Source organism: Lynx canadensis, chromosome X (assembly GCF_007474595.2).
Source record: "Lynx canadensis isolate LIC74 chromosome X, mLynCan4.pri.v2, whole genome shotgun sequence".
Taxonomy (NCBI): domain Eukaryota; kingdom Metazoa; phylum Chordata; class Mammalia; order Carnivora; family Felidae; genus Lynx; species Lynx canadensis.
Window position 1 is genome coordinate 20,077,742 of NC_044321.2, and position 288,358 is coordinate 20,366,099.

Genomic DNA, 288,358 nt, shown 5'->3' on the forward strand with positions numbered 1-288,358 from the left:
CTCAAGTTCCATCCACGTTGGTACAAAAGACCATATTTCGTTCTTTCTCATTGCCACGTAGTATTCCATTGTGTATATAAACCACAACTTCTTTATCCATTCATCAGCTGACAGACATTTAGGCTCTTTCCATCATTTGGCTATTGTTGAGAGTGCTGCTGTAAACATTGGGGTACAAGTGCCCTTATGCATCAGCACTCCTGTATCCCTTGGGTAAATTGCTAGCAGTGCTATTGCTAATGTTGTATTTCTTGATCTGTGTGCTGGTTACCTGAGTACACTCCCTTTGGGAAAATTCATCCAGTTGTGCACTCATTTTTTTTTTTAAGTTTATTTATTTGTTTTGAGAGAGACAGAGAGCTTGTGAATGGGGGAGGCACAGAGAGAGAGGGAGAAGTCAAGCAGACTCTGCACTGACAGTGGGGCTCGAACTCGCGAACTGTGAGATCGTGACCTGACGCTTAACCAACTGAGCCACACCGGCACCCCCAGCTGTGCACTTACTGACTGGACCCACTTCTGTATGCATGTTATACTTCCAAGAAAGACTTTATAAATTAGACGGAGACAAAATTTAAAAATCATTACTACCGCTTCTACTAAGCTATTAGTAACTTGTGTTAATGTTTCCCAGGGATGTTTTGGAAGCACCAGTTAGAGAAGGCAATGCTTAACTCCAAGGGGTATGTGGTGAAGGCAGAACTTCAGAAGAGATGGCTTCACACAGGCCCTATTCAAATCTTCCTTGATGTGTGGCTCTGAGCTCCTTCATACAGAAGGCTGGTACTACCCATCTCAATCCAAAATCACTAAACACTAATCCCCCCCCCACCACCAAACAAGAGCAGAAGGTAAAGAAAAAAACCCACTGTCCTTAAAGAGGTAAATGAGATTGGGAAGAAAGCCCATTGAAGAAAATTTTAGGAGAAAGAACAAAACAGCGTTGGAAGAGGACAATCAGGTAGGGTTGTCACATTTAGAAAAACAAAAAGCCAAAAAGACAAATGATCAATACAGGACACCCATTGAAACTTGAATTTCATATAATCAACAAATAGGTTTTTAAAGTAGAAATATGCTCCAAATAGTGCACGGGACATACTTGTGCTCAAAATATATTTGTTGGTGAGGCACCTGGGTGGCTCAGTCAGTGCAGTGTCTGATACTTGATTTTAGCTCCATTCATGATCTCAAGGGTTTGTGAAATTGAGCCTGGCATTGGGCTCTTCACTGACAGCGTGGAACCTGTTTGAGATTCTCTCTGTCCCTCTCTCTCTGCCCCTCCCCTGCTTGTGTTCTCTCTCTCTTTCTCTCTCTCTCAAAATAAATAAAAAACTTTAATATATATGTAAAAATTTGTTGTTTATCTGAAACTCACCTTCCACTGGGCACCCTGTATGTTTTACCTGGCAACCCTAGATACAAGGGAAGGAAGAGGGAGATAAAATCACAGGGAACATGAAAAATGTCTTTTCAATGCAGGGATCCAGCCCAAAGCCAGATTCTCTTACAACTACCTAGCATTGGATAACATTCCCTGTCCTCAATGAGGGAAAGAACTTTGCACTAGGAATCAGTTTAATTTTGCAATGAAGAAAAAATTGGACTTTTCTTAAATCTCTTGCTAGGGGTCCAGAGTTTAATCCAAATCCTTTCACATTTGCTGTTTTGCCGAGAGCTGAGTGACACAAACTGCCTGGGATAATGGTGTGGGGTTGCAGGCAGGAAGGGCAAAGGACTTCGTCTGAAAGACCTAGTGCCTGGTAGTGACTTGTCAGTTTTCATCTGAAGCGGTTTTTTGATGTGTATAAATAGGGGTTGCCATTAAAAGTACCGCATCATTACTGGTGGGGAAAAACAAATTCCCGAACACTCCGCCCTCTCTATTCATCAAAGCCAAAGTGTCCAAGATTCACTCAAGGTGAATGAGGGCAGTTGTTCTGGAAGAGTTGGCTTTGTCACACAGTTTCTGATTTGCTTTGAAGCCCTGCGGTTAAACCCTTCTAACTCTGAGTCCATAAAGGGATAATAAGGCTTGATCAATGTAAGTTCTCAGGCTCATTGTGTGAAAGAAACAATTTTTAAAATTGCAAGTATATAATGAGGATGAAATAATTGACAAGATGATTCTAAGCTGAAGTTTCGCAAAGCCCATTTTAACGATTTGTTGTAAAATCAGAAGTATAGTTGCGTGTAGTTAAAGGCAAACGTCCTTTAACTAGTTTGTTACTAGACATAGGTAAACTATATGTTCTGTGACCTTTTTAGACCATTAGTTGCTTAGTAAGATTTTCTTTCATAGGTTTGAAGTAAACTTTGGCCTAGCTCGGGTGGAATTATCACCAAACTTTAAAACTGTGAAAGACTGAATTTATTACATGGGAGCTATATCTATGACTGTTATCAACTGGAGAGGTAGAATCTTGGTTGATACTTTTTATGGCTTTATGAAACTGTCGACACCCTGACCTGCGTGTCCTCGCACAGTTTCCTTAGGTGTCTATAACCTCAGCTTCCTCCTCTACAAAAATGAGGGGGTGGACCAGATGACCTCTACCCTCCAAGCTGTAAGACATCATGACTAGATTCCACTAAAGGTGTGTCCATCTCAGGGTTAGGTGACTTAGAACAACTTGCCTAGAACTTTTCTCAGTAGTGATGTTTATTATTTGAATAGATAAAGGTAAGTAGAGCACACAACAAGTGTTACCGATTGCTTCCTGTCCCCTTGGAAATCTTTTGTGGGTGAATAATCAGAACTTGGGGGGAAACCAGAATGCCCATAAAGCAATAATGTCTAGATGGGACCAAGGATTAATGAGCTGAGATGTGGTTACTACAGGGGGAATAGATTCCATGAGAGAGAGAGAGAGAGAGAGAGAGAGAGAGAAACCTGTCTTTACTTCCTCAAAACACCAGATTGTGCCGGTTGGGAACAAGAGATTCACTCTTAGGACACTCTGCTGCCAGAAGCAACATCTTCTGCTTGATTCCCATAACAGTCAAGGAGAGCACGTAAGGGCAGCTGTGACACAAGACGGGACCACGCCTGAGGCTGAGTGTTTCCACTCACCCCAAGTCTGAGGTGAACAGTCTGTAGGTAGCACCTTGGGGATCAGGCCTTCTCACCTCCAGAATCTTCATACCCATTAAGTCAAGTGTTTAAGATGCAAATTATTTGGCTCACGACACCCTTTTTGCTTCCACACTCACTGTCAAGTATTTGTGTACTTTCTGACAGATTATCAACGTGTCTAAAAATGTTCGGCCACAGCTTCTTGCTGCGACTCTTCCACGTGAGACAGCTTGTGACCATCCCCTCAGCCGTTTTCTCAAGGAAGCAACAGCTTGGAAGGGAGACTCGCAGTCGGGAGGGGAGACTCCGGGGTCAAACAAGGCAAGGTCACGTCAGCTGCTTCGCCGGCCTTGTTCCTTCCCCATGCTCTGGCTCTGTCTTCCTCACCAAAGGGACAGAAATCTGGAAGGATGTTCTAAGGATCCCTGAGTACTGTGTATACGCAGGCACTATGGAATGTATGTACATCCTCAAGGACATACTAATCAAAGCTAATTTACAAGGGGATCTAAGAGAAAGAGTTGTAATATGGTCCATATCATGGTGTGTACAGAGTGTGTATGGTAGGTGATAGTTCGTAGCAAAGTTCAGTATTTTTTCCCGAAAACTCGGCAAAGATTTTACCCTCTGAGGCATAGATGCCCGTCTGCTTGTCCCCAGAGCTTGTGAATAGGTTATTTCACGTGGCTAAACGGACTTTGCAGATATGATTAAGCTAAGGGTCTTGGGATGGGGAGATGATTCTGGATTATCTGCATGGGCGCAGTGTCATTACAGAGGTTCTGATAGGAGAGAGGCAGGAGAGACGAGAAGGAGACATGATGAGGGAAGCGGAGGTTGGAGTGATGTGAGGCCATGAGCCAAGGAATGCAGGAAGCCTCTAGAAGGCAGAAAAGGCCCAGCCATAGATTCCTCTTTAGAGCTTCCAGAAAGAACGCAGCCCTGCTAACTCCTTGATTTTAGGGCTTCTGACCTCCAGACGTGTAAGAGAATAAACGTGTGCTGTTTGAAGTCACTCAGTTTGTGGTGATGTGTTACAGCAGCCACAGGAAGCTAATGTAGGAGGATTCAACAGGCTGTTTTCAATTCAGTGAGAGTGCTTTGGTGAAAGCGTTAGGGGTAATGGCAGGCAGGAGGGTTCAGAGTCAGTTACTGTACGGAGTTTATTGGGAGCCCACCATCAGCTAGGAACTGAGACCTCCCTTGTGGACAAAGTGACATGGGCTCTGCCGATACGGAACTTGCAGCCACAGGAGGAAGACCGGCATTAAACCAAAATGGCTATTAATTAACCTCAAGTGTGCGGTGTGCTATGAAGTACTGCATGGTACGATGCAAATGATTAAAAGGAGAGCTCTTTCTTCTGGATGGTCAGGGAAGGTTTTCCTGAGGATGTGATGTTTAAGGCAGACTCTGAGGTGGAAAGAGCCTTTCGGACAATCGGTAGAGCATATGCAAAAGCTGTAGGCAGGCGAAGCATTGTGTTTTAACGAGTTAAGAGAAATCCGGTGCCATTGGAGCCGACAGAATAAGGGCTAGTGATGTACAAGAGGAGATGGAGGGGTGACTAGGGCTAGGCGAGACAGGGCCTTGTAGGCCGCTGAAGGATTGTGGCATGCCCATATTTACAGTTTTATTTTTATTAAAAAGTTTTTTTCTAATGTTTATTTTTGAGACAGGGCGAGACAGAGCATGAGCGGGGGAGGGGCAGAGAGAGAGGGAGACACAGAATCTGAAGCAGGCTCCAGGCTCCGAGCTGTCAGCGGGGCTCGAACCCACAAACGCGGTATCATGACCTGAGCCAAAGTCAGATGCTTAACCGGCCGAGCCACCCAGCTGCCCTGAGGTGTTGAAGGATTCTAAGCAGAGTTTACGAAAATGGGGACATGTTCTGAATTCCAGGTCGTCAGCTGTCAGCACAGAGCCGGATGTGGGGCTCGGACTCATCAAAAGTGACATCGTGACCTGAGTTGAAGTCAGACGCTCGACCAACTGAGCCACCCAGGCGCCAACCCCCCGCCCCTCCGTATTTATACTCTTAAAGATCACGTAGGCTATAGTGGATGAAAGAATGGATTGAGGTGCAACCGAAGATGGCAAGAGACCAGTTATAAGGATACTGCAACAGCCCGGGTGAGAAGTAATGGTAGTCCTGGCTAAGATGGTGGCCATGGGGATGGAGGGAAGCAGAAGGGTTTAAGAGATGGGTATATAGGTCAGAGAATCAGAAGATTTGGCGATTGATGGAGCGTGAGAGGTGACAGAGAGGGAGGTGTTAGGGATGGTGCCTAGGTTCATACTTAAGCAACCCGGTCAGCAGCACTGCCATTTTCTAAGGAAGGGAACCATGCTGGAAGAGAAGAATTTTGGTGGGAAGAACATGAGTATGACTTTGGACATGTATAACCGGAGGGGGTCACTGAGACATTCATGTGGAAATGTCAGGTAGGCATTTGCATACCCTGGGGGCAGGAGATGTAAACTTGGGAGTTAGAATTTCAAGGGTAAGTGACGTTCTGGGGACAGCGGAGATTGCCCAAGAAGGGAGAAGCCGGTAAGAGGAGGGCCTCTGAAAGGGCTCTAAGGAACCTCAAAGGAAGCAGAGGAGCAGAGGTCAGAGAAAGAGACGTGGAAATGACTAGAAAGCAAAGGAAAAAGCAAGGAGGGCGTGGAGCCAATGAACTGAAAGGAAAAGTGAGTTTTTTTCAGAAAGGACGGAGTGACTGTGAGATCATGAAAAATAGGGACTAAAAAGTATCCCCTGGACATGAAGATCGTTGGTCAGTGACCTTAGCATGAATTCGGTGTGGGGGAGGGAAGGGGTCATCTTCTCTAAGTGTTTCTGGCAGACGTTAGTGAGAACAGGGTCTTCAGGAAAAGCTACGTGCTGGTGAGAAGTCGGACAGGAAACTGCCGCCGGGAGTGGCTGAAGGCTGCACGGCCACCACCGCCCACGTGCACCAGTACTTTGCCTTCCCAGAAAGACACGTAGGTGGTAGACAGGACTCCAGACCCGCAGGGCCTTAACCGCATCTCCTTGTACGCTTGTCACCTCTGGCCGGAATCATTCCCTCTTTCTCTTAGCTCTCTGCTCCTTGCTTGCGGCCATCCCTGTCTCCCTTCTTGGTTATTCTGAGACTGGACCTGTGAGCTCACCCTCTCATTCTCTCTTCCTTCCGTTCTAGTGTTGAAGAGATTTTGTGTCTCCAGGGAGTCGGAGTGACTTGATATCTCAGAGCAGTTCTGCAGTGTGTATGCAGTGGTTCTTCATGGAGCGCGGTGAGTCCTATGAGCAGACAGAGAACAAGAGCATATTAGGTAAGTGACTTGACGGAGAAGCTTGAGGGGAGGATACGGCTAAGTCTTCTTCCGTGTGGAAAGCCAGAAAGGCTACTGATAGAGCCAAAGACTTGCTCCAGGTTGGAAGTTCAAATAATCTTGCCATTCAAAGAGAGAATGCTCTCTTCGGCAGCACCTGTACAAATAACTGTGAGAGAAAGCGTTCCTCTGGTTTTTATCGTCTCCTGAAATTCAGCTTACGTATAATTCACATGGAATTCCTTGACCACGACTATGAGGTGTATGTAGGAGTCCAGCCTCCTCCACTTTCGTGCGGCCACAGAGCACAAAAATGGGAACAGGCGTTCCTCAGGTCATACTGCCAGATAAAACTCACTCAAGACCAAAGTGGCTTTGTCGCCGAAACCAGAGCAACAATAGGAATCCTGAGAAGAAACACACACACACACACACACACACACACACACAGAAAGAATGAAGTCATTTGAGGGAAAGGAATAAAAGAAGAAAAGGGTTATACAAGGAGTTATACAAGGGGAGACAGAATACAGCTCTGACTCACACAATAATTAACTCACTCTGAATAATATCAGAGTTCTGAACTTGGTTTTGAACACGAATATAGCTTTTATTTGTACAGTGGGGGTAGTTGTTCCCCCCCCCTTCACTATTTCCTTTACCCTTCAGGTTAATTATTCCCTCAAGGAACACAAAATTATTTTCTCTTGTTTTCTGGGAAAGTGCTTGTGCTCACTCTTCCCTCAGGATCTGTTGAATAAGTTAGTACCCGATGAAAGATAGTAGCAGGTGACTACACGGGCACTGATAAATAATTGAGTATTTTAGTTAGAGCTCTTCTCAGAGACTCATGATCTTCTTTCTAGAGATCAGCTGAAGTGCAGCCCTCTCATTTTACATAGGAGGAATTGGGCATGGAAAGATGAAGCAATTTTCCCAAATCCACAGAGCTACTTCGTGGCAGATCTAGGCCTGCAACTTTGGGGTCAGGTGTCTCCGAGGCTGTGCTGTCTCGTTCGAATGCAGCGAATCAGCCACAGCGCCCATAATTGAGAGCTTCTTCTGGCCGGGAGGGTACCTTCTCCACCTCTCACGACAAATCTTTAAAGGAGGCCTTATCACTCCCATTTCCCAGGTGAGAAAACCAAAGCTCAGAGAGGTTAGCTAATTCGCCTAAGACCACGCTGTCAGTGCTAGTAGAACTGCCTAATCTTGTGGGATGGCCGAGTGGGGATTATCAGCGTCTAGGGCCGATCCGACTCCTCAGGGGGGACAGGTGATGGGATGCCTGCTGTCACAAGGAATGCCCAAAGGTCCACACCACAAAATATTGACCCAACTCCTCGGCTATGGTGCCTAAAGGTTGAACTTGGAGTCATGGCTAGGAAAGAGCAGAGTCTTGAGGGAATGGAATGCTGAAGAGTTGTATTTTCTTGGGAAGGGGAACTGTGTGGAGCAAAGGAGAGCTTTTCAGGCTGAGTAGGATGATACTTCTTAAGTGGAGACAGCGTAAAGGGAAGGGTTCTCTGGAGAAGGAACTGATACTTCCCAATTCTGAATGGTATCTAGAATGAGGCTGGATCTTTGAGCCCCTGATTGGCCTGAGGCGTTTATGGAAATCGATAGCATGCATTTATAGAACCTGATCAGTATGCTGCGACTGTACTATTTTTGAAGGGGGTCCATCATTACATAGAACTGAATTATAATCCTGGGTTCAAGATATCAGGTCCATGCGTAGCTCTCTCTTTAAATAAATACATAGGTAAAATGAACACCCGTGAACCCAACATCCAAACCACAAACTGGAGCAGTCAATGAAGCTGTCTGACGATACCGAGTTTTGAAGAGGAAGATATGGATTAGCCAAACCTCTTATTCATCCCTAGGAATATAAATGACTGTAATCAGTTTCCATTATTTTATAGTGTTAAACATTCTCACGGAATCTATAAACCTGGCCAAAAATAACAGCAGCACTGTTTATTTGTAAATGATAGGGCTAAGTAGCAAGTTTTTCTTCCTGCCGCATCTGAAAGTTTAGACGAATACACGAATCTTCCTTTTTTGAATAGGAAAGCCTAGCTCTTCAAAAGCACCCATTCCGCACCTTTTTCCAAGTTACGGTTAGCTTGAACAGGAAGGCAATACTGTATTGCTTGTCACTAGTCATATGTTTGTCAAATGGGATCTAGGACTAGGAAGGTGTAGTCTTATTTTTTACTGAGGCTTGTCTGTGCAAAGCGATTGCAGTTTTAGAGAACTCATCTGCTTGCATTTGTTTGGCATCGCTCCCTCTGCTTGTATAGGTCTTCAAGTCATGGCAGAGACAAAAGCCTTGGCAACTGGGTAACTCCCTGAACGATAATCCAGTGTTGGATCTCCTGACTCTACCATATATCAGTGGATGGCCACGGGCAAGTTGCTGAACTTCTCTGAGCCTCAGGTTTCTCATCTGTGAGTAGGCAAACTCGTGTGTGCCTTGTGGGGCTGCTATGTCGATTAAAAGAGGGAACTGCCCCTAACCAGCTAGGCCACAAAGAAGCCCAGCAGCAAGTGTTAGTTATGTTTTCTATAGAAACAGGAGTATAAGGGGTACCTGGCAATATATCTCGCACAGCACGTATCTAATAGAAATCTAATGTGATTGGGGCGCCCGGGGGGCTCAGTTGGTTAATTGTCTGACTCTTGATCTTGGCTCAGGTCATGATCTCACAGTTCATGGCCCCCCCTCCTCGGCGGTGGGCTCTGTGCTGAGAGCGCTCAGAACCTGCTTGGGATTCTCTGGCTCCCTCTCTGCCCCTTCCCTACTCATGCAGACGCATGCGTTCTCTCTCTCTCTCTCTCTCAAAATAAATAAACATTAAAAAAATATAATGTGATCCCCAAATGTGAGGCACAGATGTAATTTAACATTTTCTGAAAGCTACACTTAAAAATGAACCAAAAAACCCAAATGAAATTAATTTTAATATTATATATGACTTAATCAATGTAACTGATATATCTAACATGTTATCATTTCAACATGTAATCAATATAGAAAATTCTAAATGAGTTTGTTTTCTTTTTTTCTTTTCTCTCTCTCTCTCTCTCTTTTTTTTTTTTTTTTTTTTTGCATACTGAGTTTCTGAAATCCAGTGTGAATTTGCCATTTACGATACCTCTCAGCTCGGATCAGCACATTTCAAGGGCTCAAGAGCCCCACTTGGCTACTGTTGCTGTTGTATCGGGCAGTGCAGCCTTAGCGCTTCTAATGAGATTGGATCTCTTTAGATTTCAAAATCTGGACTTTCAATTCTATTCTAGTGCACGTTCCAAACGATGGGAGGCGATTGACTGTATTCCTGTTCCTTTAATATCACTAATTTGTAGTTGCCTCATAGATGGGACACGGGTCAGATTATCCTAGAGCTGACGTCCCCAATCTTTTTGTAACAAGTGGCTGTTTTTCTTTTCCTCCAGGCTTTCGGAATAAGTGCAGGGAGAAGAAGGTGAAAAGAGTTGGAACTGACAATAAAACTCCAGCGCCCTGGAGAGGGGGCCTTCCTGGAAGCTACATAAGTCTCCCTGATGGAAGGAAATCTTAGCGACTTTGGAAACGACTCAAGTTTGCTGTCATGTTCACATGTGGTGGTCGTGACGGTCAGGGCCAGGGGGAGGCTGCACCTTAGTGAACAGCTTGGGTGAATGAGGGCTGTACTAAACTCACCGATGTGAGAAATGCCAAGTTTTCCAGATAATAGGTGGCACCTTAGATGTCAGAGTCCACTGCAAATAATAGTTCGTGCTCAGTTAGTTATGGGTACTAAGTAAATATTAATAGAAACTGATAAGATCATGATTTGGAGAAAAACAGAAGAGCAGTAAGTAGATTGTGACAAGTTGCTGTGTAATTACCTTTCATCTTTTGGGGTAAAGGAGAACTGAATAAAGCCACTCATGTTACCTATTCTGGGCTCACATTTTTGGATCACGTTCCCACCCAGAGACTCCAAGGATTCCTAAATGTCAATCCAACCATGGTATCACTCAAAACACTCCTTAGTGGTTATCATATTGTTGGCATTTTTCTGTTTCCTTCCAGACTTTTTCTGTGAAGTTTTGTGATCTTTTCATAGCTGAGCTCAAACTTAGTACTAAACTTTGTATCTTGCTTTTACCCACTTATAATGTTTGCATTTTCTGTGTTCTCATATAGACTTCACACCACAAATTTTTCTTAAGTTTATTCATCTTTGAGAGAGAGAGAGAGAGTGCACATGACACACATGAGCGGGAAAGGGGCAGAAAGAGAGGGAGAGGATCCCAAGCAGGCTCCACGCTGTCAGTGCGGAGCCCAACGTGGGGCTTGAGCCACGAACTGAGAGATCATGACCTGTGCCGCTATCAAGAGTCAGATGCCCAACTGACTGAGCCACCCAGGCACCCCTCACACAACAAATTTTTAATGACAGTGTATCGGTCCATTGAGTGGGTGTGCCATGGTTTATTGAACTATTTTTCCATTATTGTCTTTTCCTTCTGGATATTATAGGATGTAACTTTGTTTCATAAATTGGGCACATGAAACATTACCTTTCTTTATTTTTAAAAAATAAAATTAAATCTGGGTTTGAATTCCCGTGTGCAGGGCTGGCAAGACACCCCGCATAAACCATCAATGGGGAGCTAGTCCCATGTGTATATGTAGGGGTATGTGGAGAATGCCTACTATGACAACTAGGATACTTTTGACTCAACACGACCCAAATTTACTCAACCTGGCTTAAACCGTAAAGGAGAAGTACTGGCCTGTATACCTGACAGTTCATAGGAAGATTCAGGGTTGGTTTGATTTAGTCACCTGATAGCATCATCAAGGACCCTGTTTTGTCTCATTTTTGCTCTGCTTTCTACAAAGTCAGCTTATTCCTGGTCATAAGACGGTTGTCAGCTGATGCTACATGCTCTTTTGCATGTGCTCAGAGGTAAGGAGAAGGTAGAAAGAGAGAAAGATTCTTCCAGAAGCTTCCTCCAAATAGCAAGCAAGTTTCTTTCACAGAAGCCTCCAGGAAATATCTTCTCCTTTCTCATTGGCCTAAATTGGGTCACGTGTCCATTGAACCCTCCTGGCTATGGCCAAGGGTCAGAATCAAGCTCATTAGTTTTTTTTAATTATTTTTTAAGTTAATTTATTTATTTTGAGAGAGAAAGTGTGCACATGTGCAAACGGGGGAGGAGCAGAGAGAGAGGGAGACAGAGAATTCCAAGCAGGCTCTGTGCTGTCAGCAGAGAGCCCAATGCAGGGCTCGAACCCACAAACTGATATCATGACATGAGTCAAGATCAAGAGTTGGATGCTTAACTGACTGAGGACCCCCCCCCCCACCAGGCACCCTGCTCATTAATTGTTAGATTGAACCATATATTTCATTACTGCAACCAGAGAAGGCTATTCCCCCCACCCGCAGCACAAATACACTGCACGGGGCAGTAGACAAAAGTGGGGGGAGTTACCAAGAGAAGAAGGAATGAATTTACAGAGATTATCAAAATGTCTCTTATATCTTCCAACTTCTGTTTTCGGTCCTGCTGTACAAAAACGGCTAACGAACGCCCTCAGACACGGTTGCCCAAAGAAGCCCAGACGTGAAGTCTCCATTTTTTTTTTTTTAGGTCAGAGAAGGTCAGCTACCTCTTTCATTTGCCCCACCAAGAGGTGCAAAAACAAAACACAGACTTAATTTCTCCATAGATTATCCTGCCACACCATTCCTGTGCTTAAAATCTTTTCTGACCTCTTTTTGGAGGAAGAGAAAGACTACTACTAGTAGAATGAAAACCCTCCCTTGTTAGAAATGAAAGGACCAGGATAAATGGACTTGACGGGGACTTGCACCATCCAAAATAGTTTGTCACAAAAATCATGAATCTGAGCACTTGGGAAAATAGAGCTATTGCTTCAAATCACACACATACTTGAGTAAATATAGAAGTTTAGTAAAACTTTATTAAGTAACCCTTACTAATAGTTCACTCATCTTCACACTTCTTTTTCCTTTTTTGAAAAAGTTTATTTATGTTGGGAGAGAGAGAGAGAAAGATTGTGAGCAGGGGAGGGGCAGAGAGAGAGGGAGACAGAGAATCCCAAGCAGGCCCTGTGCTGTCAGTGTGGAGCTGGACGCGGGGTGCAGATCTCACGAATCGTAACCTGAGCTGAGGTCAAGAGTCAGATGCTTCACTGACTGAGCCACCCAGTCGCCCCTCATCTTCACACTCCTGACTTGCCACCCTTCACATCAAAAGGGGGGGGCTGGTGTATGTTGGACACAATCAGAATTTCCTTCAATAGGTGAATGAGCAAATAAACTGTGCTACATCCAAACAATGGAATATTATTCAGACCTAAAAAGAAATGAGCTGTCAAGCCAAAAAAACCATGGTTGAACCTTAAATGTGTATTACTAAGTGAAAGAAGCCAATCTGAAAAAGCTACATACTGTATGATTCCAAATGTATGACGTTCTGGGAAAGGTAAAACTATGGAGACAGTAAAAATTCAATGCTTGGGGCACCTGGATGGCTCAGTCGGTTAGGCATCCACCTTTGGCTCAGGTCATGATCTGGCGGTTCGAGCCCCCATCGGGATCTGTGTTGACAGCTCAGAGCCTGGAGCCTGCTTCGGATTCTCCGTCCCCCTCTCTAGGCCCCTTGCCCATTCACACTCTGTGTCCTTCTCTCTCTCAAAAAGTAAATAAACATTAAAAAAAAAGATCGATGCTTCCCAGGGGTTAGCAGGGAGGGATTTGTAGGCGGAGCACAGAGGATTTTTAGGGCAGTACATCTGTCCAAACCCATAGAATGTACAGCACAGGAGTGAACAGTAAGCTGTGGACTTTGGTTCATAATGACATTTCGATGTAGGTTCACTGATCGTAGCAAATGTGCCAGTATGATGCAGGATGTTGATGGTGGGGGAGGCTGTGTGTGTACGGGAACTCCTTGTAGTTTCCACTCAATTTTGTTGTGAACCTAAAAATGCTTTTAAAAAAATAAAATCTTTTTTAAAAAAATGCAGCCTGGTATTAAGAAAGAACTTGGCATTGAGAGTCAGGAGACCGGGATTCAAATCTGGACTGTCATGTACAAGCTGTGTAATCTTAAATTATTTTAACCTTTCAGTGTCTTAGTTCACTCACCCGTAAAATGAGGATACGATTCCTCCATCAGACTTATTGTGAAGAGACAAACACAGGTCCTTTCATAGAGCACACGGCAGGTGCTTAAACTATATTAGTTGAGAGTAAAGAGAGAAGGAGGAGGAAAACACAGGGAGGCCAGGAGGTCATGGCCAAATCAAGTGCTGGTGGAGGCGTTTTATTAACAAGATCCACCGGATAGCGATTGATGATGAGATAATCAGGGGTTATTTTTTTCCCCTCATCTATTCCACTCCGGCTTTTGGCTTTTGCTTTATCAAATTATGATTTAATAAAATGTCCATTATTGCATGAATTACTCAGAATACTACCCTTGCCTTTGTCCCCCATTGAGAGCTGATGGGAAGGAATGCAATCTGGGGTCATTTTGTTGTTCCTGCTGTTGGTTTTCATTTATTTGAAACGTATTTGTTGTGGACGTAGTGAGTGGTACTGACGCTGGACATGGCAATGAAGCAGCGAATGAGACTTGGGCTCAGCCATCACAGGGCTTGTGTCTAGGCTGGAAGACAGGCACTTAGGAAATTCTAACAGTGTTTTGAGTGTTACAGTGAGAAGCGCAGAGAATCAGGGAACCATATAGCAAGGGGAACAAAGTGCCTACATGGTCAGGGAAGGCCTCCCTGTTTTCTCAGCGATGCTGCTGCTGAGGTGTGAGGCATTAGCCAGAAGGAACACGGAGCTGGGCTAGAGTGCATATGGCGGAACAGTGGTTCTCGCCCTTGAGCATGCATCAGAATCACCTGCGAGGCTTGTCGATGAGTTAACTTTTACTGCCTGACAAACTATCCAAAAACTTACCAGCTGGAAACAACAAACATGTATCACAACAATCTGTGAGAGTTTCGGTGGGCCAGGAGTCCAGGAGCCACTTATCCTAGTGGTTGTGGCTCAGGGCCTCTCAGCGAGGTTAGAGTCAAGGCACCAGGGTGAAGAATCTGCTTTCAAGCTCACTCTCGTGGGCTTCTCCACATGGCTGGCTGTCTCGCATGCCGCATGGCAGGTGGCTTCTGAGAGAGAGACAGACAGGAAGGCAGAGAGAGGAAACCCCAAGAGGGAAGTCACAGCCTTTTTTTTTTTTAATGTTCACTTTATTATTACTTTTGTAATACATGTCCTTTATTTTTTTTTAAACATTTATTTATTTATTTATTTATTTATTTATTTATTTATTTTGAGAGACAGCAAGTGCACGAGCCAGGGGAGGAAAGAGAGAAGAAGAGAGAGAATCCCAAGTAGGCTCTGCACTGTCAGTGAGGAGCCTGATGCGGGGCTTGATCTCACGAACTGTGAGATCATGACATGAGCCAAAATCAAGAGTCAGATGCTTAACCGACTGAGCCACCCAGGCGCCTCTGTAATATATGTCCTTTAAATCTTCAGTAGTTAGTCTATGGTTATAAAATGTTTTTATTACTATATTATATATTTTCTTTGAATATATTTTACATTTTGTAACCAAAAGATACTGCTTGTCACCCATTTTATTGAGATATAATTGACATATAACATTATAAAAGTTTAAGGTGTACAACATCATGATTTGGGATATGTATACATTGCCAAATGATTACCACAATAAATTTAGTTAACACCCATCAACTTACATAGTTACAATGATTTCCCTTTTTAATAGGATCTTTTAAGATGTCTCTTAACAACTTTCAAAAATCCTAGTTTTAAGATAAAATAAGTTCTGTGGATATAATGTATAACACAATGACTGTAGTTAATACTGTATTATATAATTGGCTTTATTTTTTTCTGTTTCAGATTTACAGCAAAATTGAGAAGATAGTACACAAAGTTCCCATATGCTGTATGCTCCATTTCCCTACTATTGATATCTTGCATTATATGGTACATTCATTACAATTCATGAACACACATTGATGTATTATTATTGAACACGTTTGGTCCAAATTTATCCTTTATTCAGGATTCTGTAGTTTTTATTTAATTTCCTTTTATCTGCTCCAGAATCCTGTAGCAGATAGCACATTATATTTAATTGTCACGTCTCCTTAGGCTCCTGTTGATTGTCACAGTTTCTCAGATTTTCCTTGTTTTTAACGACCTTGATAATTTTGAGGAGTATTCGTCAGGTATTTGTAAGAGTGAAGTTGTTTTCGAACCTCATCTTTGAAGTGATATCTTACCACTTCTGGCCATCCTCTGTTTGTTAGAAGTGAATACCAAATCTAGCCCACACTCAAAGGGAGGAGAATTAAACTCTATCTCTCGGGGAAAGGAATATCAAAGAATTTGTGGCCATATCTTTAAAACCCTTGAAGCTTGTTAAATCACAGATTGCTAGGCCCCACCCCCAGAGCTTAACATACAGTAGGTCTGGGGTGGGGTCCAAGAGTTTGTATTTCTTTTTTTTTTTTAATTTTTTTTTTCAACGTTTTTATTTATTTTTGGGACAGAGAGAGACAGAGCATGAACGGGGGAGGGGCAGAGAGAGAGGGAGACACAGAATGGGAAACAGGCTCCAGGCTCCGAGCCATCCGCCCAGAGCCCGACGCGGGGCTCGAACTCCCGGACCGCGAGATCGTGACCTGGCTGAAGTCGGACGCCTAACCGACTGCGCCACCCAGGCGCCCCCAAGAGTTTGTATTTCTAACAAGTTCCCAGGTGATGTTCCTGCTGCTGGTCCACGGATCTTACTTTGACAGCCACTGGGAGCAGGCCTGGGCAAACCTTGGTATGTACAAGGAATTGAAAAAAGTTCACTAAGATCTATTTATTTCTTTCAAGATCCTTTTCTTATTACTATAACCAGCACTGAAATCAACTCACTGGTTTACCTTCTGGATTTTGCCAGTTAACATGAAGCTATTAGCTTGAAAAATGTATTGTTGTATAAAAGCAGGAAAACAGTATCTTATGTTTGTATTAGATATGATTTATTTCATTTGATTGTCACAAATGCCAGGGAGAGAAATCAGGTGTCTCCATCTAGGACAGAGAAAGGCTAAGTGACTTGTCTAATGCCACACAGCCAGTTGATGATAGAGCCAAGCTCAGGACTGGGTCCTTTGAGCCCTGAACCGGCACAATTTATATTACACCAGACTCTTGCATATTGTTCCCAGCTTCTAGGATGTTGTCACCTTTTGGAGAAGCATTAATAAAACTAGTCACATGACAAGTGAAGTAATCAAATCAGCAGAATACATAGATTTTGTTCACTGGGAAAGGAAAGAGTGAAAGAAGTGATTTGCAAGCTCAGAAAGGTCAGCAGCGATCTGCTGCTTAGGCTGGGAAACCCTTCCTGTTTACTGACTACCACTACCATTACCAAGTATACTCTGCCTCTGGGTAGCGCCTGCAAAAGTCCCTGGAAGAATCACAGGCCACGGGCCTTCCTTGTGTCTGCCCACGCACACCGAAAGGATTGCTTAGCTCTGCTGGCAAAGTTCCCAGCTAAAGAGGTTGTTAGTACGTCTCTGTGCGTCTTTGGTTCGAATGGAAAAGACACCGTAGCCTAGATACCATACCACCACCAAGGTGACCAAGATGTATGTGAAAATCTAGAAGTATGGCAAGACCACTGGGTGGCCTTGAGTGCATGTATTACTTTTCCTTAAGTTCAGAAAAAAGATGCAACTAGTTAGCAAAGAATTGGGTGCATAAATAACCAATGAAATCACAAAAGTTAAATAGCTACACACCAATAATTTTATTCTATGAGAAAACCAGTCTAATTAGATTAAAAGAGTGCTTTCCAGGTACATTTTTCCTTTCCTTAGGGCATATTCTACCTTTCCTTTAACTCCACATCGACACGTTTCCAAAAATAAAGCAAGTTTTGGTGAAAATGGTTAAAGTAGGCAGTACTTCATACATCCGCATCAGGAAATAGTGATTTCATATACTGAGCCCCGAGTTCAAGTTGACTGGTATGCAGAGAAAAAATACCCAACACTAGTGTAAGCATAGATTCCTGTCCAACTGTGGTGGTGCTAGTGGTGGTGAAGCATGAGAGAGTCAAGGAGCTGTCCTATGGTGGTGGTGGTAGGCGAGGGGGTGTGAAAGATAATGCCAATGACCTTACATTTGATCCTTTCCAGTGGTAGTGCTGGTGAAGGTATGAAACAGCCAGTGACCTTATAATTAATCCTGCCCATTGGTGTGAGGTGGAGTATTGGGGAGCGGGGAGGCACGAAACCAGGTGTCAGTGATCTTAAAATTGATACTGTCCAACGGTGGTGGTGATGGCATGAAACAGAGTCAGTGACTTAATCTTGTCCAAAGGTGTTGGCCACAGGTGGGAACGTGTGTGTGTTGGCGGGGGGGGGGGGGGGCGGGAATTGGTGGGAACGAGGAGCTGCAGCCCATGAAAGAGAGTCGGTAACCTAACATTCTTGTCCAAAAGTGTTTGAATGAGACCCGGAAGGGTGGGGAGGTGGAGGTGGAGGGGTGCGGTGGGCTACGAAACAGAGCCCGTGACGTTACAATTAAGCCTGTCCAATGATGGGTGGGGGTGGAGGGGGCATGAAACAACCAGTGAGTTTCATCTGCTCAAAGGTGGTGGTGGGGTGGAAAGCATGTAACAGCCAGTATAGTTAAGTGGTAAACAGAACATGAAAATTAAAGTGTCAAGCTGCAACGAGAATTCTGAAGTGCAGTCGCCAGCCCGTCCAGGGAAGGCCCCCCCCCCCCCCCGGAAGAGGTCCCTGCGGTTGAGGCGGGCCTGGAAAGAGGCATAGGATTGGATTCTGGGCGTGGGCTCCAGGCCTCCTCACAGTCCTCTGGCACCTTCGCTACCTTTCGGCAGCGGAGGACTTAGCCGGAGGCGGGGCTCAGCGCCAGGAGCCAGGGTGGGAGGTGCCGGCTTCTGGGAGAACTCAAGCAAAAGAAAGCGAGGGCGGCAGCGGCGAATCAGCGGCCGGCGCGTGCGGCCGCGCGCCCCTCTTGCCCCCCGCGCCCTTCGTGCGCCGCGTACGTGCGGCGGCCGGCTCCGCCCCCGTGGGCGGGCCCTGGAGAAGCCGCGGGCGGCCGGCAGCGGCCCGGGAGCTGCTGCTGCTGCTGCGGCGGCTGCACCCGCGGCGCCGGAGCCGAGGTGGGGGCCGGTGTGAGCGCTCGGCAGACGTGTTCGATCCGCGCGGCTCGGCTGCACTGGCTCCTGCGGCTGCCTAGGCGTCTCGGCTGGTCGGTGCACGGCCTCGGCGAGGATGCGGCTGTTCTGGTGGCTGCTGAAGCAGCCGGTGCCTAAGCAGATCGAGCGCTACTCGCGTTTCTCGCCATCGCCGCTCTCCATCAAGCAGTTCCTGGACTTCGGTGAGTGCGGGGCCGCGGGCCCCCACGGTCGCCACGTTCCCCACAGCCCCCGGGACGCGGGGCCGCTGCCTTCCAGGCCCGCCGCGGGTCTCCCCGGCCTCGGGGCAAAGTCCGTGGGAACCGCGGGCGGGGCTCCGGGATGCCCGGGGTCTCTCCCAGGGACTCGGATTTCAGGGCGCCGAGGGGCAGGGCCTGGCGCTCACACACCGGCCAGGGCTTTACCTGAAAACCCAGAAACCGCGTCCGAGGACCCTTATCGGGCGGGACGCCCCAGACCTGCTTCGGTAGCTTCAAATCTACTTGACACAGACCTCACCGCCCTTAAAACTTAGTAGCGGAATGTGGGTGGCTTTTTAATATTTTTGTTAGATTTGTTAGATCCTTTTTGTTGTTGTTGGGTAAGCGCTGTTTAGAAACATCTTGAGGTCGAATACATTATGCAATGGCATTTTGTTCCTTTTTTGCCCTAAGGTGCTCCTGTGTGCCTGGAGCGGCAGGACTCGAACTGTAGTCTTTTTCGTGTTAGGTTAAAGCAGTTAGAGGCCTGGACTGCGAACGCCTTACATGCTGGGGAGGAGGGGACGCGTGGGCTCCTAGCGTCAGAGCAGGGTCTGATACACCCCGGGTCTCAGTGCCAGCACCTTTCATCGCGCCTCTCCTTTTGTGTCCCACCACCTTGTCCCCCCATCGGGTGGGCTGGTGGGCAGTTCACACGGATGAAGGTGGGAGCGCAGAAGCCCCGGCCCTCACCCTGTCCGAGAGGCCTAGCTGAAATGGGAATAGATGCCACCACCTTATGTTAACCGGCTCGTGTTTCCCCAGAGTGGTGCCTTTTCAGCCACGGAGCGAATACTTGCAATCGCTGGAGGCGAGGGAGCTGGTTGTGAGACACCTGACAGTAAAACAAATGTGCGCACCCGGGTGTCCGAATGGAGGTCAGCATCCTTGGAGGGGAATAAAATGGAGCAGCAAACATGCCCTGCGCTCTCAAGGGAAAATAATGGGGCATCTGTTCATTTAATGAATTTTATGTGAATGTAAAGGGATCGTATCAGGTGGGAATAAAAACTACAAGTGCAGAGGAGGTAGAACATACAGGGAGGATCTGGCAGGCAAAATGCGATGTTGTGTGTATACTTAAAAAGTTGGGGTAGGAAGAGAGGAATAGGTTAAAGTTAGGCCAGATTAAATTTTAAGAACCCACTTTGCCAGAGAATGAGGAGGAAAGTCAAAGTTCAATGAGATGTTGACCATTGCATCTTCAGCTTCCCCCCTAAAAGCTTTTCAGTCGTTCGCTATCTCTGGCCACTTGTGAGAGTTTTAGAGGTTTGAAGCAGCCCCTGACTTCAGGATTTAGAAGGAAGATGCCACCATTGCTATAAATAGCGTGTTTCCCATCCCTACTTTATGGTTTAGAGATGATTCCAAAGATGTCAGCTTCATCGGGGGTGAACCGGGCTAGGTTAATTCACAGTAAAAGGAGCAGAAGGAGTCCAGAAATCCCGAATTTCCTTCTTCCACCCTCAAAGTTAAAATGATAGCTGTTGTGATAGGCTAGCGAAATTTCGGTTGATTTATTCCTATAGCAGCTAGTATCTCCCCGTGTTAAGAGATGTCTTGCAAGAATGTTACTTGAGTAGGAAGACCACAGTGGAGGATAGTGTTAGCGTGGAAAACCCCATGGGACCAGTATCTGGGAATAAATGTTCTAATTTTTTTCTGCCACTATCTCAAGAGGATGGCCTTGTCTAAGTGAGCCTCACTGGGGTCGTTTTCCTCATGAATGAAACGTGTGGATTGTTTCAGGTAATCTGTAAAACACAACTCCCAAAATATGTGATTGTAGTTTCAAAGGAAAAGGGATGAGCCTTTCAAAAGAAAACAACCAAATCTCTTGATAGATATTTCCCATAAAAGGCTTCTGACCTATTTTGGGAGAGGTGGAGGGATACACTAATCTAGGATAATGGAAGAAGCCTAATAATTGAAGTCTTTTCCTTATAAGGAAGCCCACAGAAGAGCTATATATAATTGTAGTGGAATTTGCTAGAAACTACAAGCCTAGTTTGTCATATCCAGAGACAGGTGGCAGGCAGCCTATGTTTAATGACAACAAGCAGAAGAAGAGAGACCGTCTCAACTTCTACCTTTCTTTTAGTTCTTCTAGCTCTTGATAGTTCTATTTTGGCAAATAATGTAGGAGTTTGAGAATTTAGAACAGATGTGGGGATATTTTTAAGGTGAGAAGGAAGAAGAGTAAAAAGGCTGAATGCCTTCCTATGATTGGTGGAAACTGTGGATAAAGGCCACCTCAAATGCTTAAAGGACCAGCTGGGAAGCAGCAAATGACTACATGAAGCCAGCCAGGTGGGGCCTGTGGCAGACTCCCAGGTATGTGCTGGCTCCCAGAGGGGCGGTTGATTGGCACTGATTCAGTATATTTTAAAAGATCTGAGGCTCGGGGTGCCGGGCTGGCTCAGTCTGGGAGTGTGCAACTCTTGATCTTGGGGTCATGACTTGGAGCCATGCTTTAGGTGTAGAGATTACTTAAAAATAAAATCTTTAAAAAAATAGGGGCACCTGGGCGGCTCAGTAGGTTAACCGTCTGACTCTTGATTTTGCTCCAGTCGTTATCTCAAGGTGCATGAGTTCTACCCCCTCGATGGGCTTTCACTGACAGCACCAAGCCTGCTTGGGGTTCTCTCTCCCCCTCATTTCTTCCCCTCCCCCGCATGCGCCTTCTGTCTCAAAATGAAAAGACAAGAACTGAGGCTCAAACAAAGTAGATACGTGGACAGTGTTGACCTCCAGGCCACCACTTGGTGACCTTTACGATTTTTTCCCCTGGCTCCTTTACAAACGGGACATACATTTTTGACTGAGTAATCAGACAGGAACCAAAGAAAGTATATACACATGGTTCTGTGTTACGGTATTTGTGATAATCATGGTAACAACTTGTAGTTTCTATGGCCACTGAAATAGCTTTATTTATTTATTTATTTATTTATTTATTTATTTATTTATTTAAGCACGAGCGGGGGAGAGGGGCAGAGGGAGACAGAATTTTAAGCAGGCTGCATGCTCAGTGTGGAGCCCAACATGGTGCTTGATCCCACGACCCTGGGTCCATGATCTGAGCTGATACCAAGAGTCAGACACTCAACAGACTAAGCCACCCAGGTGCCCCGAAATAGCGTTATTATATTAGTGTATCCACACTAGTAAAATACGGAGATTATCTTCCTTGTTTAAGAGTGAGGATTAAAACCGGTTATTACTTCAGAAGGAGTGATTTTATTTTTATTATAAGTTTTTTAATGTTTGTTTATTTTTGAGGGAGAGAGGGAAGGAGGGAGACACAGAATCCGAAGCAGGCTCCAGGCTCCAAGCTGTCGGCATAGAGTCCTACATGGGGCTCGAACTTTCAAGAGCCATGAGATCATGACATGAACCAAAGTTGGACACCCAGCTTACTGAGCCACCCAGGCACCCCAGTGATTTTATTTTAAAGGAAGGGTTCTCATTCTCGACACCCCTGACATTTGGGACAGGTCATTGTTGGGAGTGTGTCCTGTGGGTTGTTGGAAGTTTACTAAAGCAGTGTCACTGGCCTCTACCCACTAGATGCCATTAGCCACTAGATGTCACCAGTTGTGACAACCGAATGTCTCCAGACAGCGCCATACCCTTGAGGGGAGCAAAATCACCCTTTGTGGAGGACTGCTGCTGGAAAGTACTGGGTTTAATGCCTGGGTCCCATACTTCAAACTTCTCATGTAAATGGCCTGCAGGTGGGGTGCATGGCACTGGTATTTTTTGAAGATTCCCAGGTTGTCCTTAAGCATAACCAGCATTGAGAACCACTAATTAGATGACCTTCCGATCTAGAATACCGTTGCCCTTTCATATGTGTGCCATTTTTTCTATGCCCTTTAAAATAATGAGTTTCTAGGGGCGCCTGGGTGGCTCATTCGGTTAAGCGGCCGACTTCGTCTCAGGTCATGATCTCGCGGTCCGTGGGTTCGAGCCCCGCGTCGGGCTCTGTGCTGACAGCCCAGAGCCTGGAGCCTGTTTCAGATTCTGTGTCTCCCTCTCTCTGACCCTCCCCTGTTCATGCTCTGTCTCTCCCTGTCTCAAAAATAAATAAAACGTTAAAAAATTTTTTTTAACTAAATAAAATGATGAGTTTCTTGAACTCAGTCTTTACCTGAAATATGGCCTTCCGCACAGGGAGCAAGTATAGCAAGCATAGCGTTTTAAATGGATTATGAGTTTATAGTGGCAATAGTGCTTTCTAAAGGGTGGAATTTTTTTTAAAAACGCTATTTTTCTCTTGATCTGAGATTGGAGTTACATGGTTTCAAATTTAAAAAGTGCTCAGGGCGCCTGGGTGGCTCAGTCCGTTAGGTGTCCGACTTCAGCCTAAGTCATGATCTCGCAGGTCCCGAGTTCGGGCTCCATGTCGGACTCTGTGCTGACAGCTCAGAGCCTGGAGCCTGCTTCCGATTCCGTGTTTCCCTCTCTCTGCTCCTCCCCCACTCACGCTCTGTCTCTTTCTCTCAAAAATAAACATTTTTTTCCAAAAAAGCGCAACAGGACGTAGACAGAAATGTCACCTTCCTACTTTTGTCCACTAGCCTTCCCATTTATTGCATAAACGGCAACTCGTTATAGTTCTGTCCGTACCTTGCTTTTTAAACTTTATACCTTAGAGATTTCCAATCTTTATCTACAGTACTTCCTTTTTCTTTTTCAGGGCTTCTGAGAGTTTGTTTATATAAGTGTTCTAGAATTCAGTAGCCAACTCCCTCTTTATGGCTACTAGGTCTTTCCAGTCTTTGCTGTGACAACTAGTGCTGCGGCGAGTTGTGTGGATCATTCTGTGCATGTACGAGGATGTATAGAGGACATACTCCTAAATGTGGGATTACTACGTCAGAGTGTGTGCGCATTTGAAATCTTCACACACATTGCCAAATCGCTTTCCAGAGAGATTGTTTATCCTCTCGCTAGAAGTTTCTGGAAGTACCACCTATTTTCCTCTGCTTTTACCAGATTGTCTTCAAACTTTTGATGAATGAAAAGTGGTATCTAGTGAGAATTTTTTCTCCTCGAGTAAACAATTTTTTATTTTCGTTTTTTCTTATGGAAGGTTTTGAGCATAGACAGAAGTAGCAAGAATTGGCTCTTGAACTCCTGGGTTCATTATATTAGTATCCACGTGCTGTTTGTCTGTAGATCCTGCGTGTACGTGCAGTCTGTTAGATTTTCTTATCGGTGACATGCTTGTTTTAGAAAAAAACCTTTTGCTTCTATATTAAGACCAATTTGTCTCTCGAATGATCTGTCCTTTAAAGATTTGGTAGAACCCCCCTGTGCAACCTTTTAAACCTAGTGTGTTTAGGGACTGTTGCTCTTTCTGTATTTTGTGCTATTGATCTGTATAGATTTTCTTCTAGAGTCCGTTTTATATTTCCTTAGAAAATTGTCCTAGTCATTGAGGTTTTAAGTCCATTTGCATAGCTGAGATAGTAGTCTCTTAGCAGTCTTAATTTTCTCTGTGGCTGTTCCTCTATTTTATATTCCCCCCTCCCCTTTTTGATGAGATTACATGGGAGTTTATGATTGGATTCCTCTATTAGTTTTATGACTTTTGTTTTCTAGTTCATTAATGTCCACTTTGACTTTGTTAATGCCCTCTGAGCTCCTCAATATCCTTGGGTTTATTTTGCTCTTCTTTTTTCTTTTCAAGTTGGACATTTGGTTTCTTTTCTCTTTGGCTGTTTATTTTAGTATTTAAGGCTCCAATTAGTCCTCTGAGCACTGCTTAGCTGCTGACATGTACAGTATTTGATCCTCTCTCCTCCCTGCTCTTCTGCATCTTCAGATTTTTGTTCTTCTGTGAACTAAGAGTTGGTGGACTTTTTAAATTTTCGGTACAGGTGCATCCTGTATTTTCATTTTCTTGATAGTTTTGTTGCATTGTGATCAGCAAACGTTGTCTGAATTATTTCTTTAATTTATTGATGTTTACTTTGTAGCCCGTGTATGATCATTTCCTGTGAATGTTCCTTGGGCAGCAAAAAGATGATGTTCTCTTCTCAGGTTACAGAGTTTGATATTCCGTATCTGCCATATTAGGTTATTTAAATTTCCTATACCTTTACTTTTTATTTTATCTACTTGATCCATCATGACCTGAGAGAAGTTCAATTCTCGTAATAGAATTTTGTTTCTCCCTATCTCTCTTATAGTAGTATTTCCTTTATCTTGTTTGTTGCTTAGACATTCTTAACTGTCATGCCCTCATTGTGAGACGTACCCTTTAGCAATACAGAGTGCTGCCCTTTTACTAGTTTAATGCTTTTAAGTCTGGATTCAACCTTATTTGACATTGAGATCTAGATCCCCATTTTCCTCGTGTTTACATTTTCTGGTAGAGCATTGCTATTTTATTTTGTTTTTTAATTTTTAGTCCTTTATTTTCAGTCTTTCTGAAACGTGGTATAAAGTTAGGTTTTGCTTTGTGAATCAAACTTTTCCTTTTATGTGGTGAAGTTTAACCAATACATATGTTTGTTGATATGAAAGATCCATCATCTGTAATGATAACCATCTGTAATTTTCTGTTGCTTTCTATTTTTAATACCTTAATTTTTCTGCTGTATTATATATCTTTATCTGCTGTTTTATTATAGTTATTTTAACAGTGAGGTTTGAATTTTTGGTTCCTGTGATTATGTTAGGACCTCTTTGTCCAGCAAGGTCACCGCTAGCCACTTGAGCCTAGTTAGCACTTGAAATGTGGCTAGTGTGGCAGAGAAACTGAATTGATTTCAATTTCAATTTAAACTTGATGCTCAATGCAGTTAAATGGAAAACTTTTAGCTCTGTTTAGAACAGTTTGGATATGTGAATCTACCTTAACTATAATGATGAAATCTAATTATAGGTCACTTATTTCTGATAGAAATTTAGGTTTTGAATTGAGTTGTGCTAAAAGTATAAGATACACAGTGGACTTCAAAGACTTACTGTAAAAATTGGCAAAACATCTCAATATATTTTTATATCGATTTCACGTAGACATAATATTTTGGATATGTTCGGATTGTTTGGATAGTTTAAATAAACTATCACAACTTTCACCTGTTTCTTTGTGAGTTAATGCGGCTGGTAGGAAATTTTAAAATACACATGTGGCTCACAGTATGTTTCTATTGGACAGTGAGGCTTCGGATAGGGTATATTAATTCCTTAGTAGGAGTGATAGAAGTATCACATTTTAGTGTTCAGAATGAACACGTATTGATTTTCTTTTGCAATATAACTTTCACAGTTTTTTTCCTTATGAACCTGTTACTCTTGGGATTTGGGGATTAATTTGTCTTTGAAGGGCAGCTCATGCTCATGGTGGTTCTTTGTTATATTTGCAAAGGTTTGAGTTCTTTTTTTTCCGTTAAGAAGTTGTTAGGAATTCAAACTTCTCTTAGTGATCTAAGGAAAGGAGAACTCAGACTAAGACATACATTAAAGACAGAACCTTCTGAATCTTGAATGAGTTCATAGGAAATGATTCACATTTTCATCTGGACCTGCTTTTCATCTTCCTGTCTCACTCTGGCCACTTCTGTTTCCTTCATTCATCACTTTGATCCCCTTCCTGCAGACTTACTTCCCCTTTTGTTTTATTTTCCAGTTCCTTTGCGCTTGTCTTTTGCACAGCTGCACCGGTATTGAAGGTGTTTGCTCCAGCCTCCTCTTATTTTATTTTATTCTATTCACAACCGTCTCTTTCTAGAGGGCGGCGCTCACCTCTTTGGAACTTCTCATGCTTTCTTCAGCTGTCTGCTGTCTGCAGAGTGAGCGCGCTGTCATTGGTGATGACTGGCTCCATAAAAAAGGGTGTGAAACACCCTGTTACTTTAGTCAGTTAGTATATAAGATTAAACTTCCATAGGGGCACCTGGGCGGCTCAGTCGGTTAAGCATCCTGGTCTTGATTTTGGCTCAGGTCATGCCTTACAGTTGGTGAGTTCGAGCCCCGTGTTGGGCTCTGCTGACCGCTTGAAGCCTGCTTGGGATTCTCTCTGCCCCCCACCCCAGCCCTTCCCCCACTCAAAATAAATAAGTAAATATTAAACAAATAAAAACATAAAAACCTTTCATAATGTCCCCACATTTAAATATAGCATCTCCCAAATAAAACCACCAGAAAGCAGGTTGTCTGACAGTCCTGGCTTCTTTTCACAGAAAAGATGTCTGCCACAGTCCTGGTTCTCTGAACCTAGGAGCCTTTAGTTGTTAGAAGGCACCAGCCAATTTCCTTATTTTTTTTGTTCTTGAGGTTTAAGGGCCCAGCCACTTTCTGTTTTCCTTTAGAAAGTATTTTAAGATTCCACTACCTGCTGAAAAGTTGACTTTGGTTTCAAATGACTTGTCTTTGAAAAGTCTTGGTTTTTTTTAAGTCCTTTTGCTCTTTGAAGCCTCATTACCACTGGAGGGAAGAATTACCACTGGTTTTATTTACAGAGGAAATGAAAAGGTTTTTTTTAATTATCATGTTAGGAAAAAGGAAAAACAATTGCATTGTTTCCGAATGTCTTTATTTTGTACCTGTATGTACATGTACGTGATATACCTTTTCTCTAAGCAGGAAGGTTTTTCTGCTGTGAAGAGTTGCCAAGAATTAGACTAACCTGTTTGGAGACAGAAGCCAACTGTTCAGAATTAAAGGGGAAGAGAACGATTTCAGTCAGGGTAAAGATACCTAACTTGGCTTCATGCATCTTGATCAGTATTTAAGTTTAAAGACAGAATTGGCCCTTTGGGTCCTTAGTGATCAGATAGCATTGGATTTCAACATAATCTGGTTTATCAGGCTCTGGGCACTAAAGTTGTGGCTTTGGCTTTGTTGTCTTTGCAGTTTTGTGTGCGACTCTTTGTAGCTTTGAAGGGGCAGCATGGCCACACTTGCTGACCTGTTGGGTGGTTTTCTCCCACTAAGCTTTAGGAAATTCAGGCTATTGGCAAGATTTGAGAAACTTTGGATTTGTTACTGGATGGAATGAGAAAATATTATCGCTTTTCCTTTTTCTTTATATTGTATGGGCGTTACGTTATTTGACTTCGCTGATAAGCTGACGTCAGAGTTGGGCAAATGCTTTTTGTTTTTGGAATGCCATATTTGAAGATATGTCGAACTATATAGCCTGAGGGCCAGTCCCCTGTTTTGTTTTTTAATTAATAGACTTTAGTTTTTTTTTTTTAATTTTTTTTTAACGTTTATTTATTTTTGAGACAGAGAGAGACAGAGCATGAACAGGGGAGGGGCAGAGAGAGAGGGAGACACAGAATCCGAAACAGGCTCCAGGCTCTGAGCTGTCAGCACAGAGCCTGACGCTGGGCTCGAACCCACGGACCGTGAGATCATGACCTGAGCCGAAGTCGGACGCTTAACTGACCAAGCCACCCAGGCGCCCCAATAGACTTTAGTTTTAAGAGTAATTTTAAGACCATGGTGAAAGGGAAGGGGAAAAATAGTTACAAAGAGAGAGGGAGGAAAGCATACAATAAGAGACTCTTAAATACAGAGAACAAACTAAGGGTGGAGGGGGGGTGGGCGAGAGGGGAAAATGGGTGATGGGCATTGAGGAGGGCACTTGTTGGGATGAGCACTGGGTGTTCTATGTAAGCGATGAACTATGGGAATCTACCCCAAAAACCAAGAGCACACTTGACACACTGGATGTTAGCCAATTTGACAATAAATTATATTAAAAAAAATAATTTTAGGCTCACTGCAAAATTGAGCAGAAAGTACAGGGAGCACCCATGCACAGCCCCTCCCCAATTACAGCCCTTCCACCCCACCATCAACATCCTGCACCAGTGTGGGGACATTTGTTACAACTGATGAACCAACATTGGCCCATCACAGTCCATAGTTTATGTTAGGGTTCCGGTCTTTGTCTTGAACGCTCTCTGAGTTTTGACCTCGCCTGTTTTTGTAAATAAAGTTTTATTGGAACATGCCCATGTATTACATATTGTCTGTGATTTCTGTCCCTCCACAAAAGCAAAGTTGGCCATTTGGCCCACAGAGCCACAAATGATTGCTGTGTGGCCCTTTACAGAACGTTTTGTACCTCTCTCTAGTCTAAGCTAATGTCAGCCTGTTAAAGGAGCTTTTGCTGCGATTGCTCTAAAATTTGGATTTAAATGATGAAGATCTGTTTCTCCCAAATGCTAGTGAAAGCAAATACTGTATTGGCTCTCTGAAGCGTAACATGAAGTTAGCTAAGACCTTTCCAGGTAATCCATGATTTACCTATGTGGTATGTGCCCCTGGGGGGAGTGACCATGTGAAAGGGAAAGTTTAAGGGTTCTAGTTTCTCCACAGCCCTGCCACAGTGAGGTGTTATGATTTTAATTGTGTAATAGGTAACATAGAAGCTAAGTGTTTTACTTTTTTTCCCTGTGTGGTTTATTTTCTGCATTTTGTTGTGTGTAAAGTGCCCTTGACCGCTTACTAACTAGAATCTGGAGTTTTAACATTTCCATGAATTCTTGTATCTGTTTGGCATAGTAACCTATTGTACTGTGTAAGTATCATTGCCCACCACGTTCCCTTTTTTGGTAAAGTAATTATCAGAGTATGCAATTAAAGGCATTTGGAAAGAATATCACCTATAATTCTTCCATCCATTTTTTTGTGATAGTCTTCCAGCTTTTGCCCATACGTTTGCATGTATTATGACTGAATGCTAGTTTCCTTTTTGTTTAGTGCACAGTCTGAGTTTTTTTATGCTCAGTCAATTACAGTGCTTTTATCATGGTCAGATTTATCACCTATAGCATTTTGCAAATTGTTACTAAACCCCTCTGGAATTTATTGCCATTTCTGATGGGACTTTTGCAGCTAACTCAGTTTGGCTCTGTTCTGTTTTCTAGTTGCATAGCAACAGTTCTTAAGGCCTGAAATCTTTCGCTGTGTTTCTGTTTTTATCACATGCTAAGTTCACAGAGTGGTTTATATTTGTGGATTCTATTCAGTAGGACAGCTTTTCTGATTTTAACGAAGTAGTATATGTTAACCTTTGCCTCATAATTTGTGTTGAAATTTGGTAAGGACGATTATTTCCATATTTTTTTAGAAATTCTTGCTGTACCTGCCCACTTATTCTTTTTGATAAATTAGTTAACTTACAGGAAAACGTGTTAAGGGGAGTGTGGGTGGCTTACCTGACATTAATTGCAACTGACCTGGCAGCATTCACCTAGCCCATTTCACTTTCATGGTATGTGGGGGGATCAGTTTACCTCCATGCTTCCCCTACGGGCAGAGCCAGGTTTGATTGAGGCCCCTGGTGGTATCTTTCATATCCTTCAAGGAGAACCCTATTCCTGGTCAGTGTCTCGTCTTTTCCCAGATTATACTTTCTGCCATAGTGAATGGCACAAAAATTACAGCAAACTATTACATTTACAGATTTATATTTATATTTATATTGTATATACATATACAGGTCCATATTTATATTGCCTCTGATTGAACAGTTGGGGTTCTAAGTCACTGGTAGATTATTTCCCTAAGCATCACACAGGCAGTCATTATTTTACTTTCATTCTTAGACATGATACGTGATTCCAGTCGGACCATTTGAGTTGTACCAACGTTGCTTGCTTTCTTACTAGGGCATGGGTGTCAGTATATAATAGTTTCACTGTTGGGAATAAATTACTAAATACCTCTAACATTTTCCTGGAGTGGGAAGTTAAATATTTCCCAATGTCTTCTTGGCCAAAAAACAGTAGGGGCCTTTGAGATGTGTAACATACCTTTCTTTCCCCAGCAAATGGTTAGATTTTCACAGCTCAGAGCATATTCTGGGTTTTATCTGAACGTCTCCTGGGACCTGTCCTAGTAGAATATAGTGTTTCCTTAAACTTGGTAGCATGTATTCCTTAGTATCTGATTGCCAGCTTTGTATAAATTTGGTTAATTTCTCTTCCCATTTGTGATATTAAATAGAAAGCAAAAGGGTCATTGCTATATTACTATACCTATCTATACTGGTCATGTAGTGTGGTCGTGACCCCTTTATTTCTAATCAACTCCTAAGCTACTTGCTCGCAGCGAGTCCCCCTTCTCTAGAAACTGCCCTGTGTACAGAGGGAGCCCAATTCTCTGGTTAGCATTCTGTACAGATTCTCTGCCACGCTATCTCCAACCTGCATACTCCTAGTTCTGCTTCTTCGCTTGGTTTTAGAAACTGTTGGAGAAGGAAATTAAAATGGACTCTGTGTAAACTGAAAAAGATCGAGTAGATTCCAGCAGCATTTTCTGAGTACTTACCAACACTTGGCATAAAATACATTATTGTGGAGTTCTGACAACAGTCGTGTCCATGTTACAAATTGGGAAACTGAGGCTCAGGGCTGTTAAGAAAAGTACCCACACATACAGTAGAGCCGGGGACCCATGACCTGCTCGTCGTACCACCCCTCCGTAGCTGAGGAAGTAGGTAAGGATTGTGCGCAGTGTGGAAACAAAACCCTCCAGAGGGGAAGGATCGACGAGAACACCGTCGCCGCTTGGCAGGAGTCACCACGTCCTGAAGTACGGCCATCTCCTTCATGAATGTGTTCAGCAGTTTTTATCTTTCTTGTGTAGGATCATCTAAAGGACAAGGAGAAAGAAGATAGTGGTAACACTGAGAAGTTTCTTAAGACTATGAGAGCATCCTCGGTCAGCTTCCTAAGAGGCTGAAACAAATCTCAAACATGAAAATAGAGACTAAAAATAGACGGGTAAACAGCCACTGTCTGAGCCTGAGGAGTTTTTGATTTGCCTTCCCTGGTTGGATTTTTTGTGATTAATGTTAGTCAGTGGTCTTCAGTCCTGCCGCTCAGGAGAATAATCTGGGCTGCTCCTAAAACTAGTGGCACCTGCCCCTCTTTGAGGCCAGTGAATCAATCCCCAGAGGTTGTGTCTAGGCGCCAGGATCCTGGAGTTACCCACGTGACTGTGATGTGATGAGAACTGTGTTAGATCCAGTAGACTGTTGGCCTAAGCCTAAGAGCCGTGAACCACTTCAGAGGATGGGGTCCGAGATGCTGAAGTTTAGCACTTGAACACCTGGATTTGGAATGAAGTGGAAACAGAAGCTTTGGGAAATTGTCAAGGCATAGTCACTGCCTTTGGGAAACTTCTAGATAAATGTGAGGCAGGGGGAAATACATAAATTTAGATGTGTTAGTCAACGTTTATGAACCCTATGACTTTGTGGCATGCGTTCCTGCTGTCCCTACCTCTCCCTCGAAGGCTTGTTTCATAGAAGTGGTTTCTGGGAATGTGCACCATGTTAACCCTCTTGTCCTTCATCCACAGCATCCTTAGGGGCTTTCTGGGTGGAGAACACAATTAGAAGAACACATATGAAAGGATGTACTCTTTTTCTTGATCTCTGGCTCCTTTCCTTGGTTGCCTCCTCACCGCAGTGCTCTCTCCATACTCGTCTGAGATTTGAGATTACTACGCACGGTTGGTGTACGATAAATAACTGAATAGAGATACGAACCAACATCTAACCCTCTCTGATGCATTCAGTGGGACCTTGAGCTTAGAGATCATCTCTCCAACGTCCCTAATTTTATACATGGCAAAGTACAAGTCCTGAATAAGGAGCGGAGACTTCCCAAATCATCAGGTAGCTGTTGACATGACATCTTGACCAGCTCTTCCAAGGTGAACCAGAAATTATTCTTTCCAGGAGGCAAAGGCAAATCACTTGATCTCGCTACACTTCGGCGTATTAAGCTACGGAATCAAAATGCTAGCATCCGACCACAGGCTCGTCGTACTGGTACGGTTGAGAACATGGAGCGCAAGGTGTGGCACGTGGTAGGTGCCCAGTAGATGGTGACTGCTTTCATTACGGGAAGTTAGTGACACAGCACTTCCTGGATGAAATCAGCTTACTGCTAAGAACAAAAGGTGCATAGGGAGCTCTTAACCTTGGATGTTAATTATTTTAAGGTTTGTTGGCTGAAGGTCCCAGCTCTAAAAACTGACCATTTTCCAAGAAACAGCGCTTTCAGTTTGTTTGTGCTTGGAGCGTGATTGGCTTTGGATCCTCTTCATTCACTGTAGCGGTTAACTTAACATTTTGCCTCAGCCTCGAGGATGAGTGCAGTGTGACCTTGACTTAAATGTTCTTGCTTCCAGGACAACAAGGCGTCACGTAATTTACCAGTCCACCATTAGGACTAGATCTTAAACCCCCTCCCGGAATTAGGTTGATAGGAATCTTTGTGGTTGCCGTGTTACCCACATGCTCTGGCTGGACCAAGCTCTGTTTGTGGGATCGGTTCCTAACACATCCATGCCTTTTCTCTCCGCTCTGTGGCCTGACACACCATGCTGACGGTTACTGCCGCTTTGTTTTCACCTTCCTACCTCCCTTGGGTTCGTCTTCCCCTAACTTAAAAGATCTAATACCTCTGACCAAATATATAGCATGAAGTGATCTGTCTGTAAGAGGAATTGGCCATTACCAGCAAATATTATGTTGCATCCCTGAGTTGTATTTGCTGTAGTAAGTTTATTCTAAAACTTACTAGGTGTTTTTATTTTCAGTTCTAAGCAGGAAATATTTATTAAACACCTACAGTGTGTTGGATTTTGTGCCCGTGGGCTCTTCAGTATTCTGAGGAATTCTGAGGAATCCTGGGACCCACAGGACATAGAACTCATTGAATGGGGGGAATGGCAGAGGGGTTGTCCAGGCAGAGGACACAGTGTGGGCCTATGGTGAAACCCGTTTACAACTTGCTTTGGCCTCACTTGGTGTACAGAAAGGCGGGTTTCTCCCGAGTGTGTTTATGGACACATATCTACCTTCAGACAGTGAACAGGACTCTAAAGAGAGAGGATGAGGGCATTAGTGGATGTTAGTCACTTTCTCTCAGCACAGACCTGGATGCCGTCAGGGAAGGGTCCAGTGACCCTCGCCTACCTTAATGACCCTGTCATAGTCAGCCTGTACCCTCCTTCCCTATAAGAACAACCAAAATCATTACATGAAGGTAACACGAGCTTCGCACGTCCGTTGCATATGGTGGCACGTTCTGTGTGAGATTTTTGTATTCTTTTTAGAAAATAGAATGGCTCTAGTTACATAGGAAGACCTTTCTGTTAGGAGACTGCTTTTAAAAACAATCTTTTGAATGACTCCATATTTCCCGATGTAAATATACAATGTCGTGATTTATTTTACTCTTCCCTTATTGTTGGATGTTTAGGTTGTTCACAGGGTCCCTCCCACACTCTTCATTTGGAAAAATTTCGGACCTTAGGAAAAGTTGTAAGAATACTACAGTTAACATCCATGTCTGGCACCTGGATCCACCAGTTACTTTGCCATATTTGCTTCTTATCTTTCCCCCCTCTGTCTATCCCTCTTCCTGTCTCTTGCCCTGCCCCTCTCTCAACACATGCCTTTTTGGCTGAACCATCTGAGAGCAAGTTGTAGAGAACGTGATTACCCCTAGATACTTAAGTATGTGTATCCGAAGCATAAGAGTATTCTTACCACACTTGGGGAATTCATCATTGATCTCATAAGAAAACTGAATATTCAAATTTCTCCTCATGGCTGGTGGCTCCAGCACTGGACAGCTCAGGTCGAGAACATACTCAGAAGGCACTGTGGCCAAGGAGAGTGCTGAGCTGGACGCAGCAGGGCCCAGGAGGGGGCTTCGGCCTCAGTAGCGTACCACAGATAGAGGACGGGAGTGACAGATAGGGCTGGCTGGCTGAAAACCGGAGGATGAACTGGAAGTCTGCGAACAGTAGGGTCATCCTTTACCCCAACCATCAGAACATTAGTAGGTAGGTAATTGTCTGTAGGGAAAGTAGAGGGTACCAGGGGACTCTTCTCTAATGGCATCGAGTGAACTACTTAAGGAGAATTAGGGATCCTGGTGTGCTGTTAGGACCCCACCCAGAAGCCCCGAACAACCAGATATTTGCGGTCCTCAGTTCGTTGGTCTTTGAAGGCTGCTTCACTCTCAAGCATTACTGAACAAGCACAGGTCACCAGATGTCTGAGGGAAGTCCACAGTGAAAAACAAACTAAACTAAATAAATGGCTGCTCAAAAATGACACCAGAAGAAATAAGTTGAGGCAATCAAAGAGTGCTTTTTTTTTTTTTAAGAGTGCTTTAAAATGTAATTTGAGGGGCGCCTGGGTGGCTCAGTCGGTTGAGCGTCCGACTTCGGCTCAGGTCATGATCCCACGGTCCGTGGGTTCGGGCCCCGCATCGGGCTCTGTGCTGACAGCTCAGGGCCTGGAGCCTGTTTTGGATTCTGTGTCTCCCTCTTTCTCTGACCCTCCCCTGTTCATGCTCTCTCTCTGTCTCAAAAATAAATAAATGTTAAAAAAAAATTTTTTTTTTTAAATTTTTTTTTCAACGTTTATTTATTTTTTTGGGGACAGAGAGAGACAGAGCATGAACGGGGGAGGGGCAGAGAGAGAGGGAGACACAGAATCGGAAACAGGCTCCAGGCTCCGAGCCATCAGCCCAGAGCCTGACGCGGGGCTCGAACTCACGGACCGCGAGATCGTGACCTGGCTGAAGTCGGACGCTTAACCGACTGCACCACCCAGGCGCCCCAAAAAAAAATTTTAATAAAATGTAATTTGAGAAATCATCCTCTGCACCTCCTCATGATCATAGAGCAAATCCTATTTTCTAAAGATGGCCACACTGATGCTTTCCTACCGTGTGCCCTCATCATCCCTCTCTCAAGAGGAGGAAGGATCTGTCCCCTTCTCCTGGGATCTGGACAAGCTTTGTGACTAGCTGTTTTGACTTCCGAGCCTGGATCATAAAAGGCCATGCAGCTTCACCTTGTTCACCGAACCCGTGCAAGAATCCAGCTAACCCAAGGCTGCCATGCTGTGAGCAGGCCGATGGAGAGGCCACCAGATAGTGCTCTGGTAGGCAATCCTAGTTGGCAAGTCATCGGCCCAAGGTTCAGACTTATAAATGAGGAGCCTTCGGAACTTCCAGGTCCCCTGTCTAGTCACTGCCTCCTCAGCCCCAGCCTTTGAGTTTTCCAGCTGAGGTCCCAGACAAGCTATCCCTCCTGCATCCTGTCTGAATTCCTAACCCATGGCATTGGTGAGCATAATGAAATAGACATTGAGCTGAAAGAAGATGTTGTTGGGGCATCGAATTTGCTAGGGAATGTAGTGTGTGTGAAATCCCGTCTTTGGCTCTGATGTTTCTGGCTATTAGTAATAATAACCAAAACACAGTCTGACCTAGAATAGAGGCAGCCTTAATTTTGGTAGACGCCCCAGTCTACATATCTTGATGTCTACACTCAGGAATAAGTTTTCCCAGATAAAGGAAATCTGTGAAACTTCTCAGGCAGTGAAGTACTACTTCTGGACACAGAGTAAATATTTTAAAAGTATAAGTGAAGGACACTTTCTTTTGAAGGCCAATCAATCATTGTTTAGCCCTGGAAAGTCCAAAAATTAATTAATTATGGTTCTAAAATTCAGTGTTTTCAAAAGATTGAAATCTTATAAATGTAACTGGAGAAAAACCGGAGCTGTCCCTAAGATATTATTTTCTCAGTTACATTTTCCCCATTTGAGTATGGTTAATGGTAAAAATACATTGCAGACTCATACATGTAATTGACAGTATTTAGAAAAAAACAGCATAACTAGAATGAGCTGATCAATCTGTTGGTTTTTGATGCCTTGCTATAATTTTCCCTGTTACTGCTCTCCTTTTTCACTCCGTGATTCCATTACTACCTCTCCCAAACCACCCCCCCCCCCGCAAGTGGTAAAGCTGAAATATGTGGACAAAGCCCGCTAGTAATGCAGACAGGGGACTCTCCATTTTGGGGGGCATGTGCTCAACCCTCTGCTTCAATTATAAGAGACATTATCAGGTCACTTTATTAACTGAAGAAATATTTTTTCTGCTTCCTGTAAATTAATCAGGAAGAGGATTAAAGATTTACCAGACAGAGGCCACAATGGAAACCAGGTATAAAGAATAAGTCTGAACTCTTGCTCTCAGAAGGCTAGTCAAACGCTCCTTTCTTATCGGTAACCGTCACCGAGAGGGCTCCCTGCACTTGCTCAAAAGTCATTTGTGTTTCTGTGTCTGTTCATCCTGTGTCTTGGTGAATGGAAAGTTATTTGGAACCTCTTTAGACAAAGCAAATCATATGTAGTAATTGTCTCCAACTTCTCAATGAAAGGGCAAAGTTTGAAAAACTGAGAACAGAAGAGAATTGAAAGGTCATCATATGAGCATGAGAAACTAAAGAAATACGCACGAATGTAGTTAAGCTCAGAATCTTCCCTGCCCTTCACCCACTCCCTCATCATCCTTCCAACAGATCCTAGGAAAAAATTTAATTGGTAAAATTGAATAAGGCGAAGCAGATAGAGAAATATGGAATAAAAATGGAAAATCAAAATTAAGGAATGTAGGGAAGCCAAGTAAGTGGGGAAAAAATGAAGCTGAATAACTGGAAAGAATAACTGGAAAATACTGGATATTCCAGAAGACTTAGAAAACTTGAGGCCTTCCGAGAGGACATTCAATTAAAACCAAAAGGATTTTTTTAGGTTTACTTAAAAAAAAAAAAAGATTGTCAGAACCCTTTGACTTAATTTAAACTGAATATCCAATATTAATACATGGGATAAAATACTTTCAACTTACATGAGGAAAACCACAGAAAGGTTAAAAAAATTGGGCCTTTCATATTTATTTTTAGGTTCACTAATTAACTAAAAAAGGCTTACCCCCCTGTATAATTAAGGTACCTGAGTACAAAGAATTAATCTCTAAAGCTAAAGAAGAATGTAGGAGTCAAAACAGATTTTTCAGGTATTGTTTCTTAAAACTACAAACTTCCGAAAGTATTCTCTGTTCTTCCAGTAAATCATTGAGGAGCTACCGTAGATGAGGTACTCCCATTGGTGCCATGGTTGGGGGGGGTGTCTAGAGACAAAACATGGTTGTTTCTATGGTGGTTGACAACAGGCTGATCATCCAAGATGGCTAGAATAAAGGCTTCCTGGTATTTGGTTATCTTAGACCATTCCTAGTTGTTGAATTTTCTAGTTTGTGCAGAGTTGACCAATGTATGCGTCAAGGCCTTTTATTTCAAAATAAATAAAAGTGGTAGGTAGGGACACAACATACTTTAATCCTTCTTAATCCCTTTTTAATTATGTAGAATCACCAAATGAGCGGAGGCAACCGCACTGAACCAGAATGCAGTCGGGCTCTCGGGGGTTTAGCAAGTATCAGATGATTTGGTCTGGCACCCTGTGGCCTCAGGCTTCTCTGCTTTATCATTGCTGGCATCATTAGTGATGGCTATTTAATGAGCCCCCTCTTCTAAATTTTAAGACGTTGTTAATGTTAATGGTTAAGCACTTTTTAACCCTTAACGCAGTTCTGTGAAACAGGTACTGTTCTTATTTTATAGCTGGCTACACTGAGGCTTAGAATTGTAATGTCACCTTCATAGAGCTCCTGAGCCTCGAGTCAGGATTCAAACCCAAGTCTAAGTCTGGCACATGATCTTGGTGTTATTGTTCTGTGGGTCTACAGCCTTTTTTTTTTTTAAGTTTATTTATTTATTTTCAGAGGGACAGAGAGAGAGAGAAAGTGGGGAAGGGGTAGAGAAAGAGAGGAAGAGAGATAGAGAATCCCAAGCAGGCTCCGTACCACCAGTGCAGAACCTGATGCGGGGCTCGAACTCATGAAACGCGGGATCGTGACCTGAGCTGAAGTTAGAGACTTAACCGACTGAGCCACCCAGGTGCCCCAAGTCTGCAGTTTTTTATCTGAATTTTCAAGTCCAAAAACCTCTAAAACTTGAAGTTGTTTTCTCATGCCTTTGGTGGCAAAACATGACCTGAACTTATTTGAGGCCATGGTCTCTGTCCTGCTCTCTGTAAATGTTTGCAGATTTCACTGCAGCTGTATTATGTCTGTATAATAGACCATGTTGCACAATACGTGTACATACTCCTTTTTACCTTCCTAAAATCTGATAACCTTGAAATTCTGAAACCATCTAGCCCTGTGGGTTTCCAGCACAGACAGGGACCTGACCGCCCCTTGCCACCTGCCAGCCTGCCCCCACTTCTCCTGGTCCTTTCCCTTCCCCTGACCCTAGGCTTCCAATTTGCTGCTACTGACGCGGACATGGCAGTTTAAAAATGGAAACTTTTTGTGTCAAGAAACTCAGGTAGTTTTTTTAAATCCCAAGTTCATACTGCCACTCACCATTCTGATTCAACCCCCGTGGGCTTCTTCCTCTTCTCTCCTGTTCCCTCACTTCCTTCTCCTCCAGGGAGTACTTCATCATTTCTTTTGTGCTTAAAAAAAAAAAAAAAAGGTGTCTTTTCTATTTAACCAGGATGCTAAGTATTTCTCCTGGTGTGTGAAAAGTTAGATGTACTTTTTACCTTAGATAATAACAGGTGCTTCATTTTGTGATGCGATTCACTATGATTTAAAAATCAGCATTTTCAGTGCATTTAAAATGATTCATGTCTAAGAATTATATGAAACATTTTAGGAATGATATATATTACCTGAAGCAAAGCAGCCGGAGTCCTTTTAAATCATCTAAAGCCAAATAAGTGTGCATAGAGGAGGTGATGGAAGGTCGTTGCTGGGATACCACGCCCTTCTTCCTTAGTTGGGGGAAAAGTGGAAGACAGAATCATTGATTAGTTAAAGATCTACCCAGGGTCTTCATTCAGGATATTCACTTAGAATAACCGAAGTAAGGGATGAATTGTTTAAGACTAATCTCTTACTCTAACTTTTTTTAAAATGGAGAATGGGGCTCAGGGGTCAGTCGGAGAAAGAAAGGTTCTGCAGATGACTTTCAAAAGTGGATTCTTTATTTCTAGTCTTATTCAGCAGGAAGAGGAAAGGAATAAACCAGAACTTGGCTGCAAGTGTTAGCAAATCAGATTTACTTCTGGATCTCTGATTTGTGGCCTGTATCATGTTTGGAGGAATGGGAAGAGTTGGAGGAGGGTGGAGGAGAAGGGAAAAGGGGCGATGGGCATTGAGGAGGGCACTTGTTGGAATGAGCACTGGGTGTTGTAAGTGATGAATCACCAGAATCTACCTCCAAAACCAAGAGCACGCTGTGTACACTGTACGTTAGCTAACTTGACAATAAATTATATTAAAAAAAAAAGAATAAAGGAAAGAAAAAAAATAAGATTGTTACTTGAGCCTTGCTTGTTTCTCTCGAGCCTGGTCTCAAGGTTGCCCATCTCTGAACATCCTCCCAGCAGTATGGAGCATCAGGAAGGCCTGTGGAATGTGAAGGAGTTGGGATGGACCCATAAGTATCATGGAGAGTAGAAGAAGGACTAATGTTTATGGCTCACCTGCTCTGTGTCAGGCTCCATACACGTTATCACATTTAGTCTTTACAGAAACTGAATTTTCATCCCCATTTTACAGGTTAAGGCAGCTGAGATTTAGAGTGATTAAGAAGCTTACCCAAGGTTTCCTACCCCCAAAATAGAGGAGTTGGGGCTGAAGCACATTTCTGTCCCCAAAGCTCATGTCCTTTCTATCATGAACCCCATCCCCCAACCATCATCCAGGTTTACAGCAGGACCTGGGGAGTGGGGGGCAAAACCTACGTGGAACCACTCTGGTCACAGAGCAGCTGGGGAAGTGGTTCATGTTTCCTCATTCTGCTGGCTGGGTACCTTTTCTCTCTCTCTGCCCTAGTTACGTAAATTTTATGCACCACCAGCTCAGGGCGACCGACAGAAGACTCTCTGACCTCTGTCTTTGTGGTCGACACCGTGTCGTACCCTCTCGGACTTGCCATAGTAGGTCACTCTGCTTCTGAGTACACCTGTGAGCTGGTTCCTCTGGCACGTCCTGAGCCCTGTGTCCCGATCAGAGTAGGTCTGTGGCCACTTCCCAGAGTGACAAAGCTCTGATTCCTGGAGAAACACGTTTGAAGAAAACCTTAGGAATGAGTCAACATGCAGTAGGTGAATATTTGTGGAATGAGTGGATCTGTTGCATTCTGGAAACCCCTGTAAACAGGAGTGGATTTGCATGTTCTCCTGCTTTTGTACTTGGCAGCTTTCCCACAGTGTTTATTTGAAAACAAGTTCAGATTATATCCCAGGTCACTTTTATATCACTGCTGGTAACCCTAGCAATGTATTTGTGTTAAGGAAAAAAAAAAACTGCTTTCAAGGTTGCCTCTTGGAATAAATGTTCTTTTTCTATTCTAATTAAATTTTCTTCAGCTTGCCATTTCAGAGGATAAACATTTAGCTGGAGACCCTAGGATTGTTTAATTTTCTCTTTCTAAGCAGTAACTGTGCCATCACGAGAGCACTGTTATTGCATCTGTTAGATTATAAAATCATGGAACATTTATTATCTCTTAATAGGGAGAGATAATGCGTGTGAGAAGACTTCATATATGTTTCTACGAAAGGAGCTTCCTGTACGACTGGCTAACACGATGAGAGAAGTTAATCTTCTGCCGGATAACTTGCTTAACCGCCCTTCGGTGGGGTTGGTACAGAGTTGGTGAGTAAATAATGTGGCTTTAGATGGGTCTTTCCATGATGCTCTGGACACTTGGCATTGAGACCATTCTCCCTAAAAGTACACGTATGCCAGTGTGGGAATGAGTCATTTGGAATAGCTGAGTTTTCCAAGCAGTTATACGTGTTTGTTCATTTGTTTTTGTGACAGTTTAAAATTGTCTTAATGAAAATACTTCTCACTTGTACTAACCGCTTTCTTGACTTCTCAAATTTTATTTTTCTGGTTATAAGTGTAATTGCCCATCGGAACAAAAATTGGTACAGAAAAATATACAGGAATAACAATGCTGTGACCTCTGGGCACTGGTCTGCCATCCTTTGGGTAAGGGAATGTTGCCACTTTGATCAAGTCTCAGCCTTGCTCCTTTTGTTTTCCTGTTAAAGGAGTTTCTTGGAGGCAGTATTTCTTTTCGAGAAAATGAAGTTGTTTAAAGGGGAACCTTGGATTGTAAAAATATCAGTACCTAATGTGCTTCCTTTGCCTTGTGAAAAATAGAAAAAATCTGAGCAAAGTGTGACATCAAGTTTGATCGGGTACAGCTCTGACGCTTCAGGCATGGTTACTGAATTGGGACAGTCAAATGTGTCACCAAACCAGTCACTAGGTGAGCAGGGTGAGGTTGGCGAGTGGTAGGGTGTAAGAGCAGGTGGTGTATTTTCAGAAAGGCATCTGCGTATGGTCAAGAAACACTTGCATGTCTCCTGTGTATTATAAAAAGCAAGGTAGAAGTCACCAAAAAAGCTGGAAGAGTTAGCGAGGCCAGATAAAAAAGTGTTCTCAAGCCAGTACAGAGGAAGCGCACAGAGGGTGTTGGGGGTGGGGTGGGGGGGTGAAGAGGCTGCTGTGGCTTTGCACTGCCCCTGGGTAGATGGGTGGAGGGGGCAGGGGCAGGGACAGCATTTTAGGGGAAGGGAATGATGGGGACAGATAGAAGGCGAACGGAGCTGTTAATTAGTTGGCATTTAAAGGGTTAATGGCAGCCAGGCTACTGAAGGAGAATGGACATTCAGCCGTGATTCCTCAGTAATATTAATTATAATCTGTTCTTAGGGCTAAGCTTGAATTGTCTGAGAAGCAGTATATTGGGTGGGCACCAGTCTCCGTTCCAGACAAGCAGCGGCTCCTCGCTGTGGCAGGCTTGGGGGCCCTGGGGTCCGGGGCGGGTCAGAGAGCTGGCCACGGTGACTTGGCTCTCAAAGTAGGTTGCTTTCCACCCCAGATGCGTAGCTCATTTCCGGATCGACGAGTGTTTGTTTGCGTGAGACTTCTTGATTGCTTCGAGACCATCATCAGAAAATTTTCTCCAGAAAATGTGAATTCACTATCAGGGTCATTATCCTGGGGATTGTAGGTTGGCTAGATGACCGTCAAGTCCCCTGGGCCTGGTGGCGGAGGCTGACAGTCAAACCTATTGCTTATGTAAAAGTTACTTCACGGGCTTCAAAGTGATTTGCTGGCAAAGTATAGACTCAGATGACCGGGTCAGCTCTTTTTTTGTCTCATATTTGTCTTCCATAGCCATTCCAAACTTATGCATGTCATTTTTAACTTTTTTTTAAATTCAATTTTGAAATAATTCCCAATGTAACAGAAAGGTTTGCAAGACTAGTAGCAAGAATTCCCATATACCTTCGCCCGGATTCACTAATTGTTAACATTTGGCAGCATGTCTTCTGCTCTTCTCATATTCATTCTCTCTCTATGCACGTCACGTATGTATGTATGTGTGTATGTTTATGGTATATCACACATGTGGTACATATATGATACACATTATTTTTTTCCCTAAACCATTTGGGTTAACGGTAGACATCATGTCCCTCTACCCCTAAATGCTTTAGTATATATCTCTTTCAGAACAACTCTTAGAAATCCATAGTATGGTTATCAAATTTGGGAACTTAACATTGACGCGGTAATATTTTCTTTTTTTTAATGTTTATTTTATTTATTTTTTTTTTTAATTTTTTTTTTTTCAACGTTTATTTATTTTTGGGACAGAGAGAGACAGAGCATGAACGGGGGAGGGGCAGAGAGAGAGGGAGACACAGAATCGGAAGCAGGCTCCAGGCTCTGAGCCATCAGCCCAGAGCCCGACGCGGGGCTCGAACTCACGGACCGCGAGATCGTGACCTGGCTGAAGTCGGATGCTTAACCGACTGCGCCACCCAGGCGCCCCTTAATGTTTATTTTTGAGAGAGAGAGAGAGAGAGAGAGACAGACAGACAGACAGACAGAGGATCTGAAGTGGGCTCTGTGCTGACAGCAGAGAGCCTGAAGCAAGGCTTGGACTCATGAACCGTGAGATCATGACCTGAGCCGAAGTCAGATGCTTAACCGACTGAGCCACCCAGGTGCCCCAGTCCAGTGATATTTTCTAATATGGGACAACTTGTTTCCACTGGCCTAACAGTGCTCTTTTTGTTTTAAGTAAACCCCCCCCCCCAATTTAGAAATCTAGTTTAGGATCACACATTGTGCTTAGCTGTTGTTTCCTTTTCCTCTTAATAGTGACTCTTACTTACAACAGGCTGTGAAGCCCACCTCGCTAGAGCGTGTTCTCCTTGTTCTCTTGACTTGGGGGCTGGGCAGCTCCACGTGATCTTTGGCTCCTCTCTGTTCATGACTTGGCTCTTTAGATGAACTACCCCTTTGGAAAGGATGGGTTACCTCCCTAGAATTCTGCGGGCGTGTTAGATAGAGGGCCTTGCTGCGTATGGCTGACTTTGGCCTTTCCGAGAGGTTTGACCTGAAGATTTCAACAGTACCTAACTCATAGCCTGATGTGCCCAGAGGCTTTTAAAAAATATATCTGGAGATGAGCATACTTTTAGTGTCATGCATTGTTACAAAGTTCAAGTGAGGCTGATTAATAAAATATTATTCCTGTTGATGTATTTGTGTGCTCCACAGTCAGTTTTTGTTGTTGGAGTACCTCATCCTCTCTCCAAAGCTGGTTAGTAGGATTAGTGGTAATTAATTGTTCGAAATAATTATATTCAGGGATAATTCTTTCCGGGCATGTTCAGATCCAAAGCAGAGATGGCGCACGTCTGAGTAATTGGCATCTCTGAATCCCCTCCAGATCCAGCAGGTTCTGTCTGGATACAGCTGCTCCAGTAATGTGCCTCTCTCAATCCCATTTTTCTCTGTTCTCCAGATATTTATTTTGGACACATTATTTCCTGTACTGACCCTGATTGAGATATGTAGCTATTTTTAATCCAGAAGCTGTTTCTGAGGACCAGAGAGGCATTCCTTCTCCTCCAATGCAGTATTGATGAGATTGGTTTAACTCTGAGAAGGAACATTTATTTGTAGTTTCCAAGTTCGTAGCGTGTGCTTTAGTGTCACATAGTGTTTCTTAACAGTAGATATGTACTTTTTGGCTAATCAAACTGTAGATTTGGTGTACCAGTTAGAATATGTTTGTGAATAGCAGAAAACCCAACGAAACAATAAATTGGCTCCTGTAGCCAGAAGGATGAGCTTTTGGTGTTGGTTCAATTCAGAGATTCATGAGGTTATCTAGGCCCTGCTTTCCACGGCATTAGCTTTATTTTCAGGCTGGGTTTCCTCCTGGTGACAGAATAGCTACAACATCTCCAGGCTCCACACCCACATGGCACACTGTACAAAAAGCAGAGCGAGGTAATTTCTTTCCCAAAGTCCTCGACCATGTCTTCTCTTTCACTGGCCTGAATTGGGGCGGTATGACCATTCCTGAGCCAGTCCCTGTGTTCAGGGGAATGCCTATTGGACTAGTTAGTCATTAGTGACGAGAAAAATACCATTACCCAGAGAAAAATCAGGCCACCCAGGAGCTTTGCATGGCATCAGCTTCCCCTGTAGCACCTGGGCTACATGGGGGGGAGGAAGAGATAGGGGAGATACCTGAGTGAAAATTTGGGCTGCTGTTAGGACGTGGGAAAGGAGGAATGGATGGCAATGAACCCAGTAGGCAATTAACACAGTAACTCATCTTTTTTAGGTATATGCAGAGCTTTCTTGAACTCCTAGAATACGAGAATAAGAGCCCTGAGGATCCACAGGTCTTGGATAAGTAAGTATGGTACCAAACTTACCTGAAAGTACAAACTTCTACGTTAAAAAATGTGTTGGTAAATGGAACTCGTGGCATTAAGAACCAAGTAGTTTAATTTGGACAAAAGCCCTAGGTTTGTTAATGGGTAACAACTTGACGTCACATTTTTAAATAATTTGAGTTAAGAATTTAACGTAGCACAAAAGGAATAATGACTTCAACATTGTTTCACGGTCTAGTTCTTACTACTTTTACTCATGGTGAACTGGCGCAGGCCCCTCACTGTAAATATCGCAGTAAATGTTCCACCTAGTGGTGGTTTTAAGAATGCAGTGGCCTCTATATAGACATGAATTTATCTATTCAGTCCTTTACAGATGTTGTTTTTTTTTTTTTTAATTTTCAAGGCGATATAACATTTGAGCTCGGAAAAACTATAATGCTTTTATTTTGGAGCAGCATAAATGAGTGTGCTTTTAATATAATGACCTGAATTCTCTTGTTGCTATTACGCATGAAGACTGCTGAATTCTCAAATTCTCTTGCTGATGGAAAATGTTTCTGTTTTTTCATTTTCATTTAACTGAAAAACACTAACCCCAGCTCTGAGTGTGGTTTTCTTTTTTACCCCCAAGAGAAATTAAGTATCCCCTTCACATCACTTTCCTCCTGTTTCGCGTCCACACGAGCGAATACGCAGGGCAGGCCTGTTGTCCTGAAGAATTTCTACGTAGAAGCCTGGTCCACATAGTTGTGACACCAAACGCCTTATATAGGCGTTCCGGAAAAAGAACCAAGAAACTTTGCGTTATGCAAGCAACGTTAGCTCGAGGCATTGAACCCAGCCCTTTCAATGTACAGCTCAGGGAACTGAAGTCAGAGAAGTGAACTGACTTGCCCCACGTGGTAACATTCGCTAGTAGCAGAACTTGGATCCGTAAGTCATTGTTCCATTTCCTTAGTACATTGTTCTTTACAACGTTCCGTAGTGCCCGAGCCGCCAGTTTGAGCCTTGAGTAGCTAGCTCCAGTTTAGTTGTAAATTAAAATTTAAGGAAGAAGAATCCTGACCTGTTTTATACTTTGCTAGGTGTTTTGTTGATGGATTTGTGACTTGTGGAGGGGAGGCATTGGATTAGAGCTCCAGATGCAGTGTTTTCATTGCTAGAAGCCATTGCTGCCATTTAAGGTATTCAAATTAAATGAATTGCATCTAGGAGCTTCATTTTCTCAGAAGTCATTAGCTAGTAACAGTTTGTCTTGATGCCATTAGGATGACTTCTCTAGCTTCAAATTGTAGGGTATAGATTGGTGGAAGTATATAATATTGCAGCTGTATGTTTCCCGGAATCCTGTCTCAATTTCTGGAACAGGTTATCGGTCAGATGCAACTTACAGACATGAGCCCGCTTTGGAAACTGCCAAGTGCTGGGTCCAGTGTGTGTGAGATCATAATGATAATCAGTCTCCCTTAGTGAGTTTTGATGGCCTGCCCTGGTTCACACAGCTAGTTAAGATAGTTGGGTTTTCAGAAGCCCGCTGCTCCTGGCGAAGGAAGGAAAGGAAGGTGAGCGAGTGGCTTTACTCATGGTGGTAGCCTTTTCCAGTCTGGGAGAGGTTATACAGGAGTCCCGGGCAGGGAGATCATTTAAGTAAAGTGAAAGCGGCTTAGAGCACAAGGTTACTTCCCATGATGATAAAGTTAAGAAGAGCCCAGGAAGACTGGGGAAGCTTCTGAGAATTGAGCCCTTGAGGCAAGTCTCCTTCCTTCCAGTCAGGTGAGGTGTTTCTCTACTATAATGAAATCTTAAGCATTAGTGATATTTAATTTCTAAATAGGTTGGAAAGAACGTTACGTAGAGGACAAACTGTCCGTTTTGAAATGTCTTCTGGATAATTATGACCTTTCAGTTTCATGGTTGATTTATTCATCTTTGATGTCTTTGTATGTATGTATTGGTTACAGAAGTATTTCATCACTGAGAAACATGAGACTATTCAGATAAGTAAAAAGAAAGTCACTCCAAATTTCCATTATCAGGAGACCACCACTGTTAACATTTTCCTTCCATACTTTTTCCCAGGCATCCATATTTTTATATGTGCACAATGTTTTACAAAAATAACTGTGGGCATTATAGATCTCTATACCATTATTAATGGTTTCAAAATGATCCATCTGCAGGTAAGTCATGTGATTTGACCTCCTGTCAATTGAGTTTTAGAATGGTTTGTATTTTTCTTGCTACTCTAAACAGGGCTCTAAAAAATAGCTCTTAAATACAGCTGTTGGCCTTGTCCTGTTACTTTCCTGGGATCAGTTCCTGCGAGTGGAATGACTCTCTTTGGTCTTCTGATATATGCTGTTAAATTGCCCCTAGAAATGCATCAGTTATGCTTCCTTGCTCTAGATGACACTGGTTATTGGGGCGCCCGGGTGGCTCAGTCGGTTGAGCATCCGACTTCGTCTCAGGTCATGATCTCGCGGTCTGTGAGTTTGAGCCCCACGTCGGGCTCTGTGCTGACAGCTCCTAGCCTGGAGCCTGCTTCGGATTCTGTGTGTGTGTCTCTCTCTCTGCCCCTCCCCCGCTTATGCTCTGTCTCTCTCTGTCAAAAATAAACAAACATTAGATGACACTGGTTGTTATTCACCAGTTTGATAAGCGGAGGATAGTATTTATTGTGTTGTTTTGCCTTACTGTTACTGTTTTGAAGGAGAAGTTACTGGCATTTGCATTTTCTCTGTGGTAAATTTCCCATTGACACCAGATCCCTTGCCTCATTTTCTGTTGGGGTGCTCATCTTTTCCTTTATTAAGGATAGCAGTAGCTCTTGTAAATGTAGTTTTCCCTGTTTTTTTTTTTTGTTTGTTTGTTTGTTTGTTTTTTTGTTTTTTTGTTTTTTGGCCTTTGTATTGTGTATCCCTATAGAATTGCTGAAACTCTACATAGTACTATCATTTATTTCTTCATGGTTTCTACCTATGGTGTTCATCTTGGACCAGCCTTCCTTACCCCAAGGTATACTATATACTTATTCACCCGATTTTCTTTTATTTTTTCTGTGGTTTCATTCTTTCACATTTAAATCTTTTAACTAAATTTTTGGCTTAAGGCTTGAAATTGGGATGTGACTTAAATTGTTAGCCAGCTGTCCCAACTAATTTGATTGTTTCCCTATCGACTTGGAACACCACTTTATAAATATGCTAAGTTTTTATGTACACAGACTTACTTGCCTTTGCGCCTTTTTCCAAGCTTTTTATTTGGTTCCATTGACTTGTCTTTCTGTTCTTAGTTACCACTCTTAGTACATATTTTCCCCTCTGTATCTTTATAGTAATATACCATAATACTTGTAGGTTTGTTTTAATTGCCTTTGTTCTATCTATATTTTGTCGCTCTGTTTTACTGCTATGAGAAATTCATTTCAAAATTTTACTCTTAAGAAATTTCGCGTTGTTTATTCATGGAAGCTGTTGCTTTGAGACTTTATAATAAATCCTTGGAGATATGGGGAGACTGTCCTCATGTTGTCAGAAGAAATATTAATATGTTCTGCAATTATTCACCAAAAATTTATAGAACCTGTATTATATGTGATTGCTTTTCCAGAAAGTCACTGGGTTACTAAAAAGATCTTTGAGCATTTTTTTTTAACTAGAACCTCTTACTTTTTATGTCTTTGAAAGAATTTCGATAGAAGGTTTCACACAAAAACTTGGGTAATAGTTTAGTTTCTCATGAATAGTTCCTTGTAGCCTATAATGATTATGTCTCTACTTAAAAAAATATCAGCACATAGAAACTCCAGAGACAGAGCGAGGAAGTTCATGCATCAGACCATGAAATATAAAGACTGACCTCTTTTTGTTTCCCTCCTACACAGCTTTCTGCAAGTTCTGATTAAAGTCAGAAATAGACACAATGATGTGGTTCCTACAATGGCACAAGGAGTGATTGAATACAAGGAGAAATTTGGGTTTGATCCGTTCATTAGCAGTAACATCCAGTATTTTCTGGATCGGTTCTATACCAACCGCATCTCTTTCCGCATGCTTATTAACCAGCACAGTAAGTTGTGGTTTTGGTCCACTTTTGAATGGGTACCCAGAGTGATTTCTCCCCAATGTTTTCCTGTTGCTTGATTTAGAATGTACTGATCTGCATTTTTGTATGTAGAAATTTCATTTCTAGTTTAGTTTCTCCCAAGTAAATCCTGTCTGTTAAAAAGCTATTCTTTAGCATTCTTTGTTAAAAGAGACCCTTGAAATTTGATGCTCATATTAGAGACTGGAACTCTGCTCGCCCTTTAAGCCTCTGCCATTACCTTCCTAGTGAAGGCATCGCACTGCTTGGATGTGTCCCTGGGAGGATGCTCCGAGAGGATGTTTTACTCGGGATGTTACGTGGTCTCCTTGTTGGTTTTAAAAACATTGATCCTGGGAATATTAAATTGGCATTAAGAGAGCCTGAGGCAATTGATCTTTAATTTCACAGTGATCACTGAAATCAGATTAAGTGAATTGTGAAACCATAATCTCTTGCAGAGTTTTAGTCCCCTCACCAGGATGATAAGCAGATAAGAAAAAAAAAACTAATTCTTGCCACAAAAAACTTTTGGGCTCGTTTTCAGCCTTGTTTCTTTGCCTGATTTCATAATTGTTACGAAAAAGCACCTCCATGTCTAGGGTCTAAATCACCCTCTTTGCTGAAGCAGAACATAGGCAGAACATCTTTACTAATTTGTTTGGATAAGTGAATGTTAAATAATTAATACATGTGGGTTGGTCCCAAATGAATATCTTTTAAAAATAGGAATGTATAACAATTTATAGGAAATTTAAATGAAAAAACAACCTAATTACTATTGATTTAAACTACTTACATGATTTGTGACCTACTGTGTCTGTGTACGTGTATATGTACATGTTTTTGGGTCATTGATTAAGCAAGGTTGTGCCCCTCTTTCTTCCACTTGATCAGTTGGAACTATAGGTTTTGGCCTAATGCCCTTATTTGTCATTTTGCATAATTTGAAACCTCCCCTGCTTTATTTAAGCATTCGCTTTTGTGGAATCCAAGTTATCCCCAATTTCTGTCCGATTTGAAAATAACTACACCTATAAACATTTGGATTTAGATGACTTTGTCCTTGAGGGCTCCTTTTGGCTTTTATTCAGGAGTAAAATTTCACAGATGTTGTGTGTTGTGAAACTGTTTGAACGTACTTTTAAAAATGAGCAAAAAAAATACTTGAATGGATACTATTCGTGTAGACTGCTCTGGAGAACAATCTCTGTTACGGAGGCACTTGAGGTGCTCACAGCAAAGATACTTTGCAAGCCTGCACCGACAGGGCAGTCTGCGGTTTCTAAATATGTTGTGAATGTTGGAATCACTGTCTGGAGTGGTATGGAGAAGGTGGATAAACTTGGCTAAGGATGAAAATAACTTTTTCCTCCATGTCACATTGGGTCAGGAAGAAAAGGGTTGGACATCTGGCACATGTCACTGCTTTCGGACCCACTCATAGCACCCGGCGGTCCAGTGGAGCCAATCAGCCACCATTATATGTGTTCTGTCGCTTTAAGTCAGTGCGGATGCTAAAATGATTCTTAAAAACAAGACAATCCTTTTACAGCTTGTAAGCCTACAGTTGCCTGCTTTGCTTTTAATCTCTCCCTTCCCTTTTGTGTTTGTTTAGCTCTTCTGTTTGGTGGTGATACTAATCCGGCTCATCCTAAACACATAGGAAGTATCGATCCCACCTGTAATGTGGCTGACGTAGTGAAAGGTAAGGAGACCACTATCGTGTTAGTGATTGGAGTTCAAATGGGATTGTGGTCTCATTGAGGCAACCCTAGCGTTATGCTGCTAAGTTCTTGGCTCATTCATCGGGCTGGGCCCAAGCCACTTGTGCCAAATATGTGACAGTTCAGGAAAAGATGGATAATTAGCACTGTTCAAAATGGGAGTTTCTACCTCATCGACTGGAGTTTTACGTATAGTTTTATCTTAAACACTGAACTGTTGCGTAGCTTAAGTAGCATTCTAAGTTTGGATTGCTACCAGTACCTGAAACTTCCAGGAAATATAAATCCGTGTTATAAAATTCAGCTGAATTCACAGGTTTGTAACATCTCAACATCCTTTTGATGTGCACCCCAGGTTCAGGCATCTGTGTGGCATGTGAGCTTCATGGGTTCACTGGCCATCCACCCAGACACCCTTCTAGTAGCCTCAGGGTAGAATGGAGCCCTGCAGCCATACGTCCTAGGACCCAGGCACTTGTAATTTGAACAGCAGTTTCCTCGTTGTTCATTTAAAATAAATGTTACCTCCACAAAGCCTTACTTGTTTTAAGTGACCCACCTGCCTGGACCTTTTCAATTTTTTTTCAGTGTTATGGTTACTCTGTGCAGCCTCAGATCCCCAAACTGCTCCTTCCCAAAGATTATATCTCCTACTGTGGCCCTCCTCTTTTTCCCCTAAACACGCACGAGTTTTCATGGCCACAGTCCTCCCCGTTTTTCATCAAGGAGCTTAGTTGCTCTTTTTCTAAACTGTGTAGCTAAGTGGGAGGCAGAAGAAGGCCTTGTCTTCTTGGCCAAGCTCTCAAGCCCACCTCAAGCAGAGTGACCTTTGCTGTTTGAGCTTAGAGGGACGAGGTAGATGGCCTAACAGGTGCAGCCTCCGCAGTGGGGGAGCAGACCAGACCTTTAGCAGCGATAGGTAAGGAAGATCTGTGCCGTTTGCATAGCCTGGGTGTTGCTAAACCCAGGGAGGGGGACCCCGGCATGGTGGCCTTAGCACACCCAAGGATCATTGAGCTGTTCTGGCCTCTGTTTACTTAGGACACATTCATTCAAATGATGTCAGTTATAAGGTGAATATAGGCCCAGCCTCAGCTCCCTAGGAATCCTATAGGTTGCTCGCTCACAAGATAACCCTGTGGTTGATCATGACCTCTGCAGGCCCCAGGGTAGAAGGGGAGCAGGATCGGTCTTGTCCTGGCTTGTGTTCATCAGACCCTAGCCCACTGGCTTTTACGAATCAGAAAGCCTGGTTCAGATAGTTGCCCGCTTGTAGAGAAAAAGGCACAAATCCAGAAAGCACAGGAACTTGATTATGTACTGAATATATGCCTTTTCTTTTGAACTATAAGCATTTGTGTTTTACATTGGTTTTGTGACTCATATTGAATTTAGCGTATGCCCATAAGATGGTCAATAGACATTCCTTGTTTTGACAAATTTTAATCCTTTTGATAATTTACTATTTTAAACCCCACTTTATTGAGATAGAATTCTCATACTGTACAATTGACCTATTTAAAGTATACACACGATTCAGTGGTTTTTAGCACAGGTGCAGAGTTGTGAATTCATCACCACAGGCAGCCTCACATTTTCGTCACGGAAATAAACTCCATGACCATTGGCAATCGTCTCCGTCCACCCAGGCCTAGGCAGCTACGGGTCTACTTTCTCTCTATAGACTTGCTATTCTGGACACTTTCGTAAGTGGCATCACACAACATGCGGCCTTTTGTGTCTGGCTTCTTTCACTGAGCAGAATGTTTTCAAGGCTCGTCCACATCGCATGTGGGTCCGTACTTTATTCCGTCTTACAGCTGAGTAATGGTCCAGTGGATGGATATACTACATTTTGTTTATTCATCAGTTGATGGACATTTGGGTTAGCTGGGCACCCTTGAACGTGTTAGGTAATCTCTTCGGGCCTCAGTTTCTTCATCTGTAAAATGGTGCTGTTGGTAAGTCATCTTTGTCATAGGGTTAAATGAGTTGATCTAGAGAGAGCTCCTAAAGCAGGGCTCTCACCCGGCAGGGACTGTAGGCACGTTTCCCAGGAGTAGTCCTTGGGTCTCGTACAAGTCATTTGGCTTCTCGTTTATACCGTCAATTATATTATAGATTGGCACCTTTTACTTTCCTTTCTGGCATAAGCTGTGAAACATTTATAAAAGTCATTTAGGACATGTATAAGACAATTGGATATTTGACATTGAAGAAATACTGTTGTTTTTACATGTGGTATTATGTTGTGATTATGTTTTTTGAAAGAGTCCTAGCTTCTAGAAAGGTATCTTTGAAATATCGCACGTGATATAAAATGACATGTGAGTTTTGCTTCAGAATTGCAGCAGAAAAGACTGACGTGTGTTGAACACCGCTGAGTGTAGTAATGGGTACGTCAGGGTTCATTATAGTGTGATCTGTACTTTGGCATATGCTGGCCATTATTCACGATCAACTTGTAGAAAACAGACTCATGTTTATCATCTCATTGTTTCTTGGCAGTCTTTCATTAATTTTCAGAGAGATTTAAACCGCGAATCAATACAATTAGATAAGTAACAGACTTCTAGGCAACTGGTAGCGCTTCTCAGAGCAGAGGGAGGAAGCGGCGCTAACGTGAGTCAGTTCGTAAGAGAGGATGAGGACGAGCCCGCTGCCCTTGACTCTTCAGGTGAAAAGAACCTGTGGGTTCGCGGCACCTACTGACTGCGCTGCTCTTACCTGGCCTGTTCCATGCTCCCCGGTCCCGGCCTTCCTCGTACTTCGTTGGTCCCTCTAACTGCGCTGCAAATTTCTCAACGGCTGGAATTGATCGTCTCTGCTTTCGCGTCACTCCTAGGGACAGAAGTTTTGCACTGAAAACTAGCTGAAGAGATGTGCAAAGCGGTTCAGTTGATACTTGAAAGACAGAAAGTAGATGTTTATGCCTCCCGTCTACCTCACGGCTCCACTTCCTTTGTCCTTTGTGGGCACGGTCTGACCGTGGGCCAGATAGGTCCCTTCCCCGCCCCCTCCCGTGCTTACTCACAGCTCCGGCTCCACTCTCTCTCCTGCCCTTCTCCACCCTGTACCCAATGGCACCACTGCTGTACTGTGAATAAAGCTTACTGTGTCCTCATTTAATCATTTCTGCCGCTTGTGGGCATGACTTAGAGCCTGGATTCCTGGCGATGCCAGTGCCTAGGAAAATCATCCCCCGCTACCCTCCATGCCCTTCTGCCACTCCCATTGCCGCTTCCCCCAGCACACGTTCGCTCTCGTGGTCAGGAGGAAGGGCCCGCGTGTTCCCCGCTCCTACTTTATCTTTTAAACCAGATTTTGCATTTTTCGACAGCCTCTTCCCTTAAGGAAGTCAGCAGCGGAGCGTGGTTTCAGATTCTGAAAGTGCAGAAACACATCAAGCTACATTCACACAATCGACTCTTCTGCCACCTTCGTTCCCTTCGCAAATCATGCCTCCTGGTCCCCACGGCACGCTGAGTATGCTCGTGCATACTCTGTAGAATGCTCTTATGCTCCTTCCACCTGGTGAGGTGGATGCTTACTAAGGGCCACTTACTTGTCCTCAAACCATTGGTATAAGTTTTCCACCTGTTGTGACTCCATAATTTATATAAATATTATGTAAACTGAAGAAATACGAGTAGAAAAAAGATTTCTCTCCATTAAAATCAAGTTGAATGCTTCGGAAAGACTTGATAAAGAAGAGTCTCTTAAAAATGTAATGAAGTGACAGGGAACAGATAACTCTTAGGTTACAGGGCAGCACTGAGGAAAAATCGCAGAAGGAACCTGAACTCACATTGCTTCACAGGTATCTTTACCTTTAGTAGACTTTCAAGGAGTAGGAGTTGGAATTCATAGATACATGTGGTGTTACTTACCTGAGAAAGATGACCTAGAGCCCAAAACCGATCCATATGGAACGAAGAGGCTTTGGCCTTCCATGGAAAGGTTGGCGGGGGAGTAATTGTATATTCAAACGTGCAGTCGAACTTAACGTTTATAATAATAGTTCTACTTTAGGGCTTCCCACGTTATCGAGCGTTTTTGTTGGTCATCCAGCTCGTGTTCGCAGTTGGGTCAGTTAAGAGGACTAATGCCATATTCGCAAAATACTAAAAAGTGCTCATTGAAGGAAGTTCAGAAAAGGAGGGCAGGGGTAAAGAGAATAAAAATGACCCATTTTTGTAACTCAGTGAGAACATTGTTTTATACATTTGAGCTCATACCGCATTTACAGATGAGTATGCAGTCACAAATACGGTGAGTGATCCTTGTCTCTACAAGATCCATTGTATTTGTCTGTTTCATCTTGTCCAGCGTGAGTGCCCATCACTCATGACCTTCCTGGATGAACTGAACATCTGACAGCATAGCCTCTTCTCCGTCCTCTGTATCAGTATGGTTGGAGTCCTTCCTATATCTCATCAGCTATACTCATCATCTCTGTATACGAATGGTTTTTCCAGCCCAGTGTGTATGGTCTTTATTCCTCACCGGGGTATTGGCCTTAAATCAGGTACCTTTCCTACTGTGGCGAAATGGACTGGGCAACCTAGAAGGAAACCTGAAGGTCTCTTCTCCCTGTGGACTAAAGCCAATCTTAACAGTCACCTCCCGTTTCATTGCCTCTGGGCCCTCCTCTCAATTCTCTGAGTGTCAGAACACCTGAGCACAGGCTCTTTCTGGCTCAAAATAAGACTGAGAGAGAACGAACAAAGCAGAGAGCACCAGCGGTCAAAAGGCCTAGAAGTTTTTCTGGGTTTTCTAGCAAAAAGGCCCCCGAGTCTCTCTAATGATGAGAAGGTCTCAAAGGGCCCACGTGTCACAGCCAGTCCCAGTATTCCTGGGAACTGTCAGAGAGTGGAAGAAAGTTGTGTCTGTGTCTTTGGACTCTTAGCGAAGTCTTGCTGCTCCCTTCCTCTTTCTCGAGTAGCTGGTATTTTTTTCATTGCCTTTTGGCCTTCTCACATCCTATGAGACTTCTCAGGTTTTTTGGCCTTCTCACATCCTGTCTCAGTCTTGATTATTTTTGTCCTTCTGTTTTGTTTTAGGAAGCTTGATGTAGAGGAAGCAGGGGTTCCGGGTTTTAATGACAGCTCTACTCTTGATTTTCTCAGCTGTGAAGATCCTGCCCGAGTTCAGCACAGTCACATGTGAAGCCCACGTGACCTGGGCGTGCACACACATGCCTCCATATGCGCATGTGTTTCACAGCCTTACACAGCTCTAATGAACTAACAATGATACCATACTTAGGTCTCCTGAGACAGACCACAGGAACTACTTTTATGTAGAAGGGTAGGGACATTTTTATTTTTGACTGGATGGTTGTATAAATGTGTAAACGTGGGGTGCATCTTGCATAACACTGATCGAATGTGCAGAACATTGAAGCATGCCTCCTTGCTGCCTATTTAGCACATTAATATCTACCTTCGCCATCTGTAAATTATAGACTCGTGGTAGCGAATGCTGGAATTAGTGTTGTAAAGCTGTTCCTATTATCCTCTGGGAGGTGCCTTCCATTGTGACCCTTTCCTCTTCTTTCTTTGTTAAGAAACCAGGAAATAAAATGGAAAATCCTATGGTAAGATCCTTTTAAAGGTACAGACTTAAATACTTGGTACAAAAGTCAGCTTTCACAGTGATGTTAGTTTGCCTGTGTTGTTGCTACATGCCATTATTGCTTAGCATAATAGCATACAAGTGGTATCTTGAGAGCATGTCATTATTCTGGTTCAGAGATAATGTCTTACGCTCTCACTTAGGGCTCTCGAGGTTGCAGGTAACAGAGGCCCGCTCATGTTAACACAAGAAACCGATACGTTAAAAGAATCTAGTAGGGGGGACGCCTGGGCGGCTCAATCGGTTAAGCCTCTCACTTTGGCTCAGGTCATGATCTCACAGCTCGTGAGTTTGGGCCCCGTGTCAGGCTCTGCGCTGACAGTGCGGAGCCTGCTTGGGATTCTCTCTCTCTGCCTCTCCCCCACTCATGCTGTCCCTCTCGCCTGCCCGCTCTCTCTCTCTCTCTCTCTCTCAAAATGAATAAACTTAAAAAAAAATCTAGTAGGTCCCATGATAATCCAAGGACAGGAAGCACTTCACAGTTGGAGCTACACTGGACCCGGGAAACAGAAAACAAGGTTGTTTACTGTGTATCTTTGCAACTGAGGCTGCCAAGCCATGGCCCCTCTGCCTTTCTTTTAAATGTTTTTTTTTTCTTTAATTTTTTTTAATGTTTGTTTATTTTTGAGAGAGAGAAAGAGACAGAGTGTGAGCAGGGGAGGGGCAGAGAGGGAGGGAGGCACAGAATCCGAAGCAGGCTCCAGGCTCCGAGCTGTCAGCACAGAGCCCGACGTGGGGCTCAAACCCACGAACTGTGGATCATGACCTGAACCGAAGTCGGACGCTTAACTGACTGAGCCACTCAGGCGCCCCGGCCCCTCTGCCTTTCTCTCTTGTCTGCAGCCTTGACGCTTGTTTAGGGCAGCTCGTCTAAGGCATTGGTGGCCACCCCAGGCCCTCTAGGTCAGTCATGATAACTCTCAGCGTGTCCTTGTGTCTCCTGCCCTGCCTGTCTCCATCCTAATTTCTCAAAAAACGAATTTAGTTGGCCCAGTCCATCTTCTTGCCCACGACCACAGATGTGAGGATTGTGACCAACCTGTAGGTTGGTCGCCCTACGGTAGGTGTTCTGCCCCCCACTTGTCTAGTTGGCTGTGGCTGGGAGAGTGGGAGAAGGTCCAGTGCTTTCAAAAACCCTGGTTCCCACTCGGGATGGGTTTTGGGTAGAAGGATGGTAAACATACCTTACTAGAATCGCTTTATAGCTTACAAGGCTTCCTAAGAGCAGCATTATCTATGACTTTGTAATGCTTTATGGTGCTTTATGTTACTCCTCTGGCAGCGGCTTTTTAATCTTGAGCTTGACAGCTTTTTGTATCCTTTTAGACCCAAGTAAGGGACCGTGACACCTTCAGGCTTGTTTTTTCAGCACTCACTCAAATTTATCCTTGTTCAGCCTCTTGTAAGCAAATGATTATGTGTATTCGCGATAGAGGTTATTATTTGATAGCAGAATTCTGTGGTGAATTTTGAATAGGAAAGTCTTCTAATAAAAAAGTCTCATGAAATAACTTCCATAATCCATTAAATTTTCCTGGATGCTTTTTAAAAAAAACTAATTCCTTGTTACGTTGAATCTGTTCAACTACTTGCTGTGTGAACCTTTTAAAATTTTTTTTTTTTAAATGTTTGTTCTGAGAGAGTGAGAGAGAGCTAGAGAGAGCATGAGTGGGGAAGGGTCAGAGAGAGAGAGAGAGAGAGAGAGACAGAGAGAGACAGAGAGAGACAGAGAGAGGCAGAGAGAGGCAGAGAGAGGCAGAGAGATAGAATCCCAAGCAGGCTCTGCACTGACAGTGGGGCACGACGACCTGGGGCTTGATCCCATGAACCGTGAGATCACGACCTGAGCTGAAATCAGGAGTCGGATGCTTAACTGACTGAGCCACTCAGGTGCCCCTTAACCCTGCCTACCCTTTTAAATAAAATATATTTAGTCTTGTGTGTTTACAGTTTGGGTTGCCTGGGAAAGTATATATGTGTCACACCCACAGTTTTGTTAGTTACTTTACGATCAATACTTTATTTTCCTTGAAAACAGATATTTAAAAAAATTTTTTTTCAACGTTTATTTATTTTTGGGACAGAGAGAGACAGAGCATGAACGGGGGAGGGGCAGAGAGAGAGGGAGACACAGAATCGGAAGCAGGCTCCAGGCTCTGAGCCATCAGCCCAGAGTCTGACGCGGGGCTCAAACTCACGGACCGCGAGATCGTGACCTGGCTGAAGTCGGACGCTTAACCGACTGCGCCACCCAGGCGCCCCTGAAAACAGATATTTTAAAACAATGGATAGCACCTAGGTTCAGTGACAGCAGTAGTGATTTCCTGATACTTCCTTTTAAAGATTGGTGGTAAATACTAGACAAAATATATTGCTGATAAATGTGATTTAGTAAATTATCATACATAAAATTTGGGGTTTCTTTATTTTAGAGCAAGTGCGCAGGTGGGGGAGAGGGGCACAGGGGGAGGAAGGGAGAGAGAGGTGGGGGGGGGATACTCAAGCAGGCTCTACGTCAGCACAGAGCCCGATGTGGGGCTCGATCCCACAACCAAGGGATCATGACCTGAGCTGAAGTTGAGAGTTGGACAGTCAGCCGACTGAGCCACCCCGGAGCCCCTAAAATTTTGGTTTCTAATTAAAAAAAAAAATAGAAGTCTTATTAGGAAGCTTATTGTAAATAGAACTTACATTTTACTCGAGAATAAAGGAAATGGATTAATAAACCAGTAGCTGAATTTTGGTTATGTTGTTTTAAAGCTTTTTCATTTTTACATTGTTTAACTTAAACAGATTTTTTTTGTTTCTCTATGCATGTGATGTCATGCACCCCCGTACCCCATGATCATTCATGTCCTGAGAGGCAGTGACAGAATTAGCATGACCTAGCTTTGGCTTTCCAGCCACATCTAGCTTCTCTTCACAATTACTTGCTAACTTTTTTTTTAAATGTGGGTTCCCAGGGGTGCCTGGGTGGCTTCGTTAGTTAAACGTCCACTTCTTGATTTTGGCTCAGGTCATATCTCATGGTTAGTGAGTTCAAGCCCTGCTTGGGATTCTCTCTCCCCCTCTCCCTCTCCCTCTCCCTCTCCCCCTCCCCCCTCCCCCTCTCCCCCTCTCCCCCTCCCCCTCTGCCCCTCTCCCCCTCTGCCCCTCTCCCCCTCTGCCCCTCTCCCCCTCTCTCTCTCCCTCTTTCCCTCTCTCCCTCCCTCTCCCTCTCCCTCTCCCTCTCCTCCTCTCCCTCCCCCTCTCCCTCCCCCTCTCCCTCCCCCTCTCCCTCTCCCCCTCTCCCTCCCCCTCTCCCTCTCCCCCTCTCCCTCCCCCTCTCCCTCCCTCTCTCCCTCTCTCTCCGTCTCCCCCCCTCTCCCTTCCTCTCTCCCCCCCTCTCTCCCTCCCTCTCTCCCTCCCCCTCTCCCTCCCTCCCTCCCTCCCCCTCCCTCTCTCTCCCTCTTTCCCTCTCTCTCCCTCTCTCTCTCAAAATAAACGTTTAAAAAATAAAAATAAAATATGGATTCCCAGGCCTCAGTATTGACCAACTGTATCATAATCTCCAGGGGTACGTTTATAATGTGTACTTTTTTTTTTTTTTAACTTGGTAATGAATTCTGCATACAGCCAGGTTTGGAAAACACTCTGGACCTTTGGTTCCCAGTCTGACCAAAAAGAACATCTGTCATCAGTGTAATTGACTACACTTTGAGAACTTTCTCATGGGCAGGAAGATTCTTCAACCTAAGGAATGCTTACTAGGCATGTTTGTGTCCATGGTATTATAATGTGTTATGGGAATTTATGAATATGAATATATGATTTTACCATTACTGCCCCACAAATACTTTTGGCTGGCTGGTGTATGTGAATCTTGTTGTAATGTCTTGAGTTTTTCAGGATCATGATGCATTTCTTTTTCCTTCCTTCCTTCCTTCCTTCCTTCCTTCCTTCCTTCCTTCCTTCCTTCCTTCCTTCTTTCTTTTTTTTTTTTTTAAGTAAGCTCTAGTCCCAACATGGGGCTTGAACTCACGGCCCTGAGATCAAGAGTCGCATGCTCTCCCAACTGACCCAGCCAGGTCCCTCCATAATGCAGTTTTTAATTACAGCATCGATACACTGTAATTAGTAGTAGGGTTTAAAAATCCTTATTCACATGTGGTTTTAGGAATCATACTGGGTCTTTGAGTTTCAAGTTGACTGCTTCTTTCTGGGCTCTGTCATCTTGCCCATGTTACATTTACATAATACCTTTTCTGAATAATGCTGTTATAATCTCATGCTCCTGGCCAAGCTAATGCCATGAGGAACTAGCACATTTAGTGGGACTGGGTTCTTTTCTATCTATAGTGGATGGAAGAACGATGTTTAAACATCTTTAAAGGTGTCCTATACTTGAAGGAGTTGTTTTGTGGAGGTGTGTCGGCTCTGTATGTGGTTAACGAAGCTCCATTTTCAGATTTCATTATTCATTGGTTTAAAGAAAGTGGCCTTCGAGGCTCTCGGTCGGCTCTGTGCTCTCGTGTCACTAGGTGGAGATATAGCATTGTTGAGTGGTGTAGCCAAAGCAAAGAGGGAGTGTTGATTTCTTATCTTTTTATGAAACTACTTTACAGATGTTTGATGAGATTTCTTACACTCTAGGAAAAAAACTTGAGTTTAGTATAATTCCAAATTTTCATTTTCTTTTATTAGAGTTTAAATTCAATGCTACTTTAACGTCTGTTTTCACACTGATCAACTCTTCATTTTAAAAATACTTTTCTCCTCTTACTAACATTTCAATTGGCTGTCCCTCATTATTTCATCTTGTCATAGTTATTCCAGTGTCCGTATTTGTGATTCTTTACAGAGGTTTGATTCTAAAAGTTTAGTAATTAGAATTTTTACTCTGAGGTCAAATATTATGTAAAATTTTAATTGGGTAGCAATATGAGGTAAATGAACCAAGCTTTTTGGTCGGAACATACCTGAATCTTTATATTATTTTAGGTTGACAGTGTTAAATTTTAACACACTTAAATTCTGTAGGCGTTATTTCCCCCCTCCCGTTTTCTTCCTTCCTTCCCTCTTTCTCTTACCTCTTGAATCTTAAACAAGTATCCACTCTATGCACAGTATTGATGTGAGGAATATGAAAAAAGCACAAGCCTGTCTCCAAAGAGCTGGTGTCCAGGTGAGAATATTGCAAATGCACCTATGAAGCGTTTTAAAGTAATCTGAGTATCTGATCTTTAGAAATTGTGAAGGTGAACTTTAAAAAAAAATGTCACTTTGGAAAAGATTCTGGCTGTGCCTCAAATGTTTAAACATTGTGATACCTTGTGATCATGCAGCTTTCCTCTCCTGGGTATATACCCAAGGGAAATGAAAACATGTTTACAAAAAACACTTGGACGTGAATGTTCATGGCAGCATTATTCATAATAGCCAAAAAGGGGGAACAATCCAGATGTCCCTCAACAAATGAATGGAGAAACAAAATGTGTTTGTGTACAGTGTAACACTGTTCAGCGATGAGAAAGAATAAAGTACTTCTAGATGCTGCAACATGGGTGACCCCTGAAAACATTCTGCTCCGTGAAAGAAGCTAGGCACCAAAGGCCACGTATTGTGTGATTCCACTTATGTCAAGTGTCCAGAATAGCAAGTCTATAGAGAGAAAGTAGACCCGTGGCTGCCTAGGGCTGGGTGGAGGGAGACGATTGCCCGTGGTCATGGAGTTTATTTCCCTGGTGATGAAAATGTGAAATTGATCGTGGGGACGGATGCATAGCACTGAAAATACACTAAAAACCACGGAATTGTATATATGCTTTAAATGGGTGACTTATGTGGATATGAGAATTGTATCTCAGAAAAGCTGTTTTTTTAATGTTTATTTATTTCTTATTTTGAGAGAGACAGTGCGAGCAGGGAAGGGGCAGAGAGAGGGAGAGAAAGAGAATCCCAAGCAGGCTCCGCACTGTCAGCGCAGAGCCCGACGTGGGGCTCAAACCCACGAAGCATGAGATCATGACCTGAGCTGAACCCAAGACTCGGACACTTAACCATCTGAGCCACCTAGGCACCCCTCAGTAAAGCTGTTTTTAAAATAAATTATCAAAAGGCTTAAAATTTATCAAAGGAAGGAATATGTATTGACCATCTAATAGATATGTACTAAGTTCTGTATGGGTTACAAACCACATGGAAAACACAAACCCTGACCTCAGATTGTTTATAGTTCAAGAGAAAAGGCACCCATGCAGTCTATAATAATGCACTTTTGCTTTCTGAATGTTTTCCATCTTTTGAGATCTAACTGCCTGAATTCTGTTCCAGCTATTTCTTTAATAGCCCAGATCTTCTTACCCTGTGTCTTTTTTTTCCTTTTAGAAGTGAACTCTTGTTCCTCAGACCTTGATAAATATCAGCCCCACTGTGTTACCTTTAAGTAACTTCTGGACGACCTTTTTAAGCTATGGTAGTGTCCCCGATAACTTAGAGTGTGTGGCCCATGGAAATCCCTTCTTCCAGCAAATACTTACTGATAATTCATTACAAATAATTGGCACATCTTAAGACTTTGGGCAGTATTATTTTTTAAAAAGATTATTTTAAAATCCTTTTTATTTCAGTTCATGTACAAACACTGGTATATTATTATTAACTAAAGCCTGTGGATTACATTCAGCCTCACTCTTTGTGTTGTGCTGTTCTGTTGCCTTTAACAAATGCATAATGTCATACGCCCACCATTGCAGTACATACAGAATAGTTTCAGTGCCCTAAACACGCCCCATGCTCTACCTGTTCATCCCTGCCCTTCCTACCTCCCCCTGAACCTCCGAAAACCACCGATCTTTCTGTTGTCTCTATGGTTTTGCCTTTCCTGGAATGTCATTTAGTTTTTATTTTAACTGAAATTTTTTTTCGAAGTATAGCTGACATACAATGTTACATTAGTTTCAGGTGTACAGCATAGTGATTGAACAATTCTATACATACCTCACTGTTCACCACAGTAAGTGTAGTCACCGTGCAAATCATACCCACATAGAGCACCTCACACCAGTCAGAATGGCTAGTGTCAAAACGACAAGAATAACAAGTGCTGGTGAGGATGTGGAGAAAAGGGAACCCTCCTGCACTCTTGGGGGAATGTATTTGGTCCAGGCACTATGGAAAACATTATGGAGGGTCCTCAGAAAACTAAAAATTGAAGTACCGTATGATCCAGTAATTCCACTCGGGGGTTTTTACCCAAGGGAAACAGAAACACTGATTCGAAGATATAGGCACCCCTACGTTTATGGCAGCATTACTTACAGTAGCCAAGATACGGAAGCAACCCAAGTGTCCATCGATAGATAAGTGGTTGAAGAAAAAGTGGTATCTACATACAGTGGAATATTACTCAGCCATAAAAAATGAGATCTTGCCATTTATGGCTATATGGATGGTCCTAGAGGGTATTGTGTTAAGTGAAATAAGTCAGACAGAGAAAGACAAATACCATATGATTTCATTTACCTATGGAATCTAAGCAACAAAACAAACGAACAAACAAACAGACTCACAAATACAGGGAACAAACTGGTGGTTGCCAGAAGGGCGGGTGGGTGGATAGGTGAAATTGGTAGAGAGGTACGATCTTCCAGTTAGAAAATAAGTAAGTCACGGAGATGAAAAGTACAGCCGAGGGAGTATAGTCAATAATAGTGTAACAACAAATCTCTTATGCTGCAATTTAGTCAGGTTGCATGGTGTTCAAAAGTACAGTTGAGGGGCGCCTGGGTGGCGCAGTCGGTTAAGCGTCCGACTTCAGCCAGGCCACGATCTCGCGGTCCGCGAGTTCGAGCCCCACGTCAGGCTCTGGGCTGATGGCTCAGAGCCTGGAACCTGTTTCCGATTCTGTGTCTCCCTCTCTCTCTGCCCCTCCCCCGTTCATGCTCTGTCTTTCTCTGTCCCAAAAATAAATAAACGTTGAAAAAAAAAAATTAAAAAAAAAATACAGTTGAGGGGCGCCTGGTTGGCGCAGTCGGTTGGGCGTCCGACTTCAGCCAGGTCACGATCTCGCGTTCCGTGAGTTCGAGCCCCGTGTCAGGCTCTGGGCTGATGGCTCAGAGCCTGGAGCCTGTTTCTGATTCTGTGTCTCCCTCTCTCTCTGCCCCTCGCCCATTCATGCTCTGTCTCTCTCTGTCCCAAAAATAAATAAACGTTGAAAAAAAAAAGTACAGTTGATAAATTTTCGTGAAAAATACCTTTTAGGAATATTTAAAAGTTAAATAAATGTATGGTTAGTAGACGACTGGCCATATTGTCATTAGTGCAGTATTTTGATACTTTTGTAGTCATTAAAACTTTAAAGGAAGAGAAATTTTGGTTCAGTCATAACAATTCTATTACAGCCAAAAAAGACTATTTTGTAAAAAAAACTATAATTCTAAATCCGTCTGGTTAGAAACTGCCCTGATTTTGTTTATGTATCTGTATGTCTGTCTATCTGCTTGTGTCGAAAGCTAAACTCTTTTTTTTCTTTACAGATGCATATGAAACCGCCAAGATGCTGTGTGAACAGTATTACCTGGTCGCCCCAGAGCTGGAAGTTGAAGAATTTAATGGTAAAAGAAAAATAATTTTAACCTTAAATGCAAGGAAGTTGACTAAAAATCTGATACCTTAGCTACCTTTCAATGAGATCCTAAAAGTATGCTACTTTCTCCTCTTATATCTTTTAAAACTTTTCTATCTCCTAGGTCACCTAGGTATATTGTTGTAAGGAGTTTTTGTACAGGGGTTTGTGATCTGTTAGAACTCAGAGTTCTTGGAACAGAAGTGATCAAGGTAGAAGATGCACAAACCTGTAAATAGGCAATTCTCAAAATAACAAATGCCAAGCAGTCACTAAACATACGGGAACGCGTTTAACTAGACTAATCAAAGAACAACAAACAAAAATAGAGAAATGTTGTCTTTCAAAGTGGCAGTGATTAAAACGTTGTGATGCTTTGAATTGGTGCCCAGAAAACTACTCTGTCACTCTGTCACCAACACTTACACATTTTGGGTAGAAGTTTAAATTGGTACAGCCTTTCTCAGAAAATGCTACTGGTGTCCTTTCTCTTGGCCTAGTAAATTAAATTTAGTAGTGGTCTTATTCTTTGGTCTGGTAAATTAACCATCAGAAAATGTATTCTAAGAAAGTAAGGTGTGCACAGATGTACGTATAAGAATAATGATCACAGTGGTTTTCTTACACAGAAAAGTGAGAAAACAACCCAAGTTTTCCATACAAGAAGATTATTTAAATAAATTGTGGTACACTCATAAGATAGAACACTAAGCAGCCATTCAAAATAATGCTTTGAAAGAATATTGAGGGGCACTTGGGTGACTCATTAAGTTAAGCCTCCGACTTCGGCTCAGGTCATGATCTCACGGTTTTTGACTTCCAGCCTGGCATCGGGCTGTCTGCTGTCAGCGCAGAGCCTGCTTCAGATCCTCTGTCCCCCTCTCCTTCTGCCCCTTCCCCATGCTGCGTGTTCACGTGTGCTCTCTCTCTCTTTCAAAAAAAATTTTTTTAAAAAAAGAATATTGAATGTATGGGAAAAGATGAGCTTTTTAAACACAGCCTATCAAAGTTTGTAGTAGTGCAAGTTCATTGGAGAATATTTTGGAGGATTTATAGCACCAAAATACAGCAGCTTTCTGGATAGTAGGGTCATGACTGATTGTTATCTTCGTCATAGGATTCTATACTTACTTACATGTTACCTTTATTTAATTGTTAGTTACAAAAGAGACATGCTCGTTGGAAAAATACAAACAATACGGAATGTAGAGTAAAAAGTGAGAGTCCTCTACTGTCTCGGGACTGTACAGAGCTTTGGTTTTTTTTTATGTAAATGGAGTTGAAACTATACATGTGCTGTCACTGGTGTTTTTCACTTTCGCCTTGAAGATCTTTGCGTTTATTAATGGCATTTAGAGATTATCCACAGCGTAAACTGCCGTGATTTATTTAATCATCTACCGGTGAGTGAACATTTGGGATTTCTAATTTCCCCATATTCCTTGTAATGAGCGGTGCAGGGTGTGTGTGGGTCTGTATCTGGAGGGTGGGAAAATCTGTGAACACGTGGAAGTCTTTGTGTCAGTTGGGTTCCTAGAAGTGGAATGACTGATTCTTAGGGTGTGGGCACTTAAAATTAAAGATAAACCCAGTTCCCTCTCAAACGTCTACCAAAAATGTATTTTACTTGCAGTGGGGTCAAAATGTGGAAAGACTTGAGGCTGCCGTTTCAGGATATTCGCCCCTCCGTTCTTCCAGAACGTATGCAATCAAAGCTGCTTTCACAGTCTGTTGGGTTCTCCGTATTTGTAGTCAATACACTGCCACAGCAGAAGGGACTTTGCTGGGGTATTCCCGAGTAGAAGCATCTCTGTATTCTCTCTCCTCCTCCTTACAGGCTGGGCAAGGCCTGACCTCACCGTACAGATTTCTGTTTGTCAAACACGGGACTTAAATTCGCAGGTGGTAACCAGCTGCTGTTTTGTGTGAATGGCAGCCTCACTCGCTGTAAAGGCCAGAGCAGCGAGCCTGCTTTTGCTGATCTCGGGAGCCAGCCGTGTCCCCCGTTCCTTCTCAGTGAAGCGGTCACACTGGGCAGCACAGCTCACCAGGAGAGGAGATGAATGACTGTTTTTAGCACTGTCTCATGCATGATTTTTGGAGCCACTCTTCCCATCTTTAAGAGAAATAAATGCTGGTGGTTATAGGCCACCTGTAGTTTCCTGTTGCTTTGGGTAATGTGTTTATGATTGCTCTTTATCATTTCCTGAATGTCAAAGTTCTTTGTGGGCATGGTCAAGGACTTTGCTTTAGCGCTCACAGGTTCTGCGTTAGAGATGCAGGTCAGAGGTCAGTGTTCAACCCCTTAATGGATGTTGTCACTTTATAGAGAGTGGGTGTTTCCCACAGCACGATAGCTGCCTCAGTTTTTCCCGAAGGAAATCTGCCAGATCCAGATTCCCGTGGATTCATTGTTAGAGCCTGCATGAGCTAGCATAGCATCTTCTTTCTCGTTGCTTCCATTACCCACCGGGTGCCCTGAACAGCAGTCGATAACAGCACTGCCCTCTACCCTGCACTTCAGAGCAGGGGACTGCCACCAACCTGAGAGAGCACTGTTGCTACGTGAGAATTTTGCCATTAGTGTGACCTATCATCTTTTTTTTTTTAATCCGAATTTTTGGGTGTTTTTCCTTTCCCAGTGTAGACCGCTGAGAAAGCAGTAAATAGGATGGTGGAGAACATACTTGGTGAACGGCATCAGGATTTACCACTCATCACTAGACTTCTGGGTATTGGGAGCCAGCTGTAATAAACTTTCTTTATTATCCATTTTGTAACTAAACAGGAGTATTAAAAAGAACAGAATTTTATTTATCTTACATCAGGTTTCAGCTTTCCTTTTTTTAAAAACATATTTTAAAGTTTATTTATTTTGAGAGAGAGAGCAAGTGAGAGTGGGGGAGGGGCAAAGAGGGAGAGAGAAAACCCCAAGCAGGCTCCGCACTGTCAGCACAGAGCCCGATGCAGAGCTCGAACTCACGAGCCGCGAGATCATGACCTGAGCCGAAATCAAGAGTCAGACGCTTCACCGACTGAGCCATACGGGCACCCCAGGTTTCGGCTATTTCTGACTTGCCATGAAACCCGTGTAGGTTTCTCCAAAGACAAGTAGCCATTTCATCATACTTGTTCTCATTTTAGCTTTCTGATTCTCCTGAGAAATCGCTTGCCAAAACATGAGGCAAAGAAACCTCTTTTGTTACCTGTTGTGAATCCTTGTGGCGAGGCAGTATGGCTCAGAGGAAGGATGTGAGCTTTGTAGCTAGCCAGGCTGCGGGGACATGGATTCTGACTAGAGGTGGGGACTTCCTCATCTGTGAGATCACCTTGTGTGATGATAAAAGGATGCTGTTTCTGGGGCCTTAAATAAAGCACCAGACCCGGACTGGATATTTTTAAAAGGGTGGCTACTGGAAGTCAGGGTTGACTTGGGAAGGCTAAGACTTACTACTTGCATTTCTTCTCCATTTCTAGACCAGTCTCTCCTGTCACCAGTTTCATTTATAGCTTTGGGTTTGGTGGGCAACCTAAAAAGTTGACGTCATACCACACATGTCTTGTTATAAGAGAGTTTACAGAAAAGGTGTGTGTCCTGGGATCTTTGATTTCTAGTTTCCCCATATTGGATACTTTCGTGTGTAGTTTTGGGCCAGCGGTTCTGTACAGCAATCAAAAAGCCATTGCTGGTGGCCCTGTTAACACTGTAAAGTTAATTATTTAGTAACGATACTAGCCAGCATTTATTGACTACTTAGTTGTGGCAGGCTCTGTGTAAACTAGTTACACAGATATGTACTGTGCCCATTTTACATATGGAATACTGAGGCCCAGCTGGTTTAAATACCTATTAATGTATCTGTTACATGCCAGAATCAGGACTTGATCCCAGTATGACTTTGAACCACACCGTGTACTGTTTTTAATAGGCTTACCCATTGACTTTTGGACTTGATTAATCACCTCTAAGTGCCCAGCTACTTATTTTCTCTTAAATGTATTTCTTTCTGCTTAGCCTCTAGTTTTTCATTGTTATAGGAGAGAGAACAATCTGAAAATAAAATCCTTTGTATCCTGTGTTAAGTTCTGTTGCTACTTATTAAATGTTGTTCCAACACACGGTATTTGGAGCGATGACTCTGCAGAATAGAGACTTGGCTATTTCTTGAGTCTTGAGCATGAAAAACCTGGCCCATTTTTTCCCATTGACTTTTAAAAATGTGCCCTTAAATGGAAAATTCATATTGCATTTTTGTCTTATTTTAGAAAGTTAACAAGCATCTGTTAAAGGTCCACTACATAAAAGCCATTGGACCCAGGGTTAGGTAAGAGTCATGGACAAAAGCATTGGACATGGTCTTATAAGGAAGGAGAGACATCTAACCTGTTAATGTTCCCGAAGAAAATAGAAGTACAAGTAAGGGAGCAAGCCTACAGATGTTGATTCAACTGAAAAGAAAAAAAATATCAAAGAGTAGATTGGGAAAAAGATCTGGAGTGAAAAGATTGAATTCAGAAGGCTCTTTATATAACCGATCCTGCCTTTTGGTACAAGATAGGCTGAGGGTTCAACTTCTTCCTAGGGCTCCATTAAAATGGCAGTAAAGGAATACAAAGCAAAACAGCAAAGAAACCAGGGGGGACCATCAGTGGACCACTTACCTCACCTCCTGCCAGGGAGTAAACAGATGGAAGTATGCTGATTATGGGACAGAACAGGAGAAGCCACAAAGGAGAGGCTACTGCAAAGGTGGAGGGACTCTGGGAGCAGAGCCAGGAGGTGCAAAGGACTGGAAAAGGAAGCTAAAAGCTAGGGTTCGCTTGAAAGTTGGTCTGAGACAGAGCACGGAGGGGCAGTGGGGAGCACTGGACTCGGGCTGTGCTCTGCCTACAGTCAGAAGCGTTTTCCCTGGGGTGCGAAAATTCAAATCAGAGTACTTTCTTCAAAGATAACCTTGGAAAGGGGTGCCTAGGTGGCTCAGTTGGTTAGGCATCCGACTCTTGATGTCGGCTCACAGATCAAGCCCCGAGTCAGCCTCCGTGCTGGCACCGTGGAGCCTGCTTGGAATTCTCTCTCTCCCTTTCTGCCCCTCCCCTGCTTACGCTCTTTCTCTCTCAAAATAAATAAATACACATTAAAAAAAAAAGAAAAACCTTGGGAAAACTGGGGCTATTCATGTACGTGTTGTTAGCCCAAAGTAAAGCCCTCTTCGTTTGAGCATTTGGGGAACCCTCTGGTCAGAAGCAGCTTACTGTGTGCCTATCCTAAAGTCCTTTGAAAAGCCGTGACTAGGTACGCAGGGTGCCACAAGTCAGCCTTCTCATTTAGGTGACAGCCGAAGGGGCACATGGACAGCGGCCACCTCAAATGATTAAGCCAGTTCCTCATTCTTCAACAATATTACAACCAAGGTGTATCAGACCTCAGATGACACCCAGCAGGGTAACAAGAACCTGACTAGCATTAAACTTAGCAGCTGCACTGCCGTGGCCAGAAGACTACCTCCTTTTCTACATTCTGAGAGAAAATTATTTTGAACCCAGAATTTTGTACCTAGCCAAACCTTCAATCAAGTGAGTCAGAGGGTGTAAGGTTTGAGAAATGCATTTCCCAAGCACCCCTTTCTGAGGTAGGCGACTTGACTGACTTGATGGTGTATATAATATGGATATAAAAAATAGTGAAGAACATACTGGAACTTTAATCAAAAACAGTTTGAAGATGATGGCTACGCAGCATGTTTGGAAGACAATTCTAGTTTGAAAAATCATAAAGAATGGAATGGATACCATGTACTAGAACAGTAAGCTGGGAGATCTTACTGATACGGTAAGGAAAGGGAAGCATATGTACCTTGTCCAGTTACCCAAGAGGAAGGGTTGTTAGAAGCACCAGGGAATAGATGAAACTGTGTAAGAAGGACACAGTCCAGATATTCAGTGACCTCAAAAAGGGTAGCATGATTTTGAGCAGTTGGTGGAGGATTAAGAGAATCCATTTCACCTTAGGGCTGAGAACTTTCTCCTTCATGCGACACATGAAACATGTCATTGGAATCACGGGGGAGGAAATGTGGTTCTACACACTGTTGTGGCTGCTCTGCAGTGACCAGTATTTACCTACTTAGGATGCTACCAACACTATCAATTTTCAGCTTTTTAAAAAAGAACCTAGAGACAAAGTACAGAAGAGTTAATTAGGGTTACAGAACAGAGTGGTCATATTATCAACCAAAAGACTAAAGCGGAAACAGTAACAAGTGGCTGCCTCCGGGTGCAGACTGGGGGTTGAGATGGGAAAGGGTAGAAGGACTTCTACTTTTTTTTTTTTTTTTTTTTTTTTTTTTTAAGAAAAATCTTAAATTGGGACGCCCGGGTGGCTCAGTCGGTTAAGCGTCCGACTTCAGCTCAGGTCATGATCTCACGGTCTGTGAGTTCGAGCCCCGCGTCGGGCTCTGTGCTGACGACTCAGAACCTCGACCCTGCTGCGCATTCTCTGTCTCCCTCTCTCTCTGCCCCTCCCCTGCTCGTGCTCTGTCTCTCTCTGTCTCAAAAATAAATAAAAACCTTCAAAAAAATTTTAAATCTTAAATTATGTATTTGACATAGTACTTGCCAAAAAAACTGATCATCAAAGAGTTCAGGATTTAGAGTCAGAAGCTCTTGGTTCAGTTGTCTGATTTCAGGCCTCTTCCGTTTCAGTAGGCAAGTCACGTAGCCTCTGCAAATCCTGTGCCCTCGCCCACAATAATACTACCCCTCTGTGAGCCACATAGTACTGTCAGGAGGGAAAACGCGATTGGCTAATGCAGGCAGAAGCTCTTTGTAAATTGCTAAGAGCCAAACAAATGTTTGCTCTACTTTATATCCCTGTTACTTTATTAGAGGAAGTAGTTAGGTTGAAATTATAACACGGCTGAGTATGTCTGCATTCTCCTTGAGGAAGTTCACGTAGGTTCCGTCTCCTAAGTGATTTCTGGTCACGAGGAGGAGGAAGGACCCCATTTTGCAGCATCTACTCGATAGCCCATACGCTGTTCTTGGTGCCTGACATGGGATTCAGTATTTCTCGTATTTTCCTCCAGAGATCCTTAATGCAAGGAGAAAAGACTGGGGGTCGCTCAGGGAAGGGGTGGGAGTTTATCTGCTAGCTACTAGTAGAAAAGTTATGTGAACCTTAAATGCTACTCCATAATGTGCCTCGTTTGTTGAAACCGAACAGGATTTAACATTGCTGTTTCGTCCAGTTAGCCAAGAAGATGTGCCCCTTTTCTGCTGTGGCTTCACATTCCTCCTGATCACCACTGGGGTCACCAGTGGGGGTGATGTCCCCGAATTTGAAAAAAAACTGAGAAATATTTAGATGACTTCAATAAAACTCAGAATATTATGACATAGGTGATAATATTCCAGTCTTGCTCCAGTTTCAGAGAAATTGAATAATCTGCCCAAGGTCACATAGCTGGTAAGTGAGGGAACAGGATTTCCCCCCAAATTGGTTGGACTTCCAAGCATATGTTTTTGCTCAGCCCTACCTCTGGAGGTGGGAACCTAAGTTAGCCTTTTGTGTAGAGTTCTTTTTTATGTACTTGAAAAATAGAATACCAGCGGCTTTCTTGGCTTTCTTGTAGTTTTGGTCCTTACTCATTGATGGTTTTGTCTCTGTTTTCAGCCAAAGCTCCAGACAAACCTATTCAGGTAGTTTATGTGCCCTCTCATCTGTTTCACATGCTGTTTGAGTTGTTCAAGGTAAGTGGAATTTAAAAACATGGAAAAAAGTCTTCATTTTAAATTACTTTGATTCAAGGCATAATGGATTCGTTAGATTAGCATAAGAAAAGGTTTTGCATAACCATTTTAAAAATTCTATTTCTGATACCCTGTGGGTTTTATAATTTGTACACTGTGAGATGAAAAATTACTGTGTACAGTATAGTTTTCGTGAATATTAGTACATATTGATTTTGAAGCTTAATTGTACCTTAGTGATTTTATGTAAAATCCATCCTGTTTTTTCTTCACTTATGAGATGAGAGATGCATTTTAGTTTCCAAACCTGGTAGAGGCTTTATTGATGGTAGCCAGATCAAAATAAATACGTGTTTTTGCATATCTGTGTTTGTAAACATTAACCATGTTTCTGCATTAGCATTTGTTTTAGTATTGGGTGATACCGTAACCCTTTTACACATTTGAGTCCATTCAGAAGATCTGATGGAAGCAGAGGGGAAATATGGGGGAGGACTGGACCAAAAGAAACACCAAAAAACAAAAGAACAAAACCTCTTTAGACTCTGCAGCTTAAGCTGTTGCTTTTGTCAATCGGTAGCTCATGGCATTTATAAGAGCAGTATTATAGGCACAAGGTGTTTAAGCTAAAATTTCATGTCTTCCAATGTGTAAAACCCTAAATTGAACACCTGAAAAATCAGTTATGCTGATTTGCTTCCCAAAATTATAATGTTACTGATGTAACATTTTAAGGTTGAGATGGGCATTCAATTGTGAACTTTCTCTTCAACAGCTGTGGCTTTTTCAGAATTTCTTTTTAACTGACATTGCCTTTTTTTTCCCTCAGCCAAATGATTAATTTTTGTGGGAAACATGAATACTCTCAGGTTTTCCGCCTTCTGTAGAGGAAAGGTGCTCTGTAAATGCACACTGATAAATAGGATTTAAAGTGCATCAGTGCGCCTCTGTAGCCTCGTTACATGTGATAAAAACATCCCTCTTGGTTAAGAGCTGAATAATTTAAATACCCTAAAGTGAAAGCAAGGAGAAAAAAGGAAGAAAAGAAAAAAAAATATTTAGTGTGATGGATGGGAAGGAAACTAGATGAAAATCAAAATAAAGCATCAGGAAAATTTTCCTTGATCCAAACACACATTTAGCTAAGTTCTTTAGAGGAAAAAAAAAATGGTGTGTAAAACCAACTAATATCTGTCTGCTCCACAAAAGTGGTGTTGTGCAATAAGCAATCCTCTGCTAGTTTCTGTTTTTAAGTCATGGTTCGTGAGTCAGCGGTATGCTTAAAAAAAAAGGTCTTACTATTTCAGAACTCAATGAGGGCGACAGTCGAACTCTATGAAGACAGGAAAGAAGCCTACCCGTCTGTTAAAACCCTTGTTACTCTGGGGAAAGAAGACCTATCCATTAAGGTGACTGCTTTATTTGCACAGATACTTTGTCTAGTTAATTGAATAGTACCTAGACATTGCGGCATCAGAGGGAAGAGAAGAAAACTGACAATGGATGTCATGACAATGTGTGTACCACATTCGATCTTTCGCTTGTTACCTCATTTAAACTTATCAGAACCCCATTTTTCAGGGAGCTGAACAAGACCTCAGCCCCGAGCCTGTCGGGTCCTATTGTGTTTCCCTGCCCTCTTTGTTTTAGGTTTAGATGAGAGAACCATATTTCACCGGGGGTTCAAAGCCCTCGTACAGTTTAGAGTTATCTGGTAGGTACTTTAATGAACTTCTTGCCTTGTACTAAGAATGGATTGATTTGTTCTTAAACATTTTGTACGTTACAGATAAGTGACCTAGGCGGCGGCGTCCCACTTCGAAAAATAGACCGTCTTTTTAACTACATGTATTCAACTGCTCCTAGACCTAGCCTGGAGCCTACAAGAGCTGCCCCTCTGGTAAGCATCTCAAACTGCTGCTTAAGGAAAGGCCATGAACACGAGGAGGGACTCCTAAGGGAATGGGCTAGACTTCTCCCTGGCTGGTTAAATACGCCTCTTTGAATTCGAATGTTTCCCGCGTGATTTGGAGGAGGGGGTGTTTTATCCCGCTACTACTATCTTTGTGAATCCTTTGGACCTAGATTTCTTCTCTAATTGTGTCTTAGCAACTCTCAGAGCTGAGTACCTCACTTCCTGATAGAGGCAAACAGCGTTTCCCTCTGGTTAAGACTGCTGCCAGGCCCCATTTACCACCTGGGGCTACCCTCGGTGAGAGCGGAAGGTTAATAGCAGGCGGGCAAAGTTGCCTTAGAGTGTGTTTGGCTGCCTCGTGCTCCGGACCCCGGGGTGCTGCATATTGTGGAGACCCAGATCGCCCAGGGCTTTGTAGCCTCCCCCACCACATTTGTTTATATAATTAGAATGTTAAATTATGAACACATTATGTTTTTTATATTAAACAACATAAGCAGGAAACATATAGGTGGCGTATGCATTTTCAGAGCCCTTTCTGTCTCAGTCCTACTGAGGCAGTGAGAAAAGCCCCAAGTTACCATGGCAGCATTTAGATCCTGCTCGGGCCACACTTTGTTCCCCTGCTGAGTGTTTCTAATTGACAAACAACAATTGAACCCTTTGTCATTAAACACAGCAACATATCTATCAGTCTGCAAAATGGTTGAGGGCACAAATTAAGTTTCATTTTCAAGTCCGACCTGATAAGCACATAAGATTATATTTTATTTGTATGAATAAAATCCAACACTTTGTATCACTTATTCGAGACAGAGTTTGTTAACTCAGCATGTTGAAAACAGGAAGTCATTTTTATAGGAGTCAAGAAAATTCATGAAAAAAACAATTTTGAAAGGCATTGTCTTCGCCAGCCTCTGGTCCCTACTGAAAGGAATGTCAAAAGAAAAAAAAAAAACACTACAAGCAAATCTGGAGGCTTCCCCAGTTGTTTAAAAGGAATATGGGTCGTCTATATCCTCAAATAGCATCTTGAGGATAGCTGTTCTGTCATAGTTTTTTTTTAAAAATGAAACTGAACAATTGACATAGAACTTCAAATACTGTTGCTCTAACCTCCCCTTTTATTAAAGATGAGAAAATAAGGCTAGTGCCTCGCCCAAGGTGGTTGTGCTCATTACGGCAAGGCTGGCACCGGCCACGTGTGCGTTACCCGCAGGGCACCATGTGACCTCTCCTTTGAAGAAACGCTTCCACTAGCATCTCTCCCAGTCATAAACTGTCTTCAGCTTTAAAGTGGGCACGTGGATATGTACTTCTAGAAAACACTTTACTCGCTGAGCACCTTACCACGTTACAGCTCTGTGCCTTGACACATGCATTTCTTTTGTGGAAAGGTCCTCCTACCCCACTCCTATTGATCCTTTGACACCCTGGGACAACGTTGGTGAACCTCACCAAATCCAAGTTAGACACCCCTCCTCTGCATCCTCAGGGCCTACCTGTCTCCTCACGCTCATGTTCTCGATCGTTCCCTGGGGGACCCGATATCAGCCTCCGGGCCTTGCTGGAAATGTGGGAGGCAGACTTCCTTGGCCTCTTCCTGGAGTATGCTGGTTTCTTTACTGTGGTGACATCAGTCACCCTCTTGTCCTCAGTACCGTTAATATCCTGCCAGTACTAAAGCCCCCACCTTTTTTTTTTAAAACTTTTGTGTGAGAGAGAGTGTGTGTGTGTGTGTGTGTCTGCCCCTCCCCACACGCAGGGGAGGGGCAGAGTCAGGGAAGGGGGAGAGAAAGAATCTTAAGCAGGCTTTACACTCAGCACGAAGCCCAATGTGGAGCTTGATCTCATGACCCTGAGATCATGACCTGAGCCAAAATCAGGAGTCAGATGCTGAAGCGACTGAGCCATCCAGGCGCCCCTGCCAGTACTAAAGCCCTTAAATGACAGTACGCTCTGTAATATGCGCCCCTTTGTGTCGGGCCCTGCCCTGAGGAAGGAATCTAAGAAAGATGTTTAAAAATGGTAGAATTCCACGTTACCTGGTAAAGTTGCTGCTCTGCAGTGTGACAGCAGCTTCACTGTGTGTACTTGGGCTTAGTTTCAGGCACTGTGTCAAGACTTGACACTTACGGTCTAGTCCTCATAGCAGCTCTGAGGCAAGTTTTTTATTACATTTTCAGATGAGAAAACAATCTCAGGTTGAGTAAACTGCTCGGAGTGAATTTCCACTTAGGTCTGTCTGAGCCCAAAGCCAGGGCACGTGCTGCTCTAGGAGCGCATTACCCCACTGCCTCCCCCAGTAGCCATGCCACGGGATTTCATCCGAGGGGCCAAAGCTTGGGGCACTGAATCTGCCCCTCCACTCCACAGTTACTGAAATTAGTCTCCATTGTTCTTAATGTCCTTGCCGGTATCTGAAATTTTTTTTTCCCAACGACCTGTTACATTCAAGGTTCTGTGACGTAAAGATATAGGACAGTACTGGAATTGTTTTCTCGTCTCTAAACACATGTTGATCTGCCGTATATCAAAATACTTTACCATTCACAGAACCTTAGGAAGTAGACTCAGGAAATTTTCGTTTCGGTGTGTTAGCCTGGGTACCGGTCGATATGAACTCCTGTGCCAATTTAATTTTCACTCCAAAGAGCAAGAAATTTTGATAATGAAACTTAAGGGTGATGTGGTTTAGTTTTGTTACCAGTTCAACTCCCATTTGATTTGGGATTTGCTTTAAAAATGCTAACAATTTGGGGCGCCTGGGCGGCTCAGCCAGTTGAGTCACCAACTCTTGATTTCGGCTCGGGTCACGATCCCACGATTGTGGGATCGAGCCCTGTGTCGGGCTCCATGCTGAGTGTAGAGCCTGCTTGAGATTCTCTCTCTCTCTGCCCCTCTTCCCCATCTCTAAAATTTAAAAACATGCTACCAATTTGCTTTAAGACACTAAAAAAAAAGCATTAGTCAAAAATTGAAGTATTTCTAATATTTTCCAAACATAAGAGAAGTGTTTTTGTAGGGTGAAAATAGATTATTTGCCATAAATGAGCATATACATTAAAGGTTGGGTCTGTAATTTATTTGCATTAAAACTGAATTAAGTATTTCTTTTAATCTTCCAAAGAGTCCTCATACCGAATGGGTTCGCATTTGTAGCTGTCTCACTGTATGGATTTTCTTTTCTCCGTAGGCTGGATTTGGTTACGGCTTGCCAATTTCTCGTCTTTACGCCAGATATTTTCAGGGAGATCTGAAACTCTATTCCATGGAAGGGGTCGGTACTGACGCTGTCATTTACCTGAAGGTACTGCGTTTCATTAGTTATATGAAGGCATCTTTACGTTTTAAAGCTTTAAGTTCTTACATCTAATGGAGAACAGCACTACAGCATGTCTTATGTTCAGTTCAGATTTACTTTAGTTTTATGGGAAAACCAAGGTATGTCCTGTCCTTGATTTTCTGCTCAGGTGTAGCAAAATACGAAATACGGACATGTAAACACATAAATACTGATTTTTAAGACTAAGATTCTTAGTTGTGTTTTCTTTTAAAATCGCATAACCATTGAAAAGACTAATGTAAAAGGAGATAGATTTTCCTAAACTGAAGTCTTTGAGTCTCTTGCTTTAAAACTCACTGGCTTTTCCAAAGTTACAAGAATTCAGTAATCATGGTATGGTGATATAAAAGGCTGATCTAATAACAAAGCTTCTGTAACACAGGTGTTCTCATTCATTGGTAGCATCAGACTTTTATTTATTTCTAAACTCGAGAACACTTGAAGTATTTTTTTGAATAGGTAATACAGGCACGTAGTACAGAATTTAGAAGCTACCAAAGGGAAAAGTAAGTCTTTCCCGCCACTGGCTCTGAGCCACCCAGGTCTCTTTCCCAGAGGTAACCATGGTACCAGTTTCTCATGGAGCCTCCTGGAGTTGATTCTGCATTGTTAAACATCTGGGGGGAAATAATTTTTTCCCACACTGATTATTTCCACATTTTGCTCTTTTTTTTTAAGCTTTCCTGTATATCTTGGAGATCTGCTACATCCCTGCGTATAGAGATGGTCATTCTTTTTCACAGCTGCGTATGCGCAGTGTGTTACATGTTATACGTGATGTGTTATATACCGTAACCTAACCAGGGATTTGGAGTGTATATCTTATGTGCCACTGCATCTAAATGATGTGATATTTGGCATCACCTTACGTGCTTATGTGTATAAATTTAGTATGTATGAAACTTCAGTTCTGTGTGGGCCCTCTGGGGAGCAGTCAGCCTGTGAACAACAGCGCTCAGCCTAGAGACCGTATAGTCAAGGCGCCTGAGTATTTCAAAGCAGTATTAACTGAATAAAATACTTTGTGTTCTGGTTACGTGTACTTTGGTACTGGTTTTGAATGAGTGGATGTTTTTATTCCTTTAAAAAAGCTTTAATTTAATCCTGGCCAATCTATGTCCGCTATCGAAATGTAATTTTAATGTAATTCCAAAAGTACGCATCAGGGTTTCTAATGTTGTAAATAGTAAAACTTTAGTATCTCATGTGAGAAAAATGACATGTGGACCTTTGGTGTCTGTTTTTGTCTTTCTGTTAGGCACTTTCAAGTGAATCATTTGAGAGACTTCCAGTTTTTAATAAGTCTGCCTGGCGTCACTACAAGACCACACCGGAAGCTGACGACTGGAGCAATCCCAGCAGAGAACCTCGGGATGCTTCAAAATATAAGGCGAAACAGTAATTTCATACTTTAGTTTCTATTATAAAGTATCTGATTTTTCCCCAGAATGTACCAGCCCGATGATACCTTTAGCCAAATCTTCTCTGTGGTTTTTTCACTGGAAAAGCACAGTCATCTCTAAAGAAAGAAAGGTTGGGGGCACCTGGGTGGCTCAGTCAGTTAAGGGTCCAACTTTGGCTCAGGTCACGATCTCATAGTAGATTCGAGCCCGGTGTCGGGCTCTGTGCTGACAGCTCGGAGCCTGGAGCCTGCTAAGGATTCTGTGTCTCCCTCTCTCTGCCCCTCCCCCACTCATGCTCTGTCTCTGTCTCAAAATAAATAAGCATTAAAATTTTTTTTTTTTAAAGAAAGAAAGGTTGGAGCAGCTTTTTCACACCAGACAGGAAGGACAGCATGAACTGGGTTGCCAGAGTAGCCATTCCGATAGAGGTGTCCATGTTCTAGAAGTTCTTGCGCTGTGGGGGTATTAATAGCAGTGAGCAAGGTTTATCCTGCCATAGATTGGATTTTTAAAAAGTAAATTCTGCAGTTTGTCATCATCTATGAAGACTGACAGGAGAGTGTTTAGAGAAAGTGTGTGGGTGGGTTGAATCTGAAAAAAAATAAAATTATCAGTCAAGATAAACAAAATGTGGTTTATCCATACAACGGAAAAGGACGCATACTGTATTATTCCACTTACACTGAGATACCTAGAAAAGTCAGATTTATAGAGACAGAAGGTAGAATGGCGATTGCCAAGGGCAGGGGGAATGAGGAGTCATTGTTTAATGGCGACAGAGTTTCTGTTGGGAAGATGACAATGTTCTGGAGATGGAGGGTGGTCACAGTTGCACAGAACTCCGAACGTGCTTAATGCCCCTGAACTGTGCTCTTAAAAATAACCATTTCTTACCATCTTACCAGATAGCCAATTTTACGGATCATTTACCACAGTTAAAAAATGAAAAAATTAAAAAGAGGAAAAAAAATCACAGAATAACAGCTTTCACTACTTTATGGTAATAAGGGCAATAATCCAATCTTTGGTTTCCAGTTTTTTTTCTTCTGATTACTGTCAAGCTCCCACTAGGCTAGCAACAGTAAGGGCTCTGTTTATTTAAAATAACCTTTTATTAATAGAATAGAAAGCAGTGTGCGTGCATTATAAAAAAAAAAAACTTAGAAAATGTAAGTAAGCAAAAAAAAAAAAAAAAAAAAGAGAAACCACTGTCTGCTCACAACTCCAAGATAACGTCTCTTACAACTTTGTGTGTCCTTCCAGATACTTTGCTCTTTGTATATACAGGAAAACCTTATCGAGTGAGTTACTTGCTCTGCGAGTGTTCCACAGGACGAGCAAACATTTCTAATATATTTTAACTTGCAATACGAGTAGTACGTGGTGCCTAACGTCACATGATCACAACTGAGCCAATGGTTCTTGAAATTCGCTTTGATATACGAGTGCTTTGCATTATAAGCATGTTTCCCGAAAGGATTATGCTCACAAACCAAGGTGTTACTGTATATGTATTTTCCCCAAATGAGATTTAATTATTTATACTGTTTTATGACCTGCTTTCATTTCATTTAACCATTTCCACCTTTCCACATCAATAGATTTTCATCTTGAAAATTTCCATGAAGTGTCTAAGCCTGGATCAATTCCAGGACTGTGTAACAAATTCAAGCAAATCTCAAGTTGTTTTTAATCTAGGACAGCTTTTTTGTTGTTGCTGCTACTTGTCCTGCAAAAATACCCACCTTCATTTGATTGGTTTCTTCTTTGAAATGTCATTTGGCTTTTTCCCCATTCTCTGTATTTCCTATAAAGTGCAAATTCATCTAAAGATTGACCAGAGCATTAAAAAAATTTTTTTTAATGTTTCGAGAGAGAGTGCAAGTGGGAGAGGGGCAGACGGAGAGGGAGACACAGAATCTGAAGTAGGCTCCAGGCTCCAAGCTGTCAGCACACAGCCCAACATGGGGCTTGAACTCAAAAACCGCAAGATCATGACCTGAGCTGAAGTTGGACGCTTAACCGACTGAGCTGCCCAGGTGGCCCCTCAACAGAGCATTTTTTGCTGGAGTCCCTCATAAGCACTCTTTCAGAATTACATTATGAGGGGATGCCTGGCTGGCTCAGTCAGAAGAGCCTGTGACTCTTGATCTTGGGGTTGTGAGTTCAAGGCCCACATCGAAGTGTAGAGATTACTTAAATAAGTAAGACAGAAAACCCCAGAATTACACTATGATGCCCGTGATCTGTGACCGATCCACCATTAGTGATGTTAACATTGACCATGTTGCAGATGCTGGCTGTCTGGGCCCTCCATGGTAGAGGCGTTTTTACCTTCTCAACTAAAAAGTCCTCTGTGTGGTGTTACTTTGGCCCTGGGCAACCATCACCTAGTGGTTTTTAACACCAGTTGGTAATTTTGGCCTGAATCAGTAACTTCATTAATGTTTATAAGATGATGAGTTATTTTTGATATCATTCCTTTGACAGTTATTAGCGGACATTCTCCTCTAAAGTTCCTCCTTGTCAACGCAGGCCATTCAGGTATCTCTGGAAGTACAGTTCCTCCTGGAAAGGCAGGATAAGAATTTAAATATTTCCCTACCAATTTTCAAGGCTAGAAGTTGAGTTAAAATCCACCTTAAACGGTGACAAATGATTTTCTGGCTTTCTCCTTTTTGAGTATTATTGTGGATAGGATAGACTTTTCTTCTATATGTTTCATTCAGAACTTAACATACATACGCACACATATATAAAGTGCACACATCTTAGGTTTATAGCTTGACACGATTTTACATCGGTATTTCTAGCACCTGAAATGGCCCCTTTCTAATCAGAGTCTTTTCCCTCTACTGTCCCCACCGTGTAACCATTACTCTGACTCTGTCATTTCTTAAACGTAAAACAAAAGGAACATGTAGTGTGTACTCTTTCTGTGTCTGGATTTCTGTGAGGTTCACCCATGTTACTGCACATAGCAGCCATCTTTTTGAAGCTTAAACTGGCACACCTTTGGCCACCGGTAAGATCCTCTGTGTTCCTTGGCTAAAACCCCATGTATCTTTGAAAACTTTTTCTGGCCCAAGATGACATAATGGTGTCATCTTATACCTTCCCTGCCTCCATCCTAGAATCAGCATTTCCCTCAAGGAGCCCTATTTGCTTTTAACGGGTATTAGAGACCCTAATCTGGAAGTTAGGGGTGTATATTATACCTTTTCTAGTTCTCTTTTCTGGACAGAATTATTAAATCATAAGTTCACGTTGATACTTTCAATTCGATTTTAACATTGCAACGTTTCACCCTAATGTATGTTAATTGTGTATATTTCTTCTTAACCCTGAAAACCTTGATTCTTAACACGCACCAGAAAGGTATCTGTATGCAAACACAGTCGATAAAGCTTCGTGGTTTTGTCCAGTTATAGTAGCGTTGGTCTTTTCTGATGAACGATATAAAGGGTATCTTTACTGATTTTTGTCCCGTGGAAGCATTGTGATGGACCTCTGTACAGGATTGATGGACCAGTCATTCATCTCAGAGATGAAATTTAGAGGAGTTTGGTTTGTGCACGTGAGTGCAGGTATACACATGGGTATTCACACATACATACACATACCATCCCTGACCAGGATTCAGCTCATTCAGCTTGTAACAACTGGATCAATTTCCCTTGATTTCATTTTCAGTCTCTATGCAGTCAAGTAACATGATGGGCATCACTGTGACCAATTGATGCAAGCTATTGCTCTGATAGGGGGAGTTATTTGGGTAGTCCAGAAGCAGGTTTTTAAAAAAGTTTATTTATTTTGAGAGAGAGAGTGCAAGCAGGGAGGGGCAGAGAGAGGGAGAGAGGAAGAATCCCAAGCAGAGAAAGAATCTCCGTGCTGGTAGCACGCAGCCCAACGTGGGGCTCAAACCATGAACTATGAGATCATGACCTGAGCTGAAACCAAGAGTCAGACACTTAACTGACTGAGCCACCCAGGCACCCTCCCAAGCAGTCTTTACAAATAATATGGTCCATTTGGAGTGGAAAAAGATGGCTTTAATTGATTATTTTTTAAATGCAGTTTTAAAACTCTATATTCTATCAGGTTGTATAATAATTAAGTATGTCTTAGTTTCTAATACATTATCAGACAAACAAGTTTTAGCAGAAAGCAGTATTTAAAATTGGAAAATGGTTAGCCTGATGATTCAAATTGTTAAATTTTACAAATAGGATGACTGGTGGCGATCTTGGGAAATTATTTAGTATAGGTAGGTAAATTCACTAGGTGAGTGAGAAATTTATCGAAAATTTATTCTGTAATCAGGTTTTTCTTTTTTTGGCTTTTTAAGTTTTTATTTTAATCCCGTCTAGTTAACATGCAGCGTAATATTAGTTTTGGGTGAACAGTACAGTGATTCGGTTCTTCCACACGTCACCCGGTTCATCTGATCTAATCAGATTTTTAAAAAAAGAGTAGAAAGTTTTATTTTTATTTTTATTTTTATTTTTAAAAATTTTTTTTTCAACGTTTTTTATTTATTTTTTTTGGGACAGAGAGAAACAGAGCATGAACGGGGGGGGGGGGCAGAGAGAGAGGGAGACACAGCATCGGAAACAGGCTACAGGCTCCGAGCCATCAGCCCAGAGCCTGACGCGGGGCTCGAACTCACGGACCGCGAGATCGTGACCTGGCTGAAGTCGGACACTTAACCGACTGCGCCACCCAGGCGCCCCCTTATTTTTATTTTTTTAATGTTTATTTATTTATTTTGAGAGGGTGCGTGGGAGCGGGAGAGGGGCAGAGAGAGAAGAGAATCCCAAGCAGGCTGTGCCGTCCATGCAGAGCCCGACACGGGGCTCGATCCCATGAACTGGGGGATCACGACCTGAGCTGAAATCAAGAGTCGGACATTTAACTCACTGAGCATCCCAGCCACCTCTAATCAGATTTTTAATTAGAGCTGTACTCAGATATAATTCACATACACCATAAAATTCACCCTCTTAAAGTGTACAGTTTTCCTGTATTCAAAGTGTGCAACCCTCACTACTAATCTTAGAACATTTCTGCCCTCTCACAAAGAAACCCTATACCCGTTAGCACTCATTCATCATTTCTTTTTTTTAAATTTTTTTTTTTCAACGTTTATTTATTTTTGGGACAGAGAGAGACAGAGCATGAACGGGGGAGGGGCAGAGAGAGAGGGAGACACAGAATCGGAAGCAGGCTCCAGGCTCCGAGCCATCAGCCCAGAGCCTGACGCGGGGCTCGAACTCACGGACCGCGAGATCGTGACCTGGCTGAAGTCGGACGCTTAACCGACTGCGCCACCCAGGCGCCCCTCATTCATCATTTCTAATCAGGTTTTTAACTGAGAGTAAAGAACTGTTTTAAAATATGTATAAGTAATTAAATGGTCATTCTTTTTCTGTACCAACTCTGAGAGTAATTCTGAGATAAGGCAAAGGTTTTTGAATTCCCACCGCCACTAAATGCTCGGAGTCAATCTTCGTTAAATAGAGAACGTTATACTCAAACTGATCGTGGATATTCCTGTTGTTTTCTTTGTAGGGACAAGATCAAGACCAATAGAACTTTGTAGAGAACGGGATGCATCTGTCCTCTCTGTGAAGAAAGATCGTCTTCTGCAAGTCAACCGGAGAGAACTCTTTTCCTCCACCAACTTTGAGCAAAGCACATAGTCACTACAGTGCTTGAATGTCTTATTTTCTCTACATGAGCTGGACCTTTTCCAGAGAAACCTTCTGTAGCTGCTCCATATCTTCACTAAAGTAGCACCTTGAGCAATTTTTCATAGTATGTTGCTGTGATTTGGTTGGCGCCTGTCACGAGAGAGCGCAAAGCCTCGTCAGCGCTCTGGTGTCCTCATACCTCCCTCCTCATTGTCATAGAGTCGAGTGTGTACTTTGTCCCCAGGATTCTAAGCTCCTTCCTCATTCCAGATGCAGCCGGTCTCTACTGTTGCTCTTTGTGACCAAATACCATGTTTTTCCAAACCACCGACTAAGGCCTGGGTAATCTGGAAGTTGGAGACACCAGCAGAGCGTGTCTTGATAATTCGGTCCCAGGGCCCTTCGTCTCGCATTTGCGTCCTTCCTCACTCTGTGATTTTGACTTGGGCCTTCTTCCATCTGATCTGAGTGAGGTGTGGCTCCTTTCACATTAGATCTTACTCTCCGATGCATTGATTTTATTTTAAAATTCATTTGTGTACTTCCCTTCTGTCAATTAAAGCGTTCCAAAAGGTGTCTTGGAATTTTTCACTTAACTGCTTGGTTTCAAAGATCTTAAGTGAAAAACTACCTTCTGGTCCTTGTCAGATTTGTAAAGAGCGGGAAGTGGAGTTTTTATGCTCTGTAAAAATTTTGCCAGTCTCATTATCAGATTCCTTTGTAGTTTTCTAAGGAATTGGAGGTCCCTGTGTGATGCGCTTTACTAGTTATAAAATAGGCTGTCGAAGGCAAAAGTTCTTTCTCATTTATTTTGAAAAATGCCCTAGGTCTTCATAATTTTCATTTTCGTGAATGGTAGCCATTTTTAGAACTGTCGATCTGATTTTCATACTCCTTTCCTTATTGCCGAAAGGTGGACCGGACAGAGGACTCGGGCCGAGGAGAGGGAGGTCGGGTTGTGTGTACCCTCAGCAACGGAAGCCTTCCCACAGCCCACATCAAGGCCTCGCTTCATACGGCTCCGCACGGTGTTTCTCTCCACCGTGATTTCTCCTGTCTTGTGCTTTGGCTTCTGCCTTCTTGTGACGCCCATATCCATGCTCCCATCCAATTTTTAAGCATTGAGTTCACTGATGGAAAAGTTGTAGCTTCTAAAGTACAAGTACAAAGTCCTTTGGTGCCACGGTGGCGTCCGTGCAGGTGCCCTCGCTGTGGCCTCCGTGGGGGGTCGCCCCGGGAGGGGAGGGGAGGGGTCGGGCCCTGAGCAGCTGCACGCGGCAGCCCTTTCTCTTCGCTGCACCGAGCCTGCTTTTCTTACATTTCATTATGTTACCTGAGCTCGTGGTAGTTCCCCTTGGAAAGATCCCTCATCCACCCGTGCAAAGGTCTCATCAGGGAACTGCCGTAATCCACTAGATAAGAAAAAGACAGACGTGCTTCTGAGAGAGGCGGGACAGGATGGTCCGGATGGAGGCCTGCGGGTTTGAGGACCGAGTCCGTGTCTTGGGGCTGGGGCCATTCCGTGTGATCTTTTCCTTGTGTCACAGATGTAAAAATAGGGGCCCTTTCCATTTCAAGTCTCCGACTGTCTTACAAACATTAGGTGGCAGAGCATCATCTTCCCGGGCCTCCATTTCTAACCATGCCCCTTTATACTTTCACATCTGCTGTTCTGCAGGGGGGGCGGAGGCCACGCACCGAGGAGTGGTCCCTCCTGCCTTGTCCTGGCAGCGTTTTGCTGTGTGCTTGTGGACATTGTTCTGCCCTCACCAGCTCCCTGTAAGGGTGCAAGAAGGAGAATAAGGTTTGGAAAAATCCGGTCGCGTTCTCCCCTTTATAGGTCTTTTTCAAAAGTAAAGATCTCTTTTTGTGTTTTAGTGACACGATTGGTAGTCCTTTCTGATGCACTTGCCTATCCAGCTGGCTCCTGTAGTCTTGCCTCTCCTGTCTGCCTTCTGCATTAAGAATTGACCTTTGCTCCAGAGCAGCAGCCATAGGAAGAGTTGCAGGAACACCTTGCATTCTCACGGCTGAGTGGCCCCAGCATTCGTTTGTCCTTCTTGTTGGCCGTACGCGGCTCTCTGAATCTGAACATGGGTGCATGCCTCTGACCGTGTGCTCGGTTTGTCGAAGCAAACGGTCAAATTGCCACGTACAGGTTGTAAAATAAATAGACATAGACCCCTTTTAAGCTGAATTCATCTAGTACTCCCATTCCCTCTGTGTTTCCCTCTCGTGTCCTCAGTTTTTAGTATTTGGGGACTATGTCTGCTATTTGGAATAGTTCCTGGCACATCATAGGTGCTTACTAAATATTAGTTGAATCAGTGAATGAAAACTGACGTTTGCCTTGGGTGGCGGGCAGCATCTTTCTATGTTCTTAAACTATTTTTGTTTCCAGTTAGAAACAATTCAGGTCAGGAGCTGTGGCAGGACTGAATCTCCTTTCTACAGGCCTGAGAACAATGACTTTAAGATGTAGAGAAATGAGAGGTGCCTGGGTGGCTCGGTCGGTTAAGCGACCGAGTTCAGCTCAGGTCGTGATCTCATGGTTCCTCAGTTCAAGCCCCACATCGGGCTCTGTGCAGACACCAGGGTCCCTGCCTGGTAGTCTCTCCCCCCCTCTGTCTCTGTCTCTCTCTCTCTCTCTCTGTGCCCCTCCTCCTGTGCGTGTGCACACTCTCAAAATAAATAAACTTAAAAAAAAATAAAATGGAGAGAAATGAGAGAAGAAGGGATGGCTCCACCGGAGCCGTCTGTTGCTTTTTCTGTCTCTGAGTGTCTGATTTTGGCTCTTTAATATAGTGGATTTTTCCATCCAATCAAGTGAGACAGTGTTACAGCCTTGCTTATCGATTCCAAAGAACCGTCACAGAAAGGCTCCCATTTGACCCTTAGAGTGCCGCGAGGCGGACGGACGCTTCAAGCGTCCCCTCTGTTTTTCATGCGCGTTCCAAAGCAGTTCACGGGTGTTTCCAGGCGAGTGCAAGAACCAAAGTGAGCAGCTCGGTCTCGTTCCCAGTGCTTTCCACAGTGCACCAGGTCACTAGCATGATCTCTTTTGAGGAATTTCTCGGGTATGTTAACACTCAAGGGCAGGACACGAACCAAAATTTTTCTATAGTGCCAGAGAATTCCATTCAAGAGAGGTTTTCTTTTGTGTGTTTTCATTTTGGCATCGTTAGTTAGAGGAGATCGTCGAATGGACTTGGCAGCTTTTACCTCGAAAGACAGGCAACTCAGAGTGTGTAGCTGCAGGTAATTATTAGAGTTATTTAGACTTAATTCCATGTTTCAGTTAACTCAGTGCTCACTGCCAGCCCTCTCATACAAAGACTCCACATCCGGTACTCGATGCTTTTATCTTTTAGTGGACTGGATTACAGCTTTGGTTGGATTTTCTTGCATATTTACCAATATGTTTCTGTTGCCATTCCTTATGAACAGTAATTTGCCTGGCTCTGAGATTCTTGGATCACATCCTTTTTCCCTCAGTTCTTTAGACACGTTGCTTTATTATCTTCTGGTTTCTGGTGGTGCTGAGAGGCCTGAGTCCAGACAGATTTTTTTTTCGCCTTTTGCAGATGGCCTACTTGTTTGTCCCGGGCACTTGTGATTTCTTGTGTGTCCTTGAAATCCATGACTGGATTCGAATCTCAGAATTGACCGTTGTCTGTTGGCTTTTTCTGGTCCGTGATGAGTGTTAGACATTGTCATTGGGCCTGACGACATGTCTTAGCAGTGTATTTGTTCTCTTTAATAATCTGCCCCTCTGTTGGTTCTGTGTTATCTGTCCTTCACATTTATCTTTCCTTTGACCGCTTTCATCCCCTTGTCTTTCTTGATGCTGTGATATTTTTCACCTCGGGTCTGATCCTTCATCTTCTGTGGCATTGACGAGAGGCGTTGCTGCGCGCAACGTGAGTTTCACTTCTGTTAGGCTTGCTTTTTTTTTTTTTTTTTTATCTGTTTCTTAGCTCTGTCAGCTTTTTTCTTTTTTTTTCATTATGTTGTCCTCTATGACTCCTGGTTTCATTTCTTGGAAGGCTGAACTGTGTTGTCTACAATTTTCGTGGTTTCTGAAGTCATTCTGTTTCCAGAGTGTACTTATCTGTTGTGTGGTTCCTTCCTTCCTTTCTTCTGGGTTGTTTGGCTCTTCTATTGTTTCACAAGTATCGTGATGGGTGTCTCTGCTTATTATTTGTCTTGGCATGGGACCAGTTCTGGCTGCCCAAGAAGAGTGTGGAGAAATCCTCCTCGACTCCTCTTTTCTCAAGTGAGACGTGTTTGAATGGTCACCTTCGCACTAGATGTTGATGGGTTGTAATGGTGGAGGCGGTTCGTGTTTTTCAGTCTGCTAGTTGGATATGGGGGAAGAAGGAGTTAAGCAAAGCCTCCTTGGGACATTTTGTCTCCAAGTGCCTTCCGTGGACGCTGCTAATCCCCTGCCCAGCCGGGGGAAAGGAATTCCCTTTGAGCTTCCCTATTTCCACTAGGTGTCGCCCTAGCAGGAGCGTGGTGGGTTCGTACTTCTGCTCTGCCGGACTGTCTGTAGTCAGCATGTGTGTGGTTGGCTCCCGAGTTCTTATTTCTGTCCCCCACCCACAAATGGAGCACCTGCCATCTCCCTCTCCCCTCCCAGGTTTGCTGGTGGAAACGTGCCCGTGCGGTGCGCGCTCAGCTTCCTGACTGCCGCTGTCCCTTGTTTCTCCAAATTAAGAAACGAGCGGTAGAGTCCTTTGGAAACCTCTCCTGAACTGCCCAGCAACTGTGGTCTGCTTGACAAATGCGAGAACCCTCCTTTGATTAGTCTCCAACTTTGTTGTATCTGTCAGATACTCCCCCCTGGAGTCCTTGGTATGGGGTGGTGGCTTTTATTAGTTTCATAATGGCCAGCTTCTTTTTCAGTCTTTGGATGTGTGTGTTGAGGGGCAGGAGCCCTGATATAAACATGTGTTTACTCTGCCATCTTTCCCAGTGGTCCAGGTGCTTAAACATTGACTTTGAAGATAATGTCCTTCATGGTCATAATGTGTATGAAAGTAAACAGAAGGACCCAATATTGCTAGCAGGAAAGGACCATTAATAACTTAATCAATACAGGATTTTTGTTTATTGTTCTATGTGGAAAGATAACTTTTAACTCAGGTTCCTGTTCCATTGATTAGAGATATCAGTACCTTCTGGTTTGAAAATAGGGGACGATGTAATGAACTGAAGAAGTTATCAGCCAATGACAGTTATTAATTGGTTCATTAAATATGGTAGACTAGCACATAATCGGAGTTAGCAAGAGAAGCGGAAGCTGTTTTCAGCTAATAGGTTGCCAGTCCAGCTGTCTTGCTGAGGGTATTAACCCTGGTGAAAGCTCGATCGTGACACGGGTTTTCTGACCTGTCTTTTCATTTCAACGCATTTTAAAATTTGGTTCATGAAGAAACAGGGAGTGAAGTTCTCATCAGGATTATTTTTGTTATTCACGAATATCCCTTGAGTTGGTGTGTAGGTCTGGGGCCTACTACAGAGGCACACGAGTTAATGATTCCGGAGTGCGTTTACAGGTGAACGATGGGGTGGGCGCTCTACTGGGGCTGTTTGTAGGGTCGAAGCTTCCTTGCCTCCGTGGCCAGCATATTCCCCTAGGCAGACTTACCTTTGGATCCCAGGATAATGACCAGGGAGCGTGACCGACAGCCTTGCTCTATGACCAAACTCTACCGTGCAGTGCCTTCCACTAAAGTCAGGGTCTCTGCCCTGTTTCTGTCCTGGTGTGAAAGGGAAAATTGAATATGTGCCTACGCATCAGGGATGAGTGAAAAGAAAGTGGTAGACAGGAGTTGTGTAAAGGGAAGCCGTGTTTATTCTTCCATTTCGGTAATGAGTGTCTGCGGGGTGCTAGAAACTGTGCTAAGTGCCGGGCACGTGGCACGGAGCATAGCAAATGGAAATCCCTCCTCATGGACGCCACGTTCTAGTAGGGGAAACAGACAAGACACAAAACAAGGAATGTTTCTGGTACAATGGAGAGATGAATACAGTGGAGAAAATGAATACAGTGGAGAAAAAGAAAGCCGGGGGGTGGGGGGACGTGGGGCGAGTTAGGGGGCTTCAAGCCCTGTAAACGTTGTTTTGGTCAGGGACAGGCGTGTTCCTTAGATGAGGAAGTGTTCGTGATTCCGGAGTTCTTGTCGCCTTTGCATCCATTCCTCTGCCCTGGAGGGCCGTCTTCTGTGTCTGGCTCTGTGTGGGGCCCTGCAGGGGGCCCTGCCCAGGGCCGGAGCAGCCCTCCAGGTACGCACAGCTCCCGAGCCTGTTGCGTCTCCGTGTGTGGCTGACCCAGGAGAGACCCTGGTCAGGTGGGAAGAGCCAGCTTTCACGATCCGCTTTCATTGAGTGGTGTGGGCTGTTGTTCCCTCATAACACAAATGCGATGACAACAGGTTCCAGATGTCTTCTTAGGACTTTAGAAATCATGATTTAAATACACTTCTAACGTATGGACGACGCCGCTAGAGTTAAAATAGCAGCTCGCCAAGAGGAAAGACAACTGGCTGGCTCAGTTGGTAGAGCATGCGTGCGACTCTTGATCTCGAGGTTGTGAGTTCAAGCCCCACGTTGGGTGTAGAGATGACTTAAAAATAAAATCTCGTAAAAAAAAGGAGAAACCCTCTTTACCATTTCCACACTGGTTTTAGAGGTAGAGGGATTGTCCAAGAAGGCTTCCCTCTCAAGCCCTCAGGTTGGCATTAGCTGTGGTCACCCCTGAAAATGAAAATAAAACGACAGCGGTATCCTAGTCACAGAAGCCTCGAGAAACCTTTGTTTCTGCCTTTCCATCGGTCTCTAAAATAGGGACATGAATTGCCCATGATTCCAGTGACAGGGTCATTGTGGCCCGAACGAGGGCCGCTACTTGTGTTGTGGCACAAGGTGGCTCTCTAAGGGAGGGCCAATTTGTCACCCTTTAAATGGACTCACTTGCATATAAACAAAAGCACCGTAGGGCCTCACTCCTGAAAGCGTCCCAACAAATGTCCCCTACGGTTGTGGGCCCGCAGTAGGAGAGAGCCCGCCCCTCCGTGCCTCGTACGCCCGGGCCGCGGGGTCACTCGCTGGCACTGCACCCTTTCCCTCCAGCACTGTGGTCGGCAGGGCCGCTTCGCCTCCGGCCTGGAGCGACTTCGGCCTCCGATGGCGGCCACGCAGCTCTCGGAAGCGGCAGGGCTCCAGGGCTCCAGTGCCGTGGTCCGGTGGAGACCGTTGGGAATATTTTGTGTGCGGTTTTTGGAAATGTTAGAGAACTGAGGGGTCGATTGGCGGCAATACTGCATCCAGGAAGCTTCCGGCGCAAAGAGTATGAGAACTTAACCTGCAGAATTTTTCTCTGTTCTATAAATCTCTCAGTGACATTTGGATTAATCAAGCATAATTAAATGTAGTTAGATTTTTGTCAGATTGTAGTTCAAAATAATATTCATCTATGGAGAGGGTAATATATTCTGTAGAAATTTTATTAAGCACTTTAGTTAAGCAAACACTGAGGAGAACAAAATCAGCCTCAGGAAGGTTAATTACTAACAAAACAGAAAGTATAGTAGATTATGTAAATCATTTTAATTTTGAATACCATGGTGTGAGCTCTAATTTACATAGAGAGGTATTTTAGATTTGTTTTTCATATTTTCCAAAAGTACAGAGTTGGAATTGCGCTCTTTAAAGGTTCCAGTCGCTGTAGGTTTCCATTCAGTTTGCTGAACTTCTTCGTGTTTTCGTTGCCACAAGTGAGAAACTACAGCCGCGTTCTTTAAAATGCAGCTGATTATCTCTGTATTCCACTAAATTCGTTTCAACCGTAAGAACTGTATTTTCATTTCTGTACCTTTAAAGAGGTCATCTTTTGAAGAGCAGTGTGAGGAGGGAGGTTTGTGAAGGCATCCCGCCGTGCCTGGCCTCTCGCTAAATGAAAAGAGATTTTTTTCAAACAGGTAGATTTAAAGAGTTTAGACTGTGCTGATAAATCTTTTTATTTTAAATAATTTCTTTCAGGGGAGAAGTAAAGAGACCAAATCGATGTTTCATGGTCTATTTTTTTCTACTGCGAGGATGACGGTTTCACTACCCTTGCAGGTCTCAGGGAACAGCCTTTGTTAAGAATCCCCACGGAAATCTCTGAAACTGTATCACGGTGTATTTAGATTTGACAGTTCTTGTCTAAATTTCGGGAACTAGAGTTTCAAAAGTATTGTCATCTCAGGAGCACGAGATTACCCAAGAAACTTGAACCTCACCCTTATCACCACTGAGATTCTATGTATTCTGGGCCTTTGCATAGTAAGTGACACCCAAAGTCCTTTGTTTAGTAGCTATACAAAGGTCTCTCTATCACACTTACTGCGATGTTCGTAGAAAAACCCTGCAGTTTAATTTTGTTGCTGAGTTTGCTTCTTGGCTTTTCCAGTTTTGTACCGGATTCTGTTTTCTATTGGAATTGAATCCTTTGGGGATAATAGCATTTCGTTTAAAAGAACGTTCCATTAAATACCTCCAACTTCTGCCGACCTAAAAGTGGCCTGCTATTTGAACTCACATACCTTTTGCAAATGGGCCAAAATAGCACCAGTGTCCAAGAGCATATATACAGTAAGCGCTGTGTTGCCCTACGGTTAGCAAAGGAAAGAAATGTCCAGCTCTGGCACGTAGGGCTGGTTTCCCAGCAATTCAGTTCATCTTTGCCTTCCAAACTGGTCAAAAATAGCCAGCTAAGAACGGAATGCATATTATTGACACAACTACTTCATGTGTTAAGATCATCTTAACCTTGAGATTCTTTTTGAGAGCAGAGCAAAGGAATCCTGACATTCAACACGAACTCTGTTTTGTCTCTTCCTATGTGTCAGACGTAAAAAGACAGTTCCAAAAGTTAGATCTGATTGGAAGCCAAAGGCATTCGTTCCTCAGCCACGCCACATGTAGCTGACAGGAAGAGTTTGTGAAAACAGGCGGGAGGAGTGTAAAATTTCGTATTGTTGTTTATAACACACCATGGTACCACTTTCTTATAAATTCCATTTTATTTTTGTCCTTCGGTCCGTTATAACCAGGGGAAACGTCAATCAGTATTTTAAAAGGCCCTATATTTACATTAAGAACTGGCTTATGCCTGTATCTGACAAACTGCTGGGGTTGCTCTCCGACGTGTTTAATTAGAACGGATGCTTTAGAATAGCTAGCGCCGCAGCCTGTCACTGTGGGGATCTGAAAACGCGAGAACCCTGCCACTGTAGAGGGAGCAGGCCGCATCGCTGTCGGGAGGCAGAGTTTGCCTGGCTGGCCGCGTGGCCGGCGTCAAACGTGAAACAAGAGGCTGTATGTGCTGGCTGTTCCCCAGCCGCCTATGTGACTCTTCCCCCGGGGAAAGCATCACACAAAGCGCTTTGGTATCTTGCTTTTCACTTTTAAAAGTTCCTGTTAGAGCTGCCATGTGAATGTGCACGAGTCATTGTGCATCTAATTAAAATCATTCCTTAGACCGAACCACACTAAGTGCATCTTGACTCTGAGTAGACAGCCAAGGCAAGGTTGAGCTGGAAACTACAAGGTACTGGGTACTTTAAAACTTCAGGCTGACTTCCTTGGTGCCCCCTCCCCCGTTTCCATCCTCCTCGCCATTACAGCGATTACTCTGTTACGCTGCGCTGCGCCAGGTCCGAATGCTACGCTCTGATAAAAAACCCGGCTCGCTCTTGAGCGCGTCCTGAACAACACGACACGTGCTTTGGCGGAATAGAGCATACCGCTTGAGCATTCTGGCCAACCTGATCTCTGCCGAGTTCCTTGGTGTTGAAGCGATTTGAAGTTGCAATTTGCCGCTTCAGGTTCACGGAGACACCACACACCATCTGTTGCTCCGAGTTCACGTCCTCACAAAAGCACACAAGCGCTTGCAGCTTAAATATTTTCCAGATTTAGGACCCGAGTTGCGAATACTTCAGAAATACTTGAAGAAAATAGGAGAAGTCATTGCGGGGTGAAATATACCATCGTAAACACGGCTAATGCTGCATTTAAATGTAGTTCCTTGCTTGGCCAGTTTGTCATCACGGCTCTTTAACGCACGCAAGCGGTGATTAAACTGGAAACTGTAGCTGATTTGACAAGGGAAGAATATTCACTTACACGAAATAAAAGTTCTTTACGAGTCTTGTACCTCCACGTCCAAATCTGACCTGGTTCCTTTTGCGTATCTGTCGATTCTGTCACGGCGATAGATTTACGCGCGTGTCCAGTGCTCACGAGCTGCCTTGGGACTCATAGAGTGCAGCCCAGCCCCCTCGTGTTCTGTGCTGTTCTGTGGCCTGGCTGGTACACGCTGTCACGAGTGGAGGATGACACTGCCTTGAGGCAGTTCGTCACCTCACGTGCTTTGGAGAAAAGTGTTCTGTTGTTGGGATTGTTGGAAAAACACAGCCAGAGGGGTGTGTGGCTTAGATAACGTTCCCTGTGAGTCGCAGAGCCATCTGCGGTGTGTATCACAGCCAAACTAGTCGCGGAGCACAGGGACAGTTCTGTACCACCGCCATCGAACAATAAAACGGTAGTTGTGATTCACTGCGTGTCAGTGTGGTCTTTTCCTGAGCTCTGGCCTGTGGTCTCATCCCTCCCAACCGTGAGCCTTGCCGTCTCGCTTTCTGCAATTCGATACGTGAGCAGCACCAAGCACCTTCGTAAGTTGCCGGGAGTGGACAAGGACCCTTACCTAAATGCTTATGCTCGATCGGAGGAAAAATAGGTTATTTGGATTCTTGGCAGCGGGGAACATCCTGTTGGCAGAATAAAGGAGCTCCTCACAGTGTATAGTTTTAACGATATTTTTCAAACATGGATCAGGGAAAGGGGACCGTATATTGTCCACACCCGACACTTTTGGCAGCGAAAAGAGCACTATTAATAATTATACGCTAAAGCATGTAAACACGTGCAAACCAGGACTGTGCTGGGCGAATCGGGCCTAACTGGCCATGGACCACCTACACCAGAATCACACAGAGTGCTGGTTAAAATGCAGGTCCCTGGGCTCTCCCTCAGCTCTATTCATTCAGATGCTCGGGGCCGGAGGCCTAGGAATCTGTATTGCAACAAACGCCACAGAGGAATCCTTTAGAAAGTGTAATTTGGGAACCGTTGCCATATGGAATACGCGGAAGAGAAACAACTCGGAATTTGCAATTAAAGGGCCGTTGTTTCCATGGTGTCTTTTGAGGATGTGGCACAGCCCGACACCAGGACCCAGCGCCTCCGAGGTCATTTGGCTGCAGTTACGGGCTTCCTGAATAATGACTAAGCGGTGTGGTCTTCGTGCTATCTACCAATGTGTCGTTCTTCTACTAAACAGTCAATGGTGAATGGCTGTCTTTCTAAGACTTGAGAGTACCTACCTGCTGTCTTGTAGATTTCTCACTAAAAAACAAACCTAGAAAATTTGAGGCAAGAAACTTGGGTGTAAATGATTCTTGGGGTGTTAATATCAGGGAATCCACACATTAGCCTCCATTCTGCTACCAGCGAGTCATTAACTGCATCTTGGTTTCCTTGTCTATAAAATTAGGGCGTTGGACTATATGGTTCCAAGGTCCTTCCCAGGTCTGCTATTTTATGGCACTCTTTAACACCTAAAATAGGAAGCAGGTACCACCAGCTGCTTTCATGCTGTGATACATTTTGCCCAAAGAATACAAAAGCAGTGGCTCTCAGAAGCGATCGTGGTTTTAGTTCACGTATTTAAAGTATCTGTCCGAATTTTACCAAAAGTCAGCCGCTGTGTGAGCCCATCACTCACGACCGGGGGACTAGCATTCTTGTCGCAGTCACTCCTCCCCTGTTTTGAAATCATAAAGTAAGTATGGTTTAGACTCACAAAGAGACCGTCCAACTCAACGTCTGTGGTTCTGTGAAGCTGCTGCAGTGCATTGCTCTTGGATGTACGTTTTGACTTCCTTGTCATTTATTTCAGGGTTTTCCAGTGACTAATGCATGTTTGCAAACGATCATGCGATGTCTTCAGATGTTCCTAGTAACACAAGAATGTACTCCGGAAACACGAGTAAATCATAAGGCGTCGCGTAGGAGGGGTTGCCCCTGGGAAGGGTGCGTGTAGACCACTGCCCGCCAGAGCTCTGTGATGATGGGAATGTTCTCTATCTGTGCTGTCCATTATAGTCACTCCTGGCCACTTGAACACTTAAAATGTGGCTAGTTCAACTGAGGACCGGAACTGTTTATTTAAGTGGGATTTATCAAAATTTAAATAGCTACTTGTGGCTCGAGGCCATCATGTTGGACCTGGCAGCTGTTGAATAGCCATCACATGTTGTTGAATTGTTCTGTTAACACCGAGCACCCGTCTTCACCAGCCACTGGAATGGGTGCTTCACAGTACTTTTGTCATTTCTTAATGTTGGTCTTAAAACGAATCCTTTGCCTACTGCCCACTGATGACACTGTTAGCAACATGATAGTCTCTCTTTGGATAAGAAAATGAGATTTAGACCACATTTCTCCTGTCACAGCGGTATGGCAGATCATTTCTCATCTTTGTTATACGAGCCATTGATCACAACCTCTGAATCCATTACTCTCCGAGGCTCACTTTGTACCCTGAGTTGAGGTATTAAGTATAGCCCAGAGGGTCTCAACCTGGGCTTGTTGGAATCGGAGTCCTGGGCCCCACTTCGGATCCATTCTGTCAGATGGCTTCTGGGACATATTCTTAAGAGTCCCCTAGGAGATGCTAACATGGGACGGACCGGGTTGAAAACCACTGGTAAGTCCAAACCTGCCTAGGAGAATCGTAGGTGGCAAGCAGCGGCCAAGCCCGTCTCCTTGACACAGAGCAGGTCCTAGGGGCCTTGCAGTTGTATTGATGTTCTGTTTAGCAGGTAATTGGAAAATGGAACAGATAAAAAGGCCTTGATTTGAATTCGGGGCAGCTGAGCAGCCTTGCTGTTTCTTACTGTGCAAGAAACTCTAAGGCCAATGGTCTCACCGTTCCCCGGCATCGTCGTCTGAACAGCCCTCTCCAGCCCTCAGACAAAATAAACGCGTTAATGCTTTCAGTAACAGTGACGGGTGCAGAGCTTTCCACGGTTCCTTAGTAACAGCTTAATATAATAGTGTAATTATTTCCAAAGTTAGAGATAATTATTGTCACCTTAGCACAGTAACTGGAACAGAGCTTCCTATACGAAAACTGCTCTTTTCCTAGGACTTCAACTGGCAACAAAATAGCAAGTTTACGGGGGCAGATGCTGCCCCGTGATCCAGGTGAGAAAGGCCCGTCAGTCACACTGCAATCGAATTTAGGGTGAGGCCTCGAATGCCCGTGTCACTCATCAAATAGTTCTGTCCAGATAAGAGAGTTCAAGTCTTCGGGGCGAGGCTCCACACCTGTTGTTAGGGCCTTAAAGGAAAGTGTGTGCTGATGCCTTGGGACTTCGGTAGCTCACCTACAGCTGTACTATTCATGGGCCTAGCGAAGGCAGAGCAATCATGAGCCTCCTCCGGCAGTCCTCAAAGAGTGGTTTCTAATAAACAGAAAGTCTATTTTTTTTAAGTTTATTTGTTTTTGAGAGAGAGAGGCAGAGGATGGGCAGAGAGAGAGGGAGACACGGAGTCCGAAGCCGGCTCCAGGCTCTGAGCTGTCAGCACAGAGCCCGATGCGGGGCTCGAACTCACAAACCGTGAGATCATGACCTGAGCCGAAGCCGGACGCTTAACCAAGTGAGCCACCCAGGTGCCCCGAAAGTCTGCTATTTAAAATCTACTTATTTTCCCCTACTCTGAATAAGGCGTGGCAGTCCTTGCACTTGGAGGAAGAGCACCCCACACCCAAAGAGATTAGTAAAATATTGTGAAATTAGTTGTTCGTAAAAGCACTGTAAAACTCTATTTGGCACAATTAGAAACCTGGACTGTTCAACAAGGGCTCAGGAGAGTCAAAGGTAGGGCCAGTCAGGAGAGGCCATAGTTGAGAGTCAAGCTACTGGGCTTGAGCTGAAATTGGCATGGGGGATGAGACTGTGTCCTCTTGAATCTTTGTGTCCCCAGGACCCAGCAGCTCACTCAAATGTTTATCGAAAGCTCCAGACAGGAGTGCAAATGCTCATGGAAGGCTCCAGTGGGAAAAGAAGTTACTCTAGAAAGGAGTATGGAGTAGTCTGATGCTGGATGGCTGGAAGTGAGTTCTAGCTTATTTTTTTTTTTTTAACGTTTATTTATTTTTGGGACAGAGAGAGACAGAGCATGTACGGGGGAGGGGCAGAGACAGAGGGAGACACAGAATCGGAAACAGGCTCCAGGCTCTGAGCCATCAGCCCAGAGCCTGACGCGGGGCTCGAACTCACGGACCGCGAGATCGTGACCTGGCTGAAGCCGGACGCTTAACCGACTGCGCCACCCAGGCGCCCCATTGTGAGTTCTAGCTTAAAGTGGTCGTGGTCAACTTCCAAGGACCAGAAAAAGAAAAAAACACAAGCCAGGTGGAGAATAGGCAGGAAACCGATTCTGCCCAGCAGTCAGAAGCTGTATTCCTGAGCCTGCTACAGTAGGAACGTATCCATTTGATCAAAGACTTTGGTTAGCTGCCCTTTTACTCCTTGTCTTCTTGAGACTGCCAAGTATGAATTGGAGGATATATACAGAGAACGGGGCGGGGAAACTCTTAAACTTCCTTCTCTATCAGCCATGGCTCCATGTTTGTGAGTCGAGGACCCACCTCCACGTCTCTCCTCATGGACCGATTAGCATGTTCATTTGGGTCAGACATCTCCCATGATACCTATTCTGTGCTTCTCTTGTGGATATCAAGACTTGGGAGAAACCTTTTAAGCAGGTTCATCATGAGTAGATACAGCAATGTTAAAAAGAGGAACATGAATCTGTCTGCATAGGGGTTACTGTTCCTCAGCTCAGGAGCTGGAAAAAGGTTCAAGGGTTTATGACCATTGTCTTTAGTCACCTTGTGGTAGACAGCATAATGGCTCCCCAGAGGTGTCTGCATCGTAATCCTCGGCATTTGGGAATATGTTGTATTACGTGGCAAGAAGGAATTAAAGTTGCTGACGACCTTCAGATAGGGAGATTTTCTTGCATTATTCAGGTGGGCAAATGTAAACACAAGAGCCCTTATAAAGGCAGAAGGCATGTGGGAGTGGTGTTAACATGAGAAAGACGGCACTGGCCTTGGCTGGCTTTGAAGATGGAAGGAGGCCACGAGCCAAGGAATGCAGGAAGCTTTTAGAAGCTGGAAAGTGCAAGAACACATCCTCCCTAGAGCCTCCAGTGCGGCCAACATCTTAATTTTAGTCCAGTAAGACCCGTTTTGGACTTCTGACCTCCAGAGCTGTGTTGTTTTAAGCCGCTGAGTTTGTTCCAGAAGTAGGAAACTAATATATACCTCTTCAGCTTCTTTCAGCTCTTGTTGATCCCTGGGTACCAGGTATGGAAACAAAAAATAGAGTCAGTGACTCTCTTGTGTTCGTGTTGATTTGTGGTCAGACCAGTGAATGGCTTCTTGTCAACATCTATCCGGTGGAATGGGACTACCAGGCAAGAAAGTCCGGTTCTCTCGTCAAGCTGTGTAATCACAGTCATGTCCTGCCACGTGCATGGCAGAAGATGACAGGTTTTCTTTGAACTTGGAAATTTTCAAGTGACAAGTTCATTTGCAAGTGTAATTAGCTGAAAAGGTCCCTGTGGAAAGGGTAAAGTATCCCAACTCTTTCAGGTATAGATTCATTAATTCTTTTAAAATGGAAGGTTACATATCAAATATTTTAGTTATGTCTAATCCCTCCATCAGAACTCCGCTTTTGTGGATACAGTACAGTAACCTGGCATGTCAATTTCCCTCCCTGCCCGCCCCCCCCACCCCCCCCCCCCGCAGGAAAGAGAATGAAGGTAAGGAGAATAAAAATTGCTTGTAGGAGACAAGTCAACCCTGCTCTGAACAGTTCTCCTCAAGCTTCCCATATTTGGTCAGCTATGGCAGAGACTCAGCTAACAAGGTCTTTTTTTTCTTTTTCTAGAATATAAGTTACAGCCGCACAGCAGGGCCTAACAGAGATCGATTAGTGCCTACAGATATTTATGCTTTTTTTTTTTAAATTTTTTTTTTCAACGTTTTTATTTATTTTTGGGACAGACAGAGACAGAGCATGAACGGGGGAGGGGCAGAGAGAGAGGGAGACACAGAATCCGAAACAGGCTCCAGGCTCCGAGCCATCAGCCCAGAGCCCGACGCGGGGCTCGAACTCATGGACCGCGAGATCGTGACCTGGCTGAAATCGGACGCTTAACCGACTGCGCCACCCAGGCGCCCCCAGATATTTATGCTCTTAATGATATTTTTGCATTTTACTGGTTTATTGGTTTTGACTCGATGACTTCTTAAAGAATTTAACCACTGGGTATACTTGGGGGTTTATGAATGGTCATGCTTTGTCTGAATGGCATCTCGGTGGGAGTCTTTTTATCTAATGGCTCCTACTGAAGAAGTTGCTTAAACACACAACTCCAATAACCCGCGAGGCCTCCGGTACAAGAGGACTCTGTGCGTGTGCGTGGTTTGTGTGTCAACATTTCTGATAGTGTACCTTTTTATCCTGGGGTTCTGTTTACAAAGGCTAATTGTCTTTGTAGCAAAAATGAGAGTCCCTCAACATGAATTTTACTGTGCTTTAGAATGGATTGCTTTTCTTTTGGGAACATTTCTGAGGCCTCACGGAGTCAAGAAGAAACCTGTAACTCTTGCTGTAATTACAGCCTGTCAAGAACGTGTCTGATCTGGGCAACAAAGCCAAGTAACACGGTCTATGAATAATAGGTATTCTGTTTTTAAGTGGATTCCCTTGCTGGACGCGGGCCTGGCTGTTGATTCTAGAGTCCGGGCTACTGTTAGAAGTGTCATTTCCGAGCTAAACCTCCCCAGATGGAGTTCATGGAAACTCCCAAATTAAGCTAGCGGAGGGCACGTGCCCGGGTCTCGGCACTGCAGAATCTGCCTCAGCTGGCCTTTGGGCTCCCGATGTAGTGCCTCCACCCCCGTCTCTCTGCCTCCGTCTTATCAGAGGCGCGCTTCCCCAAAGATGTTAAAGTGGTGGAGACGGCCACGCCGCCCCGGTTAGGTACAGGTGAGAAGCCCCCACCAGGTGGCAGGATGGGGAAGGTGGGTGGAGCCCGAGAGCCCGTGGAGGCCAGGGCGTGTAAGCGGCCACCAAAGAAAGCTGTCAGCTGTGCTGGGCCACCCCTCCAGCTCTCTGCTCAGTGAGAGGTAAGCACTTCCTCACGGTCACTTGGTGACAGCATCCTAGCCGGAGCAGCTTAGGGACACCGTGGGCTGTGTCATACATTCAGAGACCTTAACGGGCAAAGACCTCAGAAACCATTTCCGTCAACCCCTTCGTTTTACAAAAGCAGACACCGAGGCCACAGAAGTGAAGCGGTTTGGCCTCGGTCACGGAGCCAGTTAGCACGGGAACCTAGAACTCAAGGTCCCGACCGGGCTCCCTCCGGTGACCTCCCCTCCGGGTAGCCTAACTAGCTCGTCAGTCAGGTGTGGGCCCTTTGCCCCGAGCCGCGCCGCGCAGAGCCCCCGCCCTCTGAAGTCCCCTCTGAAGTCCCGGGGCCGCAGCTGGCCATGGGCGGGACGGCCGCCACACCTGGGTTTTTCCCCTGAGCTGGCACTCGTACACGCGAACGCAGAGGCACACTTTGAAGAAACACGACAAGCCAACGTGCAATTACGTGTCCCTTTATTTATAAACAGGTTGGGAACGCTGTGTTCCACTGGGGAGCGGGGGTGGGTCGGGGAGGGACGAGGGGGTAGGGGTGGAGGGCTGATTCCAGTAGTTCGCGTTATTCAGCACCAGAGCAAATGCTTGGGCGTAAGGTCGTACTTTAACCCAGATGAGTCTCCGTCTTGTATGTACAGCAGAGTCTTAAGAGTGTGTGCTCTTCTTATGGCTTTGTCCCGGTGCACATCGCAGTGACACAAAAAACTCAATTCTAGAGAGAAGTAGAAGTTGCAAATGCCTCGTGAACTTATTCGTTTTTAAAAAGTCTGATGGCCAAGACTGGTGCTGAATGGATGCCTGAGGAACAGGAACATCTCTGCTCCAAACGGGCTCATCTGATTCAGCTGAGTCTGAGCCGCCAACTCGCTCGTCTCCCTGGGGTACACCTGGGTGCTAAAGGAAGTCCTGAAGCTGAAGAGAACACAGGCGCACGCTCGCTCTTCCCGTCCCTCCCTCCAGGGATGGACTCACAGTGACTACAGCCCGAGGCAAAGACCAAGATCCCAAGCCCGCAGAGCAGGTCGGAAGGCAGTCTTAGGTCTCAGGGTCGCTCGCCTTGAGGTTGGTCTCCTTTGCTTTTCTAAGGTCCTGGCACATGGGGGCGGGCTTGCCAGAAGCGGGCCGTTCGGTGTGGCTAAGATATTAGAGCTCTCCTGTGTTTTGAGCTGGTGGAAGGGTGAGTGTTTGATTTCAGGGCCCTGGGGAGAGGGTGTGGCAGCTGACGGAGAAGTGGTGAGCCGGGGGAGCTGGGGAGGGCAGGGAACCCACACCCCGCACGGGTATTCACTAACCTTGGGTGTCTGTGAGAGGAAGCCTTCCTTCTTCACCTGTTAGGGGGTGAGTGACACTCTGAAAGGGAGCAGAAGGTGACTGCTCCCCTCCTCTCCACCCTGCACCCTCGTTTTCGCCCGGCTTTGTAACCTGGCCCCCGTCTGCAACCCTCGCTACAGTTCTCTAGTCCTCAGTCTAAAGCTTCCTCGCTTTCTCTCATTTCTGCTGGCCTCTTCGAGCCTGCACTTAATTTCTACATCTCTCACTCCAGCCCTGACTCACTCTGGGTCATTACTGTTGATTGGTCGGCCCGAACAAAGAGCACCCCCATCTCTTCCTGGGGGGTGGGCTGGAAGACGCTCATGGCCAGAAGCGCCAAAAGTTGGGCTGTTGGGCTGTGGAACCCCGCCCCCCGCATTCCTTCTTCTCAGTAGTCTCATGGCCTTACAACGGTGGGCGGGTGCTGTTGGAGGACAGCAGGGGCTCGGAGGGTGAGCTTTAGAATGGCTTGTGGGCTGTTGTGGCCCATCCCCGAAACATCCCAGACATTGGTCGTTTCCCATTCGTGGCGCCGAGTCTGAGTCACATAGGTGGCATCTGTCAGTACGCGGTAGAAGGCCCGCAGACGCGTAATGAGCCCGATCGATCAGCCCCACATTATTTGCTTCAGAACACAACTCAGCTGAGGGCGGGCCTGCGCCGGGCCGTGCAGTAAGCACATCAGAGGCCCGCCCAAGGTAGCTGCTCCTACACAGAGAGCTCCTGAAGTGGTTTGAGAGCACGGGTTTCCTCTAACGTCCTTTCCGCTCTCGAGGCCCCTCTTCTCCCCTTTTTCCTCCCCCTGTTCTCCCCCACCTTGCCCTGCCCGGCTCTTCTCATCCTTTCACTGCAGCCGCGACGGGGTCTGGGCGCCAGTTTGCTCCAGCTGCATGAAGGAGGGGCGAGCGAGTGGGCACAACGGAAGCACGGGGCCTCACTCCCTCGGCAGGGTGACGCTCTGGGCCTTGACTACAGGCAGGTTCCCTCTAGAGTGCCGCGTCCCCGCCGGCTCTTTGTCCCCCACGACCGCTCAACGTTACTCTGGAGAGAGTGCCAGCAACGAGGGGGTTCCAAGCTAGCTCAGCCTCATGGTCTTGCTTCCCAGTAAACCCCACTTCTCTCCAGGGGGGCAGGGAGGTAGTTCAACCCCGACACCAGGGGGAAAGACGTGCCACCTTCCTTCGTTGGTTGCCCCACTTCTCGCCCAGAAGGCTGGTTCCCGAGGCCTCGGAAGAGGGGTGTTTGTGGCATGAGAGATGCTGAGCTCTTCCCACGAGTTGCTGGTTTGGGCCTCTGCTCGGGCCCCAGCTGTCTCTGGCTTTACTGGGACCGGCGGGCAGTGCCTCCTCTACCTGAGAGTGTGGTTCTACACCCTGACTCTACCTGCTCCTTCCCGACCTGTCATTAGTGGCCAAGAAGTTCACACAACTCCACAGGAGTGCTTAGGGTCCTCGTCCCATTTGGCAAACCTAGGGGCGGGGTAGCGGTCTAACAACCTAGAGCATGTCTATGCTGAGATCAAACTGAGATTCTGACACTGCTCTGGGAAACTCTTCAGAGCCTCCCTCCAGAACTATTACGGGAGGCCATGAGAACAACATGCTCGATTCCTGGTTGGGACAAGACATTTCTACAGGAATCCAGGATGAGTTTTTGACAAAGTGCCCAAGTCACAAGGGAACCAGGTAGTTCATTAGACCGAGGATTTCAGCCAGGGTATTAGGGTGAGAGCAGGGGAGTGTACTGTAAAATGCTACCACCGTATATTCGTATTGCATATGGTCTACACCCTGGAGAGCGTATTTGGAGCATACATAGGACAGATACGTGCAGGTAGCACCCCCTATTGGTATACTATGTGGTTTGGTATATCAAATGGTTACTTGAGGTCTATGAAATTGTTAAGTGGTCAGACATGGGAAAAGCCATTCCACAGTTAGCATCCTTTAAGGAGAAGCTCCAGGAGACCTTGAGCATCTGCTAAACTCGGAGCCAAAGCAGAGCAGCTCCTCTTGACATACGTGCGCACACACACATACACAAAATGTTTTTCTCTGTTGCGTTTCCCACAGAGAAAGGTAATTTCTGGAAGGCCGTGAAGTCGAACCAAAGATGAAAAAATACAACCAGGAACATATTAGGCCTTACGTGGCATTCTCAACAAAACTGTCTTCTGGATAAGAAGTTAAGGTTCGTGCTAGATGACCTTTTACGTATCTGGCCTAAAGCGTGTCTTGATCTGTGCACCACGTTCCCGGAACTGGCAAGGATAGATGTGTTGCAACATCAGGTCTCAGTGGCTCAACTGAGAAGGTTGGAATTTGTCTTCAACTTGGCTATGTCAGAAGCACTTCGCCACCTCTATGGGAAACCATTTTATTCTGGCAGAGCTTGGGTGGGAGGAGGCAACGTGCAGGGCCCTCGTGAGCTGCAAGTAGCGGATTGAGGGAATGGCCGCTTCCACGGGTGGTGAACTTGGTGGGGGCGGGTGGAAGGACCAAAGCAGAAGACACCCCACTGGGTGCAAGTCTCCTGGGGGTGCTCTGCATCTTTCCTTAGCAAGGTTAAAGTAGAGTGATTCTGGATGCTGCTAAGAAGGTTTGTAAAGGTTGTCCGGCTAGAAACCTCCATGCAGAGCCCACATGTTAGGCTGAGTGGAGACTGGGGGAGAGCTGGTCCCCAGGCCTTACCTTAGCTGAGCCGCTGCCCCTGCGACTGTGACCCTTCCAACCCCACCCAGGCAAGCCCGGTGACCCCGCCCCCGCCCCAGCCCGCGCGGGGTGGCTCTCATCTGCCAGCAGCCTTTACTTCTCATCCTCATCCCCCTCACTCATGCTGCTGATGGAGGCTGAGGCTGCTTTGGGTGAGGAGGGGGGTGAGGTTTTGTTTGGGAGCCACGAGAAGGTGGGTGACGGGGAGCGGGACGGGGACCGGCTCCTGGTGGGGCTGCTCACTGGGCTCTGCTTCGGGGACAAGGCCTGCAGCATCCGGCTACTCCTCTCCTGGAACATCTGCTTCTAGAGAGAAAATGGGGAGAAAGGGTCTGTTAAGTTAGTCTTCCGAGCTGGTGGCGAAACAGGGCAGGAAAGAGAGCTGGCACCCCACCAGGTGGGCACCCACGCCCCCGTACCACACTCGATGCCCGACACTACCCGCGGGGAGGAGGGGAGTGAAAGGCAGGGACGGCCAGACGCCGACACACAGGTGGCCACTGTGCTGGCTCCTGGGACGCTCCTCCTCGCCTGCCTTGACTCCAGCTACCAAATGTAACTGGAGGGGCTGCGACCTGCCAGGCACATCGTAATGTCCTAGGCACGGAAGGGTAGGGGGACACAGAAATCCCTGTCCTCATCGATATGAGGAGGACTCCCATAGTAAACGAAGGGAATGAGATACGTGTATGTCAGATGGATGTACGGGGTGTGAGAAAAAACGAGAGGAGAGCAAGATGGGGGTGTGAGGTGGGGAAGCGCTGGGCAGCAAAGGTAATTACAGTGCTCAGCAAAGGCCACAAGGAGAGGCTATTTGAGCAAAGACCTGAAAGAGATGAGGGCCCGGGGCCCATGTGACTGGAAATCGGGGGCAAACACATTCCAGAGGGAGCATGTGGTACATGTCCAGGGAGGAGCGAGGAGGCCATGGCGGCCGGAGTGGAGTCACCCCGGGGAGGAGGGGGTTAAGAGGAAGTCACCAGAGAAGTGACACAAAACTGTGTCCCGTGGGCTCTTGGTGGCTGTGTAAGAACTTTGGCCTTTACTCTGAGAAGAAAAACCTCGGGATAGTTCCTTGACCCCTGGAGTTCTGAGTCCAAGAGTCAGGAACTGTGACTTTGGTTTGAAAAGGACCACCCTGGCCGCACTGCCGGGGCTGGGAGAACGGGGTCGAGCGCACAGTTTTAAGAATCCAAGGTTACATGAGGTGAGAAACGGTTGGAGGCCCGGTAGATTTGTTTTCCCCGGATTTTTAAAAGTATACCTGACTTAAGGTGAAACCCACCCTTCTCAGCCTACGGTTCTGTGAGTTTTGATAAGCACCAGCAGGGTATGTGGCCGCCCGCACAGTCAAGGTCTTAGGAGAGTTCCATTGGCCACCGAGTCCCCACGAGATCCTTTGTCACCCCCTCCCCCAGCCTCCGGCAACAGATCAGTTTTCTGTCCCTACGGTTTTTGCCTTTTCCAGAATGTCCTCTAAATGGAATCATGTAGTATCGTGGTCTGGCTACACTTTTTTTTTTTTTAAATATAATTTATTGTCAAATTGGTTTCCACACAACACCCAGTGCTCATCCCAACAGGTGCCCTCCTCAGTGGCTACACTTTGCAGGTAGAGCCCCCAGGAGGCGCTGACAGGTGGGATGTGCGGTGTGGGAGGAAGACTCATCAAGCGACTCCAGCTTCTGGCGTAAACGACTAGAAAGCCAGCAGTGTCATTTGCTCGGGTGGGGGACTCTGTGGGTAAAGGGGGTCTTGGTGGTAAGACAGCTCCGGCTCGGAACCTCAACTGACCGCTGGCTGGCGCTTTAAGAACTGAGTCCTTCCCTGACACGGTCCGGTCCATCCGTCTGCTTCATGGGGAGCCCGGTCTGGGCTGGCGGCGCCGTGAGCGCTCTGCCCTTCTGCTCTGCGCCTGCAGCTCGGCCCCCCACGTATATGTACGTCCCATCCCCCCCACCTCGGAGCGCCCTGCCCGTGCTGCCTGGGCTCTATGCCTGGTTTGTCACGGAGCCTCCGCCCCCAGCACCTCAGTCGATCTTGGGATCCTAAACTGGCCCCGAGAGCCATTTCTGCAGTTAGCGATTTGAGACCTGGCTTGTCATTCGAGTTACGCATTTTACAAACCACTCCAGAGTCCCCTGGAGACCACGTGCTGTACAAGCCGGGGCTTCAGTGATGTACAGGAACGGGGGGGGGGGGTTTAGGTGGGAAGTGAGCCCATGAAGCTGGGGGAGGGGTGCCTTTCCAAGCAGAGGGCGCTAAGTAGAGAGGCCTAAGTATACTTCCTGGCCGACTCTAACCAGAGTGCCTATGGGGCTGACGGGGCCTTGGGGCTGCAGCACCAGGAACAGCTGGAATTGTTTTTATCCCTAAGATCCCCTGGAAGATTTTAACTAAGGGAGGGGTATCATCAGATGTGTGTTCCAGAAATATCTTTAGGTGGGAGCATAAAAGCAAAGAAAGAAACCATAAAGGAAAAGATCGGTGCTTGGCTTATATAAAAGTGTATAACTTGTGTACCTCAAAAAGAAAAAAAAAAAACACCCAGCATCAGATAAAATAAAAGGCAAGTGAAAACCCAGGGGGAAATTCTTGCAACATTTAACCATAAATAATGGATCTTCGTATATAAACAGAGCTTACAAATCCAAAAGATTAATGCAAAAACCTGGATAGAAAAACAGAGCATATGGCTTGTCAAGGCAATGCACAAGACTTACAAATGACCTATAAAAAATGTTCAGCATCCCTAGTAAACAAATGCAAAATGACTGAAGTGAGATGCCTTTTTTATATATCAGATTGTTAAAATTTTTGTCTTCCCAACATGTAAAAATTTTTTTCCAGTTTTATTGAGATGTAATTGACATACAGCACAGTTGAAGGTATAGGGTGTAATGATTTTACTTACATATATTATGACATTACTACCACAATAAGTTAGTATCTGTCATCTCATACAGATAAAAAAGTTTTTCCTTGTGATGAGAACTCTTGGGATCGACTTTTTAATATATACCGTACGGCAACGTTAACTATAGTCTTCGTGCTGTATGTTACATCCCTAGTACTTACTTATAAGTGGAAGTTTGTACGTCTCGACCACCTGCATCTGCTTTTCCCTCTTTTGCTCCTATCTCTGTTTCTGGTAACCACAAATCTGATTGCTTTTTCCTGAGTTGTTGGCTTGTTTTTCTTACTCTGCTTATGAAATCATGCATTTGTGTTTCTCTAACTTACTTAGCATAATGCCCTCAAGGTCCGTCCATGTTATCACAAATGGCAGGGTTTCCTCCTTCTTTCATGGTTGACTAACATTCCATTGTATACATCTACCATACTTTCTTTATCCATTCATCCACTGATAGATACTTAGGTTGCTTTCATGTCTTGACTATTTTAAATAATACTGCTCTGAACATGGGATGCAGATAGCTCTTTGGCATAGTGGTTTTTTTTTTTTTCCTTTGGATTATATTCCCCAAAATGAAATTGCTGGCTCATATATATGGTGGTTTCGGTTTTACTGTTTTGAGGAACCTCCATTCTATTTTCCACCATGGCTGCACCAATTTACAATCCTGCCAACAGTGCATGCACAAGGGTTCCTTTTAATCCATGTCTCACCAGCACTTGTTATTTCCAGTATTTTTTATGGTAGCCATTCTAAATGGTGGGAGGTAATAAGTCAGTGTAGTACTGATTTACATTTCCCTATTGATTAGTGATGTTGAACATCTCATGTAATTGTTGGTCCTTTGTATTAGCATCCTTGGAAAAATGTCTTTGTGGGTACTTAGCCCATTTTTTAAGTGGATTATTTGGGGGTTTTGCTATTGAGTTGTAGGAGTTCCTTATATATTTTGGATCTTCATTCCTTATCAGACACATGGTTTCCACATATTTTCCCCATTCTGTAGGTTGTCTTTTAATTTTGTTGGTTTATTTTGCTGTGCAAAAGCTTTTTAGTTTGATGTAGTCCCACTGATTTTTGAATTTGTGACCTGTGCTTTAGGTGTCCTATTCAAAAAGTCATTGCCAAGACCCACGTAAAGGAGGTTTCTTCCTGTGTTTCCTTCTACGATTTTTATGGTTCCTGGTCTTATGTTGAAATCCTTAATCCTTTTCAAGTTAATTTTGGTGAGTGGTGTAAGATAGGGGTCTAATTTTATTCTTTTATGTGTGAATATCCAATTTTCCCAGCGCCATTAGTTGAAGAGACAGTCTTTACTCCATTGAGTATTCTTGGCTCCCTTGCATGGGTTTATTTTTTAGTTCTCAGTTCTGTTCCAATGGTCTAGGTGTCTGTTTTTTTTTTCTTTTGCCAGTATCATACTCTTTTGATTACTACATATTTATAGTATAGCTTGAAATCAGAAGGGTGATGCCTCCCACTTTTGTTCTTTTTCAGGATTGCTTTAGGTTTTAGGGGTCTTTTGAGGTTCCAGATAAAAATTAGGATTTTTTTCTCTATTTCTGTGAAAAATTCCATTGGAATCTTGATAGGGATTGCATTTAATCTGTAGATGGCTTTGGGATAGTATGGACATTATTAATTTTCTTCCAGTCTATAAACATTAACATTCTTCTAAAATACCTTTCCATTTATTTGGTTCTTCAAGTTTTTTCATCACTTTCTTACAGTTTTCAGTGTAGAGATTTTTCACCTCCTTGTAAATTTATTCCTAAGTATTTTATTGCTTTGTCTTGTAAATAGGATCGATCAGTTTCTCTTTCATGTAATTCATTATTAGCATTTTGAAAACGCTACTTATTTTTATATGTTAATTTTATATCTTGCAACTTTACTGAATTTGTAGATTAGATCTAACAGTTTTTTGGTGGAGTCTGTCAGATTTTCTACATATAAAATCATGTCATCTCCAAATAGAGACCATCTTACTTCTTCCTGTGCAATTCTGATGGCTTTTATGTTTTCTTCCTTGATTGCTCTGGCTAGATCTTCAGTAATACCTTGAATAGGAGGAGTGAGAATGGGCACCCATGTCTTGTTTCTGACTTGAGAGGAAAGGCTTTCAACCTTTTATCATGGAGTACCATGTTAGCTGTGGGTTTGTTGTCTATAGCTTTCATTATGTTGAGGTACGTTCATTGTATACCTAATTTGTTAAGGGGTTTTCTCATGAATGGATATTGAATTTTGTCCAGTGATTTTTGTGCCCATTGGGATGATGAGATTTTTTTCTTACATTCTATCAATGTGATGTATCATAGTGACAGATTGACACCTGTTTAACCATGCTTGTATCCCAAAAGTAAATACCACTTGTTCATGGTGAAAGATATTTTTACTATGCTGCTGAATTCTGTTTACTAGTATTTCATTGGGAATTTTTGCCTCTATATTCACCAGAGATAGTGGCCTGTAGTTTTCTTTTAGTATTCTTTTCTGGCTTTGGTATCAGGGTAATGTTGGCCTCATAAAATAAGTTTGGGAGTGTTCCGCCTCCAAAACATTGAGGAGTTTGAGAAGGATTTACATTAATTATTCTTTAAATGTTCAGTAAAATTCACCAGTGAAGCCATCTGTTCCTGGGCCTTTCTTCCCTGTGAGGTTTGTTGATCACTAATTAAATCTCCTCACTAGTAACTGGTCTGTCACATTTTCTACTTCATCCTGATTCATTTTTGGTAGGTTGTATGTTTGTAAGAATTTTCCATTTCTTTTAAGTTTTCCAGTTTCTTGGCATATAGTCAATCATAGTAGCATCTTAAGATCCTTTGTGGCCTCGGTTGTAATGTCTACTTTTTAATTTTCATTTGTAATTTTGTTGATTTTGGTCCTATTTTTTTTTTATTGCTTAGTCTAGCTAAAGGTTTGTCAATTTTATCTTTTCAAAAAAAACCATCTCTTGGTTTGGTTAATCTTTTCTATTGTTACCTATTCTGTTTTATTTGTTTCTGCCAGAATTTGTTATTTCCTTCCTTCTGCTAAGTTTGGGTTCACTTTTTTTTTTTTAAGTTCCTTAAGGCATAGCGTTAGGTTGTTTGAGATCTTTCTTGTTTCCTTAGGTAGGCATTTAGTTCTATGAACTTCTCTCTTAGAACTGCTCTCTTTGCAAACCGTAAGTTTTGGTATGTTTTGTTTACATTCTTGTTTGCGTCAAGGCATTTTTATTTCACCTTTAATTTCTTCCTTGACCCATTGGTTGTTCAGAGTATTGTTTAATTTCCATGTATTCATGAATTTTTCAGTTTTCCTCCTGTTAACGATTTCTACTTTGAGGCCATTGTGGTCAGAAAAGGTACTTGGTATGATTTCAGTCCTCTTGAATTTGCTAAGACTTGTTTTGTAACTTAACATATGGTATATCTTAGAAAATGTTCCATGTGTGCTTGATATGAATGGGTATTGTGCTGCTGTTGAATAGAATGTTCTATATATGTCTATTGGATCCATTTGGTCTTTAGTGTTGTTCAAATCTGTTTCTTTATTATCTGTTTGGATAATCTATCCATTTTTGAGAATGTGTCATTAAAGTCCCCAACTATTATTGTATTCCTGTTGTTTTCTCTTTTTAGCTCTACTAGTTTTTGCTGTTTATATTTGGGCACTCTGATGCTGGGTGCATAAATATTTACAATTGTTGTATCTTCTTGATGGATTGACGTCTTTATCACTGTGTAATAATTGTTGTTTTTTTTTTTAATTTTTTTTAACGTTTATTTACTTTTGAGACAGAGAGAGACAGAGCATGAACGGGGGAGGGTCAGAGAGAGGGAGACACAGAATCTGAAGCAGGCTCCAGGCTCTGAGCTGTCAGCACAGAGCCCGACGCGGGGCTCGAACTCGTGAACCACGAGATCATGACCTGAGCCGAAGTCGGACACTTAACCGACTGAGCCACCCAGGCGCCCCCACTGTGTAATAATTGTAAAAGACCTTCTTGGTTTTGTTTCGCCATTTTTGGATGTAAATTTAGTGTGATATAAGTATAGTTACCCCCTGCTTTTTTAGTACACAATTTGCTTACAAAATCTTTTTCCATCCCTTCACTCTCAGTCTATTTGTGTCTTTAAGACTAAAGTGAGTTTCTTGTAGGCACATCATTAGATGTTTTTCAAATTAATCCATTCAGCCATTCTATGTGTTTTGATTGGAAAATTTAATCCAATTAAATATAATTTAAAGTAATCACAGGTAAGGACTTTTGCCATTTTGTTAATTGTTTCATGGCTGTTTTTGTAGAACTATAATTCCTTGTTCTGTATCCTGCTTTCTTTTTTTGTGTTTCCATGTCTTCTGGTATCTGTATGCTTTGACTTCCTTATCATGTACTTTTGTGTAATTACTCCAGGTTTTACCCTTGTGATTACCACAAGGCTTACATAAAACGTTTTCAAATTATAACACTCTATTTTAAACTGACAACAGCTTAACTTCAATAGAGTTTCTAAAGTTCACACCTGTATCTCCACCCTCCCTCACATTTAGGTTATTGATGTTACACATAACGTATTTTTTATATTGTGTAACCAGTAACAGATTATTGTGGTTGTGGTTATTTTTACAATGTTTCCTAACTTTTGTTTATTTTAAAATATTTTTTATTTTAGAGAGAGAGCACGACTGGGAGAGAGGGGGAGAGAGAGAGAGCCTCAAACAGGTTCCATGCCTAGTGTTGAGTCTGACATGGCTCGATCCCACAACCCTGGGATCATGACCTGAGGTAAAATCCAGAGTCAGACGCTCAACACACTGAGCTACCCAGGTGCCCCTGTTTTTTAACTTTTAAAATAGAGTTGGAAGTACATTAAGCACCACCATTACCACATTATAGATTCTAACTTTGTCTATATATTTACCATTACCAGTAAGTTTTACCTTCTTCAGTTTTCATGATGTTCATTAGTGTCCTTTTACTCCTAAAACTCCCTTCAGCATTTCTTGTAAGGCAGGTCTAATGGTGATGAACTCACTCAGCTTTATTTTGGGGGGGGGGAATTCTTTATCTCTTCATCTCTGAAAGACAGCTTTGCCAGATACAGAATTCTTGGCTGACATTTTCTTTCCTTTCAGTATTTTAGACATATCATCCTATTCTCCCCTGGCCTGAACCAATTTTGTTGAGAAGTCCACTGATAATCTCCTGATGGTTCCCTTATATGTAATCTGCCTCTTTTCTCTTGCTGTTTTCCAGATTTTTTTTCTTTGTCTTTGACTTGTCATAAAATTTAATTACAATGTCTATCAGTGTTGCCCTATTGGGGTTCATATTATTTGGGATCCTTTGTACCTCATGGATTGGGATGTCCAAGTCTCTCACCCGGTTTGGGAAGTTTTAAACCATTACTGCTTTAAATTTAATTTCTGTACCCATTCCCTTCTCATTCTTTTCCTTCTGGAATTCCCTTAATACAAATATTGCTTGTCTTGATTGTATCTTTTTTTGTTGACAGAGAGAAAAAGAGTGTGGGGGGGGGGAATTTTAAGTAGGCTCCAGCCCAGCACAGAGCCCAACACAAGGCTCAGTCTCAAGACTGTGAAATCATGACCTGAGCTGAAATCAAGAATCAGACGCTTGACAGACTGAGCCACCCACATGCCCCTTGATTGTGTCTTTTAAGTCTTGTAGGCTTTGTTCACTCCTTTTCATTTTTCTTCTTGCTCCTCTAACTGGATTATTTAAAATGTCCTGTCTTCTAGATGACTGACTGTTTTTCTGCATAGTTGACTCTCCTTTTGAAGCTCTCTGTTGAATTCTTTCATTCAGTCATTGTATTGTTTCAGCTCTACAATTTTTTTGATGGTTTCTACTTGTTGAGCTTCTAGTTCATATATCATTTTCCTAATTTTTAGCTTTCTATGTATTACTAGTTGGCTAAACTTTAAATGGATTATTCTGAAATCTTTGACAGTCCATAGACACCATTTCTTTAAGGTCATTTATTAGAGCTTTAGCGGTTTGCTTTGGTGGTGTCACGTTTACCGGATTTTTCATGATCCTTGATTCCTTACATTGGTATCTGCACTTTTGAGCAAGCGGTCTCCTCTTCCAGACTTTGCAGGTTTGCTTTGGCAGAGATAGCTCTTTGCCAGTCACCTCAGTTTGGGTTTCTGGACATGTCAGCTGGTAGTGTCCTTAGGCAGGTAGAGTTTTGCTACCAGGGTCGATTTCTGGGTGAGGCCCCTGGCCTGAGCTCTGAGGTCAGGGGTAGGGGTGCCACTGGTATGACTAGCTGGTAAGATCGCTGGTTTGGTTCTCTGGTCTGGCTTACTAGACTGGCAGGAGTCCATACTGTACTTAGCAGTAAGTGGGGCTATGAATTGGCTTCTCTGCCCTCATTGGGCAAGAGAATGGGGCCTATGTGGCTGGTAGTTCGAGTACCTAAATCAGGCAAGGCTGTGGACTGAACCCCCTGGCTACAATGGGTCCACCTATTTTGCTCAGCAGATGAGGAGCATCATGGGCTGGGGTCTCTGTTCAAGGGCTGTTGTAAGGAGGCCTGCTGTCTGGGATCCACAGTTTTCTGTGTGTTCCAGTCAGGTTCCCTGGTCAGGCAGTCTGGAAACGGTATTCAGTGGGCAGGGCTATGAATCAATTTATGTGCCCAGGCACAGTAAGAGAAGTATCTCCAAGGCCACAAAGGTTTTTGGTTTATGGTCTTGACTCAAGCCAACCTGTGCCACACATTCCCTGCCTGAACAGGGCCCGGCTCTGCTCTGTGGACTGTCATCTCTGCCTGTTGGACTCTGCTTAAATGTTGATGGGCTATGCAGCTTTCCGGGTGTTACAGCCAAGCTTTCTGCTTGGATGGTGCTGAGAACTTTACTCAGCAGTGGATGGGGCTATGACTTCACTCCCTTGCCTGGGGGGACCGTAGGCCCAGTTCCAAATAGGCTCCCACTTTTTCCACATCAGGCCTTCTGGCAAGGAGGGGTCAGGAGCTACACTCAGTAGTGGGTAGGCTATGAATTAGTCCCAATGTCTGGATAGAGCCAGTGAATCTTCCACATGTAGCACTGACTTCATAGGCAATCGCCTCTGCCTGCCATACTCTTGGCTCGAGTGTGGCTGGACCGCGTAGCTCTCCCAGGTGTTCTTGCCAGCCTTTCTGGGTGGGCATGGTTGGGAGTGTTACTCAGCAGTGGGGTGGGGGGTGGGGCGGACGGCTGTACCTCAGCTTCTCTGCCTGCACAGAGGCAGACCAGCCTACAGGGCCAGCAAAATCTCTTTGTTTGAGGACCAGAGTCGGGCAGAATGGGGCCCCACTGAGTTCCCCGAACTCATTTGTGCCACCGTCTTGGATCTGCAGATCAGCAAAACCACTAGCTGTGACGACTACTCGGGCGCTGCAGGTAGGAACTCAGTACGCCAGTATGGGCACGGGTTGTTGGAAGCCCCTCCCCGTCAGATTCACACTGGTCCATCCCCGCAGATTGCCTTGTGATTCCTGTAGGGTAAAACCAGAGTGAGGGCTCCCAAGAAGTGACCTACAATGCTGGGGGAGTTGGATGTCTGCCCTGGACTCCATTTTTCCACTATAAAAACTGGAGGCTCAGCGGAGACCTCTCTGTGTGATGGGCTGGACTGGGCTGGCCTGGGTTCAGGGCAACAAGGTCAGCATATAGCTTCACCCCCATGTGCTAGGATCCTCTCAGTGGTGTCTTGTCTATGAAGAGTTGTTAATTCTTCTTGTGAGGGGGAGCGAAGTCAGGAATGACCCCTGTCACCATCTTGGTGATGTTACTCTCCCCAATTTTTTTTTTAACGTAATGGCCAGTACCGGTTAGGGCTCGGGAAAAAGACCACACACCTATTACTGCTGATGGGAGGGTAAAATAGCCGTGCCTCTTTAAGGAGTAATTTGGCAATAGGTGTAAAAACTTTTTTTCCTGAAGAGAGAATCAGAGATATAAATAAATACTTATTGGATACACGGGTATTCGTTGCAGTGTCATAACAGACAAAACCCCAAAACCCTAAAAAAGGTTAGAGAAATCGTGCACAACTCTGAGATGATACACTAGGCAGCTGATGAAAAGACCTTCAAGAATATTTAGTAACGTGAGGATGTTGGTGAGCTATTGCAATGTAAAAATGATGTGAGAACAGTATGTTCTGCATGATCCCATTTTGTAAAAGGAAATCTATACGTGCAGATGGAGAAGAGATTGAGGCAACATCCCAGTGACTAATGTGGGCAGTTGGACTGCAGGTGATTTTTAGTCTCTTCCCCTTTTTTTCTTTACTTTCTAAAGTTCTGTAATGAATAGGCATTACTTTGATCGCCATAAGGGAGAAAAATGAGGGAAGGAGAAGAGGCCAAAGGGCACTGCAGTAATGACATAGGTGAGGGAATTTTAGAGCCTCGGGGTACATCATCAATTACCCCGCCCCCTTTTACAAGCTCTAGCCCATTTCATCTTAGGATCTCACGTTTTCTCTACAAATAGAGATGATTTGCTGATCATAAAGAACCTCTTCAGATTTAAAATTCACAGTTCTAAGAAACTACCAATTATTCGCCTTACATTAAAGGCATTGATAATTCTGCCAAAAGACTTCCAACCCCCGCAAAATCAAATAGAAAAAAAATGCTGTAGTACAACAGCATTACCTTATAGGAAGCCCATTTATGAGATAAAATCAAATGCCAAAACGATAGGGTGGCCTATTATTAACAGCAACTTTAAAAGAATCCTTGAATTTCTAGCAGTCAAGTGAAAATATGTATTTTTATTACTGTAATCTTGAAGTATATTTATAGTGGCAGCCATTAGCTCTCCCACTGTTAATGGATGTCAGCATTTCCATTAGAAGCTCATTTTCTAAGGAATCTAGGGCTTGTCTAGTGTAGTTTGACTCAAGCTCATAACTGAGAATATTATGCCTACACTAATGAAATAATTTGAATCTTTAAAGATAAACAGTGATGTCACACTTCATATAATGCGGTACCTATGCAAAACAACTCTGGGTCTCAGTTTGTGAGCTCTGTGGTCTGTTTCTGGTGCATTATGAAGCATGATTCTTCTGCAAAGGAGTGAAATTGAATCAGGCTGGCAGACAGATTTGTAATGAGCTTCCTGGGAAGAAAAGCACTTTAGAAATATAAAAATAATGAAGACCATGGCAAGGCATTTTCATAAAGAAAAGGTATTTAAGTCTTTAACTGTATTGAGAGATTTCCATTTATAAAATTTTCTCCCAAGAACATAACCCTATCTAGTCCTGTCCCAGTAAAACTAATTTTCTATTTCTCTTCCTACAAACTTTTCAAGAAGTTTTTCACATCTAGTGAGGCGTTTAATGTCCTGACAAATGCCTTCAAAGTTTTCAGCATCTCAGAGAGATTCCAGTTTAACTGCCAAAAACAAAACCAAACAAACAAACAAAAAACAGAAAAGAAAAACATCCTAGTTACATCTGGTTTGGACTTCTGGTAAGCATCGTGGAACTCAAGGAAAGAGTTTGTTTTGGCCAAATCAATAAACAACAAAAACTAACCCTTATAAACAATACCTGACATGTGCCTTGGTGCTGTTAAAGGGCTTTAAAGAATGACACGGTTCAATCCACCCAACAACCCTAGAGGTAATGGATACAAAGGAACTTGACCAAGGCACCCCATTAGGAGGTGAGCCCCTGTCCTGACCAACTCTCTGTAATTAGCCACTTGCATAGTAAGAAGTTTTTCTGTGGACTCCTGTTACTTGTGCATTTTTTAAACCATCAAAAAAATTCAAGCAGGAAATTAATTCAGATCCACAAACTGAATTATATGTTTTGTAAAATCAAAAGTCTTAAACAACAGCAGTACTATTAGGATGATTACTTTATAATATATCTGTATTCTCTCTCTCTACATGCGCACGCACATGCACACACACACACACAGAGTAAGCACTAGAGAGAATGTGGAAAAATTAGAACCATTTTGCATTGCAATGGAATATAAAATGGTGTAGTCACAGTGGAAAACAGTATCAGAGTTACCATAACATTTAGAAATTCCACTTCTGGGTGTATAACCAAAAGAACTAAAAGCAAGAAATTAAACAGATATTTGTATAGCAATGTTCATAGCAGCATTATTCAAAATAGCCAAAGGATAGAAACAATCCAAATGTCCATTAATGGATGAATCAATAAACAAAATGTGGTATATATAAATAACATATATGTATGTATATGTATAGACACAATCTGGTGTATATATGTATGTAAGTATACACACACACACACACACACACATATATTCATTCTCCAACTTGAACACAGTTGAGTATTTTCAAGATGGATATTGAAAAGAAACATTTTGTGTATCATATTATGGAGGGTTTTCTTGGCATGGAGAATCTGAAAGTTGACCACTCATTCCTTCAATAAACATTTACTTATAGCATACTATTTATGCTTTAGGCATAAATCTAAGCCCTGAGGATACAGCAGTAAATAAGGGGGGAGGGAGAATGTCTATGTTCATGTTTATTTTTTATTGAGGTATAACAGATATATAACATTAGTTTCAGGGGTATAATATGACTCACTATTTGTACATAGAGCGAAATGATCACCACGATTAGTTTAGTTAGCATCCATCACTATATATAGTTACAACATTTTTTTTCTTGTGATGAGAACTTTTAACATCTACTCCCTTGGCAATTTTCAAATACTCAATACAGGATTATTAACCATAATCGCCATGCTGTACATTATATCCCCATGATGGATTTTATAACTAAGTTTGTACCTTTTGACCCCCTTTACCCATTTTGCCCACACCCACCCCCTGCCTCTGACAACCATCAATCTTTTCTCTGTATTGATGAGTGCGGGGTTTTTTGCATGTTTGTTTTAGATTCCACAAATAAGTGAGACAGCACAATATTGGTCTTTCTCTAACATATTAGGGTAATGCCCTCATAGCCCAACAATTTGTGGCAAATAGCAAGATTTCCTTCTTTTTCGTGCCTGAATAATATTCCATGGTATGTATGTATGTATATATATATATGTATATATATGTATATATATATATATACACATTTTCTTTAACCATTTATACATTGATGCATACTTAAGTTGCTTCCATGTTTTAGATGTTGTAAATAATGCTGCAGTGAATATGGTGGTACATATATCTTTTCAAATTAGTGTTATCATATCCTTCAGATAAATATCCAGAAATGGGATTGATGGATCATATGGTAGTTGTATTTTTAACTTTTTGAGCAACCTCCATAGTGGCTGTACCAATTTACATTCCCACCAACAATGGTGGTGAAAAGGGGTCCCTTTTCTCCAAGTCCTGATCAACACTTGTTAATTTCTTGTTTTGATAACAGCCATTCTAACAGGTGTGAGATGATAGCTCATTGTGGTTTTTGATTTGCATTTCCCTAGTAATTAGTGACGTTGAACATATTTTCAGGTGCCTCTTGGCCACCTGTATGTCTTCGGTGGAAATAAGTCTATTCAGATCCTGTGTCCATTTTTAAATCAGATTGGTACTTTTTTGTACTATAGAGTTGCATGACATCTTTATATTTTGACATGTTTACTCTTATCACATATGACTTGCAAATATTTGTTCCAATTCAGTAGCGTACCTTTTCATTTGTTCATGGTTTCCTAAGTGCAGAAACTTTTTTTATATTAATATTTTATTTACATCCAAGTTAGCATATAGTGCAACAATGATTTCAGGAGTAGATTCCTTAATGCCCCCTACCCATTTAGCCCATTCCGCCTCCCACAACCCCTTCGGCAACCCTCTGTTTGTTCTCTGTATTTAAGAGTCTCTTATGTTTTGTCCCCCTCCCTGTTTTTATATTATTTTTGCTTCTCTTCCCTTTTGTTCATCTGTTTTGTATCTTAAAGTCTTCATATGAGTGAAGTCATACGATATTTGTCTTCCTCTGGTGTGCAGAAACTTTTCATGTTGATGGAGTCCCACTTATTTTTGCATTCGATGCCTTTGCTTTAGATATCAAATTAAAAAACAAAATTGGCAAGACAGTGGTCAAGGAGCTTATAGCTTATGTCTTCTAGGAGTTTTATGGTTTCAAGTCTTTAATACATTTTGAGTTAGTTTTTGTGTATAAGATAGTGGGCCAGTTTCACTCTTTTTGCATGTGGCTACCCAGTTTCCCCAGCATTGTTTATTAAAGACTGTCCTTTCCCCAATGTATATTCTTGGCTCCTTTGTAGTAATTTCATTAGCCATGTATGTGTGGCTTTACTTCTGGACTCTACTCTGTTCCAGTGATCTATGTTTATATTAATGCCAATGCTTTACTATTTTGGTTACTACAGCTTTGTAATATAGTTGAAATCACGGAGTGTGGTGCCTTCAGCCTTGTTCTTCTTTCTCAAGATTGCTTTGGCCATTTGGGGTCTTTTGTGGTTCCATACAAGTTTTAGGATTGTTGGTTCTCCTTCTGTAAAAAAAAATTGCCACTGAATTTTGATAAGGATTGCATTGAATCTATAGATTACTTTGGGAAGTATGGACATTTTAGCAGTATTCTTCTAATCCATGAGCAACAGGTATCTTTCCATTTGTTTGTTTTCAGTTTCTTTCAGTATGGTTGACATACAATATTTTATTACTTTAAGGTGTACAATACAGTGATTCACCAATTATATGCATTATGAAATGCTCACCATGATCAGTATAGTCACCACCTGTCACTACACAGTTATTAAAATATTATTGACTATATTCCCTATGCTGTACTTTTTATCCCTGTGATTGAATTTATAATTGGAAATTTGTACCTCTTTATCCCCTTCACATAATTCATTCACCCACCCCCTGCCCCGGGGCAACCCCTAGTTTCTTTATTCATGAGTTTCTGGGGGTTTTTTTCATTTTGATTTTTAGATTCCACATAAAAGTGAAATCATGTGGCATTTGTCTTTTTTTGTCTGATTTATTTCACTTAGCATAATACCCTGTAGGTCCATCCATGTTGGTACAAAGGGCAATATTTCATTCTTGTTTATGGCTAAGTAATAGTCCATCGTGTGTGTATACACGTGTGTGTGTGTGTGTGTATGTATATATATCTTTACACATCACATATTCACTTGCCTATCAGTGGACACTTACGTTGGATCCCTATCTTGACTATTAAAAATAATGCTGCAACAAAGATAGGGGTGCATATCTTTTCAAATTAGTGTTTTTGTTTTCTTTGGGTAAATACTCCAAAGAGTAATTTTGGGGCTGTATAGTGATACTGCTGTGTTTAAATTTTTGAGGAACCCCCATGCTGTTTTCCATAGTGGTTGTACAAATTTACATTCCCACCAACAATGTACAAGGGTTCCCTTTTCTCCACATCCTAGCCAATGGTTGTTATTTCTTGTGTTTTTGATAATAGCCATTTTGAATAGTGTGAACTGATGATCTCTCATTGTGGCTCTGATTTGCAGTTTCTTGATGATGAGTGATGTTGAGCATCTTTTCATATCTGTTGGCCATCTGCATTTTTCTTTGGAAAAATCTCTATTCAGGTCCTCAGCTCATTTTTTAAATTGGTTTTGGTTTTGTGGTGTTGTGTAAGTTTTTTACATATCCTTACCAGATACCTGTTTTAATTCAGTAGGTTGTCTTTTTGTTTTGTTGATTGTCTCCTTTTCCATGCAAAAGTTTTTCATTCTGAAGTAGTCCCAATAATTTATTTTTGGTTTTGTTTGCCTTGCCTGAGGAGATATATCTAGAAAAGCAGTGCTATAGCTGATGCCAAAGAAATGACTGCTTATGTTCTCTTCAAGGATTTTTCTGATTTCAAGTGTCACATTGAGGTCTTTAATCCATTTTGAGTTTATTTTTATGTATGGTATTAGAAGGTGATCCAGTTTCATTCTTTTGCATTCTTTTGTGTTTGCCCAGAACATTTGGTACCTAATTATACTTGGTTTCTCTCTGTTGAAGTTCTCACTGTGTTCATCCATTCTTTTCTCAAGTTCAGTGAGCATCTTTTTTCAAGTAATGTCCACACCCAACGTGGAGCTCAGACTCGCAACCCCAAGATCAAGAGTCGCATGTTCCACCAACTGAGTCAGCCAGGCATCCTCGATGAGCATCTTCATGGCCATACTTGGAACTCTTTATCAGGTAAATCTGTTATCTGCACTTCCTTAAGGACTTTCTCTGAGGTTTTCTCTTGTTTTTTTTTTTTTTTTTTCATCTTGAACATATTCCTTTGTCTGCTTCCCTGGACATTCTGTGTTGTTTACTGTGCATTAGATAAAACAGCCACCTTTGCCATTGTAGAAGGAGTAACCGCACATCAGAGATGAAACTTTACCATTCAACCCTGCCATAGCTCTTGGTTGTGATTGTCCAAGCAGTTTATTTTATTTTTAGTGGATCCCAGTGGTGGAGGGTATACCAAGGCCTGTCAGTGTTCCAAAAGGGAGGATCTCACTGAGCACCTAGATTCAGGCTGATTGGAAGCCAGACCTTCAGGCAACAGCTTTTAAAGTATGCAAATAGTGGCAGAGTTCAGAGATACTGTGGGTTCTGTTCCTGATCACCACAATCAAGTAGAGTGAATATATTTCACAATAAAGTGAGTCAAAAGAATTTTTTGGTTTCGTAGTGCATACAAAAGTTACGTTTACACTATAGCATATTAAGTGTGTAATAGCGTTATGTCTAAGAAATGCTATAAAAGTTTAATTTAAAAATACTTTATTGCTAAAATACGTTATCCATTTTCTGAACTTTCAGTGAGTCATACTCTTTTCGGTGGCAGGTCTTGCCTCAGTGTTGAGGGCTGCTGACTGGTCAGGGTGTTGGAAGAAGGCTGGGGTGGCTACAGCAGTTTCTTAAAACAAGACCACAATGAAGTCTGCCACATCTATTGATGCTCCTTTCGGGAACCGTTTCTATAGCTTGCGATGCTGTGTGACATCATTTCATTGACAGAACTTCTTTCACGAGTGGAGTCCGTCCTCTCAAACCCTGCTACTGTTTTACCAACTAAGTTTATGTAAGAGTCTAACTCCTTCGTTATCATGTCAACCACCTTCACAGCATCTTCACCAGGAGTAGATTTCATCTCAAGAAACTGCTTTCTTTGCTCATCCAGAAGAAATAAGTCCTCATCCCATTCAAGTTTCATCATGAGACGACAGCAATTCAGTCACGTCTTCAGGCTCCCTTTCTCATTCTCCTGCTATTTCCACCACATCGGTAGTTTCTTCCTCCACTGACATCTTAAACCCCTCAAGATCATCTATGGTTAGAATCTGCTTTTTCCAAACTCCTGTGAAGGTTGGTGTTTTGACTTCTTACATTGAATCACAGATATCCTTAATGGCATCCAGAATGGTAAATCCTTTCCAGAAGGTTTTCAACCAACTATGCCCAGCTCCATCAAGGGAGCCACTAGCTGTGGTAGCTACAGCATTACAAAATATGTTTCTTAAATCATAAGGCTTGGAAGTCAAAATGACTCTTTGATCCACGGGCTGAAGAATAATGTTGTTTTCATGCCGGCTAACACAACATCCAGTCTCATTATATATCTCCACCAGAGCCCTTGGGTGACCAGGTACATTGTCAATGTGCAGTAGTATTTTAAAAGCAATCTTTTGTGTGGGGGGGCTTAAAATATTCAGGTAAACGTGTAGTAAACAGATGTGCTCTCATCCATATTTTGTTGCCTTTACAGATCACAAGCAGAGTAGATTTCACATAATTCTTAAGGGCTCTAGGATTTTTGGAATGGGAAATAAACAGTGTCTTTAACTTGAGGTCACCAGCTATGTTAGGCCCTAACAAGAAACTCAGCCTCTGTTTTAAAGCTTTGAAGCCAGAATTTGAACTCACCTCTCTTGCTATCAAAGTCCTAGGGAGCATCTTCCAGTAGAAGGCTGTTTTTGTGTACGTTGACTGTCTATTTAGTGTAGACACCTTCGTGCATTATCTGAGCCAGATCTTCAGAACAACTTGCTGCAGCTTCTACATCAGCACTTGCTGCTTCAACTTACACTTTTATGCTAGTTTCTTTCCTTAAACCTCATGAACCAACCTGTGATAGCTTCAAGTACTTTCTTGTACCTCCTCACTTCTGTCAGCCTTGACAGAACTGGAGACAGCCTTGCTCTGGTTTAGGCTTTGTTTTAAGGGAATGTTATGGCTTCTTTTACCTTCTATCCAGACCAGTAAAACTTTCTCCATATCAACAATGAGGCTTTTTTGCTTCCTTATCGTTTCTGTGTTCATTTGAGTAGCACTTTAAATTTCCTTCAAGAACTTTCTGTTTGTATTCACAACTTGGCTAACTGGTTTGTGAGGCCTAGCTTGCAACACACCTTCCTCACCAAGTTTAATCATTTCTAGCTTTTGAATGAAAGTGAGAGACCTGTGACTTATCCTTTCCCTTGAGCACTTAGAGGCCATTGTAAGGTTATCAACTGGCCTCATTTCAGTGTTTTTGTGTCTCAGAGAATAAGTGGCCAAGTAGGGAGAGAGAGATGAGGAAACAGCAGGTCAGTGGAGCAGTCAGAACAAAGACCTTTACCAATTAAATTCACCATCTTACATGGGCACGATTCATGGTGTCCCAACACAAATATAATAGTAACATCAAAGGCCACTAGTCACTGCAAGTTTGAAATATTGCACAAATTACCAACACGTGACACAGACACAAACTAAGCAAATGCTTTTGGAAAAACGGTGCCAATTAGACTTCCTTAGTGCATGGTGGCCACAAACCTTCCACTTGTAGAAAATACAGTATCAGCAAATAATACAAAGTGCAATCAGATGAAGCATGCCCATAGATACAGTCCTGCAGGACTACAAGCCAAGTCCTGCTGACCACCAGAGTCAGGTCATCTAGAGGTGCTCGTCTGTGGCACTTGTTAAAAAATCGGGACACCTGAGCAGTGTACAACTTCCTTTCTAGTAGATACTGGTGACCTGGAGCAAGACAGAGGGTGAACACGAACATAAGGTCCTCTGGCCCCTGTCCTTAGAGTGCACCTCATTAGGTCCGTAGATCTGTGCCAAACCAAAAGCCCTCCCTCCGGCCCCAGCTCCTAGACAAATGAATACGCCTCTTTCATAGAACGACTGGGGGTGTATTTCAGCCTACTGTCTCTGCAGTGCCCTGGGAATGGTGGCTAACCATCAGAGGTAGAAGGTCAAGGAGTGTCCCCTGGTGGCAGCCCCGAAGACCAGGACACCAGACACAGGTACGGTCTCCTCTCTAGGAGCCACTGGTGCTCTGGTGGGTGGTGGAAGGAACATAAAATTAGCACCTGCCCTCCAAGGAGGTCTCTGGCCTGTAGAGGTAGGTTTCATTGGAAGCCTGCCCCTCCAGCCACAGCTATGAAGATAAGCTGAAAGGCTTATTTCTCCAAAAGATGATTGCCTGGGTCTCTAACCTCTTCCTGGGCCCTGGGGGGGTTGGTAGATGGTCGGGAACTCTTGTCAGTTGGTTACAGTCTTATGGGACCCTGGAGGGTAAGTTGCACTGGCTATCAGAGCCAGGAGATCTAGAGGTGTCCCCTGGATGGCTACAAGATTGAGGTACCAAAGGAAGGTACAAGCTCCATTCTGGGAGATGGCAGGAAGCTGGAGTGACATAAAGGGGTAGTGAAAGATGGCATGCCCCAGCCTCTGTCCCTAGAGACGAACCCAGTAGGCCCCTCGGTGTGTGTTATAGATGCCTGCCTAGGCCAATGATTTAAGGTAAGCAAATAAAATTCTTTCACAAAGGGATATTATTCAGCTTTAAAAAGGAATGACATTCTGACACGTGCTACAACACTGGTTAAATCTTGAAGACATTATGTTAAGTGGAATTATCCAGACAAAAGGATAAACGCTGTGTGATTCCACCATGAGGTACCTAGAATAGTCAAACTCATAGAGACAAAGTTAGAAGGGGGATTCCTAGGGACTGGTGATGGGGTATTTAATAAGTACAGAGTTGCAATATTGGATGATGCAAAAGTTCCGGAAGTGGATAGTGCTGATGGTTGCACAACTATGAATATATTAAACGCCACTGAACTATATATTAAAAATGGCTAAAATGCTATGTTAGGTACATTTTATCACAGTTTGAAAAACTTACTAATGGATCTCACATTATGTAGATCTGTTCTTTGTAAAAAAAAAAAACATATCATCAAGGTTTTTAAAAAATGTATCTCCTATATTAGATGCAAATACCTATTTGGTTTGCATAGGGAATCCACCAGACTGATTGGATTAGGGCCAAGAGTGTTTGTGGTGCAGGATAAACTGAAAACTTGCACCTGACCTAAGGTTATTCTCTCCTAGTGCGCCGGGAAAAGGTCTGTGTTCACACTGTAAAACAGAAGAGATGCATTTTCATTTCAAACAGGAAATGAGTCTCTGTTTTCAATGTCAGTTAAGGACTATAGTGGCATATCATTCAAATTGATACATAATGTTTTTAAAATATAGCCTCTGTGCCTAGGGTACAATGTTTAAATGGAACGTGTCTGACCCTTTGAACAAAAATAGCCAAGTTTCACTAGGAAGGCCCTACCCCAAAAGCAAACCCTGAAAGCTGATTCTGCCTCCCCTGATTCTGGCTGCTTGACCCTGAACACCTTGGAAATGAACAGCATTGCCACCAACATGACAACAATGCTTCAGAATTCAGCTCCTTTAATGCCCCTTCCTTGAGGATAGTCTGTCTTTCAGGGACATGCCCTCCCAAGAGGGGGAATACCAAGTTTCTGTTGGGAAGGCTTCCCTTTGCAGCTATGGTTGGGTTATAGGCTGTCTTCTAAATGTGAATCAGGACTAGTTATAAGAATCTAGAAAAAAAAAAAAAAAGCAAGTAGTTAAATAAGTAGAATTGTAGGTGGTAAGATTGAAAAGTAACCTTTTGAGCTCTGGTAATTCTTCCCTCAGACTGAATAAATGGGAATACATCCTCTATTACAGCAATTATGGCCCCCCAAAACCCCACCTTCTGGATTTATTCACATCCTTGTGTGGTATCTTCCCCAAAATATGCCCCGATTGTGTGACCAATAGAATATGGCAGAGCAATCCCTATCAAAATAACACTAGCATTCTTCACAGAGCAAGAACAAACAATCCTAAAATTTGTATGGAACTAGAAAAGACCCTGAATAGCCAAAGCAATGTTGAAAAGAAAACCAGAGCTGAAGGCATCTCAATCCTGGACTTCAAGCTGTATTACAAAGCTGTAATCATCAAGACAGTATGGTACTGGCACAAGAACAGACACTCAGATCAATGGAACAGAATGAACAACCCAGAAATGGACCCAGAACATGTGGCCAACTAATCTTTGACAAACCAGGAAAGAATATCCAGTGGAATAAAGACAGTCCCTTCAGAAAATGGTGCTGGGAAAACTGGACAGCGACATGCAGAAGAATGAACCTGGACCACGTTCTTAACACCATACACAAAAATAAACTCAAAATGGATGAAAGACCTCAATGTAAGACAGGAAGCCGTCAAAATCCTAGAGGAGAAAGCAGGCAAAAACCTCTTTGACCTCAGCTGGAGCAACTTTTTAACGTGTCTCTGGAGGCAAGGGAAACAAAAGCAAACATGAACTCTTGGGACCTCATCAAGATAAAAATCTTCTGCACAGCAAAGGAAACAATCAGCAAAACTAAAAGACAACCAACAGAATGGGAGAAGATATTTGCAAACAACTTATCAGATAAAGGGTTAGTATCCAAAATCTATAAAGAACTTATCAGACTCAACATGCAAAAAACAAATAATCCAGTGAAGAAATGGGCAAAAGACATGAATAGACACTTCTCCAAAGAAGACATCCAGATGGCCAACTGACACATGAAAAAAATGCTCAACATCACTCATCATCAGGAAAATACAAATGAAAACCATAACAAGATACGACCTCACACCTGTCAGAATGGTTAAGATGAACAACTCAGGCAACAACAGATGTTGGCAAGGATGCAGATAAAGAGGATCTCTTTTGCGCTGCTGGTGGGAATGCAAACTGGTGCAGCCACTCTGGAAAACAATATGGAGGTTCCTCAAGAAATTAAAAATAAAACTACCCTACAACCCAGCAATGGCACTACTAGGTATTTATCCAAGGGCTACAGGTGTGCTGTTTCGAAGGGGCACATGCACCTTAATGTTTATAGCAGAACTATCCACAATAGCCAAAGTATGGAAAGAGCCCAAATGTCCATCGATAGGTGAATGGATAAAGATGTGGTATATATATACAATGGAGTATAAGTCGGCAAAAAAAAAAAAAAAAGAATGAAATCTTGCCATTTGCAACTACGTGGATGGAACTGGACAGTATTATGCGAAGCAAAATTAGAGAAAGACAAGTATCCTATGACTTTACTCATATGAAGACTTTAAGATACAAAACAGATGAACCGAAGGGAAGGGAAGCAAAAATAATATAAAAACAGTGAGGGGGACAAAACAGAAGAGACTCTTAAATACAGAGAACAAACAGGGTTGCTGGAGGGATTGTGGGAGGGGGGATGGGCTAAAAGGGTAAGGAGCATTAAGGAAAACACTTGTTGGGCTCAGCACTGGGTTTTATACATAGGGGATCAATCACTGGAATCTGCTGCTGAAATCATTGTTGCACTATATGCTAATTAACTTACATGTAAATTAAAACATAAATTATAAAATGGAAGGCTGAAAAAAAATAAATTTCCAATAGTAATTACCACCAAAATTTCGAAGTAATGATGTATATAAAGGATACTTTGACATCTCTTCAATTCCCAAAATTTGATATTAAAATATCTGTTATTTCTACTGGTTGGTTACAAAGCCACAAGTATTGCTGGGAGTATTGTCATTTGTTACCAACATTTATAATTGGAGGGAAAGCTGTATTGTAGGTGGAGGTTAGTAATTATAAAGATACTATTTTTTTTTCATTCAAGTTCACTGACCCTCTGAATTCTATCTACAGCTCTCTCGGGTTAAGATCTACAGATTTATTTTATTGAAAATAAACTATGCAAGAGGAAAAAAGAATATGGCATAAATGGATTGTCACTTCAGCTATAACATCTTAAAAGCCTAGCTTTTCTCCTGACTGCAACTTCATGACAGACCCTAAATGATAACCACGCAGCTAAGCTACTTCCTGACTTTCAGAAACTATGTGAAATAATATGTGTTCTTTTTAAGTCGCTAATTTTGGGGGTAATTTGTTACTCACCAATAGATAACATCACCACGGGCACCATGATTTCTGCTTACTTAAGAAGGCAGCCGCCACCACCTCTCCTGAATCTAGATGACCTGGCCTAAAGTGCCATTTTGGCAACGGGCTTGGTCACAAAGCCTTAATGTGGTTTCGGTACATCTGTTTCTCCGCAGTGCCATAGACTGACCAAAGGAGGGTGAAGGACGAAAGTGACTGCTTCCCGTGGACATTCCTATGGTGGACGATACAGTGCCGGCCAGGAAAAAAAGGCTGGGGCCCAGCCTCCAGCCCGGTACCTCCAAATGTCTGGGAAACCATAGGAAAGTTTCACAGTTTTCCTAGACCTTTGTAATTTATCTAGAACGCAGCTATGATACTCCCTTACTGTGTAGTCAAAATGCATAGAGTAGATAGAAAAAGGCTTTGGAAAAGGGGTAACCTGCTATACGACTTCTAGACTGTAACAACGTGGTCCTCACCACGACTTCTCACTCTGATGTGGAAGGATTTGGATTTTCTATGACCACTCTTAATAGAAAGCATGAGGTCACCTGGAGGAAAATCAAAGACTCTATACTACAAGGAACAAGCACAAATATTGCCTGGGTACAGGTGGGCAGCAAAAATGTACGAGTCAGGTTAGAGGAGGCAGCAGGGAATAACGGTGGGCAATGGCGAGCTCATGCCCTCCCTGAAAGAAACTTGAGAACGTTTTTGAAGGCCAAGCAAACCAATTCTGCCTCCTGAATTTGAGCCAAACACCAAGCTGTACCAAGTCCTGTATTGAGCACCATAAGCAATAAAAGGCTAAGGGTATATATCTGTATCAATCTATATATATGATATTGATATCAATATAGATAGGAATATGGAGAATTATACCTCACCATCTCCTTTGCAGATGCTAGGAGGTTCTGTGTATAGGTCCATGCATCCATTAAATCCACACACATTTATGGAATACCCACTATAAAAAGCTACATGTTATACCTCACACCAATTCTGTTGTGCCGAATTTTGTACTTTAAATCCTTCTATTTCGTGCTTTTCTAAGTTTGGGTTATTTGTAACAGTACCATATTTGCAGGTAATACACATCCTCTATTTTAAGAAATGAGTTCCAGTCCCAAACCCACAAATAAAGAATTATTATAATAATAGCATATTCATGAAAAGCAAATTACTTATCTTGGCGTTTAACATCCTTGTAACTATTCCTGTACTTTTAATGTCAACAGAAAAAAAGCAATGTCTAAGTCTGGCTGATAAGGTAAATTAATGTTAATAACAGTTTTGACACTAATAGCAAGTTTTAAAAAGAAAAACCTCTAGACTCAAAGCTGGATTTCATTTCTTAAAAATCACCGTGGCGTGCTGTCACCAGACTCCTCTAGGACAATTCCCGTTATGATTTCACCTTCACTGAGAGCCCGAAACGACTAAGATCTACCAAGTTGCTATGAAATTATATTCCTTCCTTGCCGAGGCTCACTCCAGGTGGAGAAAATAGCCACCCCCTTGAGTTAGGACACCAGGGCTCCTCCACAGTGACACATTTCTGAATCTCTGTAAGCAAATGAATACCCACCTGGTTTCATTCAAAACAAAACACCACCAGCGGCGTGTCCACCCCTGGAAATGAGTTGTGGATAGTGAACTATTAGGGTACACACTAAACTCATGGAACTTTTAGACCGGATGTTAGAGATCCCATGGAATCCCAGAGAACAGGTTCTGCACTTTGTTTTCATGTTCTTCCCTAGCACTGTGCGTACACAAAGACGTGGATACGTGGCCCGTAAATTAAACTGATTTGAGCTGAAAACTTGAACAGGCCCAGGGGAAGTGAAAAGGAACCCAGCACTGGGCTCCTCCACTGTTACTAGCTCTTTCTAGAAGTCCTCGAAATCTCAAGCAGCCCCTTGCAAACCCTCTGCCCCTCTCAGACTCTGCCACTGGGACCCGATTGGCGCACAACACCCACGTCTATAATCATGTAGAGGCCACTAGTCTTTAAGCAAAGCATCTCTTCCACCTTCTCAAACGTTCTTCTTTTTCTATTACTAATTGAGTGTTTTACGTTTAGATAATCCTATAATGAACCAGCGCAAATGAGCACAGAGGCAGCAGTGACAACCCATCAATAAAATAATTAAGCCGAAGTGGATTTTGTTAGAGACTTCTCATGTCATAATAGGAAATCTAGGCTACTTAAAATCAAGGAAATCAAATGGAATCACTTCTCTTTGTTTTAAAAACGAAGGTTGGCTTTGAAAGATCTCTTTCATGGAACCCCCATTAACGCTGCTGACAATACTGGTTCTTCACCTCTAAGTACATGCACAAGAGAAATACCAGTGGAATACAAGGTAGTTTCCAGAATTTTCTTTTCCCTTTTCATAGTGTTCCCTCAGAATTGTGTGTAGAATTTCGACAAGACTCTCTGCACTTTCTCTGTTTTAAGATTGAGATCATGGTCTCAGTCCCCTAAAACTTTCTCCTGACACATACATGCCATGAAACGACGGGAAAATCAGGGCATGACAGTGCAGACGCAGAGCAAAATCCTACCTCTTCTCTTATGGCCGATGGAAGAGCAGGGTTCCTGACCAAAAAAGGTGACGGATGCTGCTAGGTTTCTTTTGACCTTCCTCCCCAGGGTGATCCAAGAGCCCATTAGCTTTGTCTCACAACACAAATTCCATGCCACCACTGACCCACTTGACTCTGACCCCTAAGCTTTGCCTCATTTCCAACTGAGAGACCACGATGAGCTAGAGAACCAACCTCTGCAGCAACAGACGTGAAACAATTACCAAATGGCTTCAAGGTCTGAACAAGAAATAGAAACAGAGACCAGAACTGGCTTCGGGTGCTATGGGGTGCCAAATTGAGGGATAAAGCAGAACCTAAATAAAGAAATGATGTAGACCTGAAGCCACTTGGGCTGATGCCCAAATTGGACTGAGATAAGGGACACCCTTGAGTGGTTCCATGAAAGTGAAGAGAAATAATTACATACCCATGCACCGTCAGGCCCAAACAGCTCCAGGAAGTTGCCAATGAATTCCCTTGACTTCTCTTCCCACTTTTGAATTAGATCATGACTTTTTTCTTCTACTCTGTTGACAAATTCTTTTGATCTTTCCTCCACGTTCTTGACCTTTTCCTTCATCTTGTCTACCTGGTTTTGGAAGCGGTACTTCTTCTCCTGGTCAAAAATTAAAGGAGAAAGAGTGATTTAGCCAAAAGGGCATGAGAGAGACCAGTCATTCACATTAATAGTCTTTTTATTTCAACTCATGTTTGTTCTTAACCTAAAGAGTCAGGATGTTGCTATTTCCAAGGGCTAGATTGATGGGAAGGCACATCTCTTGTAAGAAAAGTCATTTGTCATTAGTCTACTTGGCTATGTGAAATGAAATACAAGTGATTTTAATATTCCCGGTCTTGTAAACATCAGAGTTGAAGTCGCTTATGTAAGAACCAAAAATACGTATTTGTTGCTTACTACAGGTAGATATTGGGCAAACACCCCCCAAATTTTCCTGGGATTTAGACGAAAGCACGAATTGTACATGGAATGGTCACTCGCAGGCTGCCTGAATTCTGTTTTACTGGGACACTATTAAAACTAGTACTGTTTGGAATAAATAGGCAACTGACTGGGACTTAAAACCCATGTGTTGCACTAAAATGTTCATTGTAATGACATTTTTCATGAAGCTAATTGAACTGCATCCATTTCCTTGGTGACGAAGAAGGCTTTTGTTCTGATAGTTTCTCTGGATTGAGACTTTGTTCTTCTCATAGCCTTAATGCAACAATGCTGTACCTATGTGCCTGAAAGGCCCTATATGTTGGGCAGGTCAGAGGTCACCTCTAAACCTCGGTTGCCTCATCTGTTAAGTGGGGGTAATTTTCATCTCTATCCCCATCGAGTTGCTGTAACAATTAGATAAGATTATGCACATAAAGTGTTTGGCACAAAGCCTGGTATTTAGTAAAAATTTAGTATGTGTGGGCTGTTGGATTACAATTAAGCAGCATAAGCATTTAATCGTGTTACCCAACGAGAGTATCAAAACCATGAAAATAACATGCGATGAAGGGTCTTCCCCTCCATGAAGTCATGACATATTTTCTCCTCGAGGGGCAATCAAGTTTTTTCTTCACTACATGGGACTAACGTTCCTATCTCAGAATTCTTGGGGACACTTGGAATATTGCACAACTAGGTCAGGATTCCCGGACTAAAGCTTACTGTAGCCTTGGGGTAGGATGTGAGCTAGGTATGTGCTGTCACGTGGCTACACATACTACAGGAGCGTTACATACAGCTCTCAGGCGGCACGGGACGGAAGGAATGGGTGCCGCGAAGCGGGAGGCTGCCGCTGCCTCCACCTCTACTCTGCTTGAGGGACCTTGGCCAGGTCCCCTCTGATCTCAGCTTTACTCCAGTCTCAATGCAGAAACTCGAACTGGGTGACCGGCCCCTCTCAGCTTCCTGCCACCTCTGAGGTTCTCTGACTCATCTACATGGCCATCGAGCACATTTGATTTTCCCTCTGAGCTGCAGCCAGGCTTGCTGTCACAGCAAGGCCATGAGCGCATCCACAGTGACTACACGGTTCCTTGAGCTAAGTGGCTTATCTAAAGGCTGTTGGAAGAGAACGAGCAATAACTTTTGGAAACGGTTTGGCATGCTTGGATGGCTGACTGGATTCAATTTAAAAGAACAGGCAGTTTAATTTATTGAAATAACCAGGGCTTTATCCTCTAAAAGATACCAAATGATCACTTCGACAGAATTCTTTTCAGCCACTTGCTCTGGTACCACTAGAACCCAACATTTTCTATTTTGTTGCCCGACTCGTGTGAAGCCACAGTCTAGACTCCCAACGCCCCCTGCTTCATGAGCACAAATAATAAGCACGGATCAACAATTATCAAACCCCTCCTCATCTGGAAGGTCCCAAGGATCGACTTGTGTAAGCTGCCGGACACATATGGCTGCACATCACTGTAAGCCTCTACTTTTGTAGAAAAATCACTCTTGAAAATACAACGCCTCTGCGGGGGGCGGGGGGTGTTAAAATTCAGTATGGAGGAAGACTTCTTGTTTCAATCAACGTCGTCACCTCCTCAGAGTCTGGGCAAAGAGAGTTGTCCAGATGCACTCACATCACCTTTAGCAACTGGACCGGCCCTCTTTGCTTTTTAACAGCCTGTTTTAGTTGTTTTCAAGTTGTTTTAACAGTTGCTCTGTTATTAAACTAACAGCAGCTCTGTGGGAACAATAAGGCACAAATACAAAAGGAAGCCAAAGACATTAGGCTTTATTTAACCAGCTGTAATTTCTCTGGACAGTGATGATGATGATGATGATGGCTGTTAAGGTTTCTAATGAGCATCTGTAAGGCCTTAATAAAATGAAAATTTTAAATTCATTGCCTCTGGTTTCGCTTTTCATTGCCTTTGCCTTCCTTCCTTCCCTTTGAGGGGAAGACAACACTTGCCTTTCCCGAGGGCCCATCTCCCAGAAACCCTTCCCGCAAGTCTGAGAACAGTAGAAGAGGCAGCTTGGAGCAAGGGGGAGGGAGGTAACTCCTTTATAAAATGAGGAGCTCGCTACCGCGTGCTTTGGCTGACTTAGGTTAGCCCTTTGGACAGTGGTTTCTCCATCTGTAAAACGGGGATAATGCATCATTGGGTCGTTGTGCAGACTGAACCGAGACAATGAATATAAAACATCAGGAAGACAGTGGCACTGGAATTTAAATAAAAACTTTTTAGAAAAGAACACTGTATGGCATATAGTAGACATCCAACAAATGGTGGCAGTGCTTGTGTGACATGACGGTTGTCACAGGATACCGGGCGGCACACTTACATTTATAAAGCTGACATTTAGTTCCTTGGCTGTGTACCCTCTCTGGAGGTTGCGTCGGGCATAAACATCATAGTCGCGGACAATTCTGGTGATAATGTCTGATGTTGAGATGCCTTCCGTTCTCTGTGTTGGAACAAACATTCCTGTTCAAATAGTAAAGAGGAGATAAAAAGAAAAAAGTAAGACCTGTTTTCTTTACTTGCTCTCTTTTCCGGGACAGAGTTGCAGCTCCTGGGTGTGTGAGGGAGGCTTTCACACGTGGCCCCAGGTGGCTGTTCCACACCCGGTTCCGTACACTTCCTCCCGCCACAACACTGCATGCTCGGCCCCCCGGACCTGCTCCCTGGAGGCAGCGGGCACGCACCTGGCATTGACTCATACCAAGCCTTGGATCCCCTTCCCCGCTCGCACCAGCCACGGTGCTTCTCCTTAGTCTGTGGGGTCCAGCTTCAAGGTTGTGCCCCTGGGAAGCCTTTCCTGCCATCACTGAGTAGAATCCACAACCTCTAGGATACAGATGTGGCTTCCATCAACACAACTATTTTAAATACCTGCCTCCTTGTCAAAAGGGGAACATTCTGAAAGTAGAGATTATGCCTTGACTACCTCTGCATTATCAGCCCCCAGCTCAGTGCCCATTCCTGGCACATGGAAGGTGCTGGATAAATGCAAATGAAACGAGTAAGTGAATAGAGCCTAACAATTGAGCCAATGAATTAGATCGTGGCCCAACTTCCTTTCTTCCCTAAGGAAGTCTGCATCTCATCAGACTGAGGAAAAGATGAAAAAGTGTACTATTTTGTTGTCTCTGATTTGAAGACATGCCCTTGGGATGCTAGATGACTTTATCTCCCTAAGAACAGTCTACTCTGGGGGTGCCTGGGTGGCTCAGTCGGTTGAGCATCCGACTTTGGCTCAGTTCATGATCTCACGGTTCATGAGTTCGAGCCCCTCGTCAGGTTGTGTACAGACAGCTCAGAGCCTGGATCCAGCTTCAGATTCTGTGTCTCCCTCTCTCTCTGTCCCTCCCCCACTTGTTCTCTCTCTCTCTCTCTCTCTCTCTCTCTCTCTCTCTCTCTCTCTCAAAAATAAACAAACATTAAAAAAATTTAAAAAAACAAGAAGAGTCTACTCTGCTTGGTGGTTTCACCACTCAACACTCTTTCATTTAGAACACATGGGACTGAGTAAAAATAAGCACAGAGAATGCCAAGTTCTAGGAGACTTTCTTCAATGTCCTCAGAGATCTATTTGGGTGAACAAATACAGGGCTATCAAGAGGTCACAAATGTTATCGAGACAAGAATGTGGTTTATATTCACACTTGTGTTGTCAAGTGAAACATGTTGGCAATTAAGATATTTCTCCCCAGTGTGATTAGGGCCACTCAGAGATCTCAGGGGTGGGACAGCATGATGGACAGGGCCTGGGGACAAGGGTACTGGGTTCTCAGTTTGGAGACTTGGGCCAGACTCACACCTCAGAAGGCAAGTTACGTAACCTCAGTGTCCAAAACTGAGAAGTGAGGCAGCCGGACAAGATGGCCTTGGGATCATCCGCACCACCTCCCTCTCCCTCACTCAACTCCATCCAATCCGTCTCCTTCCAGGCACCAACCTACCTCCTAAAAAGCTCTCTGACTCACCCACTTTTCTTCACCATTATCTAAACCAATCTAACACCATCTAGTTCAAAGATTACAGCAAGAGCCTCAAAACCAGTCTCCAGCGATGTCATTTTTGGTGCCCTCAATCCACTTGTCATGTGGCAAGAGCCACAGAGCAGCCTTCCAAAACACATACCAGGCGGCAGCCCAACAGCCTTCGGTGGCTTTCTAGAGTCCCGAGTAATCACGTCTAAACCCTTACCCTGGCTCTGTGCCAGCTTCCTTTATCTCTGCTCCCCACCATGCTCTCCAGTCCCATCTCAGACCCTCTCCCCCACTTCATTGTCTGAGCCAAGGCCCCTGGACTACACTGCCAATAGGGGGCACCATTCTCACTGGATTCTGTAGAGCTGTGTGACTAAGTGGGCCCGCCTGAGCCCCCCGACACCGGGCTTCGGTGTCCTGAGAGGGCTGGCCCCATCCCCTCACTCTGCCACACACGTGCTCTCTACTCAGCTGACCCCCTGTCATCCCCTGGGTTTCACCGTTAGCGTCACTTCCTCGAAGCAATCTCTTAGCCCCCAGACTGGCTCTTCAGGCTTTCTTTCTCTCCCTTCACATATTCCAAAGTCTGTAGAAAACAGCGTATTCAATAACTGCCTTCCCTACTTGACAACAAGCTACATGAGGGAAAGAACTCCTGTCTTAATCTCCTCTATATTCTCTCAGCACTGAGCGACAAGCAGGCACTGTAAGAATATTTGCTGAAGAGCTGACTAGATGAACATTGATCTCTGAGTGCCTTTCCAAATCCAGTTCTCTTTGATTCTCTTGACACTGATGAACTTTTCAGTCTTCTGGCCCCTCCTAAGGTGTCCCTTTGAGCTCTCTTTTGATATCATGTGTACATTCACAGTATCAGCAGCAGGCTGGCACTGCTGACGTTTGAGACAAAGCACCGGGCTTCTAATATTCTGTGGCTCAAAGACAGAGCTGGGGTTTACTACTACGCCCAAAACATCTTGTATCACTTTCTGAGAATAAGGACTCCAACGCAGAAAACCAAATGGAAGGCAGAGGACACAAACATCCAAACACATGAATATAAATAGCACCCAAGTGACCAGCTGCGCAGGGGGCTCTGGTGGGTGGGGAGCACTGAGTGGTCCCAAGCTGGGGGGCCTAGACAACATCCCCACCTTGGTGGGCGGAGCAGGGAGCTTTCTGGGGAGGGCTATGTCCCATCTGTCAGCAGGCAGACGCTTTTCCCACACCCCTGCTGCCTGGTGACATGTTAAGAAGATTTCTAGTTACTAGTAGATTTTAGCAAGTCAATGAGACACTGGTGACATGAGCTCACCCTTTCTGTGAAGCCACAGAGCGAGGTCTCTGTGGCTGAGTTACCGAAGGTTTAGGGCGGGGACAGACTTGCTTTGGCTGGTGGGGAGGTACGTCTCTGAAAGAAGCCAAGCCCTCTGCTGACATAATGAGGCACCCGGCTTCCTCCAAATCCTAATTAGTGCTCTGCTAAAAATATTCAGTAATGAGCATGATCAGAGAACCTTTTTTATCGTGCTTTCCCGAATTGCAGTGTTTGGTTATGGAGCTATTTTAAGAAGCAGCCAAGCACATGTTCATGAAGGAAACTTTCGACAGTAGTAGGCAATATTAGCAGGATGATGAGGACCGTGGACCTGACAGCCTACTTCACTTAAGCTCCATCCTTTCTTCCAGCTTTGCTGGAGGGTTTTGACATGTAGTTCCGACAAGCAAAGCAGAGTGCTGTAAAGTTTAATTCATGCCCTCGATATCTCTGGCTTCATTTAAAGTGACTTTTGCCTTTCAAAATAGACCTCAATTAGAACGCAAACGCCACACGTGGATGCCTGGGCCATTTCTGAGCATCTTTCCCTCACCGTGAATACTCGGGCCTTCTCTCCTACGGCTCTCCCTTGGTGAGGAATCGGCAGAACAGATCAATGGCCCTGTGCGTACGTAAAGTCACGCAGAGTCTTATGCCCGTGCTCCCAGGCCAAGTAGAATACCACCTGACTACTCAATGCGAAGATGGGAATTAGGGTAGATTAGATATGGGCACAGTCCCCTTCCCCTGGAATCTGAGCTGGCCTGAGTGACTTGCTTGTAACCAAGAGAATGTGGTAGAAGTGACGCTGGCTGACCTCCAAGACTAGGGCCAAAGAAGCCTTGAGGCTTCTGTCGAGATCGCTAACTCTCCAAATGCTTCCTCTTAGGACGCACATTCTTGGAACCCAGCCACCATGCTTTTTAGAAGCCCATGCAACACAGAGAGGCCACAGGTAGGCGCTACAGTGTCAACCCCAGCTGAGCTCCTTGCTGACAAACGACCACCCACTGCCAGCCATACAAGAGCACCACCTGGGACCTCCAGCCCAAGTGGGCCTTCAGATGGCTACAGCCCCAGCCCACAGCGGAGTACAACCAGTGGAGAGACCCCAAGCAAGAACCACCCAGCCAAGCCCTGGCTGAAATTCTGCCCTACGAAATCACGAGCAAAATAAAGTGGCTCCTAATTTGTTATGCAACAATAGGGTGCTCCATTGCTTTGAGTCAGGAAATTATTGGGCCTGTTCCTATACCCTAAAATCAGGAATGCAACTTTTTCTTAGCTCACTAGAGGCTACTCACCAAGAAATGAAACCATGACCAAATGCATGTTTTCACTCTCCAAGGTAGGTGAGAAGCTTTCACCCCAGGAAATGTTGATTCAATTCACCCTGGAAGTTACCCTGGGTGAACCAGATACCTGGTCTAGATTCTTGCTACTCTGAGTGAGGTCTATGGACTTACTGTATCTACCAACCTGGGAGCTCGTTAGAAATGGGGATCTTAGGGCACCTGGGTGGCTCAGTAGGTTAAGCGTCCGACTTCAGCTCAGGTCATGATCTCATGGTTCGTGAGTTGGAGACCTGCACTGATAGCTGATAGCTCAGATCCTGGAGCCTGCTTTGGATTCTGTGTCTCCCTTTCTCTGCCCCTCCCCCGCTCACATTCTCTCTCAAAAGTAAACATTAAAAAAGTTTTTTTAATAAATAAAAAAGAAATGGGGATCTTAGCGGCACCTGGGTGGCTCAGTCAACTGGGTGTCTGGCTTCAGCTCACGTCATGATCTCACGTTGTGTAGGTTTAAGTCCTGTGTCGGGCTCTGTGCTGACAGCTCAGAGCCTGGCGCCTGCTTCTGATTCTGTCTCTCTCTCTCTCTCTCTCTCTCTCTGCCCCTCCTCCGCTCACACTCGGTCTCTCTCTCTCTCTCTCTCTCTCAAAAATAAACATTAAAAAAAAAAGAAATGGGGATCTTAGGTCCTACTAGACCTACCGAATCCAAATCTGCATTTAAAAAGATCTGTCAGAATGTCTCCTAAGGCAAGGAAAACAAAAGCAAAAGAAAACTATTGGGTGTATTACAAAGGTTCTGCACAGCAAAGGAAACAAACCAACAAAACAAAAAGGACAACCTACTGATTGGGAGCAGATATTTGTAAATGACCTATCCCATTAGGGGTTAGTATCCAAAACATATAAAGAACTTATACAACTCAACACCAAAAAATAAATAATCAAATTAAAAATGGGCAGAAGACATGAAGGCATGTGAAAAGATGTTCAGCATCACTCATCACCAGGGAAATGCATATCAAAACCACAATAAGACACCACCTCACATCTGTCAGAATGGCTAAAATCAAATACACACGAAACAACAAATGTTGGTAAGGATGTGGAGGAAAAGGAACCCTCATGCACTGTTGGTAGGAATGCAAACTGGGGCAGCCACTGTGAAAAAGGCTATGGAGGTTCCTCAAAAAATTAAAAACACAATTACCCTAGGATCCAGTAATTGCACTACGAGGTATTTACCCAAAAAATACGAAAACTCTCATTCAAAAAGATATACGCACCCCTATGTTTACTGCAGCATTATGTACAATAGCCAAGATGTAGAGCAACCTAAGTGTCCACTGATAGATGAATAGATAAAGATGTGGTATATGTGTACAATGGGATACTACTTAGCTATAAAAAAAATGAAATCTTGCCATTTGCAATGACATGGATGGATCTAGAGGGTATAATGCCAAGTGAAATTAGTCAAAGAAAGACAAATACCATATGATTTCACTCATATGTGGAATTTAAGAAACGGACAAATGAGCCAAGGGGGGAAAAAGAGAGACAGACAAACCAAGAAATAGACTCTTAACTATAGAAAACTGATAGTTACCAGAGGGGAGGTGGGTGAGGGGATAGGTGAAACAGGTGATGGGGATAAAGAGTACACTTATGATGATGAGCACTGAGTCATGTACAGAATTATTGAATCGCTATATTGTACACCTGAAACTAACACTCTATTTTTTTAATTTTGATTTTAGTTAACATACAGTGCAGTATTGGTTTCAGGAGAATTTGTGATTCATCACTTACAACACCCAGCGCTCATCACAAGTGCCCTCCTTACTACCCATCACCCATCTAGCTCATCTCCCACCCACCTCCCTCCATCACCCACAGTTTGTTCTCTATCATTAAGAGTCTCTTGTGGTTTGTTTCCCTCTCTTCTCTTCACCCACCTTCCCATATGTCTCTCTATTTTGTTTCTTAAATTCCACCTATGAGTGAAATCATACGGTATTGGTCTTTCTGATTGTATATAACGTTGTATGTTAACTGTACAGGAAGAGATGGAGGGAGGGAGGGAGAGAAAAGAAAAGAAAAGAAAAGAAAAGAAAAGAAAGGAAGAAAATAAGAAAGGAAAGGAAGGAGGAAAGAAGAGAGGAGGAGGGAGAGAGAGAGAGAGAGAAGAAAGAGAAAAGAGAAAAAAGAAGAAAAAAGAGAGACAGAGAGAGATCTTGTGGGGATCTGTAGTCACATTTACATTTGACAAGCTCTGGTCTATACCAGGTCCTTCATGGCGATTGTAGGGAAGGAGTAGCTGGCTCATAGCTCAGATCTTCCAAAGACTTAAAAAGGTAATAACCTCCCTATGCCATAACCCACCTCCTCACAACTGATTCATCAGCCAGTTTCTCCGCACCTTCTCCCCTCCTACCCCTGCCATGTTCCTCAGCAGCCTTCCAAGTCTGAAGCATATGGGGTTTCCTTCTTGGAACTTCTTATAAACAAGACAAGACTGGCATGTGAGAGAGTCAGGCCTCTTGTTCTTACCCAATGCTCCTGACCACCGCCAGGGGGAGGCCTTTCTGAGAACACAGCACAGACCTGACTACCAGCCCTGGTGCGGGGTGCATGGAGCTTCCCCAGCTGGCCCCAAAAGGGTTTGAACCAACGAAAACACCATCAGGAAGACTAAGTATATTATAGGTAACAGAATAGTTTTCTGAAATATTATCCAATGTCGTGTTCATTTCTGGGGATGATGTCTGTTCTGAGGTCCTGTTGGCACTGATGGGGAGACCTCCATTATCTCAGGGGAAAGAAGCTGCAGCTGAGAATACAGGAGAAGGCGTTCAGCTTCTGACTTCTGAAACGGGCTCTTTTGAAGGCTCGTTTCAAAAAGAACTGTTTTGAAAGGTAAGGCTTTCACTTGAAAGAGCCATGCTTTGAGGACTACAAAAAAAAAGGTTTTCTAAATCCCAGAAAGTGCCCCTTTCATTATTAAGAAGCAGAGGCTGAGTGGACTCAGAGTGAGGAGTGTTTTCCTGTAAGCCTTGGAGTGGGGAAAACATGCAATTCACCACGTGGCAGCGTCTTACCCTCCAGGCAGAGGAAAAGCCCCTCCTGAGATCGAGGGGAAAGAACCCGGAGAGGGATAAGGAGGGGAAGGATGGAAGTGAGAAAATGTGAGTGGGGCCTGTCCCTTGCCCCCACTCAGAGTCAAACCCCAGGGTCAGGGACAGGCAAGTGAACCCATTAGACAGCCCAGACCAGAGGGGCTGGTACCCCATTCACCTTCAGGAACTTTGGGAGAAAATGGTCTCCCAGAGACCCCATGCCAACATGGGGAGGCCTCAGTAGAGCATTCCTTACAGTGGGCGCGTCAGGCGGGACTGACATGGCCCCTCCCACAGCTGTCCAGTAGATTAGGGAAGACATTTGTAAAGTTCCCAGGGGCCCTCTGGAGAAACACTGAAGGTAGCGGAGATTTAAAATCTGCATGACCGCTGGGCGGCACACCCAGAGCATAGGGATGGGATCCTGTAGCAAAGGCTGTGGCAAGGACAGGCCAAATGGAGAGGTGGCTGGATGTCAGAAGGCTATGATGGGGGGCTTCGTCGCCACAGATGATGGCTGAGCAGGTCCGATACCATACAATGAAAGATAAGCAAGAACCAGTTCCCCACCCCATGCCAGGCCAACACATAGGGCCCAGGAACAGAGATCACCCCAGGAGAAAAAGGCCAAAAGCTGACTCTACACAGTCCCAGTGCAGACCTAGCACAGTGTCGAGTACTGTAAATGTCCAGGGTGTTATTCCCTGTCATCTGGGGAAATGGGAGCTCCTGAGTAGGTTCAGCTGCAGAAATGACTCCTGTCCTCCTACCTGGTTGATCCTTCCCCCACAAGAGACCCCCACAAGAGTGTTCATGGCACTTCCCTGACTCGGAATGGCACCTGGCTCCATGTGACATATAGAATTAAATCTACACTACCCCATCCTGCCAATCGCCATCTCTGCTCTCACCTCTACACACCCTATACTGCATGAACATTTGATTTTCTCCAAATGCGCTATGCTTCATAAGCTCCCACCTTCGGACATGCATCCCCGGCCTACAGCACACACCCCTCCACAGGCTTCTAATATTTTGAGGTAATTATTTTGTCTCTGCCATCTCCCACGGGTGAGAACTAGGTCTTATTCGTATTTGCATACCATTTCCCCTCCAACAATTCCTGGCTTGTGGACGCACTCAGGGAATTCATGGTTTCACCAATGAGAGTCCAAATGATCCAAAGATGGAGTGGGCTGCCTTGGGAGGTAGGAGCTCCCCCATCACGGGAGATGGAGAAGTCCCAGTTCTATCAGGAAGTGGCAGTGACGCCAAGGAGGGGCTAGGAGACTGGGTTTGTAACCCTCAGGAGCCCATCCTACCTCAAGAGTCCGAAGGTCCATATGTACCAGGAAAAGGCTTTAGTGGCGGTGGGCTGAAAGTAAGGGACGGTGGGGCCAACGTGGGTGGAGTGCCAGTGGTTCCCAGGAAGAGGGGAAGACGGCTGTGATGGGGACAGCTCAAGTATAATGGGTATATCACACTTCTTGAAATCTCCCAGTAAAGCAAATGCTAACTCACAAGAGCAGGGGGCCGGACGTGCCAGATAATGGTTTCACGTATGTAGGAAGGTATGCTTGGACACACTTACAGTGCCCAGAGAGGAGAGGTATGATAGAAAGCCAAACAGCAGACAACAAACCAAGCCATTAATAATCTACTTCCACACCTAACTCTAGTTAAAATACCAATTCCAACCCATCCTTTCCTCAAACTCTTCCTTGCTCCAAGTTTCTCAGGCAGCGGTAGCCTTATGGGAGATTAATGGAAGGCAGTCAGGTGAAGGAAGGTGGACAGAGAACTTACGTAATTCAGGCCACTATCCTGCCTCCTTCCACCGGGGACATCTCCATTTTTAAGGTCAGAAAAACCATGTGACCCTATAAGAGGGTACAAGTAATTACCTTTGCCCCGTCTGTCTTTTAAAATAATCCAAATGGATAGACTCTGGGGAGACTGGGTATTTAAAAAGTCCTAGCAATGACTATTTTAATTCTTAGGTGATTACCGGAAACCCTGTGACACCGACTGAAAACGTCAGCTCAGAAAAACACTAAGTGTTGGGTGGTGAGTGCATAGCAGAGACTATTTTTCCATTACACATCTGCCCCCAAAAGCACCTATTATTTGTGATTTATATTCCCTTGCCTTTTATAAGACAGAGCAAGAAAAATGCAAATCCACAGATATAATTTTAAAGGTATTTCATTCAGATCATAGTCATTTTTGCAACAAGTCACATGGCAAACCCTTCCATCTTTCTCTGAGATTTTGTTGGGCTGTGAGCCTTTGGTGGTTCAGAGTAATTTAGTGCATATAGTCGGCATCTCCCTTCAATAAAGGGGTGAGGGACTCAGTGGCCATGATACCAATGGAAAGCAAACAAATTAGATGCAAAGGCTGATAAAATTCAGCCCCAAGTCACCCCTTAATCTAAGTAATTTGAAAAACTCCACAAGATAGAGTACGTGCGCAAATTATCTAGGTAAATGGCCCTACGCCCTGTGTAGTGCGAAGAGCTCTTGCCAACGGAAGACGTCCATCTTAGCTAACTCGCCATCATACTCCATTAAAAACACCCTCTTGCTGGAGTGCCTGGCTGGCTCAGTCAGAGGAGCGTGCGACTCCTGATCTTGGGGTCGTGGGTTCAAGCCCCATGCCGGGTGTAGAGATTACTTAAATAAATAAAACTTTTTTGAGAAAGCACCCTGTTGCTTAGCCAGTATTGAACGAGCACTACAAATGTACCAGGGACTATGGGGGGATGTGAAGATGGATGAGACACAGCACAGACTATGGCACCTCATTCTAGGCAGGGATCCCCACACGCACCTGGAGGGAGGGAGGGAGGGAGGGACGGAGGCAGAGAGGGGGAGAGAGGAAGAGTGGGAGGGAGAGAGGGAGGTAAGGGGAGAGACAGAGAGAGGGAGGGGGGAGGAGGAGGGGGGACAGAGAGAGAGACAGAGAGAGAGAGAGAAACTATCAGGATGCCACCAGAAAGGAGCTGAAAAGAAGGTCCATTTGCCAAGAGTGTCCAAGGAAGGTAGCGGGAGGGTACTGCTGCTGAATCATGCCCCAGGGAGACAGGGCATGTCAAGCGCTAGGTCCTCAATGGGGCACAGAGTAGGCATAGGCGCTCAGAGCAAGGGCACGCCAAGGCCAGAGAAGAGCTGGAGCCAAGGCACTAAGTAGGGGTGTGTCTGGGCACAAGGATGGGCTCCGTGTGCCTGGAGTTTAGGGTCTGAGCAAGGCGGTGCAGAGCCCAGGCTGGCAAGATGCAGAGGCTGGGCAGGGCCAACAGACCGAAACCCAGTAACCAAACCCAGGAGCAGTCAGAGAGACTGAAGGAAATTAGAAGGTCCCACAAGTATCCCAGAAGAAGAGGACAAGAGCACCCACGCAAGGAGAGGAGTCAGCAGGGTTGTTATGTCCAGAGGACAGAGTCGAGGCCACTGGATTTGGTGGTCCAAAGGTCATGACCAAAGTGAGGAAGGATGGAACGTCAGTGAGAGCGCAGGCATCTGGGAATGACCAGGAGAGCACCTGCAGGTTGCCAGGAAGGGACTACTGACCCAGGATGTGACTGGAGATGGAGGGAGAGGGAGGGCAGAAGAAGGATTTGATTTGTTTTATTTGTTCTTGTTTGATTTGTTTATTTGTTTGAAGTTCTTACAGACTTTCAAAGATTGTAAGCTGAGACGAAACTACTAGAGAGTGAAAACCCTGCATGGCAAAGAGAGGAAGAATGAATGAAACAGGCTCCACGGAAGGGAGAAGCTTGGTGCAGATAAAGACGTCAGCCTGGGACACAAAACATACCCCTTTTCCTCAGGATGCAGGACAGGAGGTGAAGAGGAGAGGAGTTGCAGGTCAATCAGGGCAGGAAGCGGGTAAATGTTATCAAGGAACATCGACAATCCCGCTGAGGCTAGAAACCACAGACCTGTTACGATGCCCCAACAGTGATTTCCCTCAAGTCCTTAGCACCAAAGGAAAAGGAACAGAGAAGGTGACGAAGGAATGAACCCCAGGGAATCTGCAACGGACGGAAACCGGCCTCTCTCCAGCCCCCTAATAACTCCCTGGGGCAGACTAGAGTCTCTGAGTTTAAAAGAAATGCTTAGTGACAACTGGGACAACTTCCAAAGTGCAGGCACTGTGTCTGCCCTCCATGACACTGCTTAACAGTTTGGGGAAGGAAATACTCTACCTGATTTCTCAAATATTTACGCATTCTTTTTTTCCCCTCTGCCTGTGGTACCTGAGGATATTACTGTGACGTGATAGGATGACATAAGGCAGGACTGACTTTGGAGACAAGGAGTCCAAATTGTTAATTACCCAGTTATCTGTCTTCTTCTGGAAGGAACGCTCTTGTAAGTATAAAATCATTTCATTGTGGAGACTTAAATGTGAATGAGGAAAATGCCCTCTAAACAATAGGGTCCTATGGTTTCAGTCTGACGAACCCTAAAACTGAGCCTCAAACTAGAAGATGAGTACTTCGGTGCTCAAGTTAATTCTTGTATAAATACCTAAATGGTGTTTGTCCTCCAACTGAGCCTTAGCACATGTCAGCAGAAGCTTGTAGAGGCTACTTGGCAGACATCTGAAATTCCGGTGCCTCCCATGTATGTGCTGCAAGCCCAGGGCAGATGTCTCTGTTTAAACCTCAAGGTCATAATGCAGTGGACAGGTGTGCATAGGGGAACTCACCGGCTTCTTTGATATGCTTGTAAACATCGTCAGAGCCGGCAGAAGAGTAGGGAATGTCATCATGGGCCACAAAGTCAATCTGTTGGAGACAGAGAAGAGTGATGTCACCACTAGGATGGATGTGCATGTCTGTGATTTGCACATGCCTTTTTTTTTTAACTTTTATTTATTTTTGAGAGACAGAGCACGAGCGGAGGAAGGGCAGAGAGAGAGGGAGAGACAGAATCCAAAGCAGGCTGCAGGCTCCAGGCTCCGAGCTGTCAGCCCAGAGCCCGACGCGGGGCTCGAACTCACAGACTGCGAGATCATGACCTGAGCCGAAGTCGGACGCTTAACTGACTGAGCCACCCAGGTGCCTCTGCACATGTCTTTTTGAGATCAAGCATTCGTAATAAAGCAGTTGAAATAAGCAGTTTATAATGGGGATTTGAATCCTCGACTGAAAGGTCCTGACTGCCAAATGTCTCCTTTTCCAGGAAATAAAGCGAACGAGGTCGGTTTGTCTCCTCTACTGGTCCCTCTTTCTCTCTCCTCTGACAGGAGGTTTTGTTGCCCTTCTGTCCATCTGCCTTTCAGCTTTCTCCTTAGAGAATCCATTCGTTGTTCAGATTTTCCTCACCCCTGCTATGATGAGGGACCCAAAAAACCTCCATTTCCTGTCTCATCCATAGGAATAGGCCTTCACGCTTGAGTCGTGTTTTATGTGGGGAAAATGAATTCACACCTCTTTTCTTATTTGATCTTCCTGACCACCTTGTTAGGCAGGTGGGGCACGTGCTACTATTTCCGTTGGGACAGAAGGCTGCTGCTGGTAGAAGACTTGTCAGATCTGCCTGAAGTCACCCTTTTCTATTTCACTGCCCTCTGCTGTCACTTTAAAATCAAGCGATTTGAAATTTCATTCCGCCTAAAAGCTAGTGTCCCCTTGCAGTGGCACCTCCATTTTCCCAGTTTACCTAGGCCCCAAACACCTCAGAGTCGGCCTTCTTCCCCTACATCCTTCAGTCTCCGTGACACATGGGTCGCAAGATCCACGGGGGTGCGTGCGCGTCTGTGCGCACATGCGAACGTACATGCACGCGTGTGCACCCATCACGTCCTCCCCGCAGCTACTACACCCAATCCGGGGCCCCGTCACCTGGGTTACTGATACCAACCTACACCTGACCTTCCTCACCGCAGGCTCTCTCCCTTCCAAGCCATCCCTCCGTGACACGCTGGGGGTGGGGCACTTCCTTGGGAAACAGTTTTCTTTGTGTCATTCGTTTTCCTGCTCATCTTCACTGGCTCCCTGTTTCCTGCTCCACCCGGTGAAAACCTGCTGCCTGGCTGTCCAAGCCCTTTGCAACCAGGCTTCACTCCACCTCGAGGCGCAGTTTAGAACAGCAGTGTGATCTGCCTGTGCCGCCGCTTCCTAGCTAGGTAACTCTTAGGTTGGCTGTAAGGATGAAACCACGATTTCCCACCCTTGGTATCTGCAACGTTTTGAGGTGGACGGTTTTTTGAGGGGCGTCCCGTAGGAAGCTTAGTAGCACCCGTGGCCTTTACCTGCTGGAGGCCGGTACCCGCCCCCCAGCGGTGACGGCCAAAAACGTCTCCAGACACCGCCAGACGTCCCTTGAGGGCAAACTTAAGTCCATTTGAGAATCACTGGATTAAATGAAGTAATTACGTGCAAGGGCTAAAAATCACCTGGGACACTCATACTTAGTTCCTCTTCCTCTCCAACGACAACAAAGTCTCAGGGTAGCCATGAGACTGAATGCGACTCACGTGGGAGCAAAGCCCTCAGCACGGTGCCTGGCACATGCTAAGTAAGAAGTGGCAGCCCTCGCGCCCATCACTGGTACCCCCGGCACGCCTGGCACAAGTGGAATGTACAATAGATGCTTCATAAAAACGCGTTAGTGATTGCTGGAAGTAAATCATATTGTAGTTTCTCCTTTTTCTTTTTATTCTTGCTGAGAAATTGTCTCCTCTGCCATTATCCATGCACATTTATCAGTGTTCTCTCTTCTCTTCTCCATCGTGAATTTAAAAATAGAAAAGAAAACTCTTAGAACAGCTTAATCTTGTTTTTTTTGTGTGCTGCTTATAAAAGGGAAGAATAGGGCCTAATGTGGAGCTGGTGGGGAGATTCAAAGCACATAATTTGATGCAGATCAAAAGAATTTCTCATGTTTTCAACTAATAAAAATCTTGTAGCAGTAGGAGTCTCAGGGTCACAAAATCACACATATAAAGTTCCTTCCTTAAAGGCTGACCCCTGCTCTTCTGGATACAGGGCGTGTTCATTTGTTCCATGAAAAATGATGCCTGCGAATCTATAAGCATCAGTAGCGATGATGGTGGTGATAACGACAGTAACATTTTTGGAGCTCGCGCTAGGGGCCAGCCAGCGTTCAAAGGGTTTTACTTAGATGATCTCATTAGATTCTCAAAAGAGTCCCATGAGAGAAGTACGAATACTGCCCCCAGTTTACAATTTAGGTAAGTTAGTTCAGTATCTTGCTCAAGGTCCCGCAGTTTGGAAGGGATAGAGGTCACACTTGAACATGGTGGTCTAGCTCTAGCACCCACACTGAGGATGGAAGAGGATATCAGTCCCCAGGCTTGGGCAGAAGACAGGTGCTATGTCAAGTGACACCACATGATAGTTCCTGAAGCTACCTCTTCTAGCAAGTGGAAGCTTCTGGGCTTTCTGCATGTAAGGTGCAGAGCCAGATTCCAATTCTGCTACTTAGAGAACATGGAAGAGGAAGCACCTTGTGTTTTTCCAGAAACTCTGGAGTGAGGGTCCATGGAGCATCTCTAATGACTTCGTCCACATAGCGACAGTGTCTGAGGGCTTCATATCTCTCTGCTTCGTTCATCACAGTGAAACCTTTGAATTTGTGGGTGAGGTCATCACTGCAAACTGAAACAGACAAATGTGTTAAAGGCTGCCACCTGGCCCAGGCCCTGCTGACAGCCATCTCGGTACACACAGGGCTTATTCAGCAAAACAAAAGGATCTCAGCCTTACTTGGTACATGACATAATCAAACTCAGTTTGTTGTTGTTGTTGTTGTTGTTGTTGTTTTTACAGGAACAAAGCATCAGGAAAGCGAAGCAAGCTGAAATCTACCAGCAACTGAGCTTTCCATTTGAGAGCTGATTTTGACTGCATTCTCTGCTGCAACTTTTATTAAAATCATTCTCCACGCTACCTAATGTGATTCTTGTATCTTTTATTTCCTTATCCCACAGCGAAAATTACTATTCGGGGAAAAAAAATGACCAAATGAACTGACAGAGAGCAACCAAGAGGCCTGAATTCCAGAAGGTTTGAACAATCATTTCCAATTCTTTTACTAGATCATTGTACTTAATAACCCAAGTGCGATTCCTTACCATGCACTTGTGCCCGTACGTTCGCGTGTGCGCGCGCGCGTACACACACACACACACACACACACACACATACACACTTCTGTTCTCTGGACTGAGGTCCAGTCACTACACATCAGGCCACATACTCAAGAACAGGAAGTCATAAAACAGAAGATCTGACCTAGAGGAATTCATCCTTCTAACATTTCTTATCTTCCCTAGATCTCTGGTTCCTGAATCTCCACATGGGGGTTAATATCATCCACTGTCAGCCTTAGAAAGGATTTTTTGAGGATTTACATAAAAGTACGTTGAAATAAACTGAACAAGAAATATTACTCATGATCTTATCCATAATTTTGGGGGGGGGGCGTTGGTGAGGAAAGGCAACTTTCCTGAGTTTTCCTCCATGTCAGGAAGAAATGTCACTGTGGGTACAGTCCCTGTTCACCAATATCCCAGTGAAAGTCCTACAGCCATTCTATCCTGACTGCTCAAGAGGTTTTCTGTACACACAAAAAATTTTATAAGATTTAAGTATGCAATACCTGTTTTAAAAACAAAAATACAATTATTTCCTGGGAATCAAAGAACGACCTACATCCCAAACCCAATCTAGCCACAGAGTAAAGGCAGCCGTTGGCCACAGCCAGCATCCTGGGAAGACTTCTTATTGTAGCCCTCATGTGCTCGACCTCCAAATCATCCTCAAACCTGCTGCATCTGCATCCCGAGTGTGCCCAGAAGCCACATTCGTCTTACCACCTCCAGCACATTCACCTCCCCTCCTCTGGACTACTGCAGTGGCCTCCTGGCCAGGCTCTGGTTCCAGCCTTGCCCACCCCCAGCAGCTGTCCTCATCCACCAGAATGACCTTGAAACCTGCCCGACGGTCATTCTTGGGCTCAGAACCCTTCTCATCTCCCTCACAGTGAAAGGGAAAGTCTTCCAGGGGCCCACAGGCCACCACGAGTTCCACACCTCAGCCCATTCCTTGCCTCCGTGCTGTTCCTGAAGCCACCAAGAATGCTCCTGCTCAGGTCAGGACCTTGCACTTTGTATCCAATCTCAAACAGTAGTGCTCCAAATACCCACAGAGCTCGCTCCCTCCCTGGCCTCAAGGCTTCCCAGCCATCCAACAGAAATTGCCGTTTGGCAGTCGCCATCTTTTTCCCGCTTCACTTCTTGCCGTGGCACTCCTCATCATGGAACTCTCTTATTTTATTGTTGATGTTCTTCTACTAATATATATGCTCCCCGAAGAAAGGGACTTTTCTTTGTTTCATTTTCTGATGGCCCATAGTGGGCTTTTAACAAGTATTTATTGAATGAATTAATAGTGCCTGAAATATACAGATGCTCAATTAATGTTTATTATAATTTAAAATAACAGATATTTATCTGTAGGCACATTTCAACAACATTTATATATATATAATATATATATTTATATATATTTATATAAATATATATATTATATATATATATAATTAAGAGACTGGTGTATCTCTAGATACACATGTATACCTATACATCCTTCCTGAGATGTACAGACATATATAGAATACAATATGGAAAACATTGTAGTGGTTTATGTGACCCAAACACCATCAACCATGTGGTGGGCTCAAAAACTTTGATGAACATCAGAGTTGCCTAAGGAACGTGCTAAATATAAAGATGCTTGGGTCCCACTCGCCGAGATTTTGATTCAGTGGGTGCTATGGTCTGAATGTCTCCCCACAAATTCATTTGTTAAAATCTTAACTTCCAAAGGTCATATTTAGGAGGTAGGCCTTTGGTGCTTAACTCTTGAAGTTGGAACCCGCACGAATGGGATTAGTGCCCTTATAAAGGAGACTCCAGAGTGCTCCCTTAGAATGTTCGACCATGTGAGAGAACAGCAAGAAGGCAAGACCTATGAATCAGGAAGAGGGCCCTCACTAGAGGGACACCATGTTAGCACCTTGATCTTGGAGTTCCCAGCTTCCAGAACTGTGAGAAGTAAACTTGTGTTGTTTTTAAGCTAGCCAGTCTGGGGTGTCTTGTTTAGGAGACCAAATGAACTAAGATACTGAGTCTAGAGTAGGGCCTAGGCAGCTCTATTTTTGACAAGCTTCAGGGATAATTCTGATGTATGCAACATTCAAAAGCCCCTGAAGCATGTAATGAACATCTTGAGTAAAGAACCCAGCCTGTTTTTGAATCACTCATCACTCCAGTTTGGGGGGGTGGGTGGTGGGTGGCAGATAGTAGGGCCATAATGACTATGTTATACTGATTCATTGAATGCACTGATTTATGACTATAAATAGCAATTATTTATGGGCCAAGATACCCAATTTAAATATTGATCTAAGACTTCTTAAATATTCAGTTAGGACTTTATTAAAACACTACCTCAACAATCATACTGAGCAGAAATGGATTTCAGATCCATCAATTTTCTATTTTAAACAACACCAAACTAGGCTGGGTCATATCCTCCCTGCGTTTTGAACCTGCACCTGAGCAATATGGTATAACTTCTAGATGACCGAAATAACGGCCTCCTGACAGAACACGAAGAAAACAAACAGGATGTTTATGTCAGTCCGGGGTCCTATTTTCATATCCCAGGAGTGACCTCAAGAAGCAGCTGAACATGCTGACCAGTTATTGTCTAAACATTAATTACGCCCAAAGCAGCACTGTTGTTCCTGAATCTTGGCAAATGCACACTGACAACCAGATGGAGACCTCTGAGCAGTGATGCTCCATGGATGAATTCACTGAGTTACGTGGGAGCTCGTACTGTAGCTAACCTATACTGGCAGCTCACTATGTTCAAAATGAAATATTACCCGTACTCTGTAGGAGAGAAAATTTAACATAAGGAATCAATCAACTTTGGAACCAAACAGACTTGGGTTCTAATCCCAGCTCTGCTCCTTGCTACAAGGAAAATTACTCAGTCTCTTAAGATTCCATCAACTGTCTTTAAAACATGGCAAAGTTTTGAAAATTGAATATGATGATGTGAGGAGTAATGCTCAAAAACATTTGCCATTTTTTTAAGAGTAGTATGAAACCATTACTGTGGATATTCATTTGTGTTTGGGGCTATCTTCCTGTTCCCACTCCAAGCAGGTGTCCAGCCTCTTGGAAGAAACTCTCCCATGGAAGCTGTGAAGTTAAAGTTGCTGGTACACACGCCTGCCTTCCTGGCTGCTGTTTTCTCCAAGCCAGAACTCCTTAGAGGAATTCTGTAAGGAAAGAGACAAAGAGAGAGAAGATTCCTCCAAATGAGGAAGAGGCCAAAAGTCTGAGGATCCCACGAGCAGCAGGGGCTGGTGGCAGAGCCTCACGAGGGATGACGACATGGAGCCCCAGGCACTGGGATTCCACACACTGCAGGCTCAACAGTGCTGGGCTCGAGACTGGAAAGCCCTCTCTTGTTTCTGTAAACATTTTAACATCTCGTTGGACTCCGCAGAGGTGAAGAGGGCCCAACAAGGACTGAGAGACTATTTCCCACCAGTCAGGCAAAGCGGAGTCTTAGCAGAATATTTCATTTCAATTAAAGTACAAGACAGCATAAACCCAAGTCCGTGGAGTTTTTATGTCTACTATAGTAGGAATAGTGTCACCATTATTATTTTTTTATTCCCCTCCAATGAGGTAGAAGTAGGCATTGGGTGACTCATATCCTTAAAAACTGTTTTAGGGAAAAAATTCTAATATAAATTTTAATTTCTTGACTTATTTTTAAATGACACTAACTTTTTATTATTTAAGTGTTTATTCAAATTCTAGTTCACACTATAATATTAGTTTCAGGTGTACGTTATAGTGATTCAACAGTTCCATACAACACCCAGTGCTCATCAAGACAAGTGCCCTCCTTAATCCTCATCACCTATTTCACGTATCCCCCCCCCACCTCCCCTTTGGTAACCATCAGTTTGTTCTCTATAGTTAAGAATCTGTTTCTTGGTTCTCTCTCCCTCCCCTGACCCCCATGTTCATCTGTTTTGTTTCTCAAATTCCACATATGAGTGAAACCATATGGTATTTCTCTTCTCTGACTTATTTCACTTAGCGTAATACTGTCTAGCTCGATCCATGTTGTTGCAAACGGTAAGATTTCATTCTTTTTTATGGCTGAGTAATATTCCATTGTCTGTATATACCACGTCTTTATCCATTCATCAGTTGATGGACACTTGGGCCCTTTCCTTAATTTGGCTATTGTAGATAATGCTGCTATAAACATCAGGGTGCATGTATCTCTGTGAATTAGGATTTTTGTAATCTTTGAGAACAAAACTAGTAGTGTGATTGTTGGAGCATAGGATAGTTCTATTTTTACTTTCTGGGGAAACTTCATACTGTTTTCCAGAGTGGCTGCACCAACTTGCATTCCTACCAACAGTAGGAGAGGGTTCCCCTTTCTCTACCTCCCTGCCAACATCTGTTGTTTATTGTTAAATGATGTTACTTTCTTTTCATGCTTATTTTTGAGAGACAGAGAGAATGTACGAGCAGGGGAGTGGTGGGGACAGAGGATCTGAAGCAGGCTCTGCACTGACAGCAGAGAATCCAACGCAGGGCTCGAACTCATGAACCATGAGATCATGACCTGAGCCAAACCCAAGAGTTGGGCGTTTAACTGACTGAGCCACCCAGGCACCCCATGTTAGCAGTTAAATTAAAAAGAAAAAAGGGCTTTACAATTGGTAGTTTCAATTCGCTAAAATAATGTCAACAAGGTAAGCTTACATAAATGAATTTTCAAAGTATTACTGGTCATAATGCTTACAAAATTAGAAATCCAAGTATTATAATCATTGTACAAAACCATGGCATTTTGTGTCTGTTATTGCCTAAGGTTGAGAAATAGATTGTAGTACTACCACTTATCACAGTTTCTGGTCTTTGAATCAATTATTTCTACCAAATACCAAGTATTATGCCGCCTTTCTGTGCACTCACCCTGACCAGAGTGGTTTCATGAGCAAAGCCCATGCTCCACCCAGGGGAACCCCTACAACAAACCTACCCATAGATGTCAGGGGCCCCACAATTAATATAGCAGGTTCTTTCAATTCACCCTAAGCATTTTATTTGCTGACTACACACATCACTGCAAGGGCCAGTCTTTCAACCAACAACAAAAAACACCTATTTGTAAAAGACTCCCTAACTTTCCTCAGTACAGAATTGTCTGCCATTAAGGTGGTTTGTGACACTCAAGATAGTCTAAAAGTAATGGTCTTCAAACTAGGACACACATACCCCTGGGGATACACAAAGACTTTTCAAATGATATCCAAACACAAGAGGCTTTAAAGGACTCAATTTTCAGATCCTCAGCTTCCAAGGGTATATTTTCTTAAAATTAATGGTCCCAGAGAAAGCCTCTGTGTCCAAAACCACCCTTACTCCACTATGCAAAAGGAAGACACCATCCGAATCTTACTCTGTTGCTTGGCAAGGGGCAGGGGGTTAAGGCTTCAGGCCAAACCGAAGGGAAAGCTTGCTTAATGACTACTGCAAACACCATGAACCTCTAAAAGCTTCCTGTCCTAAAACATTTCTGTTACAGGTAAAGCCCGGTGTTACAAACTCATTATGGGAGAGTAAGGAATAATGCCAACTGTTGCCTAACAACTTTGCGTTTTCATTCCCCTAACTATTGTCAAAGGACATAAGGATCTTGAGCGATAAGACCCAGGAATTCAAAGCAAAAGGAGCAATGGAAAGAAATATTGAATGCTAAAATGGCTTTTTCATATGGTGAAGGGTAAGCATTTCCCCAGCTATTCTCAGCACTCACGGTGAGTCCCGGAAACGCCTTCTCTCTTTTAGTTCAGAGTAAGCATTTTTGCCAGCTATTCACTTCAAAATCAACTGCACAAGGCAAAGCTGCACAGGCTGATACTGCTGCATTTTAGAAATGTAGCTGGAATATTTTCTAGAATTATCATTTTTTTCAAAATACATTGGAATAAACATGTAGATAAAACATTTACATGCTTTTTTTCATATTTCATATGCATGCATTTTAAAAGGAAGTTAAAATCTATTTTATCAGATCACATTATAAAATATTTATTCCATTTACAGATAATGCTTATCCTATTTCTTCTTCTAAAAGGTGTATTATTTTATACCTTCTCCTACACAAAATATCTACTGCCAATTTATTTTTTTAGTAGTATATTCCCTTTCCTATTCTTAAATACACAGGAGAAGTATGTATACCCATGGTGTCTAATAAAGATAGATTATTTCTGATTTTTACATTTGATTTTATTTAATTTTTCCCAAAAGTCAAACACCAGAGTTTAAGTACACACACACACACACACACACACACACACACACACACATCGGTATTTAGAGAAGGAATAACAGGTCTTTTTACCATACGTCTCTCCTTATGAATATGGTATTATTTTACTTATAAATTACACTGCATCACTATAAATTAAGCATAGTGATTTGTTGTCTTGTTTGTAACTTATTATATTAGAGCTATATATCATTTTAATCTTGACTGATTCTATTTTATACAACGCATTTTATAATGTATTTCTCAGTGTTTTTTATAAGACTTCCTGAAATACATTAACATATTTGAATTGAAAAGAATTTTTCTTAGTTTCTAGGTTTTTGGCAGGTTTGACAGTGGGGACTAGCTTGGTTACTTAGGTTAGATGGTGTTTTCTGCAGATTTAGTAAACAAAAACCACAGCCCCAAGGTTTTTTGGGTTTTTTCTAAGTTTTAAGAAAATGATAAAACCATTTTATCAAAGATTAGTGGATTGACAACAGTGTAATGAAATTACCAATATTTCCATTTCCCCACCCCTTTCTCAATGTATCTGGTTAAATAAGTTGCTTTCAAGTAAAAGAGTAAAGGTTAGAATTAAGAACCATTTGGTAAGTCTTGGTAAAGCCTTTTTGTTATACTTCCCAGAAAAAAAGAAAGCCAATGATTCTAATAGCTTGGAACACATCTTCCTGTGGGTCGGGTCATTTCTAATCCATTGCTTGCCTCAAATTCCGAAGAGAACCTTAATAAATTGTCACTTGATAGACCATTACAATTATTTTGTTGACAACAATAAATTCTTTTTGTGATACACAGCAAATAATTCAGGAGTTCAAAGACTGAGTGGCATCACTCTAACAAATTTCTTCCATTCCTGTCTAGATATTTGTGTAAACAAAATACTTCAGCACTGATATCTATAATAAGGAAAAATAGGAATAAACTCAGTGTTAAACCCTGTCTCATTCTAGCAGTGATATATTCATCCACAAATCACAAAATCCCAATCATTTCATTTAAATGTTAGAGAACAGTGAACAGGAAAAATTCCAAAGAAAAACAATCTCAGGGCAAGCTAGAGGGAAAAAGCACCTTAGCTATAGACGAACAAGGATAAAAATTACAATAATGTCTCCACAGAAACAATGCAAGCAAGAGGAGAATGGAGTGAAATATTCAGTGTTGAGAGAAAAACTCCAACCAACCTAGAATTCTGCACCCTGTAAAATTATCCTTCAAAAGAGAAGAAATAAAGACCTCCTCAGACAAACAAAAATTGAGGGAATTTGTTGCGAGTAGACCTGCCTTGCAAGCAATGTTTTAAAAATTTCTTCTTTAAAATAAAAGTTATTTAGGGATAAAGAAAATGATGTAGGTCAGCAATTCAAATCTACATAAAGAAAGGAGAAGCATTCAAGAACCAATAAGGTAAGAGCAAACATTTCATTTCTCTTATTCTTAATTCATCTGGTAACAGTTTGTTCAAAATAATAACCACAACAATATATTCAGTTACGAATGAATGACTGTAATGACACAAGGAATGAGAGGGAGGGGTAAGAAATATTTTGTTTTTATAAGGTACTTGCACTACTAGTAAAATGTTGTTTGAAAGTGGACGTGGGTTAGTTTAGACTATAAATTACAAACTCTAGGGCAACCACTAAAAAAGTGAAAAAAGAAGTGTAATTGATATGCTAAGAAAGGAGAGAAAATGGAATCATATCAAATGCTCAATTAAAACCACAAAAGGCAGGGGCACCTGGGTGGCTCAGTTGGTTGGGCTTCCGACTTCAGGTCAGGTCATGATCAGGTCAGTGGGTTCAAGCCCCGCGTCAGGTTCTGTGCTGACAGCACAGAGCCTGGAGCCTGCATCAGATTCTGTGTCTCCCTCTCTCTCTCTCTGCCCCTCCCCCACTCATGCTCTGTCTCTCTCTGACTCTCAAAAATGAATAAATGTTAAAAATAAATTTTAAACCAGGCAGAGGCTACTGGGTGACTCAGTCAGTTAAGTGTCCGACTTCGGCTCAGGTCATGATCTTGCAGTTCATGAGTTTGGGCCCCGCATCAGGCTCTGTGCTGCCTGCTTCGGATTCTGTGTCTCCCTCTCTCTCTGCCCCTCCCCCACTCAGGTCTCTGTCTCTGTCTCTCTCTCTCAAAAATAAATAACATTAAAAAAACACAAAAGGCAGAACAAGTGTCAAAGACGGAAGCAGAAACAAAACACAAAGGCAACAAGTAGAAAACAAAAAATATTGTATATATTAAAGCAACTATTTAAATAATCACTTGGAACATGTACAGTCTACATTTATCAATTATAAGACAGAGATTGTAGATCAAAAAATAAGACCCAACTGTATGTTGTCTGTAAGAAACCCACTTTAAATATGAAAACATATATACATTAAAGGTAAAGGAATCAAGAAAGATAACAGCATGCTAACGCTAATCAAAAAAAGTGGAAACAGGGGCGCCTAAGTGGCTCAGTCGGTTAAGCGTTGGACTCTTGACTTGGGCTCAGGTCATGATTGCACAGTTCATGAGTTCAAGCCCTGCATTGGCTCAGCACTGTCAGCACAGCTCTCTCTCGCTTGCTCTCTCTCTCTCTCTCTAACCCTCCGCCACTTGCACTTTCTCTCTCCCTCTCAAAATGAATACATAAACTTAAAAAAAATGGAAATACTGTTTGAGTATGTCCTTTTAAAAAAAGGTGAAAATAGCTACATCCATTTCAGACAGAGTAGACTCTAGAGCAAGGAAAGTTATCAAGAAGAAAGGAGCATTATATAATGATAAAAGTGTCAATAATCCACGAAGACATAGAAACCTTTAATGTGTACGTGCCTAGCAACCGAGAGTCAAAATATATGAGGCAAAAACTGAGAGAAATGCAAGGAAACACAGATGAATCCACTATAAGAGTTGGAAATTTTAATACCCTCTATGAGAAATGGACAGACCTAGCAGGCAGAAAATGAACAAGGACATAGTTTAAGTCAACAGCACCGTCAATCAGCTGAATAAAATTAATACTACAGACTACTTCATCCAACCACAGCAGAATACACATCGTTCTCAAGCTCACATGGAGCATTCACCAAAACAGACAACATTATGGGCCATAAAACATACCATAACACATTTATAAGAATAGAAATCAGGGGCACCTGGGTGGCTCAGTTGGGTGAGCATCTGACTTTGGCTCAGGTCATGATCTCATGGTTCGTGGCTTTGAGTCCCCCATTGGGCTCACTGCTGTCAGCACAGAGCCCACTTCAGATCCCCTGTCTCCTTCTCTCTCTGCCCCTCCCCCCTCTCAAAAATAAGTAAACATTAAAAAAAAGAATAGAAGGCATACAATGTCTGCTCTCAGACCACAATGGAATTAAGTTAGATATCAATAATGAAAACATAGGTGGAAAATCCCAAAATACTTGGAGATTAAATAGAACACTTTTTTTTGATGTTTATTTTTATTTTTGAGAGATAGAGACAGAGCATGAGTGGGGGAGGGGCAGAGAGAGAGGAAGACACAGACCCCAAAAGCAGGCTCCAGGCTCTGAGCTGTCAGCGCAGAGCCCTACGTGGGGCTCAAACTCACGGAGATCACGTGAGATCATGACCTGAGCCGAAGTTGGACGCTTAACCGACTGAGCCACCCAGGCGCCTCTAAATAACACACTTCTAAATAACACATGGGTAAAAAAATAAATCTCAACAGAAGTATTTAAATATTTTGAAGTAAATGAAAATGAAAACACAGCTTATCAAAATGTGTGGAATTCAGGGGGAAAAGCTTAGAGGGAGATTTATAGCATTAAGTGCATATATTAGAAAAAAATAAAGCGTAAAAAGCCTAGATATCTAAAGTCAATAATCTAAGATTCCACCTTAGGAAACTAGAAAAAGAAGAGCAACTTAAATCCAGAGTGAGCATAAGAAATAATAAAAATCAGAACAGAAACTAATGAAATAGACAACAGGAATCAATAGAGAAAATCAATGAACCCAAAAGCTGGTTCTTCCGAAATATGAATAAAATTTATAAACCTCTGGTTAAGCTAAGAAAAAAAGAGAAAACACACAAATTATTAATATAGGATATTAAAGAGGGGACATTTTTGCAAATCTTGGGGCCAGTGAAAGGATAATAAAGGACTATTATGAGCAACTCTGTGCCCACGAATTTGGTAACCTACACGAAATGGACCAATTCCTTGAAAGACACAAGCTGTCAAAATTCATACTAGAAGAAATACACAATCTGAATAGGCCTATATCTATTAAAAAATTGCATCAATATCTAATAACCTTCCAAAAGAGAAAACACCAGGCCCAGATGGGTTCACTGGTGAATTCTACCAGACACTTAAGGAATAAACTATAGCAATTCTCTACAATCTCTTCCAGAAGACAGAAGCAGAGGGAATACCTCCTAACTCATTCAATGAGGCCAGTACTAACCTAATACCAAAATCAAACAAAGACATTGCAAGAAAAGAAAACTCAGACCAAGTTCTCTCATGAACATAGATGCACAACTCTTCAACAAAAAACATCAAATCCAACAATGTGTCAAAAGAATTATATACCATGACCATGAAAAGACCATCTCTTTTCAACAAATGGTGATAAAAAAAACCTGGACACCACAGGCAAAACAAAATTACTCTAGACACAAATCTTATACTCTTCACAAAAATTAACTCAAAATGGTTCATAGATTTAAATGTAAAATGCAGAAGTATAAAACTCCTAACAGAAAAGCTAGACGACTTCGGGTATGGCAGTAATTTTTTAGATACAACATCAGAGACATAATTGGTAAACTGGACTTAGTTAAAATTAAAAACTGTGGCTCTGTGAAAGACAATGTCAAGGAAATGAGAAGATAGAACACAAACTGAGAGAAAATATTTGGAAAAGATAAAGGACTGCCGTCCAAACTATACAAGGAGGACTTAAAACCCAACAAAAAGAAAATGAACAACCAGATTAAAAAATGACAGAAGATCTGAACACACACCTCACTAAAGAAGATACACAGATGGCAAGTAAGCATATAAAAAGATGTTCAACATACGTCACCAAGGATTGCCAAATAAGACAACAATGAGATACCACTACATACCTATTAAAGTGGCCAAAATGCAAAACATCAACACCATCAAATGCTGGTGAAGATATGGAGAAATGGCAATTATCATGCACCTGCTTCAGGAAATGCAACATGGTACAGCCACTTTGGAACAGTTTGGCACTTTCCTACAAAACTTAACACACTCTTAACATACAATCCAGCAATAATGCTCTTGGGCAAAGAAGTTGAAAACCTATGTCAACGTAAAAATTTGCACATGGGTGTTTATGGCAGCTTTATTCATAATTGCCAAAACTTGGGAGCAATTAAGGTGACCTTCAGTAAGTAAATGGATCAACTGTGGTACATCCAGACACTGAAGTATTATTCAGCAGTACAAAGAAGTGAACTAACAAGCCATGAAATACATGGAGGAACTTTAAATGCATATTACTATGGGCAGTGAGGAGGGCACTTGTTGGGATGAGCAGGGGGTACTGTACGGAAACCAATTTGTCAATAAATTATATTAAAACTAACTAATTAAATAAATGCATATTACTAAGTGAGAAAAAAGCCAAGCTGACAAAGGTACATAATGTATACTTCCAATTACATGGCGTTCTGGAAAAAAACAAACTATACAGATGGTAAGAAGTGGTTGCCATGGGCCGGGAGGAGAGAAGGATGAATAGGCAGAGCACAGGGAATTTTTAGGGCAGTAAAACTAATTTCGTACAGTATTACAATGGTGGATACACGTCATTATACATTTGCCAAAACCCACAGAGTGTACAATACCCAGAGTGAAGTCTAATGTAAACTATGGACTTTGCTTGATAATGGCGTGTCAACGTGGGTTCTGTGGACTGTCACAAATGTTTCACTCTGGTGGGGGATGTTGACAGTGGTGGAGGCTATGCATGTTGGGCTATGTGGGAATTCCCTGTACTTGCTGCTCAATTTTGCTGTGAACGTGAAACTTCCCTTAAAAAAAGTTTATTGATTTTTGAAAATGTCAATATTGATAATATTATAGAAATTACATCTTTCACAAGTATTTAAACTTAGGACAGAAAATTTTAGATGTCAACTTACAAATTTGCAAGAAAAGGGGCGCCTGAGTGGCTCAGTCGGTTGGGTGTCCGACTCCGGCTCAGGTCATGCTCTCACAGTCCCTGAGTTCAAGCCCCGCATAGGGCTCTGTGCTGACAGCTCAGAGCCTGGAGCCTGCTTCAGATTCTGTGTCTCCCTCTCTCTCTTCCCCTCCCCTGCTTGCACTCTGTCTCTCTCTCTCTCTCTCTCTCTCTCTCTCTCTCTGTCTCTCTCTCTCTCTCAAAAATCAATACAACATTTAAAAAAATTTTTTTTTAATTTGCGAGAAGGTATATAGTTTTTCAAAATTCTTTTAGGGTTTGTGGGGAACAAAGTTTGAAGACTCCTAGTCTAAGACAATGGTTTTCAACAAGGGCCTCATCATCCCCTATGAAGCCATTTCTGGAAATTTATGGGGCATCTTTCGTTGTCACAGTGGCTGAAGACAGCTACTGGCATTTAGTGGCAAGAGCGCCAATGAAGCTAAACATCTTGCAAGGGGTGGAGCAGCTCCAGAGGAGATTTTTACCACAACACGCAGGATTTGCGAGTGCCCCTGCATAATTATTTTAAGCCATTTGAGTCTAGAACTTTGTTTTACATATAATCGCACAGTATTTCTGGAATAGCTGTGATAGAGGCTGAATTTTGGAGGAAGACAACTACCACACACAAAGGGAGACCATACTTTCTCTCATCCACACTTTTACCAAAATGTGTTTGCCATGGCAATGCCACTCATGGTGACCGAGCTCCGATACCACACACCCCTCTATCACCTTTAACATGATCACCTAGAGCCATGGCTAGCGTTCCCACATGTGACCCACATCTAACCACCTCCAAACTTGGGTCACCAAAACACTGCAGAGGTCTCCCAGGGGCCTCAGCAGCATCGGACCACACTCCGGATGGTAGCGTTCTTTCCAGAAATGGCTTTCCACTCAAGATAAAAAGAAATGAAGAAGAGATGGGTTCTCTGCCTGCCTTGGGTTTCCTCTGCATGTCCAGTAATCGTTGCCTTTTATCATCTCTTCCTTCTGGAAAGAACTCCGTTCAATAACCACGTGCTCACCATCCTCAGTAAAATGTGCAGAAAGGTGCCTCTCAAATATCCAAAAGGTAGTCTTAAACTCAGAGAAGGTAACAAAATATTTTTTAAAAAGAGAGGCACAGTCTCTTACCAGCACCTTTTCCTTCACTGTACAGGCGTGAGGGTTGATGGTGCCTGATTCATGTAATGGCATAAAATCTGATCACAATGAAAGGATATGGTGCTTCCAGAAGCTACAAGGTGAGATACAGGTCTCCCTAGTCAGCCACTATTCCTTTTACCCAAACTGAAATCAGTAGGCATTCTGGAGGGGGGAAATTTCAATCCACATCTAACCACCCTTCTTCCAGAAGCTTATGAACTAACTCATTTCCTTCATTGTGAACTAGGATCACCCAGGCATATCAATCTCCATTTCTTTAACACACTGTATATAAATGCCATTAATTGGGGTTGTTGTAAGCAACAACCATTAGCTCAACATCATCCCAAAACCTGTGGGCCATACAAAGGAAACAGACAATGACTTTGTTTACCCTCAATCATTCTTAAGCCCCAGCTCTCTATGCTTTGAAATCAGAATAATATTGCTTTTCTCCTAGCCCTCTAGAAAATTTTAGAAACAGAAATTGGTTCATGCGTCAATCACAAGAAGAAAGGCATTAGTGGAAAACATGAAGCCGTTGCACATGGTGGTGTTATTAGTCTGTCCCTCTCTGGGAATCAGTGGTGTATAATCCCATGAAGTAATTTCCCCTATGGCTTTTTAAACATCCGTTTAAATTTCAGGCAGCAAACAAGTGAGCCAGTATTGGCTGAATTGGGAGTAATAACAATGTGAGATTTTAATAATGGAACTCTGAAAGGGGTCCTTTTCAGGGAGCACATTATAAAGGAATTTTCTAGACAAAGAGAAAAAGCAAATCTTACCTCCAACCAACAAGTAGCTGTTGGGAAACAGTGTTTTTGCTTGCATAAGTGCCCTTGCATGACCTGAGTGGAAGAGGTCAAATATTCCATCGGCATAAACTCTGACAGGCCTGTCAACTGTGGGAGAAAGAAAGTATCATCAACAGAACTTCAGAGTAAGGAAGCCCAGTTACCTGATTCTTCCAACATCAGTTGAGCACTTTAAGAAAGTTTACGTGGATAAAACACAAGGTCTGTGTACCATCAGTCTCTTATTGGTGCATGCAATTACTTCATTCTTGAGTCTGGCAGCGCTGAGTGAGGGCTCCCAAGACCTGTGCCCAAAGGCAGTGCTGTGCAGGGGTCTGCTCATTCTGCTTAGAGAGACGTGTGCATCTGTCCTCCCAACTCCAAGTCATTTTGGCAGCCTGAAATCAGCTGGGGTAGTATTTACACCACAGAAATTGGCAAACGCTACAAATCTGGGCGTATTTCTCTCCGGAGGGCCAACCGTTCAACATTTACCAGCATACCCTGCACAAAGGTCACTACCTAACCTCTCTGGCATCATAAGGGATGGGGGCAGGGCATGTGCCCCAAAGACAGAAGAATCAGGGTGCAAAAGTTACATGTGGGGGTGGTCCCCAGGGTTGCCGGCCAGCGACCAACACTACAGTTCCTCTGAGGGAGAAAGGTCAAGAGTGAAGTGGCCTCAAGAGATATTCTCACTGTGGCATATGGTATTCTGGGAGGAGCCATTCCATGATGAAGAGGGACACAGTTTATCACAGCTCCTGGGAGCCAGGAGACTGTACCAGAAACTACAGGATGACACTTGGCTGAGAAAGCCCAAAGACCCACCCCCTCAAGTAAGATGGAGACACAGTGGGGAGAGGGGTTGAGTGACAACTTTTACCCATTCTGGACTCTCAACAAAGGAACTACAAAGTGAAAATATGGCAAACTACAAGCTAAATATGGCAAACTGAACATATACACATTTATCTCTACTTCTTCCCAAATACAAGAATTACAGAGAAAGACTTAAAAAGGTACAATCCCCCCCAAAAAAATTGTAAAAAATTAAAAGGTTTAATTCCCCAAGGGCAGAGGAAACAACAAAGGCAATGACAGTAGATGAGAGAAGTCCACAACATTTTGGCAAGTTGATTGTCAAACGCTTAGTGTCTAAAGGAAATAAGAATCAGGGTTAGGGCAGGTAGGGAAAGGGACTGTTGAGTTGTTAGGCTTATAAAAAAAACCTAGGAGTCCTACTGATTTTTAAAACTACCTACATGTATTCTAATGATGTTGTAAAAATAAATTAAAAAAAAAAAGAAATCAATGCAAGCTTCTGTTGAATGATCTGTAAGACAGATTTAAAATTGTGATGATTTCTTGATGTAGTATAACTTCATTAATTTGGAATATAAATTAAAAGGAATGTTCCATTAATAGATTCAGATGGTACAATGTTTCTAATAAATTAAATTTCTCTAATAAAAAAAACTCAAGAGACTTTATGTCAGATAGGGAATTGCAATTATTCCCAATTATACACCATCTTGAACAAACAGAATTGCCTTCACAGGATTATACCGGATTCTAAATAAGCCATGGTAAATAGAAAACGCTTTGAAATAACAAACTGTCTAATGAGGGATCCTTGGTTTCAATGCTCTTATTCAATTTGAATTCAATTGAGGAAAATTTGTTTTAAGATATAAATCCCAGGGGAAAGCAGATGGCAGTTTTGCAAAACTTTTTGTTATTGATTCAGAGGTGATCAAGATAAATGAATTCAGGAAGCAGGGAGGAAAGAAAAGTAAAGAAAGATGACATAATTACCAAGAGAAAGACCATTTAGTAAATCTTTGAAGAGTATTTGTGGGGTTGATTTTGCAATACGCTCACTTTTTAAAATCGTAGTGTGTCAGCAATTTCCAGACTGGGAAACCATGTGGGCCCAAAAGAAAAAAAAAACAAAAAACACCCCCCCCCCCAAAACCAATCTCTTCAACAAAGGAGCACTTCAAGAAAAAAAAAAAAAGACAAAGATGGAAGTGGGTGTGCAGATTAGAGATTTAAAACACTTTCCAACATACCGAACGTATAGATATTATTTGGATTTGGGTTCAAAACAACTATAAATAAACGATGACATAAGGTAACTGGAAATTGGAACACTGCTTATTTGGTGATATTAAAGAATTACTGTTATTTTTTAGGTGCGATAATGGTATAGGGGTCATGCTTTGAAAAACTGGGTTTTTAAGACATGTATACAGAAATACTTATGGATGTAATGATAGAAAGCTTAGGACGTTGTTTCAAATAATTCAAGAGGGGGCAGAGGATGCGGGCATGCGGGGGCAAGACCAGCATTGGTGGGTGGGCGTTAGGTATAGATAACAGACACATGAAGGTTCATTATATTGTTCTACTTTTGTGTATGTTTGAAATGCTCTATAATAACTTTTTTAATACAGTGTGGCTTTTTTTAGTTTGTATGCTTATTTGTTTTGATCTTTTGTTTCAGGTTTTTCTGGACATCCTTTTAGGCACTTGGGAATTCTCCAGGGCATTTATGTTGGGAACCACTGGCCTGTGAAGCTGGGGGTTTTGTGATGATCACAAGTGAGAACACAACTATTCCACGGCCATGGTGGAGAGACCTTAGGGTGGGTCCCAGGGATCCCTGCCTCCTGGTGTTCATGCCTTTGTGTGATTTCCTCCCTTTGAAATGTGACCGGGACCTGGAAGTTTTCTAACCAGTTGAATATGGCAAACACGATGGATGGCACTCCTATAATTATGTTATCGTAGAGAAGGTTCCATACTGCTAGCGGACTCACTCTCTCTTGGTGGCTTTGAAGATGCCAGCTATCATGTTGTGAGAGGGTCACATGGTAAGGAACTGCAGGTGACCTCTAGGAGCTGAAGGTGGCCTCCGGCTTACAACCAGCAAAAAGCTAGATCTTTAGTTTTACCATTGCAGGCAAACAACCCGTGTGAGCTCAGAAGCAGATCTATCACCATCAAGCCTCCAGATGAGAAATGGGCCCTGGGTAACACCTTGAATACAACCTTGTAAGACCCTGAGCGGAAGACTCAGCTAAGCCAGGCTCCCAGCCCACAGAAATTATGACATAATCAATCTGCATTGTTTTAAGCCACTAATTCTGTGGCAATATGTTATGCAGCGTAGAAAATAAATACAATGGCATCATAAATTTTCTTCCCACAGACTATTATAAATTTTTATAAGTATTCCAAATAAATTCCTATTAATCCTGAACTGACAGAGTAAAGTCAATCAGATAAATGTGATGTTCTGATAAAATGCCTATCTGTACGCCACAGGCTGATGGCCAAGTTTCAAATAATTTCAATATAATAAACTACACCCAACACCAAAAGGATGCTGAATATGTGCTTGAGAATCAGGGATGCAAATGATGACCACAGTATAGCACTGTGGGAAAATCTCATCATTTTAACTGCTTGGATCTTATAATCCAAATTTTCTAACTTATTCAGCACTTATACACAAATGAAATGGTTAAGGGGGCTATGCCTGCCTCACATCTCACACCATATATGAAAATTAACTCCAAATGGATCATAGACCTAAATGTATGAGCTAAAGCTGTGAGGCTTCTAGAAGAAAACAGGAGAGAATCTTAGTGAGTATGGGTTTGGCAAAAATTTCTTGAATAGGGCCCTAAAGGACACACCATAAAGCTAAATAAATAAATAAATAAATAAATAAATAAATAAATAAAATTGGGCCTTACTTCAAAACTCACATCTTTACATTTTTACAAAAATTCATACACTGGAAGAAAATATTTGCAAAATGTCTATCTAAGACTTGTGTCTAGAATACAAAAGAACTGCCAAAACTCAATAATGAGACAAATACCTCATTTTAAAAAGGGCAAGAATATTGAACAGACACTTCACACACATACACACACACACACACACACACACACACATATATATATATATATATATGGCAAATAAGCTCATGAAAAGATCTTCAATATCACTGGTTATCGGGGAAATGTAAATTAAAGCGGGAGTGATATACTACTTCATGTCCCTAGAATGGGAAAGAATTTAAAAACATATCAACCATACCGGGGCGCCTGGGTGGCTCAGTTGGTTAAGCATCTGACTTCGGCTCAGGCCACGATCTGGTGGTTTGTGGGTCCAAGCCCCATGTTGGGCTGTGTGCTAACAGCTTGGAGCCTAGAGCCTACTTCAGATTCTGTGTCTCCCTCTCTGTCTGCCCCTCCCCTGCTCACTCTCTGTCTCTCTCTCCAAAATAAATAAACATTAAACGATTTTTTAAATAAACACTTAAAAAATCAAACAAAACTTCATTGCCCTTTCTTCGAACTCATGGTGCCTTCTAGAAAACTACATTCCAATATAAATTTTTTAAAAAGAGAGATTGGTACTAAACATCTACTAATTATGGTAACTAGTATTGTTTTTGTGTACAACTGACGTGTAAGAAGGGTGGCAGAAAAATTAATCTTTAAAGATCTAATAGTTACATATTTTCTCAAGTTTATGATAGCTTTATGTAAACTTTCTAATTTCCTTCTACTTATAGCCCAGCATTTACTGACAGTGATTGATGTTTACTTTCTCAATACATTAAATTTAAATTTTTTAAAAAGTATATTTAAAGAAAAATTAAGTAAATTATAGTACAGGTGCACACAAATAAGGCAAAATTCATTAAGGTAGTTCTTGAAAAATTAATTTGGCAAACTACACACCGTGGAAATGGAACAATACAAATCCCCCTTCGAGAGGGAAAATAGGCAATTAGAACTAAATGTCCTTTGAAGAAAAAAGGCAGCTCTACTGAAAAGGGACCTATGAAATAATCACTTGGACTTTGTGTGAAGACAGAGGAGAGATTCGCGGTCTCCGGATACGTACGAAACCCTGTAGGTTGACAGTTATACAAACGCACTAGCTGAGCTAAGATCAAAGGAGCCAATTCCCGTTGCTCTAGCGTGTTCCTCCTCTTGTGGCTTCATCACCCTTGTGGCCTGACAGACGTCCTCCAGGAGCAAAGGGTGATGAGCAGAGTTTGTCATTGCGACTTTTAGAACGTATACGCCAACCCCTGTTTGGGTACACCTAAGGTCGTGAACCATATTGTAGGCAATTGTATTAAGTCATCAAATAGGGCTAGTGAAGGAGATAAAGACTTCAACTAGAGCTATAATCGTGAAGTACATTATAAACCCCAAATGTGGGTCTGCTTTGTCTTTTTGATGGAACGCTCAAGACAGCACCACAAAAAGGTAATTGCTTACTAGTCTTGAAAATTACCAAACACTCCAAAAAAGCAGGGATGTTCTTCTTATTTTCTTAAAAAGTAGTCAAACAGCAGATTTTTAAAAATTCTCTGAGCTTTTCTACTAACAGTATAATGCTCTCACAATTATATGTGGATAATCTCCCTGTCATTCTCTCCAACCATTACCAACGGGTACCCTTGATCAATGGTTCTTGCAGTGAGGTCCCAGAACAGACAGCATTAGCAACAGCAGGGAACTTGTTAGAGATGCCAATTCTCGAGTCCCGCCCCAGACCGACTGAATCAGAAACCTTGCAGGTGAAGTCTGCTTTAACAATGCAGGGGATTCTAAGCAGATAGGAGGACCACCACTCTAATAAAATAGTGGTTATTAGAGTGTGATCTAAGACTAATATGTGCCTTGTGGGTAATCAAAGAGCTAACGTCTCACTGCATTTTAATATGGATGTGAGACGTTCTAAATAAAGGAATTTCTAACAGAATTGTGTCCCCAGGTGCCCATCAACATCACCGATCCTCTCGGATAACCTCCCAGGGTCATCACCTGAGATAACGGAGAATTTCTCTTCTAAGACTAAGAGTTCACCTTTGCTCCATCTCACGCCTCCTGTGGTGACCCATGTTCCACAGAGCCTGGGACAGAGCCATTTCAAAATACACCACCGTCTTATCCTAGCTTGGTTCTCCAGGTTTAAACTGCTTGGCAGTTAGACAATGTACAGATGCCCAGTCTCACCCCATCAGCTTGAGGCTGGTTCAGAGCATCACACCCAACTCTCTGATTTTATATCCAGAGGGCAAGTTCCTTCTCCTGTCCCAAACTCCCATCCCTTCACTCAGTCACTCACAAAATATTTACTGAGCACACAGTATTTGACAAGAATGTCTCTAGGTGCTGGAGAAACAGCAGTGAGCAAGGCAGACAGTCCTGCCACTACAGAAGCTCACAGACTGTTTGACACACCTTCCACCCTCCGATGCAAAGCCTGTGTTTTCACTGAGCTCCCCCGTCTGCTGTGGCCCGTGCCCCACCGGGCTGCCCGTTATGGTAAACATAGCACAGATTTAAGGTAAAAGAGACTTGGGGGTGAATCCGAGCTCCACCCAGTCAGCTGGGACACTTGACAAGTTACTTTTCCATTCTCCAAGTTCTCAAGAAAGGACACGGTACTACCCACCTGCCAGTTTGTGCCAAGACCCAATGAGATCGAGTATAGTGCACAGCACCTACCAGATATAAAGCAAGTTCTACTTCCCTTTCCTAGAGAAGTACATCCTCTTCTTCTGTGGCCTGAAGCTCAGCCTTTAACTTAACCTTTCATAACCACCTGGACTTCCATGGCAGCTTTTGGATTTATTGCTTGGATCAGCATTTCTCAGTGTATGGTCTGTAGACCACCAAGTTCACCACCACCCGGCTATTAGTTAAAAAATGCAGGCGTCTGGGCCCCAGCCCAGATTCAGGGGTAAGGGAGAGTGAGCAGGAAATCTGCCTCTTGAACAAACTTACCAGGTGGCTGTTTGCACGCGTAAGTCCGGGAACCCCTGGTTTAGCTGCTCTGAGCTACCTCCCCAAGCCTCTTCTTGCCTTTCTCAAAGCTTACTAACTTTGCCTGTCCTCCTCCTCACCTCACTGTCTTGAAGCTATTCTTCGAAGGAAGCAGGGTGTCACGACCGAGATCAAGCTCGAACACCCACGGTTTGAGGTCAAATCCCAGCTTAACTACCCACCCGTGGTTCTCAAGTGGGTCCCCCTGCAGCAGCAGCACCTGGGAACTTGTTTAGAGAGGCAAATGTTTAAGCCCCGCCCCATTGGGACTCAATCAGAAACTCTGGGGGCGAGGCCCAGCCATCTGGTTTAGTAAGCCCTCCAGGTGATTCCCAGGCACGTCCAGTGGAGGACCACTGCCGCTTGTTGGCCGTGCGAGATTCATGGCTTGTCTATAGCCTTCATTTCCTCAACTGGGAAATTCTGTAAGTACTAACCCCATAGAGGAGTGAGGGTCAAATGACAATGATGTATCTAAAGAACTTGGTAAGAGTAAGCACTTAATAACTACCCATTCTTATTACTATTGTTAAGCAAGCTGTCCTTTGTCCCATGGATTCTACTGTTTGGTTTGATGTTTGCTTTTTGCCATGGTGAGTGGAAACCATCGAGTTATGCCATCTTCAGTGTCCCCAGGCTGACCTGCTCAGCTAGTCTTATTTTTCACTCCATCCCCATCAGCTGTAACGCCACTCATTTATTCCCACACAGCGCTCTACCTCTGTGCCTTCACTACTCCTGTTCCACTTGCCTGGAGTACCCTTCCATTTGCTGCCCACCTTGTCCCAATCTTCTCCCACAACAATCAGCTCAGGTCAGCTACAAGGTCTTGCCTGACTGCTCCAGGCCAAATCAATCTGTCCTTCCTAAAACTTTCAGTAATCTGTGTGGCAAGGTTGAGCCCCTGAGCACATGCACGCATGTTATTTGGGGGTTTTATCTCATACCAAGTTGTCTCTTTAAGTATGGGTGTACTTCGGGGATATTGCAGGGTCAGTCCCGGACCGCTGCAATAGAGCCAGTATCACAATAAAGCTAGTCAAGTGCATTTTTTGGTTTCCCACTGCATATAAAAGTTATGTTTAGGGGCACCTGGCTGGCTCAGATGGGAGAGCACGCGACTCTTGGTCTCAGGGTTGTAAGTTCAAGCTGCACGTTGGGTGTAGAGAAACAACACTTCATTACTAAAAATGCTAACCATCATCTGAGCCTTCAGTGAGTCACAGTCACTGATCACAGATCACCAGAACAAACAAAATAACGAAGAAGTTTGAAATGTTACAAGAATTACCAAAATGTGGCAAAGATACAAAGTGAGCAAATACTGTTGGAAAAATGGCACCCGTCGACTTGTTCGACACCGGGTTACCACAAATCTTCCATTTGTAAAGATCACAGTATCCGCAAAGCACACTCCAGTAACGTGCATGGAGATGAGGCATGCCTGAGCTCTCGGGAAACAGAGATGGTACTTGATAGTTCTTTTTCGATCTCTTCCCTCGCCATCTCTGGTATAAAGGAGTGAACGAATGGACAAACTTCTAGCACAGAGCCCCGGCTCTTTAATTTAGGGCACACCTGGAGAAACTTTTGACAACACAGACTTGTGAACACGGTGATAATTATAATAGCTTAGGTTTGTAGAAGGCCTCACGGTTTAAAAACTGCTCTGGTGTTTTTCACCAAATCTTGTCATCCTTAAAACCTTATGAAGCAGGCAGGTATCACTGACCCTGTTTGCACCTGAAGACACAGGTGCAAGACCGTTCTGATGACTTGCACAAGGCGGTCGAACTGGTAAATGGCAAAGCTGGCGCTCCACCCGTGCTGTATCTCTGGTTGGTCTAGTTTATCAGTGTAGATGCTCCTCTTTCTGCACTGTGCTATAAGTCTCTGAATTCAACTCTCCGATCAAAAGCGAGTGCTACTCAAATAACGATGGGCCTCTCTGCTACTTTAAATGTCAGGACAGGGCCCACTCGGAGAACAAGAAGTCCAGCCTCACCTGGTGTTCCTAAGCGGGCCTGAGCAATGGTCAGTTTTTCATGGGGTGCTTGGCATTGGCAGCTGGTTTCATCTGCAAATGGGGCAGGTGCAGTCAGGGTCTAGAAGGGAAAAAGAGAAAGGGAATATAGTCTGACAAACTTTCCTTTGGCACTAACTTCCCCTAAAGTCTTATTTCTGTTGGCTACACAAGTACAGTTAAGAAGAACATACCTACTGAGTCTTTCAGAGAAATACTTTGCTGTGAGAAATAAAAACAGGGACATTGTCACTGGAACCTTTTTTTTTTTTTTTTGACCGATGGTCCGAAATAATGAGAGTGCCTCACGTCTACTACGTGCCAGGTACCAGGGGAGATACTCTCGACAGGTTCTCTCTTCTGGGCCCCACAAGAGCCTGTGATGGCTAGATTCTTCTTTCCTTCTATAATATAGGATAATAGCATCTCTAGTTCACAGAAAAGGCAACTGAGGCCCAGCAGGATTACAAAATCTGCTAAGTCACGCCCTTGGAGAGTCATGCTGGGCTGTGAACATTTCACACCCCCGCAGGGCAGACTGTACGGGTTTCGACTTACCCACACCCTGGGGCACCCGGCTGGAAGAAATGCCATACTCAGAAGTGTGGCAGACATCGCCTGTATTTCACACACACCGGCCTGGCCAATCACAAACTCTGACGTCACTTCAGTGCAAAGGCCAGAGCCGTTATCCGTGCCCCGGGAGGGCCTAAAGGCACAGCCTTTCTGGCGAGCTGCAGAGAAGTGCCCGGGTAGCTCCAATAGCCACCCACGGCTGGAGGCCCCGCCCCAGGCAGCTTGGGCTGGGGCTCTGGGAAGCTGGGGAGCGCTGAGAGAGAGACGTAGTCACTTGGAAGCCTGCCCAGGAAGTGGCTCTGCATCTTTTAGTCAGCCTCTTAAAATGAAAACCTCACTCTCTCCAGAGGAAGACAAAGGGAGTGGTATTTTTGTAAACAGGGCAAATGCAATCGAGAGTTGTCCATAGCCTCTGAGCTATGTCATCATCATGGTCATCGCTGTATCATCTTTGGTATTTTTAAAGCTGAAGGTGACTAGTCACTGTACACATTACTCACATTGTCGCATGAATTAATTGCTTAGGTATACACAGGTGTTCCCTAACTTGGGGAGACCATATGATCCATGTTTATTTTTTTTAAATTTTTTTAATGTTTTTATTTATTTTTGAGAGAGAGACAGAGCGCAAGCAGGGGAGGGGCAGAGACAGATGGAGACACAGAATCCGAAGCAGGCTCCAGGCTCTGAGCTGTCAGCACAGAGCCCGACGTGGGGCTCGAACTCACAGACTGCCAGATCATGACCTGAGCCGAAGTCGGTCGCTTAACCGACTGAGCCACCCAGGTGCCCCTGATCCATGTGTTTACAGAGGGGCCATGACCCATTTCTGCCATTCATTTATTCATTCACTCATTCATCAGTCATTCATTCACTCATTCAAATATAAGTCAGGTACGATCTTAGAACTGGAGATACAAGTAGGGGGAAGACCGGTTCCTGTCCTGGAAGAGCCTAGTCCTCCTCTGCACTGCCAAGAAGCAATCCTTGTCCCACACGCCTCCCTCTCCCCATTGTAGCACCTTCCGCCCTGGAAGCTGGAGTTCTGCCCCAGACTTGTTTGGATACCTTCCAGTTGTCTGAGACTTTCTTAACCCCCACCTCCCCGCACACAGCTCTGAAAGCAAACCAAGACTAGTGACATGTCTTCAGGAACCCTGGGTCCATTGTTCGTTCTTTTTCAGATACGGTAAGGTCCACGGTGGGCCAGAGCAGCGTTTGTAATGTAGCAAGTGGTGCAGTGATTGGAGCAGAGGCCACAAACAGAGCAGAGGCCACAGAATCCCCACGCCAGCACTCGCGGGCTATGTATTCTAATTTGGCTCTTCTGGTTGAAAGGAACAGACACTCGTTCAAACCAGTTCAAGAGATGAAGGAATGGGGCACCTGGGTGGCTGAGTCGGTTAAGCGTCCAACTTCGGCTCAAGTCACGATCTCGAGGTCTGTGAGTTCGAGCCCCGCGTCGGGCTCTGTGCCGGCAGCTCGGAGCCTGGCGCCTGCTTCGGATTCTGTGTCTCCCTCTCTCTCTGCCCCTCCCCTGCTCATACTCTGTCTCTCTCTCAAAAATAAATAAACGTTAAAAAACTTTAAAGAGGTGAAGGACTACTTTAAGGCTATCCCGGCACAGGAAGTACTGGGAAAAAGGTAGGCAAGGTGCAGTGTCTGGCCCCACAGTGCTCTGCACCCACCTGGCTGGCTCTCTGCACGTGACTCTTTCTCTCCCACTCCCATTTACTCTGTATCCTTCCACTACGGTCAAGTCTCTGCTCACCTGTACTCCCCCGTAACTGGTAGCTCACGTGTGACATTGGCTTCCCTTCCCAATACCCCTTCATTAACTTCTTATGGAGTCTTTCAGCCTCAGTTCCAAACCACCTGCTGCTTCTTTCCATGTTTCCCCATTCAAATTCCTTTTTTTTAATGTTTATTTTTGAGAGAGAGAGAGAGAGAGAGAGTGTGCGTGCGTGCGCAAGCAGGAGAGGGGCAGAGAGAGAGGGAGACAGAGAATCCAGAGCAGGCTCCATGGTCAGTGCAAAGCCTGACGTGGGACTGGAACCTACGAATCATGAGATCATGACCTGAGCCAAAGTCGGACGCTCAACCGACTCAGCCATCCAGACACCCCTTCCCATTCAAATTCCTAAAGGAGAATCAGAGTGGCCTAGCTCATCTTTGCAGAGCAGGCCACAACCAGGATAGGCTGGCATTGAATCAGACACCCACCTGGGGCCCACAGGCTGCGGCTGGTCAAGGGACTAGGAACGGAGAGGGAGGTGATGGGGTGGCCTGTCATGCCCCTTTAGCAGGCGCTGTCTTTAGGACAAGAAATGCATTGGACTTTGTGTACTTTTAAAAAGACATTCCTTAACTTGTTGAAGCTCAGTTTTATCTGTAAAATGGGTAACTATCTCTCAGGGTTGTTATGCGCCATAGAAATAATGTATATAAAGTATCTGGTACCCAATAAACTGTGGCAATTATTATTACTATTAGTGTTCATTATTACATATCATAATATATAATACTACATATTATAAAGATAATGGACTTCCCCCTAGAAACAAAGCAAACTGACCCATGAATGAACTTTTAGGATACAACCTAAATAGCTAAGTGGATTAGCTTTTATTAATGAGTCATTAACCTTTAATTGATGTGGGCAGTGAATCTTCTTCACATGATCTGAAATAAATTACTATTTGGAGATCCTTCATGTGCCAGTCGCAAAGCTTATTAAAAAGATAAGGTGTTCCTCCTCGCGCCAGTGAGAGTGGCTAAAATGAACAAATCAGGAGACTATAGATGCTGGTGAGGATGTGGAGAAACGGGGACCCTCTTGCACTGTTGGTGGGAATGCAAACTGGTGCAGCCGCTCTGGAAAACAGTGTGGAGGTTCCTCAAAAAATTAAAAATAGACCTGCCCTATGACCCAGCAATAGCACTGCTAGCAATTTACCCAAGGGATACAGGAGTACTGATGCATAGGGGCACCTGTACCCCAATGTTTATAGCAGCACTTTCAACAATAGCCAAATTATGGAAAGAGCCTAAATGCCCATCAACTGACGAACGGATAAAGACATTGTGGTTTATATACACAATGGAATACTACGTGGCAATGAGAAAGAATGAAATCCGGCCATTTGTAGCAACATGGATGGAACTGGAGAGTGTGATGCTAAGTGAAGTAAGTCACACAGGGAAAGACAGATACCATGTTTTCACTCTTATATGGATCCTGAGAAACTTAACAGAAGACCATGGGGTAGGGGAAGGAAAAAAAAAAGAGGTTAGAGAGGGAGGGAGGCAAACCATAAGAGACTCTTAAAAACTGAGAATAAACTGAGGGTTGATGGGGGTAGGAGGGAGGGGAGGGTGGGTGATGGCTATTGAGGAGGGCACCTGTTGGGATGAGCCCTGGGTGTTGTATGGAAACCAATTTGACAATAAATTTCATATTTAAAAAAAAAAGATAAGGTGTTCCCATTTTCCAAGAAAGGTGTGTTCTAGAAGGTGTGAAATCTGGTAATTAAAGCAGAGACAGAGAAAGCTGTAAAGCAAGGATAGTTACTCAAAGTTGGAGAAACAGGTTTCAAGGCACCCTGTATTGTCTTCTTAATTGAGTGCATACACAGAGCCATGTAATCATGCACACACTAAGAATTGTGGCCTAGAAGTAGGAAAAAGAGAGAAGCAAAGAGATGGAAGGCAGACGGAGTTCCTCAGTGAGCTTGGGTGTGCCTGTGTGCACATGTGTACATGTGTGTGCATCAGTTGACATGGAGAAGGGGTATTTCTTGGTATGTGCAAGGCACCGTGCTGGAAACAGGGAGAATGCAAAAATTATTGAGCCACAGCCTTGTTGTGAACACTGCCAGAACACTGCCTTCCAAAGTGAGGTAGATTACCCCCTAGGTTTAGAGTCAAGCTCTACATTCAGGAAGATGTTGATTAAGGCCCAGCAGCCCTGTGACTTCAGCCAATATTGTTTCAGTCCAAACACCCCAGGATTCCTTCTTCTCTGAGCCAGAATAAATCATTTGATTTCTAAGGAATTTTAAACTACATGGGTTCTGTCTCCTCCACCTACAAGGGACAGACCAACCACAGGAAAATGGGACTAAGTTAACAAGAGGCTCCCAAGAGAGGCAGGGACTGGTCCAACCTGGACTCCAAGCTATACATATACTTACAGGCTGCAGAGGACCCAGGCCCCCAACTATTCCTTACCATTTGGCAGACCTAGAGTGTTTCTAGGGATCCTCTGGTTTAGGTCCTAAGAAAGTCCTAAAACTGAGGCTCAATAATGTAACATAATAGTTCAATCTTTGAGTGCCTACAGAGTGCCATGTAACCATCTACACACTAAGCACTTTAAACGTATCAGCTCATTTAATTTTACAAGTCTGAGATAGATGCTGTCTCCACTCAAATAAACAGAACCTGTCTTCAACAGTGACACCAAATAGCAGCAGGAAGCAGCAGTGTTATGTCCCTTAGACTCCGTTACCTTTCTGGCTCCCTTTGAACTGAGGAAACTCTCTGGATTCTTAGGCCATTCGGATAGAGGGGCCTCAAAAAGGACACAATGGACTGCCTGGTAATTAAAGAAGAGGGGGAAAATGATTAATTGAAAAATAAAAGGACATGACCCTATTTTTCACCCAGACTTGGTGTGGTAGGTCACATGACTGACAGAGAATTGGTTACTGGCAAGCTGCGGCTTAGACCCCACATCAGCCAGATCACATCGTTGAATGTTTTCTAACACTTGCTATGTATTTCATATGATGCTAGACGTTTGGAAAGTGCGTAAATAGGAGAGAAATAAGGAAGGACGGACCAGAATTGGCTCTGGGGCAGCAATCCTCAAAGGTGAAGCATGGCGCTTTTAGAATGGGAGGAGGTTTTAGTCTGATAAGGCATATTCAGTTTTCACTAATTTAATATGTGGGGGGAAAACCCTGCCCTTTTCAACATACAAATTTTAGAAATTAAGCCTCTGAACTGGTAGAGATCATCAGAGGATAGACTGTGCCCCCTAGGTAGCCACATTCCAAATTCAGGGCTGGAAGTCACATGAAATTTTTATGTTTAGCAGGAAAGATGGAGGGTATTAAAGGGTTAAAGAGGGCTGGCCCCAAACCCCGGACCTCCTATGTGCAAGGACCTTGCCAGACCACAGACTTGGAGCAAGACTGCAATTAAACTTCTTTCTACCTAATTTAGGATTTCAGAACACCGAGTCATTGCATGTGAATACGTTGCCTATTTGTCATATAGGTTCTGGTTATATAAACTGTACTGTATCATACCAAAGCCATATTCCCATAATGCTTTTTCTACATTTTTTTTAACGTTTACTTATTTATTCTGAGAGGGAGAGAGAGTGCGGGAGGGACAGAGAGAGAGGGATAGAATCCCAAGCAGGTTCCGCACTGTCAGTGCAGAGCCTGATGTGGGGCTCAAACTCAAGAACCGTGAGATCATGACCCTAGCCAAAACCAAGAGTTGGCCCTTAACCAACTGAGCCACCCAAGAGCCCCTCCTGTCATGCTTTTTAAAGGGAAAGACTTTAGATGTTGGACATTTCATTTGCAAAATGCATTCAATTAGTCATTGTCAAATATTTACTTAAAAGCTATCAGACGTTACATGGGGCACCTGGCTGGCTCAGTCAGAAAAGAATGCAACTCCTGATCTCAGAGTCATGAGTTCAAACCCCACGTTAGATGTCGAGATCGCTTAAAATAAATAACTTTTTTTTTTAATTGGACGTTACATAAAGTATACAATGCAAATGTCAGTTGAATGTAAACAAAGGGCAGGGGATAGAACCGGTACTCCCGCATCAATGACTGACAACTGGATCAATCAGACAGCAAGCTGACACCCATTTTATTTTTTAAACATGGTTTTTAAAAACATTGCTGGTCCTTAAACTAACCTTCAGTATCTTCACCTATTTGATTATCCAATAAAATAATCCACCTCATGAAGCGACTGTAAGGAGTAAATGAAGTGATGTATGTCTAAGTGATATCTTCCTTCTATTTCTCCAGAATCCACTCTCTCCTGCTCTTCTCTACTCCTCTCTGGATGGCTTCCGGTATGGAGTGCACCAATAGGCTACGTTGCCTTTCTGCTTCAAGTTGAGCTGGATCCATGACAAGTAAGCAAAACCCCAGAGGGCAGGGCAAGAGTGACCTCAGGGTATCTTTCCACCTGGCCTCCTCACTGCTAGGAAGCATGTGTTGTTTCTGTCCTTTTACCGATATGCACAGCTTGTGGTGAGAGGCCCCTCTTCACACACTGCCCTGCCAAGTTCTGGCGACCACACTCTCCCCTTCCTTCATGCCTAGGAGTGACAACCCCTAACATTTCCAGGCCTAGGGTGCATACTATCCCTTGAGGTTTCCTGAAACGCCCGCACCCTGGTAAATAGTCCCTTTTATTAACCTCTTTTCATATTTCCCGTTTAGAATGAGCCATCTGTGTCTCGACAGGGCCTTGGCTGATACAGTATATATAAGAGTACGGCTGCCAGGCTCAATAAATGTTCACTAGCAAATGTTGATGAGGCATGTTAGAAGCACAGAGATCAATTGAAAAGTGAATTACTCATAGTTAATAAAGTCATAACCATCCCAAGAATGTCCTCCAGTAGGAAAGAATTTTATAGCAACGTTACAACTTGTTCACCAGGATACGCGAAAGAGATAAGAACAGGACCTCAGAAACAAATCGACTTTTCCCAGGCAGCCCTTTTGACTCAGGACTCCCCAGCTTTCGAACTGCAAATTCAGAATTAGAAAAACACATCACAAAATCTCAGTCCTCAGTCTCATTCTGTTAGGTTTGTGTTTGCCAGTTGAACATAGTTTTTAAGGCATGATTTTATTTGGGATCAAATTATGTTAGTCTTTTGAAGACAGGGAAGAAACGGTAGATTTTACACTTGACTGTAGGCCCAACATATGTAAATCCCTGGATTCTTGGACTCTGTCTGTGATTATGCAGAGGCTCAGCCCAGGCAGCTGCTGCAGAGGCTTGACAGATGCCAATGGAGTGGAGACAAAGGAGGCCTAGCACATTGCTCGGCACCAAGAAAGATCTATTTTTCATTTAGCTAAGTATGGCATGCACATATTATGAAGGAATAGGCAACATTAAAAACAGTGACACAGATATGTATGTACAGACCAGGAACAATTTTTAGGACATTTTGCTAAATGCAAAAAGCAAGTGACAGAGAAAGAAGTATAATATGTACACATGTTGTATAGTATGATATCGTATGCTTAAAGAGAGAGAGAGAGAAAAATAGCTAATTGTAGAAAGAGTTTACAACTGTGCTGTCCGATGTGGTAGTCATTAGCCACATGTGCCTACTTAAATTCAAACTACATTTCGTGAAATTAATGAGATAAAATTAAAAACTCATTTTGTCGGTCACGTTAGCCACATGTTAAGTGCTTGATAACCAAATGTGGCTAGTGGCTGCTACAGTATTAGCATAGATATAGAACATTCCTATTATCACAGAAAGTTCTCTTGGACAGCACTGGCCAAGAGGATGGATATACAACAAACTATTAACTGGGGGAAGAAGACCACATGGGCAGAAGAGATGAAAGGATGTTTTTACTGTTCACTCCATTTGTGTCTGTTACTTTATTTTTACACTTATACAATTCATCTTATTTTATTTATTTTGATTTTTTATAACATTTATTTATTTTTGAGAGTGAGAGAGACAGAGCGTGAGTGGGGAAGGGGCAGAGAGAGAGGGAGACACGGAATCCGAAGCAGGCTGCAGGCTCTGAGCTGTCAGCACAGACCCCCAATGCAGGGCTCGAACTCATGGACCACGAGATCATGACCTGAGCCGAAGTAGGATGCTCAACCGACTGAGCCACCCAGGGCCCCCTATCTTATTTTATTCTTAAAGTTTGTTTATTTATTTTGAGGGAGAGAGGGAGAAAGAGAATCCCAAGCAGGCTCCGCACCGTCAGTGCGGAGCCCTATGCAGGGCTTGAACTCAAGAACCGTAAGATCATGACCTGAGCCAAAACCCAGAGTCGGACACTTAACCGACTGAGCCCCTCAGGCACCCCACAATTTATCTAATTTTAAAATAAATTTATTAGGGGCGCCTGGGTGGCGCAGTCGGTTAAGCGTCCGACTTCAGCCAGGTCACGATCTCGCGGTCCGGGAGTTCGAGCCCCGCGTCGGGCTCTGGGCTGATGGCTCAGAGCCTGGAGCCTGTTTCCCATTCTGTGTCTCCCTCTCTCTCTGCCCCTCCCCCATTCATGCTCTGTTTCTCTCTGTCCTAAAAATAAATAAACGTTGAAAAAAAAAATTTAAAATAAATTTAAAGAAATATCTCCTATCTTGGGAATTCAGAGATGCAGGAAATCTAATCCAGGATCAGGTGTTCCAAATGTCGAGGGGAAAAGGAGTCTAACAGGAAAAGAGGAGTACTTTTAAAAATAACAACTATTAGGGGCGCCTGGGTGGCTCAGTCGGTTAAACATCCGACTTCGGCTCAGGTCGTGATCTCACAGTTTGTGAGTTCAAGCCCCATGTCAGGCTCTGTGCTGACAGCTCAGAGCCTGGAGCCTGCTTCAGATTCTGTATCTGCCTCTCTCTCTGCCCCTCCCCCACTCGCACGCTGTCCCTCTCTCTCTCTCTCTCAAAAAAAAAAATAAACATTAAAAAAATAATAACTATTATTTATAAACTGCTAAATGATATTATTCTCAGGTATATGGAACATTTAAAATTTATTTGAGCTTTTAAAAACAATTTAAGTTATCTTCATACTATCTACTCTCTATTCACTTTTCCAACATCCAGCAAATACTACTTGAGGGCTTGCTGTGTGCCAGGCACTGGTTTTAGGTTCTTAGGATATATCAGGAAAAAAACAAAAACAAAACCAAAAAGATCCTGTCTTTGTGATCCTTAAAGATAATAAACAACAACAACAACAAAAAAGAATGTGAAATGCGTAGTATGTTAAAAGGTGATAGTGCTTAGAAAAAAATAAAGGCAAGGAAGGGGGATAAAGAATGCACAGGGTTTACCTGTAAATAGGATAGCCAAGGGAGCTGATATATGTATCAATATATAAAGGATCGATTGAGCCATGTGGAGAAAGAACTCTCCAGGTAGAGGAAACATCAAGTGCAAAGACCCTGAGGCAGTAGCATGCCCAGCTTCTTCCAGGAATAACAAGAAGGCCAGTATGCCTGGAGAAGGTGAACAAAAAAAGAAAAGTAGTAGGAGATACAGCCAGAGAGGTGAGGTACAAGGCAGGAGATGGGAGGAACCCAATGGTATGGGGTTTTTAGGATGCTCTAAAGACTGGCTTTCCACTGGGAAGATGGGAGCCATGAGAGAGTTTTGCACAGGGAGTAAGATGACCTGACTTAGTCCTAATGGGACCACCTGGCTGCTACATTGAGGTTAAACTCTCAAAGGTCAAAGGCAGGAGCAAGAAAACCACTAAGGGAACTGGTGTACTCATTGGGCAAGAGTAGGTAGCTGGAGGCTGGGACCAGGGTGAGAGCAGGGGAGGTAGTGACAAGTAGTCAGATTTTGGACAGATTTTGAATAAACAAAATTTGAAATTTACTGAATGTAGAGTGTAAAAAAAACTGACAGAAGTCAAGGTAACTCCAAAGTCACTGGCCTGAAGACGTGGAAAGATGGCATCACCACTCCCTAACATGGGGAGACGCTGGAAGAGTAGGTGTGAGAGTGGGACAGACAGGATGGAGAAGTCAAGAATTCTGCTCTCACACATTTGGTGTGACATACCTGTTAGATCTCCCAGTGGAGACATCAGGTAGGCAGTTGGATTTACAAGTCTAAAGCTGGGAACAGAGAACTAAGCTAGCGATACAGGTTAAGAAACCATACAGTATAAATGCTATTTAAAGCCACTAGACTCAATTCATTCATTCAGCTAAGGGCATGAGTTCAGGCTGAGGCAAGGTCCTGGTTGTTTAATAAGGAGCCACTATATATTTATGGCCAATCTCCCCTGAATACTGGAAGCTCTAAGAAGACAGGGACTTGGGGGGCATCTGGGTAGCTCAGTTGGTTAAGAGTCCAACTTCGACTCAGGTCATGATCTCGCAGTTTGTGAGTTCGAGCCCCACATAGGGCTCTGGGCTGACAGCTCAGAGCCTGGAGCCTGCTTTGGATTCTTTGTGTCCCTCCCTCTCTGCCCCTCCCCTGCTTTTGGTCTCTCTCTCTCTCTCTCTCTCTCTCTCTCTCTCTCTCTCTGTCCAATCTCTCTTTCAAAAATAAATAAACATTAAAAAAATTTTTTTAAAGAAAAGAAAACAGGGACTTGGTCTGTTGTATCCTCCTCACTGCTATATCCCTAATTCCTAGGGCAGTATCTGGCAGACAGGAGGTTCTCAAAAGACATTTGTTGAATGGAGGAATTTAAAGTCCTTAGAGAGAAAATAATTATTGATAAGAAACTGGAGAGAGAATTATTGATAATGATTTTATTCATAAAGACTAAACTGAATAAGAAATATTATGCATAACTTTTTCTTATCATGATATATCCTACAGAAAACTTGGGGAAATAAAGAAAGGAAAGCAAAATTCACCAATAATTCTACTTTCCAAATATAACCACTGTTAACACTCTCTATATTTCTCTTAGGGCTTTCTGATATGCATACATATTAACAACTTTGGAATCCTATCTACATGAACGGTTTTTTCCACTCAGTATGTCATGATTACTTTATTATGTCATTTAGACTTCAACCTCACTATTTTAAGGGTATTATCTGGTGGTTCTATCTCCCATTCTCCCTAGCCCTGAGCCTAAAATTCCCAAGCATTACTCTTTTAGGCAAGACAATGAAAAGTAGGGGCATCGTATCTCAGAGAGAGAATGTTAAATTAAAAAGATAGGAGGGAAGCAGGAGCACCTAATTTATCTGTTCATGTTTCTATTTTGAAGGTGCAAGTGGCACCGGGAAATACAATACAGGCCAATCAAGTTTAGCTGTGAAAGGAGCTGCCCTGGTTGGCCTGGAGGCCAATGCTGGTTGGTGCAGGGCCCGAGAGGAGAGATTAGCAGGTATCCCAAAATGAGAACGACTAGGCAATGGGCAAGCTAAGCAGTAAGATACATTTGAAGAATGGCCCCTTCAATAAAGTCATTTCCTTTTCCAAGGATTCTGGGTAACTGGTCATCGGCTACGCTGAACAGCTTCCCCGAGGCCTGGCCTACCCAACGCCAATGACAGCAGTCCGAGCAGGATGTATAATGAGACCCCAGCTGCTCTAACTGCACCAGCCATGGCCACTTTGTGACAGCCCCCCACCCTCTCAAGAGTCCATACTCCTGCAAAACACCCTCCCATTGTTTTTAACAGACTTTATTTTTTAGAGAAGTTTTAGGTACACGGCCACATGAGCAGGAGGCACACATTTTATTTCCCATTTAACTCTCGCTAATTTTGATAGCTATACAGCATGCCCCTGAACAGAAAAACCGTAATGTATTTAGGTATCTCTCTGTTGTTGAATATGAAGTTGTTTATGTTTTAGTAATATAAGTAACATTCTAAACATAGCTCTGAGCCTCTGATTATTTCCTTAGGATAGATGCCTAGAAGCTGAATTACTTAGACCAGGGGTATGAACATTTTCGAGATAAATATTTGCAGAACATTTTAACACGTGTTGGTGAATTAGCCTCTACAAAAGCTGTGTCATTTATAGTCACAGTACAATGTATGTCATTTATAGTCACATTTTTTAAACCAACGTGTGAACACCTGCACCTAGGTCAGGCTAGCAATTTCTGCCCTTCCAGCGACCCAAGATCAGAAATGTTATTATGCTCTAGGGATCCAGGCTTCCCTAAAACACTGACCATCCACAAGCCCTAACCCCCCACACCACCCATGTGTCACTTTCTGAAATGTACTCTAAATAATACATTCATTTATCCTAAAATGTATGTTTTCCCCCACATGTTAACATCTCTGAGATGAGGAGAGGGGTCTTATGAGAAATGTCTTAAAACCAGTATCGGCAATTTTCTGACATTGTAGCATCTCTGCAATGGGACTGTATCTCATAATCAAGGGCATCTTAGATTCACGAAATGCATAGAGGATGCTGACAAGAGAAAAGAATCATTTTTACCTCAAGATTTAAAAAGTCCATACCCTAAGTCCATTTTTCTTAAGCAACTGAGCTTAAGGAGTTTATAATGAACATCAATAACAATCGTATATCTTATTCATATCCCATCTTCTTCCTCAAAGGACTTGAGGTGACTTAAAAAAAAAAAAGATTTGAAAGTTGAATAGTTGCAAGATCTGGGTTGAGGGAGGAAATACGGTTTCAACAAAGGTCAGAAGGGAAACGAGCATACAGGAATCCCTATCCCACTTCTCCACATTTCAGGCCGATCACAAAAATGACTTTAAGCCCTAAGCAGTCAGAGCAAAGAGAGAGACAAAGTTACTATCGTCCGTAAGCAAAAAACCAAAATAGATCCTGAGGAGGAGCACGGCGTTTCCTGAGGCCGAATTTTATAGCCTTTGCTCCAGTGGTGCTGCCGGAAGGGGCATGCTGGGTGATGCTCGGTAGTGGGACCAGCGTACTCAACAACAACGCCCTAATAAAGAAAACCCTGTTTTTTTCTTTGCTCAAAGTACCGTTATGAGGCAAGGCACAGCCTCAGAACCAAAAAGCGGTTCAAGAGAGCATTTCTATAAGAGGCCAAACACGGAGTCTGAAAATGCGGTCCTCCCCCTCACTGCTGGATCCAAGGGCAAGATGTAGAATCTGGAGACCAGGGATTTCTAATGTGGGACAGGCGAGACAATCCATTAGAGAACAACACTTGGGCTTAGATTTATTTTTCATGTTAAAAAACAAGACGCGTTACTGACATCTAATTCTAACATGCAGGTTGATACGGTGCCCTATCTCTGTCAACATCACGTCCGTGAAGTGTCCTCAAGGAAAAATGCAAAGTGTACAGCTGAGAAGGGGGGTCTGGATCCCCTGACATTTTCATTTGCTTTTAGCTTGTTGTAATTTAATGCAGTTTGCGTGGGCCTGGTAAAGGGCATTTATAGATTATGTTACCTAGTTTTAACTAAACCAATGCTCACAGGATCACCAATTGGCTTAAAACACTTTCCATAATGAAATAGGAAAGCGAAAATAATACAAGCACAAGCGAACAAGAGCCCTTTGTAGGTGTCTTGCATCAGCCACGTTATCAGGTATGAACAACGAAGACCTAATCAGATCAACAGGAAGACAGCTGAATGGACAATTATCACAAAGAGGACTATTTGAAATATCTGCTGCCATTAGCATTAAACTTCACCTGGAGCGTATATTGTACCTTGAGTTATTAGGTTACGATCGTACGAAGCTACTGTAATTACCATGATACTTAAAAGCAAAGCATCCAGAACATGAAGAAAAATCTCTAGGATTTTTTCAGTGACGTTTCAAGACGTGATACTCAATCCAGGCCTTCACAAAATACTGTTGCATGTAATGATAAATGGCAGAAGCCTTTTTCAAATTTCCGTAATTCAATAAAGAAAAACCAAAAGTCTCATACCATTGCAGAAGCACCTGCTCTTCATGCCACAGTACAGCTGGCTGCTCTAGTACATGGGGAAAAAATTGATGTCAAACTAAAACGCATTCCTTTGTCAGCAAATATATTTAGAAGACATATAGAAAACATTGCTGAAGACTGGAAGAAACAAGCATTAGAACAAATTATGCAGTGTGGGAGGTTTGCTGTAAAGTTGGACGGAAGTACAGATATTTCTAAAATGTTGCAGCCTGAGGTATTTGCTAGATTCCATTTCAATAATAATCCCCCTCCCTTTTTTTGTGAGCCACTGAAGGGAAGATCTTCCAAAGAAGATTTTCCAAAGAAAGATGTTCCAAAGAAGATTGATTGTGCAGACTGGATGACTTCTTTAATAAAAACAGTATTTTATGGAAACAAACAAAAAAAAAACCCACATCTAACTATCAATGAACCAACCACATTGCTCTTAGAACCAAACTCCCACCTATTTGAGAAATGCCTGTCTTCCTTTCAATACCTTTCCTCTCTTGGACCTTTAAAAACTGTTTCTCAGGATTCTATCCTGGAAGACTGTGGGATATGTAGATTAATTTAATCAGATCTCATATAGAGATAGGCAGATACAGGGAGGATTTCTTTAGCTTAGTTACAGCTCTTCTATTTTTCTTCCCTTAAAAAACATGATACGATGGTTTGGGGTCAGTCGTTTCCTAGAATTTGCCCTATAAAAGGATTATCCAGAGTCCCTCTTGCTACCTAACCAATCCCGTCCACCTCCTTCTGAGTCTAGAAACGGACTGTGTGGCCAGGCCATTGTTATAAAACACACATAGATTGGGCACCATGGCTTTTAATTCACAGATAACCTAAGGCTAGACAAGGTACTAGAAGCAAGGCGAGTTTGGTTCAGCAGCTTACCTATGCTCTCTTCGAGGCTGGGTGCTGACCCAGGAGCACAGCAAAGCTCTGTTAGTGGCCCAGAGCTGTAACTGCAGGTAGGATTGGATACCATTGCTTAGAACGGGATCTGTGAGATCACCAGAGTTATGTGAAATGCTCAATCTGTTGCTGAGTGTCCCCTCTCTCCATTACTGTGGTCACAGCACCTTTCAACTTTGTATTAAAGAACAATACATGTACGGCAATGTGCAGAGATCCTAAGTGTGGAACTCTGGACGTGCACAGAATGAACATACGCAGCAGCACCCAGATCAAGTAAACTACCACTGCCAGCATCCGTCCTGTGCTCCTTCTGCTATCCTGACTTCTAACCTTACAGATTGGCTTGCCTATTTTTAAAATATTTAATAGAAATGGAATCCTGTAATGCATATTCTTTTGTTACTGGCTTCTTTTCATTCGATATTATGCTTGTGAGATTTATCCATATTTTTGCAGGTAGTTGTAGACTCTTCATGCTCCATTGCCAGGTAGCATTTCATTGTGTGAAAATACAACAATTTATTTATCCATTCTCCTTCTGCCGGGGATCTGGGTAGTTTCCAGTTGGAGTTATTACGAATAATGCTGCTAAGAACATCCTATTACTCATCTTTTGTGGCCATATGTACAAGTTTCCTAGGAGTAGGTACGCCGGGTCAAAAATCTTTACTTTGAGTTTCTAAATTTACTACCAAGAGCCTAGACATCGAAATTGTTTCCATTCCTGGTCCCAAAGGCGGACAATGTGACACGGGAGAGCTAAATACAGCATTTTTCAAAGTGCATGCACAAACACCTTGCTTCCAACTCCCCTGGAAGCCTGAGCAGGTGATTCTCTGCTCACTGATGCTGGGGGACTGTGTGTAGTGGCAACATGGGGCTTTACAAGTCAGACAAACCTAACTTTAAATCCCAGCTTTATCAGTGTGCTTGATCTTTGGGGAATTACTTAACTCTTGGTCTCCTTATTTCTAACACAGGGAATAGCGATCCTTATCTTACAGGCCTGCAGCCTGGTTAAACGAGGTCACACACATAGGGCACCAGCAACAGTGCCCAACACAGGGTGCACCAGTCCCCCATTTGCCCACAGAGGGCAATGAATGAGACCACTAGTCTTAAGCCCAGTATAGAACAATTCCCGCGTAACTGAACAATTTGGAGGTACAACAGGATTTCGTGTCATGTGACTGTGCCTACCGTCAAAATCAGGCACTAGACATGAAGCCCAGAAGCCGGCAGGTACCAGGAATAGGCTTCCAGCATCATTTGGTTGGCAACAGGCTGTACACATCATTCACGGGGCTTCTATTAACCTATTATTATTGTTGCTATTCTTCTTAAATGCCAGCTTAAATCGCCGTCAGCTCCCTGTTACACTTATGTCAGGTTCAACGTGCGTGAATTACGAAGTGGAAAACAAAAACATCAAGTCACACGCTTTGGTGGAAGTGAGGAGATTATATGAAAATGAATCCAGCTCCGTGGGTTGGCCTCGTGTGGCCCTGCCCATTATTACACAGGTGCACACTAACAGGGCTTGCTGCTTTACTTTCTAATCACTGTGTTTCAAGTGTGCCTTCAAGACTGTTGAGTGTTAAACTGTCTCTTTATCCCCAAGCAAGGTCAGCTTCCCCAGCCTCCCATACAACCTGTCTCCTGCTGGGATAAAGAGGAAGGTAGGAATGTTAAAACAATAATGCTATGGTCTGAGGCCAGCAACGGGTAATCAGATCCTAGCAAGGTAGAGGCTGTTACCTGGGAGATTATTGGAAGAAAATAGGCCTAGCTTGCAACGACTTGGGTCTGTTCCTACCTTCCTTGTTTTCTCCTTTTCATCCCACCCCCAGTTTTCAGACGGAATAAACCTTTTTCTACATTTTTTTCCCATCAAGAGGCACCAAGAAGCTTTCTTTGTGTGGGTATGAGCAAAAGAGTCCAGAGCTCCAAGACTATGGCCTGACACACTGTTGGACTTTAACCTGAAGCAGTGAGCTGATGTGGCTGGCTTCAGCTAGACAAGGCCCCTACAGCTCAATGCCATACTGCCTTGCCTCAAAGAAAACCCAGTATTGCGAACTTTAGTGTTAGGAGATAGCTCAATTAGGGGGTCATCATTCACATTAAGAAGAGATTCAAGCTAGGTTTCTTTGGACAATGACTAGAATGTTCAACATATGATTTAGAATACACTCAACCTTTCTGAAGAAGCATCTGAGGAATAAAGTTGGAAGACAACAGGTTTGTTTCTTTTACTAATGTAAAGTTCCAGAGTCTTTTGCCAGCGTTTGTTATTCGTATTTAGCCAATGTGTCCTGCCATAAGATCATTCAACCTGTTTTTACCCCAAATGGATAAAACCAAAAGGAGGGGAGGAGTGGGGTAGCCCTGCTTTTCGAGAGAAGCAAGAGATCAAACAGAACACACTGGGGTGGAGCATGCTCCGTGGTGAGGGAAGCCGGAATCACAATCTTGGGGCTGGCAAAGATCATCTATCCAATCCGTCATGAGTGACAGAACTGGGGTCCAGAGACGAGAAGTGATTTGCTTAAGCCCACAGAGTAGTTCACTGGTAAAACTGACGTTGGAAGCAAACTGTGGGCTCCAATGAGCAGAGACTAGGCTGTGGCATTCTTGTCTTGCCAGGCCCCGCCCTTCTGCGGTGGGCCAGCCCACTTCCCCTGGAAGCTCCAAATCTACACTTTTCTGGATCCTGGGGGTTGGTGTGGAGCCCCAGAGGCCATAATGGGACAGATCCATTTTCTCTCCTTGGAACCCTGTCTCATCAGGAACCGCTCAGCCTTTCCACCCTTCCCTATTCCCACCCTAGCCTGGAGGCCTCTGGAGAGGAATACTCTGGGGTTGGACCCAACTTCTCAGGCTATCCCATATTTACACTTCTGCACCTGCTAGAACCAAGCCACTAACTTCACCTCCACCTTAGAGAGAAATCCGAGCCCATCAGATAGAGAGGCTTTCAACATTCAATGCCCTCCCCCTTTAAAACTTCTTACCCAAAACATCCTTGCCAGCTTGCCAGTGAAAGAAATGTCTCTTCTAGTTGAAACCAATTCTTCCACTTGTTCACTAGAGCCCAGTGTCTCCACATGGGTCTCCACATGAGTCCCAAGACTCATTCCCCCCTCAATTTTCCCCTATCGCTTTCACCTTCTCTCACTGGCTCTTTGCCATTTGCATGTAAGTGTGAGTTACTACCAGCTTCAAAGAATGAGCCAACCAAAAGCCTTGGCACACTGGACAGATGTTGGGAAGAATGAGATGAAAAAGGAAGAAGAGAAAAAAGCTGGCCTCTCTCAACCCTAAATCCTGATTCATCCACCTTTGGATCCTACACATTCTATCTGCTTATCTTCTCAGGCAACCTTCTACTTCCCCACCTTCTAAAAGCTCCTCAACTCACTGCCATCTGGCCTCTGCTCCCATGACATCACTGAAACATCACCAGTGACCTTTTCTTTCTAAATCCAAAGGAGCCTTTGCTTCATTATCCCGTTTGATCTGTCTGCTGCATTTGGTTCTACTGGACATTCCCACCACAGAACGTACCCTGCCATTGGCCCCCTGATCTCCCAGATATTTGAGAAGTACCTCTCTGTCTTCTTTTCATGATCCACCTCTACTGGCTCTTTGAATGGTGTCTCTCAGGGGGTGCCTGGCTGGCTCAGTTGGTTAAGGGTCTGACTCGCTTTCAGCTCAGGTCGTGATCTCAAGGTTCATGGGTTCGAGCCCCGCATTGGGGTCCAAGCTGAAAATGCAGGGCCTGTTTGGGATTCTCTCTCTCTCCTTTCTCTGGCCTCCCTCTCAAAATAAATAAATAAGCTTAAAAAAATAATACATGGTGTCCCTCAGGGCTCGATTCTGGAAAGATTCTGGGATAGAGTAGGTTAATTTAACCAGATTTCACATAGATATAGGCAGCTATAAGGAGCCTTCTAATAGCTTTAATTACAGCTCTTCTATTTCTCCCCTTCTAAGAACCTGATAGTATGGCCCAGGGTCAGTTATCTTCTCGAATTACTTGTAGTAGGATTATCCTGAGGCGCTCTTGCTAGCTAACCATTTCCATTTCAATTACCATGTTCTTGGTCCAGAAACTGTCTGACTCCATTTCATTCCGATCAATTTCACTTCCATCTCTTCCACACTGACCTCTCCCACATCTACATCTCCAGCTCAGAACTCTCTCCCGAGTTCCAAAACCAAACATTAAGTAGACACCTCCAAATGGAAGTCTGCATGCTATCCCCAATGCAACTCTCACAACCTACTGTCCCCTAATACTCTCACGTCAGTGATGGTACACACTCGAGGAAGCCAGAAAACTGAATCTTCCTTGATACTGGCCAACCCTCAGACTCAGTTATCAAATCCTGGGATGCTTACCTCCTTAATGTCTCCCATATTCATGCAGTTCTCTCCTTCTCCACTGCCCCATCCGTAACTTCAAACTTAATAATTCTCATCTACATCACTACAATGGTCTCCAAACCAAAAGAGGATAGGGTAGCAAAGAAAATATTACAAGTGCAAAGTATGAAATAGTTTCTTAGCTTTGAGTAAATATACGTGTGTGTGTGTGTGTGTGTGTGTGTGCGTGCTATGCAACATGACATGTATTTATCATTGCGGCTTTGCAGAGCTCTCTCTCTCTCTCTCTACAGGCCTGTGCAGGTGTCTAAGCTCCCTCTACAGCCACATATGGCTACCGAGCACTTGAAAGTGGCTAGTCTGAATTTTGATGTGTTCCAATATAATATACACACTGGATCTCAGACTTACTATCAAGAAAAGAATATAAAATACCCCACTCATTATTTTGATATTGATTAATGTTGAAATGATCATATTTTGGATATATCAGGCTAAACAGAACATAGTAAGATTAACTTCACCTTTTTCAACTTTTTAAACCCTGGCTACTAGAACATTTTAAATTGTATTTCTACCGGACAGCACTGGTCTAGAGGCTGGAGTCTGCCGCTTACACTGGGGACTTAAGATCCCCTCAAAAGTAGACTGGTCCTCTCCGTGTCCGAAAATGTTTTGGGATCATCAAGTTGCATGTTTTCCTCAGAGGCAGGGACCTGTCTTAACTTGGAGATCTTGTCAATGGAGTCTCCCTTGTTGGGAAGCACTTCTGCTCAGTGGATAAAAGGCAGCTTATAAGGTACGTAAAGTCCAATATATTAATGTCAAATGTACCAAAAAGAAAAAAAAAAACTCTCTCACAAGGAATTTCAGCATCCTGGCATGCTTCCACATCCCAAACTACGGTCTCCTGTTAAGTGGACATGATATTCAAGGGTAGGGGCTGTGAATTACTTCTCTTACTCCTCCCCACAGCACCTGGTGCATTACTGCACAGAGAACTTGCTCTCGGGCTGGCTAACTGGAACCGGCTGACAGGGGACTGAGTTTTCTCTGTTACCTTCTAAAGCCCTGCATCACTGAATCAGCTTTAAATCCTCCTCACTGCCTGGGTGAAGACACACACAGCCTTCTCATTTCTACACGCTCAAACACCAAAATGAAACAAAGAACCTACCCATCTTCTTACCAACTGAGATTTATTTCTTCCATAAGGACTTCAGCATTAGGCAAATGGGGGGCTGGCACAAGAACCAACTTAAGAGAATGGAGGAAACTGATTCACTGGTTCCATGTTCAACAATACACCTGGCTAGTATCGATCTGCAAGAAATGGAAGCTGCATTCGGACTGAAACCAACAGGAAAATGTCTGATAATAACCTTGGGCATGATTCCAGCTGACCACAGTAAATGCCCAAGGAAACTCATATTTACTTTCACCAACACAGAACATTAAGTATCTCCCTTTTAAAATATATGCTGCTCTGAGGGGTTAAATAGATGGTGATACTACTAAAGGAAGCCACCAATGTCTCTGGAAGTCCAGTCATCTTTTTGATCATTAGCGGGTGAGCATCCTACCTCCCAATTGACATAATGCACCTTCTTCAAGACAGCAGTCTCTTGGCACTGCTCCGCTTTGAAGTCAAGCCCGAAATGAACTCCTGCTAATGTGGCGTATCGAACGAGCCCCCTTTTTTTTTTATTTCCAAGACCTTTTCAGTTGGTTCGTGGTACACCCATCTTCATGGAAGTGACTATTGCAGGCTAGAATTACAACTTCCTTCTGACAGTACAAGGCACTCCTAGAAGAACTTGACCAAGGTCGTCAACCAAATCCTTAAGCAGACAGCTTTGGGCGGGGGGGGGGGGGGGGGGGGGGGAGGGCTGGGCCTTATTCGAAAGGGTTCATGGGGTACTTGCTGGACCTGGAGGATTTGTCTAGGCACAGTCTGAGAGCTGGGGAGATATGAAGGCACTGTCCTTGCCCACAAGGGGTACTCACCCCTCAGGAATTGGGTCTTGGAGGAGGGCTAGTACATCCACACCACCCCTGACCACTCAGTTTCTCTCCTTGACAGCCAAGCTTATGAGTCACCTTGCATCATGTTGAAGCAAGAAAATAGCAAAGAAGGGACAACAAGTGAAGGATCAAGAATAAACGCTGTAACTGGGGCGCCTGGGTGGCGCAGTCGGTTGAGCGTCCGACTTCAGCCAGGACACGATCTCGCGGTCCGTGAGTTCGAGCCCCGCGTCGGGCTCTGAGCTGATGGCTCAGAGCCTAGAGCCTGTTTCCGATTCTGTGTCTCCCTCTCTCTCTGCCCCTCGCCCGTTCATGCTCTGTCTCTCTCTGTCCCAAAAATAAATAAACGTTGAAAAAAAAATTTAAAATAAAAAAAAGAATAAACGTTGTAACGATGGAAAGAAGAGTTGTCAGACACACCCCAAACCTGAGCACCATGGTAAAGTAGTAGGGGTAATACGATTACATCCCAAGATAGAAGCTTGATCAGAAAACCTAGGTAATTTTGTCATTTCTTTTCTAATTTAATCAGCGTTACTTAATTCTATTTACTCCTCTCCTTTCTTATATATTTTTTCAACGAAAAAGAAGGCAGGTGGAAAAACTATAAATATTCCTTTCAGAAAAATTTCCCCTTGAACATGACCGCACTGCACCCTCAATATCCTTATCAATTTGCTAGTTACAAGGATATAAAATAAAGATTGTTTTAAGGCCCGTTTATTTATGTGCGCCAGCTTCACGCCTCATTTCCTTAAAGGGCTATGCCAGGCTCTGTATTAGAGGCCAGAGTTACAGCGATGACAAGACTGGCTTCTACTCCACGTTCCCCAGGAAACTGACTCGTGGAGAGGTCACCACACTCCTTTCTGCCCCCAATGCACCTGATAACACACCTCTTAGCACACAGTGCCCTTATCATCCTGTAGGTAAACTATCTGTTTATGTGCCAGTCTCTTCTAGAATCCCCAGATCACAAACTGCTTGAGGGCTCAGAGCTCAACATGTAGTAGGTACTCAATCAACGCGGGCTGAGTTCAGCAGGATCACAAGAGAAGCTTCGCGGAAAATATATAGGCAAACGCACATAGACACAGGAATACTGCGCACAGCTTTCCAAGTGCCACACTAAAAAGAGAGCACAGTTCATTACAAAAGGGCATTTGACACAACTGCTGAGATTTAAATAAAATTTTTACTTACAGACAATGGCATTCAGCAACCTAAGTGCACACTCCAGGTCTTGCAGTAAAGCTTTATGGCCCTTTATTTACCCAGAAATTTCCTTTTCCATATCCCTAGGTAAAGTCAGAGTGAGTTTGGGGAGCCAATGTGTGCCTCAGCTAATAAAAAGAGAACTACTTTGCTAATTGCTACTTTAAAAATTTTTTGTTGTTGTTTTAGAGAGAGAGAGAGAGAGACAGAATGTGTGATCAGGCGAGAGAGACAGAGGGAGAGGGAGGGAGGAGGAGGGAGAGGGAGAAAGGGAGAGAATCCCAAGCAGGCTCCTCGCTCAGCGCTGAGCACGTCGGGGCTCAATCTCACGATCACCACGAGATCATGACCTGAGCTGAAATCAAGATTCGGGCACTCAATTGACTGAGACACCCCGGCGCCCGCTACTTTAAGATGATGTTTTGTTACTGAGTCCTGTTTCCTCTAAACTGTATGAATTCACGTTTGAAAATAAGTGGGAGAAGGATCCTGTCCTCTGGAGGGGAATCTCTTAAGTTTTTCATGAACTTTAAGTAACTTTGGAACTCAGCAGTCATACCTTGCTGACGGTTGTGGCGCCAGTGACCCATGTGCGATTTTGATCATTATGCGTGGGTGCTGGGCATAACAAAGAATTTATGCAATTTGAAATGTGAGGATATTAGCAAAGCTAAGGATCAACAGAAACTACTAAAAACCATAAAAAGAAATGCTATTTGACATTTTTCCTCGCCACTCTCTCTTCAACAATCTTTGTTATTAAGTGGTTAACATGAGCCTAGCTATTCAAGTAAAATCACTAGCAAGGGAAAGTCCGGCCCTCAAGTGTAAATCCAAACTTAGAATATACCCCTACAGTGATCAAAGTTTGCTGAGAAAAGGGATTTCTAAAACCTGAGTAGTGGATTATAAATTGGCTGCAGCCCTGATTTAAACCGACCAAATTTTCAGTAGCCCATGACAATGGTAGACAACTTGGAAAGCTTTTTTAATTCTTTTTAAGGTCATTCACTTATTTTGAGAGATACAGAGACAGCACAAGTGGGGGAGGGACAGAGAGAGAAGGAGAGAGAGACCCAAGCAGGCTCTGCACTGTCAGCCTAGAGCCCAACGTGGGGCCGGAACCCACGACAAGTGAGATCATGATCTGAGCTGAACCCGAGAGTCAGACGCTCAACCGACTGAGCCACCCAGGCGCCCCCTGTAAAGTTTTGTGTGTGTGTGTGTTTTAATCAGAGGTAGACCGAAGCCATTACTTTACCAGTTCAGCTTCTGTATACACACCCGCACTTACTTTAGGCTAGAACTGGCAAAAAGATGGGAAGGGAATGTATCTCACTCCAGGGTGTGTTGTACAGGAAAGATCTTCCACTTGGGATCTTCAAATCCCAGTTCAACTCCTTCGAAGCAGTCTGACTCTGGGAAAGTCACTCACCCTCTCTGAGCATCCATTTCCTTATTTCTAAAACAGCACAGAGGTGCAGGTGTAACCTTGCCGGCTTTGCAGGACTCTTTAGAGCCACCTCCGGGATGAGACGTCACAAGTGACAGTGCAAAGTACTTCAACTTTCTTCCTTCCCTTGACTTCCTCTGCCCACCCTCTCAGAATCAACGAAGGGGCAGAAGAGTTCAAAGGCAAAAAGGGAAGGAAAAGAAGTGAGCAGGAGAGTCAAATGATACAAACTGGAATTTGATGCTGCCTCTCTCTCCCCTGCACCATCTTCGCACCATCTTTGTTACAGGCTTTAAGTGGTCATTTGTGTTGTTTTTTCATCGCTCAATCAGGAGTTCTTTAGTGGTTCAGAGGAATCCTGCGGTAAGAAACTTATTGGAATGGTTTATATCCCACGAGAACATAGGCCCTACGTCACGTATGCCACTCAGAAAGTGGCTCAAATGCGGGACACATTAATATTAAACTGCCCTAAGAAAAATATATTTTATAAAACAGAAACACAGTGAACGAAAGCCCACAGCACTCTAATATAATTTCTTGTGTTTTCATGTTTTTGGGAGTTGTTCTAAGCCTGCCTTTGAACCCTTGTAACCCTTATGAAGAAAAAGCAGTTCCATGATGGGCTTGGAATCTGTGAGCCTTCATTTACAGAGTTCACAGAAAATGCTACATCACAAAATACTTTCTTAAAAACCTCTTCCCAGGGTCAAACTCCTGGGCCAATCAAAATATTGCACCTTTTAACTCGGGGGAAACGACTACAAAAAGGATTGTTCTAACTAGTCTGTCACTTGAACTTGAGAGTTGGAAGAGAGGTCTTTCCAACTTTCACAGGACGTCAGGACACTGAAAACCCACCACCCATTTGGTGTTTTTGATTCCTTGAGGATATACTAAGCTCAGGTGGTTGACAACCATCTTCCACACCTGCTAAAATAATCATGCACAAGGGCAGAAACAACTCATGAAATTTGGGATACCAGTCACTGAGATGGAAGGAAGCTCCGAGCGCCCCCGTCTCCACACTTTCATTATTAAAGGCATGCAACCCGTTTCTAAGTAGTAAATGCAGCTTCCCCAGGTTTCTACTATCTGAAGACAAACCCTCCCAGCACACTCTGGAAATGCTTAGGATTCATTTAAAATGCACCTTGCTTCTAAATGCATCACGGAGGGACCCTTTTACTTATTTATTTTGAAACGTTCAAACGAATGGGGAAGTTTTGCTTCCATATCGTTTTCATTTTTCCAAAATTGGCATTAGGCACCAAAATGAGTTGGGGACCGAATCGTTCCTCAGCTAGAATTTATAACTTAACAACGGACTCGTCCCAAGCTCTGCGAAGCGAATACCATTTTAAAACGCACTGTGGGATTTTTATCTTCGGACGAGAAGACACCTCAAAGGAAAAAGGCCATCCCCTCCTCCCAAGGCAGAAAAACAGCATAGCCCAAACAGCCCGTTTCCTACCCAGCCAATACAATAATGCTTTGTAAGCTGAGAGCAGCGCCCGGTATAGAAGCTAAGTATAAACAGCTGAGAAGGATTAGGCGGTAGCTCCATTCTCATTTACATGAAAATCCTCCAAGCATCGTTTTCCTCGCTGGCTGCAGGCGCAGAAGGAACTCTTTTGTGCCATAGCCAAGCATAACATTTGCATCCTTTGTCTTTACTTACCAGTCGAGGCTGTGGGCATGTGTGCTCTATTTCCTCCATGGTTTCTGAGGGAGGCTCATTGGAAAGGGATTTTGGGATACCTGTTTCTGACTCAGCATCAGTGGTAAGTACTGGCATGGCCAGTGAATGCTCCCTCCAGCTCTACACCCTCTGTGAGTCTCCTCCCAGGCAGAGAATGTTTTCTTTGTCACGTATTTTTCTCTTCTTCACCCATCCCCCTTCTTCGCCCCTTCTTTCTGTCTTCCCTGGGGGAAGTGAAGAGGTTACCCCCCCACACACCCCCTCCCGTTTCCTTCCCCAAGAAGCCAAAAGGCAAGGCCTCAGTTTATCACTATAACAACCAGACGGCACTGGTGCGGCGGGTGCGGGATACAGTACCTCATTTGCATGGAGCGCGCTGGTTGGCTACTGTCATCATAGTACCACTCCGCCGGGGAGCGGCGGGGCCCCATTGGCTGGCCGGCCGTGCCCACGGGGCCCGAACTTGCTGCTTTTGTTTCTTCCGCTTGATTCAGTTGCAAAGGTCTCTGTCCGTGCGGGGCGAGGGACCCGCGCCGCACTAGCCAGATAGGATAAAACCGCTTCCTGAGGGGTCCGGGACTCCTCGAGGAAGGACGTAGCAGACCTCCATTAAAAAAAGGACCGTGTCCCTGGCATGAGTGTTTGATGTGCTATAGTCAGAATTTTGCTAAATAGCAGTCACCCTGAAGACAAAGCAACATTTGGGCCCAAACTCCCTGTGCCCACGATTGCCAGCTGGTCTCAGAGAGCCCCTCAGGACACTTACTGTGGGCACCTGAGTGTTCATCCCCTTGACGGCGACAAGAGCACTGGCAGCACCCCCCACCCCCACCCCCAGGCCTGGTGTAGCTCCAGATCCTGCCCCTGGGGCTGCCCTGAGAGGAATTTTGAAGGAGGTAGATTGTCTGACAACCCGCCTCCCAGTTGCTTCCTCCGTCAACCACTTCTCCCCTCTCCCCGGCTATTCTGAGTTTCCTCAATGAAGTCTTGTTCCATACACTGGTCTCTTATTCCTCTGTTCCTATTTTACCAGTCCTGGGTCCCATTTCCTAAGCACCCTGCTCTCAGCCAAATGCTCATGCCAGTCACACAAACATTCCAGTTGGGGTGTTAGTGATGATGTGCCTTAATGTCTAAATCATCCATGAATATCCCCCATTGTAAGAGGGGCGTTCGAAAGACACACACTCAAAGAACTTACAAAGGTATTCGTTCTGGTGAAATATCACACTTATAGTAACATTAATAAAAATCATGGCAGTTGCTACCATTTCTAAAGCACAGGCACAGTGCTTTACCCAGATTTTGTTTAATCTTCGTTAGAACCCAAAGTCGATCCTATTATTAGTCCCATTTAAATTGCAATTGAGAGTAATTGCCGAGGGCCTCAAACTCATAAGCAGAGTTGCAAGGATTGGAAAGATTTGCGGGGGATGGGGGTGGGAGCTGGGATGTAGCAGGTGTAGTAGTAGAAAAAGCACCTAGGTAGGAGTCCTCATAAGACAAGTCCCTGGGCTTCTAGATCTTTCATCTTAATCTATAGCAGTGTTTTTCGTCCGAGTGTGGTCCAGCACCAGCAGTACCAACATCAGCATCATCTGGGAACTCTTAAAAATGCAAATTATTGGCCCCTCAAGACCTGATTCCGTACGTCTGGTGTCAGGCCAGCAATTGCATTTCTAACAAGTTCCCAGGTGATATTAATGCTGCAGGTCCAAGGACCATACTTCGAGAACCAATAGTCCAAAGGATGGGAGAAAGGGGAACCCTCTTGCACTGTTGATGGGAATGCAAACTGGTACAGTCACTCTGGAGAAGAGTGTGGAGCTTCCTCAAAAAACTAAAAATAGAACTACCCTATGATCCAGCAATGGCACTACTAGGTATTTATCCAAAAGATACAAAAATACAGGTTCGAAGGGGTACATGCACCCCGATGTGCATGGCAGCATTATCAACAATAGCCAAACTATGGAAAGAGCCCAAATGTCCATCGACTGATGAATGGATAAAGAAGTGTATACACACACACACATACAAACACAAAATGGAATATTATTCACCCATTAAAAAGAATGAAATCTTGTCATTTGCAATGACATAGATGGAGCTAGAATGTATTATGTTAAGCGAAATAAGTCAGAGAAAGACAAATACCATATGACTTAACTCGTATGTGGAATTTAAGAAACAAAACAGATGAACATATGGGAGTTGGGGGGGAGAGAAGAGAGGGAAACAAATCATAAGAGACTCAACGACAGAGAAAAAACTGGGTTGACAGAGGGAGGGAGGTGGGGGATGGGCTAGATGGGTGATGGGCATTCAGGCGGGCACTTGTGATGAGCACTGAGTGTTGTATGTAAGTGATGAATCACTGAATTCTACTCCTGAAACCAATATTGCACTGCATGTTAACTAAAATTTAAATTTAAAAAAGGGTGGGATAAAAACACTGTCCTGCTTCCCTCACAGAATTTGGGAGACCAAATAAATATTATGTGAAAGCACTTTGTAAATTAGAATGTGGCATATTCATATAGGGGCATTATTTTCATTGCCCCTCAAATCAAGAGAGCTAGCCTTAAAAAAAAGAAAATGGATTCTGCAGCATAGATTTTCAGTTACACATCCTGGCGCTTTAAATGAGAATGGCATCATCTGACATCCCCATTATTACCTATGCTTAAGAGAGCTCCAGTAATGCAGGAATTCCAGTGACACTGGGTCATCTGAAAAGGGGTCCTCCCACCCACTTCCTAGCCTTTCCTTCCTGCCCTGTCTGCCCTCCTGGAAACACAAAACACCTCAAGCTGCAAGTTTATCTCTAACAAGCCTGGAAGAGCCAAACCCTACAATACACTTAAGAGGTCCTTTCCCCCTGTGCTGGGTGATATGGGAGTGATATTGTTCATCTCCTCTCAATATTTTCTTTACCTTACAGTGGCAGTTCCCAAATGTGGTCCCCAAAGGAGCCACAACAGCAGCACTGGGAACTTGTCAGAAATTCTTCCTTCCCCGCCACAGATTACTGAATCAGACGGTGGCGGTGGCGACGAGGAATCTGTGTTTTCGGTGAAATCTGCAGGTTCTGCCACTTGGTAAAGTTTGAGAACCACTGTCTAGAGCCACACGGTCCCATTGGAAAGCACTTAACCCCCCCTTAACCCCCACTAGGTTCTGGGCCACTTGCCAGCTTGGTTCCTAATTGGTCCTCGAATTCCCTTTCTAGAAGGGAATTCTAGATGGAAGGCTCATCTGCTCACCTGCCTATTTAGCAGAGTCCTGGTGTCCAGCAGGGTCCTTGTGGGAGTAATTTTAACGTGGGGGCTTCCACATGCTGTTAAGGTGATTAGCTGAGAATGACCAGTTAATTCCACAGTATGGAATTAAATGTTCCGTAACCCTCTAGGGGTTAGCAGAGGGGAAGGGGATGACTGTAAAGGGATAGCAGAAGGTAAGTTATGGGGTTGATAGAATTGTTCCCTATCCTGATATGGTAATGGTTACACAAGTCTATACCTGTGTTAACATTGTTAAAAACTCCATGGAGGACATTTGTCAGTACATGCTAACAGCCTTTAGAACATGCATGCCCTTTGACCTAGGAATTCCTCCTGGGAACCTATCGCCAAAGAAATAATCAGAGAAGCACACAAATAATTATGTACAAAGACTCTTAATGCAGAATTACTTATAACAGGCAAAAAAAAAATAGAAGTTACAGCAATAGGAGTAATGGTTAAAACAAAATACATTCATATAGTGTTATACATGCGTTAGCGGTCATGTTTTTGAAGCCATTCTAATGCTACGGCGACATGTTAACATTACATCACCAAAAAAAGCAGACCACAAAATAAGATACCAAAAGATATGTACATGCCTAGAGAAAAGTCCCACAGGGAAGTAACCAAGATGTGAAAAGTGACATCTTTAAGCTGTGGGATCAGGGGCGATATTTGCTTTCTTTTTTGTATCTTTGTATCTATAACAAGTATGTAAAAGATGAACATCTATTACCCTTTTAGTCAGGAAAAGAATGAACATCACCCCTCCTCCCCAACGGTATGAAGGGCTGGGTACGGGGTCAGGGTGAGGCAGACAGACGTTGGCACATGAACATACACAAAGAGGCAGGGACTCAGTGAAAGGAAACAAGAAAGCTAAAAGCGAGGGACAAGCTGGGAGAGTCCTCTCTCCAGTTAGGATAAGTAGAGCCATCGTGTTGGAGGCAGGCTGTCCAGAAAATCTCCAGGGAGCATTTGGGGCCAGGGGTCCTGAGTCCTGTACCCTGCGCGAGCAGGGCACGGCTTCGGTGAGAGCTCGGCACATCGGCGCTGCCGCTCACATGCACAGCCGTCGTTATCTCTCCCATTTATTGAGTACCTCTTACATTCCTAGCACTGTGCTGGGTACTTATCCTGGGCTACTTGTAAGTCCCACAACAGCTGAGCAGATAGCAACAGGGCCCCCCCCCCCTCGGCAGACGAGGAGACCAACCTGTACAGACTTCAGCTTAGAAGAGACCTACAAAATGACATTATTCTTCCTACAAGCGGTATGCCCTTGAACAACATCATATTGTTGAAAGTCCATTCCCAAAGATCTGCAGGGAAGAACTAAAATTATCTCTTTAGAGCAGGAGCCCGTGTGAGCCCGATCCCCCCAGGCCTCACTGTGGTGGACAACGGCCGGCCCGCTGCCACCTGCTCTCAACTGCATCTCTGTGTGAGGGCTTGCTCTGGCCATGGGAGACCCCCCAACAGCAGCCCCGGGGAGGCAGAGCTGAGGGGCTGGGAAATTAACAGCCCAAATCCCTAAGAGCTCTCAAGCAGTGACTGACAGGAGCGAAAGTCTAAACACCCCCGTGGGCTCGGCCCTCAAGTGGGATGACTCCAAATCGCATGCTCCCCATGGACAGAGGTCCCCAGTGGGATTCAGTTCCACTTGCCATGGTGTGGCTGGCTTGACAGTGCTCCCGCCATCGCCCGGCTTTATTCCCTCGTCTTGCTTGCCCACACTGCTGCCGCTGTTTCCTGGGCTCACTTCCCAAACAAACTGCTGGAACTTGAATCTTTGTCTCAGGACCTGCTCCCGGGACATCTCCAACTAAGACTCTTTCAGCGCCCCATCGTAAAGTTAATATCTGTTTCTTATGGCAAAATGTCTTTTATATACTCATATGGATAAAAATGAGCCATAACACCATATGGAAATGTCTGTTCGCCTGTGTTTTTGAAGTAGGCCTTACACTTAAGAGTCTTCTTCTTTCAAAACGCCTTTTCTTTACCTTTTTTATTTTCCAATCTTTAGTCCTCCTTTTAGAAAATTTTATGTCCATTGTATAAAAATGTTAGCTCAACCGTAGTGGTAATTTTAAATTATTTAGCTACAGTCTGTATGTCCCTCCATATATTATACTGCTCTTACTATTTATGAAGAATGCCGTATGTAAAACCCCCTTCCAGGGGCGCCTGGGTGGCTCAGTCAAACATCCGACTTCGGCCCAGGTCGTGATCTCACGGTTTGTGGGTTCAAGCCCCGCATCAGGCTCTGTGCTGATGGCTCAGAGCCTGGAGCCTGCTTCGGATTTTGTGTCTCCCTCTCTCTCTGCCCCTCCCCTACTCACACTCTGTGTCTCTCTCTCCTTAAAAAATAAACATTAACAAAAAAATTAAAAAAAAAAAGAATCCTCCTTCCTCTGAAATCCCTCCTCCTTACCATCAGTCGTGACTTCACTGTTTCTTCCACCTTCCCTTTTTCTTTCTCATTCATTTTTTCTCATTGCCTCAGATCTACCAAGCAAGGAGCTTATTAAAGAAAGGAGATTGAAAGAGCAACATAAAGTGGACAGAATTTAGTGTTTCCCGGAAACCATTATGACCTTCTATGGAATTTTGTTACATTCATGGCTCTATTTGGAGCCCCTTACTCAGTTTTCCACATGTGGCTTATGGTTTGGGCCTGAAACCTGACCTAGTCGAGCAAAAAATTCAACCATACTAAGTAATGAAACCCACATATAAATCCTTTTCACCTACTTCGGGAAAATTGTGGTAATAAAAATGTTTTCCATTGTAAAGCATTTCACCCCTCACTTGGTGCTTTTCCACATTAAATTATATCATAATAGCACTCTGAGATAGACAAGTTTTCATACTGAAAATTTTCAAATGAGCAAACAGAATCAGAGAGGTTAAGTGACTTGAGTAGGGTCACACAGTAAGGGGGACAAACTATCACCTGAATCCAGGTCTCTTGAATCAAAGTTCAACTCTGTTTTCCACTACACTACACTATCTCCCTTTTTGATGTAGTTATATTTGCTTAGTTAACAATGCTGCTGAGCTGACTCATGCATATTTCATCATCCAAAATAGCCCCTTCACCGCTTTCCTATTGAATTCATGTAACATGAAGCACTCTTCACTTATATTCATTCACTTCATTTCCTATCTCTAAAACCATGGATCTGGACTCATTGTAGGTGCTTGCATTTAATTATGACAGAAAAATAAACACAGAGGCATTGCCAGATTCACCAGTGGTCAAGAGCCAGGCCGATAAAGGCCATTAGGGGGGAAAAAATAATGGTCAGACATAAAAAGTAGTCAGAGCTTCAAAACTTACTTTTTGAAAAACAAAATCAAGAAGATAGAATGAAGGTGCTTTATTTTATCCTTAACAGGGACTTTCTTCCTTTTGGGGCTTCTGTCATAATCAGAAAAGAATTAACTTTCACTCATTCGTTTGACCAAAATTTATTGAGTCTAAGCACTGTTTTTTTTTTTATTTTAAATTTTTAAATTTTTCATTTTAGAGAGAGAGTCTGTGAGTGGGGGAGAGGGGCAGATGGGGAGAGAGAATCCTGTTTTAAAATTTTATAATGTTTATTTATTTATTTTTTTTTGAGAGAGAGAGAGAGAGCGCGCGTGTGTGTGAGTGGAGGAGGGGCAGAGAGAGAGGGAGACACAGAATCAAGGCAGGTTCAAAGTTCCGAGATGTCAGTATAGAGCCAGATGTGGGCTCAAACCCACGAAACGTGAGATCATGACCTGAGCCAAAGTCAGACACTTAACCAACTGAGCCACCCAGCAGCTGATGGGGAGAGAGAATCCTAAGCAGGTTCCACACTAACCCCAACGCTGGGCTCAATCCCATGACCCTGGGATCATGACCTGAGTGGAAATCAAGAGTCGGACACTCAACCGAGACACCCAGGCACCCCAAGTTTAAGCACTGCTTTAAGGTGCTGGGGAACAATTGCACAGACCCAACATGACTAACCTCCTGCATGAATGAAGATGCCACCAATGAGATGTCATCTTACATCTTACATTTAAAAGAAATAAACATGAGACATAAGTCAGAAATGACCAGTCAGGAGCTCCATTTCTTAGCATTCAAAGACGCCATGCCATAGTGGCTGTGGCTGTGTTTGAGAAGGTCCTAAAAGAGGTAATTTGTTTTTATCTATATGAGATGTGTTTATCTAAATGCTGGTGATCAAATCAGTTATAAATAAAGTACATTTTGTTTTGCTATAGCAAAACAGATAGGATAGCAGGGCTTTTTTTAATAAATTAAAGTTGCCCTAGCTGGAATAAATCATTCTTATTGACATTAGCAGCTGTGTAGTCAGTAAAGAATTATTGTTGCTATTACTTGGTGGTATTTATAAACACTTTTACTTTCTAAGTGCTTTACAATCACTTATTGTCTAATTAATATCTAATCATCTGTTTACAAGTAATAATCACACATGTAGTGCAGTTTAATCAAAACTCCAAATGCAGCCGCCATCATACTCAAGAATATTGTGTAAATTTTGGTCTCTCCGTGATGGGGTTTGGGTCCAGACATATGGCTGAAACAGACACAACAGGAAAAAAAATGAATAAAGACTCCTCCCTTGGATCTGAGCACAATTTGGATTCACAACTTTTGCATGTCAAATATATTATCTGAATGTCAGTGGATAAGTAAAAGTACAGGTAATTTTCACCACTTAATGGCTCAATTACACATAGAAAAGTTTTAATTTGAGCCACAAAATTGGATGATAGTTTATGATAAATGTTCAAGGGTAGGCACTGACTTCGCATTGGAAGTGTTAGTCACAATCACCATTTTGGTGAGTATCATGAAAAAGATCAAATGTAGAAAAGGTGGCTCAAGGACCACCAAGGTTAATCTAACACACGGTCAAGTCTAGACCAAGCTGTGGTCAGTACAAACACCTGCCAGTCTTAATTACCTACTGAGCGTAAGTGGACTTACTACCATACGCCCGTCAGTCTCCCCAAGTGTTATTCTAGAAGTAATTATGGCAACCATGGAAGGATTTTTTTTTTTTTTGTATGCAGGTGAAGGACGTGCATACTAATGCAGTTTTTCCATAAATTTTCCGACAAGTAGAATTGCTGAGTCAGGCTACTTGCATTGTCAAGGCTTTTTGTGTATGTTTTTCAATACTATTATCAAATTGTCTTGACCAAATTTATGCTTCCTCTGATACTCCTAAAGGGTTGTCTTTCTTGGCTCTTGATATGCTGAAACCAGTTTGCTTCCTTCTTTCATTGCCACCAGACGCGGTTTCCCAGTACAGCAGCAAATACTGCTGTGTCCTGAGGATTGTGCCTGGGGCCTTGTGAACGTGATCCAAACGTGCCTGACTGGCAAGTGAGTGATCAAGGCCACCTGGTGCCACGATCATGGGCACTCCATTCACAGGTAGACCGTTATTACAATCCTTGCACTTTATACTGATTTTGAATGGCACGGACCCAAGAGTGAACTCTTCATCTTGCAAAATCTGCACCCAGCATCTTTGAATGCTCAAAGAGAGATTTGGTTTGGGGGCACCTGCCTGGCTCAGTCGGTGGAGCGTAGGACTCGATCTTGGAGTTGTGAGTTAGAGCCCTACGTTGGATGGAGAGATTACTTAAAAATAAGGTCTTAAAAAAAAGAGAGATTTGGTTTTATCTTCTGTAGTAGTTTCCTGTTGCTGTTTGTAACAATGTACTACAAACGTCGTAGCTTGAAACAACACAAATGTCTTATCTTAGTTCTGGAGGTCAGAAGTCTTGACGGAACTCAGCAGGCTAAAATCCATGTATCAGCAAGACTGCATTTCTTCTGGAGGCTCTAGGGGAAAAATCTGTTTCCTTGCCTCTTCCATCTTCTGGAGCTGCCCGCATTCCTTGGCTCACAGCCCTGTGCCTTCCATCTCCCAAGCCAGCACTGCATCAGTCCAGCCTCTGCGTCAATAGCCAACCTTCTCTAACTCTCTTGCCTGCCCCTTTGACTTGAAAATACCGTTGCGATTCCATTAGGCATTCGGGTAATCCAGGATAATCTCTGCCATCTCAAGATCTTTAACTTAATCACATCTGCGAAATCCCTTTTGCCATGTCGAGTGACATAGTTACAGGTTCCCAGGTTCCGGGAAATAGAATGTAGACATCTTTGGGGGGCTATTATTCTGCCTACCACACATTCCTGAGCATGAATCAGACGGGCTATTTCACATGCAGATATTTGAACAATACATTGCCTATAATTTTAAAACATGGTAATTTGTAAACCCCTGCTCCGTGTCAGGCACAGGCACTGTGCCAGGTTTGCAGGTAAGAGTCAGTGCATAGAGAGGTTAAGTAATTTTCCCAAGGTCACAGAGCTGGTCAGTGGCCGAGCTGAGTTTCAAACTCAGGTCTGTCGGACTTCAAAGCCTGTGTTCATCGTGGGCCGTGGCTGTAGCTCAACATTTCCCGCGCTCTGCTCAATTTGCTCTCCTTGGCTAGCCTTCATGTTGAAAGCTTTTCACTTAGTTTGACATTGAACGATACAACCTAACCAGGCAAAACCTTTTAAGCCCCTATGAATCTCATATTTGACTCATTCAGCAGGTGCCAGTGGAGGATGCCATCAGGAAACACTCATTCACGATGATGTCTCCACATGCTCTAATAAATCTTCCCCAAAGTAGCATCCGGCGGGTTCTTCCTCCATAATACAAACAGAAGTGCGCCCGCCAGGTTATCTTCTCCGTGGGTGAAATGTAAATGTCTGAATAGCATCAGGTGGTGGCAGTGAGAAATAATCTTTCCAACAGCCTACAAGTATACCCACTATCTTATTCTTTTTTTTAAGATTTATTTTGGAGAGAGAGAGAGAGAGAGACAGAGGATCCAAAGTGGGCTCTGCACCAATGGCAGAGAGCCCTATGCGGGACTCGAACTCAAAAATCCATGAGATCATGACCCGAGGCAAAGTCGAATGCTTAATCGACTGAGCCACCCAGGCGCGCCCTGTCTCCGCTGTCTTACTCTTGAAAAAAGAGAGCCTGACACTTTAGGAGCCTCATTTCGTGTGTTAATCAAGTTTCTCATCCTCTCTGATTTACTTCGCAAAGTTCTCAGCCTCAGTTGCACATGACAATCAGCTGGGGAGCTTTCAAAACTACAGAAACCTGGTCCCCACACCCGGGAGATTCTGGCCTCACAGGGGTGGGTTGCAGCATCAGGACTTTTAAAAATACAGAATGGGGGTGCCTGGGTGGCTCTGTCGGTTAAGTGTCCGACTTGGGCCTCAGGTCATGATCTTGTGGTTTGCGGGTTCGAGCCCCACATCGGGCTCTGTGCTGACAGCTCACAGCTCAGACGGAGCCTGAAGCCTGCCTCAGATTCTGTGTCTCCCTCTCTTTCTCTCTCTCCCCATCCCCTGCTTGTGCTCTCTCTGTCTCTCTCAAAAATAAATGAACATTAAAAAAACAGACTTTAAAAACGCAGAACAACAACAAAAAAGGTTTAGAGCCACAGAGATGAAGTGAAGCAGAGATGATGAGAGACTTTATTAAGATATAGGTTTTGATGCTCAACTATTGGACTCACTTTTTGCCAAGAATGTCTGCTTTGTTTGCATCGAAAACAATAAACCCTATTAATGTATGTATCCCAAGAAGGCGGCCACGTAAAAACCTTCGCTGTGTCCAAAAGCGATCGTTTGAAACACCTACTCTACTTCAGTGCCAGGGGAGGGGCTCTGTGGAATGACTCCCTAATGGCGCTTGACAGTAAGTGTAGACAGTCAATGTGCTTCCACTGAAGCCCACTCTGGCTACCAGAAGAAATACTCTTCGGTAAGTAAGTAAGCAAGCATGAGATAAGCACACTTTGAAAGAAAGATAGTCCTTTATTTCCTCAAAGTAGCCTGGAGAACCTCACCACACCATTCAAGTGTAGGAATTCAAAAGAAACAAAACCATCAGCATTAAACCATGGCAGGCCCTAGCATGTAAAATACTACCCTTGCTCAGAACGTTTTTGGAATAAATCTTCCGGAATTTGCATCACGGAAATTTTATAACGCCACTTCTGAAAATCAGTTTTGGGGGCTGTAGAGCATGCAACTCTTGATCTCAGGGTTGTGAGTTCGAGCCCCGTGTTGGGTACAGAGATTATTTAAAATCTTAAAAAGACAAAGAGTTTTTATATAACCAGATCAGTATTTTTTTTTTTTATCCAAAGTGGTATTAACCAGATTTCCAGAATTACCATTCACCTATCAAACTATCAATTGGCTTTAGGTTATTTCAAAAATGTAGGAAATAACCCTCAAGGATGATTGATTGTGCCCTCTGTTGACATCCAAGAAATTCCTGAAGGGCGAGAGATCTTAAGTGACAAAGGTGACCCCAAGGCTCTAAGGTCAGTTCTCTAGAGCAGAGGTTCTCATACTTTAATGTGCATAAGAATCACCCAGAGAGTTTGTTAAACTGCTTTCCCAGGCCGCACTCCCAGAGATTCTAATCAGTAGGCCCAGAGATTCCCTCAACTTGACTTTACTTTGAGCAACACTGTTGTAGAGCAAAACTGAAGATAAAAATACAGATGTGAATGTATGCGTTTTACTATCCCGTTTTCAAAAACGACAGAACTTGTCCAAAGGACTCAGGAGTCAACTTGGAAACACTCTTGTCTGCCTAAGATGAAAAGTTGAAGCATCGTTAAGGATGAGAACTGCAATGTATCGAAATCCATCAACTGTGTTTAAATCCACCAGTTCATAATACTATAGAACAGAGTCCCGAACAAACCAAAGACGTCAGTTGTCTGCATCGGCAGCTGCAAGGGGTCACAGGCATTATTTTGAAAACTGGAAGCCAGAGGGAAAGAATCAGGCATTTATCTTACCTTTTCTATACAAACATACTTCTGAGTGACCAAGTAGTAAGGAGAAGCAGATCGTCTTAGAATGAGTAATGAAAGTATGGAGGTAATGAAGAAGGTAATGCATTAGACTCTCCCCGTTTTCAAACCCCTCGTGAATGAGTGGATCTAGGCATGGGGCATCAACAACTGCCAGCATGACAAAAAGACAGACAACCGCCAATGTCATACACTCCAGAGAGAGACACACGCACCACCTATCAAGTAGTTTCCCAAGTAAATAGAACCTGGTTTTGATCACACCTCTTGGTCCAAGACCAATTTATGGGAAATAAAGAAGGGATAAAGGAGTACATTAACACCACAGGGATGCAATCAGCAAAATCCAGATTGTAGGAAGCTCTATAGGACAAACTTAGTTGCTGCAACCAAAAAATTGCAAGAAACCTAAGGATTAAACAAGATCTAAAAGACACAGCCATCAATTGCAATGTAAACCCCGTATTACTAGGATCGCAATTCAAAACACTGTAAAAAAAATTACAACATGCATGAGACAATGAGAAATTTGGACAGTTTCTGGATGCTGTAGTAGGATTAATAGTAAATGTTTCAGGTATGATACTGATATCATGTTTATGGGTTTTTAATTTTTTTTTAATGTTTATTTACTTTTTTGAGACAGAGAGACAGAGTCTGAGTGGAGAGAGGGGACAGAGAGAAGGAGACACAGAATCCGAAGCAGGGTCCAGTCTCTGAGCCATCAGCACAGAGCCCGATGCGGGGCTCAAACCCACAGACCATGGGATCATGACCTGAGCCAAAGCTGGATGCCCAACCGACTGAGCCACACAGGTGCCCCATGTTTATGTTTTTTTTAAACTTTATTTTAGAAATATGCACTGAAGTATTTGCAGATGAATTATATTGTGTGGGTGTGGGGAGTGGATAGGGCTGTAGACGACAGCTTCTCAACTGGCTGCAACTTTGTCCCCCCAGTGTACATTTAGTGATGTCTGGAGATGTTTTTCTTGACCACGTGTGTGTGTGTGTGTGTGTGTGTGTGTGTGTGTGTGTTGGGGGGGGGGGGGGGGATGCTCCAGGCATTTAGTGCTAAACATCCTACAATGCACAGAAACAGCCCTCCAACGTGGGGGAATGGGTCTGCGCTGACACCCTGCCTGACAACATTGAATGTGTCCACATGGCTAACGCTGGCAAAGACTTGAACTGCGGCTCATCTGAGTGTCCGTCAGTCGGCAGAGGCAGACCGTGAGGGGTGGGAGGCCTGTTAGGAGCTGCTAGGAGGCCACCTCCTACTTGTCCCTATCTCCCGCTGAGAGACCCCCAGGAAGCAGTTCCTAACTGCCTCTTGAGTTCTGCTGAGATATGGGGCTTCTGGCCCTGTCCCCCTCCGCATCAGCCCTGCGGAGTAGAAAACCGGTTAGTTGCCATCTACAATGGGCTCCTCAGCAGCAGGAGTCTAGAGGTCATCTGGCCTCTTTTGTTGCCCTGCTGTCCTTGGCGTAGGGGACAAGGACCACGGGAAGCTGGCACCGATGGTACATCTCTTTCACTAAGTAAGTAATAAACTTTCTGAATCCCAAAGCGACTCAATGTACTTTTACCAGTCAAGTCAGTCAGAACTCAGCTTTAGTTTCGCCTTGTCTGGTGTGTGTACAACGACCTGCCCAAAATGTCAATGCCAAGGTTGAGAAGCTCTGCATGAAACAATATTAGTACTGGGCTGATTGTTATTGAAGCTGCACGACAAGTACATGAACAGCACAAATGGGGAGATACTGTTTTGTCTAATTCTGCATATGTTAAAAACTATTCATAATAAAAGCTGTATTTACAATTTTTTTTACTTTTTTTAAAGTAGACTTCATGCCCAGTGTGGGGTTGGAACTCACAGCCCTGAGATCTAGAGTCACATGCTCTACTGACTGAGGCAGCCAGGCACCCCAAAAGCTGTATTTCTTTTTAAAAAGATAAAAATTGGTCACCTTGCTTTATGAGATGTCTAACACTTTAAGTGCACGTACTGAGGCAATCTGCAGATGGGAACAAATTTGCCATCAGGCTTGTAGTTCCACTACCAAATTACAAACTGTGTTCTTGAGCAAATTATGTAATTTCTCTAAACCTCAGTTTCCTCACCAATAAAATAAGACTAATTATGCCCCTGAGGGTTTCATAGGGATTAAATATAAGTGTTTAGCTGAGTGTTTTACATATATACCTTTCTTAGACCTCCTTCCTTTGTTCTTTTTGTTTGCTACTCTTCAATTCAGAAATGGAAAGAGCTCTTCTTGTCACTTTGACGAGTAATTTTGATCCAGCCAATTTCTTTTCAAACCATTCCCTGGAAAAGCGTAGATGGCGCTGGTATAAAACGTTTGGTTCTAAGGGTTTAAAACAACCAACTCGGAGGCTGAGTCGCTCACTTGGTTGTGCATCTGACTTTTGATTTCCGTTCAGGTCGTGATCTTGGGGTTGTGAGATTGACCCCTGAGTCGGGCTCTGCGCTGAGTGTGCAGCCTGCTTGGGATCCTCTCTCTTCCTCTGCCCTTCTCCTCCACCCCCTCTCTCTCTCTTTCTGTAAAGTTAAAAATTAAAAAAAAAAAACAAACCAACAACAACAAACCCTAGAGGGACCCCAGAGGAATGGGGAGTAAGAAGAACGTATATGATTAATTCATTAGTTCTCAATCCAGGATGATTTTGCCCCACAGAGGACATGTCACCATGCCTGGAAACATTTTTGGTTGTCAAGACTTGGGTGGGGCGGTGCTACTAGGCTATACTGTAGAGACCAGGGATACTGGCTGGAGACCAGCGATGCTGCTGAACAACCCACTATATGCACAGGATTGCTCCCCACAACGAGGAATTGTCTGGCCCCCAATATCATCAATACCAAGGTTGAGAAACCCTGGGCTAACGTGACCAAAACTCCTTGATGAAGCTTTTCCTAGATAATTAACTTTACCTTTCTTTGTTCTTCTTATCCACACATACAGGTTATTAAAGACATGCTCAGGAGAAATCATTCAAAATGTGATTACTCTAGCTCTGTGGCCCTAATTTGTTATTCATTTCTTGAAGAGAAAAAAATCTGAGTAGTGTTCTGATTTTATTGCCTTTGAGTTTCAAATAGCAAACTTGAAGCATGCACTGATTACCTTCTTAATTAATAGGCTGTGAAGGCAGGGCATCACTTTATTAACCAGTGGGAAGGAGGTACGGTCTCTCAACAGCTTGGTAGTCTTTATTCCCAACTGTGACGCCAAAGGGGGAGGATTGGGATGAAGGGGATGCAGACAGCGCTCCCGAACAGATATATTTTTCGTGTTAAAATAGTTCACCTTAGTTTCAATGACACCCGCCTACAATGTCGTTATTGAATAGAAAACATTATGGATAATTTGCCCCCCATCCCACATCCACCTTTTAAAGTCAAGATGCCTGGGGTGCCTGGCTGGCTCAGGTGGTAGAGCGCGTGACCCTTGATCTCAGGGTTGTGAGTTCAAGCCCCATACTGGGTACAGCGATGACTTTAAAAAAAGTAAAGAGGGGCGCCTGGGTGGCTCAGTCGATTAAGTGGCCGACTTCGGCTCAGGTCATGATCTCGCGGTCCATGAGTTCGAGCCCCGCATCAGGCTCTGTGCTGATAGCTCAGAGCCTGGAGCCTGCTTCTGTTTCTGTGTCTCCCTCTCTCTCTGCCCCTCCCCCATTTGTGCTCTGTCTCTCTGCCTTTCAAAAATGAATAAATGTTAAAAAAAATTTTTTTTAAATAAAAAAAATAAAGATACTTGACCTCAGGACCACAGGGCCATAGGTAAATGGTGGTAACCGTATTCTACTGGCAAACAATAGCAAGGCCATTCCTACGAGACGTGTCGTGTGCGTCACGCGGCAATGGGGCAAACACGTTTGAGAAGATAAACAGTGGGGTGGGGAATCTGTACAGGTGGTAGAAATGCTTAAGCATCTATGAGGTAGTTCCTTTTACTCTATCTGGCCCTCAACTCACTCCACCCCTTCTATGAATACAGCCCCCAGCCCCCAGCCCAGGGAATTGGGTTGGGACACCTGATGAAGAAACCAAGCCTTGGGCTGTTCAGTGGTTCCTCAGATCTTCAGATTCCCTCTTTCAGAAATTAGAACTAAGAGACGCCAACTGAGTAGATCAGGGGATTAGAGTAAATATGTCTGCAAATGAGCCTTTCCGAGGCTTTGTCAAGCTGCTCCTGTTCCTTTCCTTGCTTTTCAGCTTTCTGTGGGTTCTATTAGATAGACTTTTGCATTTGCCCTACTGAAAAAGCTAGCTCAGCGGCTACTGTTCCTTGAAACCCAGCACTGGGTCTGAGACAGATGTGCACACATCTCCCCGCCCCCGCCCCAGACGAGACTAACAGGAGAAATGAAGCCAAGGGCTAACAGGGAAAGGCCACTTAACAGGTATTTATGCTTCACGCCTAGGAGCATCAGGGGATGACACTCTTTCCAGAGACCAGCTCAGAGTAAATTCACCTCATAAACCCCATAATCTAGATGTACCACACTTTTGATACTTTTGTATGCAAACTTACGACTCCTTTGGTGTGATTATATTGAATCATTATTTATCTCATGATGTTACCTAATTCTCACTTGTAACCTTGACATCTGTCTCTCCTCTTGTTAATTAACCCATCAACCAGGCTTGGGAAGATCAGTTCGTACCTCCAGGATCCATCCACTTTCTTACATCATCCTCAACCCTCCCACGGGCTTCTGCCTCCAGCACTCCCCTAAAGCTCAGTTACGTTTCTACGTGAGTGTTTCTTAGCTGCACAGGAGGACCTTTCAGAGCAGCGGTCCTTTACTTAGGGATAATTTGTATCCCGCTCCCCAAGGGTGATTTTGTAGTGTCTGGACACAGTTGTTGTTTTTAAGATTTTATTTATTTATTTGTTGGGGGGGGGGTGCAGAGGAAAAGGGAGAGAATCCTAAGCAGGCTCCATGTCCAGAGCCAACGCGGGGCTCCATCGCACGACTGTGAGATCACGACCTGAGCCGAAAGTGAGAGTCAGATGCTTAAATGACTGAACCATCCAGGTGCCACTAAGATTTTATTCTTAAGTAATCTCTACACCCAACGTGGGGCTCGAAATTACAGCCCTGAGATCAAGAGTTGCATGCTCCGCCGAGTGAGCCAGCCAGGTGCCCCTGGACAAAGTTTTGATTGTTACAACTCGGGGGGTGCTACTGACATCTGGTGGGTAAAGACTAAGGACGCTGTAAACATGCTACAACGCACAAGAAAACCCCCCATAATGAAGAATTAACCAACCCAAATTGTCAATAATGCCAAAGCTGAGAAACTTTGCTTTAAGGCAAAGATGGATCTTTGCAAGAAATAACACAATTCAAAATGGGCAAAGGATTTGAAAAGACGTCTCTCCAAAGAAGATACACAAATGGCCAATAGATATGTGAACAATGCACAACCTCTTTAGCCATTAGGGACATGCAAACCAAAACCACAATGAGACACCACCTCACACCCACTAGGATGGCTAAAATTTTGAAAATGGAAAATAACAAGAGTTGGTGAGGATGTGGAGAAATCGGAACCCTCATACACTGCTGGTGGAATGTAATTGGCAGTTCCTCAAAAAGTTAAAAATAGAGTTACCATTTGACCTACCAATTCCACGCCTAGGTATTTACCCGAGAGTATTGAAAACATGTGTTCACAAAAATCTTGTACACAAATGTCATAGCATTATTCACAATAACCAAGAAGTGCAAGCAACCCAAATGTCCACTGCCTGGTGAATGGAGAAACAAATAGTGGTTTATCCATACAATGGAATATTATTTGGCCATAAAAAAGGATGAAGTACAGATCCATGCTACAACATGAATGGACCTTGAAAAGATAAACTCACTGAAAGAAGCCAGACACAAAAGACGACATGTTGTATGATTCCACCTCTGTGAAATGTCCAGAAAAGGCAAATCCACGTAAGAGAAATCGATGAGTGGTTTTCTAGTACTGGGGCTATTGGGGGGACTGGGGAGGGACTGACTGCTACTGAGTGCCGTTTTTGGAGGTGGTGATGAAAGTCCTCTAAAAGTAAAATGTGTTGCAGGTTGCATAACCCTGTGAATATACTAAAAAACAATGAATTGGTTTTTAGTGAGTTTTTTTTAACAATTTAATGGCTTATATCTTGAAAAGAACGTCTCTTTGAATCTCCTGAGTGCCAGTCACAAAGGAGGTGCTCATTAAATAATGCAGTACACCTGAAGCATGGAAGACAAACACAAGATTTCCTTCCTGCTGTGATTACTATTGTTTTTAACATTTTATGGCCAGAGAGGAACAGTAGTGATTCCCTTAAATCAACTTCCAGGTTAACCAACCTGCAGAATTAACCAGTGCCCTCCATTTTCCCTACGGACCCTAAGAGTACTCTGAATGCTTCTGTCTGGTAGTAAGCTACTCTTGAGAATGCCTGGGTAGATTAGCTCTGAAAAGTTGAGTTTTACATTTTACAAGAGTTAACTGAACTTTCCCCCATCCTGTTTATGGCCACTGTGACGGAAATGATGCAATTTAATTAAATGTTATGGAAACTGATAAAAATGTGCAAAAAGAGTATTTTTAAGACTAAATTGTTTTCAAAAGACAAGAAGCAGTCATGTGGCTTTTAAAAACTGTTGAATTAGGTGAGGGCAAGACAACTGTAAAGATAGGGAACAAGATCCCCCCAAACATAGCATTTTATACTCCATTTTTTAAAAATATCTTAAGTTTTCTCTTCATTTAGAATAAACCCAAAATGGAAATCATAGATATTGCCTATGTGATGCTCAATAAAGAAAAGATGACACAGAGTTCTAATCGGTGGTCCAATTAAAGGATTGGCAAAGTAATAATATATTATTTTAAATTAAAAAATATTTAATGCATATATTTATCATTTTTTTAAACAAGTCTTTATCAGAGACATTTTATTTTTCAATTAACCAACCTATCGGTCCCCATTGTATATGGTAAGAAGACTTCTACTGTGCTACTCTCCTACCTTGTAGAATGGAGAAAACCCTACAAAACTCTTTTATTAATTCTCCACTTGTGTGCTGAATTCCTTGTGTGATACTTACAAGCTTCCTTCAATTGCCCTCTTCAGGGAAGGTGTAGTAGCCACATGGCAAGGAATTTATGGGACAGATTTGTGTACAAGCCTGACCCATGTCTCCTGGAGGCTGAGCCTGCTGTGCACATCGCAGCGGAAGCCAAGGAAAAACTGTAGAGAGGGAGTCAGCCACCTCTGGTGTCTCTGAGCAGATCCCACCTTGCCTTGAGATATCACACACCTCCAGCAAACCTAGGAGTCTGGCAGGGTTTGGGGTGGAAAGTCCTGTAAATAGTGATTACTCCATCTTTGTGGCTGGTGTTAATGATCAAGTCATTCAATTTAGACACTGGAGTCAAGTTGAAGTGGGTCTACCCAACAATGATGTATGCCTTATAGACTGGGTTGAAATTCATTCATTCTCAGGGACAACCTAGAGTTGACCTTAGATGAACAAACACAGGATTCTCCCTGGGCAAGGAGGATAGAGAATAAACAGGGATTTAAATTCCTTTCACTCATTCAACAAACACTTACTGAGCATCTACAGTACATCAGGAGCCATGCATCCAAGATGTGATAGTCTACACTCTCAAAGAATGTATAGAGCAGGAATATATAGGTAGGGCAAACTCTGAAAGATTTTTTGTCTGTTTTTTAGTAAATATGATGGTACTGTTAAAAATCTAATCTTACCATCTTCGCTTTTAAAAGAATTATCATTTAAATTCCTCTTACTTGGGGCGCCTGGGTGGCGCAGTCGGTTAAGCGTCCGACTTCAGCCAGGTCACGATCTCGCGGTCCGTGAGTTCGAGCCCCGCGTCGGGCTCTGGGCTGATGGCTCAGAGCCTGGAGCCTGTTTCCGATTCTGTGTCTCCCTCTCTCTCTGCCCCTCCCCCGTTCATGCTCTGTCTCTCTCTGTCCCAAAAATAAATAAACGTTGAAAAAAAAATTAAAAAAAAAATAAATTCCTCTTACTTTTTTCTATGACTTAATGGAACTGAAGAAGACACATTTGAAACAGATATTATTTTTCTTTTTGTCCTGGGCCACACTTTCCATTTTTTTCCTTTCTTTTTTCTTTCCATGTGTGTAACTGTGTGTGCACCTGTGTGTGCACGTGTGCGTGCGTGTGTGTGTGTATATGTGAGATAGAGGGAGAGAAAGAAAAAATTTCTAGTTCATGAAAAGCCCAAGAGAACTTTATAATGCTCTAATAGGGGCACCTGGCTGGCTCAGTCAGTAGAACATGTGACTCTTGATCTCAGGGTTACGAGTTCAGGCCCCATGTTGGGCACAGCGATTACTTCAAAAAATAAAAATACTAAAATAAAAAAATAAAATGCTCTAATGCCTGGGGCAAGATTGAAATAAAGAGTATGTTTTTCACATTATAAGTCCTCACTGCAAGAATGGGGCAAGATTCATTTAAAAAAATTTTTTTTAACATTTATTTTTTTTTGAGACAGAGAGAGACAGAGCATGGATGGGGGAGGGTCAGAAAGAGAGGGAGACACAGAATCTGAAACAGGCTCCATGCTCTGAGCTGTCAGCACAGAGCCTGATGTGGGACTCGAACACATGGACTGCAAGATCATGACCTGAGCAGAAACCGGATGCTTAACCGATTGAGCCACCCAGGCTCCCCAAGGGCAAGATTAATTTTATGCCAGTTCTTTTTTTTTTTTTTAATAATTTTTTTTTCAACGTTTATTTATTTTTTGGGGGACAGAGAGTATGCCAGTTCTTGTATATCCTTTGCTCCATGGTATTTGAGAGCTGGTCCCAACTCCCTGAGAATAAAGGACAAAAATAAGAGAAACCAGTAAGATTCCTTTTCTTCCCATAGTTTCCAGTACTGGGAAGACCAGAAGAACCCCAGGTTTCAACAGACACAGGTTTCACCTCTCACTCCACATCTTTTCGTGTGCTAATTGAGCCATTTAGGTGAGCTGGTAAGATTTCCAAAATGCATACTAGTCAAGGCTTGCCTTAGTGGACCACGGTGGATGGGGAGCCATAGTTTAGCAAGAGAGATTAGTGTCTTCTAGAAACCCAGATTCAATTGCAACAGACATACAGCGTGTGCACTACCTGTCAATTTTCAGAGTGAGAGCTATCAGCAGAGCAGCCGATGGCAGTGATTATACATCTGTTAACTGGGTCAGCATGGCGTGTGACCCTTGGATAGGTCTACCATATAGTCTCCAAAGGAGACAAAGACTGCAGTGAGTTAGCTGCAGGTTGTACAAATACATGCCGTTCCTGTAATACTAGGATTCAGGCGAAGGAATTGCAGATGGATGAGAGGAAAAAAGCCCTAATTGTGTTACGGAACAAAAAGTAAAAATGTAATATCTATTTGCCCTAAGTGGCTTTAGGGGCACCTGGGTGGCTCAGTTGGTTGAGCGTCCGACTTCGGCTCAGGTCACGATCTCGCGGTCCATGAGTTCGAGCCCCACGTCGGGCTCTGGGCTGGTGGCTCGGAGCCTGGAGCCTGCTTCCGATTCTGTGTCTCCCTCTCTCTCTGCCCCTCCCCCGTTCATGCTCTGTCTCTCTCTGTCCCAAAAATAAATAAACGTTAAAAAAAAATAAAAAAAAAAAGATGCTCAGATATCTAAACTTCATGAATTTGGACTGTTCCAAATTGTTTAATTCCCTCCAAATAAAGACTAACTATTCCAAATGCATTTATATTGTTTCAATGATTTTCTCTTTCTTTGCTTATGGCTTACACTAGAAATTTTTCGTACAGAAGACAAGGAAGTGACAAATCATATTCTTTGAAGCTAACTGCTAAACTGAGGAATTGAGTTTTTTCCATGTTTGGAATGACCACTTCAAGCAAGCTTGCAAGAAACCACTAAAGATTTAGAAATTCAAGGGTCATTCTTCTCTAAATAACTCAAAATTCTCTTCTTCTATCCTGTTACCTAGAGCCAGCACAGTACCTGGCAAACGTGTTCAACATACTGGTCTTGTTTAATCTTTATTTATTTATTTTTGAGAGAGAGATAGCACAAGCAGGGGAAGGACAGAGGGAGAGAGGGAGACACAGACTCTGAAGCAGGCTCAAGCTTTCAGCTCACAGCCCGACACAAGGCTTGAACCCACGAACCGTGAGATCATGACCTGAGCTGAAGTTGAACACTTAACCAACTGGGCCATCCAGGCACCCCTCAACATACTGCTTAAGAACTGATGGTGCCTGGGGTGCCTGGGTGATTTAGGCGGTTGAGTGTCTGACTCTTGGTTTTGGCTTAGGTCATGATCTCATAGGTTTGTGAGTTCAAGCCCCAAGTCAGGGCTCTGCCTTATCAGCATGGAGCCTGCTTGGGATTCTCTCTCTCCCTCTCTCTCTACCCTTCCCCCACTCTGCGGGCTCACTCGCATCCACTCTCTCTCTCAAAAAGTAAATAAATAAACATTAAAAAAAAAAAAGAACTGATGGGCCCAAATGATGGCTGGTGCCTTGGGAAGGCAGCTCTCTTTTCTGAAGAAGCTCACAGATTTGGTTCCGAATTTTCACATAGGATCACACTGCTCACTCCCACCCTCCGACCTGAATGTCTGCAAGGCATCTTTTTCTCAGAAATAGGAACCCCTTATCTCACAATGAAGACTTTGCAGCAAAGATTGGTAAAGGGAAAAGAAGAAATGGAAGACAGTTTTCATTTTGATCCATGAATTCTATGGATCAAGTGGCATCTTGAAAGAACTGTCTCTGTCAATCAACAGATATTTATCAAACCCCTCCTATGTTCCAGGGTCTATGAGGGGCCCCCAGGGACACTCCTTCCGGGGTATCCTGGGATAGAGTAGAAGAAGGGAGGGTTTTAGAATTAGATCTTGAGCTAATAAAAATTTCACTGTGATAGTATTTTATGCTACCAATTTACTTAATGACCCAAAGGAAGAGAGGAAGGTAAATCAGTAGTATAAAATGATTTTCCATAGAATTTAGAAATAGCAGAAGATTTGCTATAAAGCACTAGGTTAACCATATTATTTCCTACCAGGGCACCTTAGGGGATCCTGTTTTAATGAATAAATAAAAATGATGTGTAATTATCATATCAATTGCTTGCATCTAAGTGAGTGCTTCTGGAGTTATTTGATGGTGCTTAAAAATCTTTGGCCTCTGAAGTGTGTTTAACGTCTCCTTGACTCTTATCTATATTATTAATTTGCAGATCAAAGTTAACTTGGTGCTATGCAAATGAGGAGACTTCCAATGAATGAAATTTTACTGTAAAATATTAAATCCATATTACTTATAACAGTACTGCAATATATTTTGAGGACATGTGTCAACATATCGAAAAGAGATACTACAACTTAAAGCAGTATTATCCAATAGAACTTTCTGCAGTGATGTAATATTCTATATCTGTGCTGTCTAGCCATCCACATGAGGTAGTCACTAGCCACACGTGGCTACTGAGCACTTGAAATGTGGCTAGTGCCACTGAGGAACTAAATTTTAAATTTTATTTAATTTAAACTAAAATTTAAATTAAAAAATGTTTTTTTTTTTTCAACGTTTATTTATTTTTGGGACAGAGAGAGACAGAGCATGAACGGGGAAGGGGCAGAGAGAGAGGGAGACACAGAATCTGAAACAGGCTCCAGGCTCTGAGCCGTCAGCCCAGAGCCTGACGCGGGGCTCGAACTCCCAGACCGCGAGATCGTGACCTGGCTGAAGTCGGACGCTTAACCGACTGCGCCACCCAGGCGCCCCTAAAAAATGTTTTAATGTTTATTTATTTTTGAGAGGGAGAGAAAGAGAGAGAGAGAGAGAGAGAGAGAGAGAGAGAGAGAGGGAGGGAGAGGGAGAGAGAGGCAGACACAGACTCCAAAGCAGGATCCAGGCTCTGAGTCGTCAGCACAGAGCCCGACGGGGGGGCTTGAACTCACAGACCACAAGATCATATCCTGAGCCAAAGCTGGATGCTTAACCGATTGAGCCACACAGGTGCCCCTAAACTACAATTTAAATTTAAACAGCCATATGTGGTTCGTGGCTATCTTAAATGACAGTGCAGGCTTAAAGAAAAAGTGAAAATGGGGGCACCTGAGTGAGTCTCGATTTCAACTCTGGTCATAATCTCATGGTTTGTGAGTTCGAGCTCCAAGTCGGGCTCCACGCTGATAGTGTGGTGCCTGCTTGAGATTCTCTCTCTCCCTCTCTCTCTGCCCCTCCCCAGCTCACGAGCTCTCTCTCTCTCTCTCTCTCTTTCAAAAATAAACATTTAGAAAAAGTGAAAATGTATTCCAAGATCCTGAATCTTAGCTGTACACTTACTACCTTTGGCAATTTACTTAACTTCTGTGAGCTCGAAGTTTCTCACTTGAAAACGAGAATGTAAATAACGTCTACCTGACGGGATTTGGAATAAGAGGAATTGAGATGTATCCAGGCATTCTCCTATTTCCAAATAAGTGCCGATCAAGTACCAAAGTTAAATATGTGCAAAATGAATAACCGGCTCTCTCATTTAAAGGGTGTTCGCGTTCCTAGAGAACTCATAAATATTATTAAATTCAGAATTATCCTCATTGTTCCGATAAAATATTTAATGACAATGTTTACAATTGCAGTACTATTAGCTTGGGGGTATCAGTGTATGGTGAGCAAGAGAGGTGGGAGTCAGGAAGTTAAATTTATAGAAGTTGAGGTCAGCTTTTGTATGAAAAGTACACCGAGAACCCAAAAGGCTGATTAAAATGTCAACACAATCACTTCTTCGTCATTGTTATAATTAATAGTGTAATTCATGCTTGCCCGAGGAGGCTAGATAAACCCAGCCCACGTAAGTGAAGAAAGTAAAGCACAGATTAGCAGAATAGGGAAGCAGTCAGGAGCTCAGGCACTTTTGCTGGACGTAATCACATGAAATAAGACACCCAACGTACTTACCACAGGGCGTGCCACCTACTAAGGACCAAAAATTGCAGCTGCTCTTTTTTTAAGATTTTATTTTTTTAAGTTCATTTATTTATCGGGCAGGGAGGCGCCAAGAGTGAAGGAGAGAGAGAATCTTAAGCAGGCTCCATGCTCAGCGCAGAACCCAATATAGAGCTTGATGTCATGACTGTGAGATCATGACCAGAGCTGATATCAAGAGTCAGACCCTTAATTGACTGAGCCACGCAGGTGCCCCTAAAGATTTTATTTTTAGGTAATCTCTACACCCAATTTGGGGCTTGAACTCACACCCCTGAAACCAAGAGTTGCAGGCTCCACCAACTGAGCCAGCCAGGCGCTCCAAAACTGCAGCCGTTAGTATATTAAGTGATGCTATTGGGAGACCCATGAGATTAGAAGACCTTGGTTATTTTTCAATTCACAAAAGGTATGGGAATACGGAGTGATTATTTGCACAGATTTAATTCTCCATGACTGGACAGAGAAAGATCATCTCAACTTTCCATATCTGTACCAGTCAAGAACTGAATCTCTTTAGTTGTTTTAATACCATGTCAAATCTATTTTTGGAATAAGATGTGGAAGAATGAATAAATGAAGGCCTGAAATGCATCCTTATCCCCCCATTTACACAATAAAATGAGCTGGTAAAACTCATGAATCCCCAACATGTACACTTTTTCCAAATCTGAGACAATACTGGGGCCAATGGGGAAGGGATCGCATAGAGGAATTGCTCTCCTAGCCGTGTTGCCCAGGTGCCCAGTGGCTGTGGGCCTAGACTACTTTCTGAGGCATGGGGTGCTTGAACCAGCCAGCCATGCTCGCTCTGAGGGGGATGGGGAGCTTTCGAAGGGGTGCCGATACAAGCAAGAGCAGAGCTGGTGTCTTGAGACCCAAGAAACTGCTGTCAGGGTGTGGCGTGAAACCACCTTTACTGTAAAGCAGGAACATTATGTCATTGCCAGGAAGCTTCCCCTGGTCCTAACCTCTCCTTCACATCACCTGAAAGCTTTCTTACTATTTCGTCTGACCACCTAAGCTTTTTCCATCTAGAATTCATTTGATTTAATAGGACTCCACTAAAATGCACATTCCCTTAGGCACTCAATGCCCCACAAGGCAAGACCATACGAGGTGGTCTCACTTCTGTGATAATTGCACAACGAGAAATTCAGAAACGGATGTCAGGATGTTGTGACTTTTCTAAGAGGAAACTTTCTCATTCTATAGGGTAATGAGCACTTTGTTACCACGGTTCTCCAACGCCCTCAGGCTCACACAGCGTCATTCTTTGCCTCGAACCACCTACATTTCCTCATCCTGATTTGACTGCTTTTCAGAAAGAGAAGCTGTTCCTGTCATCTAACTCTATCCAGGGATCCTGCATAGTCAGTAAGGGGATAAACAAACAGGAGCCCCAACTTTTCTTTTTTATCACCTTAAGATGGAAAGGATAAGATTTCCATGTTGAGAGGGACTATATTAATTAGCGCAGGTCCGTTACACTCACAGATACATAGGGCTTTACTTTGGGGACCTACTTCGATATTCAAACAGGCGAAGATCACTAAGAAAGCATGTCTGTTACCTTGCGCCAGGATCTGGAAGTGCCATGGTCCCTGGTATCCTGTTCCAAGGTGCATTGCTGGTGGCCCACCATTTCTGCTCCTGGTCTGCTTTCCCCGTCTCCTAGAGTCCTCTCTTCTCTTTGGAGTTCTTTTGAGTCCCAGGATGAAATCTTCCTTCTCTGGATTTACTGGAGCACTTGACCAACGGTGAACCTGAACCACAAGCTCCGAGGAACTAGTCGTGTCCCAGTGATCGAATGAGCAGAGATCCAAGGTGCTGGGTGTTCCTGCTTTGTTTGCCACCGGTCTCCTCTTGTCCCCTCTGGGCCGCTGTTCATCGACAAGTGCTGTGCTCTGGACTGGCGCTATCATGGCCTGCCGTGCGGGGACAGGCAGGTTGTGGTGAAAGCTGCACTGGTGAAAAAGGCCATTGTTTTATCTCCCCTATCCCTCACTGGAGCTATGGCAACAAATTCTGTTGGTGAATTAACTATGTCATTGTGTGCCGGCTGAACTGATTATGCTCCCGGAATGACAAACATTTTGTCTCTTTTTTTCAAGATAAAAAGTAGCCGAGACCTTGAACTGTTAATACACACTTCAACACTTTCTTTCAATGGGAGAATAAAGATAGAGAAAGGAAATCTCTCCTACATACTTTGATTCTAATAAACATTTTCTCTGCTAAGGAGCCATTCTAATCACCACCGATAAGTGAACTTGTGCATTTTAATAATGTAGAATCTTCACAAGTTGTGTTAAGGTAATTCCCCCTCAAATACCATTGTGTGTTAAAAGAACTCTTTAAATATGCATGTACTGGGGCATTTTGGACAAGATTCTTTTTAAGTGCTGCTGTTAACACGAGTATCATACCTCGGCTCAGAATGAAGATGGCTGTCCATCTAAATTCGCCTTAGCCACATAAAGATTTTCCAAGCTCCACGCTAGCGGGAAAACTCTTGGTCACTCGCTCACCTATTACACTCTCCAGGATGAGACAACGCGCTCTGATCGGTCAAAGGAGCCTTTCAACCTTTGCACCCATCCATCCATCCCAGCCTTTCTGTGTCCGGGTGCTGGGCTGGTTGCTGGAGAAGCTCCATCAGTGAATCGCTGCTACATTGCCTAGCAGGGTGGGGTGTAGTGTGCGGACTTAGCCAGCTGGAATCCCATTCCCGGGGATCCCCTTCCCTTCCGGCTCCGGGTTCGAGTTGACCAAAAGAGGATTTTATACAAGATGTGGAAGGTGAGGGTGAGGTGGTCATTATTTCCAAAGGTTGTCATGGTTGGGAGTGGTGACAGAAGGTCCCAGATTACCCTCACTCCCCTTTGCTCTGTGTCTCGATCCATCATCTTACTAACCGCTGACCCCGTTAAGCAACAGCAGCTCAGAGTCCGCCCTCAGACGTTTCTCCAGCCCAACGGAGGTCGGAGCGGCTTCCCAGAGCTTCCTGGGGGCGGGGGGATCCTCCTGCACTTTGGCAGCCGTATATGCTGGGCTTGTAACTGTAGATGGGTTAACTTGTCCCATCATCCAATTGCCCCACCGACCTCCATTCCCCCCACCCCTCCCACAGTGGGCCAGGTCTATTTCCTATGTTAAATCCCTTCCTCCACATCTCATAGTGGCTGTGCTTACTAAACTAGGGCTGATATACTTATTTTGTAAACAATGTGAGGACTGTAGGAGAGAATCTCCAGCATGAGGGGAGTTGAGAGGGCAACAGGGAGAAAATCCCGTGGAACTTGACCTAGAAGTGACTGAGGAACTGAGTCACTGAGGAAGTGAGGAAGGAAAGAGATATTATATTTGTGTCAGACCTCTCCCCCAGGTCCCTAGAGCCCCCAATTTGCAATGATTCTATTCAGACCCAAGCATTTTCTCAGATACCTTATCCTTCTTCATTCCCGTGTCTTTCCCTCATCCCTGTTCTTATCCCCATGGCTCATCCCCCCAAAGAGGCTAAGATTGGCCATCAGAGGTAAGCCACACTCCAGCGGTGGGTTCCAGGTAGTCAGCTAAAAGAGAAAAAGAAAAGCCCAAGTCCTGGGCACATTATTTCTCCCAGAGTGATTCACTGGACCCACTGAAATGTGGCCGGACCAACACAGCATGTACAGATGGACTCTAACAGAAGATTTCTCTGAAAGTGAAGTAAAACCTGGCTCAGCTGTCAGAAAAACATCATCTACCTGTATTTGCACTGGTTTACTCTTCTCAGTAATGGAAAAATCACTCTTGTGTCATCAAGGCCCAACGGTTCACAAGAGAGGCTTGTTTTGAAATTGCCTCTTGTTGTCATCTCTTAGAATAACAGTGCATTTGATTATATTTCCAAGCTTCTTGTCACACATCCAAAAGAAGACGGGCTGCCAATCTATTCCCTCAGTTAATTCCTGCTTAGAGTAGGCGATTATTGGCCCTGAGCATTAGAACGTTGACAGGACAGGTTTTGATTAATTCTTACTCTAAAGCAAATGGAACGGAGACAGGGCCACCAATACAACAACGTACTGTATTCTTAACATAGAGCTAGCCCAGGTGATTGAATTAAGCCACTTACCCTTGGATTATGAAGATGTCTATCATCTGAACACTTATTGGTAGCTTTCTGGGGTCTTCTCTGCTTTTGAGAGTCTCATAAACTAAAATGGTCTCAGATGATCCCTATGAACAATCCCCTGTGGTCTATTCAAGGGGTGCCCCAGAGCCCTGATAGTTGTGTCAGTGGGTAGAACCTAGTTGCCCGGGCCCACAGAGGTGGAAATGGGTGGGCAGCAGATCTCAGTTCCTGTATAAGGCACTATGTGTGAATTAACTTGGGGCACCTGTGTGGCTCAGTCAGTTAAGCTTCCAACTCTTGATTTTGGCTCAGGTCATGATCTCATGGTTCATGACTTTGAGCCCTGCATCAGGCTCTGTGCTGTCACCCGGAGTCTGCTTGGGATTCTCTCTCTCCCTCTCTCTCTCTTTGCTCCTCCCCACCGTTCTCTCAAAATAAATAAATAAATTTCAAAAAGGTGCTCCTCTGGGCCAAGCAGTCCCACTTGGTGAACAGAGTGAGGGCTGGATTTAGCCCCTAAGTCTCCCAGTCTGCAGCACTGATACTTTCTCTCTCTCTGCAGCCCCTGACCCTCGGAGAATTGGGCGTTGTGGGGGAAGCAAACTGTTAGTCCTATTATAAGAGAAACGCTCTTGAATTTGGGGAATGAGTATCCTCGTGGTTCAGGAGATGAGGTGTTCTATGCCAGGTGGTGTGGCTGGTCAACCAAGGCCTCAGGTCCAGAGCTGATGCAATACTCTTCTTTCCATGAATTAATTCCCCAGCAGCATTCTCTTTGCCTTCCTGGTACCTCACCGGTGGGCAGGGTGAGCCCAGGAACATGGCTTTACGTGCTTCGTTTGAGAGGGCCCTGTTTTAGCTCTCTTCTGAGGAGTCCGTGTGGCCATGGGACAGGGTACATGCCTGGAGACCCTTACCGCCCCCCTCTAGAATACTCTAGAGGTCTCTGTCCAGATGTCCCCCCCTGCTTCCAGGACTTTCATGGCTTCTCCCTCAGGGCCATCTTCCTGGGGGGTAACCTCCCCACAGAACTGCATGTCCCTGGGGATAAGAGGTGGTAGAGCTTTTAGCAGGAAAATGTGAACAGAAACCGGATATCTGGGCTGGCCCCACCCAGTGCTGTAGCACAGAGGAGGGCCTTTGGCTCCGCCCACCCCCCCCCCCCCACCATATACACAGGTACAAACAGTCTGCTAGCATGATTTCAAACTTTTAAATATTTAGACATATGATACACGGGCCTCCATTTAGTTTCCTGCCCTGACCCCACAAATGTTAGCAGCAGGCCCAGCTAGAGGTATTTTAAATCACTGTAGAAATTAATGGATTAATTAGCATTTTCTGGTTATTTTAATTATAGTTAATTACAGGTAGTTTGTCATCAAAAGTCTAATCATCTCTGAACGTCTGAACAATATGATTTTCTGAATCTAAGTGGCTGAAGGCTAGATTCTGGACTGAGATGGAATGATTTGCTCCAACTCTAGCACAGTCCTTGGTATATAGTAGTTGCTTTGAAAATGATTTAATGAATTAATGAATCCCTGAAGTGTTTTGTAACTGCCTCTTATCTTTTGCCCTGCGTATGCCTGATAACCGGCTTAGAAACTCTGCCTGCTGTGTTCACCCAAGGCTGTTTGGGGGATTTTAGTCAACGGGGCTTGGAAAATCTTTGACGAATTCACCCAAGGCTGTTTTGGGGGTCTTAGTTCTGAGATGAAGCCAGGGAACAGATGAGAGGATAGCGTCGTCATTCCTGGAGGAGAGTGACTGCCTGTGACTCCCTGTCTTTCTGCTTTTCCTGATCCCTTGGAATGAGCTGGCAACAGTTCTGAAGAAGGAATACAAGTATAGACTTTGCATTTCCAAATGATGGACTAAAAACATACTCCACCCACATGATGTCAAGATGTATCCAAGTTCAAGGGTAAAATTTACATATTTTGCGTATTACTGTTTCCATTGGATTTACTGAACATCTACTTTGTATCAAGCCCTCACCCAGGAGAAAAAATGAAGGCAATTATAGCAGTACCAGCCCTCATGGAATTACAAATCAGTACAAGAGGTGCTGTTAAACTGAATATTTCCCTGACTGACATAATCTATCTTACCACCTCAACTCCTCACTCTCTCTTCCCCCTTCCCCTGCTTTGTTTCACTTCATAAGGGACATATTCCATTACAAGTTTACTGTCTATCTCTCCCAGGTGAGTGAGAGGGCGGGGCTTTGCTTCACTGCCGATATCCCCAGTGACGAGAAGAGTGTCCGGCACATATTAAGTGTTCGGGAAACATTTTGTTGATGGCCAAATTCATTTGGCATCAAAATTGCACTATTTTTTTCTTGTTCAATTTGGCTTTGAGTGGGTAGGAGAATAGTACAAAGAAAAGCAATCTGGTTTGACAGTGGGAGGTACTCCTGGAAGGACTGGGGACAAATAATGCGAAGGACGGAGTCCCGATCTGGAGAACAGCTGGTGTTGAAGAAAAGTAAAGGCACTGAGAAGCTGCAGGGAGTAAGGACCTTGAGAATTTATTAGCTTTCTTTTGAGGCACAGGGTGGTTTCAGTTTGCAGTAACTTGCTGAAACAATGAAGGCCCAGGCAAAGAAGCGTGTTTATTGATCCACTGGGCCATCAACAAAACTTCTCGAAGGTGTTAGAGTGATGAGCCAAGTGACTCAGAGATTGTTTTCTTTCCCTCACCTCATAACAACCAGTTCACGGATTGCTGGGGATTTGCTGACATGTTTCTCTCCTGCAGAAAAACTGACTTTCTGCCTGGTGTGAGACTGACTTGAAGAAAAACGGAACATGACATATTTTGTAATTGCTTCTACATCTTTCCCATGGCTTTTTGCTATTCGCCTTCAGCCCTTTCATGATGCAAAACTTCTGTGCTTGACCAGGGAATCCGATTCATTGTATTTTTTCCTTTCCTTTTCCCTCCTCCGCTCTCTCACCTACCAAGGCAAAAGAGACTCTTCTTCACTTTTAACTGTGAATCTCAAAGAGGCTCTTTTGTGGGAGGAGCCACAGGTTAAAGGATCGCTTAGAACTTTTGCACCTCAAAATGCTCCTGACTGGGGTGCCTGGGTGGCTCAGTCGGTTGAGCGTCCAACTTCGGCTCAGGTCATGATCTCACAGTCCGTGAGTTCAAGCCCCACGTCGGGCTCTGGGCTGACAGCTCGGAGCCTGGAGCCTGCTTCAGATTCTGTGTCTCCCTCTGTCTCGTCCCCCACCCCCACCCCACCCATGCTCTGTCTCTCTCTGTCTCCCCCAAACAAATAAATGTTGGAAAAAAAATTTAAAAACTGTTCCTGACCAGACAGTGCAACTGCATCAATTGATGATTATAAGACAATACACTTAGAGGTCCTGGGGAAAATCTACAGAGAAAGAGAATAATATACGGCATTTCCAAACTTTCGTTTCGTTTTAACATTTCCAGAAACTTTTGATTCAAGAAAATGGATTCAAATATCTTGAAATAAATCCACGTAGTTAGGAAGCTTTGGGCCAGAGTCTTGGAATCAAAATCAAGATGCCAATTTAGAGATGGCTTTGCTTCTCTCCACACTAGCTCCAAAGGAAAAGATGCTGGGTCCCTGAGTAGCAGTGTGCTAAACTCTTCTCTGCAGAAAAGACAATTCAGTAGAATTGCCAAAGTAGGGAAATTCTGTTTCCACAGTCATATCACCTACCCTAGTTGAGGGAAGGGAAAGACAGTCGTCTGTTTCGGGTTGGCATTAAAAGTTTACGTGACAGCAAACAATTAAAAATTGAAATTGAGAAAACAATACCAACTTAACACAGCATCAAAAAACATGGAATACTTCAAGACAAATATAACAAAACATGTGGAAGTTATGCGCACTGAAAACTATAAAAGACTGCCGAGAAAAATTAAAGAAAACCTACAAAAAGGGAGAAATGTGCCGTGTTCATGGATTGGAAGACTCAAAGCTGTTAAAATATCTGTTTTCTCAAAATTAATCTACATATTCAGCACAATTCCAGTCAAACTCCCAGCAAGTTTTCCGGTAGAAATTGACTCCCTGATTCTAAACATTATATGGAAATTCAGAAAGACTTAAAGTAGCCAAAATAATTTGGAAAAAGAAGAATAGTGTTGGAGAACTCAGACTCCCTGAGCCGACTGGCTGGCATGGCTAGTAGAGCATGTGGCTCTTGATCTCGGGGTCATGAGTTCGAGCCCCACATTGGGTGCAGAGATTGCTGTAAAAAATCACCTTAGAGAATATGCCATTCATAACAGCATTCTTCACGATAGCCAAAAGCTGGAAGCAATCCAAATGTCCACCACTAGATGAATGGATAGACAAAATGTGGTCTACATATAAAAGAATACTATTCAGCATTGAAAAGGAAGGAAATTTTGACACGTGCCATAACACAGATGAACCTTAAGGACATTATGCTAACTGAAATAAGGCGGCCATGCACAAAAGATTACTGTATGATTCTGATTATACGACATACCTAGAGCAGTCAAATTCATAGAGACAGAAAGTAGAATGGTGGCTGTCAGGGGCTGGGGGCAGGGAGGAATAAGGAACTATTGTTTAATTGGGTACAGAGTTTCAGTTTGTGCTGTTGAAAAATTCCGGAGATTGGTTGCACAACAACGTGAATGTACTTTGCACTTAAAAATGGCCGAGATGAGGGATGCCTGGGTGGCTCAGTTGGTTGTTAGGCATCTGACTCTGGATTTCGGCTCAGGTCATGATCTTGCAGTTGGTGAGATTTAGCCCCGCGTCAGGCTCTGTGCTGACAGCCTGGAGCCTCTCTGGAATTCTCTCTCTGCCTCTCTCTTTGCTGTACCCCTGCTCGTGTGCATGTGTACGTGCTCTCTCTCTCTCTCTCTCTGTCTCTCAAAATAAATAAGCAAAAAAATGAACCTCTCGATCCTTATCTCACACTGTATGTAAAAGCTAACATGAAAGGGATCATAGACCTGAAGGTAAAAGCCATAAGATTTCTAGACTGAAACAGGAGAAAAATCTTTATGACCTCAGGTTAGGCAAAGATTTCTTAGGACACAAAAAGCATGAACCATAAAGGAAAAAAGTGAATACAATGGATTGCATCAAAAATTAAAAGTTTGGTTTTCAAAAGACACAGTTAAGAAAATAAAAAGGTAAACCACAGATTGGGAGAACATATTTGCAAAACATATTCTATAAAGGACTTTTATTTAGGACATATAAAAATTCTTATAATTTAATGATTGGACAAATAACTCAATTTTTACAAAATGGGCAAACAACTAGAAGGAATCTTTCATCAGAAAATATACAGAAAAGATGGGCAAGAGACTTCGGGCTTTAGCTCCTATATGTAGAGTGCTTGAAAGTTGTAGCTACCGTCCTTACATCAAGAAAAATATGGATAAACTGAAAATCAATGACTTTCCTTAGACCCATCAGGGAACTGAGATAACAGGGGGAATTCTCACCCCCAAACCTGGAGAGATAGACGCAGAGAGAGAATCCTAGCTGAGATCTGCTCACCTGGGAGAGAAGCTGCTGGAGCCATGGTCTGGGGGGAATACTTAAATGGTAATTTTAATAAATTGCTGGAGGCTCAATATGGACTAACATGAAATTAAGAAATTCCTGGGGCTGCAATCACAGAAGGGACCCCACACTTTTGTGGGCTTTTTCTGCAGGAACCCCACCAGATTCTCACGTTGAGGATCTGAGAAATAGCCCCTGGAGACCCAGGCTGATGATGGAGTGCCTCCCAGAACCCTCTCTATCACAAAGGCCGACTCTCCAGGGGTCAAGACTTTGTCAGAGGGCAATACTGCAACATTATTCCAGGTTAGGGAAGGGAATTTCAGCCTTCTCTAGCCTTCCTGTCCCACCTAAGGAGAAATAAAAACAACCATATTCAACATGGGACAAGACTTTGAGGAAATAGATTGGAACTGCTGTAGTGAGGAAAAGGAGCAAGGGAACAATATGAAAATACCAGTAGGAGGAGAAAGAGAAAATAGAGCAGGAGAAATATTTGAATAATGGGCAAAAACTTTCCAAAGAACTTGTCATTAAAATGACAGACGCAAAACTACAGACCCAGTAAGCTCAGAGACACCAAGCAAGATAAATACCCAAACAAGCAATGACAAAAAAACAAACCTGGGAATATCATGTTCAAACTAGAGATAAAAAGCAACAACAAAGGACAAGGTGAAAAACTTGAAGGAAGCCAGAGGTGGGGGGAAGGCAGCGGTGGGAAACTTTACTTATTAAAGAGTAAGGATAAGAATTACAGTGGGGGTACCTGGGCAGCTCAGTCGGTTGAGTGTCTGACTTCAGCTCGGGTCATGATCTCATGGTTTGTGGGTTTGAGCCCCGCATCGGGCTCACTGTTGTCAGCGCAGAGCCTGCTTCAGATCTTCTGTCCCCATCTCTCTGCCCCTCCCCCACTTTCACTCAACCCCAAATAAATAAATATTTAAGAAAAGAATTACAGTGGGCTTCTCACCAGAAACCATGTTATAAGTGTTCTGAGACTCAATTTCCAATGTGTGGGTGGGTGCATTTCCCCACACCAAAAAGCAATTCTCAGACACCACCAGGGTGTCCAAGAATTCCACTCCATTCTGACACTATCTACCCTGAATTAGAACCAGATTCCACAGGTTAAGGGCTCAGTCCTATAAGATTGTCACCCTCCTACATGCTCACTTTAGATGCCAAATGCAAGTCCAGGTTATCACCTGGGCTTCTACCTGACCTGCTAGAGATTAGAGAGTGCCACAAAAGCTACTTCTTAGTTGCTATTAATTTCCTAGAGTGGCTCATAGAACCCAAAGAAACTTCCTAGGTTACCAGTTGAATGTGAAAGGATATAACTCAGGAATAGCCAGACGAAAGAGATGTATATATAGGGCAAGGACGGTATGTGGGGGAGGGCATGGAAGCCCTGCTTGGAGCCACACTCCATGCCCTCTCCAGGTGCACCACTCTCCCCAAATCCCCATGAGATCACCAGTGAACCCCACCCTTTTGGGGGTTTTATAGAGGCTTCGTTAGCTAAGCATGATTAATTAAGTCATTGGACATTGGCGATTGAATTTAATCTCTAGCCCCTCTTCCCTCCCCTGGGGTCGGAGTAGAGCTGGAATTTTCTACTCTGTAATCACATTGTTGGCTCTGCTGGCAAGTAGCACCCATCCTTAGGTGCTGGTTCAAAAGTCACCTCATTAATATAACAAAAGACACCTTTGCAGTTTTCACCACTTAGGACATTCCAAAGATTTTAGGAGCTCTGTGCCAGAGAGGATGAAGACCAAATGCATATTACTTACTATGTAAGCAAGTCAAGAGTAGAGCGAAATCACTAAAGTGTTGGTAGAAAAAAAAAAAAAACAAAACATCTGCCAACTTAGAATTCTATATCCAGTGAAATTACCCTTCAAAAGTGAAGGAAGAAGATGGGGGTGAGAATAACTTGCAGAATTTAAGAAACAGAACAAATTCTTTGTACTTGCTTAACATAATAGCAACATGATATTTGGAAATCCTTAAACAATTTTTAGCAATGATCAGAAATGTTCTTGACTTCATTTATTCTGATTTTGATGTTGTATACAGCCCAGAGAACAAAGCATGTTGCATGAAAAATATAGATTGACCATCATGTGAATTCTCATTATTGTGGATATGTAATAATTCTGTTTATGTTTTTTCAAGCTTAGTTGTTCAAAATTTGTTTTTATTCATTTATATTTTTTGAGAGAGACAGAGAAAGTGCAAGTGAGTGGGGAAGTACAAGCAAGTGGGAGGAGGGAAGAGGGGGACGGGGTTGGGGGAGAATCATAAGCAGACTCCACACCCAGTGTAGAGCTTGATGCAGGACTCAGTCTCACAGCCCTGAGATCATGACCTGAGCCAAGATCAAGAGTTGGACACTTAACTGACTGAGCCAACCAGGTGCCCCCATAATTTGTTTTTTTTTTTAATTTGTGTCATTTTTGTGGAATTTTGAAATACTGTTATAACAAAAATATTATGCCAACTTTGAAACTTTTTCATTTATTTCTAATGCTATTTAGGTCTTGTCTATTTATTTATTTATTTATCTCATATTTTTTATTTAATTTTATTTATTAAAAAAATTTTTTTAATGTTTCTTTATTTTGGGGAGAGAGAGAGACAGAGACAGAGCACAAGCAGGGAAGGAGCAGAGAGTGAGGGAGACACAGAATCCGAAGCAGGCTCCAGGCTGCAAGCTGTCAGCACAAAGCCCTACGCGGGACTTGAACCCACGAACCATGAGATTATGACCTGAGCCAAAGTTGGACGCCTAACCCACTGAGCCACCCAGGCACCCCTCAAATTTTTTATTTTATTTTAGAGAGAGCACACGAGTGAGCACATGAGCAGGCCAGAGGGAGAGAAAGAGAGAGAATCCCAAGCAGGCTCTGTGCTCAACATGGAGCCTGATGTGGGGCTTGATCCCATGACCCTGGAATCATGACCTGGGCTGAAATCAAGAGTGAGACGCTCAACCGACTGAGTCACCCAGATGCCCCTTGTCCGTATATTTAATATGAAAATATTGACATCTGCTTCACGAGTGGTAATTTTTTCAGCACTTTAATAATTAGCATTTTTGAGAGATTATTCTCCTATAGGAAATTAAATGTTTACTATGCATTCACATTTTTTTAAAGTAAGCTCAACATCCAATATGGGGCATGCTGTAATGACTGAGCCAACCAGGCACCCCCAGTCTTTTATTTTAAAATGCAGCTTTGAAATAACTTCTCATTATATGAATGGTCTTAAAAAAATAAAGCTGCTGAAGCACACACACACACACACACACACAGTGAAGGAGAAATAAAGAGTTTCTCTGACAAACAGACTGAGAGAATTGACTGCCAGCAGACCTTCCCTGCGAGAAATGTTGAAAGAAGTTCTTTAGGCAGTAGGAAAATGATACAGGTCAGAAACCGGGATCTACATAAAGTAAAGGAGAGCATCAGAGAAAGAATAAATGAAGGTAAAATAAACTTTTTAATTTTTCTTTTTCTTAATTAATTTAAAAGATAACTAAAGCAAAGCAGTGGCAAGGTTTTGGGTGACTAAAGTGTATGGATAAGTGAAATGAATGACAGCAACGTCACAAGGGACAGGAGGGAGGAATTGAGCATGATCAGTTACAAGGTATGTGCGCTACATCTGAAGCAGTACAATGTTATTTGGAGGTGGACTCAGAGTATTTTTAAATGTATATCGTAAACCCTAGGGCAGCCACTAAAAACGTTTAAAAGCAAAAAGAGGTATAAATATTATGCAAAGGGAGGAGATAAAATGGAATCATAAAAAAATGCTCCTTTAAAACCAGAGACATGGAGAAAGAAACGAAGGACAAAGAGAAACAAAGAACAAACACACTGTTGAGAAAACAGTTACAAATGGCCAATGCGCACATAAAAAGATACTCGACATCATTAGTCATCAGGGAAGTACAAGTTCAAACTCATAATGAGGTACTAATATATAACCACTAGAATGAAAATGAAACTGAAAATGAAAATGAAAACTGATAGTACTGCTGAATCTCTTCTACACGGCTAGTCGGAATGGAAAATAGCACAGCCACTTTGGACAATGGTTTGGCAGTTTATTTTAAAGTTAAACATATACTCACCATATGACTCAGCAATCCCACTCCTAAGTATTTACCCAAGAGAAATGAAACATGTCCATATAAAGACCTGCACACATAATTAAAGAAATGGACAACGGACTAGTGTTTGCCAGTTGTTAAGGATGGGGTGGAGGTGGGGGCATGAGCAGGAAGTGAGCAGGTGTGGCTATATAAGGGCAACATTAGTGATCTTCAAGATGGAGAAGTCTTGTGTCTTGACTATATCAATGTCAATATCCTGGTTGTGAAATGGTACTCTAGTTTTGCAAAATGTTACCATTGGGAGACAGTGGGTAAAGGATACATGGGCTTTTTCTGTATTGTTTTTCATAACTGCATGTGAATTTATAACTATCTCAAAATTTAAAATTTAGTTTAAAAAACATAAGGCAGGGGGCACCTGGATGGCTCAGGCGGTAGGGCATGGGACTCTTGATCTCATGGTTGTGGGCTCAAGCCCCAGGCTGGGTGTAAAGCTTACTTAAAAAAAAAAAAAACAAACCATAAACATAAAAAAATTAAAACAACAAACATGTAAGGCAGGAATTTTTAGAAACATACCCACTGTATTAAAGAGATATAGATATAATGTAGTAAGTCATCAAGTGTAGCTAACCATTAAGTATTTACGCCAATGGAGGCAAATGAAAGATCAGTCTAGACATAATCTCTGTTTTTGATCCAAGGATAACATATGCAGCTCTAGAAAGCATCAGACTTATACACACACACATAATTGCTAATAACATCTGATCTAGGGGACATGCCCCTCTCCCACTTTCTAAAAGTATTTATTTATTTTGAGAGAGAGAGCACACACGTGCATGTATGTGAGCAGGGGAGGGGCAGAAGAGAGAGAAAAAGAGAGGGAATCTCAAGTAGACTCTGCACTATCAGCCCAGAGCCCAACACAGGGCTTGATCCCACAAACCATGAAACCATGGCCTGAGCTGAAATCAAGAGTCACATGCTTAACTGACTGAGCCACCCAGGTGCCTCCCCTCCCCCACTTTTGAGCACTTTGCATGTCCAGGATGATCTTTTAAAGCAGATGATTACAAAGCAAACTCTTGACTGTGTCTGAACTGTCAATGACCATTTGGACAAGTCTGTGTCACTGGAAGAAATTATTAATTAGGTAGTTAAGGACAAAGGGAAATGAAACGGAAGTTGTCATTACTGTGGAAGGAACACAAAGGGTAATATGATGAAGCAACAAGTGACGACTACTTCAACCAAAATGGTTCACCATCAGGGCACCTGGATGGCTCAGGTGGCTAAGCGTGGGGCTCTTGATTTCAGCCTAGGTCATGATCCCAGGGTGGTGGGATTGACCCCCCATGTTGGGATCTGCGCTGAGCGTGGAGCCAGCCTGAGATTCTCTCTCTGAATCTCCCTCTGCCCCTCTCCCCCGCTTGTGTGCACATGCTCGCTCTCTCTAAAATAAAAAATAAAATAAAATAAAATAAAATAAAATAAAATAAAATAAAATAAAATAAAAAAAAAGGTTCTCCATCCCCTAGGCCCATACCTTGGAGATGCCGTCAAACTGTAGTTTCTACCCACACAGAAGCTTAACAAGATGGGTGATTTCACATTATTTCTAATAAAGCTGGTGTTGGGTTCGCATGAGTCTTTTACGTAACCCAGACATCATTCCATTCAAAGGAAGCCACCATACTAAATGCTATAAAATACCAAAGAGTAAAAAGTCTTCAGGGCAGGTGGGAAATGAGGCCTACTTCCTCATGGAAACAGGTGTGCCCAACTGAATATTTATATCCACGTTAACCATTTTTCTAATGATTAAAAGGTTTAGCAATGCCTTCTTAGACCACTTGTTCTCAACTTTGGCTGGACACTGGAATCCCATCTTTAGAAATTCTGATTTAATAGGCCTGAGACGCTATTGGGCATAGAACCTCTGAGAAACTGCTCACATGATTCTAATTACCAGCCAAGTTGAGAACCAGGCTCTAAACATTAAAGAACACTGTCCATATGTAAGCTACGAAGCCCTCATGCTGTCATCCTTTCCTAAAACTCACTATGGACTGACCATATGATCACTGTCCTAACTCTCAATTCTTTCTTAACTTTGCCCCAAGACCTTTAATAATTCCCAGATGAATTCTGGTTTTCTGCTGCCAAATGTTAGTTCATACCGCCGGATTAGAAGGTTCTGAAGCATTAGTACAGTTATTTGTCTTTGGGGACAGGTTTTATTCACAGTGACACTGCATATTTATGCTGTGAGCCAAGCCTCAATGAACACAGAAGATCTGCCCGTTGGTCAATAATTCATGTGGACTCATTTGAGGACACTGCTCTCTAGGGAGGCGGGAAGAAGAGAACTGTGCAGTAGTGGGTTTGCTGAAAGTGTTCAGATGCAGTGACGTGGATGGCTAAAATTAATTCTTCATAAAACGTTACTTGAACGTGGTTAATTCTCATTCCAAGTTTTCGGTTTAATTAGTGCTGTCTAGTTAACATATTCATGCAAATGTCTCTGTTATGATTGTTTGCTGATTAATTATTTTTCATGGCCATCTTAAGAAAATAGATTTTTTCTGTCTGGAAGTCACCAGAGTGGCAGGGATTAGAAATTAAGTCATTCAAGGACAAAGTCTCCAGACTCAGTGTTTCACACTCTATTCCCCAGGATTAAATCTTACAGGGTATATGGGTGGGGTGCATATCTACATGGATGGTGCACATTTAAATTGCTGTTGGTTTTTCTGGAATCTCACAGTATTTATTCGTTAAAAAGCAAAGGAGAAAAGAATTGAAGATTTTTGTTAATTAATTCCTCTCAGGATTATGTCCCTCCCTAATTTAATTGATTAGAAAACCACCTTACATTATAATTGTTTCGCCTGAAAGGATTTTTTCCTTCGTGTTGTGAGTACTGACTCCATTTCCTTAGAACACTCAGAGATGGTTTTCTTAGGAAACCAGACCTACTTTACTTAAACTCACAGGAGACACATTCTAACTAAAATAAACACCTCGTAACTGATAGTGGGGATCATCATTTTCCAAATGCTGGAATGCTGTCCTCTTCTGTTTAGCATTCTTCTGTCCCAATACTTAAGTATGTTAAATACCAGCTAAGATATTGCTTGGTGAGTTTGGAATGAGAATAAAGCAAAGAAACAGAATGCTGTGTCAGCCAGGGATATTAGTTACAAGCAGCAGAAAGAGACTTTGGCTGATTTGAGAGAAAAGGAGGCAGAGAAGAAAGAGGAGGGGAGATGGGGGAGAAGGAAGAGAAGGGGGTTGTGAGAGGGTATTAGAGACTCACAGAATCTCCAGGAAGCCAGAGGAGGCAAGCCGAAGGGGGTAGGCACAAAGGGACACTCTGAAGCTGAAATCACCGGTAAAAATCACACCTCTGAGCAATTTGGTGGAAGGCACCCAGGTCATTTCAGCCATTGCAGGTGGCCTGGACACTGGCCTTCGCAGCAGTTCTGAAGCCATTGCTGCCCAGCAGGAAGTGGGAAGCTGTGGCCAGTGACACGGAGAATGTCCCTGTTTTTTGTGACACTAGTTCCAAATTCAAAGTCCCTTGTGGAGGTGGCCAAGCGTAAGACCGTTAGTGTGGTAGCTGGCAGAGTTGCCGGGACCAAAGCATTTTCAGCTTCTAAAGTGATAGGTGGGCTACTACAAAGCTGTAATCATCAAGACAGCATGGTATTGGCACAAAAACAGACACACAGACCAATGGAATAGAATAGAAACCCCAGAACTAGACCCACAAACATATGGCCAACTCATCTTTGACAAAGCAGGAAAGAACATCCAATGGAAAAAAGACAGCCTCTTTAACAAATGGTGCTGGGAGAACTGGACAGCAACATGCAGAAGGTTGAAACTAGACCACTTTCTCACACCATTTACAAAAATAAACTCAAAATGGATAAAGGACCTAAATGTGAGACAGGAAACCATCAGAACCTTAGAGGAGAAAGCAGGAAAAGACCTCTCTGACCTCAGCCGTAGCAATCTCTTACTCGACACATCCCCAAAGGCAAGGGAATTAAAAGCAAAAGTGAATTACTGGGACCTTATGAAGATAAAAAGCTTCTGCACAGCAAAGGAAACAACCAACAAAACGAAAAGGCAACCAACGGAATGGGAAAAGATATTTGCAAATGACATATTGGACAAAGGGCTAGTATCTAAAATCTATAAAGAGCTCACCAAACTCCACACCCGAAAAACAAATAACCCAGTGAAGAAATGGGCAGAAAACATGAATAGACACTTCTCTAAAGAAGACATCCAGATGGCCAACAGGCACATGAAAAGATGTTCAGCGTCGCTCCTTATCAGGGAAATACAAATCAAAACCACACTCAGGTATCACCTCACGCCAGTCAGAGTGGCCAAAATGAACCAATCAGGAGACTATAGATGCTGGAGAGGATGTGGAGAAACGGGAACCCTCTTGCACTGTTGGTGGGAATGCAAATTGGTGCAGCCGCTCTGGAAAGCAGTGTGGAGGTTCCTCAGAAAATTAAAAATAGACCTACCCTATGACCCAGCAATAGCACTGCTAGGAATTTATCCAAGGGATACAGGAGTACTGATGCATAGGGGCACTTGTACCCCAATGTTCATAGCAGCACTCTCAACAATAGCCAAATTATGGAAAGAGCCTAAATGTCCATCAACTGATGAATGGATAAAGAAATTGTGGTATATATACACAATGGAATACTATGTGGCAATGAGAAAAAATGAAATATGGCCTTTTGTAGCAACGTGGATGGAACTGGAGAGTGTAATGCTAAGTGAAATAAGCCATACAGAGAAAGACAGATACCATATGGTTTCACTCTTATGTGGATCCTGAGAAACTTAACAGAAACCCATGGGGGAGGGGAAGGAAAAAAAAAAAGAGGTTAGAGTGGGAGAGAGCCAAAGCATAAGAGACTGTTAAAAACTGAGAACAAACTGAGGGTTGATGGGGGGTGGGAGGGAGGGGAGGGTGGGTGATGGGTATTGAGGAGGGCACCTTTTGGGATGAGCACTGGGTGTTGTATGGAAACCAATTTGTCAATAAATTTCATATATATAAATAAATAAATAAATAAATAAATAAATAAAAAATAAAAATCATAAAGTGATAGGTGGGGGTCGTCTGGGTGGCTCGGTTGGTTAGGCGTCTGACTTGGGCTCAGGTCATGATCTCGTGGCTCCTGAGTTCGAGCCCTGCATTGGGCTCTCTGCTGTCAGCACGGAGCCTGCTTCGGACCCCCTGTACCCCTCTGTCTCTGCCCCTCCCCCCCCCCAATAAACATTAAAATTTTTTTTTTAAATAAAGTGGTAGTTGGTCTGCCTCCTCACAAAGTCAGAATGTGAGATGCTCCAGGGGCGCTTGGGTGGCTTGGTCAGTTAAGCATCTGGCTCTTGGTTTTGACTCAGGTCATGATCTCATGTTTGTGAGTTTGAGCCCCGTGTCAGCACAGAGCCTGCTTAGGATTCCGTCTCCCTCTCTCTCTGCCCTTCCCCTTTTCGCACATGCACTGTATCTCAAAATAAATAAATACACATTAAAAAGAAAAGAATGTGAGAAATCCCCCAACATGTCAGATACCAGGCAGCCGAAATAATGTCAAGTGTCGTCATGAATTATTTAAGTAGTCATTTCTCCCCAACAACAGGAAAACCTAATGCCTGTATGTATTTGTCTGTATCTATTTAGGGACCATATCTCAGTAGTGAGTAGTTCTCCCCTGTCTCTCCCTTGGGCAATGTTAGATCCATTTCATTTTCTCTCTCTGCCTCCTGATTTTCTGGGTGTCATTCATTCTTGCTTTAGAAGTGATGTGAGTTTATAATTAAGTCAAAATATTTCTCCCACTGTGTGTTGATTCAATTAGTTCCAGCCCCAGAATCATTGCCTTTAAGCAAAGGTCTCAACAAACACCATGTGGTTCCCACAGCACAGGTACACCTCACTGGCACAGGGTCAGCAGATGCCATCCCAGAGAGGTGTGCTTTGTCCAGGAGCAGCGGTACATATAATGGGCTGTGCTCTAGGAGAGGGGCCTGCCCCACTGCCCCTATACCTTTTAATAAGCAAGTAAGTCAAGAGAGGGGCTTTGCAGCTCACCTGCCTGGGAAAATGATTTGAGCTTGGGCACCATGAGCTACCTGACCAGAGGGGTCGTATATCTACTCATATCACCTGGAATCCTTGTGGGACGTCAAGGGCACATGCAGCACACCTCATTTCCTTGCCTATTTTCAGCTGGCAGACAATCCTCCCTCCACAGCTGCACATAAACAACATGACTTAGGCTCAGAAACTCCACACGGCCATAAAGCTGGTTTTGTTAATAAACCCAAAGATAACCGGGTTTATGCTAACAAATTCACACTGCCATTGGAATCAGAGTCCTAATTTATTGAGTGCAATGAGAAATATATCTGGCAGGCATGCCAGAGTAGAATCTGGTTGGCTGGTCGTTTTCCTCTCCAGAAAAAAAAAGTCTATAAAAGAAAGGTTTCTTGGAGAGTAGACAAATAGCTTGGGCTGGTACAGTAGCTTCATAGATGTTAGGGACCAAGGCTCTTACCATTCTCTTCCACCATCTCCTTGCATGGCTTTCTTCTTCACAGTTATCTTATAATCCAAGATGGTTGTTGGAGCCTTGGTCACCACATCTGTGTTGCAGGAAGAAAGAGAGAAAAGACAAAAAGGAAACAACAACAACAACAACAACAACAAACCAGTCCCCTTCCATATGTATCTGATTTCATTAAGCAGCTTTCCTGTAAGTCTCCTCCAATACTACTGCTTGCATTTTGTGTGTCAGAAATGAGTCGTTTGGCTAAACCTTGGTGCAAAGGAGGCTGGGAAATATAGTCTTTTCCTCTGTCTGTCAATGTGGCCAGCTAAAAATTCACATTCCGTTACAAGAAGAAGGGGGAGAATTAATGTAGCAGTAGGCAACTAGCAATTTCTTAACATACTCTACCTTGTATAGTTATTAGGAAGATGAGTGTAATGGTTAAGACTATTGTATAAATACAGTAAGCATAATAGCTATTTGTTAAATGCCTTTTAGGTGTTGGCATCTTAATGGCACTGTACATGTGTTATTTCAGTTAAATTGCACAATTGTTCCTTAGGTAAGTATAAGCATTTAACATTTTTTTAATGTTTATTTATTTTTGAGAGAGAGCGAGACAGCGAGAGAGAGGGAGAGAGAAAGAGAGAGAGAGAGAGAGAGAGAGAGAAAGAGAGAGAGAATGAGCGGGGGAGGGGCAGAGAGAGAGGGAGACACAGAAACAGGCTCCAGGCTCTGAGCTGTCAGCACAGAGTCTGACGTGGGGCTCGAACTCGGGAATGGTGAGATCCTGACCTGAGCCGAAGTCGAATGCTTAACTGATTGAGCCACCCAGGCGCCCCAGCATTTTTGTTTTATAGAGGAAAAAATTAAGGTTGCAGTAACCAGAGGATGGTCACATAAAATTAGTAGTGTAAGAATCAGATCCTAAATCTGACTCTACCTGATGTTGTAATGTCTCCCGATACAGTGTTAAAGAGAATGAATTGTAAGCAAAAAGAATCTATAATGCTATCATCTGGAGAAAATATACTCCATTTTACATAGCATTGCTATTTGATATACAGTTGCAATTAAGTGTGCCTCTCAGTTTTCCTTCTGCCATTTTAACTTTATAAAATATCCCAAGTTCCATGTCCTGAGTTTTCCCAATTAATTTATCTTTTGTAAAAAAATGCTTATTTATTTATTTTTGAGAGGGAGAGAGCATGGGCAGGTACAAGTGGGGGAGGGGCAAAGAGAGAGTGAGCTAGAGAATCCCAAGCAGGCTCCATGCTGTCAGCATAGAGCCCCATGTGGGGCTCAAGCTCACAAATGGTGAGATCATGATCTGAGCTGAAATCCAGAGTCAGATGCCTAACCAACTGAGCCACCCAGGTATCCCTATTTTATCTTTTTGATATCACATCATTAAACCTCTTCTCTGATGTGGACATTAAGGTCCCAACTTTTTGCTAATGGAAAATGGCAGCCATTAACATTTTTGCATTTATTCTGTTTCTTTTGAGTTATTTCCTATTAACTTTTACCTGTGGAAATCATGGTTTGAACGACAAAAGCATGCTTATGGTACTTGCCATTTATTGCAATATCATTTTCTAAAAGGTTGTCCCTATTTACACCACCACTGGCAAAAAATCAGTAGTTCCTCAACAGCAGTTTACCAGCAATGGATAGAGCTTCTATAGAGAGGGAGAGGGATGAAAAGAGAAATGGTGGGAAATGGTATCTCAAGTTAGTCTCAATTTGTTTTTCTTTGCTTATAGTAATAGTGATACATTAAAAAAAAAACTTTTCAATTTGCAAAACCAGTGCAAAACTGGGCCTGCGTTGTACAGGATAGAGTAAGTCTAAGACAAATTGTGATTATTTTTTTGCATGATTAGATAACAGAGGTACATTTACAATGAAGTAGATGAAACAAGTTTCAAGACCTCTTGTTTGCTTATGCGCCACTTCTGAGGCCCTGGAAGATGCTCTAGCAATGGTCTTGGGTTTTTGTGAAAAGTTGCAGAAGTAAGATATTTTCACTACAATCTGTTATGGCTACTTGGTGGTTTGCTGGTAAACTGTCTCTCTCTCTCTCTCTCTCAAAGGAAAAAAAAAAAAACAAAAAACAGGCCTGATTTCTGATTTGTAGCATTTGCCCATTTCCATGGTGTAAATACCATGGCTGCTTTCAAGCTACTAATAGTTTAACAAGCAGATCATAAAATTCCTGAATATGCAACAATCAGCTTTTGAGAATCACCACCTGTCCCTTTGATACACATCCCTTACTGCCTCGTGGTGGCGGTAGAGTGGGCACAGTCATTGTGGGATTCTACTATGGGAAAGTTGATTTGGTATTGCACTGCATTTAGAGTTAGCGGCATCTATTTATGTTGGATGAAAGCACTCTCATTATACTTAAGTTATTGATAGACTTCTGGTTATAGGAATAGCTTCCAGGAATATTCCTACCCCACGGTGCTGACTTGGAATTTTGACCTGAATGTGCAGGGCCAGAAGTGACATAATAGTATGAAAGTGTCCTATGTGTCCTGGCTCCTGGAAATTTGAAGGTCATGAAAGAGAAACAAGATTTGAAATGCTTAGAGTTCTAACACGGCATGTGGAAAATGATCAGACATGTGAAGTAGTAAAGGAAAGATTTGGTTCTTATTGATGCCTAGCCAAAATAGTTCCCTTCTGTTAGGAATAAACCTGATAATATCAAAAGTTCAACAACTTCTTTATTTTTTTATTTTATTTTTTATTTTTTTTCAACGTTTATTTATTTTTGGGACAGAGAGAGACAGAGCATGAACGGGGGAGGGGCAGAGAGAGAGGGAGACACAGAATCAGAAACAGGCTCCAGGCTCTGAGCCATCAGCCCAGAGCCCGACGCGGGGCTCGAACTCACGGACCGCGAGATCGTGACCTGGCTGAAGTCAGACGCTTAACCGACTGCACCACCCAGGCGCCCCTCAACAACTTCTTTAAAGGGAAAGTGGAGGCACACATGTACTAGTGCTTTAAACAGTGAGTGGAACTAAGTGTGTGAATTATTATGTGTTATGTATCACAACATATAGAGCATATCTTAACATGATATTAAATGATATTATAAAGCTGAAAGAAAAATTTCTAAACAATCAGAAATTAAGAAACAAACATTGATCAACCATGCTGGAGGACAGACTGAATGATCTTTATATCCTCTTCAGAAAAAATGATATTATAAAATTGTCACATGAGGAAGAGATCAACAAGTATGTGGGCAAAAATGTAGGAAAAAACATTACAAATGTGTGGGAGGCATTATTTAATAAAAATGTTGTATCTACTTGGAAAAAGACAGAATGAGATAAATACATTACATATGTTGTACCATACCCAAGGATCTAATGCCATTTTGTCTTTCATAGCATTGATATTTTGTAAGAGTCTGGGCCAGATGTTTTATAGACTGTCCTACACTTTGAATACATCTGATCGTCTCTTCGTGATTAGATTCAGGTTAAACATCTTTTGCCAGAAGATTATATAGGTGATGTCCCCTTTTCCAAGGGCATCACATCAAGAGGCATATGATTGCCCCTTATTGACAATGCTTCTTTTGGTCATTTGGGTAAGAGAGTGCTTTGTATATATATATATATATACATATATATATATACATATACATATACATATATACGCACATATATATGTATATATATGTATATATATGTATGCATGTATATACGTATCTATAAATCACACAGCGACTTATTCTCACGCTAAGAAGGCAAGTTATCAGGCAAGACTTCTAGTGCGCAGCAGGAGGCAGTCGTTTTCTCAAGGCTCTGCGGAACCGGTCCAACCACGCCCATCCCACTGCCCTCCCGCGTCTTTTTTCCCCGGAAAATCAATTCTCAGAACCAGAAAGCTCCTACTGCATCGCGCCCAAATCTTTTCCCATCAGCACGGGTGCGCCTGCGCAGCGCGTCTCCAGGCGGCTCCTTTCCAGCGCCCGGCCGCCTCTTTTTCCTGTTCCCCTCGGCCTCCCCTTCACTCGCGCTTTTCCCGGAGGGGTCATAACAGGGCGCCAAATTCGCGTCCGCGGGAAGGCCGGGGGCGGGGCGCGGCGCGGCGCGGCACGTCAGTGGCCTTCCGGGCGGAAGTCCGCAGCCTCCGGAGCCTCTGATTGGCTTTCAGCCTGGCGCCTGTCTCGGCCCCCGCGCCAGTTTCGGGCTGGTTGGCGCGGAATCGGGAGACTTCGGAACCATGGCGCTCGTGCACGGTGAAGACTGCGAGCTGGGGTCAAGCGGTGAGGCATGACCCCGCGCGCGGGGTCCTGAGTTGGGAGTGTAGGGACCGTGGCATGACTGTAGGTGGTGGGGATTCTGGAGTGGTCTCTTATTTTGTCTTAGGCGCGCATCCGGGTCGCCGTACTGGTCTTTTAGGGCGCGGACCTCGGCCATCCCGGGTAGGACCCCTTTGGTTGGTATCGGGTGGTGCTTCCTTTTAGGACCGTTTGCACCTGGCAAACCAGAGCACACCCCCTGCAGGGCCTGTGTCACTCCTGGTGTCCACACTAGTCTGCATTTTCTTTTTATTTCTTTTGGTGAGCGCGTTCCACGTGCTGGGCACACCTTCATCCAGACTGGCCCCGGTGGGGCACGGGTTTGCTTCAAAGTATCTCCGGACTCTGGCCCCCCCCCAAGTATCTGCTTGAGGGCTGGGGCAGAACGGATGTGGGCCCTTTCTATAGAAGCTCCCAGGAAAATTGCTTATATCTTGTAACTCAGCAGGAGAGAAAGGTCTAAGGGCTGTCACCGCAAGATACAAATGGGTTTTGTCTTTTTAGGTAATGGATTTCTACTTTGTGCGTTAACAATTTTTTCTTTAAATTCTGTCGAAAGTTCTTCAAGTGCTGCATAGAAATAATATTCACAATCTAGTCGTCTCTGGTGAAGTTCCCCCCCCTCCAAAAGCATCAGCTCAGCAGCATTTGGGATGTCATATATATGACTCCGTTTTCAGTAGTAATCTTTTACTTCCAAAAATAGAATACAAAAATGTAAATTGGCTTTGTCTGATTTCTGATTTTTGAACTGTGTTCATCTAGTGTGACTTAACTTCAGTGAACTTCTAACTTAAAATCAGATGCTTCACTTTCTTAGCTCAAGCTCCATCACCTGTCACTCAAATACATCACCATTAATGAGAACTTGCTTTCTAATCAGCTTCCTTTGCATTCACCTAGTTGTGAATCACAGATTTCAATTTCTTCTAGCCTTTCGTTTTTAAGACAATTTATTTTGGAGAGTCGTCTAGCCTGGATTACAAATGGGGTGTGGGATGTGAGTATGCGAACAGTCTTTGCAGCCGTCCATCAGTGATTTGCCACTAGGGTGTCTTTCTTCACCCTAAAAACTACGTCATCTACGAACATCAAGAAATCACTCTTCGGAGGATACTGTGTAATCTTGAGACTCTCTTAAGTCATGGTGTTGATTAAGTAGTTGCTGGAGCTTGTGACTAGAATTTTTTCCTTAGAGCAGAAAGATTGTTACCTGAAAGACTGTTGCAGGCTAGTGTCTGTCTGCTTTTGGGGAGAACGGGGGTACTTCAGATGGTAATCTTGAAGCAAATATTTAAACTTTTGTAATGGGTTATTTTCATGCTTTTTGGGGTTAACTTACCTACATGAAGCATTGGACACATTCCAAGAAGAAAATTCTAGGCCTTTTTTCCCTTAGGTATTAGAAGGTGGGGCACCTTGACAATGGCAGTGAAAAGTTGAAAGGTCTGTAACTAGCTGTTATTATATATGAAAAGGGATCAGGGAGAGTTTAATGATTTAAAAAAGCAGGTACGGTGGTTTATTCATTTGTTCATTCAGCAAATATTTATAATGTACCTACGAGGTATAGGCAGTCTGCCAGACTCTGGTGCAACAGTATTACAGTGGTAGGTAAGCTGGACATGTATTTTATCTTCCTGGAGTTGAGATGGTAAAGATCTAATTATGTGTGGTGCTATATTGAGGCTTCTCTGAGCAAACTGCTTTGCTTTATTTTTGCTTTCTAGAAGCTAGAACATGGTGCTGCTAGGTGTGGTGTGTGTGGGCGGTGTGTGTTTGTATGTGTGTGTCTACCCTGTATCTGTACACACATAACACAAACATTAAATGAGATTCTGTACTGCTGAGTACAAAGTAAGCCGGGGATCTTCATTTAATGCTTAACAACCTTATGGAGCAGAGATGATTATCCCCATTTCCCAGATGAGAACTCTGAGGCTCTGCATTAGTCAGAGTCCTTAGGTGTAAGCTGCAGGAGCCAACTCTAGCTGATGTAAATAGAAAAAAGGAATTTATTGGAAGGATTTTAGGGATTAGAAGGATATGTTGTTCACAAAAACTCCAGGAGGATTGGAGAGTCAGTCAAGGGGCTGCTTAGCCAGGAATGTGATTAAAGTCATGTCCCAAAACTGGTCTACTGAGGAGGTCATTGCCAGCCATGGCCAAGTACTTGATGTTATAATTTGTACCTTGGGACATTGCTGGCTCCGTGAGCCCAGGTAATCCTCTTGCAGCTGATACTACTTCTAGAATCTTCCTTTAGCCCACCCCCCCCTTTCCTTCTGTCACAAGCGTCTGATTGAAAGTCTGAACTGGTGTTCTTAATTGATAGAGCCTCTTTTATATGTTCATGCTCTAGTTGCAAGGGTGTCTGGGAAAGAGCATCTGGTTTTGCAACTTATGCAGTGACATTTGGGCTCTGTGTGTCCGAGCAAGATTTATAAGCGGGGAGTTTCACAAATAGGTTCAGGTGCTGGGCAGCTTAAAAACCAACAAGACATCTGATCACTGCAGCTCAGAGACACTAACTGGTGGTCTCATGTCACCCAGTAAGTGGTGGAGTTGGATTGTACTGCTTTTCCCTAATCTGTTCTCCCACTCTACACTTTGATGTCAGATTTATCTTCCATACTGACTTTCTCACGGTTTCTGAATGCACTTGGCAGTTTCATCCCTTTGTAATTTGGCTCATGCTTTTTTTCAGTGCTTCTGCCCCTTTTCCCCCTATACAATGAATGGTGAAATTCTATTTCTCTTCCTGGGTCAGTGTTGGCAACCTCCCCTGTGAAGGCTTCCCTGATTCCTCAGGCAAAATTAACAGTGCTCATTTCTGTGTTTCCTGAGTACTTTGTTCTTCCTTCTTATTGGGCACCGTGTCTGTATGATCGTGGGAACCTCAGGTCCTTTTGCTTTATTTGACTGTGAGCCCCCTTGACAACAGGCAGCTGTCTCTTGCTTGTAATTGTATCCCAAATCCTTTAGAGTGGCACAGTATTGCCTGTGAAGTAAGTTCATTTGAAGAACTGTAGATTTCGTCAGGATAGTCTACTAAAGGGGTCCACGGAGTCTTTAAAAATATACTGAGACCAACTTTTCACTCTCACTGGTCATGCCCAATAATCTCTGAAACGTTTTCACGTAGGCCTGCTCATGATTTTTTGAAATCATTTGAGTGACACCCAAGATTTGTGGCTGTCATCATCAACTACCTGCTTTCCTTAATTTTTACTTAACGCTTTTTTGAAAATGGACTTAAAAGATGCAAAAGTCAAACAATAGACTGAGATGGTAGAAAGAGATTCCATTTCCAGAAAGCTAGAAAAAATAAGATCTCTAATTATGCTTCACCTTTAAGATCTAGTTTTCAACAGTTTATTGTCAGCATTTAAATTTAACTTTAAATTGCATCTTCTATTTCAGTCAAACACTTTGTCAGTCAGTTTAATGTTGTTATGAATGTTCCAGAGGGATTGGAGCTTTTAGGATTCATCTCATCAATACTTCTTTTCTGTGCCTACTCCTTTTTATAAAATAATTAGCATCAAATACAATAAAATACTCAATTTCACAGACCTAGATGGCAATCGTGCTAAGCTGAAACGCACGGCTGGCAGGCAGCACTGCCTCGCTTGCCTTGGTTATTCTTCAGCTGGTAAATGAAAGTCTTAATTTTGTGGATGAACTCTTTTCAGTGTATGTGTGTGGTGGTCAGTTGATAATGACCAAAAACATGAATAATTCAAAAGTTGAATGAACGAACACTGAGGCCTTCTGATATTCCAGTAATTTTTGACAAAATACATTTTAATCTTTGTAATTTTGCACTATCATACCATGTTGTAACCGACTGAGTGAGGCCTGGAAGTTAGTGAAGGATTCAATCTCTTCAGAGCCCTACTTGTTAAATTCTCCCAACCACCCACTTGATCCCTGCTTTGAAATTCCAAGTACTTTATCTGCCCCTCTGTTAGGGCAGGTATCCTAAAGACTGGTTTTGAACTAGTTGTTAACTTATCTCCCATTTTAGATTATGAATTCTGTGAGTACACAAACCATGTCTTTCTGATCTTTGTGTCTTTCAGAGCGCCTAGTACAATGCAAAAAGCAGATGCTCCTTCAAAGCCTTTCAAGTGTTAATAGAATACAAAATGACTTGTCCTTCTCCTATAACTCTGCTTATGGGCTGTCATTTTTAATGGAAAGGTTATGGACTAATGGCTGATCTCCATTCTGCAGTGTCCCCATAAGATATCAGTTGAATTTGGAATTTTCCTCTTTGGGGAGAAAAAAATAACAGTTGCTTCAGTTATTTTCACTGGGTCTTAGAGAAAATTTCTGGAGTCACAGGAGCTGCATGAATATGACCTTTGAACTTACTGTCTACAATATGAAAAGTATGTGTGTATAATATTAAAATTGTTACTATTGGCTAGAAACATCCCTGTTACTGAGGAAAGATGGCTGGCAATTTTCTAACATTTCCTATAAATTTGGCTTTTTTTCAGCTCTGTCAGATTCAGGGAGTTTTGTAGCTTCTCGATCCAGGCGAGAAAAGAAATCAAAGAGAGGGCGCCAGGAAGCTCTAGAAAGACTGAAAAGGGCTAAAGCTGGTGAGAAGTATAAATATGAAGTAAGTAACCATTTTTCTTTTTTTTTTCCCCCTCCTGTGCTTTATCTGATTCATAGCCTGTCGGTATTTTATGTCCCCTTTGTCATTGATGAGAAATAAGCATATAATTCGCTCTTGTTGTGATAGTCATTTCTTACTATTAAACAAGCATGGGCATGAAGTAGATTTGCACATTGTGTACACTGCTTGACCCTTTGAGTTCCTGTAAGGCACTTTACGCATGCTATTCAAATTCTGATGAAAGCAGATCTACATTTTTGTCCTTATTAAGCACACTGTAGCTTTGGTAAGTCCCATAGCTTTGTTGAGGGAAACTTAGAAATGCTTTTACCTTGCTCTTAAGGTATTGAGCAGTCTAGCTAAGCACTACTTCGTGGAGAGAATTTTTCTAATTTCATCTGCAAGGGGTGAATCTGCAAGGACTTGGGCCTTACTCCTGTTGTGTCCTATGTGTAAGATTGAATGTGATGCCCTTTTGGCCTGCAGGTAAAAAAGGAAAAAAAAGGAGCGGCTGCCATCTAGACAGCATTGTCTGGGTTCCCTTTCAGTGTGCTTCCTATATCTTAGAGTATCTTAGCTGCCTTAGGGCTAGAAAGTGATTAATTAATACTGGAAAATAATGATAACTCCAACTGCTCATATACTTTTTTAGCAAACACTGTTTTAAGTTCTTTTACTAATAGGTTCATTTATTTAATCTTTCCAATAATCATGAAAAAGTTAGATACTATGATTAACAGCATTTCACAGGTGAGAATCCTGAGGTCACAGTGGCGGATCCTGGAGCCTGGATTTGAGCACAGGCAGTCTGGCTTCAGAATCTGCATATTTAACCATGGTATATACTGTGCTATGCAATTAAGAAAGTAGAAGAGTGTTTTTTTTTTTTCACTTGCCATCATTCAGTCAAGTTAAGTGAGTCAACCAGATCACAAAGGGTTGCTAAAAGGATTACAGTAAAGCAGGAGTAAAGCATTTTTAATGTAGGAACTTCTGTAAAGGAGTTCTGTGGGGGCATTTCAGATGTTGACACGATGTGACTGATTTTTCTTTAATCACTCATGTTAATTGCATGGCTCTAAGGGTTCATGGCAAGCAGTAGCTCTGTTTTGTGACATAGAGTCAAAATGACATTTTACTCAAAATAATTTGTTAAAATAGTTTTCTGGTATCTTTTTGCTAGTATATTAAAGTGAGTTACTTAAATAAGAGACAAAGTATGCCTGATAGACTTCAACCAACAAAAATCACCCTGCCAGTTCCCTTCCCCTGCCAAAAGAAACTTGGTCAGTATAGTAATATTGTTGGATGGGTTTGTGTTTGGGTTGTCAAAAACTGAATTCGGTAGGGCAGGTAGTTTCTGTTATCAAATGGTGAAAGGCCAAATCAACATTTTCCAGTGATCCCTATGGAGCAGATTAAATAGCTGGTGAAAACCAAGCCTGGTCCTGTCATTGTTAGTCTCATTGCTATGGCGGGAGTCTAGTCAGCTCTGCACATCGGGCTCTCAAAGCTCCACGTCCAAGCGATTTTTCCTGGAGTCTTAGCTTTTCAGCTGGAGTTAGTCATTTCTTCTAGCCCCTTTCCCACTTGAACTCTGGAGAGAAGGGGGGGATTTTTAATGAGGTGTCTTTGAATTCTTCTAAGCAGACCACCAAATTTGCACCTGGGATGCCGATGGCCTGTTACTGTAGCCGCTGAGGTGGCTGCCTCTGTTCTGCTTGTTGCTTACGTTGTGAAATGCTCTGCTCTGTTCATGTCAATAAATCCTGGTGTTCTGGCCCTCCTGCAGTTGGGCAGCTCATGTTGCTGGAGGACTTGCCCTTCACCTAGCTCGGCATTCCAGTCTCTGCAGTCTCAGGGCCTGAGAACGGTAGGGCATCAGTGGTAATGCCGACAGGGATCACTGAAACATTGTTTCTAGTGTGTCTGTAGAATACCGAGCGAGTATGCTTGTTGTGCTGAGTGGGAGAGGGAGATAGATGGGGGAGGGTTTCCTTTTGAACTATATTTGGTTGGTTGAATAGTTCATAAAATTGTCAGTTTGCAGGACATCATCAGCTAGTGTAGAGGGGGTTAGCATGCCTTATGGGTTTGCTAAGTACAGGAGAAACCAGTCTAGAAGTTACAAGTGAATAATCCCCAAAGCAGCTACCAAAGAATTGGCTATAATTCAGTTTGTTTTTTATGAAGCCGATGAGTAATTGATGGTGTGACAAGTGTATTATGCTAATGGAATCATTTAATATCTTGTGTTAACACCCACGTAAAAGGAATACTAAGTTAATTGATGTCTATTTAAGGAAAACCTGGTAGTGGTGTTGAATGTCAGAACTCATGATTTGGTTGCAGCTACTCCTTCAGGCTGCCATTCCAGTTTCAATTGGACGATTTTCCATCAGAAATGTTTAACGCTTTCACTCCGTTTGAAGCTTTCTCAAACTTGTATGATGGCAGGTTGAGGACTTCACAAGTGTTTATGAAGAAGTTGATGAAGAACAGTATTCGAAGCTGGTTCAGGCCCGTCAAGATGATGACTGGATCGTGGATGATGGTATGTGGGAGGAAATGGCCTCCTAGACGCCGTACTAGTTGTGTTGTGTAGAGTCTTGTGCAGTGGAGTTGCTGCTTTGCACGAGCAGACGTAAGACACTGTGAAGATCATACCATTGGTTCAGATTTTTCTCAAGTACAATATTTGAGAGTGCAGAGGCAGTACAATATGAAGTTTGTTTTGGGATATTTGGAGAGTCCGGCCACATATCTCAGGAGCTAGTATAAAACCTCCAAGAAGGGGCTAGGAATTGGGAGGAACCATGTACCTGTGGGGTATCCTCGGGTGATGTGGGGATAAGAAAACTACCTGTTGCACAGAATGTCTATGAGGATTACACAAAGCTCTTTGCGTGAACAGTAACCTGGACAGTGGAAAGCTCTGGGCAGAGGCTGGTCCCGATGTTCTTACAACCCATGTGGAAAGCCCACTGGTTACTGCTTGTCGGGTGTGACTTCTTGGCCATGTGATTGCTGACCACTGGTGGGGGGGGGGGTGTGTGTAGACTGCACCTGTGACCATATTTATGTTTCTTTTTCTGTAGTTGGACTCAGCTATATTGCCACTTTTCCCTGGAGACTGAGGTGCTTTTTCTGGGCCTCTGTGATCTCGATTCTTGTACTTTTTATTCTTTTGGTAGAGCAAAACTACTGCTAAACATCCTGTTGTGGCAGACTTTGATCCTGAGGGCCAAATTGTTTCCCTAGCTCACCTGGATGGGCATAGCATATTTCCTTTTGTTTTGACTCAGCAAACCTGCTGTGTATGTAAATGTTGTGTCTCATCTGGCACTCATCTGAACCAGGTTTCTGCTACACTTAAAGATGGCACAGGCCGGGAGAACATCTGAGTGGGTATAAAAGGTGTTTTGTTGTGGTGGTGGTGGCTAAAATACTACTAGCCACTTTTAGAAACTTGATTCCAATTTAAAATTTTGTCCTATAGATGGTATTGGCTATGTGGAGGATGGCCGAGAGATTTTTGATGATGACCTTGAAGACGATGCCCTTGATTCTTATGAGAAAGGTAACTATTTTGTTTCTAAGAGAGTGCCATTTTGAGATATAAAGCATTAACATTTGAGACGACTTGGTATTTTGACACGGGTTCCTTTAAGGGTAAAGGACCTACCACAACTGTTTTTAGGTGTGATATATGTTCTCATATTGAGAGAAGCGTAGTTCTGTAGAAAATTAAATGTAAAAAGAAAAACAATACCATGAAAGGAAGTTTCGTGTCTCTGTGATCCAAAGAGTTTGGTCTTTTACTTATTTTGGAATTTCATTTCTGTGGTCATTTTAGACTTGGTGATTTTGAGAGCTGCAGCAATAAATGATGTCTTTTAATTTCTACTGAATTGATGTGCTTACAATTTTAGCTCTTTGATAGTAGCATAGTACAATAATTAGATTTAGTAATCAACTTGCTTTGTCTAATCAAAATTTAAAATGATACAAATGAATGTGTCAGATTTTCTTAGCTACATAATCTTTGACAAAATGTTTTTTCTTAAGTAAACAAGCCTGATTTAGTTTCTGTAAAATGTGAAGGGGAAATTGTCTTTAGTGTTTGTTTTTTTGATTTGCTTCATTATTACCACCAAGTGTAGATCATGGGTCAGCAAATTATGGCCCACTCACAGCCAGTTTATTTTAAACCGCTTTATTGCACTGTAATTTACGTACCATACAATTCACCTATTTAAAGTGTACATTTCAGTGGTGTTTACTATAGTCACAGAGTTGCGCAGCTATCACCGTAGTTGGTCTCACTTTTTTTTTTTTTTTTTTTTTTTACCTCAGAAGGAAATCATGCCTGTTACTATGTAGGGCCCCAGCTCAGAATGTTTTTTTCTTTTCTTTTTTTTTTTTTAAATTTTAGGGAGGGAGAGTGCAAGCAGGGGACAGAGGGAGGGGGGAGAGAGAGAGAGAATCTTAAGCAGGTTCCACACTCAACACGGACCCTGATAGGGGGCTCAATCCCACGACCTGGGGATCATGACCTGAGCTGAAATCAGAAGTTGGATACTCAACTGACTGAGCTGCCCAGATGCCCTGCTTTTTTCATTTTTAAAAGGTGTTTTTAAAAAAGAAAAATGCAAGGAAGAATATGCAGCAGTGTGAGAGATGTGTGCAGCCACAAAGCCTAAAATCTGTTCTATCTTGTCCTTTTTTAGAAATACTGGGCCCTGATTTGTGGATTTTTAACATTTACTTTCTTCCTCTTCCCCCTTCTCAACCACATATACACAGACTTAAGTTTTCGTTAACTTGTTGAAAGTAAGTTTTAAAGCCATGATGCTTCACTTCTACAGGTTTCAATAGTGACCTCCTAAGAACAAGAACACTTGTGTACTTAGCCACAGTACTATTCTCATAATATTATCTAATGTATTGTTCATATTAAGATTTCCTCAGCCCAAAATGATACCTGTTTTTTCAAGTGCAGAGTCCATTTCAGTTTTTATGTCTCTTGAGTGTTATTTAGTATAGAACAGCACCATCCATCCTCTCCTCCCTCTCTGGCTTTTTTTTTGGGGGGGGGGTCTTTCATGACCTTGACATCTTTAAAGGGACCAGGCTGGTTTTGTTCACTGTTCCACAATCAGGGATTTGCCTGGTTGCTTCTTGGTGTATAGAGGTTAAATATTTAAAATTTTTTTAATGTTTTTCATTTTTGAGAGAGAGAGAGAAAGCACGAACAGGGGAGGGGCAGAGAAAGAGGGAGACACAGAATCCAAGCAGGCTCCAGGCTCCGAGCTGTCCGCACAGAGCCTGACGCGGAGCTCAAACCCACAAACTGTGAGATCATGACCTGAGCCGAAGTCGGACGCTCAACCGACTGAGCCACCCAAGTGCCCCTAGAGATTAAATATTTTGTCAAAAATGCAATATAGAAGAAATTGTGTCCTTTCCACTGATTATATCAGAGGCACATAATGTCATTTTGTCCTATTCTTGGTGATACTGAGTTTGCTCTCTTGGCCAAAGTGATGTTCATCAGATCTCTTCCTTATAAAGCTACTTTTCCACCTTTGTATTAATGTACATAAGGGATGATATGTGAGATCATGTGTATATCTTTCACTCACCAACTATCACCCAATGCTTTCAACATCTATTGATGACTTTCCTTTTTTTTCCTCTTTCCTTTTTAAAATGATCACTTTAAACTCAAAGATTGAAATAAAATTACTGTTTTAGTTCAGTATCCATTATCATTATTTTTCTTTTTGATGTTCAAATTATCCTAAATTTGGCAGCTCAAAGGAGCTGCCTCCTATGTCTTTTTGACATGACCACTTCGGTCTTTGAGCATTTCCTTGCTTCCTGGGCTAGGAAGATGTTCCAGGTTCTCATTGTATTATTCCTGTCGCTGATCTGGAATCAACCGTTCCCCCCCCCAAGAATCATGGCTCCTTGAGTGGAGAGTGGTATTCAGATCAGGAGGATGGATGGTACTCTTTGCTACTGGGTGTAATGGTTTTTAGGCCCTTTTAGTGACTAGAACTAAGAGATTCTATATGTGTGTCTGTCATGATTTTATAGTGATACATTCATTTCAAATATAGTACCACAGGGTTCTTACTTTGTCTTCTCCAATTCTGTATTTGTATCTGCCTTCAACGTCGTGAAAACCCTTGTCCTTTATTTTTCTTATTTATTTATTTAAAAATTTTTTAACGTTTATTTGTTTTTGAGACAGAAAGAGACAGAGCACGAGTTGGGGAATGGCAGAGAGAGAGGGAGACAGAATCTGAAGCAGGCTTCAGGTCTGAGCTGTCAGCACAGACCCAACGTGGGGCTCAAACTCACATACCGTGAGATCATGACCTGAGCCGAAGTCAGACGCTTAACCGACTGAGCCATCCAAGCAGCCCGAAAACCCTTGTCCTTTAAAATACACGCAAAATAATTTTAGAAGTTTTAGAGCTACTAAACCAGTATGTCTACTGACAGCCTTTCTAAGTGAAGTTTATTATTTCTTTGCAGTTTGGGGTGCCCAGGTGGCTCAGTTGGTTAACTGTCCAACTTCGGTTCAGGTCATGATCTTGCATCTCATGGGTTCGAGCCCCGTGTTGGGCTTTGCACTATCAGTATGGAGTCTTCCTTGGATTGTCTCTCTGCCCTCCCCCATTCACGTGTTCTCTCTCAAAATAAATAAATAAATAAATAAATAAATAAATAAATCATTTTATAAACAATTGAAAAAGTTCTGGAGATCAGTTGAACAATGCTGTGAATATATGTAACTTTACTGAATTGTACATAAAAATGGCTAAATAATTTCTTTGCAGTTTTATTTGTTCTCACTAAGGGTGTATAGTTAGAGGATTGTGTTTGGAAGGTGCGTGAAGTATTTTTTTCTTTGTGCTATTTTATCAGTTTACTACCAAGGTTCATTTGTGTTTGTATTCAAATTAGGATTTAAAAAAATCCTTTGTTTTAATTTCAATTTTTGAATATTGTGAAAGATTTTCATGATTTCAAAATCAAAACGATACTGAGATCAAGACTCAGATAAATCTTATCCTCATCACTGTGCTCTCTACTTGGTTTTTACCCAGTTTCCCTAGGTAATCATTTTTAATAGTTTCTGATTATCCTTCCTGTTTTCCTTCCACAAAAGAAATAAGGATAAATGTAATTTTTTAATGTTGGATGTTACTTAGTCATTCATTAGTTATGGTAAATATGTGGACTGTCTTTCTGGTTTCTGCCAACCTGTGTAATGTAGGGACTCTACACGGTGGTACCATTTGGTAGCAATGTGGCTAATTGTGTATTTGTAGTTTTTGTGTGTCCATGAAGAAGAGAATGAAAGGAACCTGTGTGCTTTTTATCTCCCTGAACGGAGGAAGACTTTGTTTGAGTTATGGCTTTGTTGTGAATTGTCTTTATCATCTTTAATGACTCCCATCAGTTACCTGGACCTGAGTTTTGTTATCTGTAAGTTAGGTTGCACTGGACCCAGAGGTTTTTGATGAAAGGACCCATGTCCTGGTCATCTCAGTGCCAGTCACAGTAGCACGTGCAGAGAAAGTATGCAGTATTTGTTGAATACACGAGTCATCTTTTTGTTTCCATTGTCATCTTGTTATCTCTTCCTAGTAATACATCAGTGAAGAGAATGACTTGGCATTCTCAGTTTTATACGTCTTTATTCCATGCTTTGCCACCATTCATCCATGAGTCCCCACTGCCTCAGTGCCCCTCAGGAGAGCCCAATAAGGTCCCTAAGATCTTAGGAAGGGAAAGAGAATTCTGTAGTCCCCTTGGAAGACTTAGAAGAAATTGGGGAGTTTTGCATAGATGTAAAAGGACAACTCTCTGGTGTGGATCCAGTCCCTGACATGTTTTCAAATAGAAGCAGAAAATATTAACTAAGTCCTAATGAAAAAACAAGTAGGAAAATGAATAAAACAAATAAAACAGAAGTACTAACACGGTGAAAGATTCTACATCAGATGTTGACTCCTATTCTTTATGTTTCTTTTTGTCCTTTTCTAGATACTACTAACCTACAATGGGGAGATTAAAGCCTACTTAAGAAACCTTCCATGCTATTCAAACCTCTGTTGACCTTCTCTTTTGATACCCTGTATTAGGACCTGTATTTTGTGTTGTAAACATTTTGGCCATTAATTTTATTCTGGTTTCAAACTGCCAAATGACTTCAATAAAAAATTATTTCTCATATGTTTTTTCACAAATGTTCTACAGTTTTTTCATTTTTAGGTACACGAAAAAAATGCCCTTTTTGCAGTTAAATACACATACGTTTTATTATAATTGATGTTTAATAAGTTAACAATGTTTGTAGCCATGACCATTATCTAGTTCCAGAACATTTTTTTTTTTTTTTTTCAACGTTTATTTATTTTTGGGACAGAGAGAGACAGAGCGTGAACGGGGGAGGGGCAGAGAGAGAGGGAGACACAGAATCGGAAACAGGCTCCAGGCTCTGAGCCATCAGCCCAGAGCCCGACGCGGGGCTCGAACTCACGGACCGCGAGATCGTGACCTGGCTGAAGTCGGACGCTTAACCGACTGCGCCACCCAGGCGCCCCAAGTTCCAGAACATTTTTAGCACCCCAGGTGGAAACCCATACCCATTAAGCAGTCGCTCCTCAGTCTTCCTTCTCCTATCACCTGGCAGCCACTAGTCTTTGTCTCTGTGGATTTGCCTATTTTGAAAATATGTGGCCATTTGTGTCTGGCTCCTTTCATTTAGCATAATGATTTAAGGTTCCCTTATGTTGTAGCATGTATTAGCACTTCCATCCTTTTTGTGGCTGAATAATAATCCATTGCAAGGCTATACCACATACTGTTTATCCATTTATTAGCTGATGGAATTTGGGATGTTTGTACCTTCTGGTTATTGTGAATTGTCCTGCTACAAACATTCATGTGTAAGTTTTTGTTTGAACACCTGTTTTCAGTTCTTTTGGGTATATACCCAGGAATGGAATTAAGTGTGTATATTTTTATTTTTTCCTCACACAAAAGAGATTTTTCTGTGGATGCTTTTATACTCTGTTTTTTCACTTAACAGGGTGACCTGAAAATCATTCCATATTAGCACATGGAGATACTTCTTTCTTACTTACTTATTTCTACATACTTGCATAGTATTTAACTGTATAAACATGTGATGATGGTGTATTCAAATGGTTTCCGTGAGTTGTCAATTAGATTTTCAACAATTTGCTTTCACAAAAAAATCTGCATTGAGTAACTTGGTGTGTGTGGTGCTTTTCTCAGAGAAAACTCCTAGAAGGAGGATTGCTGGCTCAGAGAGTAAATGCACATGGAGTTTTAGGAGATACTGCTCCAGTACTTGTCCCATTTTGCACTCCCATGAACAGTATGAGTGTCCATTTAGACCCTATGGCCTTGCCAACAGAGTGCATTGTCAGGCCTTTGGATTTTTGGCATTCTGATACGTGAGAAGTGACATCTGAATGTGGTTTTCATTTGCGTTTCTTCTACAGATGAAGTTGAGCATCTTTTCATGAAACTTAGAGCTGTTTATACATTTTTAATTTTTAAGTTTTTTTAATGTTTGCTTATTTTTGAAGGAGAGACAGAGTGAGCGGGGGAGGAACGGAGAGAGGGAGACACAGAATCCAAAGCAGGCTCCAGTTTCTGAGCTGTCAGCCCAGAGCCTGATGCGGGACTCGCACTCACAAACTGTGAGATCATGACACGAGCTGAAGTCAAATGCTCAACCCACTGAGCCCTGACTGTTTATATATTTTTTAATGTGAACTGTATGTTTGTGTTTATTGTGCACATTGTTTTTGGGCCTTGGGGCTTTTTTAATATCAGGGAATTTCTTAAAGTTCATTTATTTATTTTGATAGAGTGCTTGGGCATGAGCAGAGAAGGGGCAGAGAGAGGGAGAGAGAATCCCAAGCAGGCTCCACACTGTCAGCACGGAGCCTGATGTGGGGTTCAAACTCCTGAACTGTGAGGTCATGACCTGAGCTGAAATCAAGAGTCAGATGCCTAACCAACTGAACCACCCAGGCACCCCAGGAGTTTTTTTTAATCAGAAAAATTGGTTCTTTATCTGCAAAGCACTGCAAAAGTTTTCTTGTGTTTTGTCTTTAAACCTGTTTCTGGTATAATTGAATCTGTCAATTTTTTTCTTGCAGATGGATTTTGAATCTGTTAGAAATACTTTTCTTATACCCAGCTTACAAAGGAACTTGAAAGTATTTGTCTATTTTCATTAAAAATTTTTTGATCTGTGATTTTTTTTGTGTTGGTACTGTTTTCTTTACAATTGGAGAGCCAACACTACTTGTTAAAAAGTCCATTTTCTCCCCAGTGATATAAGATGCCACCTTTATTATATGCTAGGTTACACAAGTAATTCAGTCTTTTCTGGATTCAATTTTCTATTTCATCTGGTGGATATCTTCTTTTAAAAATTTATTTTAATATTTATTTATTTTTGAAAGAGTGAGACAGAGCATGACTAGGGGAGTTGCAGATAGAGAGGGAGACGCAGAACCTGAAGCAGGCTCCAGGCTCTGAGCTGTCAGCACAGAGCCCGACATGTGGGGCTCAGACTTACAAACCCTGAGATCATGACCTTAGCCGAAGTTGGATGCTAAACTGAGTCATCCAGGCACCCCTGGTGTGTGTATTCTTACGCCACACTGTATTAACTATTCATTCTAGGTCTTTTTGAGGTAGAGAGTTCTGGAATGAATCAGAAAGAGGGAGTAAAACTGGCAGTATTAGAAGAGTTTGTAGGTGATTAACACATTGCCATAAGAGAAAACATGGAAAAGATGTTTCCGTGCCGTTTAGTGTTGTTACAACATATTGTGTGTGTGTGTGTGTGTGTGTGTGTGTGTGTGTGTGTGGTTGCTCTTCCTCAGAAGATGGAAATTAGGATGCTACACTACCATGATTGGTAATCCTATTTCTTCATAGTTCAGTTTTCCTGCCATCAGGATAGCACTAAAAAAGATGATCTGATGAAGGCTGCTAGGCTAATCCTCTGGTTCCAGATGAGCTTGGTTGTTTCATTTCTCTTGGAGAAAAAACAAAAAAAAAATCCTACCTTTTAAAAAGATTTCTGGGGGCGCCTGGGTGGCTCGGTTGGTTAAGCATCCGACTTCGGCTCAGGTCATGATCTCACGGTCCGTGGGTTCGAGCCCCGCGTCGGGCTCTGTGCTGACAGCTCAGAGCCTGGAGCCTGTTTCAGATTCTGTGTCTTTCTCTCTCTGTGACCCTCCCCCGTTCATGCTCTGTCTCTCTCTGTCTCAAAAATAAATAAACGTTAAAAAAAAAAATTAAAAAAAAATAAAATAAAAAGATTTCTGTTCACACTAACAATAGCCATTAAACAGTCCTGCTTAGTAACTTATCCTGATATTTAGTGTTTCATCGGTTTTTTTTTAAGATTTTATTTTTAAGTAATCTCTGTATCCAACATGCAGCTCAAACTCACAACCCTGAGATCAAGAGTCACATGCTCCACCAGTTGGGCCAGCCATGTCCCCCATCATCAGTTTTTATAATAACATTTAGCCAAAGTTTTCCTGAATTAAGCCACTTTTAAAGATTCTTCCCTGTGTACCACGTATAAAGTCTCATATTTTTGTATTTTATTATTTCTTTTTTAGTAGGCTTCACGCCCAACATGGGACTTGAACTCATGACCCCAAGGTCAAGAGTCACATGCTTTACCAACTGAGCCAGCTAGGCACCTGTGTTTTTGTATTTTGAATTCTTTATGTTTTTCTTTTCATTCTCCTATGCAGAGGGCAGGTGACTAGGCTTTTAGTTGTACATGTTTATGACTAAGTTGTATTCCAACAGGCAAAGATGAAAAAGCACGTACTAAAGACAGGAGGAATGTAAAGAAGACTGTGGTGACAAAACCAAACAATATCAAGTCACTGTTCATTGCTAGTGCTGGGAAGAAGACTGCAGATGTGAGTTTCATGGTTTCCTTGTATTTTGTCTTTTTCTTTGAGAAGTAAATTTAGTATTTGATTGTATGGACAATAGGTGCTCAGTGTTCTTGAGCTCAGATATTTCCATTGTATTTTCCCGCTTTCACGAAGTTGGATGTGTATTTCTAGATGAATTTAGGCACCTCATTGTTTGGAACTTGGAGATAGAAAAGTGAACGGACAGGGTGTTTATTTTATTGATTAGCCGGTGGCTCCTGGAATGAGGGTGAAAACAGGATGGGGGCTCTAGGTTTAGGAGTTGCATGTACACAGGTGGTGGTTAAGATCTGAACGGTAGGTGAGTCCTCAGGGTGGGGACTGAAGAGGGAAGGACTGACTGGTTGGGTTCTTCCTTTCACAGACACATGGTGTGGGTGAGAACGTGAAGTGCAGGGCTTTCTCATTCTGTCTCCAATTATACTTTTCAGAAAGCTGTCGACTTGTCTAAGGATGATCTGCTAGGTGACATTCTCCAAGATCTGAACACTGAGGTAAGTCATTCTCGGGGAGTTGTCAAATATGCGGGGGACATAGGCTGAAGAAACAATTCAGTAATTTTACAAAACAGACTGCTGCTAGAATTTAAAACAAAAAATTCAACGACAACACAACCCCCCCAAAACACACACATGTGCGCACGCGCGCACACACACACACACACACACACACACACACACAAACAACTCTCCAAATTGGTTTCTTACCACTTTAGGTGAGTAGTTTCCAGCTGTTACAAGCTATGCAGTTATGTCGATGGGGCTGCGTGGGGATGTGTTTGAGGTAGTAAGAACATACACGAGTCAGTTCTGGGAATGCACGCTGCTTGTGTTTAGTTGTTGCAGTGTATGTTCCCGAAATAGATTGAAACCTGTCAGTCTGCACAGTCAGGCATGAGATCCTCATCTTGAATTCAGAGAGGGAGTGAAGGAAGAGGCAGTGAGCTGTTCCTGAGACAACTCAGACAGGCTCGGCTGCTCTGGGAGTTTACACTGGGGCTGTTACACGTGGAGACTAAATTCATTTAGAGGTGTGTTTCTTTCTAAGTAACGCTTCGTTAAAACAACACCAACATGTGTAGTTCTAGCTTGACAGTTTTTACATGCAATATCCTGGAGGGGTAGGGGAAAAGTATGTTAAGTTGTAAAAAGAAAAAATTGGGTGAGAGGTGGATTTAATATCTGTTCTGGTTTTCTAGTGAGTCTGGTATTGTTGCTATAGTAACTGTAGTACATGAACATAGATCTGCTGGGGGAGCAGGGAAGGAAGAATGCTTTGCTTATTAGGCTTCATTGGGGGGAAGAAATGTACTTTTTCTGTCTTCTGGTAAGCCAAGCATGGCAGTGAATGTCTGTCTTACTCCTCCTTTTAAAGACACCTCAAATAACTCTACCACCTGTAATGATACCAAAGAAGAAAAGATCCATTGGAGATTCACTGAATCCTTTCTCTGTGCACACCCCCAAGGTAAAGTGAGTGGAAAAACCTTCAATCTTGATTTGTATTATTGCTTAAAACTTACTTTGTTGCTTTTCTATGTGAGGGAAATGCTTTTGAATTTCTTCTTGATTTTTGTTTTAAATTAGGACTCCCTTTTGATTGTATAGTTTCATGTATTTCAAAAATAGCATGTGCCTGCTTCTTTCATAGTAAATTTTTAGTAACTAGTATGTGTTTATTATAGGTATTACAGCTGTGCTAAATGCAATAATTTTCTTCCTGGAAACAAGTATTTTTTTGGTAAACCTAGGTAACAGTAAAATAATGGAAGCTGTTACATTAATGATACATAAAATTGTCGTATAAATGGGAACTGTCGTTTTCTCCGGTCAGGGTAGGACAGTATAAAATACTATACTGAGGTTATACTCAGGTTTAACTGACCGAACATGTAAAAATATTTACAGGCAGTTCCTTCAAGAAAAACTGCTTCCCCTGTCTCAAGGAAGGAGCCTCCATTAACTTCTGTTCCCCTTAAACGTGCTGAATTTGCTGGTAAGTCTAATGTCAGAGCTGCAAGGCTGTTGAGCAGTTGCAAAATGCTGTCGGGAATGGAGGTCCCCTGAAGGAGGAAGTGGAGGCAATTTTGAAGGTATTGTGATAGCAGGTTTAAGGGTGAAAGATTTGAATCCATAGCAGCAAAAGTTAGAAAACATCCAATTTGGAGATTGAACAGGAATGCAGGCACGGTGTGGGAGGAAGGGTAGGCTGCTGTTGCCGTGTGGGGGAGGCCTTTGTGTTACATGGCAGCTCTACATGATGGGAATGTGTGATGACGCCTACAGGAGAGTCCGTGCCAGCTTTGTGTATAGACGACAAGAAGGACTCTGGGACAATGAATTTTGAAGACGGTGACTTTGATGAACCTATGGAAGCTGAGGAAGTAGATGTGGAGACCATGGCTGTCAAGACTTGGGACCAAGAGAGTGAGCCAGCAGAGGGGGTGAAACATGAGGCAGATCCTGGGAAAGGCCCCTTGTCCTACTTGTAAGAGCATTTTATGACTTTTTTGGCAGGTAGCACTACAAATGACTCAGTTGGATTTTGAAAGTTTTTGATATGTGATTTCTGCAGAGGAAGTTTCCTCCCAGATGTTTCTTGTTGGGACATTGATCAGGAAGATGATAGCAGTTTCTCAGCCCAGGAAGTCCAAGTGGATTCTGGTCACCTCCCGCTGGTAAAAGGGGCAGATGAGGAACAAGTGTTTCAGTTTTATTGGCTGGATGCTTATGAAGATCAGTACACCCAACCAGGTAATCATACGTATGGTAACCGCCTTTAGTACAGAATGGTGCCTTTCCCTTAAGTGCTTTAGTTACTATAATTGGCAAAGGCTCTGCCCTCACATCCATGTGTAGTAAAAGAGCACCATTCATTCATTGTGAAGTGTGTGAGCCACCCCGGTGGAGATCAGCTGTGGTATGAATAATCCTTAAAAATGTGTTTTCCGAAAACCAGTTATATGTGATTTTGGAATCTGTGCTTGTTGTTCACCTTCGATGTATCTGAAGTTGTAGTTATGCGCTTTCTTTTAAATGGAATCAGGCATTAATTTGTTTATTTAGCAAATTGAATACCTGCTGTATGCCAGGCAGTGAGATGCCGTGAATTAGCCGGACAAATTCCCAATCCCAGTGGAGCTTACATTCAACTGTGGTGGGAGTGGGTGGGGAAAAATGGGTGGTAAATAAGGTAAGTTGGTAAATGGTGTGAAGGCAGTTAGTTGGGGGATGGCCAGGGAAGGCCTGTTTGCGGAGACCACCATTGGGTGAGATCTGAGGCACGTGCTGAGCTGAGGAAAGAGCATTTCATTGTGATGAACTGGTGAGCACAGAGGCCTGGAGAGAGAAAGGAGACCGGTCTGATTGTAGCACAGCAATCCAGTGACAAGATTGGTAGAAAATGAAGTTGGAGGCAAAGGCAAAGGCCAGGTGATGAAGGACCATGAAAGCCACACTGAGGAATTTAGATCTCGCTCTAAGAATGGAGAGGGCTGCAGTGGAGGATCTTAAGTGCTGGTGGCGTGGCGGTGGTAGTCATATAGTTGGGTTTACTGTTTAACAGGAGCCTTCCGGTTTGTGTGGAGAATAAATAGGTCTGTGCGGAGAATAGTGTGTGTGTGGGGAGGGGAAGACTGGAGCCTGGAGATCATTCAGTACAGGGCAGGCATGCTGGTTACTTGGCCTAGTGATGGCTGTGGAGGAGGAGAGGAATGAATGTATTTCACATGTATTTTGACATGAATTTGTCACTGGATTGACATGGGGACTGACAGGAGGAATCGAGGATGGTTCCCAGGTCCTCCTCCGAATGAACTGAGAATGTGAATTCTGTCTCAGACAAAGCCAGGAGGCTCTCTAGTGTTTTTTTGTCCTCCTTGAGCCCTTCTTCACCCCAGGGTTGGGCATGCCAAGGTAGGTCAGATTAATATAAAATACCACATATATCCTTAAGCAGAGTTGCCTTCACTCGGATCCATTTCTGGGTGTGAGGGTAGATGCAACTGTGTATTTTTCAAAGTGGTTTCCCGGAGGCTGCATCCAGTGAAAATAGAGTATCCATGAAGCAAGTGAACGAGTAAGAGGAGTAAGCATTAACCATCAGTCTTGTAGGCCAGATTTATCTTAAAGATAACGAGGCATTGACATCCACTGGAAGGTTGTTAACAGTCTCTCCGAAGGGAGCGGAAGCATTAATAGGCCTCAGCATAGCAAATGCATAGGGACAGGTGCAGAGCCATTTGAGTAGTGAACTGCAGTGTGTTAGTTTTGTAGGTAAAGAATAAGCCCTGTTAAAAAATCTCAACCATCTTAGAAATGTTATCTACTTCAGCTGTGACAAGACAGTTCGGTTAGACCCTTGCACCTGTTTGGCTACTACCTTTGCTGCTCACCAGTGGAGGGTAGACTGGCAGGTGGGGTTGCATGCGGCTGAGCAGGTATTTCCCATCCAGTGCCGAAACCCAGGCCTGCCCTATCATACGGCTTCAGGGGACACCATTTTCACATGTGCTTCACGTGTCTCCCGCTCCCTGGAGTTCAACACTGGGGGGCTTGCTGGAGTTGCGCGATGTGGTGGGCCTGCCCTTCCCAGTGCTAGTCTCTCTGCTGGGTCCGCTCGGTGCTGGATTTGATACCCTGTCTTGGTTAATGGTCCCATCAAAACCAGAGACTCGGGAGCAAGCCTTGACTGCCCCTTTTCCTCACTTTCCTCACCATATCTTGTTAGTTTTCTCCTTCTCAAGGTGACAAGCTGTCTTCTCTTTCTCCTTGCGTCTTCCACCTCTGATCCCCGCTTGCCCCCTGAAACCATTGTGATAGCTTCCTGAGGGATCCCTCAGCTGTCATCCCCACATTGCTGCCAGAGCGATTGCTCAGCAGGGGAGCTCTCACCACGTCATTCCGTTGTTAAAAAAAAAAAAAACCAACAACAAACCCAAAACACACCTCAGTGGCTACTGTCTGCGACATAAAGTCCAAGTTCCTCAGGAAGGCTTCTGACACCTGCCGTGTATGACTTCTGTGTTCTAGAGATAGTTCCCTGTATACACCTGCTCCTGTTGATACCATGTGCCTTTACTCATGGTGTTTGACTGGAATGCCCTCACTGTCTCAGCCCAGGTGTGTCATCTCCTGGAAGTTTTCCTAATCCTCTAGACCAGCCTCATTTTCCCTGGGACCCCATCATACCCTTTCCTGGTGCACTGTTTGTCATACTACTTTGTAAAGATCTGATTCTGTGTTTTTCTTGCTCCAAAGTATTTTATTTAACTCCTGGATGGACGGGACCTTTTATTTCCAGCTTCCAGCCTAATGCCAAGCATGTAGTAGGTATTGAATAAATGTCCATTGAAATACACTGCATGGCTGTGGACAGGCCTGTAGATGCACATGGAAGGTTTCAGGGAGCCAGAGATGCATTCACTGCTGTTGTTGAGATTGCCTCTTGTAGCCTGCTAGCAGCGTGGGGGAAGAACGGGTAATGCAGAGAGACACGGTGCCGGCCAAGGTTAATCCACGTATAAACCAGCAGATTGCCCACTGGCAACTGCCAAGGATTAGAACCCGAAGCAACAACAGTCTTGTTTTCTGTGTGAAAATGAGTTTATTATTTCCACCTTTTGTTTACTTGTTGATACTCTGAGAAACCGACAGCATCGTTTCGCAAGACAAGGCTTAGAGCTGCACCATCCACTATGGTAGCCGCTGTCCACATGTAGCTCTTTAAATTTAGATTTAAAGTAATTAGAATGAAATAAAAAAATTCAGCTTCTCAGCCAGTAGCCACGTTTCAAATGCTTTAATAGCCACCTGTGGCTAGTAGCTACCAGATCCATGGATGGCATAGATAGAACAGTTCTGTCATCACAGAAATTTCTATTGGCTAGTGCTTGTCTATAGTCATAGTTGTTGGAGGTTAAGATCGAGGCATTGAAGCGTGGCTTTATTAGGAAAGCCACGAATTTATGATACGTATCGTTACTGAATCTCTGCTGCTAACCATAGTCAAAGATAGGCCTTTTCAACCACTATTGGGAAATATTCTGCATTTGAAACAGATACTAGTCTCTTATTGGCTTATCTCCCAAATGCTATGGTAAAAGGAAATTTCAAGTGCTGGAGAAGGCCTCAGGCAGTCTGGTCTAGTTATAGAGAAGGAAGTTAAGGCTTCAAAAAATAAAGTGGCCAGAGCTCTGGGCTTCTCACCCACAGTCCACTCTGCTGTTCTGTGGCACTTCTTAAGCTGCGTTCTCTGTGATTGATGCCAACGGGTTAAAAAGGACGACTTAAAAAAAAAAAAAGACGTCCTTTAATCTCAGGGGGTTGAACAGTTTCATCATGATAGCAGGTAATGATCACTGAGCCTTGGTGAAATCAATGCTGCTAATAAAAACGAAGTACTCCCAAAGACCCTGTTATTGTGTCTCACGTTTTTACAGATTCTAAGTAAGTCAGTTATTGCTGAATGCTCCATAATTATGAAAAGAGTCTTACTCTTTGCATATGGGAAGATATCCTGTCTTCATTATGACTTTTTCAAGGTTGAATAATCCTGACTGCACCTGGTTTCAGCTAGTAACTTTGGGGGGAATGTAATCTTTGTTTACCATGATCTTTTTGTGGCAAATGAGGCATAAACAGTGTCAAATGTGTTGCATGAAGTGTGATATTAGTTTGACTGTAAAATGAGCTATTTGAATCTGTGAATCCAATATTAGGGTCTTTATTTTTCTTTGCATGGAATTTTGTTTCTTCGTCTCTCACTGTTGTGAGGATGACTTTTAATTTTCTGAGCTCTTGTGATTTTTTTCTTTTTTAATCATTCCCCACAGTCCTCCCTTCCCTCTCCCCTTCTCCCCCCCACCCCAGCTGAAAATCACACAACTCTTTTAAGAATTTTAATCATGTGCAGAAATGAAATTTTTTAGATGGTCTTATTTCCACTAGAATGAGTGACAAAAGGAAGCACTGATGAGCTATCTTGTGAAACTGGAGTAATTGGCCTTGTGAACAGTAGCCTTTGCATGTGCCAGAATTTTCTTAGTGCTCAGACAAGTGGCTGTGTTGAGTGGCTATGCTGATAACTGCTGTCTAATTATGCACAGAGCTCGGGATTTTGCACAGTGGCCATCTTTTAGGTTGACAAACCTCTGGAGTCCTTTCTTGATATCCAGTTTTCATGAACAGTGACTTGATGTCTATGTAGAAAGGCTTGTTTTTACTTTGTGGTATACATTACATGGGAATCTCAAAAGGAGCATGTCTGCTGATTTGTTTGCTAGATCATTTTTTAAATAGGAATAGAAGAAAAACGAACATGATAAGCACCACCTATCCAGATATTTAAGTAGTGAGTGAGGTAGAAAGGGTAAAATAGGAGATAGTAGTTGAACTCTCTTATGACATCCTTATCATTATATAGAATATGATATATGAGATCTATTATGTTTTTCCCCAAATGCAATTTTACATATAGAAAAATAGTGATGCGCCATACATAGCTACTCTTATACATGAATGTTAATTTTTATTCCTAAGTACAAGTGCTAAAAAAGCAAGTTAGTATTCTCACACTTCACAAGAAGTTTCTTTTTATTTTTTAATTTTTTAAATGTTTATTTATTTTTGAGAGAGAGAGGGAGAGCACACATGCGCACAAGTGGGGGAGGAGGGGCAGAGACAGAGGGGGCAGAGGATCCCCAAGTGGGCTCTGCATTGACAGCAGTGAGCCTGATGTGGGGCTTGAACTCACGAACCACAAGATCATGGCCTGAGCCAAGGTCGGATGCTCAGCCGACTCAGCCACCCAGGTGCCCCCCCACAGGAGGTTTCAATAGAAGATTTGTTGGAGAATAGTTTGATTTTTTTTTTTTTTTTTGTTTCTCTGAATCTGGGTAGTCCCAGTTCTAGGGAAGTTTGTTTTTTCCTTACACTGACCTAGGGTATCTCTTTAATTTCTGAGGTTATGTATACATTGACCTGGGATGTCTCCCCACTTCCCCAGAGGTTTCTGCACTAACCTGGAGTGTCTCAGTAGTTCCCCAAGTGTGGATACTCAGACTTGGGATGTCTCCCCAGTAACTGAAGTTTATCTCTCTTTACCTGGGATATCCCGAATTCTGGGGAAAACGTTTACATCAGGTTGGAGAATCATTCTGCCCCCTGACATCTCAGCGGTCACGTTTTACTAGTGTGATGTTGTGTGGCATAAGTACTGAGTAAAGGAATTGGGCTTGGGGGGTGGGCAGCTGTTGCAAATTTACTATAAAAAATGGTGTGTCATGAAGGCATGAATGTGTGGACACGTTCAGTGAGCCTTCACGCTGCGCCTTTAATGTGAGTAATTGAAACACTTCTTTTCTCATGGTTTTCTCCTATTCTCTTAGGTGTGGTATTTCTGTTTGGCAAAGTTTGGATTGAATCTGCCAAAACCCACGTGAGCTGTTGTGTCATGGTGAAAAACATCGAGCGAACACTCTACTTCCTTCCCCGCGAAACGGTAATTGCTAGTGGTTAGCCTCTAATTCCAAGTACGTTGTATGTTCTGCCACCAGCCATATTCTTCAACATTTTCTTGAATTTGAATAGAAAGATAACACATAGCAAAGTAATTGTTTCCAATACTTGGAGCATGTTTTGTGTTCTTTTCCTGAAATGGAAAGAAACTGTTCTGATCTTGTTTTTATTAGTTACTGGCAAGTCCTTATCCACAGCCTTGATGCTTCCTTTTTGCTGACTGCCTGATGACCACTGATTGTCAGCAGCTCCATTAGAGGTTGGGAGAAATAGAGAAATGTAGTAAAACTGTTTTCGTTAAGAGTGTTAAAGTCTGCATTTTAGTATATAATGCTTTCTTCTCTCTGACCCCTCATTTCCATACTAATCAGGGTTGGGAGTGTATGGCTCTGAAATGTCCTAGGGCATTTGGCCCAGTTTTCATGCTTTTGCTATGCACGTAGCAGTACCGTGCCCACTAGCCATTCAGCCAGGTCAGCTCCATATGCTCCTCCTTTTGAAATTGGGACTTAATACCCACACTCCCCTCCCAACCCCAGCCTGTCCCCTGAGATCTCAGCTGAACTGTGAAGCTTCTTGGTCAGGATTTACAACACTATTCTTCCATTTTGTAGAATCAGTCATTTTTATCTGATGTGCTTTTATGATGCCACTGGGAGGAATCGGGCATTGGGTTTCGTACCTTTTTGGGGTCTCTTTGTATCTTTGAATTCATCTCTCTGTAAGAGTGTTCTTTTAAATGTTTAAATGGCTGAAGATGAGAATTGAATGAGACTTGGGTTTCTGGTTGTTGAAAAGATCTCATATACAGATACTTTTTTTCCTTTCCCTTCTCTCCCCATGGGAGAGCAGAAAATTGATCTGAATACAGGAAAAGAAACAGAAACTCTAGTTACAATGAAGGATGTTTATGATGAATTCGATGAGAAAATAGCAGCAAAATATAAAATTATGAAGTTCAAGTCCAAGGTTTGTATTTGGTGATAATTTTTTCCAGCTCTGTTTATTAGTTGTTTGTTCATTTCCTGACTTAACAGAATAGTTACTGTATGTCTTCTTTGTACAAAATGTGTTTTTTGTGACTGCAATTCATTGAATGGAAATTTCATAGATACCAATGTAAAGCTAGTATGTTAAGATTTGTAAAAGTAATTCTCTTTACTTAGAAAATAATTTTCTTGAATTTGAATAGAAAGATAACACATAGCAAAGTAATTGTTTCCAGTACTTGCAGCATGTTTTGTGTTCTTTTCCTGAAATGGAAAGAACCTGTTCCGATCTTGTTTTTATTAGTTACTGGCAAGTCGTTTTGGTCAGAAGGTTAAGGTGTTATAGTCAAACAGTGGGGACTATAGTGCTATTTCTGATAGGATAAAAATCTTTTATTTGTGTGTTACATATTGATTGGCCTTGATTTTAGTGATATCTCTGACACCTTTAGTCATCATCGTAGGGGACTGTAACCCAGCATACTTTTAACAGTGGTTTCAGCAAAGGGAGGATTGAGTTGCTGACGCTAAGGTTAATGGTCTTAACTATTTGAGCTTTGAATTACGGCTGGTGGATCATTCCTCTAAAATTCTAAAAACAGTGTGGTATAATGGTGAAGAGCATAGGTGCTGGGACCAGACTGCTTGTGCTTTAAGTCCTAGCCCTACCACTTTGTTGTGTGTGTCCTTGGACAAAAGCTGAGTGATTTCTCTGGGCCTGTTTGTTCACCTGAGAAATGGGGCCCTATTTCAAGAGTTGTGGCAAGAGTTAAGTCACTTAATTCGTGTTAGGTGATTAGAACAGTCAGTCCTTGGTGCTTGATAAGCACTCAGTAAATAGGAGCTATAATTTTAATGCTAATTAGTAATTTTTCTAGCAAGATGGAATTGGTTAATATCAAAGAGTAGCAAATGATTTAATACATTAACATTATAAAAATTTTAAATCTTTTATTGCCCTTCTTGAATGCAAATATTTCTAAGTTCTCTAGTGTCTAAGAGATAACTTTTTAGCATTTTGTCACTGGGTGTTTTAGTCCTAGTTGAAAGGGGGAAAGGGTGCCCTTTTGGCTTCACTTACCTTTGTGTTCCATAATGATACTAGGTTCCTCACTGTTGAATACAGGGGCACGTGTTGTACATGGAATGCTTGTCATTTTCATTTGTGAAGTTTTTGTGTTAATGATTTTTTATTTTTATTATTTTTATATGTTTTTTGCATATCTCTTCCCCCGCCCGTCTCCAGCAAGTGGAAAAGAACTATGCTTTTGAGATACCTGATGTTCCAGAAAAATCCGAGTACTTGGAAGTTAGATACGCGGTAAGTCAAAATTACTGGGTTTTGCTTGGGAATGACATTTCTCTATTTTTGAGACTTCAGCTGGCTTTCAATTAGGAGTATTCCCAGGGCTCCTCAAGTCCATAGTTCAGTGAGGTGGACTTACAGTCATGAATAATGAAAATGGTTCAAATTAATTTGAGTACATAGAACACTGGTTATGCTGCCTGTCTCAGGCTTTCAAGTATGCATCTTTAAATAAATAAGTTGAGATTGCACAACTGCTTGTCAAGTGGAGTGAAGGCCACATGATGGAGTTGCACATCATTAGTCTGTTGGAGTGTCCCTTCTGAGCCGCGGAAAGGTGAGAGAGGATCGTCCGTAGCGTCACTGTAGTGCTGCTCTTGCTCCCGTGATAGGCAAGGTCATTGCTCTGGGATGTTAATTAACTGGGCCTTAACCTCTTTTTACCTTTGTTCTAGAGTTTTGATCTCACAATGTCGGAAAAGGGAAACTTTTAAGAAATGTTTCTGACAGTGGTGATGAAAAGTTCCCTAGGAGCATTTTGAATGAGTTCCACTCTCTTGCTTTCATTCTTCTAATGGAGTGGTACTTACTCAGCTGTTCTTTATCAGTAAGGCATGTACGGCTCTGGACAGAAATCCTCTTTTCCGGGAGTTTCTTGGCCTATTTTTCTTCTAATGGGTGCCATCAAGATGCATTATTTTGTCATTGTGAATTGTTTTTCTGTCCTACTGTGAATTGTTTGGGATTTCATTTGTTGCAAATTACATTTCATATATATCAAAGGGATTTCTTCTGGTGGTTCGTAGAGAGGCTTTTGTTTATTTCAAATACAGACTTCGGAAAATGTGAAGTAATGGTTTTAAACAAAAAAGGGTTGTTGTTTTTTTTCTTCTTTGCCTTTTTCAGGCTGAAATGCCACAGCTTCCTCAGGATTTGAAAGGAGAAACTTTTTCTCATGTATTTGGGACCAACACATCCAGCCTGGAAATATTCTTGATGAACAGAAAGATCAAAGGACCTTGTTGGCTTGAAGTAAAAAATCCACGTAAGGAAAAATTTACCTTCAGAAAGTTAAATTGCCAGTAGGGTGATTTTTAGAAGTTAAGGACTTGGTCTATTTATTTCATTGTGTCCACGTCCTTTTTTGTGTTTCTTTCCTCAGAGTTTTCCTCGAGTGAGTGTAGGGAATTTGCTTGGAGCCACTTCATCGCTGCAGTGCCTGGCAGTTCGGTGGGAGGGAGGCCTTAGTGAGTCTGGGTGGCCTTTGCCTGCACCCCTCCCCGCATCCCTCTCTGTGCCGCTCCTGGCGTGTACCTCCCACCCTGCTGATGGGCCCCCTGTTGTGCGGAGCGAGCTGCTCACCCCTGAAGGAGAGGCAGCATCCCTGCCTGACGGGGACAGTGCTCATTTGGTTTATTACCCGATGTTTTCCAGTGTTTGCATCTGTGATACTCTGTTTTGTCTTCACAAATCTCTTAAAAATGTTTGGTGATTCCTTCAGGGTAGTGTTTTTTTTTTTTTTTTTTAAACCTATTTTAGGTCCTGGATTCTTCAGAAAATCAGATGAAAGCTGTGGACCTTTTACCAAGAAGATGAGCATATGTGTACACACACCCCCACCTACCCACCCCCACATACGCGCGCGTGCACACACATACACACACACACACACACACACACACACACGGCTTTGCATACAATCCAGTAATTGAGCTTATTTTTAGTTAGATGATGTAATAAGACATTCTTATTAGAATATGGGATTGAAGACTATCTCAGTTAATCACAGATGTCTTAATTATAGTAGTTTTCCTTTTTCAGCAAATGGCTGTTGATCTGTTGTATCTGTTCTCTTTCAGAGCTCTTGAATCCGCCAGTGAGTTGGTGTAAAGTTGAGGCAGTGGCCTTGAAACCAGACCTGGTGAATGTGATTAAAGATGTTGGTCCTCCTCCAGTTGTGGTCATGTCTTTCAGCATGAAGACAATGCAGAATGCAAAGACACATCAGAATGAGGTAAAGAAATAGGGCATATTTTTGTACCCATGTCTCAGATGCAATACTTGCTTGAACTTGTACAGCTATTCTATAAGGGAAAATTGTTCTTTCTGGAGGAGAAAGTACTAATGCAGTACCAAACTCCATTTTGGAGAATGTATTGAATGTGTTGGGTGCTGGAGGTGTTCTTTAAAGATTTAAATTACTGGGCTTATTTTTATTTTTTGTTTTTTGAATATTTTATTTTGGAGAACTTTAAGTGGACTTGGAATAATATAATGAACTCTCATATACCAGTTACTCATATTCAGTGGTTAGCAAGATTTTGTCACACTTGTTTCCTCCCACCTTTAATTCTTGTTGAAGTATTTTATTTTTTAATTCATTTTTAAATTTTTAAACATTTTTTTAAGTTTATTTATTTTGAGAGAGTGTGTGTGCAAGTGAGCATGGAGTAGGGGCAGAGAGAGAGAGAGAGAGAGAGAGAGAGAGAATGCCAAGTAGGCTCTGGGCTGTCAGCATAGAACCTGATATGGGGCTTGAACTCATGAACTGTGAGATCGTGACCTGAGCTGGAGTTGGGTGCTTAACTGACTGAACCACCCAGTTGCCTGTCAATCTCTTTTAAATGGGAGCAGCTCCCTCCCATCCTCTTTTTTCAGTGACATTGACTTTAAATAAGTCATTTTTCGTTGTCTCATACAATATCGTATTTTCTATGTATGTTTGCTTCCTGGTGTCATTGGACAGTTTCTTTTATACCAGGGGTTGATCAAGTATGGCCTGTGAACACATCCAGCACACCACCTGTTTTTGTAAAAAAAAAAAAAAAAAAAAGTCCTTGGAAGACATCATGTCTATTCATTTATGTATTATCTACAGTTGCTGTTTGACTACAGTGGCAGAGTTAGTAGTCACGATAGAGGCCATGTGTCCTGAGAGTGTAAAATATTTGGTATCTGGCCCGTTACGGAACAAGTGTGCTGGCCCCTGCTAGCTAGTGCTAAAGCATGGATTCATTTCAGTTTTGACTTTTTGGGTCAGTATACTTTATAGGTGGTATGATGTATTTCATATTGCATTATATATCAGCAGACGTATTAGGTCTGGCTAAAACCGCTATTAGTGGGGTTATGATTGATTAGTGGGTTCCAGTTTTCATCTAAAGGCAGTTTTTTTTTTTTTATATACAGAGGGAGTATAAGTAGGGGGAGAGGGGCAGAGAGAGAGAATCTTTTTTTAAAATTTTTTAAATGTTTATTTGAGGGAGAGTGCACCAGTATGAATGGGGGAGGGACACAGAGAGAAAGGGGGACAGAATCTGAAGCCTGCTCTGTGCTGACAGCAGAGAGCCCCATGTGGGGCTCGAACTCATGAACTGCAAGATCATGACCTGAGCCAAAGTTGAATGCTCAACTGACTGAGCCACCCAGGCGTCCCTAGAGAGAGAATCCACTCAGTGTGGAGCCCATTGTGGGACTGGATCCCATGATCTGCGGATCATGACCTGAGCCAAAATCAAGAGTTGGATGCTGAACCAACTGAGCCACCCAGGCGCCCCCTAAAGGAAGGTTTTTTTTTTTTTTTTTTTTTAACATTGGTGCTATTAATGTTTTGGTGTGACTAATTGATTGTTGTGACAGCTCTTCTGTGCATTGTGTGACGTTTAGCAGTATCCTTGGCCTATACCTGATGCCTCTACCTGATCCCTTCCCCCTAGTGGTGACCACCAAAAGGCCTCTGCACCTCTCCAAATATCTCCTGGGGGTGGGGAGAAAACTTGTTCCCCTTTGAGAACCACTGATTTAATGCCCCCCCTTTTATTTACCCGAATTAGTTGTTTCATTAGGAGTTGTAAAGCAGTTTTCTAATTTCTGTCATCATTTCCATGTTTGTTAGTTATATATGTTAAATATTAGAACGTTTATTAGTTGAATTTTTCTATAAAGTTAACTTTTCCTCGTTAACCAGCACTATTTGGTTATGCTGCAGTAGTTTGTACAGGAAAGATGAGGGAAATGTGTACTTCTTTCTCTTTCATTGCCAATTTTCTGAGTAGGAAGTTGGAGGCCTCCATTATATGTATTGTTGACTAGTGATTTGTTTATTTTTGTTGTAAATTATATTTTGCTTCCTCTTTTATGGAATATTATTATGAACTCATGAGTTTTATATTTACACATGGTGGTTCAGTGTCTTGCAGTCATTGTTATTTTTGATGCTAAACTTGTCTTTGGTCAGTGGGAGTGTCTTATGTCTGCTTCTAAATCCTTTTGACTTTGAGGGGAATTTTTTTTAACAGTAGCCTTTTGGCATTATTTTTGCTCTGAATTCTTTTAGTATGTGGTTTGATCTTTTAATAATAGTTAATATAGTAGATGGCCATAGTTAAGTGTGTGAGAAAGTTTTGATTTGTTCAAAAAAATAGTATCCATTCTCTAGCATCTGGAGTGAGATTTCTCAGTACCATTTCACAATAAGGGAAGTAGGGCTTCATAGAGAAATGGCTAATTCAGGAAAATGCTGGGAGTGTCTAGCTATACTAGAAAGCAAGGATGATATTTAAATCTACTGAAGTTGTGTCAGAAGCGTTCAGGAGTTAACCTGAAGAGTTTCCTACTGGCCACGGATGGGACGTTGTGAACATGGACAAGGATAGGTCCAGCACACTGAAACGTGTGAGTTCACAATGCTACTGTAAGCTTTTGCAACCCAGCACCGATCACCTCTGAAGGCATCTAGGGAACCAAGTCACTAGTTCAAAAACTAGTCAATAACGGGATTGAATCTAGCATTTATCTTGATTTTTTTTAATTCATATTGTACCTCAGCTAACTAAGTAATTGGTGAAGTGGTTTCTTTTCATAGAAGGTTTCCAGCTAAGAAATGATAAAGGAAAAATGGAATATTTCCATTTTGCAATCCCTAATGAAATAATGAATCTAGGCAATGATCACTAAAAGGGAGATAACCAGACATGACGTGCCTTTGCCATCTGATAGAAGGCATCAGTAGCACCTCTAACATATTCATACCAAAACATTGAATGCGATTTTGACCAAGCCTTTAGATCTAAATGTGAATTCACCAGCAGTACAGAAACAGAGGAATGTGTTAAATGGCATTATTGTGATACAAGCCATAGAGTTGATACTGTAAAGCACTCTACAGGGTGAATGACCCAGCTTCTTCAACAAATGAATTGCTGGGAAATCAAAGGTAGGGAGGGATTGTACCTGTAGTTCTATATATTGACTAATTACAGAGTATGGGCTTACTTGGTAAATAAAATTGAGATTGTTGGGAAAACATGAACATTTGAATCTTGCATGAATATTTAGTGATTTTAAGGAATTGTTATTAATTGTATTAGTTGTAATTTTATTATGTTTTTAAAACCTTTTGGGGCACCTGGGTGGCTCATTCACTTGAGTTTCTAAATCTTGATTTTGGCTCAGATCATGATCTCACGTTTTGTGGGTTCAAACCCCACATTGGGTTCGGAGCTGGCAGCGTGGAGCCAGCTTGGCATTCTCTATCTCCCCCTTTCTGTCTGCCACTCTCCCATATGTGCTGTGTATACACGCGTTGTCTCTCAAAAATAAACATTAAAAAAAACCTTATCTTTTATTTTTTTTAATGTTTATTCATTTTTGATAGAGTGTGAGCTTGGGAGGGGGATAGAGAGAAGGACACACAGAATCTGAAGCAGGCTCCAGGCCCGACACAGGGCTGGAACCCACAAACCATGAATCACAAGCTGAGCCAAAGTTGGACGCTTAACCGACTGAGCCGCCCAGGTATCCCCGAACTTCTTATCTTTTAAAGTAGTGGTTCTTGGGGCACCTGGGTGGCTCATTTGGTTGAGCATCTGACTCTTGATTTTGGCTAGGTCATGATCCCAGGGTTGTGGGATTGAGCCCTGCCTTGAGCTCTGCGCTGACCATGGAGCCTGCTTAAGATTCTCTGTCTCTGTCTCTGTCTCTGTCTCTGTCTCTCTCTCTCTCTCTCTCTCAAATTAAAAAAAAATAAAGTAGGGGATCTCAAAGGGGTGAGATTTTGCCCTTTAGGGGACATTTGGCCATGTCTGGAGATAGTTTTGGTTGTCACAACTCAGAGGTGGAGGGCGGTGCTGTTGGCAGTCAGGATACTGCTGAACATTCCACAGTGAACAGAACAGCCCCAGTAACAAAGAATTACTTGGCCAAAAATGTCCATAGCGCTGAGGGTGAGAAACCATGTTTTAGAGATACATGCTGCAGTATTTCTGGATAAAGTGATAAGTCTGACTTCAAAATAATTTGGGTTGAGGCAGGAAGTGGATAGGGATATTGATGAGTTGATAATTGAAGGTGGATGATGGGTATATGAAAGTTGATGTTGCTTTATTTTTTCTCATAGTAAATTTGAATGAATGAATGAATGAATGAATGGGAGAGATCTTCTGCAGCCCTGAGTAAAGTTGATGGCCTCCTGAGGGTTTAGATTAGATGGTTAATAAAGTTGTTCACTCAGCAAATGTTTCCAAACCATGAGCTCGTGTGATGGAATACTTGTGATTCTTCCAGATAGTGCAAGAGACAGATATTAGCTCGATAGCAGAAATAGATGTAAAACTTACAAAGGATAGATGTGCTCTGGCAAGCATATGATAAAGGAAGCTGCCCTAGCCTGAGAGGCCAGGAAGGTGTCATTGGTCAGAGAAGCTTCTTGGGATGCTCTGAGGATCAAGCCCTGTGGGAGAATGAAGGCAGCAAGCCTGGGCAGTGGGAGAAATCTGAGTTGCACTTATGACAAAGGTCTCAGCCAGTCCCAGGGAGCTCTGGGGTGGGGATGACCCTCCAGAGTTGCCCTGAATTGTGGTAAGAGGTTTGGGCCTTCATTAGCATCCCTCCTCTCCGATGCGTTAGGTAGTGGATGCAGGCTGCTTCCAAGAGACTCCTCTGTGAGTTGTCAGCCTCCAGCCCTCTCAGCAGTTGGGAGAATGAGGGCCCTTGTCCTAAAGAGGACTTCTGGGTGACACACCACAGCATCCACTCCAGAAGTCTTTTCTAAAGGAGTAGGGATGGACCTTGAGTACTGGTGGGTGAGTAGGAGTTTACTAGGCACAGAGAATGGGTTTTGTCCCCCCCAGGGGCAGCATGCTTTCTCCAGCACGGTGCCATGGGAAGCCATTATTGGTGCCAGCACAGCAGCAGGGAGACCATTGAGGGAGGCTATTACATGAGTACGTTGATATAATACATTAAAATCTGGATATGAAAATGCAAAAAAAATAGAAAAGACAAGTCTTCTAATAACCGCAGCCCTCAGCGACAACCACTCGTAACATTTTTGTGTATTTCTTTTCTGCCTTCTTTCTCTGCATATTTTAGTAAAAAGCTAGGATTTTACTGTACATGTGATTTGATTTTCTGCTTTTTTCTAGAGTTTTTCCTATGTCTGTACTGTTTCTAATCAGAATTGCAGTCCTTGCCATTTATGAAAAACTTAGAAAGCAAATGTTTTTTTAAATCTCTACGCCCATTATAGGGCTTGAACTCAGGACTCTGATATCAAGAGTTGCCTGCCAGAAAGTACAGATTTTAAAAAGAAAATGAAGAATACCCACAGTGTCTCTTCTTAGGTTTGTCCATTGTTGACATCATCCAGATTATTTGTGACACATATCTATAGCTTGCTTTTTGAAAGAATGAGTCTTTAAACATCACTTGCCTGTTTCCTTTGAGATCCCTGGCCTGGGGTTCCGGAGCCCTGAGCTCCAGTTCTAGGTCAGATGGTAATAGTTGTTAATCTCCCGCCTTACCCCTTCCCTCCTCTCCCCTTCTGTTTTCTCTGTGTTTTATTTGTTTAAATACTTCTGTAATAAAAAATTAAAATATGGACTAAAATATGTATCTTTTAATATTCTTGGTGGTTTTGGTGAGAATGCAGAATGCATAGTAGGTGTCTGATAAGTGATCTTTTTCCCTCCTTTATTTACAGATTATTGCTGTGGCAGCTTTGGTCCATCACAGCTTTGAGTTAGACAAAGCGCCCCCACAGCCTCCCTTTCAGTCACACTTCTGTGGTATGTATTTTTTTTTAGCTGGTCTGCTAATGGCTTGATTTTAATTTTTCTTATTTTTTCTCCAGCTGTTGGATCAGTAACTCTTTTTTTGATGTTTTCGAGAGTAGTTAGTGCATATTGTTAAACTTTTTTTTTTTTTGGTCAGCTGTGGACACTGAGTTTTATTGGCTTGGTGGCTCCTATTCAGCTAGTTTATCTTGTTTGAGGGGAAGTTGGGAGGCAGTTTGACATCTCTTTTCTATTCCCGTGGTTATTCTGTTGGGGCATTCTAGTTTTTTTTATTGGGTCAAAATTGTGCTATCACTATTTCCTTTTCATGATGTCATTGTAAAAGCCCATCATAGAAGCCTGAGCAAAGTGTTCTGTGTGGTGAGGCAATATGCCGAGGCATAAATGAGTGTCTACCTATTTGGGAGGAGTTCTAGAAATATCACATTGGAATTGGGTTATGCTGTGCATAAAATTCAGTTGGTGAAAATTTCACACAGAAATCTGCATGCCTTGAGTCAGCCTCCAAGGAGGATTCTGACCTATTCGATGTTGAAAGCTTGGCCAGGTAAATAACTATTTTTTTTTTCAGTAAACAAGAAAGGGGCATAACACTATTGATCTGTCATGCTTCCTGAAATCTTTTCTAGGCTAGAACCAGCAGTTAACTGGGACAGCATTGCCTGTCTGGTTTTGTGGGTATTAGGAAAGCGGGACTAGGAAAGCAAGCAGAGAAGGAAGTATCATGTGTTATTATTGTGAAGTTTCCCCTCTTTAAGTGGGGTGAAATACACAGAAAAACATGACAGTGAGGATATCGTGCAAAGTACGTGGAAGAGAGCAGTCATTAGCTCATTTCAGCGTGTATTT

General features: G+C 43.1%; 3 protein-coding genes and 1 long non-coding RNA gene across 12 annotated transcripts in view; 3 read left to right on the top strand and 1 right to left on the bottom strand.

The window, feature by feature from the left end:
* The first annotated feature begins 5,055 nt into the window (after positions 1 to 5,055).
* On the top strand, positions 5,056 to 10,342 carry LOC115507817. Of its 2 annotated transcripts, XR_003966809.1 has the most exons (5): positions 5,056 to 5,209; positions 6,262 to 6,394; positions 7,261 to 7,529; positions 8,704 to 8,851; positions 9,860 to 10,342. It is a non-coding gene; the product is annotated as an uncharacterized LOC115507817 (long non-coding RNA). The 2 variants fall into 2 exon arrangements; XR_004343224.1 differs by having other exon boundaries at positions 6,262 to 7,529.
* Positions 10,343 to 18,657: 8,315 nt separating this feature from the next.
* PDK3 (pyruvate dehydrogenase kinase 3) lies at positions 18,658 to 86,338 on the top strand. Of its 4 annotated transcripts, none has more exons than XM_030306184.1 (12): positions 18,659 to 18,882; positions 41,393 to 41,534; positions 45,547 to 45,618; positions 49,488 to 49,672; positions 51,306 to 51,395; positions 65,568 to 65,645; positions 73,329 to 73,405; positions 74,713 to 74,814; positions 75,195 to 75,305; positions 78,517 to 78,630; positions 79,925 to 80,056; positions 85,641 to 86,338. In XM_030306184.1, the coding sequence occupies exons 1-12, from the start codon at positions 18,777 to 18,779 to the stop codon at positions 85,659 to 85,661; spliced, it is 1,230 nt and encodes a 409-aa protein (XP_030162044.1). In that variant the 5' UTR covers positions 18,659 to 18,776; the 3' UTR covers positions 85,662 to 86,338. The 4 variants fall into 4 exon arrangements, with proteins under 4 accessions (XP_030162046.1, XP_030162044.1, XP_030162045.1 ...); XM_030306183.1 differs by having other exon boundaries at positions 18,660 to 18,882; positions 79,925 to 80,064; XM_030306186.1 differs by lacking the exon at positions 74,713 to 74,814 and having other exon boundaries at positions 18,658 to 18,882; positions 79,925 to 80,064.
* Positions 86,339 to 103,552: 17,214 nt separating this feature from the next.
* PCYT1B (phosphate cytidylyltransferase 1, choline, beta) lies at positions 103,553 to 229,248 on the bottom strand. Of its 5 annotated transcripts, none has more exons than XM_030306179.1 (9): positions 228,809 to 228,967; positions 176,042 to 176,141; positions 167,159 to 167,275; positions 152,071 to 152,222; positions 149,306 to 149,384; positions 137,213 to 137,355; positions 134,342 to 134,530; positions 107,376 to 107,438; positions 103,553 to 104,438 (listed from the first exon to the last, which is right to left on the bottom strand). In XM_030306179.1, the coding sequence occupies exons 1-9, from the start codon at positions 228,878 to 228,880 to the stop codon at positions 104,088 to 104,090; spliced, it is 1,266 nt and encodes a 421-aa protein (XP_030162039.1). In that variant the 5' UTR covers positions 228,881 to 228,967; the 3' UTR covers positions 103,553 to 104,087. The 5 variants fall into 5 exon arrangements, with proteins under 5 accessions (XP_030162039.1, XP_030162038.1, XP_030162037.1 ...); XM_030306178.1 differs by lacking the exon at positions 228,809 to 228,967 and adding an exon at positions 201,959 to 202,205; XM_030306177.1 differs by lacking the exon at positions 176,042 to 176,141 and having other exon boundaries at positions 228,809 to 229,247.
* Positions 229,249 to 251,843: 22,595 nt separating this feature from the next.
* Positions 251,844 to 288,358, top strand: part of POLA1 (DNA polymerase alpha 1, catalytic subunit) — a 303,264-nt gene continuing 266,749 nt past the window's right edge. The window contains exons 1-16 of the mRNA XM_030305566.2: positions 251,844 to 251,922; positions 256,467 to 256,591; positions 259,049 to 259,145; positions 260,091 to 260,171; positions 268,490 to 268,605; positions 269,055 to 269,117; positions 269,998 to 270,090; positions 270,531 to 270,618; positions 270,909 to 271,110; positions 271,198 to 271,376; positions 277,010 to 277,122; positions 277,992 to 278,108; positions 279,375 to 279,449; positions 280,341 to 280,479; positions 281,294 to 281,448; positions 287,416 to 287,500. Coding sequence (XP_030161426.1) covers positions 251,880 to 251,922; positions 256,467 to 256,591; positions 259,049 to 259,145; positions 260,091 to 260,171; positions 268,490 to 268,605; positions 269,055 to 269,117; positions 269,998 to 270,090; positions 270,531 to 270,618; positions 270,909 to 271,110; positions 271,198 to 271,376; positions 277,010 to 277,122; positions 277,992 to 278,108; positions 279,375 to 279,449; positions 280,341 to 280,479; positions 281,294 to 281,448; positions 287,416 to 287,500 — 1,771 coding nt within the window. The 5' untranslated portion in view covers positions 251,844 to 251,879. The remainder of the gene's footprint in view (positions 251,923 to 256,466; positions 256,592 to 259,048; positions 259,146 to 260,090; positions 260,172 to 268,489; positions 268,606 to 269,054; positions 269,118 to 269,997; positions 270,091 to 270,530; positions 270,619 to 270,908; positions 271,111 to 271,197; positions 271,377 to 277,009; positions 277,123 to 277,991; positions 278,109 to 279,374; positions 279,450 to 280,340; positions 280,480 to 281,293; positions 281,449 to 287,415; positions 287,501 to 288,358) is intronic.

Coding starts and splice junctions, on each gene's coding strand:
- PDK3 (XM_030306183.1), top strand. CDS start 18,777: ATGCGGCTGTTCTGGTGGCTGCTGAAGCAGCCGGTGCCTAAGCAGATC. Junction 45,619..49,487: donor GATCCACAGGTCTTGGATAA/GTAAGTATGGTA, acceptor CCTCCTACACAG/CTTTCTGCAAGTTCTGATTA. Junction 73,406..74,712: donor TGCTGTTTGAGTTGTTCAAG/GTAAGTGGAATT, acceptor TTACTATTTCAG/AACTCAATGAGGGCGACAGT.
- PCYT1B (XM_030306177.1), bottom strand. CDS start 229,160: ATGATAGCGCCAGTCCAGAGCACAGCACTTGTCGATGAACAGCGGCCC. Junction 152,223..167,158: donor CAGCTACTTGTTGGTTGGAG/GTAAGATTTGCT, acceptor TGTCTGTTTCAG/TTTGCAGTGATGACCTCACC. Junction 137,356..149,305: donor CAAGCATATCAAAGAAGCCG/GTGAGTTCCCCT, acceptor CTATTTGAACAG/GAATGTTTGTTCCAACACAG.